Source organism: Lagenorhynchus albirostris, chromosome 6 (assembly GCF_949774975.1).
Source record: "Lagenorhynchus albirostris chromosome 6, mLagAlb1.1, whole genome shotgun sequence".
NCBI lineage: Eukaryota > Metazoa > Chordata > Mammalia > Artiodactyla > Delphinidae > Lagenorhynchus > Lagenorhynchus albirostris.
Window position 1 is genome coordinate 54,020,019 of NC_083100.1, and position 235,928 is coordinate 54,255,946.

General features: G+C 38.3%; 1 protein-coding gene and 1 long non-coding RNA gene across 6 annotated transcripts; one reads left to right on the forward strand and one right to left on the reverse strand.

Moving 5' to 3' along the window:
* The first annotated feature begins 28,117 nt into the window (after nt 1-28,117).
* CCDC141 (coiled-coil domain containing 141) lies at nt 28,118-234,711 on the forward strand. Of its 5 annotated transcripts, XM_060152538.1 has the most exons (25): nt 28,118-28,345; nt 30,864-30,986; nt 77,933-78,124; nt 81,460-81,568; nt 89,343-89,596; nt 105,768-105,884; nt 130,992-131,186; nt 153,705-153,877; nt 167,304-167,445; nt 169,936-170,055; nt 172,630-172,821; nt 178,959-179,138; nt 186,016-186,195; nt 186,763-186,888; nt 188,705-188,893; nt 190,090-190,269; nt 192,356-192,505; nt 200,668-200,808; nt 201,550-201,738; nt 210,337-210,520; nt 213,428-213,537; nt 219,294-219,407; nt 227,977-228,830; nt 230,965-231,049; nt 234,476-234,711. In XM_060152538.1, the coding sequence occupies exons 1-25, from the start codon at nt 28,244-28,246 to the stop codon at nt 234,530-234,532; spliced, it is 4,458 nt and encodes a 1,485-aa protein (XP_060008521.1). In that variant the 5' UTR covers nt 28,118-28,243; the 3' UTR covers nt 234,533-234,711. The 5 variants fall into 5 exon arrangements, with proteins under 5 accessions (XP_060008521.1, XP_060008518.1, XP_060008519.1 ...); XM_060152535.1 differs by lacking the exon at nt 234,476-234,711 and having other exon boundaries at nt 230,965-232,822; XM_060152536.1 differs by lacking the exons at nt 219,294-219,407; nt 234,476-234,711 and having other exon boundaries at nt 230,965-232,822.
* Nucleotides 227,632-228,791, reverse strand: LOC132522262 (uncharacterized). Its single transcript, XR_009541133.1, has 2 exons — nt 228,690-228,791; nt 227,632-227,921 (listed from the first exon to the last, which is right to left on the reverse strand). It is a non-coding gene; the product is annotated as an uncharacterized LOC132522262 (long non-coding RNA).
* Nucleotides 234,712-235,928: the final 1,217 nt, after the last annotated feature.

Below are 235,928 nucleotides of genomic sequence, written 5' to 3' on the forward strand. Positions count from 1 at the left end.
CAGAGTTATGATATGCGAAGATGATAACTTCACTTCAGATGAAATTGACTTTATTCCCAGTCCTCATTGTTGGTGACTTTGTTCTACTCTTGTAACTCATTGGTCATGTTGATGAAACTGCTCAGCCTGCCAACTAAGATATCAGTAGCAGTTCTAGGCTTCCTTGCTGTGTAGAAGGTTGGATATTTCTCTCACTTCACAGGCCTTTAAATTGGCCAGTGCTCCAAAGCGTTACCTAGTATTAAGGTGTTTGTCGTTTGTTTCATTACCCTGTCAGTTCATGTGTGGGGTGTGCTATTTAGTGTATTATTATTATTATAGTTAGTGCATTCTCCTTAATGTAAACGTGACAGTTACTTTTCTGATGGTGCTGAGTAAATCATACATAAACCCACTGTAACAAATGTCATGATTGATTGTGAACCTGTCTCACTGTACCATCTGCATTTGGAGAAAGAATTCAGAATTTTCTACTACACTGTAAGTTCTCTGCCAGAGAGATTGGAAATTACTGTGTACTTTTCCCGTCCTCACAGGACCATAATAAAATACTGAGGTTACTAAAAACCAAGCATTCTATAATTGCTAAAGTCCTCCCCATCTTGAGCCTATTGAAAACGGTAGAGGAAATTAACATCGGTAAATATCATCAATGACAAGAGTTCTATGATTGGGATGTCTTTGCTTAAACCTTGAAAGGAAAAATTCTCTAGGATTACGAAGATGGGCTGGAACATAGCTGACCAGTTAACCTAATGAGCAAACTTAACCAGTGTTAACTTTCAGTTCTAAAAATAAAAAGCTCCAGATGGGAGTGGAAAATACGCTCTTGGTATGTAGGGCAATGAATACCTTGATGAGGCAAAATGAAGCACAGATAAAACACCTGACATTATTTGACTTTAGTGTGTGCTACAGAAAATCTAGTTTTAGCTAAGATACATGAATAATAGCAAGAATAGTAGAGGAAATATCATAAAGGCTAAAATAAGAACTATAGTGAATATAATGCAAAGAGTTTGGAGTTTAAATACCTGACTTCAAAGTCTGGCTTTGTCATTTACTGACCTTGGTAAAAAATCACTAAATTTCTCTGGATCTGTAAAATAGAGAAATCATATCAAATAATTTTAAGAATGAAATACAATCATGTTAAAAAAGTATTGAAAGCCAAAATGTCTTTCAAAGTGGAAGGTATTATCTTTTCAGAATAGAAAATGGAGCAATCTTGCTCTTGTCACAGGTGGAAGCATGGGGTCTTGGGGGAAAGGGAACCTTGTCTGCTCACCTCCCAATGCTCTGTTTCCCTCCATTCTATACACTGAAAATGCCAAGGGTGGGGTCAACGAGCTTGGCAGTAAATAGCAAGCCTTTTAAATCTGACAAATTAACTGTTTTATGACAGGATGATAGGCCAGCCAGATGGAGGACAAATGAGGAGTATCATCTACTTTGAGGTTGACAGAACATGACACAGTTCCATCAATAAGTAAGAAAGTAAGTAAAAATCATACTTAGGATCTTAGTGAGTCAGCACCAACCTATAGAAACAAGAGCATGAATCTGGCCACCGTTAGTGCTGTTATGGTTAGAGAAGAGTAATCCTGGTAAACTTGGGTAGTGATAATAACAGAAAAAGACTGGTCCTGTAATAGAGGCTGATAGAACTAAGGGTGCTCCATGAAATAGCATAAACAAGGGGGAATGTTTTAAGACTGAAAAGCGTCCTAGATATGATGCTGAATAACACGACCGTAATATTTTAAAGCAGACGAGAACATGTCAAAACTAGTCCGTGTGCTTCAAGAAAAAGCAGAGCCTGTACTAGAACATGAAGAACTTAAGAGATCACAGGAAAGCCACAACCATGACTACGTAGTGTGAAAGCAGTAAGTAAAATTTTAAAAGAATCAAGATTATTTTTGTTAGAAAACTCTTAGGAGGCAATACACATAATACCCATGTATCATGATACAGGAATTCTTAGCAAATAACTAAAAATAGTTACCAGCTTTAGGTATTACGAGCAGCGTTGTTATGGATCCAAGGCATGTAGAAAACTGTTTCTGTCAAAAGGCTAAATTCTGAAGCCATTCTTGGTGAATCTCAAGGTGCCACTTTAGAAGTATTTACAAGTCAAGTGCCATCTCTTTAGGGTGTCCGTAAATGTGTTGCTCCCTGAAGAGACAGGTGGACGGTTCAGATGTCCTTCCATTCAGAAAAAGAGACCTGTTCACTATGATCAAGCCTCACATCACGTTTCGGTTCTACACATCTCTTCTATTACTGTTACCCTGGTTGTTTTAGAAGTCAGTAAAAATGTCTATGCTTGGTTTTTCCCTTAATGTTTTTTCATCTTAACTCTTATGTTAGTCTACACAGCCAAGAAACTTGCTCAGAATATACTATCAATATATGTATTATTTTTATTAAGGTATGAGGAGATCGAAGTATCACTTTGACAATTATCAGTCAGCATAGATTTGAAAACTGGTTGCTCACCTCACACTCAGGAATATCCTTTCACAAACTCTTAAGTTTCTAAGTTGACACTGTTTGGATGAATTTGATGGTTATGTTGCTATGAGATCAATGATGAAATTCTCAGCAACATTATTTGGCAAGCATTGCACCCTGGATTTTTTCCCCCAACGTTTTATTATAAAATTTTTCAAACATAAAAAAGTTAAAATTTTACAGTGTACTCACCACCCAGATGCTAGTTAGCATTATGCTTTATCACATACCTATCCATCTATCAATTCATCAATCCAGATTATTTTTGATGCATTTTAAATTTCAGAAATCTACACACTTCCTACTAAATACTTTAGCATACATATCATTAACTAGAATTCAATGTTTGCTTACATTTTTACTTTTATGTAAAATTAGCATACAGTGAAATGCATAAATCTTAAGTGTGTATCTGCTGGATTTCGGCAAATGCATACAGTGCTATCAAGATATAAAATGTTACCAGAAAATTCCCATATGGCCATTCCAGTCAGTCCTTGTTCCCCCCGCCCCCTGTCCCCACAAGCATCCTCTTCTTTATTCTACTGTAAATCAGATTTGTGCATTCTAGATCTTTGTATAAGTAGAGTCACACAGCATGTACTCTTAGAAGCCTACTTCATTTACTATGTTTTGGAGATTTATCCATGTGGTTGAGTGTATCAATAGTTCGTTCCTTTTTTATTGCTGAGAAGTATTCCATTCTATGACTATATTACAGTTTATTTATTCACGTCCCTATTTATAAATACTTGGGCAGTTTCCAGTATTGGCAATTATGAATGAAGCTGCTATGATTATTCTTAACGAAAGTCTTATGTGAACATAATCTTTCATTTCTCTTGAATACCTAGGATTAGAATTTCTGTGTCACAGGGTAGTTTTAAAAGAAACTGCCATACCTTTTTTCATTGTGGTTGTGCTGTGTCCTGGATTTTCACCATATTTTGAATGTGTAGAAAGGTGTAAACTATTTTTATGACCCATATTTGAAGTATTAGAAGTGGGTTTGGGATAGAAATGGCATTCTTCACGGTTGGCAGTTGGTGTTGAGGGAAGCAAATGCCTGAAACAGCTCCCCAAATGGTTCCTATCCCTGAAATTTTAGAATTAATTTAATTCCTTGAAAGATTAAAGTACTTACCCAAGCATGGTGATATATTAACTAGAAGAAACAGCATTAGTTTATGTTACTAACTTTTGCCGCCCGTTTTCAGTAGGTAAAATAAGACTGATAACTGAAAAGATTCTGTTCAATGGCGGTAGTAAAGAACATGTACTACTAGTCATTCCCAGGTACAGCAGTGTGAGAGAGAACAATCTGGACAGGAAAATCCCCCAAATGGTGGTCAAGAAACCAGAAAACGGGGTGGGGAGAATTCTACCTCACAGTTGTGCATAGGGGATAGCTATGTTTTTGCAGGACATTTTAGCCTTTACAAATCATATTTTCAATATTGTCTTTTTATTCTGTACCACCCAGCTATAGTTATTTCACACCCCAGTGACTTTTATCCCCTTTGTCTTACCCTTCCTGCCTGTTCTGTTACATATAGTGGTTACCTGTATAAGGCTATAAAATTATAATCATATGTATGTTTCCAATGCTTGTGTTCAAAGATATTTATGTATGATTCATCCAGTCTTTCCTATTTGATTTTTAAGAGTTGGGATATTTGGCTTCTACTGTAAATCCTTATAATGTTCCACACACATTGTAAATGTAATAAAAATGTTAAAAACTATAATTCATGGCAACAGATTTTGATATGTATTTCTTCGTATGTTATCACTTTGGACAATAAATTTGGTTTCTGTTAATAAAGATTGTTCATCCCATCTAGGGAGAATTAAGTCATACTGGTCTGTATAACATAATCTGATGAATTCTGCATTTCTGAATCTATTCAAATTAGTTTTTTAACTTTAAATTTTTTCTAGCAATATTCTCTGAAATCTTTGATTAAAACAAAAATGTAACTCTTTTATTCTGAAATAATCTGGAGTCTTAGAAGACAGAGGCTAAGCACACTTTCCCTTGTGCTTCTCCTTCCCTTGTCAATAGCCCCCATCCTACCTTCCCACAGGCTTAGCACAGAAACTCAGGGCTTTCTCTAAGTCCTACTTTGTCAGAAGTTGTTAGGTTCTCATCACAGTAGGTAGTAGTTAAATTTGTTCCTACCAAGAAGTCCTTTTTTTTTTTTTTTAATTTTTATCTTTGGCTATGTTGGGTCTTAGTTGCGGCGCACGGGCTCTTCACTGCAGCTCACGGGCTTCTCTCTACTTGTGGCATCCTGGTTTTCTCTAGTTGTGGTGCGCAGGCTCCAGGGCACGTGGGCTCTGTAGTTTGCAGCAAGCAGGCTCTCTAGTTGAGGTGTGCGAGCTCAGTAGTTGTGCCGTGCAGGCTTAGTTACCCTGGGGCATGTGGGATCTTAGTTCCCTGACCAGGGATCGAGCCCACGTTCCCTGCATTGAAAGGCGGATTCTTTGCCACTGGACCACCAGGGAAGTCCCTCAAGAAGTCCATTTTTAAGACTGAAAAGGCGAATGTGTATTTGGGGCTGGGGAATGCATATTAGAACAAAGTTAGCTGTATTTTAAAATAACACAATTAATCATATTATGCTATACATAGTAGCAGCTCCAGAATAGCTACCAGGAGTTTAGAGTTGCCAGAATTTGGAAGTTGGCATGCCTTATACCTTGTCCAATTAAGTTAGGTACATTTGAGTGACAGTTCAACATACAAGCAAAATACGTGTATGAAAAAGAATGTACATTTATTATTAATATTTTCATTTTACTAGCTATAGTATCCACCCACATCTCTAGATTTCCCATTAGACACATGTATCCACAAAGTTGTTCCACCTTCTGCATAAAATCTACCCAAAAGTATTCTCATAAGCATAAACTCTTATGTGAAAGTTAAAATAAGTACAAAAAATACCCAGTTTTTGCCAGGACCAAGAGGAAGAGAATTACAGTGACAGGAAGAAGTCAAAAAAGTATCTAAAAAACAACAGGTGGAAAAACTGGAAAAGAAGTGAACAATAAGGATAAAAGTTAGTTTGTAACCATGATTAAATAAAATGTAATGGTTAGTAAATCATACTCCCTTATTAAATAGCCTTGCACTGCACCAAACTGTAACTTAGCTGTCTTTGGAATTTTAACTTCCACTTAAAGAGTCTAATCTTGAAAAGATTTAATTATAAATATGTTTATAAGAATAAAAAATTGCAAACAGTCCAAAGGTTTGAATAAGCTTATTCTGTAAGGTTAAAGTATTATGTTGTTACAGAAGTATGTTTTTTGAAATTGGTAAAAGTCTATTGAAAAGAAAGATATTTATGGTGTATTATTGGGTGAAAACATACAGGTTCCAAAACTATAGAAATATTATTCCATTTTAAAAATAAAAATAACTTTTTAGAACTTGAATAAGTTATCTTTGAGGTGTGGAATTAATAGGTCATCATAATTTTCTTACGTTTGTTACTTTCTGATTTTTTTTGTTAAAATGGGTATTTTTAAAGAGCTTCTAAATATTAAATGCCTAGCAAGTATTAGTAAGTATATTCTGAAATATCTGTTGAAACAAAGGTGAAGTAGGAAAAAAAATATGAAAATCTGGGGGGATAGAATTTTAAAACTGAATATACCTTTTTTATTTTCACAATGCTACAAAAAGTAAATCTCATTGAAGTCTTAATATCTCAGATATGTAGAAGATAACATCATGGGTTTAAATACCTTGAGAAAACAATGTGCATTTAAATCTGCTTACATCCCTCTCTTCAGGTCTATTTCAAACAAATTATTTTGTATCGGACAAAGATCCATTTTAAGAATGGATAAGCAAAGAAAATACTCTGAAGATTTCAATGATAACTCTGTTGCTGCAGGTTGATGCTAATGAAGCCATGCCTGTATTGGAAGGGTCAAGTACCTCAATCCCAGGATGATGCGTTCCTCCAAATCCCTGAAGATAAGTAATATTACCAGTGTCTATCCTTAGTCAAAATAAAGTCTGGGAGGGAACGTGAAAGAGTCAGCAGCAACCTTTGACTTTCCTTTCTTTCTAATCTGTTTTATTCTTGTATCTAGAACACTCTCAGAATAGGACTATTTGCTCTACCCACTTGTCTACACAGTTGAATCTTTGGGGAAGTCCTGCAGTGATGACAGGACCAGGCTTTCCTAGAGTATTCTTTTAGAACTGGGGACATATTTTCCTACCAAAACGATTAAAATTCAATTGGTCTTCTTCAGCTACATTGTGGATTAAGTAAATTACTCTGTTGGATGACCTAGAGACTTAGTATTAATATTATTGTATGTTGCAATTTATGAACAACTGACCTACCAGTAGATTTTTAGAACATATCTCATTCATTAGTTGGAAACTGAGTGATGATTGTGGTTAACTGTCCCTTTTTGCTTTATTCTTTAAAATTCTGTTTAAATATAAGAATAAAGTATAGTTATTGTTTTTAAAAAGTACCCTAGGAAATAGAGAAAAATATTAAAAATTAAAAATTGCCCATAATTTGTCAATGCAGAAAATATAGTTTATATTTGATGCATTTCCTTTGTATTTTACCTAACAATATTATACAATTATTCAACTTTATTTTCTGCTTTTTACAGTCATTGTAACATAAAAATTTCCCTTTATTAATTTTTTTCCAGTGCAAGTCAATAGCTGTGTAATAGTCAATGATAAGTAGATACCATAATTTAACTATTATTACTGTTAAGCAAAACATTTTAGTTCATTCCTTCTTTTTCTTTCTTTCTTTCTTAATGCTTTGATAAGTAATGCTGCAGTCAACATTCTTGTATTTAACTGTTATTGCGTCTATCCTTGAGATTGATTTCTTAAAGTGGAAGTATTGGATTGGAATGTATCCATATTTTAGGACTTTTGATAGCTATGATTAAATTGCTTTCCAGAAGCAAATTTAGGGTTCCCATCAAAAGCTAGCATGCCCATTTCATGGCACTCCTTCCATCACGAAGTGTTATTTATTAAAAGTCTTTGCAAATTTTTGAAAAAAGCATTTTATTTACATTTCTTTAACTGCCAGTGAGGCTGAAAATAATTTAATAATTTGGTATTATTTATTGTGTTTCCCCTTGATGATTTGCTGGTTATTATTTTTGTGTACTTTTCCTCTGGAGTCTTAGCCTTTTTTCTTATTTGTTTGTAGAAGTTTTTTAATAATCCTTTATCATACTTGGAGCAGTATTGTTCCTAGTTTGTCATTTTTTTTTAATCTTCATGAATTTTGGTGATGTTAGTGTGTTTATTTTTATGGTGAAATCTATTAACCAATCTTCTTTTTGATTTCTTACATTGCCTTAAAGCTTAAGTCCTGCTCCTTCAGCTTAAATTTTGTTCCTCTTGTACAGTTTTAATTTTTCACTTTTAAATACAAAAGAATTGGCACATTATATGAGATAATGATCTAATATGATAGATTTTTCCGAACATCAAATGTTATCAACATTACTTATTGAATAATCTATCTCTCCCATTAATTTCTGATACTCCCTTGAAAATAAGTTCTTAAGTTTCCTGGCCTGCTTCTGGGCTTGCTGTTCTGTCTACTGATTGGTGTAGCTATTCTTTTGCCAGTACCACACTGCTTTTAGGACTGCTTTCAAAACAAAACAGAAATCAAAATTTCTTTTTAATAGCATAACATAGAAGCAGCTCTTTTGTACTGAAAGAATTTTTTTGTGTAGCATAAGTAAATGAAGAAAAAAATCCCTGGATGAGTATAGGTGTCAGCAGATTTAAAGGAATGAAGAGAAAAGGTTATATGCTTAAAGATGATTAAGACAAAAGACGAAGGGAAGTGAAGAAGCAGTAGCTGTAGATTGTATTACTTGAATGGGCACAGTATACAGCATGGAGAGAGAGAACAAGATTGGTATGCAGAATGCAGAGAAGAAAAAGTATAAGAGAGAAGTACAAAACAACCAGAAAATAGTGAAAATGGAAGGGTAGGAGAAAATGGAGAAACAACATGAAGTTTTGCAAGAAGAGGAGAATTAATTGTAGTATTACAGTATAAATATATAAAGTATATTTATAGTAGAATATTTCCATATAAAGTGTAAAGCACACACATAACAAGGCCCAACCCATGGGGTAAATAAAGATGTACAAGAATAGCATGTTGTATCAACATTAATGACAGATGAAATAGACTGAAACAAGAACCCAGGTCCCCAGACTAGCAAACCACAACCAATTCTCTCTTGTGGTCAGATTGATGGTAAAAAGAATTTGCAAGTGTAGCGCTTACCTGGAAATTATTAATATACAGTTGACCCTTGAACAATATGCATGTTAGGGGCACCAACCCTCTGCTGCAGTTGAAAATCCTCATATAATTTTACAGTCAGCCCTCCATATGTACAGTTCCACATTGTGGATTCAACCAAGTGCTGACTTTGTAATACTGTAGTACATATTTATTGAAAAAAAATTCACATGTAAGTGGACTCATGTAGTTCAAACCCATGTTGTTTATGGGTTAGCTGTATAATTTTTCAATTTGTAAGTTTGCTTTGGAGTTAGACAAGCTTTGGCTTTACAGTCTAGAGCCAGTGGTTAATAGTCTTGTTTTTGGTGTTGGGTTGACATGAGTTAAGCCATATTAACCTCATAATCTTGGATAAGTTATTTAATGTATCTAGGTCAGTTTCCCTAATAAAATGAGATTAACAATAGGAAATACCTGAAAGTGTTTCTCTGGTAATTATATGAAATCATAAACTCTTTCATAAGAGGTTAGCTGGCACATGAGCAGTGCCCTATATTGAAATTTTTTTCTGTGAGCTTCCTAGACTGCAAATTCCTTGAGGGCAAAGACCCCATGGGTCTCCTTCCCATTGTTTTGCTGGTGCCTAAATCAATGCCTGGAACATCAGAAGTGCTTTGTTGAAAAAATAAATGAATATTTGCATGGAATCTAATATGCCATCAAGTTTTTGTTGTGTTTTGTTTTTAACCCATTTGACCATTTTACAGGGCTTTTCTCTAAGGGATACAAGTGTGATGATAGGGGAGAGAGAGAGGACAAGACCACAGGTTTGCGTTCTGAGGGTCTACTCTCTGAATGTAAAAATGCCATCTTTTCTTGTCAAGAGACTCCTCTCAATGCAGCTTCATCTAAAAGGAGCCATAGTTTAAGTCAGCATCAACTAACACGTTAGATTACGAACCCCCTGATGGGAAATGGTTAGTAACCAGGTAAGGGCAGGAGTGGATGGCACTGAGGCAAGGGGCCCATGGCAGAGGAGACCAGGAAGGAGCAGAGACTGTGAGGCTACAAAAACAGGTACAAAGACCTCTGCCTTGCAATTCCCCATGAGCTGGTCTGCCTGTTATATTCTGCAAAATTTTCACATCCAAATATACTTAGGAGATGGAATTCTGGGGAGAGATTCTAAATAAAATACACCCTCTTCATTATTATTCTGGAGCATACATTCTGAACCAAAAAGCTTCCTTCCAATTCCTTAATCTCAAAGTTCTGTTTTTAAAGAAATGAGTTTGAATTCATACTTCAGTTTGATTAAAATGTGCCTTTGCTTCAGCCGTGTTACTTTTCCAGGCCTCCTGACAGCCATGAAGGAGAAAATTAAGGAAACTGTCCAAATACATAACTCATATGTCCTCAAACCTAACCAGTCTGTGGATGCTAATGGTGAGAGGGGATATCAAATTTCCTGAATTGAGTAATAACTCAAATTAACCATATTATTTGTTCTACCACCTGTTTGACCTGGACTGCTTGGCCCATTCAGTCAAATCTCCCTGTGACCTATGGGTGGCTGATGATACAGCCAAATCACCCTCCTGTCTTGTCCAGGTATCTATAAACCAAAGTAGACAAAAGTGATTTTAAAAGTAGGAAGAAGACGGGCTTCCCTGGTGGTGCAGTGGTTGAGAATCTGCCTGCTAATGCAGGGGACACGGGTTTGAGCCCTGGTCTGGGAGGATCCCACATGCCGCGGAGCAACTGGGCCCGTGAGCCACAACTACTGAGCCTGCGCGTCTGGAGCCTATGCTCCGCAACAAGAGAGGCCGCGATAGTGAGAGGCCCGCGCCCTGCGATGAAGAGTAGCCCCCGCTTGCCACAACTAGAGAAAGCCCTCACCCAGAAACGAAGACCCAACACAGCCAAAATAAAAAAAAAAGAAAAAGAAAAACATAGGTCTAAATGGAAAAAAAATGTAAATTAAAAAAAAAAGTAGGAATAAGAATCTCCTGAACAACCAATGAGTCAAAGAAGAAATCAAGAAGGAAATTTTTAAATGCCCTAAAAAAAAAAAAAGTGGAATCACAACATGCCAAAATCTATAGGATACTGCAAAAAACACTTTAAGAAAACTATAGGGCAGTATCCCTGATGAATATAAATGCAAGAAGAGAGGGTTCAAGGTGGCAGCATAGGAAGATCCTGAACTCACCTCCTTCCAATGGACACAACAAATCTACAACTACATATGGAATAATTCCCTCAGAAAGTTACCTGAAAACTGAATGGGCAGAGCCTCCACAACACAGGATAAAAGGACAGCATTGAGACAGGTAGGAGGACTGAGATAAGGTCTCACCAAGGGGAAAAAACCACACCTCAGCCACAGCAGTCCACAATCAGGAGGGATCACAACATTATGGATCCTTTCCATGAGGAGTGAGGGATTTGAGTTCCACACTAGGCATCTCAACCCTTAAATCCTGCACCAGAGAAATGAGCCCCCAAAGCACGTTTGGCTTTGAAAACCAACAGGGAGTATGTCCAAGAAAACTATAGACTGCAGAGAATGGAAAACTCACTCTTAAGGGGCCTACCTGCAGACTCACTCAACTTGAAAACCACCACCAAAAAAATTAAAAAAAAACCACCAGATTGAAAAGTGCATGGATCATAGGTGAAGGGGACCCACTTACTATCTTGAAGCATCTGCCAGAGAGACAGGAACCAGTTGGAATTCTCCCTGCAGACATTTTTGCAACCTCAGGTTACCTTGCTAATGCAGCACTGGCAGGCAAATTTTGAAATTCTCCCTCTAACCTGTTAGTGCCAGTAGGCATGCCCCACTGAGAGCATCACCCACCTCTGCACCTCAGCTAGTCCTCTCAGCCAGCCAACCAGTAGCCCCACCTACCATCAAGTGCAGCAGCCATGGCTGGACCCCGTAGCTTGTCTGGGAGCCAGCACCACTCACCAGTGCATCACAGCAGCAGCTGTGGCTCCACCACAACAAGAAGGCAAACAGAGCCTTCAGAGAGGACACCCTTTGAGCACCAGGCTCTGGTGTACAGGCAGGATTGTACCTCTGAGCCCCACAGGACATCTCCTAAATAAAGCCACTCCTTCAAGACTGGAAGAGATTGCAGATTTACTTAATACACAGAAAGAAACACAGAGAATTACACAAAATGAGAAGACAGAGGAATATGTTACAATAGAAAGAACAAGAGAAAACCTCAGAAAAAAAGACCTTAAAAAAGACCTAAACAAAATGAAAATAAGCAATTTACCTGATAAAGTGTTCAAAGTTATGGTCATAAAGATACTCACTAGACTCAGGGAAAAAGTGGATTAACACGGTGAGAACTACAATAAAGATATAGAAAATATAAGAAAATACCAAACGGAAGTTAAAACTGAACTGAATAATACACCAGACTGGTTCAACAGCAGACTGGATGAGGTAGAAGAACAAATGAGCAAGCTGGAAGACAAAGCAGTGGAACTCAACCAGATAGAGCAGCAAAATGAAAAAAAGAATTTTAAAAAGCAAAGATACCTTAAGGGACCTTTGGAACAACATCAAGAGGAATAACATCCACATTATAGGGGTTCTAGAAGAAGAGAGAAATGATCAGAAGACTCAGTTGAGGAGTTAGTGGCCAAAAACTTTCATAATCCAGGAAAGGAAACAGACATCCAGGTTCAGGAATCCAAGAAAGTTCCAAATTAGATGAACTCAAAGCAAAACACACCAAGACACATTATAATTAAAATGGTAAAAGTTAAGGATAAAGAGAGACTCCTAAAAGCAGCCAGAGAAAAACAACTTATATACAAGGGAAATCTCATAAGGCTATCAGCAGATTTTTCAGTAGAAACTTTACGGGCCACAAGGGAGTGACATGACATATTCAAAGTGCTGAGAGAGAAAACAGTCCAACCAAGAATTCTCTACCCAGCAAGGCTATCATTCAGAATTGAAGGAAAGATAGTTTACCAGATAAGCAAAAGCTAAAGAAGTTCATTACCACTAAACTGGCCTTATAAGAAATGTTGAAGCTAAAAATAAATGGCACTAATTAATAATTAGAAAACATACAAAAGTAAAAAATCTCACTGGAAAAGATAAATATATAATAAAGATAGTGGATCAATCACTTTTAAGGCAAGCGTGAGGCTTAAAAGACAAAATAGTAAAATTAACCAGAATTATAATAATAAGTTAAGGGATGCATGAAATAAAAAATGTAAAATGTGTCATCAAAAGTATAAAATGGGGGGGGTAATAAAAAGGTAATGCTTTGGGAAATGTTCAAATTTAAGTTGCTACTAACTTAAAACAGGCTACAATTTACATAGGGTGTTATATATAAACTTCACAGTAACCACAAGGAAAAAAACCTATAGTAAATACACAACAGAAAATGAGAAAGAAATCTAAACATAACACTGAAGAAAACCACCAAAACACAAGAGAAGAGAGAAACAGAAAGGAACTATGAAAATAGTGAGAAAATAATGAACAAAATGGCAATAAGTGTATACCTATCAATAATTACTTTTAAGTGTAAATTCACCAGTCAAAAGATATAGCATGGTTGAATAGATTAAAAAAACAAGATCCATCTATATGCTGCCTACCAGAGATTCACTTCAGAAGAAAGGACACACACAAACTGAAAGTGAAGGAATAGAAAAGATATTCCATGCAAATGGAAATAAGAAGAAAGCTTGGGTACCCATACTCATATCAGACAAAATAGACTTCAAAACAAAGATTGTAATAAAAGACAAAGAAGGGCATTACATAATGATAAAGGAGTCAATGCAGCAGAAGATATAACATTTATAAATGTATATGCACTCAACACCAAGAGGAACACCAAGATATATAAAGCAAATATTAATGGAATTAAAGGGAGAAATTGAAAGCAATACAGTAATGGTAGGGAGCTTTAACACCTCACTTACATCAATAGATAGATCCTTCAGACAGAAAATCAATAAGAAAACATTGGATTTAAATTACACATCAGACCAGATATATACAGATCATTCCATCCAAAGACAGAATACATATTCTTCTCAAGTGTACGTAGAATGTTCTCTAGGCTAGATCATGTATTAGGTCACAGAATAAGTCTCAATAAATTCAAAAAGATTGAAGTCATATCAAGCATATTCTGCAACCCCAATGTTATAAAACTAGGAATCAATCATGAGAAAAATAAAACCAGGAAAAACCACAAAATAGGAGGTTAATCAACATGCTACTGAACAACCAATGGGTCATCAAAGAAATTAAAGGAGAAATAAAAAAATACCTAGAGACAAATGAAAACAAATTCAGTATACCAAAATCTATGGGATGCAGCAAAAGTGTATCTAAGAGGTAAGTTCAAAACAATACAGGTCGACCTCAAGAAACAAGAAAAATCCCAAATAAACAATTTAACTTAACACCTAGAAGAACTAGAAGAAGAACAAACAAAGCCCAAAATTATTGGAAGAAAGGGATAATAAAGATCAGAGCAGAAATAGAGAGTGAAAAAATTTAGAAAATCTCAACAAACTGAGAGCTGCTTTCTTTGAAAAGATAAACAGAATTGACAAACCTTTTGCGAGCCAAACCAAGAAAAAAAAGAGAGGGCCCAAATAAATAAAATCAGAAATGAAAGAGAAGTTACAATTGATACCACAGCAATACAAAGAATCACAGGAGACTACTACGAAAAATTATATGCCAACAAACTGGGCAATCTAGAATAAATGGATAAATTCCTAGAAATACACATTTTTCCAAAACTGAATCATAAGCGAATAGAAAACCTGAGCAGGCCAATGACTAATGTTGAAATTGAATCAGTAATCAAAAATGTCCCAGCAGGGCTTTCCTGGTGGCACAGTGGTTGAGAGTCCGCCTGCTGATGCAGGGGACACGGGTTCATGCCCTGGTCTGGGACGATCCCACGTGCCGCGGAGTGGCTGGGCCCGTGAGCCATGGCCATTGAGCCTGCGTGTCCGGAGCCTGTGCTCCGCAATGGAAGAGGCCACAACAGTGAGAGGCCCACGTACCGCAAAAAATAAATAAATAAAAATAAATAAATAAATAAAAATGTCCCAGCAAACAGAATTCCAGGACCAGACAGCTTCACAGGAGAATTCTACCAAAGATGTAAAGAAGAGTTAATACCTCTCCTTCTCAAACTATACCAGAAAATTGAAAAGGAGGGAAAGCTTCCAAACACATTTTACAAAGGCAGCATTACCCAGATATCAAGACAAGGACACCACAAAGAAAATTGCAGACCAGTATCCCTGATGAACATAAATGCATAAATCCTCAACAAAACATTAGCAAACCAAAGCCAACAATACATTAAAAGGATTATACGCCACCCTCTAGTGGAATTTAAATTCCAAGGAGGCAAGGATGTTTCAAGATCTGCAACTCAATCCATGTGATACATAACATTAACAAAATGAAGGATAAAATTTATATAATCATCTCAATAGATGCATAAAATTCAATATCCATTTGTGATAAAAACTCTCAACAAGGTGGATATAGAGGGACCATACCTCAATATAATAAAAGTCATATATGACAAACTCACAGATAACATCATACTCAACAGTGAAAAGCTCAAAGTGAAAGGAAGAAGTAAAACTGTTACTATTTGTAGATATTTGCACATTTAAAAAATGGGTAGAAAAATAAAAAAATAAAATAAAAAATGGGTTGAGCATATGAATAGACATTTTTTCAAAGAAGACATACAGATGGCCAACATCACTAATTATTAGGGAAATGTAAATCAAAACCACAGTGAGATACACCTCACACCTGTTAAAATGGCTATTATTGGGCTTCTCTGTTGGCGCAGTGGTTGAGAGTCTGCCTGCCAATGCAGGGGACACGGGTTCATGCCCTGGTCCGGGAAGATCCCACATGCCGCAGAGCTGCTGGGCCTGTGAGCCATGGCCTCTGAGCCTGCGCATCCGAAGCCTGTGCTCCGCAACGGGAGAGGCCACAACAGTGAGAGGCCCGTGTACCACAGAAAATAAATAAATAAAATAAAATGGCTATTATCAAAAAGATAAGAAATAACAGATGTTGGAGAGGATGTGAGGAAAAGCGAACCCTCGTACACTGTTTTCTACTATGGAGGATGGTATGGAGAGCCCTCAAAAACTAAGAATAGAACTACCATATAGTCCAACTATTCCACTGCTGGGTATTTATCTGAGGAACATGAGAACACTAATTTGAAAAGATACATGCACCCCTATGTTCATTGCAGTATTATTTATAATAGCCAAGATATAGAAACAACCTAAGTGTTCATCAATGGATGAATGAATAAAGAAGATGTGTGTATATATACATACATACACACAATGGAATACTACTTAGCCATAAAAAAATAATGAAATCCTGCCATTTGTGACAACATTTGAAGGTATTATGCTATGTGAAATAAGTCAGATGGAGAAACACAAATACTGTATCATTTCACTAATATGTGGGATCTATAAAAAAACAAAGCAAATGAACAAACAAAATAAAACAAACTCACAGATACAGAGATCAGATTAGTAGTTATCAGAGGAGAAGGGGGTTGGGGAGTAGGCAAAGTAGGGGTAGGGGGTCACACTTGTATGGTGAAGGATGGTAACTAGACTTGTGGTCATGATCACTTTGCAGTGTATACAGATGCTGGATTATAATACTGTACACCTGAAATTTATATAATAATAAAAATATGCATTTAAATGCAAAAATTCTAAATAAAATATTAGCAAACTGAATTCAAGAGCACATTAAAAGGATCATACATAATGATCAAGCAGGATTTATCTCTGGAATGCAAGAAATTTCAACCTATACAAATCAATAAATGTGATACACCACATTAATAGAATGAAAGATAAAAATCAAATGATTATCTCAATAGATGCAGAAAAAGCATTTGACAAAATGCAACATCCTTTCATGATAAAACCTGTCAACAAATTGAATATAGAAGGACTATACCTCAACATAATAAAGGCCACATACAACAGGCCCACAGCTAACATAATAGTGGTGAAATGTTGAAATCTTTTCCTTTAAGTTCAGGAACAAGGCAAGGGTGCCCACTCTCACCAGTTTTATTCAACATAGTACTGGAAGTCTAACCAGAGCAATCAGGCAAGAAAATGAAAGAAAAAATATTTAAATTGGAAAGGAAGAAGTAAAATTGCCTTTGTTGCAGATGATATTATCTTATATACAGAAAGCCCTAATGACTCCACCAGAAAAACTATGAGAACTAATCAACAAATTTAGTAAATTTGCATGATATTAAATCAACATACAGAAATCAGTTGCATTTCTATACATGAACAACAACTTTGTTGTTCTGAAAAAAAAATTCCATTTACACTAGCATCAAAAATAATAAAACAGGGCTTCCCTGGTGGGGCAGTGGTTGAGAGTCTGCCTGCCGATGCAGGGGACGTGGGTTCGTGCCCCGGTCCGGGAGGATCCCACATGCCGTGGAGCGGCTGGGCCCGTGGGCCATGGCCGCTGGGCCTGCGCGTCCGGAGCCTGTGCTCCACAATGGGAGAGGCCACAACAGTGAGAGGCCCGCGTACCGCAAATAAATAAATAAATAAATAAAAAATAAAACACTTAGGAGTAAACTTAACCAAGGAGGTGAAATATTTGTACACTGAAAACTACAAGATTTGATGAAAGAAATTGAAGGAGACACAAGAAAATGGAAAGATATGTGTTCATGGATCGGAAAAATTAATATTGTTAAAATGTCCACACTGCCCAAAGCCATCTGTAGATTCAATGCAATCCCTATCAAAATTTTAATGGCATATTTCACAGAACTAGAATAAACAACCCTAAAATTTGTATAACTCCAAAAGTCCCTGAATAGCTAAAGCAATCCTGAGAAAGAAGAACAAAGCCAGAGGCATCACATTTCCTGATTTCAAACTATACTACAAAGCTATAGTAATCAAAACAATGGACCAATGGCACAGAATTGAGAGCCCAGAAATAAACTGCCCCATATTTGACAAGGAATCTAAGAAGATTCAATGGGAAAATGATAGTCTCTTTAATAGTTGATGTTGGGATAACTACATGCATAAAAATGAAATTGTACGCCTATCTTACACCTTTCACAAAAAGTGGCTCATAATGGACTAAAGACTTAAACATAAGATCTGAAACCATAAAAATCCTAAGAAAGCATAGGGAAAAAGCTCCTTGACATTGGTATTGGCAACAAATTTTAGGTATGGCACCAAAAAGCAATAATTTATAAGTGGGGTGACATCAAACTGAAAAGCTTCTGCACAGTGAAAGAAACAATAAACAAAATGAAAAGGCAACCTATGGAATGGGAGAAGTTATTTGCAAAGCATATGTCTGATAAGTGGTTAATATACAAAATATATAAAGAACTTATACAACTCAATAGCAAAAAAAAAACCAAAAACCCCAAAAAACTGATCCCATTAAAAAATAGAGGAACTGAATAAACATTTTTCCAAAGATGACATACAGATGGCCAACAGATACATGAAAGGATGTTCAACATCTCTAATCATTAGAGAAATGCAAATCAAAACTACAACGAGATATCACCTCACACCTGTTAGAATGGCCATCATCAAAAAGACGAGATGACAAATGTTGGCATGGATCTGGAGAAGAGGGTACCCTTGTGCACTGTTGGTAGAAGTGGAAGTAATGCGGCCAATGGAAAACAGTATGGAGGGTCCTCAAAAAATTAAAAATAGAACTACCATATGATTCAGCAATCCCACTTCTGGGTGTATATATAAAGGAAATGAAACCAGGATATCAAAGATATCTTCACTCACATGTTTACTAAAGTATTATGCACAATAGCCAATATCAGGAAGAACCTAAGTGTCTGTCAATGGATGAATAGATAAAGGAGATGTGATATATATGGAATATTATTCTGCCATGAGAAAGAAGGAAATCCTGTCATTTACAACAACCTGGTCGGACCTCAAGGGTGTTATGTTAAGTGAAATAAGTGAGACAGAGTAAGACAAATACTGTATGATATCACCTATATGTGGAATCTAAAAAAAAAGCCAAACTCACAGAAACAGAGAATAGAATGGTAGTTACCAGGGGCTCAGAGATTGGGACAATGGATAGATGTTGGTTAAATTGTACAAACTTCCAGTTAGAAGATGAATTCTGGGGGTCTAATAATATATATATGTATATATATTAAATCAACACATTGTATACCTTAAACTTACACAATGGTATATGTCAAGTGTATCTCAATAAGCCTGGAAAAAATAAATAGTTGGAATACTAATATTTCTAAGCCTAAAATTTGTGATACCTCAAAGTATCTTTAAACATCTCCACAGGAATATAAATATTTTCCCCAAACATCTTTTAAAACCTAATTAATATTACAACACAATTTTCTCCATGATATGCCATTGGCAAGAAGAAGGAAGTGATGGGTTAGTAATTTCACAGATTAGACCAGAGTGTGGTAGTTTAAAAGTTGGAAATCATTACATCAAAATATGTTCTGAAAAACTAGTGGAAAGGCCAAAGTTAGTGGATTCAGGTATTCAGGGAGTCAGCCCATGTTTAAACATGGTCATATATGCCTCTACTTTTTATCTGTATTAAATTTATCTATCTGACATAATCCAATGAAATGGCAAGTAAAGACAGACTGAATATTCAACATACTGGTAAATTTCAAAATGAATGCTCAAAACATCTATTTCCCCTCCCCATGAATTTTTTTTCTTAAATATCAGTGAGGTACATGGGAAAAAGAAAATCCAAGGAAACCACGTCTTATTTTAATTATTTATATTTACACTTAGCTGTTTAAAGTATGGAGAAATTAATAAAATAGAATTAGGAACCTGAGAAGTTGAAAGTACATAAGATAGATTTTAAACAGACATTTGAAAAGCAGATACTTTCATGTTTTAAGTCCAAGAAAGATGAATATCAATGCATAATTCATACAAATGGCTAAACAAATCACTAAACAATCCTATAGTGTATGTTACTAAAGAATTGATTTCCATTTGTCTATGTGATAAATCCTTGATGTGATTTCATTTTAACAAGAGCAGAAAAAGAACTATGACACAAACCCAAATCAGTTTTATTATAATGTTAATTTACATCCATGCATAAAGCTGTTCTGTCTAATGATTGTTCACGTTGATTTGGAAAATTCTTTAAAAGGGTTCTTGTCATTTACAGGACATTTTAGTTTTGTATATTTCCTATGTTATAAAGCTTTTCTGGCCAAATTGCTTCATGTGTGTATTTTATCTTTAGTTTTCAAATAGGGAAAGCTGAGAATAGATATGTGGCTTTGTACTTCTGTTGTTGCCTTTTAAGGGTGGTTGGTGTAGTGTTCTGACTCAGAGGGCTCTGTCAGAGAATGCTCAACTTTTGCGGACTAGCTGGTTTGTATGGACATCTGTATAATTTTTCATCCAACATTAGGATAGAACTTACTCCCTGTGGCATTGGAGCAAGGGAGTAAGAGGGAAGTCGCTGGGTTCTAGACTCACTCACTTCATGAACTTGAATAAGCCATTTTAACTTCTCTAGCCTCAATTCTCCAACTCATACGGCAGAATTAACAGTCCTGCCTTGACTATAGTACAGTCATCCTTTGATATCCACAGGGGATTGCTTCCAGGACCTTCTGTGGGTACCAAAATCCACGGATGCTTAAGTCCCTTATATAAAAATCTTCAGATACAGAGGGCCAACTGTACAAGGTTGTTGAGAGGTCCAGCCAGATTAATTGGTTATAAATTTTACAAACCTAAAGGGATTTAATGAGGATGGGGCTGATGAAGGAAATCAGGGCCCGTGTACAGCAGGTGCTCAAGAGACATTAGTGGTGAGGCCTTCAACTCACCCTGATAGCAGGAGCTTAAGGCAGGGACATGCCAGAGCAGAATCTAAACTCTGCATAAAGTAAATTGACTTTGCTTTTGAAGTCCTTCCTTTGTGAGAGTGGAATTTGTGATAGGAAACCGGTTTGCTCAGAGTGGTGTGAGTTGTATGGGGTGGGGCACAAACGACCTGCTACTTTTGTTTCCATTTTTGATTTCCAGATTTCTCTGAGTTTCTCTCATCTTGTTTCCTGCTTTTCCTAAAAGCCTGAGTATATGAATATCCTTTTTCCTGCAGGTGTTAGTAACTTCTTTATCCTTCCGGACATTCTCAACAATCATTGCCTTTCAGGTGGGTTCCACAACTAGGGTGAGTGATGTATTAACAAAAATGAAGATAACGATAGCAAGGGACTTCTTCTGAATGCTGGTGTGAGGCATTCTTACTTGGACTGAGGATGCAGATCTCAAAAACCATACAGTAAATTTTTAGAAACTCAGTTAAGTTTTTAAAAACATAATCTACAGGGGAATTCTATTAAAAAGGGCTTTGTCATTAAACTGTTGCCAATAAACTGTCAGTAAATGATGAAATATCACCTCATACAACTGAGAAAGCCCATTATAACACTATTATCAGAGTCTTATTACGTATAATCATCTGCACACATATGTATATTGTATACAAAATATATGCACATATACATTAAGTTCTTTAGGTCTTAGTATTTCTTAATAAAACGTCATTAAAAAAAAAGAAACTTTCTCTTTTTAATTCTTTGCATACTTCCTGCTTAGAATCCATGGATAACACCATCTTGTTGAGGTTATGTGATCTTTGTGTTCTTGAGTTTTATATTATTTTTCCTTCCTTGGCAAAAATTATAGCTGCATGGAGAAGTGGCAGCTCACCCTTAGTGTCACTGCTGGGTTCCCAAGCAGCTGGAAGGACTGCTGCTCTTTAGGCCTCCCTGGGAGTTACTCTGGGATGGAAATTCTCAGCCTCAACTGGAGTTTAGCAACAGTATGGAAAAACAAAAGAAGTGTAATTTTCCAAAATCAAGTTGACGAAGACTCTTGTCTTCTCATTTACTCACCCTCCCTTCTAAAGGGTAACTCTCAGGACACTTCATTATGTTAACTGGAATTATATCAGAGAAAGAACCCTGCTACACTGAAGCCTGGGTGCACAGCCCAATGCAGGTAGAAAGCCTTGTGAGTTTAAATTTTAAAAATAAACTTTCTACATGAAAGCTTTTCAGTGATTTTTTAAAAAAAATCTTTTCTGGCTTGAAGTATCATATACATCTCTCCCACTCAGAAAAGAAAGTTTTGCCAAATCAATCATAGCCACATTTGCTGATTATTTTAACTAAACTCTACACAAGTATTTGACAGTTTTCCAGATCATACATTGGTCTAAATAGAGAATTTTAGGAAAATATGTACATGATAGTTGAACAGATACTGCTGTCATTTCACACATCATTTTGGTAAACTATGGCTTAAAATTATAGTAAGTACAGCCGTCTTTGATCTTTGACCACGCTAGGTATTCTTTGAACTTTCCCAAGTTTTGTTTTGCTTTGTTTTCCTTACTACTTATAGAAGGGAAATTTGCTGGATATTGAAGTTGCTTATTTATAATTATTCTCCTAGGTCTTATGGAGGAGCTAGGGATTTATGTCATTACATACATTTAATTGTAAGGAATTCTATGGCAGTCAATGTACACAGAATGTAAAACTGTTAAAAAAGAGTCATGATGTTTCTTAAGTAAAACTTAAGTGTCTGTAAAGAAACATCCCAAAGGAGAATTGTACTGGCATTTGTGTTTTGGGTGCTACGGAATTCATCCTACCTCTGCTTTCACTCTTGACTCCTACAGTCTTCACCATGAAGAGCTTCTTTAACAATGTTAAGTCAAATGATGTCATTCCTTGGATGAAAACCTCACATTAATGTCCCATCTCTCTCAGAATGAAATCCAAAGTCCTTACCTTGGCATAATAGCAGGGTTACCACATAATTTATCATCCAAACAGGACTCTTTAAAGAGTGGAAGGTGCCTTAAGAGTAATTTTGCCAGGGAAACAGATGTAAACCATGATTGTCCAGGCAAACCGGACCCCTACCTGGTAGATATAATGTTCTATCAGTGTCCTCTTCTTTCAATCCTCACTTAGCTCCAGCCACATTGACCTACTGGATGTTTTTCAGATATAGCAAGTGTGCCCAGCTACCTGGAATGTTCTTCCCTAAGATATCTGCATATCTTGCTCTTTTCAACTTAATCCTGGTCTCTACTCAAATCTCATGTCTTCAGGAGAACTTTCCTGACTCCTTCCTAAAGTAGTATCCCTCTTCCCCTGTTCACTGTCACCTTCTTACTCTGCCTTATTTTTCTTCATAACACTGATTACATCTTTACATCATTATATATGTATTCTTGTTTGTTTGTTTTCTAGTTGGTTGTGCCTCCCCCACCAGAAGGCAAGCTCCATCAGTGGATGAACTTTGTTTTGCTTATTGCTGTGTGCCTGGCATCTAGAACAGTGCCTCACACCTACTAGATATTTAATCATACTCAGTGAATGAACAAATGAATACCTGCATAGAAGGATAAGTTGATGGCCAGAATGGAGGCTGTTTTAAGAGGAAAGAGCAGCTTCACTTTACTTATGGATGTTAAGTGACAGTGCTTGTAAACCAAGAAATAAATGAGAGGTGCCAGGAAGAGTATTACATAATACAAAGGATGAGTTAGGGAAAATTTTGTCTCAAGTGAATGGTTAAAGACGGTATTCTAGAGAAATGCTGACTCGTTGAGATTTTTTACCGTTTGATTATACTGAAATATTCCTCCCTGGTAATGCATATTTTATGTCTCTCTAATATATTTCATCCATTTGGGTTGCCTACCAAGTGTTGTAATTCAACTTAATTTTAAAAAGTTATTTCAAATTTTGTGACAGTTACTAGATTTAGGAAATCCCTTAACAGATGTTGTCTTAGAAATGATCATGTATAACTATCCGAACACCACCTATGTGCCAGGCATTAAAGTGTTTTACAAATGTTATTTTATTTAATCCTCTCAACAAACCTATATGACATAGAGATTCCCATTATCTCCAATTTGCATTGAGGAAACTGAGGCACAGAGAGGTAAAGGCAGTCTGACTTCAGAGCCCTTAACCCATTGCCTTTGCCATTTTGTATGGTTTACTTTTTCTTGTTGTTTTGGAATCACTATCAGTTTATTATTCCTGTTAATCTCTGTATTCCAATAGAAATACCCTGAAAGTATCCCCTGATTTCTCTGTCAAATTCTAAATGTAACCTTTTGTGATTCAGCCTACTTAACCACTACCAGTTGTTTTCCCTTAGCTTTTATCACTGTGGATTTCTGTCTTGGTTATGTTTTTCATTGTTTATGGTCTTTTTTCACAGGAATGTCACCCTTTCGAGAGTAGAGACCTGTTTCGCTTACTGCTATATTCCTAATGTGTAAGTGCCTGGTATGTAGCAAATGCTCATAACTATTGGTTGCATGAGTAAACACTGAATGAGTGAATTGTATCAAAACTTTTTTCTATATTACTAATGTGATTCAATCAGTCAGCCAGTATTTATAAGCACTAATTCTGTGCCTAGTACTGTGCTCCATATATATACTAATACACACACACACACACACATATTTATATATGTGTGTGTGTGTATATAGTATTTGCTAAATGTCAGGTCCTCTTCTAAGTGCTTTACGTAAAGCAACTCTTTTATTCTCTACGATAACTCCTTGAGGTGGTCTGCAAAGATTTAAAAAAAAAAGACATTAAGACATAACTCCTTTATGTAAGGAGCCTTAAATCTAGTTAAGAAATAATACCAATGGAAGTGAAATAAATAGAAAACAATACAAGTTTATAATTCAAGGCAATTATTAAATTGTGAATTACAATTAAATTTTGAGGAAAGGGGAATATAAGTAGGTATTTCAACTTTTAAAAGGAGTTGATTCTTTATCTTGGTCTTAAGCAATGGGAGGAATTGGATAGATGAAAGGAAGAAGACAATGATATTTCTGGATAGAATAACTGAATTAAGGTAGAGAGCAAAGGTTAGCTATTATTCACAATAGCTAACACATGGAAGCCACTCAAGTGTCCATCAGTGGCTGAAAGTATGAGCAAAATGTGGAATATATACACAAGGGAATATTATTCAGCCCTAAAAAGAAAGGAAATTCTGACATACACTACCACATGGATGAACCTTGAGGACATTATGCTAAATAAGATTAGTCAGTCACAAAAGGACAAATACTATATGATTCCACTTATGTGAGATACTTAGAGTAGTCAAAATCATAGAGACAAAAGTAGAATGGTGGTTGCCAGAGGTTTGGGGGAGTAGGGAATGGAATTATTGTCTAGTGCGTGTAGAGTTTCAGTTTTATAAGATTAAAAGAGTTATGGAGATAGATGGTGGTGATGGTCGTACAACATTATGAATATATTTAATATCACTGAAACTGTACACTTAAAAATAGTTAAGATGGTAAATTTTGTTATGTGTATTTTCCCACAATAAAGAAAAATTGGGGGAAAGAAGTGCTATTTGCAATTCTACAGAATCCAATTATAGCTTTTTGATTCCCCACAGAGGATTTTTCACTAAAATTCAGCTGGTATAAAAACAGACATTTCCCAGAGGGATAAACAGAGAAGACATAATAACCTCTGCAAGATCCTCTATAAACTGCAAAGAATATGAGAATGCCTGTAAGGGTTTTTGTTTTGTATTGTCTTTTTTTTTTTTTTTTTTTTTTGGTGATGATAGGGGAGGTGGAGTATAAACAAGCTCAAAAAGCTTTAAAAAGTATAATTATAGTGTAGCAATTTCTTTAGTACAATATATTTACTATTCTCCAAACTATTTCACCAAATAATGCAACTTACAATTAAATATTATGCTAGATAAAGGGACATATAGACCAAGGTTCTAAATGAGCTAGATGTGGATGGAGAGGTCTGAAAAACAGAGCTTCTGAAGGGAGAAGGACTAAAGAGTTGAAGAGGAAAGAAATAGAAAGCAAGGGAAGGGGAGAGAAAAGTGATTCAAGTCTTTTCAAGATTTTAAAGCCAAGAATTTGAATTAAAAGAAAATTAGTTAGAAACCACTTAAATTCGTATATGCAGTTTACATTATTGCTCATGTCCACCAATGCAGAAAACATTTTCTGTGCAACACTCTGGGACTGCTTGGAAAGAAAGGTCATCTATACACAGATAGATACTACCTTTGCTGCTGAATTGTTGGATTAATCTTTTAACAAAGTCTTAAATATTTCTAATTCCCTTTGCCCTTAAGCCTTGGAATTAATCAGACTTTCAGTGGTGTTCTCTCTCCTCCCCACCTCTCTCCTTCCTTTCCCTTCCTGTGGGCCTGTGATTCCACACAGTCCACACTGCCCTCCACACCCTTTACATAATCATCCACCTGAAGTGGGGCTCTGTGGACATAACCACTCATTTCTAGCCGTGGTCTGTGCAGCCTGCTGCCAAAAGTTCCCTTCGCCTCCTGAGGGCCTTTAGGCAACTTTTGACACACACTGAGTTTCTAACAGTAGGGTTAACTTTGGGCGAAAGTGCACTGTGTATTTTGGGTGCGGGTCACTGTTTGCTGTTCTGGTTTGCCGTGTACACAAAGGCTTAAGCAAGGCTCCTCTGGGCATTTTAGTTTAGGGTGTGGAGATTATGTGACACAGTTGTCAACTCTTGGTTTTCCTTCAGGCCAATTAGCTGAAAACTGGTTTCACTCAATTTGTTTTGGTTTGTTTGGACCAACTATTGCTAAAGCAGAAGGAGCCCACCTTCAACACTGAGGCAGCCCCTACAGAGAGTCTGGGTTGGTTCTCTGCAAGCTCTCCATCCCTGCCATAAAATGAAACCATTTACAATATTTCCTACATCATGGTGTCTCTTGTCATCTGCTCTCCCGAGCTTGTTCCCTTTCTGGCCTCAAGTAAAGTTCCCAGAGCCCAGGAACTGGGATCCAGGGTGGTTTCCTTTCGCTGGAACAGCAGGCAACTAGGTCATGGCTGCATAACTGCAGAGCAGCCAGGATATGCTCTGGGAAAAAAAATAGTTGCTGAAACCAAAGTATATGTAAAAGCACTATTTCCCCTTTGATTCAAGAATATTATCATGAACCTTAGCAGAACAAAACAGTGGTGCTGACTCAGCCTTCTGAATATTGGCCCTGAACCTGATCGTGCTTTTAAATTGAGCTAAGGGTTTAAACAGCGAGTGGACCCATTTAACTCTGTTTATTGCTATATCCTCTGTTCTGGCTTTGTTCCAGAGATTTCTGATGGCTCCAGCAGCTCTGGAGTCAGTATCTCTGATGTGTTTGCATCTGACCTCTGACCTAAGCTTCAGGGTTATTTTCAGCTGTTTCTTGACAGGGAATCCAACAGCTGCTGTTTAATACCACCGACAACTTGTAACACACACTGAGTTTCTAGCAATAGGATTAATCTGCCGATCCTGGGCTCTGATTTAAGCTGTCTATAATTTTCCTGCACAAGGCATGGGGGAAAAGTAAAAACCGAATCTGAAGTACAATGTTATCCTTTTTTAAAAAAGTGTAGCGAAATATACAGTCTTAACCTTTAATCCAAAAAACCCAAAACATTTTCCTGCTGCAATTAAAAGTAACAGCAAAGTATATTACTTCCTAGTAGTTGTGGCAACTGGACTTGAAAATACTGTTCAGTGGAGTAGATGGTCTTAAAGAAATTCTGACTTGGTAGATATCTATTGATAACTGCTCATTGAAATAGTTTTTAAAATGTCCCTAAGAAATCTGAGACTGAGAAAATGTGACCATTTCATATAAATTTCATTTGACAAAAGGCAGTAAGTTTTAGGAAAACAGATTAATCCAAAAAGATATTTCAAACAATTTTGTGGCTTAATCCCAAAACAAATACCAGAACTTATTTTTAAAGTACATTTTTGGGAGTTTTCTTTGCATGGAGGAGACTTCAAAAATTTTGAAAAGATTGATACCCAGGTTAATGACTGGCTGGTTTCAAAGCCCACCAAAACTGTATAGATTCAGTGGCTAAAGTAATTTGGGTTGTGAGGATGTAATTCTTTTTCCATTTGCTATCAAACATCAGCTGATAGTCAGAGAGCTAGAAGCTGCCCTCTGCATTTAAGATAATGGCCAAAATAACAGGCGTTCAGTGTTACCATACTAGGGGTGTGGCTGTTCTCTCCCGTTCTTTCCTCTCTCTCTCATGATAAACTCAATGGGGTTGTCTATTTTTAACCTCCTGTTCTTTCCTTTTGGCAGAGTAATCAGTGCGAGGGGAGCTCTTACCCTGAATGAATCCAAGTAACCCCGGTGGTTGCCTTCTGAAATGACCAGCAGACACACAACTGTACGGAGGCTACCCAAAGCGTAAACTCTGGTTCTAATGTACCATGTCCAGCCAAGGAAGCCCTGGTGAGGAGTTTTCTACGACAACAGTCAGTTCAGTAGCTGTGCAGGCTGGGGACTCCAAAATCGTTATAGCCATCATAAAGGTAAGCTGACAACTTCCTTTTTTCTGTGTCGCTGTGGGCTTCTTGCTGTGTGCTGATAATCCTAAAGAACATTCCACACAATCGGCAGTACACGGCATATAGAAAATAACCCAGCAGCTACATCTTATTGCTTTCTTAAATTGCAACTAAGAGAAAAACCTCTAAGTTTCAGCCAGTTGCTAGAGTTTCTCTTTCGGTTAGCCAGAAAACATCTATAAGCAACTTGATTTTTCTAAAAAGCAACAACAAACTTTGCCATATACTTTCAGTTTGGTTTTTAAAGACAAAGCATTTGTGATTAAAATTTCGTGATTGCCAGGCTGGAGTCCAGTGGACCTGGGAAATGTCTGTGATTTTTGAGAGTGGTTGTGATGAAGGAGGGAAGAGGAGGGTCCCCGCAGATAAGGGGTGGCATTGTTTTGGCATGATGAGTGCAGGGAACACCTAATAAGAGACTGTGACACGTGCCCTCTGCAGCTTTGGTTCTGACATGGTAAAGACACTAGTAAATCCTTGTCACATGGTTGGGGGAATAAAGACCCTACCGGGGAAAGTGCTGAGGACATGTGTCAAACTTGCCCTTAACAGCAGGAAGTTGAAGCCACTTGGGGCTTAAAGGTTTTTTTTTTTTTCCATTTTATTTTATTTTATTTTGTCATGTGCTCACAGCATCTCTCTCTCCTCTCCCTGGCAGGTCACAGAGATAAATTAAAAATAAAATCTACAAGGAAAATAATTTATAAAAGCAATTCCCTTAAAGGTTTTTGCATGTTTTATGTCAAACAGTTTGCTCATTTGCAAAGGTGACCACACATCTTTAGGTTGAAGAAGGCATCCATGATTTTATTTCCTATGAATATGTCCTGTAAAAATCCCTGAAGCCTTATGCTTGGATTTAGACAACTCACCACCTCAGGAATTCAGTGTTTAATGAAGGGAATTTAGCAAACAAGCTGGTGCTCACCACAGCCTGTTACTTTCAGAGCCCCACCAAGCTTAATTGAATGACTTTTCTAGCCTTTTGTAAGAAGCATAGACAACAGGCCTGTTTACTTTCACTTAATTGCTGCGAACTTTATGTTAATGTGAAAATTATTAACAGGAAAGCAGCACTTGACATTGAGCAAAATGATTCACTCTAGAAGCACTGAATGCAAAGTGTGCCTACCCAGGCCGATTCCCCAGGGCTCTTAAGACTTGGTCTACATAAACAGAACCTCTGCTGTGTCCCTTGACCTCTATTCTTTTCAAGGGCAATGAGTGGACATGGAAAGAAGCCTGAAGCAAAAGTAGCAAAATTGATAATTTGTGTTTGATTCTGTGATGCTTTGAGTAACTGCAAATTTCAGCAGAGAGGGAAAAGAGGAAAAATTAGTTTTTAAAAAAAGTTAAATTTTCTTTCCCTTAAATATGAAACATTTCTTAGAGTAGGATGAGGAAGAATGCATACAGAGTAAATGATGAATCAGAGGTAAGTTGACAGTAAGAAAATAAAACCTCTAAAATTGTACTGGAAACTCTTATTTTAACTGAACTGTGTGTCTAAGAATGTTCCCTCCGTCCTCCCTCCCCAGCTCCCTTAGTTCACTGCCATCCCATATGGAATAAACCCCAAGCTTTTCAAAGTAGGAAGTCCATCTGAAGGGAGTAGAAGTGCCTGTGTCTGCTCTATACGGACTTCTCATTTCTAAACAGTCTCAGGGCACTAATGATCTAGAATAGACATGTGGTTTCTCATTTCTCTTCAGCAATTCACTTAGCCACGTGCACATGCCTCATAGCGGTTCCTCTTGCTTCATCGGTTGTTTCTTCTTAGAAAAGCAATTCCTTAGGAAATGCAATGATGAATTATATCTTGGAGCAATGAAAGGGTCCTAAGTGTGGAAAACAAGCTGGCTGCATTCAAATAGCAGTTGTCACACATCTAATTTCACTGACACTTTTATACATACTTTATTGAATATTCAACAACAAAATTTGGAAAATATTGTTTTAACTTTGGAATAAGCGAAAAATCAGTTGCTTCATCTGCTGTTTATTCTTTCTGGTTGGATCAGCAAGGTCAGTGTAAAGACACTAATCAGCCTACATTACATTTATGAAACCTTTTCCCTTTGGTGAAGTTTGCACCCTACTTGCTCAGATCACTATTTTTATAGAGTTCAGTTTTGTGAGTGAGAGAATGTAGAAGTGTGTGAATTATTCTATAATTTTGTACTCTTCAATAATACATAATCTACTGTATATATTCCTCATTTGGGAATTTTGAATTTATATCCAGTATGCTAAGAGAAAGGAATTTATCCTAAGCATAAAAAAAGAGAAGGAAAGACAGGGCATGGATTTATGTTAGACCTGTTCTATTTCAATTTATGTAAGGCCTATCTATCTCTGTGGAAAGAATAAAGTATTCACAGTGTAACTGGAAACTTAAAAAAAAAAAGAAAAAAAAGGAGAAGGGTGAAAGGAAAGGAACAAGAGGAACTAAAAGTACATTTTATTTCATTTTTATTTTTAGTGTGGCAAGTGGGTACAACTTCAATTGGCTGAATCACAGCCCAATCTTCTGGAAATTGGAAGCAATCAAGATGAAACCAAAAAACTTCTTCATGATCATGAACTTCTTTTGGCCAAGCTTAAGGTAAGATATTAAGATATGAAGCGGATACAAAATTAAAAAGAAATAAAAAGCTGTTTCTTACACTTCCTCTTGATTCCCCTGATGCCACTGGCCTATGTCCAGGTTAACATAGTGCCAGATAGGTAATGGAAAAACACTATAGTTATTTATGAGCAAACACCAACATTGGAGAGAATTAACAAGATTGTTTCAACTTTCCCTAATGTGATAGAAAATATGGAGTGATAATATTTTCACTGTGGAGAAATAAGTACCTTCTTTTTCCTGGCTGCCTCAGTGGAAAAAAAAAATTCCTTCATTTTTCCATTTCATGCAACATACTGTCAAGCCACAACAACAGGTCCAAACTTCCTATTGTTAATGAGACCTGCTGGCAAAAATAATATAGAGGCTTTTTCCCTCTCGAACTATTGAAAATATCTGATTTTATATTTAATATTAAGAGTTCTTGAAACCAAAGAATGGTTTTAATAAATAGAGTTATTATTACCTATATGTTGTGATTATTTAGTTAAGAATCTAGAAACAGTGTTGGTTTGAGATTGCCAGATAAGGTATCTAGTCAGAGACAAGAATGTCGTTTGTGGGGCCCTGTGCAAAGTGAGAATGTGGGACTCCCTGTTCAAAAAGCAGGAAAAAGCTTTTTCTTGGCCTGTCATGGTGTTTTTTTAATCTGCTATGTAATGTCTGGCTCCTTCAGCCATGGGGATATATGTGGGGTGAGTGCACCCCTCACAGGCACTGGGCCTCAGTCCCAGCTCAGTGCAGAGGGTGTGGGCCTAACCCCAACCCTTCCTGAGCTGTGCCCTGACCCCTGCCAGGGCAGATGACAGAGGTCACTGAGCAGGGGCGGGAGAGCAGACAGGATAGCAAAGAGATTCTCTCCCCGGAGGGCAGGACCACATGCGAGATGAAGCTCCCATCCCCCAGCACTTCCTCTGTTGTCCCATTGGACTTCACTTATAAAACACACAGTCAAAGATAAAATTGTTAAGAATTTCAAGACAGTGACAGGTAAGACGTTAAACTACAAGTGGTGTCTCCGTCTGAGAACGGAGCCCTGTGCAGCAGCCAGCTCTGTGAGTAATAACCCTCTTAAGCAAATGAATGTCATCACTAAGATCAAAGAGGTTTGATTCAGAAGGCTGCAATGACTAGATGTTCTGTGTCTTCAGTACTTTAATATTACTGGCTTCTTTGAACATCTAGGCTGGAATTTCCACTTGCTTCCTAGATTTAGAGGCAGATCTGTTCTGCTTCTGACATATACCAACAGCAGTAGTAAAAGTAAAAGGGTAAATCAGACTGAGAAGTTGAAGAAAGAATTAGTACTGAAGCAGGGGGCTATTAGAATCCAGAATTTATTCTCCTGTGTAGACAGCTCCTTGCGCTGGGCTCTGGGCTGTCTTTCAAGGAAGAAATCCCTGGCGACCAGAAAGTCCTTGGTATATCTTAAAAAACACACGATGATGTGAACAGTCATTGAACCAGGAATCAAAAGACCTATGTTATAGCACTAATTGTGCTGCTAACTAGTGTTGTTTGGCCAACAATTCAAGGTTTTGCTGCTACACAAAAAGCTTAATATTATGAATTGTGGAAACCCAACACTTCCTTGCAATTCTTGCCCATCCACAGAGGTTTACTTTCTCAAGGTCTCCTGTGTCCCCAGCCCCTTCATGTGTACCTGCCGACTGTTTCTAAAGTTAACCTGTATTTGAAGCTACATCCCTTCCCCAGGTTCCGCTAGCAATTCATGCCCAGCCAGCACTTTCAGGTACACTGATGAACTGTGAGTGGTGGGGAAGCTCACAGCAGTCTGGGTCTCTCAGGCTACCTCTTTCCCCCGCCCCAATCCTATTCCTGTCCAGGCCCACAACTCCAGGGAGAATTCTTTTGTAAGCAGAGCAGTTCATCTCTCCTTAACGACTATGCTCAAATTTGCATACCTACATCCATTCAGGAGCTCAGCTGGAAAATTGTTTTCCATCAACAGGATCCATCTTTAGAAGGTGCTTGTGATTCTCAATTTTAAAGTCTTGTCCTTTAATGCCAGTCTTCTGGCTATGGACTAGCCTTCTGGACTTCACGCTTTTATCTGTAAAAATGATTGGGAGAGGATGAATCAAAGGTTCATATCTATTGCGGATCTTACCATAACAAGCAGTGGAATAGCGGGACCATTCTGCCTCTCTGTACGTGGATCTAAGAACATGAGGTCTCAAGTAAAAAGGCCTTTTGGCTTCACGCAGGCCTCTAACCATGACCTCTTAATGTCTATCTCCCATACTCTCTCCCACCCCACCTTACCCAACAAACCAGCCACTTACCCCCAAGAAATTTTAAGTAGTAGCATCGTTTTGGTTAAAAAAAATCAAGGAGTCTGAAGTCTGTTTCAGATTTGCTGACAAAATACTTTTTTAAATAAGAAAAATGTGATTTCCATATTGCAAATAGATAGAGTACTAATTTAATCAATGTACTAGTTATTATGCTGTTAGGGTAGGTACAGTCTTAACCTGTAGCAGAAAATTGTTGTACCAAGTCATTTTTAATATGAGCTTTTTGAATGATAGGAACATTAGTAGTTCAATAAGCCAATAATATTTCATATTTAATGTTCATTCCAGTCCTTTTCCTATGCACAGGGCCCTGGGATTTGTTCTAATTATAAAGAAGAATGTACTCTTAGGAGTGTCGGGAGGGTGTAGGAGTTCTGTGCTGAGTCCACTCTGCTTTGGGCAAAGCAGATAGACTCTCTTGTCTCAGGTTCTTTATTTGAAAAATTATGATAATAACAGATACCCTTAAACACCTAAAAAGGAAATCTGGGGGAGACATGCAATGATTTATAGAAGTGCTTGCTGTTGATAATTAATATATCAGAGAAATTTGGATGTTTAATTTGATAGAAAAGCTATTTTCCGCCTTCCATTGAAAAATATCTCAGACCATAATAATTTAGACTAAAGGGAAAAATTCTGGAAACACAGAATTTTTATGAGTGTTTCTAATGTTGGTAATATCTTATACCCCAGAGATCTGATTTTCCTTTCAGCAGGGTACTTAACCATTCCTGTGGAGTGTCCAGAGAAAAAATATTTCCCTATTTTCAGTGGGGAAAACATAGTCATGTGGAAAAAGCATTCATTCCCTAAAGGCATCTAGATTCCCAAACCAGACTCATTATTTTTAATGAGAAAGAAGAAGTTCAGGAGAGGGGAGAGGAAGATGTAAGCAGGTAACAAAGATCTGTCTGTGGCCACTGTCAACACTATCCTCAGATGGTCAAAGAGGAAAAGAGGGGTTGGAAATGCCTTACGAATGTTGCTGAGAACGTTCTATCCCTCAGTATTATCCATCTTGCAAGTAACTACATTGCTATTGTGCAAAGGAGTTACAACTGTAAGAACCAAGAAAACCTCTGGACCCTAGCTCCTGTATTTGTATTTAATATATGATATTAGCATTCAGTGAAGAATGACCTTTTAAAGTATAAAAAGCTGAAAAATTTCACCTCTGACTTGACTCATAAATCTATCAACTCCCTGATTCTGACTAAATCTCTGACCCAGTGAATGTTTATTTTTGTCCTGTTTCTCTTTACTTAGTTAAAAATGAATAGTCAAAATGTATTAGTAGTAAAGTTTAAAGTCTTACTAAAACTTATTCCTTAAATAAGGAATAATGTGATTTTCTGCTGTAAGCTGGAATATTTAGTGTGAATACATTATTTTAAAAAATTATTATTGTAAAAAAATATATACTTTTTTTTTTTTTTTTGCGGTACACGGGCCTCTCACTGTTGTGGCCTCTCCCGTTGCGGAGCACAGGCTCCGGACGCGCAGGCTCAGTGGCCATGGCTCACGGGCCCAGCTGCTCCGCGGCATGTGGGATCTTCCCGGACTGGGGCACGAACCCGTGTCCCCTGCATTGGCAGGTGAACTCTCAACCACTGAGCCACCAGGGAAGCCCAAACTTGTTATTTTCTCTGTGTGTGTATGTGTGTGTGTTTAATTATAGCCATCCTATTAGGTGTGAAGTGATATCTTGTGATGGTTTTGATTTGTATTTCTTTAATGACTAATGACGTTAAACATCTTTTCATGTGCTTACTGGACGATTGTATATCTTCTTCGGACAAATGTCTTTTACCCATTTTTTAATTGGGTTGCTTGTTTTTTGTTACTGAGTTGTAGGAGTTCTTTGCATATTCTGAATATTAATTCCTTGTCAGATATAGGATTTGCAAATATTTTCTCCCATTCTGTAGATTATCTTTTCACTTTCTTGATGATGGTCTTAATAATATATTTTAATAAAGTAAGTCTGTGTGACTTGAATTATATATATTTACATATTAGAGAAAATTTTATAGCATGTGTGTTGTGAATGTGATGGAACGCTTTAGAACAGTATTGGAAGAGGACTAACCTATTTTACATTATCTATGTCATAGCAGTGTTTTACTCTAAATGTTTACTTCATATAGGAGATTCGTTTTCTCTCCTTCGTGTTTTCCTATAGACCCACAAGTTAGGGAATTCTACTCTCTCAGAAATGTTGTGGACGATGCTTTCACCCATGTCTTCTCTTCCCTTCTCTTCCTTTAGGAGTGAGGGGGCGGGGGGTGTTACCCAGTTGGTGAGACTAGGGGAAGAAGTGGCCACCATGGGGAAGCCAGCCTCAAAGGCTCTCTCTGCAGACTCTGACTACCTGTGGGCTGCAGGTTCTCTAGTCTCTCTGCTTCTGCATGATTTGGCCAGATGTCCCTATGTGGAAGAGGAAGGCCACAATCCAACCTACACAGAGCAGCCAAATATGTGTCTATACCTCAGACCCAGTTGTCTCCATAGGCAGGTCACAAGGACTAGATTTTTAAAGAAAAAAGTAGGAAGTCAAATCAAACCCCCCCTCCAGTCCAGCTTTACCAGTAATAAGAGCAGATATTTTGATCCATATCTGACCTTGATGTCTGTTTCTCAGTTGATTTGGAATCTTGAGGAGAGAGAGGTGAAATTAATTGGCACCTTCCAAATTCCAACACTTAATTGATCTTTGGTTCAAAGGGATCTGTGTCTTAGTGTTCTATACATGTAAAGTACCTGGCATATTTTCACTGATCATTTTGACAAAGGTCACTGAAACAATGTAGGAACAATGCAGGGTTCCTGGGGGAGTGGGAACTAGTGGGTGGTATAATTTCTCTTTTAGGCTTTTGAGAATAGAGAACTTTTATATTTAAAAAACAAAAATAGTATTCTCACAACTATGAAACAGCAAAACTTCCCAGTGATTTTCCCTGGCTGACTTAACACTTTCCTAGTGTACAGGGTATTTCTTTTCCCAGATGTTCAGTTCCAGTGAACAGTCTGGAGCTGTGGAGTGAAATAAAATTTGAATAGCATTCTCTGTATTTGGAAAGTGTCATGGGCAATCTTATAAAATATTGTTTTTATAAGATAGGTTGGTTTAAGAGGCTAGAGAGTCCATGAAATAGGCTTCTCAGACATGGATTTAAGGCACATTAAGATTGCAGATATCACAAATAATTTGTTACTAGTTTGGGCTAAGCCGCAGTTCAGAGGATGTCCATACTTAATGAAGTGTTGATATGAGTTGATTTACTAGAGGAGAAGGAGTTCTATAAGGAGAAAATTTTGTTGGCACAGAGCCTGAAGAGTACAAAATTTGGAAAGGATGCTCTCTATCTTATCCCTGTCTTGGTTTAGCAGTCAAGGTTGGGCTCCTTGGCTGAAGCTGAAGGGCCTGTGGGAAACATGAAGCACTTATCGTATTGCTTTGTGGCTGGGACACCAAGTGACACAGAGTCCACAAGAAGAGAAGCATCTTCCACACTTCTGCAAGGAACAGAGCAGGGCTTGGTTATAGCAGATACTGACAACTTTTTTGACAACTCTAGAAGGACCCAATATACAAGAAGATTACGGTAGATTAAAAATGGCCATAAAGTCTTTGGCACTCTTCCCAATGAGAAGTGGGGTCTATGTTCATTCCCTTAAAACTGATCAGACTCTGGGACTGCTTTGAGCAAAAGAATACAGCATAGATGATGTGGTGCCAGTTTCCAGTCCAGTCTCAAGAGACTGGCTGCTTTCTCTTCCTGTAATTTCAAATAGTTGCTCCTGGAACCTAACCAACTGAGTACGTCAAGGAGCACTATGGAGAGGCCCATGTGGAGAAGAACTGAGGGTCCCAGCAACAGCTCTGGCTGAGATCCTGGCCAACAGCCAACCAATTTGCCAGCCCTGTGAGCGAGCCATTTGAGCCATCTTGAAAGTTGATTCTCCAGACCTGGTTGGGCTTCCAACCTGACCTATGCTGAACAGAGACAAGTCTTACCCACTGAGCCCTGCCTGAGAATCATAAGCACAATAAATAATTGTTATTTTAGGTCTTTAGAGTGTGCAGTGGTTTGTCACACAGCAGTAGATAACTGGAACAGAGGGCAAGAGCAATGGTGGCATCCTCTAGGGATTTTGAAGGCAACGCTCATGAATGAAAAGAGACAGGCAGAAGAAAGCAAGAGTTTTCATGCAGAGAGAGTTGAGAAGCAGAACTAAGATTCTTTAAAATGAAAGATGGTATGATGAATAAGTAAATAAATAAGAAGAACATTTTGAAGTTTGTGAATGATCTACTTTTGGAAAAATGATTCTGAAAAGCAGATGCAAAGACATCTATTATAATGTTAGTCTCTTTGACTTGAATTTTAATATACTTTCTTGATCAGGAGGAAAAAGTTTGTAGTTATAATTCAGCACACAGGGGTGTGCACAGAATATTATGGGTATATTGTGGAAGGAATGACTAATTCTGCCAGGAAAACTAGGGGAAGCTTGACAGAGAAAGTGATTTATGAGCTGTCCTGGAGGTGAATATGAGTTTTCCAGACACCACTGACCAATTTAAAGGACAAACGATGAACTGGAAGGAAAATATTTGCAATTTATATGACAGTCAAAGGGTTATACTCCTTCATGTTGATAAGAAAGACAAAGAAGCCAAAAATAAATAAATAAAAAATAGACTATTCACAGAAGAGAGGCAGATTGCCAATAAACATGTGAAAAGAAACTCAATGTCAATAATGGCCTGAGAAATGAAACTAAATAATGATAAAAAGATAAATTTTTAATTGCCTATACACCATTAAAAGTTTAAAATATTGATAACATTCAGTGATGGTGAGAATGTGAGGAAAGGGGCGTTCTACTATACTGTTGGTGAGAATTTGGATTAACACAATCATTTTGGAAACTAGCAAGCATTAAAATGTAAAATGCTCATTCACATCCTGAGACTCAGCAACCTCACCTCTGGGAATTCATCCTTGGAAATGAAAGCACTAGTAAGGATATAGATATGAAGATGCTTTGCTATGATATTAAGCATCTTTTCACATGTTTTTGGTAGAATAACCTAACTGGAAACAAAACAATGTCCAACAATAGGGGAATAAATTTATAAGCTGATTATTTATGCTACTTTTATACTGTGGAAGAGTATGCTGAGCCCTAGGACTATTGCTGTGACATAGATGAACCTGTGAGTGTTTAAACCAGTGTTGGTTGGGCTTTATGTTATTTGTCACCAACATATTCCTATTTGAAAACTTGGTCAAAAGTCAGGATCACAACTAACATTTTTGAGATCATAGGCCTGTAGTTTCCAAGCTGTTAATTATTTTAAAATACTCCTTTAAAATATAAATCTACAAGCAAAAATTTTTAATGGAAAGTAGAACCCATAGTCCTTATTAGTTATGAAAAGAGGGTCTTGGTCCAAGATTTGGACTGACAAGGCAGAACTCTGACAGTTCAAGAAATATAAGTGAGGGGTAGTAGAGGTAAGATTGTAGCTGGTAGCATAGGACCCACTCACCCCCACTCCCAATCTTCAATATACTGAGTTATATTAAATGTCAGGGTAAAAATATACCTTTTTCATTCTATACAGAAGGCAACAGATACTTCTGCTCCAGAAAAGCCATAAGTAAGTATTGTACTTAACCAAGAATGAAGGGATTTTGTTTTGTTTATTTGTTTTAAGTCTAGTACAACTCCTACCTGATTAGCCTTAGCCAGAATGCATCTTTTCTAAATTCTAGACTTATCTTAGATATACTATAAGTATAAATGTGTAAAACTCAAGATGTTTTCAAATAACATGGCTATATCATTCTCATGACAAGTTCATCTAGCTATTAGTCCTCAGGAGAATACATCAAACTTCTGATTCTGTGGTTAGCTCTGATCTTCAAATTACCTGTATCCTCTATCTCCCACCTAACACATATTTGAAGTTCAGGGACTTGAGTGAGATTAGAATTTTTGTCTTTTTTTTTTTAATGTCTTAAAGTTGGATACTAGTTCCAGTTCCAGGAAAGATGGAATAAATAGCCTCTACCCTGTCTCCATTAAATGCAGCTATAAACCTTGGCAGTATGTTTGTGTGCTGAGGATGCTGAAAAGGAGGGATTAGCATGTAGATTAGGGAAAGAGACCAGAATTCCAAAGGCCACCAAGCCAGCAGTATTGTTTTTTCTCTCTTCAATATTACCCAGCTTGGATTCAAAAGCAAGTTGACACTCCGAAGTATGCATCAGATATGGACAGAAAAAGTTCCAGAAAAGTCTTCTCTTTCAGATCTGAGCACTAGAAAGACGACTTCTGTGAGTCAGACAGAAAGGGAGGAAATACTGTGCTTTTGCCTTTGCTTTGTGCTTTTCTATTCTCTCTTCCCCAGCCCAGGCAATCCCCCAGCAATGGTGAAGATGGAGGCAACAGGCAGGTGCCTGAATCTCTGAGGTAGGGGGTCCTCTCTGACCAGAGGACCTGTGGTCCCTGAGCTTGTTGTAAATTCACATGGCGTTTTCCTCCCTCTGTTCTCCCCACTGCTTGGTCCGGCAGACACAGTGGTGGGAAGGAAACCAAAGCCCCAGGTTTCAGGCCAGAGGACCAGTAAGGGGGCTTCTATGGTACAAATTTCAGGCACTGGGTCAAGCCAGTGAAATGAGAAGACAGAGAAGGTGAGAGAGCAGTCTCACCGTTCAGCCCAGTAACTCACGTTATACAGATGGCTGATTTTCTTACAGAAATCCTAATTACTCTGTCAGTAGAGAGGGAACTCTAAAAACCATGAGCTGTTAGATTCAGTTTCGTAGGACATGTTTTTTTTTTACTTTAAGTTCAGCTCAAAACATATCCGAAGTATTTACATAATCGGAACTAGAGAAACCCAAACCACTGAAGGCTGTTGCAGCTGCTTTCTGAAAGCCTGAGATTTCTGCTTCACTGTTCCCATAGGCTATTAAACTTTTATTAATGTGTTGGACAGAAAATACTTTGCTAGTGTGTTATACTTCTGAGAGCAGCAATAAATAGAAACATATAATGTGAACCACCAATGCAATCTCATATTTACTTTTATTTATTTATTTTTCCAGTTTTATTGAGATAATTGGCATACATCACCATATAAATTTAAGGCATACAGCGTGATGGTTTGATTTACATATATTGTGAAATGATCACCACATTGGTTCAGCTAAGATCCATCTTTTTATACAGGTACAATTAAAAAAAGAAAGAAGAAAAGGAAAAAAAATTCTCCTTGTGATAAGAACTCCCTTACTCTCTTAACAACTTTCCCCCGTATCATGCAGCAGTGTTAGCTCTAGACATTGTGTTGTATGTTACATCTTATAACTGGAAGTTTGTGCTGTTGACCATCTCCCTCCAATTCCCCCTCTCCACACCCTCTGCCTCTGGTAACTACCAATCTGTTCTCTGTATCCATGAGCTCAGTTTTGTTGTTTGTTTGTTTTGTTTTTAGATTCCACATGTAAGTGAGATCATACAGCTATTTGTCTTTCTCTGACTTATTTCACTTAGCACAATGCTTTCAAGGTTCATTCATGTTGTTGCAAATGGTAGGATTTCGTTGTTTTTTTTATGACTGAATGATATTCCATTGTATGTATATACCACATCTTCTTTATCCACTCATCCATCAATGGACACTTAGGTTGCTTCTGTGTCTTGGCTATTGTAAATAATGCTGTTATGAACATGCGGGTGCAGATATCTTTTGAGTTACTGTTTTCACTTCCTTTGGATATATTCCCAGAAATATATCATTTGGTAGTTCTATTTTCAACATTTTGAGGATCCTCCATACTGTTTGCCGTAGTGGCTGTACCAATTTACAATCCTACCAGCAGTGCACAAGGGTTCCCTTATCTCCACATCCATGCCAGCATTATTATCTCTTGACTTTTTGATGATGGTCATTCTGTCAGGTGAGCGATGATGTCTCATTGTGCTTTTTTCTTTTCTTTTTTTTAAATGAATGAATTAATTTTTATTTTTGGCTGTGTTGGGTCTTTGTTGCTGCGTGTGGGTTTTCTCTAGTTGTGGCGAGCAGGGGCTACTCTTCGTTGCGGCACACGGGCTCTAGAATGCAGGCTCAGTAGTTGTGGCGCACGGGCTTAGTTGCTCAGTGGCATGTGGGATCTTCCCTGACCAGGGCTCAAACCCATGTCCCCTGCATTGGCAGGAGGATTCTTAACCACTGCGCCACCAGGGAAGTCCCCTCTCATTGTCGTTTTAATTCACATTTGCCTAATGGCTAACGATGTTGAGCGTCTTGTCATGTACCTGTTAGCCTTTCATATATTTAATTTGGAGAAATGTATTCAGATCCTTTGCCCATTTTTTAATTGGGTTATTTGGGGTTTTTTGCTATTGAATTGTAGGAGTTTTTATATATTTTGGATATTAATCCCTTTTCAGATATATGATTTGAAAATATTATTTTCCCATTCCATAGGTTGTCTTTTCACTTTGTTGATGGTTTCCTTTGCTGTGCAGAAGCTTTTTAGTTTGATGTAGTCCCACTTGTTTATTTTTAATTTTGTTGCTTGTGCTTTAGATGTCATATCCAAAAAAATAATTACCAAGACACGTCAAGGAGCTTTGTTCCTATGTTTTCTAGGAGTTTCATGGTCTTCAATCCTTTTGAGTTAACTTTTATAAGTGGTGTAAGATACAGATTCAGTTTCATCCTTTTACATGTGAATATCCAATTATCCCAGCACCATTTATTTTATTTTTTTAATTTTTTTAACATCTTTATTGGAATATAATTGCTTTACAATGGTGTGCTAGCTTGTGCTTTACAACAAAATGAATCAGCTATACATATACATATGTTCCCATATCTCTTCCGTCTTGTGTCTCCCTCCCATCCTCCCTATCCCACCCCTCTAGGTGGTCACAAAGCACCGAGCTGATCTCCCTGTGCTATGCGGCTGCTTCCCACTAGCTATCTACCTTAAGTTTGGTAGTGTATATATGTCCATGCCTCTCTCTCACTTTGTCACAGCTTACCCTTCCCCCCCCCATGTCCTCAAGTCTATTTTCTAGTAGGTCTGTGTCTTTATTCCTGTTTTACCCCTAGGTTCTTCATGACATTTTTTTCCTTAAATTCCATATATATGTGTTAGCATACGATATTTGTCTCTCTCTTTCTGACTTACTTCACTCTGTATGACAGACTCTAGGTCTATCCACCTCATTACAAATAGCTCAATTTCATTTCTTTTTATGGCTGAGTAATATTCCATTGTATATATGTGCCACATCTTCTTTATCCATTCATCCGATGATGGACACTTAGGTTGTTTTCATCTCCGGGCTATTGTAAATAGAGCTGCAATGAACATTTTGGTACATGACTCTTTTTGAATTATGGTTTTCTCGGTATATGCCCAGTAGTGGGATTCCAGCACCATTTATTGAACATATATGTAATTTTAAATTTTCTAATAGCCTAATGTAGATTTTAGAGCATTAAACACTTACATTAGAAAAGGATAAATGTCTCAAATCAACAATCTATGTTTTTGCCTTAAGAAACTAGAAAAATAAGAGCAAATTAAAACTGAGGCAAACAGAATGAAGCACAAAATAAAGATAAGAGCAGAAATCAATGAAACAGATAACAGAACAATAACAGAGAAATGCATGGTTCTTTGAAAAAGTCAGTAAAATTTTGATAAGCCTCTAGCCAGACTGAGAAAGGTAAAAAGAGAGAAGGCAAAAATTACGAGTATTAGGTATGAAAGATGGGGCATCACTATAAACCCCACAGACATTAAAAATATAATGTAGTAATACTATGAACAACTCTGTGCACATAAATTCAACAATTTAAATGAAATGAACCAATTCTTTGAAAGCCACAAATTACCAAAACTCACCCAATAATAAAAGTAAAAACAAGTGAAATTAATTTGGTAATATGTTTAATTTATTCTAATATATCTAAATTATCATTCAATATGTAATCATTATAAAAACTATTAATGCGATATTTTAATTTTTTGTATTAAATCTTCAAAATCCTGTGTGTACATTATACTTATAGCACATCACAATATGAACTAGCCATTTCAAATGGCTAGTGGATACTGTATTAGACAGTGAATATTTAGAGACTAAAGGAGGTTAAATCTTCTGGGAATGAAAATAGTTTATTTTTTAGCTCAGGAGAAGTCTGCTTATAGTCAAGCCAATGTATGGAGAATCTGAAAAGGATAATTATGAGATGAGATTTCTTTCAGGGACAAGAAATGAAAGAAAAGTAGGCCAAAATATTTCTAATGGTAATTTTTTGAAGGTGATTAACAAAGCAGTGTTATTAGATACTTTCACAGGAGTAGGTATATTTTTCCCAGTGTAATATTTTTTTAAATGTAGGAGTGTAATTGCATTTACACATGTGTTTTAGCTCTTGCAATTGATTTTACTTGAAAGAGTAATTTCTTTAAAACAAATTACATAAGCATTTTGAAAGAATGAAAAGAAAGCTTTGTATCAATATTAATCTAGTTTGAAAGGCTGACAGTAGAAGGCAGTAATTAAATGGTGAATTATCTGGTTGTGAGTTCTGAAAGCATTAGTGCACATTTCGTTAATGATTTTATATGTAATTAGTTTGTTGTTCATTGTTCATCCATTTCTCAGATATTGCTCAGTGGACTTCTTATGGTTTTGTTGCTTAGTAGTGCTAATAACATGGGCAGCCAAATGCAATTCAGATTCTAAAAACAGCTGAAAGGATTCTGTTAATATGCCTTGGTTAATTTTGCTTAATGTTGGTTAACAGGTCATTAAAGACTATATATTTTGTTACTTGAGTGATGAATATAGAGCAAGGATATATTTTTGTTAGCATATTTATAAAACTTGGACTAACAAAGAATTTTTCTTTGTGTTATTTAATTCATTTATAAGTATTTCACATATGACTAGTTTTCCTTTATGGTTGTAGGTGATAGCCTAAATTCTGAATAATAAACAAAAGAGAGGATGCAAATGTTACTGAAAAAATACGATCTCTAGTAACTTGAGTGGTCCACCAGTTTTTATTGTCATTTAGTGTTTTGTACTTGGAGAAGGACATACACGGTCTGTAAATGTGGTAAAGATTTAAATCTCTGGTAAGTCCTGCTTTTCAGAACTAAGCCACCCCCCTGGAAAAAATGTTGGATAATTCATCAAGATGAGGAGGACAAATAATTATAAATTCTGGATTTTCTTTCTCTTTCAAGAACAATAAGGTTTTCCATATTATCTGAGACTTACAACTGGCCTGCAAAAAAGTTTAAGTAAACACAGGAATACCAAGCAACATTTTCAATCCTGAAATTCCCATTTTGGCCAATTCATTAGTCATTGTGAGAGATTACTTTTAATAACTCAGGTTTATATTTCTACAAGACAACCAGCTAAACTTACACATAGAATTTCACCATACTTACCAGAATTTTCATCATTGACTTAGGGACCCAATGTATAGCTATAGGTCATCCTCTGTGTACACAGATCAGAATTGGGTGCACAAAGGGTTATGGCCATGAAACATTACAAAATGAGGACAAGTTCCTACCCCTTGAAAGGCTTGCAGAAGCAATAATGTTTACTACCTATTGGCCATTTTTATGTGCCAGTCATCATACTAGCATTAAGTTTTTAATCCTTACATCAAGGATATATTCACATTTACCAGATGGTTAAACAAGTTCAGTAGTGGCTTTTGCCCAAGTTCCACAATAGTTTATGTCACTATGTATTACTGCCACTCTAATTTATTTAAAGAGGTAGGATTAATATTCAGAATATATCCATTGCCAGGTAATATCAGTATATGAAAAACTATATACAAGGTGCTGACAGATGGCTCATGCAAGAGTTACCAGCCCAAGAGATGAGAGTATTATTTGGATCTCAAAGCAAGTGACAGGTAAGGATTGCTTGTCAAAATGACATTCCAGATCAGAGAACGGGTTAGCAAAGCTGTTGAGACAAGTGTAAGCAAGATACACATAGGCACATGAAGAACACTGCCAGGAAATATTGAGATAAGGCAAAACTTGTATGGAGGATAAGGGCTTGGGCTGAAAGGCAGGACATGTTGGGCTATGCAGTTAGATTTGATTGTGGCCAAGAGTGGGTTCTTAAAGTAGGGGAAAGTTTGCTAAAAATGGAGTTTGAGAAAGGTTACCTTTAAAACAATATACAGGGTGAACTTAAATGGAAAAACCACTGGAGTTAAGAGATGTCTATGGAGACATTGGAACTTGGACTAGAGTTCTGAGTGTGAGAGTAAAGAGACTCAAATTTAAAAGTCCTTGTTTCTCAAATAAACAACCTAACCTTACACCTAAAGCAATTAGAGAAAGAAGAACAAAAAACCCTCAAAGTTAGCGGAAGGAAAGAAATCATAAAGATCAGATCAGAAATAAATGAAAAAGAAAGGAAGGAAACTATAGCAAAGATCAATAAAACTAAAAGCTGGTTCTTTGAGAAGAGAAACAAAATTAATAAGCCATTAGCCAGACTCATCAAGAAAAAAAGGGAGAAGACTCAAATCAATAGAATTAGAAATGAAAAAGAAGTAACAACTGACACCGCATAAATACAAAGGATCATGAGAGATTACTACAAGCAACTATATGCCAATAAAATGGACAACCTGGAAGAAATGGACAAATTCCTTGAAAAACACAACCTTCTGATACTGAACCAGGAAGAAATAGAAAATATAAACAGACCAGTCACAACCACTGAAATTGAGACTGTGATTAAAAATCTTCCAACAAACAAAAGCCCAGGACAAGATGGCTTCACAAGCGAATTCTATCAAACATTTAGAGAAGAGCTAACACCTATCTTTCTCAAACTCTTCCAAAATATAGCAGAGGGAGGAACACTCCCAAACTCATTCTACAAGGCCACCATCACCCTGATACCAAAACCAGACAAGGATGTCACAAAGAAAGAAAACTACAGGCCAATATCACTGATGAACATACATGCAAAAATCCTCAACAAAATACTAGCAAACACAATCCAACAGCACATTAAAAGGATCATACACCATGATCAAGTGAGGTTTATCCCAGGAATGCAAGGATTCTTCAATATACGCAAATCTATCAATGTGATAAACCATATTAACAAATTGAAGGATAAAAATCATATGATATCTCAATAGACACAGAAAAAGCTTTTGACAAACTTCAGCACCCATTTATGATAAATATCCTCCAGAAAGTAGGCATAGAGGGAACTTACCTCAACATAATAAAGGCCATATATGACAAACCCACAGCCAACATCATTTTCAGTGGTGAAAAACTGAAACCATTTCCTCTAAGATCAGGAACAATACAAGGTTGTCCACTCTCACCACTATTATTCAACGTAGTTTTGGAAGTTTTAGCCACAGCAATCAGAAAAGAAAAAGAAATGAAAGGAATTCAAATCAGAAAGGAAGAAGTAAAGCTGTCACTGTTTGCAGATGACATGATACTATACTTAGAGAATCCTAAAGTTGCTACCAGAAAACTACTAGAGCTAATCAATGAATCTGGTAAAGTAACAGGATACAAAATTAATGCACAGAAATCTCTTACATTCCTATACACTAATGATGAAAAATCTGAAAGAGAAATTAAGGAAACACTCCCATTTACCATTGCAACAAAAAGAATAAAATACCTAGGAATAAACCTACCTAAGGAGACAAAAGACCTGTATATGGAAAACTATAAGACACTGATGGAATAAATTAAAGATGATACAAACAGATGGAGAGGTATATCATGTTCTTGGATTGGAAGAATCAACACTGTGAAAATAACTCTACTCCCCAAAACAATCTACAGATTCAATGCAATCCCTATCAAACTACCAATGGCATTTTTCACAGAACTAGAACAATAAATTTCACAATTTGTATGGAAACACAAAAGACCCTGAATAGCCAAAGCAATCTTGAGAATGAAAAACGGAGCTGGAGGAATCAGGCTCCCTGACTTCAGACAAAGCTACAGTAATCAAGACAGTATGGTACTGGTACAAAAACAGAAATATAGATCAATGGAACAGGATAGAAAGCCCAGAGATAAACCCGCGCACATATGGTCACCTTATCTTTGATAAAGGAGGCAAGAATATACAATGGAGAAAACATAGCTTCTTCAATAAGTGGTGCTGGGAAAACTGGACAGCTACATGTAAAAGAATGAAATTAGAATTCTTCCTAACACCATACACAAAAATAAACTCAAAATGGATTAAAGCCCTAAATGTAAGGCCAGACACTATAAAACTCTTCCAGGAAAACATAGACAGAACACTCTATGACATAAATCACAGCAAGCTCGTTTTTGACACACCTCCTAGAGAAATGGAAATAAAAACAAAAATAAACAAATGGGACCTAATGAAACTGAAAAGCTTTTGCACAGCAAAGGAAACCGTAAACAAGATGAAAAGACAACCCTCAGAATGGGAGAAAATATTTGCAAATGAAGCAACTGACAAAGGATTGATCTCCATAATTTACAAGCAGCTCATGTAGCTCAATATCAAAAAAACAAACAACCCAATTTAGGCAGAAGACCTAAATAGACGTTTCTCCAAAGAAGATACACAGATTGCCAACAAACACATGAAAGGATGCTCAACATCACTAATCATTAGAGAAATGCAAATCAAAACTGCAATGAGGTATCACCTCATGCTGGTCAGAATGGCCATCGTGAAAAAGTCTACAAACAATCAGTGCTGGAGAGGGTGTGGAGAAAAGGGAACCCTCTTGCACTGTTGGTGGGAATGTAAATTGATACAGCCACTATGGAGAGCAGTATGGAGCGTCCTTAAAAAACTAAAAATAGAACTACCCTGTGACCCAGCAATTCCACTACTGGGCATATACCCTGAGAAAACCATAATTCAAAAAGAGTCATGTACCACAGTGTTCACTGCAACTCTATATACAGTAGCCAGGACATGGAAGCAGGGTAAGTGTCCATCAGGAGATGAATGGATAAAGAAGATGTGGCACATATATACAATGTAATATTACTCAGCCATAAAAAGAAACGAAATTGAGTTATTTGTAGTGAGGTGGATGGACCTAGAGTCTGTCATACAGAGTGAAGTAAGTCAGAAAGAGAAAAACAAATACTGTATGCTAGCACATACATATGAAATCTAAAAAAAACAAAAAAATGGTTCTTAAGAACCTAGGGGCAGGACAGGAATAAAGATGTAGAGAATGGACTTGAGGACACGGGGAAGGGGAAGGGTAAGCTGGGACAAAGTGAGAGAGTGGCAGGGACATATATACCCTACCAAATGTAAAATAGATAGCTAGTGGGAAGCAACTGCATAGCACAGGGAGATCAGCTTCGTGCTTTGTGACCACCTAGAGGGGTGGGTTAGGGAGGGTGGGAGGGAGACGCGACGGGGAGTAGATATGGGGATATATGTATATGTATAGCTGATTCACTTTGTTATACAGCAGAAACTAACAGACCATTGTAAAGCAATTATACTCCAATAAAGATGTTAAAATAAATTAATTAATTAAAAGTCCTTGTTTTGGCAGGTAGCACAGTATGTTATGTATAATAGAAATATATTTTTGATGAATTAAACTAATAAGTTGTGAAGAAGATATTATAGAATCAGATCATTTATTTTATGTAGAGAGTGAGGGAAAAGTCATGATAATCCCAAACCTTAACGCCTGTCAGATAAGAAAAGTAGATGTCCTCCTGATATTATTACGTAATTGCCAAAGGAGTGCCATTTTAATTGGAATGTTCTTTCTATTTGACAGGTTGGAGGTTACTGGTATCACTTACTAGAGTAGTTTCAGGGGAGCAATGATGCTGGACACCAAGTTGTGGTTGTTTAATGAAGGAACAAATGTAAAGAGAAGAATCAGAGATAGCACAAGTAGGCCATTCTCCAACAAACTTGACTGAAGTAAGAAGGTGATGCTGATTGAGAGAGATGATTTCGTTACAGTGGGAGAGACCAGTGTTAGGGGAGAAGAGCAGCCTTCACTTAAGTAGTGGAGTGTGAGAATTAGTGAAGACTTTGCCTGCTATGAATCTGAATTTCCATGAGATACAGTGGTGAAGTTTGGAAGGAAAGGAATCAGGGAGAGGATTATAAAGAGGATAGATGATCAGAGGGTCTTTCACAAGTGACCAAGGGCAAGAGGAGTAGGAGGCAGTTCTCAGATTCCAAATGGTCCCAGTAGAAGTAGTCTTAGAAATGGTATCCTGGGTGGAGAAGTCTGGGACGGTGACCTCATGCTCCACAGTTCTCAGTCTGATGACTGTTTCCAGGCCCAGAACTGAGGCAGTTCAGGAAACCGGTGAGAGGGAATGACGTGAAAATGAACAGTCTCCACATGGGACAGTTAGAGGTAGGCAGGCCTATGTAGGTGGTTCTCATCCTGACTGGCATAAGAATCTTTAAAAAAAAAAAAAAAAAGCACATGGCTCATATATCCAGGCCCCAAAACCGAAGTCAAAGGAATGCTGGGACACCTGTACATTTTAAAAAGATTTTGCAATAATTCTCATGCACAGTAAAGAATAAGAAACTCTGGCCCAAACCAGGAGAAACAACTACCATCAAACAACCACATTAAAAGGCTTGAACAGAGGTGCCATCAATGGAATTGGGAAAGGGCCGTGGAAGGTTAGAGGCAAAAATAATCAGGGTCTCATCACAAGAACTGAGCAAAAGGAAATTTCAAGACAGTCTTGGATAGTGTTGGAAGCAGCAGCGTGTTTGAGGAATGTGCCGTGAGATTTGACAGTGAGGAAGTTATTATTGCTCTCTGAAACCTGTCTGCAATCCTCCCCGTTTATGCTATTGACCACATTCTCCTCTGAGGCCCCTCTGCAACTTGTAGACTACCTGCCTCTACTATATCATCTGTTTCATGGAAAACCGTCTATGTTTCATTTTTGTCTTCTTCATTAGACTGTTGAACGTGTTTCCCCTTAGGACCTATAGCACTGTGCGTAGATTAGATATTCAACAAATTGTGTTTGTAGAATGAGTGAATAAATGAATGAGTGAATGAGTGAATACATGTATCCTTTACATAATTTCAGGAACCATTCATCTCTGTGTAGTAAAAAAGGAAATGTGTAAAAAAGGACTGTGGTAAAGACAATAGTGATGATTTAATGGTATTCACATACCGTGTTCATCTTGCTCACAGCAGTTCTGAGGGTTTTAAGAAGACTCACTTATTAATGTACAGAACATTTGGGCTCCTAAGAGAACAGGGTGGAACTGATAAATTATTCATACTTTTAGTTTTTCTGATTTGTGTCATTCTTCTTCTTTTAACTGAGCTGGAGGATGAGTTTCCGAGTGAATCATTGATGTCCTTGCTTTAAAATGCTAAGTCTCCCTCCTCTGGGAAGCATTCCCTGGGCTCCAGCCCCACCTTGGGCCCATGTCTCTCCATTTGTTTCCGCTGGGCTTCTCAATCAGCACCTCTTTATATAAGTATAGTCTCACACTCTATTATGGTACCTGTTCAAGTGTGGCCTATATAAATGTGCTGAAAGTGTGGTTTATGAGTATTTACACCAGAATCATCTTGGGTACCTGCTAAAAGGAGCTACCTAGAGCCCTATGTGATAAGACGCTGGATGGGGCAAGGGGAAGCCACAGTTGCCACCTGCAGGTCTAATGGCTTCTTCCTCATCAGGGAGTGTCACTTTTAACATCGGTTTGCTTAGTTTTTCTACATGCATATATATTTCTCCTAAGAGTGTAAGCTTCCTTCTGGGCAGAGATTGTGTCAGCATATATTAAGTTATTATCTAGATCATTTTTGTTTAAATTAGTTGTAGAGTTTTGAAGCCTAAATTATGACATACCTATAAACATAATACCGTGGACTTTTATTGAGTACTTGCTATGTGTCAACCACTTTAAAATATTTAATATCAAGTATTAATAAATATTTTAAAACTATTAATTTGTTTAATCCTTAAAATAATCATGAGGGGTAAATTTTATGAGAGGCAATACACCTTGCAGGTGAGCAGGTAAGCTCTGCCTGCCTAGATGTGAATCCCAGGGTTGCTGCATAGATGTGTAACTCTGGGAAAGTTACACTCTTGCCCTCTCTCTGTCTCAGTTTCTTCACCTGTAAAATGGGGTTATAATAGTGCCTACCTAATAAGGTGTGTGTGAGGATTCAATGAGCTAAAGCATTTAAAGACTTTAGAACAGTGCTTCACAACATAGTAAGTGTTGAATGATTATCAGCTACTATTACTTTTAATCCCCATTTTACAGATGAGGAAACTAATGAACACACAGGCCATTTGCCATACAGCTGGGAAGCTGGGACTTCCACATACAGTGGAGCTGGGACTCCAACTGCCGTGGTGTGCCTCTGTGCTGTGTCTGTACTCAGCATGCTGCATGTCTCGGCCATTAGCTGGAGTATAAAATCCCACTCATTCGAGAGTTGTAAGGATGTGACTTCTCAATTGACTGAAAAGGACCACTCTGTAATTTCTTATCAATGTTACGGCCGTGGATCTTAGAGGATTTGCAAGAGTCTAGTTGTTTAGCACCATGATGGCTCTGCTCTGCTGGACTGGCCTCCCTGTCTGCTGTGTTCCCGGCTCTGTACTTGGCATTTCAGGGTGGGGAGGCACAAAAGAAACGGAAGAGACATCTTTGGCCTCTAGAAATTTATAATACGTAATAACATATCGGGAAATGACCCTAGGAGACCCATGAAGCAGTGAAATCACAACATCAAGGCACTGGATGATTAATTAGGTCCCCAGATGAAAATTGATGATAGTGAAAGTACAATAGGCAAGTTCGGGTGAAAAGAGAAATTGATTTAGCTGGAGTAGTTTCATGGGGAAGGTAGAATTTAAGGTCAAACTTGAAATATGGGGCTGTGGGAGTATTGGGCGTGAGAAGTTTTGTTTCTGGGACAGGGAAGAGAGCTAACTCTTTAAGACAGAAGTAGCTGTCTCTTTCCTCTACTTTGGCTTCATCCTGTGAACAAATGTTAGTTTAGTACTTGTATTTATTTATCCTTCTGTTTGGTACAAAAACTTCCCAATGTCCTAGCTTTCATCAAGTCTTAGGGAATGTGTCATTCTCTTTGTTGTTATTTTGGTTTTTTATTCAAGCATGGTAGAGTTCAAGTTCTCCAGTAAAACACACAATGACATTCTTGATAAGCCTCCAGGACTCTGTTTTTTCAGTCACATAAAAAGCTACAGATCTGAGGGAAAGGTAGTAAAATCTAAACAAATCCAAGGGTACAGACACACCCCTCAAACAACAGAAACCACTGCTAATAATCTAATCCATGCACCTGTAGATTATTTCTAATTATATTATTTACGTCATTTCATGGAGCAGACATGGAAGAGTCATTTGTATGCAAATACGCAAGAAGGAAAAGTTAAGAAAATTCATTTATGAAAAGTAATGTTGTAGAGCTCTTCGGATACATTTTAAATCTGTTTTAAAATACCATATTTTATTGGGTCTGTACAAAAGAAATCTTTGTACAGAAATTTTTTCGCAGTAAATTGAGGAAAAGAAAATATCTGATTCTGTTTACATTTAATTATAAAGGGAATAAGTTGTAACTTTGAAAGGGAAAGGTGGTTCTGGCATTTCCTTTATGAGTAGATTTTCTGCTAAAATGGATGTTTTATGGGTCTTTAGTAAATGGCTCTGGTTTGAAAAGTGACCAAAAAAAAAAAAAAAAAAGACCTGCTTATTTTTGTTTTTAATCCACATTGACTGATCCAATACAATGTCAGAATTTTCCAAGTTAGTTTTCTTAATTTTGTCCATTTCTGTCATGGCTTATGTTACTGACATTTCCTAGCAACAGCAGAACCATCTGATATTTTACTAATTTGGTTTTAGCACAGGAACCACTGAAAGTTAAAGAGTTGCCCCAAGAATTCTTAACTGAATGAGGGTCACGGCAAGCTTTCAGTTAGAGGCTATTTCCACCCTGGACAGCTATGGCCCTCAGGGTTTTCAGCAGCCCATTAGCTGCAGCTTCTGTTTCAAACTGGAAGCCAACCAGACATCGAGTTCCGTTATGTGTGTGCCAGTTATATGTGTGCCTTACAAACAGGGCAGGGTGATAACACCATCAAATAGGCATGTGCAGTCAGGTTCTCACAGCTGGAATTAGGTATGGCATGTTCCTTTCTCTTGCATCAGAAAATATTTTAAGCCAGAAAGCCATTTTGTTTCCATACTGTATGTATAAACTAAAACTTAAATTCAATAAGTATGGTTTACAGAGGAGGGTATATATCCTATGTTGATAGTGAAATAAAGGCGTAAACTGCCTATAAAAGGAAGTATGTGGTTTCCAGAACATTTATGACCTTACCATTATCTTACATTTTGGCAACTGTTGGTAATGATGATGATGCTAACAGTTACTAACCTTATAGAAGACTGCAGTGGCCAGGCACTGTGCTAAACACTTTCCATGCATCATCTCATTTTGTCCTTATGACGATATTATGAGGAAAGCACATTGCCTCTGGCAGCCACCAGTCTGTTCTCAGAGAGGTTTGATGACTTGCTCAGGGCAGGTAACTGGCTGAGCTGGGACTCGCACTCTGATTAAAATCCAGTTTGTCATGATCTTTCCACTATGCCGGATCCTGAGGTCTCCTGGCACAAGCTGAGCACTCAGGCCTCATCCTCTCTAGAAGTGTACACTTGATTTCACAAGAAGTGCTTTACATCACAGCCTACAATGAAGGTGCCTTGGTCCCCAATGGGGAAAAGTGACTTAAGTCTTGTCCTGTGCCAGCATGGAAGATTCTGGTGTGCAGATCCTTAGGGCCCCTGGCGGAGGCAGTGTGGATTGGCCAGAGGAACACCTGGTGGGGGACGTCACATAATTCACATACAGGCTAAGGACAAAATTAGGTAAAATTAAACTTTTATATTTTAGTTCTAAAGATCCTCATATGGTTAGAGTAGCAGGACAAGATACAGCCTTGTATTGAGACACGCAAATGCTTTCTATGGAATTCTTTGGATTCTAAGTGATCATAATAATAATAAAGTATTATTATTATATTGTTATAATAAAGTTATTTATTATAATGATAAAATAGCGCAAAATTATTTTCTCATGTCTTATCTATTTAAATAATCTTCCCATCACTATGAGACTAAGAGCTATACTGATATATTGAACTATATTGTTACCACATTTTAAAGTCAATGTTAATTATTATTTTTAATTAATTAATTTTTGGCTGTGTTGGGTCTTCGTTGCTGTGCGTGGGCTCTCTCTAGTTGTGGTGAGCGGGGGCTACTCTTCATTGTGGTACATGGGCTTCTCATTGTGGTGGCTTCTCTTGTGGAGCATGGGCTCTAGGCGTGCGGTCTTCAGTAGTTGTGGCACGTGGGCTCAGTAGTTGTGGCTCATGGGCTCTAGAGTGCAGGCTCAGTAGTTGTGGCGCACGGGCTTAGTTGTTCCGTGGCATGTGGGATCTTCCCGGACCAGGGCTTGAACCCGTGTCCCCTGCATTGGCAGGCGGATTCTTAACCACTGTGCCACCAGGGAAGTCCTAACTATTATTATTAGTTTTTAAAAATATAATAGAACTTCATATTTTTAAAATTATTTTTGTGCTTTACAATGTCAAGTTATATACTTCAAGGCTAACAAGGCATTTTTTGTTTACTGAGAACTTACATAAGCAACAGTTAGAGTAACTGTGTGTCTGCACTTACTTGAGTAAATGAAAGACAAGATCAAATGGAAAGTTAAGGAGATAAAAAGATGTTTTGGTATGATTATTACAATTTTCATGATCAGGATCTGAGACTGTGAGTATCTTTTCATCTTTTACCGTAAGTTATTGCATATACATGCTAAAGCAATAGATCTACTGTCTCACTTGTCTCATTCAACAGATTTTGACTGAATACATTATGTATGCAAACACTGATCTAAGCTCTTGGGATTCATCAGTGGACAAAACAGATGAAAATCATTGCCCTCCTGAAACTTACAATCTAGAGGAAGACTGATAACATACAAGTAACATTAAAAAATAAATATGGAGCAACAATATAGACCTAGATGCCCAGAAGAGTCCTAGTATATGCTTACTGTCATTGAATTCCATCCAGTTTTACATATTTACAAGTTTTTATTTTCTTTTTATATATTTTTAATTTTAACCATTTTTAGAAATAATTTTAGACTCACAGGAAGTTGCAAAGTTAGTTCAGAAAGGACCTGGGTATCCTTCACCCAGTTTCCTCCAGTGGTTATAACATACTCAATTATAGTATAATACAAAACCAGGAACTTGATATTGATACAATGTATTTGCATAGTACTCTATCATTTTATCACATGTGTAGATTTAGTGTAACCACTTCTGCAATCAAAGAATTCCTTTATCACAAAGATCTCCCTCTGCTACCTCTTTATACTCATTTGTATCTCTTCCCAGGCACAACCCCTAAACCCTGGCAACCACAAATCTGTCTTCCATCACTATAATTTCATTATTCAAGAATGTTATTTATATAAATGGAAGCGTACAGTTTTGACTTTTTGCATTTGGTCTTTTTCACACATCATAAAGCCCTTGAGATTCATCCAAGTTGTATGTAACATAGCTCATCCTTTCTTTTGCTAGATAGCATTCGATGCTATGAATGTACCAGTTTGTTTAATCATTCACCCATTCAGGCACGTATTAGCTGTGTCCAGGTTTGGGGTATTACAAATAAAGCTGCTATGAACATTCATGTACAGTCTTTTCTGTGGACAGACGTTTTCAATTCTCTGGGATAAATACTGAGTTTTATGGTAATTTTATGTTTATTTTTATATAAAAGTACCAGACTGTTTTGCAGAGTGGCTATACCATTTTATATTCTTACCAGCAATATTGAGGGATTCAGTTTTTCTGCATCCTCACCAGCATTTAGTATTGCATTACTTTCTTATTTTAGTTCTTCTGATGAGTGTGTTGCAATTATTAAAGTGTAGTCTCCTACTGTAGAATAATCATTTTACTTTTGATATAAAGCAAGGTGTGAATAAAGAAAATAGAGAAAGAAAATATGTAATAGTTCTGAGTAGCTTTGCCTACCTGAACACTGCTAAAAGCATTATGTAGTTAAATTAGAATTACTGACACAAGACAAAATGTAGTATTGAGTAATTGAAGTATACAGTAGTGAGGCCTCCGTGTTGATAGGTCTTTATAATGAATGCATCTCTCTCACCATTCATGTTCTACATATATGAAAATAAGGCTGTAAGAGTCATTTATTTTTCTAAATATGAAGGTACCTCACTCATCAGTGGTGTAGATCATGAATATATTTTATCAGTTCCTGAAGTCTCTAGGAAAACACACACCAAGATAATAGAAATATTTGGGATATGTATTACGTTTTTGGATTTGTATTAAGTACTGGGATCCAAGGAGATTTTAATCTTAAAATGGCAAGTACATAGAGCCATGTAAACTGTAGCGTTGGCTTGGTAGACACAGTAGTATTTTTGAATCACCAAATAATAGTTAACACTGACAAACCACAAGGTTTTGAACTTGGAGCAGTGGGAGGCTAAAGAAAGTGGGGCATGGTCTGGCTTTTGGGAACTTATAATCTAATGGAAACTGGATTTTTTTAAAAATTGGCTTTTAAGGAATTATTATCTGAAAGAAAATTTTAATGACCTTTCTTCTCAGGATATGAATTTTATTTTATTATTTATTTATTTATTTTTACTTTACAGAATCACTGGAAGTTTACTTTGTAGTTACACGTTTTTGAAAAAAATTTTTCTCTCAGTCACCATCGTACCTCAGCATGCAACAGTGGTTGGCCATCACCAGCTTTCATCTGATCACGTAATAAAGAAAATGATATCAAATGTCATGCATTAGCTTTTATAAATCTACGATCTTCATTATGTCACTAAGCACACTGTGTAGCGCAGTTGTAGTTTCTTTTCCAGAGTAGGACTTTCTTGATGAAGGAAGCGTGATGTTGATTTTCATTCCAGCAAATCTCCTTAGTATGAGTCCAGGATATTTTCTTGTCATTTCAGTTGTGCCATCAGAACATAGACCCCCACAAAACTTAAATTTCAAAATATATGTGTTGACAATGCAATCCAATTTAATTTTCTACATTTCAGAGCTAGTTGTGTTTATCAACAATAAAGCAGAAAAAAGGAATTCTTCCTTCATATCACCATATTTACATTGCATGTATAGTAAAAAAAATTATCATATTAGCAATATCTGTGCAATAATCAAGTTTCAATAAGCCTATTTTCTAGCTTTATTTGTTCTCTGAATTGGCTTTCTGTATCATTAGCCAGTACCTGACTATGTAGCGGTGGTGTCATTGGAATGTACCTGACCTCCCTTCTTTACTGCAGATTCATCAACATTTGTAAGCAAACATCCTTCACTAATGTCTCAATGACTGTTTTAGTATCTTAGTCCTCTAAACACAAAGGGCTACTTTATAAGAAGCCCATGAATCACTAAAATGGCACATGGAACATCTAATTCTGTTGGCTTTTTAAGTCAAAACTTGTTCAGAATATGAATTTTGAGGCACTGATTTTACTATTTTTTTGCTATTTACCTTTTGCGGTAGCTTCAACTTGAACAAATCGAAAAAAAGAAATATTGTACTGTCCTATAGAAAGTCCGTGCTCTCATCTGGTTTATAATCAACAGAATTTACAACTTGCTCTTTCACAATTGTACTATAGAGTGAAATGTAACATGCAAATTAGAAAGGTGAAAATAAAGTGACAAAGGAATCCAGGCAAAGGAGGAATTGCTTTTGGCTGGGGTGAATAGAAAGGTTTCACAGAAGAGGCAGCATTGGAATTGGGATGTGAAGGCTAAGAGGTTGTGGGTAGGCAGAAATGAAAGTGTAAGTATTCTAAAAAGAACAAGAACAAAGTAAGTTAAAAAGAACAACAAAAGCCAGAACAAATCTGTGATGTTATGTGCAGGAGACTGACAAAAGTAATGAATTTAGCAATCTACTATTCTCAAAAGTTTCCAAAAATTTCACTCTTTGCTTTTAAGTATCCTAAATTAATTGCTTTCACTTTAGCGGTAAAACTGAGTTTTGTTTTTTGGTGTTTTTTTTTTTCTATGAACCAGAAACTGTTACCTGTATCCTGCAGTGTGTGTTACAGATAGACTCTGCAGTATCAGGAAAACATATGCAGGATACGCCACCTATATTTGCTCTTTTAGAAAATTGCTATTCAGGGGACTATTTAATGCTCCACTGAAGAGAAAATCCATAATCCTTTTTGTGTGCTGCATGGCAGTTGAGATGGTATAATGTCCATAAAATATGCTGTACTTAAAACCAGCGATTTCAAAGCTACACTTAAAAAGAGTGCATTTTTCAGGTATCTCAGAATAGCTTTGGTTTCCTATTCTTTTGGAACCCAAAGGGAAAGTAGTGCCTTTTAGCATCTCTTTAAATAACCAGCTTTATGATGTTGGCCAGAGTGTCTTTTTCTCAGATCCAATTCCAAAATACTTTCATGAGTTTAATGACTAAACAAGTGGGAGAGGAAAACTTCAATTAAGCTGGCCTTGACCAAGTCCTGAGGCAAGCTATTGCTCATCTTAGAGGCTCCATATCTCATTGTCAACACAAAGCCTGCTTACACTGTCAACTGGGCATTCCATTTTGTTCTGTTTAACAACTAGCTGTTTTTTAAAAAAAAAAAACTCAGCAAAACCAAAACATGTTATTACTGCTACTGTCAGTTAATCTAAGTGTTGTATTTGGTGACTGCCCTTCGGCTTCTTTAACCTGACAATGGATTTTTTATATCTGAGAATATGGGTTTTTTTTTTTCAAAGTAAAGACAAGAAATGGATTTTTTTTCTTTAGAGTTTGAAAAATTGAAGTAGTTTTGGGTTTTTTTTTTTGCACTTCAGATAGTGTCTAATTTTTCTCTGTGATATTTTGTGTAACCCACCTGCCTCTTTTTTCCAGTTTAAGGAAGGCACCAAGGTGAAGGGAGGGCTTTATTATGCTCTAAAGCAAGTAACAGGGAATGAGGGTGTAAAGAAGGGCTCAGAGAAGACTCATGAGGTGAGGGCCCAGGTGTTTTTAACTCCCCAGGAACACCCTGATAGGGCAACTTTCTCCCAAATTAAGACTTAAGTAGAAACTGGAAGCTCATTTATAGGATGGGTCCTCCAGTTAACAAGGGAATAATGTGTCTCCTTAGCACGTTAGTAAATGTGCTAAAGAGACACATTAGTGTAAAGATAGAAAGATATCTTAGTAAAAAGATAGAACTACAGTCATTATTATTATTATTTTGGAAAGGTCAACTATTATTTCGATACAAATCAAGAAAGTAATATATGGGGAAAGTTGGACTAATAGGTCACTGGTAGGCACTTATTTTTGTTGTAAGTAATAATTAAGAAGTTCAGAATGTCTGATAAAATTAAAAGTTTGATAATTGTAACTTAGAAGTATTTCTGCTGTGTGAAAATTGAAATTCCAAATGAATAGACAGCTACATTTTTATGGGTGTGCAAAATCTTCCTCAGCCCCTACTAAAAAAAAAAAATAGTAATTCTCAAAGCATGGGGCCTGACACAGGGAATACGTTTTGTAATCAAGTTTTGCCTGGGGGACAGTTCATCCCAACTTCACCATTTCTTGCACCTTCTACCCTGTAGAAACAGTCTCAGCAGCTTAGAAAGTCCAGCCTCCTCTGCTCCTGACCCTCCACCACAATCCCAACCCCCAACCCCTCCAACCTCAGCTGGAATTCAAACTATTTTCCACAAGGTAAAATTTAACTCATGCATCAAAAGAGACCAAGATATTAATGTGCTATTCCTCTCGCTCACTGATTCATTCAGTAGTTAATGAAAGCAGGTATTAGATGTGGGCAATAAAAGATGAGTATGGGGGCTTCCCTGGTGGTGCAGTGGTTGAGAGTCTGCCTGCCGATGCAGGGGACACCGGTTCGTGCCCCGGTCCGGGAGGATCCCACATGCTGCGGAGCGACTGGGCCCATGAGCCATGGCCGCTGATCCTGCGCTCCGCAGCGGGAGAGGCCACAACAGTGAGAGGCCCGCGTACCGCAAAGAAAAAAAAAAAAAGATGAGTATGATGCTTCCCATACTCCAGAAACTTACACAAAGGTAGGCCATTTGGGGTAGTTAACTTTTCATTTTGAAAAATTTCAATCCTACAGAGATCCTTCACCTAGATTTACTAATTGTTAACATTCTTCCATTAACATTGCAGTTCTCTTCTCTCTCTCTCTCTCTCCCTCCCTCCCTCCCTCCCTCCCTCCCTCCCTCCCTCCCTCCCTCCCTCCTCTCTCTCTCTCTCTCTCTCTCTCTCTCTCTCTCTCTCACCTTTTCTTTTTTGGGGGGAGGGAGGGGACTATTTAAAGTTAAGTTTCAAACATCAAAAGATGAACAGTTAAACAAGTTAAGTCCAGTAAGTTTAGAGAGGCTTCAGCAGAAACCTGTATAAAATATAGTTACAGGGAAAAAGGAGAGTATAGGAAGGAATCAGGGCATTCTTCATAAGATTATTTTCTAGGTATAAAAGGTGTGGGCAGACAGCTGAGCAATAGGAAGAGCACATACCAAGGCCCCAGAGCTGAGCCTGTGTGGAGCATTAGGAGAGCAGTAAGAAATTTTGCATCACTGGGCTACAGGCGAGGGAGAAGGGTATTGAGAAAAAGATCCTGAGACAAATAGGGATGGACAGGTAGGCAGTCGCCAGATCATGGAGGGCCAGGTATGCCGCAGAGAGGAGGTTTCTCTTTATCTTATGGCTAATGAGTAATCACTGCTATATTTTAGGTAGAGAATGACCTCTGCCTAAAGTTAAAAGAACTACTATAAAGGAGAAATTATCAGGCGCCCTGGTAAGTCCAGTGATAGAAATATTTTGGGAACTGGTGGGTTTTTAAAAGCCCTAATACTGACCCATGAATAGCTGTCCTATTTTCCATCCTCAGAAGAATGGATATGTGGAAAAGTGCTTCCAAAAGATGGTTGTACATCATACTCAAGGGGTAGTTTTTTTTAAGAAACACAGATCCCCATTTTTTCACTACAAATCTATTGAGTCAGATTCCTCTGAAGCAGGGCCTGGGAACCTGCATTCTCCCAAATCTCCCCCAGGTGGCGCTTGTGCAGCCAGTTCACTGCCTGAGGTTTGGGAGCATTGAGCAGTAGAGGAAGATAGGGAGGATTCAGCTGCAGAGGTGGTTGCAAAGGGCTTAGAACTGGTTAATGCCCAGGATAACCCTACCAAATGCTATGGGAATATATACATCACACTAGCCTGTATTGTTAGGACACCATGTCATATGTCTCTCTGTGACCTTGGAAAATATCTCAAAGTCAGGCTCATGGTAGGGGCTCCACAAATATCTGATGAATGAGCATTGCTCAACCCTAATGTTAGCAAAGGAGATGGCTAGCAGTATGTTATGTAACTTCGGCCAAAACACTAAAAATAACAATTTACTAAAATCAATGACATAGATAACCTAAAGCTCAGATGTTTACTCAGACTTTTCAGCAACTCTGTTAATTTTTTAAAAATCAAGACTCAGCCATTTTGATAAAATACCTGCTCCGAAGAAGATAACAGAATACAGAAGATGACATCAGTCACTTTGTGCATACTGCCACACTGAGATGTTCTGGGCTAAGCTAAGAAAATGTATTCCCTGGGACTCCTTCTGAATCAGTTATCATTACTGTGTGATTGTGACAGAGAAGCTAAGTGATGACAGGTGAATGTAATAAATGGTAGTTAATCCAGACATATTTTAAGTAGTGGAGACAGGAGAAATCATTGAACACTGAACTTGACAGTGATCCCATGATGTTTATTTCAAAAGTGTTTTGAAATAAGTGTTATGAAATATTTTATCATTTTACTTACTAAAAGAAGGGATAGTATTACTGCACAATTATTAATGTTTCATTATAGATGTCAAAACCAAGATTCTTGTTAGACCTTAAAAATTTAAGTCTTTTATTTCTGATCCTCAACTATTTAAAGTAAAACAGTTTTATTTAGACATTGTGGACGTGGGGAGGGGCTGAATGGGCAGTCGGAAAGGGGGTGCTGGGGAAAATAACTGATCTTCAGGGACTGACACTTCACTCTGTTCAAAAACCATATTCCAGAGTCACATGTTTTTTAAAGTGGCTAAATAATGATGTTTATCACATACAGTTCTTTTGCTAACCCTCAGTTCAAAGACGAGGTGATTTTAATTTGTCTTATATATTCATTAAGTAGGTTCAGTTTGGAGAAGCCATGAGAAGTGTGAACTAAATCTCTGAATGTGTTTATTTGTGTAAGTAGGGGTGTCAGGCACGGCTGGATCAGGAACACAGTAATGTTGTCCAGGCTTTGTCTCTCCATCTCTTGGATGAGCTTTCACACATGGCCGGTAGGATGGCCAACCAGCTACTTTAGGCTCACATTCTACCAACTTAGTAACTCTGGTGAAAGGTCTTTTTAGATAGCTCCCACAGAAGGACTCTGGAGGAATAGGCTTTTCCAGGCTTGGAACATCTTCCATCCATGAATCAATCACATTTTCGTCCTTGCATCTATCGACCAATTCATAACTGAGGTGGGTAACTCCTGTGAGCTAGCCCTATATCATTGCCTTCCCTTGTCAATGGGTGAGGAAGCAGGGTTGGCCCTTCCTAAAGTCACATATCACGGGTTTCTCACATGAAAGAAAGGTACTATTGACAGGGAAGAAAAAAGCTATTCTATTGGCAAAAAGAAAAAAAAACCAACAAGCCTGCCATAGCAGCTTAATTTTCTCATTAGTGTTTGTGTGTCTAAGAAAGGAAGAAAAAGTAAAGTCTTCAATAGCAAAAACAAATTATGTCCTATCAAGAGAGAAAAAATACATTTTTTCAATAGTATGAACAATGGTTTTATTTTTGTATTTCAATAAGAACTTGGATATCATAAGCCTTTTACCAACACCAGCTTTAATATTAACCCCTTTGTATGAAATGTGGTAGAAAACAAAGTTGAACATTTTGCATACAAAGTCTAGATTTCAGCTGCTCCTTGTGCCTTGCAAGTGGTAGGTACTCAATAAAGTTGAGTGAATTAATGGATTATTGTATCACGAAACCATGGAATTTGATGGGACCTTAAAAGTCATCTAGTTAATCTCTTAGATGGTTGTGGAGATCCCTTACAATATCCTGAAGAGTGGGCATTGAATACTATTTGAACAATTTCATATGAAAATCCCCACTGTTTTCCTCTCAGGGTGGTTTTTTGCTGTATATTAACATCTTATAAAGTATTTAGAAGCTGATAACATTGAACAAAGGTGCATTCACATTGTTTAATTTCTTTTCTTTTTCTCTCTCCACCCATGCCCCATGCATGTAAAACACAAATAACAAGTTACAATTAAGTTACAAGTTATAATTAAGTGATATCTCAAGTAATATTACCTGCCATGAAACTCAAATGAACAAGCTGGACTTTGTTGGAAATTTGGGGAGGATTCTGGCCAAGGAATTGATTGAAGAGAGATAGAGAAGGAGGCCACAGGGCATTATTTCAGGAACAGACCCCTCAAGGGCAGCCTTGGAGCTGTCGGAGAGGAAGGCTGCAGTAATGGTAATACTGGGTAGTTGACATCTGGGCCAGTAGCTGGGGGGCTTCCTTGTGGCTGGTGGTAGTGTATTTTCACTGGGGTTACAGAGAAGAGGGAAATGAGGTGTTGCTCATCTGGAAGATAGGAAAGTACAAAGTATCCCAGAGAAGTATCTTATATTAAGAGACACACACTGTATTGAAGCAGGGGTAGGGATGGGAAGCAAACATCCCATTCCTCTTGTATTATTTGTTACCTCTTGTAATGATAGTTATTTAGAATGCTGTGTGCTGTGCTTGTTCACTGCAGTATTAGTTTTTTCTTGTTATTATTTTTTCCATAGATAAATCCAACATGTAGGCAATTTCTAAATACATCCCAGTTTTGGGTTAACTTGTTTTGTTCTGTTCTTGACTTAAATAGAATACCCTAAAATATTCTCTGAATTTTTGTATGTTTGGTAATTTCAAAACTCTAAAGAAGCCAAAAGAAATTCTGTGGCTTTTTTTTTTTTTTTTTTTTTTTTTGCGGTACGCGGGCCTCTCACAGTTGTGGCCTCTCCCATTGTGGAGCACAGGCTCCGGATGCACAGGCTCAGCGGCCATGGCTCACGGGCCTAGCTGCTCCGCAGCATGTGGGATCTTCCCGGACCAGGGCACGAACCCGTGTCCCCTGCATCGGCAGGCAGACTCTCAACCACTGCACCACCAGGGAAGCCCTCTGTGGCTTTTAAAACCAGATTTTATGCTCTTCTTTACTTGGATGTATTTTAAATTACCTGACAGAGAGGGCGAGGTGTGGTTTCAAGAAAACTTCAGAAAATCAAAATTCAGATCTCATCTGTAGGAAAGAAATTTCAGATGGTATCTTCATCCTGACTCTGAAAGGTAATCTAATAACCAAAATGCTTGGCAGTAGAATTAGAATCAGATTGACAGTAAACTAGTAATATTTATTAATTCAAAGACTGTTATAGATAAACACAACTCACCCATCAGCAAATGGCAATTATTCTTAAAATACTGGTCATTAGTATGCATTGTATGATGAGTTTTGAAACAAATTTGTCAGGACAGTTATTAGCATTAGAAGAAATAGCAAGAGATCACTATAAACTTTGATTTAGAATACATTTTATATCAGCATTGGCAATGTGGTTGTGATAATGACAGAACATGTTTTCTTTCACATATGTTTACTTTGTTTTAGTGAGGCATACTCCAGAGATGCATAAAAAGGAACATGTTGATATCTTCCTAGTCATTCATACAGTCCTCAGCCCATGGGAACTACAAATCCCAGAATGCATTCTTACTTAAACATGGGTTTCAGAAACTAATGGACTCAATTTAATGAGACAATTAGATTTACCATGAAGTCCAAAATGCTGACTTGAACTTTACAAAACATAGACCTTTGTCAAGTTTGCTACATTTCTACATTCAGTTTTAACTAGCAAATGTTTGTACTGTCCATCTCATCTGTATGTGTCATACAATTGTTTTCATACATTAAAAAAAATAATCATTTCACCATAGGGAACTAGTGTAAAATTTACGGACAAAATAAACAATTGAGAATTTTTCTAAAAGAACAATTCTTTCTAAAATGTATTCTAACATACTTGTTCCTTGGAGGTAGGTCACTGTTATTTGGATTAACATTTAAATATCTTATGTTTTGAAATGCTCACTGGCATATCATGTAGCGACTTCAATCAGAAATAGCTTTTTGTTTTCTATTAGGGGTTTGAAGTCATTTTGTTCATTCCTGCAAGGACCTCAATATGTTCTCCATCCAGTGTTTTTATATATTTTTTTCTTTTTTTTCTAATTTTTAAATTTAATTTTATTTATTTTTTTATACAGCAGGTTCTTATTAGTCATCCATTTTATACACATCAGTGTATACATGTCAATCCCAATCGCCCAATTCAACACACCACCATCCCCAACCCCCCGCCACTTTCCCCCCTTGGTGTCCATAGGTTTGTTCTCTACATCTGTGTCTCAATTTCTGCCCTGCAAACCAGTTCATCTGTACCATTTTTCTAGGTTCCACATATATGTGTTAATATACAATATTTGTTTTTCGCTTTCTGACTTACGTCACTCTGTATGACAGTCTCTAGATCCATCCACGTATCAACAAATGACCCAATTTCGTTCCTTTTTATGGCTGAGTAATATTCCATTGTATATATATATATACCACAACTTCTTTATCCATTCGTCTGTTGATGGGCATTTAGGTTGCTTCCATGACATGGCTATTGTAAATAGTGGTGCAATGAACATTGGGGTGCATGTGTCTTTTGAATTATGGTTTTCTCTGGGTATATGCCCAGTAGTGGGATAGCTGGATCATATGGTAACTCTATTTTTAGTTTTTTAAGGAACCTCCATACTGTTCTCCATAGTGGCTGTATCAATTTCCATTCCCACCAACAGTGCAAGAGGGTTCCCTTTTCTCCACACCCTCTCCAGCATTTGTTGTTTGTAGATTTTCTGATGAGGCCCATTCTAACTGGTGTGAGGTGATACCTCATTATAGTTTTGATTTGCATTTCTCTAATAATTAGTGATGTTGAGCAACTTTTCATGTGTTTCTTGGCCATCTGTATGTCTTCTTCGGAGAAATGTCTATTTAGGTCTTCTGCCCATTTTCTGATCAGGTTGTTTGTTTTCTTAATATTGAGCTGCATGAACTGTTTATATATTTTGGAGATTAATCCTTTGTCCATTGATTCGTTTGCAAATATTTTCTCGCATTCTAAGGGTTGTCTTTTCGTCTTGTTTATAGTTTCCTTGCTGTGAAAAAGCTTTGAAGTTTCATTAGGTCCCATTTGTTTATTTTTATTTTTATTTCTATTACTCTAGGAGGTGGATCAAAAAAGATCTTGCTGTGATTTATGTCAAAGAGTGTTCTTCCTATGTTTTCCTTTAAGAGTTTTATAGTGTCCAGTCTTAGATTTAGGTCTCTAATCCATTTTGAGTTTATTTTTGTGTATGGTGTTAGGAAGAGTTCTAATTTCATTCTTTTACATGTAGCTTTCCAGTTTTCCCAGCACCACTTATTGAAGAGGCTGTCTTTTCTCCATTGTATATTCTTGCCTACTTTATCAAAGATAAGGTGACCATATGTGCGTGGGTTTATCTCTGGGCTTTCTATCTTGTTCCATTGATCTATGTCTCTGTTTTTGTGCCAGTACCATATGGTCTCAATTACTGTAGCTTTGTAGTATAGTCTGAAGTCAGGGAGTCTGATTCCTCCAGCTCCGTTTTTTCCCTCAAGACTGCTTTGGCTATTCGGAGTCTTTTGTGTCTCCATACAAATTTTAAGATTTTTTGTTCTAGTTCTGTAAAAATTGCCACTGGTAATTTGATAGGGATTACATTGAATCTGTAGATTGCTTTGGGTAGTATAGTCATTTTCACATTATTGATTCTTCTAATCCAAGAACATGGTATATCTCTCCATCTGTTTGTATCATCTTTAATTTCTTTCATCAGTGTCTTATAGTTTTCTGCATACAGGTCTTTTGTCTCCCTAGGTCTGCATACAGGTCTTTTGTCTCCCTAGGTAGGCTTATTCCTAGGTATTTTATTCTTTTTGTTGCAGTGGTAAATGGGAGTGTTTTCTTAATTTCTCTTTCAGATTTTTCATTGTTAGTGTATAGGAATGCAAGAGATTTCTGTGCATTAATTTTGTATCCTGCAACTTTACCAAATTCATTGATTAGCTCTAATAGTTTTCTGGTGGCATCTTTAGGATTCTCTATGTATAATATCATGTCATCTGCAAACAGTGACAGTTTTACTTCTTCTTTCCCAACTTGTATTCCTTTTATTTCTTTTTCTTCTCTGATTGCCATGGGTAGGACTTCCAAAAGTATGTTGAATAATAGTGGTGAGAGTGGACATCCTTGCCTTGTTCCTGATCTTAGAGGAAATGTTTTCAGATTTTTACCATTGAGAATGACGTTTGCTGTGGGTTTGTCATATGTGGCCTTCATTGTGTTGAGGTAGGTTCCCTCTATGCCCACTTTCTGGAGAGTTTTTTTTATCATAAATGGGTGTTAAATTTTTCAAAAGCTTTTTCTGCATCTCTTGAGATGATCATATGGTTTTTATTCTTCAATTTGTTAACATGGTTTATGACATTGATTGATTTGTGTATATTGAAGAATCCTTCCATCTCTGGGATAAATCCCACTTGATCATGGTGTATGATCCTTTTAATGTGTTGTTGGATTCTGTTTGCTAGTATTTTGTTGAGGATTTTTGCATCTACATTCATCAGTGATATTGGTCTGTAATGTTCTTTTATTGTAGTATCTTTGTCTGGTTTTGGTATCAGGGTGATAGTGGCCTCATAGAATGAGTTTGGGAGTGTTCCTTCCTCTGCAATTTTTGGAAGAGTTTGAGAAGGATGGGTGTTAGCTCTTCCCCAAATGTTTGATAGAATTCACCTGTGAAGCCATCTGGTCCTGGACTTTTGTTTGTTGAAAGATTTTTCATCACAGTTTCAATTTCATTACTTGTAATTGGTCTGATCATATTTTCTGTTTCTTCCTGGTTCAGTCTTGGAAGGTTATACCTTTCTAAGAATTTGTCCATTTCTTCCAGGTTGTCCATTTTATTGGCATAGAATTGCTTGTAGTAGTCTCTTAGGATGCTTTGTATTTCTGTGGTGTCTCTTGTAACTTCTCCTTTTTCATTTCTAATTTTATGGATTTGAGTCCTCTCCCTCTTCTTCTTGATGAGTCTGGCTAATGGTTTATCAATTTTGTTTATCTTCTCAAAGAACCGGCTTTTAGTTTTATTGATCTTTGCTATTGTTTTCTTTGTTTCTATTTCATTTATTTCTGCTCTGATCTGTATGATTTCTTTCCTTCTGCTAACTTTCGGTTTTATTTGTTCTTCTTTCTCTAGTTCCTTTAGGTGTAAGTTTAGATTGTTTATTTGAGATTTTTCTTGTTTCTTGAGGTAGGCTTGTATAGCTATAAACTTCCCTCTTAGAACTGCTTTTGCTGCATCGCATAGGTTTTGGATCGTCGTGTTTCCATTGTCATTTGTCTCTAGGTATTTTTTGATTTCCTCTTTGATTTCTTCAGTGATCTCTTGGTTATTTAGTAAGGTGTTGTTTAGCCTCCATGTGTTTGTGTTTTTTACCTTTTTTTTCCCTTCTAATTCATTTCTAATCTCATAGTCTTGTGGTCAGAAAAGATGCTTGATATGATTTCAATTTTCTCAAATTTACTGAGGCTTGATTTGTGACCTAAGATGTGATCTATCCTGGAGAATGTTCTGTGCACACTTGAGAAGAAAGAGTAATCTGCTGGTTTTGGGTGGAATGTCCTATAAATATCAATTAAATCTATCTGGTCTATTGTGTCATTTAAAGCTTCTGTTTCCTTATTTTCATTTTGGATGATCTGTCCATTGGTGTAAGTGAGGTGTTAAAGTCCCCCACTATTATTGTGTTACTGTCGATTTCCTCTTTTATAGCTGTTAGCAGTTGCCTTATGTATTGAGGTGCTCTTGTGTTGGGTGCATATATATTTATAATTGTTATATCTTCTTCTTGGATTGATCCCTTGATTATTATGTAGTGTTCTGCCTTGTCTCTTGTAACATTCTTTATTTTAAAGTCTATTTTATCTGATATGAGGATTGCTACTCCAGCTTTCTTTTGATTTCCATTTGCATGGAATATGTTTTTCCATCCCCTCACTTTCAGTCCGTATGTGTCCCTAGGTCTGAAGTGGGTCTCTCATAGACAGCATATAGATGGGTCTTGTTTTTGTATCCATCCAGCAAACCTGTGTCTTTTGGGTGGAACATTTAATCCATTCATGTTTAAGGTAATTATTGATATGTGTGTTTCTATGACCATTTTCTTAATTGTTTTGGGTTTGTGTTTTTAGGTCCTTTTCTTCTCTTGTGTTATCCACTTAGAGAAGTTCCTTTAGCATTTGTTGTAGAGCTGGTTTGGTGGTGCTGAATTCTCTTAGCTTTTGCTTGTCTGTAAAGCTTTTGATTTCTCCATCGAATCTGAATGAGATCCTTGCCGGGTAGAGTAACCTTGGTTGTAGGTTCTTCCCTTTCATCACTTTAAGTATTTCATGCCAGTCCCTTCTGGCTTGTAGAGTTTCTGCTGAGAAATCAGCCGTTAACCTTTTGGGAGTTCCCTTGTGTGTTATTTGTCGTTTTCCCCTAGCTGCTTTCAGTAAGTTTTCGTCTTTAATTTTTGCCAATTTGATTACTATGTGTCTTGGCGTGTTTCTCCTTGGGTTTACGTATGGGACTCTCTGAGCTTCCTGGACTTGGGTGGCTATTTCCTTTCCCATGTTAGGGAAGTTTTCGACTATAATCTCTTCAAATATTTTCTCTGGTCCTTACTCACTCTCTTCTCTTCTGGGACCCCTATAATGCGCTTGTTGTTGCATTTAATGTTGTCCCAGAGGTCTCTTAGGCTGTCTTCATTTCTTTTCATTCTTTTTTTTAATTCTGTTCTGTGGCAATGAATTCCACCAATCTGTCTTCCAGGTCACTTATCCGTTCTTCTGCCTCAGTTATTCTGCTATTGCTTCCTTCTAGTGTAGTTTTCATTTCAGTTATTGTATTGTTCATCTCTGTTTGTTTGTTCTTTAATTCTTCTAGGTCTCTGTTAAACATTTCTTGCATCTTCTCGATCTTTGCCTCCATTCTTTTTCCAAGGTTGAATCATCTTTGCTATCATTATTCTGAATTCTTTTTCTGGAAGTTTGCCTATTTCCACTTCATTTAGTTGATTTTCTGGGTTTTTATCTTGTTCCTTCATCTGTTATATAGCCCTCTGCCTTTTCATCTTGTCTATGTTTCTGTGAATGTGGTTTTTGATCCACAGGCTGCAGGATTGTAGTTCTTCTTGCTTCTGCTGTCTGCCCTCTGGTGGATGAGGCTATCTAAGAGGCTTGTGCAAGTTTCCTGATGGGAGAGACTGGTGGTGGGTAGAGAAGACTGTTGCTCTGGTGGGCAGAGCTCAGTAAAACTTTAATCTGCCTGACTGCTGATGGGTGGGGCTGGGTTCCCTCCCTGTTGGTTGTTTGGCCTGAGGCAACCCAACACTGGAGCCTACCTGGGCTCTTTGGTGGGGCTAATGGCTGACTCTGGGAGGGTTCATGCCAAGGAGTACTTCCCAGAACTTCTGCTGCCAGTGTCCTTGTCCCCATGGTGAGCCACAGCCACCCCCCAGCTCTGCAGGAGACCCTCCAACACTAGCAGGTAGGTCTGGTTCAGTCTTCCCTGGGTTCACTGCTCCTTCCCCTGGGTCCCAATGCACACACTACTTTGTTGGTGCCCTCCAAGAGTGGAGTCTCTGTTCCCCCCAGTCCTGTCGAAGTCCTGCATTCAAATCCCAGTAGCCTTCAAAGTCTGATTCTCTAGGAATTCCTCCTCCCGTTGCCAGACCCCCAGGTTGGGAAGCCTGACGTGGGGCTCAGAACCTTCACTCCAGTGGGTGGACTTCTGTGGGATATTCTCCAGTCTGTGAGTCACCCACCCAGCAGTTATGAGATTTGATTTTACTGTGATTTAGCCCCACCTCCCGTCCCATTGGGGCTTCTCCTTTGTCTTTGGATGTGGGATATCTTTTTGGTGAGTTCCAGTGTCTTCCTGTCGATGACTGTCCAGCAGCTAGTTGTGATTCTAGTGTTCTCCCAAGAGGGAGTGAGAGCCCATCCTTCTACTCCACCATCTTGGTTCAGGCTCCTATTTTTTATTTTTCAATCAAAATGATTATTGAAATCCATAAATAAAATAATTGCTGAAATAGAACTCGTCATAGAATATATAATATCATCATTAACCACCATCCTGATTTTACTAATGAAGAAGCTAATTCCCTTGAAAATGCAGCACTTGCCTAAGCTAGTTTGTGGCCAATCCCTAAGGAAAATATGCTCTGAAACATTGTTTGCCTTTTTTCATCATTAGCAATTTAGATTCTTTCATTTTTTGGAGTAGCTTTTTATTCATTCAACAAATAACTTTCGAATGTCTTCAATAAAATTACTACTCTAGGCACTAGGGATGCAGCCAAGGTTGAAATGTAGTGGCGCCAGGAATACAAAATCAAAAGTCACAGTCTGACAAGGAGATAGGCTTGTAGACTGGTAACTTAAATGTAACGTGATGAGCAGAATCTAAACAAGTGGAACCATAAGAAGTGTGCTCCAAAGTCTACCTGAGGGACTCTGGGGGTAGCTTTTCAAGAAAGGTGACCTCCTTCAAGGAGGAACAGTTTACAAGGAATGAAATGAGGAAGAGCAGAAGAGGCAGACAGAATACCACACAAATGGGATAGGAGATTTGAGAAGCTACATAGAGTTGGCCCCACCATTTTTTTTTAACATCTTTATTGGAGTATAATTGCTTTACAATGTTGTGTTAGTTTCTGCTGTATAACAAAGGAAATCAGTTATATGTATACATATATCCCAATATCCCCTCCCTGTTGCATCTCCCTCCCACCCTCCCTATCCCACCCCTCCAGGTGGTCACAAAGCACCCAGCTGATCTCCCTGTGCTATGCAGCTGCTTCCCACTAGCTATCTATTTTACATTTGGTAGTGAATATATGTCAATACTACTGTCTCACTTTGTCCCAGCTTAGCCTTCCCCTTCCCCATGTCCTCAAGTCCATTCTTTATGCCTGCGTCTTTATTTCTGTCCTGCCCCTAGGTTCGTCAGAACCTTTTTTGTTTTTTTTTTAGATTCCATATATATGTATTAGCATACGGTATTTGTTTTTCTCTTTCTGACTTACTTCACTCTGTATGACAGAGTCTAGGTCCATCCACCTCACTACAAATAACTCAGTTTCATTTCCTTTTATGGCTGAGTATTATTCCATTGTATATATGTGCCACATCTTCTTTATCCATTCATGTGTCGATGGACACTTAAGTTGCTTCCATGTCCCAGCTATTGTAAATAGAGCTGCAATTAACATTGTGGTACATGACTCTTTTTGAATTATGGTTTTCTCAGGGTATGTGCCCATTACAATGCTGTTTTGACTACTATAGCTTTGCAGTATAGTTTGAAATCAGGGAATGTGATTCCTTCAGCTTTGTTCTTCTTTCACAAGACTCCTTTTTCTGGGACTTCCCTGGTGGTGTAGTGGTTAACAGTCTGCCTGCCAATGCAGGGGACACGAGTTCAAGCCGTGGTCCAGCAAGATCCCACATGCCGTGGAGCAGCTAAGCCCGTGTGCCACAACTACTGAGCCCGCATGCCACAATTACTGAAACCCGTGCACTTAGGGCCTATGCTCCGCAACAGACAGAAGCCACTGCAATAAGAAGCCTGTGCACCGCAATGAAGGGTAGTTCCTGCTCGTTGCAACTAGAGAAAGCCCGTGCGCAGCAACGAAGACCCCGTGCAGCCAAAAATAAATAAATAAATTTTTTTTTTTTAAAAAGATTGCTTTTTGCATTTAGGGTCTTTTGTGATTCCATACAGATTTTAGGATTATTTCTTGTAGTTCTGTGAAAAATGCCATGGATATCTTGATAAGGATTTCATTGAATCTGTAGATTGCTTTGGGTATTATGGACATTTTAACAATATTCTTCCGATTTATGAGCATGGTATATCTTTCCATTTATTTATGTCATCTCTAAGTTCTTTCATCTGTGTCTTACAATTTTCAGAGTATAGGTTTTTCACTTTTTTGGTTAAATTTATTCATAGTTTATTTTATTCTTTTTGATGCAACTATAAATAGAATTGTTTTCTTAATTTCACTTTCTGATAGTTCATTATTAGTGTATAGAAATGCAACAGATTTCTACATATCAATGTTGTATCCTGCACCTTTGCTAAATTCATTTATTCTAATAGTTTTTTTGGTGGAGTCTTTAGCATTTTCTATATATATTGTATCATGTCATCTGCAAATAGTGAGAATTTTACTACTTTTCTTCAAATTTGGATACATTTTACTTATTTTTCTTGTCTGATTGCTATGGCTAAGACTTCCAATTTTATATTGAATAAAAATGATGAGGATGGGCATCATTGTTTTGTTCCTGATCTTGGAGGAAAGCTCTGTTTCCTTACCTAGTTTGGGGAAAGTTTTCAGCCATTATTTCTTCAGATAAGTTTTCTGCCCCTCTCTCTTTTCTCCTTCTGGGACCCCTATAATGCAAATGTTATTACTCTTTTTTAAATATAAATTTATTTATTTACTTTTGGCTGCATTGGGTCTTCATTGCTGTGCACAGGCTTTCTCTAGTTGTGGTGAGTGGGGGCTACTCTTCCTTGTGGTGTGCGTGCTTCTCATTGCAGTGGCTTCTTTTGTTGTGGAGCACGGGCTCTAGGTGTGTGGGCTTCAGTAGTTGTGGCATGATGGCTCAGTAGTTGTGGCTTGCGAGCTCTAGAGCACAGGCTCAGTAGTTGTGGTGCATGGGCTTAGTTGCTCCGCAGCATGTGGGATCTTCCCAGACCAGGGATCGAACTCATGTCCCCTACATTGGCAGGTGGATTCTTAACCACTGTGCCACCAGAGAAGTCTGAATGTTAATACTCTTGATGTTGTCCCAGAGGTTTCTTAAACTATCCTAATTTTTTTTTAATTCTTTTTTCTTTTTGCTGTTCTGATTGGGTGATTTCCACTATTTTGTCTTCCTGGCTGTGTGTATGTTCTTCTGTATCATCTAATCTGTGGTTTAATCCTGTCTAGTGTATTATTTCAGTTATTGTATTCTTCAGCTCTGATTGGTTCTTTTCTATATTTCCTAAATCTGTTGAAGTTCTTACTGTGTTCCTGCATTCCCCTCCTGAGGTTTTGGGTTTTTTTTTGCGGTACGCGGGCCTCTCACTGTTGTGGCCTCTCCTGTTGCGGAGCATAGGCTCCGGATGCGCAGGCTCAGCAGCCATGGCTCACGGGCCCAGCCACTCCACGGCATGTGGGATCTTCCCGGACTGGGGCACAAACCCATGTCCCCTGCATCGGCAGGCAGACTCCCAACCACTGCACCACCAGGGAAGCCCTCCCCTCCTGAGTTTGATGTGCAACTTTATGACTGTTGCTTTGACTCTTTATCAGGTAAATTACTTATCTCGATTTTATTAGGGCTTTTTTTTCCCTGAGGTTTTATCTTGTTCTTTTGTTTGGAATAAATTCCTCTGTCTCCTCATTTTGTTTGATTTTCTGTGTTTTTTTCTATGGATTAGACAAAATAGTTACTTCTCGCAGTCTTTAAGGTGTGGTCTTGAGTAGGAGCATCTTCTATGTAGACTGCATGTGCCGGGCAGCGTTGGCAGGCCAGCTGGAGCTGGAGCAGGCATGGGCCGGGGCATGCTGGGGCAACCTTGGCAGGCTGGCTAGAACACCAGGCACTGTTCAAACTGCTGCCTCTGCACTGGGACTCAGAATGAGTGAGTCTGTGTGCAAGCCCTCTAAGACTCTGTTTCTTACAGCCCTCTAGCTCTGCATAAGCCCTGCTGGTTTTCAAAGCTAGTTAAGGGGCCTTGTCCTCCCAGTGCTGGTACCAAAGCCTGAGGTGCCCAGTGTGGGGCTCGAACCCCTCACTCCTTAGAGAGGACCTTCAAGTTTGTGATACCCCTTCCCACTTGTGGGTCACTGCACCAGGGTGGGTGTGGTGTCCTGACTACGTCACATCTCTGCCTCTCCTACCCATCTTGATGTGGTTTTTAAAAATTGTCCTTAATTTTGGAAGAGCTATTCTTCAGGTCTTTCTCAGAAAGAGTTGTTCTATATCTAGTTGTAGTTTTGGTTTGTCTGTGGGAGGACATGAGCTCAGGATCTTCCTACTCTGCCATCTTGATCCCACCTGTCAGATGTTTTTATATTTCATTTGGCTTTTCAATGAATCAACATTTTAAAAAACTCCTTATATTTTTCTCTAATTTGTTAATTTCTGATTTTGTATTTAGTCAATTAATCCCCTTTAATTTATGTTTTATTTTATGAATCTTTTTCTATAATTTAGACTTGAATGTTTAATTAATATATTTTTTCTTTCTTTATGAACAAAGTTGTCTAATGCTATGAATTTCATCTAAGCATAAAGTCATCTGTATATCTTAGGTTTTAAACATAGTAGCCTCATTGTTATTTTTTTCTAAATAGTCTGTAATTGTAGTTTTTTTCCTTCATTTGATCTAGGAATTATTCTTTAAATTGTTTTCTTAAAATTTCTAAGAGATTTATTTTATCATCTGGCCTTTTGTTATTTATTTCTACTTTTATTGCATTTTGATCTGACTGGGTATACCTACTTGAAATATTTAAATGTCATAAATGTAAACATCATAAGTACCTTATTTTCCCTACAGATTGTGTAATTTATCAATATAGAGTACCATTTTTTAATCACAGTGATTTTTGTTTTGATTTCTAATTTGTCTGAGATTAACATTGCTAATCCTCCTTTACTTTTTTGTCTTTGCCTGATATATTTCATCCTCTTATTTTCAAATGTTATGACTTTTCAGTTTATTTTCAAATGTTATGTCTTTTCAAATGTTATGTCTTTTCAGTTTATTTCAAATGTTACGTCTTTTCAGTTTAGTTTTATGACTCCAGAAAACAAATTAGTTGAATTTTTTTTTTTTTTTTTTTTTTTTTTTTTGCGGTATGCGGGCCTCTCACTGTTGTGGCCTCTCCCGTTGCGGAGCACAGGCTCCGGACGTGCAGTCTCAGCGGCCATGGCTCACGGGCCCAGCCGCTCCACGGCATGTGGGATCTTCCCGGACCGGGGCACGAACCCGTGTCCCCTGCATTGGCAGGCAGACTCCCAACCACTGCACCACCAGGGAAGCCCATGTTCGTCTTTTAATTGAAAAGTTAACATCCATTTTTTGGGTGTTAACTGATATTTAATCATATTCCTATCGTTATATTTTGGGTTTTTGTGTGCCCAAATAAATGCGTTCTTATGTCTTCTGTTTTCTTTGTTGTATTTTGCATTAGCACATGTTTAGTTTCCTTTTCTGTTGACATTTTAGAATTTATTCATGTTATTGTTAGTCTATTATATTTTTAAATTGTGCCTTGATTTTGGTGCCAATATCAAGAACAAAACAGGATCTGTGGGATCCTTCTTCTATCCCCAAATGAGACAATCATGGAAGCGCATGTTGCCCTTCATCTTCCATATTTTGTTGAAACAATTTGTAGTGTTGGTTACAGATATTCTAATTTTTACATTATGACTATTCACTTTCAAGAACTTACTCATAACATTTACACTAAGCTTCACAAGTATATTAACAATAACAACTATTTAGAATAAATAATAAATTTTACTGGGTTCATTTCTCACAATAGTTTTTTCATGATTACTTCTTTCTAGATGTATTCCAATTAGTTCTCCTTTTTTGAAATGTGAGGTCAACACAGTATTCTGTACCCCTGGGTATGTAGTTGTATTTTTAGGGGGGTGCTGTGCCGTGGCATGCGGAATCTTAGTTCCCCAACCAGGGATTGAACCCATGCCCCCTGTGGTGGAAGCACAGAGTCTTAACCACTGGACCTCCAGGGAAGTCCCTGTAGCTGTATATTTTTGATAAATCTCTACAGTGTTTGAACAGTGTTTAAATGTGGATGTCTTTAGCCTGGCCATGCTCCACAGTTCACCACAGTCTCCATTGCTCCCTCCTGCCTGCTTGATCTACCTGCCTGCACAGCAGTTTGTGTTTATAAATTCTCTTCTAGACCTTCCTAGAGTGCATATAATTTCAAAAATCCAAATGTTTAAAATATGATCCCAAGTTCTTATATTGAGTGACACTCTGTCTTTTCTTGCCTGGACTTAGGCTTTGGAAGACCGAGTATGGGAACTCCTGCAGGAAGCAGACAAGACGGCTCAAGAGAACAAGGATCAGAGCCAGGTCTATGATGCCATGGCCAAAACTCTGGGTGAAGCGTGGGCAGCCCTGGTCTCCATGCTTGAGAGAAGGAGGGAGCTTCTCAGGTTGACCTCTGAATTTTTTGAAAATGCCTTGGAGGTTTGTGTTTAAAAAACTTTCCCTTCTCCACATCAGAGCACTCCTGAAAATGTTTTCTTTCTGCAAATAGACATTGTAGTCAGTTCAAAAAATGGTAGAATAACCAAGATATATACATTTAATCTTTAATTTTCAAAAAATAAAATTGTTAATATTTTAAATGTAGGCCTTCAAACAAAAACTAAGTACAGTTAATAAAAATTGATAAATATTAAGTAAAAATGGGATCTTTTACCCATAAGTCATTTTGATATATTTCCCTCTTTAGATAATAATAATACAATTACTAAATCAAATAATTACCCCTGATGATAGGATTACTAGGAAATGCTGGTCTAGCGTGTTCTTGTTAACTGAAAGTTGCAAGATACAATTTCTTATACTGCTTATGAAAAAGAAATTGCAGAATATTCCATAGAATGTTTGACTTGTAAGCATAGTATATGATAGAGTACTTTCCTAAGGCATATAGTTGAGTTTCCATAGTTTGAGCTTGTTAAAATATAAGGGAAGGAAAAAGTCCTGGGCCTAAGTTTTTTTGAGGAACCCAATTTCAAAATGTAAGATTCAAAGAACATTATCAAAAGAGGTGTTATATTTAGTGTAAGATACTTATTGGAAATTTCACTACATTCATTTTGATGTGAAAGCACTGCTTCATTATGATAAAGCACTAGGTTGAAAAATATGACATTTCCAAACTGAAAATTCAGGACTTAAATCCAAAATAATGAAGGAAAGAAGATTAGTAATAGAACATTAAAATTGAGGTAGATAATTTCATACATCATGAACTCGTTTAAAAGTTAAAAGGAGGAGCAAAAATCTTATTGTAACTCTCAAGGTTTGTTTTTCACAATTTGAACACTGAAGTCCAACTCACAGATCATCTCGGGGAAAGTTCCACACAGAGTTTTCTTTTCTGAAAAGAAATAAACCAAGCAAAATACACCTACAGGGGTCAAATTATAGATACATCTGATTCATTTCATCTTAGTAAGTGGGGTATAAGTATTAGTGCCCTTGAAATTCAGGTCATTTGAGCATAGGAAGTTATCTTTTTTTAAACATTAAGTCCAATATTTGTTTCTCACTGGGTAGGAGCATTAATACTAGCTGATTTTCTATATGATGAGAAATGACTTCCAGATATTACATGAAATAAAAGGAAGTATAAGTCAACCTGTAATTCAACCCAGCACTCTGATTCCTCATGAAAAGATGAAGTTTCATATATTATCATCCTTCCAATTTTGTGGACTACTTCATACTTAGCTGATGGAAAACTCCTACGTGATTTTCCCTGCTCCTTGTGTATGCCAAAGCAATTTTCATTAGTGATTCAAAAAAAAAGAATGAGGGTAAAATTAAGAATAGTGTCTTTGAAAAGTGTCCCCTTGTTGCCACTTCTATCCTGTACTACCTGCAGAAAGAAGAAAAGTAGGGAAAAGAAAATATCCCCGAGATAAAAGTTAATAGAACTTGAAGGAAGCTTTTTCTGAGTAAAGCATTGTTTATTTATTGGTTTGTTTTTTAAAAAGTGTCAAACCAGTTGAAATATAGATATAAGTTACACAGTGACTCCAAAACTTCTTGTAGTGATCTACAGGGAGAACCAAACTACCCACCAGGGTTTTGTTTTATTCTTTTTCTTTGAAGTTTCTCTTCAAAGAATGTCTTTAGAATCAACTATTAGAAATAGAATGAATTAGAGATGTAAACGATATGTAGATAGAATCCACTTACTGAACTATGTGCACGCAGGAGTTCTTTAGAAATACAAAATGACTTCTTATTGCGTGGTTGATAGTACAAGATGGCTTCAGGCTCACAGGCTTCTCAAACACTGTGCTTCAGTTTAGAAACAGTGTCCCCAAGTGACAGTGTCCATCTGCTGGTTCTAACAGGATGGTAGAAGCCTTCTCTGCATTTCAAAAGGGGACGTGCTCATCAGTTGCTCTCTCATCTTTTCATGCCATTTATAACTGAATTTTATATGGCTATTGTAATAATCAAAATGTAGTAAATCTTGTTAATCAAATAGTCACATAAAAATATTAAATATCACTAAATCCAAAGATGAGAGTTTGGATAAAACTTGAAAAAAGGTGACAAGCACTGTGATAGGCTTCTGTGTCTTTCTCACTGATACTTCACCTTTATGAGTTTATTCTACACCTGATCCAAAGGTGAATGTGTTGATTTAAATGCTCTTATAAATGATAATAATTTCCTTTGAACCATAGTGCTAAAACAAACCAGTTATTTGTCCACTACTATGGATATACTGTACTAGCATAACCAAGTATATTTTTCCCTTTTCTAAAATTTGTATCTAAGGTTATTCCCGAGAATTTTGACATCACTTCAAGCATCTCCCTTTCATACTTCCTCTATGGAGAAACACAAAAAGAGAGACTGGTCATGTTCCTTACCACTTAGGGTGTCAAATTGCTCTTCCTTTTTTTGCTTGAAACAGAGGAGAAATTTTCTATTTTTCATTCTTGCTACATCTAATTTCATTTTTATTTCTATAAAAGTACATAAAATCATTGATAAAAATGCAAACAAAATTATAAGTTATAGATTTAAAAGCTAAAAGTTTACCACCCCTCACCTATCCCTAATCCTATTCATTCTCACAAAGGCAACCCTTTGCTATGTATCTTTTTGGACCACTTTCTGTACAAATATATGTATTTTTGCTTTGTATAAGAAATAGGATTACACATTACTTCTCCTCACTCAGGCTAAAATCAAGTGTAGAGATGGGATTAGACTATGTATTATTCTGAAACTTACCTTTTTTAGTTCTAGGTCTAATTATAGAGAAAAAAATGAACTATATTTCAACCTCAAGTGGATTCTTAAGTTAAATTTACTAATAATTATGTAGGTTACTGGCTAACCAAACTTTTGTTGGTTTCTTTTAACAAACTTTCTGGTTGTTCTTTGAGAAACTGCTTTAGAATGTTGACAGTGGCTGTATTTGTATTATGGGACACAATAATTTTAGTTTAAAATTTCAATACACATTAGAATAGTAAACAAATTGGTTTACTTCAGCATAGATAACATATTTCCAGGTATGAAAAGAATGCAAAGGAAAGAGAAGAAAGTTCTTATCCTAGTACTTTGTAAACTGACTACATGCAAACACAAAACCTCATACAAACACGTGAGCCAGCACATGCTCACACAAACACACAGCTCATCACACAAGCACATACACAATCAGCTAGGCCATTAATTCATGAAAAATGTTTACAAATAACTACAAGTGGCACAGTGTTTTTTAGTTTTTCATATGTCTTTCCCCTGCATTTCTGTTGTAGTTTGCCATTAAAATAGACCAAACGGAAGATTTCCTCCAGAACACTCAGGAGTTTGAGAGTGCCGAGTCCTTGAAATCACTCCTTCAGCTTCATGAACATCATACCAAAGGCAAGAACTATTTCTTCCTCACATAAGCTTTTAAAGCTGTTAATATGAGAATGCTCATGCATGACAGTATATTTTTAATTTATCTGATTATGTATGCCTCAACTTGTTCCAAGTAAGGTTAAACAAAGCCTATTTCTGGTCATATTCTGCAAGAAAGAACTGGTTGTAAATGATTCTAAGGGGCGGTAGAGGAAGAGCCTCTGGGAGGTTCAGTTATGCAGTCTGCTAGATCTTAGTTCCTGAGGAGGAGCCATTTCCACCTCGCTCATCCTTACATATCCTCAGCATCTAGCGAGGTCTCGGCACTTGGTGGATCCTCGTGAAATATTTCCTTTTTTTATAAAGTTTTAATTAATTAATTTTATTTGTTTATTTTTTTGGCTGTGTTGGGTCTTTATTGCTGCACGCGGGCTTTCTCTAGTTGCGGCGAGCAGGGGCTACTCTTCGTTGCGTTGTGCGGGCTTCTCATTGCGGTGGCTTCTCTTGTTGCAGAGCACGGGCTCTAGGCGTGTGGGCTTCAGTAGTTGTGGCATGTGGGATCAGTAGTGTGGCTCGTGGGCTCTAGAGCACAGGCTCAGTAGTTGTGGTGCATGGGCTTAGTTGCTGCGCGGCATGTGGGGTCTTCCCAGACCAGGGTTCAAACCCATGTCCCTTGCATTGGCAGGCAGATTTTTAACCACTGCGCCACCACGGAAGCCCCTCATGAAATACTTCTTGATTGAATAAATGGTTGAATTCAGTGACTGTTTCTTCTAAGGGTCAGGAAATGAAAGTCACCCTTTCAATAACAGCTCTGAATAAGGAAATTTTCCTTCACTATTGGACTTTAAAAAAAAGGGATTAGTGAACTTTTTCCAGATAAAAATCTAATAAAACACTATATAAAATTATTTTCAGCTCCCCCCAAAACAACTGTAAAGATTGTCTAGTTGTTAACCAACAATTTGTATGCTAGGCCTTTTCCACCAGAATTTGGGCTGGACCAGGGCTGTAGTAAGAAAGGCATTTGTAGAAGAACACCTGTTTAATGTAATCTTTTTCCGTGAAAGCAGATTAGATAAATAGATAGGAACAGTCACTTCTTTTCTTCCTAATGGGTTCTTCCAATTATTACTGAGTACAAGTGGATGGCTTCCTGAATTCATTTGTCTTAGTTCTAACTCACCTTCTAGCTTCACAAACCTGGTCGTGCTAGACAGGGACAAAAGGTATTTTTAAAGCCACAGACAGATTGTGTTTATATCACCCTCCAAAGGACCCTAGATAGTAGATCATTATTTTTCTAAAACTCAAAGATTAAAGGACTCAATCTTTCCTGTGTAAATTTTTTGAGATCTGACTACATATATACCTATAATTTTAACAGATTACTGTTCTGTAGGACCTGTCACTAACAGGGGTTATAAACAGCATCAAAAGTATCAGCATTATGGGGCTTCCCTGGTGGCGCAGTGGTTGAGAGTCCGCCTGCCGATGCAGGGGACACGGGTTCGTGCCCCGGTCCGGGAAGATCCCACATGCCGCGGAGCAGCTGGGCCCGTGAGCCATGGCCGCTGAGCCTACGCATCTGGAGCCTGTGCTCCGCAACGGGAGAGGCCACAACAGTGAGAGGCCCGCGTACAGCAAAAAAAAAAAAAGTATCAGCATTAGAGCAACGGCCTGCCCATTTTTATACAGCGACAGCAATCTAGCTGTGCCCAAAGTGGGTAAACAGAAGCACGTGAAATTCCTCTTAGGAGACTGGAAAGTGACTTGAGTCCAGGCCACTGAGATGGGTTCTGTGGCCTCAATTCAATCTTCATGCCACCAACAAGATCATCACAAAGCAATTTCACCTCCAGAAACCTGACAGTGACTGATGCTTCTGATGAAGAGGTTCACTACTGAGGCAGTCAAATGAAAGCATTTTCCGGAGGGACTGGAGGGGGAGGTTGTGGAAGTAGGGACTTTTCCATAAATATTTGGGGATGCAGCTAGAAGCCGGGAATGCTTAAATGCTGTTGTTAATGTTGGTTCCTTCAATTACTAGGATCTGTGACTCAGTGAGCCGGTTTTCATGGGGCACATGCTGCTTTGTTTGGAGGGCTTAGGCTACAGGGCCCTGGCATCCAGCTGATGGTGGGACCAATGCCCTGCCTTTCAGGGGTGTCCACGGGGCCTCCTCTTAATCTAGAAAGATGGATAACAGTGCTAGCCAAAGACAGGAAGCATAGTTTATTTTTGTGATGACAAAATATTCTTCCATCCTGGTGGCATGTTTATCATGACGCTTTTGTGTCCCTCTGTGTGATACGTGAAGCACAGGGATTGCAGGAGACTCTAGTCAGGATATTTGGCTCCCAATTCATATGCCCAAGGGTAAAGGGTAGCTTCAAGGGCTTTGTTTTCATAATATGGGAGTTGGTGAAATTTATTAATCAACTAATTCAGTGGAATATGATTAAGATTACCTGATTTGAAATACATATTCAGGAGCAAAACTCTGATTTTCAGTTAAGGATGTCATTTCTGTCTTGGTTCATTTAGGATGCTCTAACAAAATACCACAGATTAGGTGACTTGTCAACAACAGAATTTTATTCCTCCCCGTTCTGGAGGCTGGATGTCTGAGGTCAGGGTGCAGTATGGTCCGGTGAGGGCCCTCTTCTGGGTTGCAGACTTCTCATTGTGTCCTCACATGGCAGAAGGGATTAGGGAGCTCTGTGAGGTCTCTTTTATAAGAACACTAATCCCATTCACAAGGACTTCATCCTCATGACCTAGTCACCTCCCAAAGGCCCCACCTCCTAATGTCATCACATTGAGCATTAGGATTTCAACATATGAATTTTAGGGGGACAGACATTCATATCACAGCAATATCTATTATCTTTAAATGTAAGGAAATAAATTATAGCTATAACTACAGCTAGCAATTATGATAAGTGAGATGTTGATCAGTGAGTAGCACAAAATGTGAATGTTAGGATAATGAAGGTTAATAACATGACTGGAAAAACTATAATCAAACTTATCCCTAATATTCATGGTATTTCAATTTATGTCAAAATCTATACTTTTTTCTTCTTCAGCAATGCTAAGGCTATGTTGCATGTCAGAGACTTATTCTGTAGCATTTCAGAGATCAGAACCAGGGTGAATGGGTTGAAGGTTTTACCTTCTGGAAAGTTACAGAATACGTTCATTCCCTCCACTATGCGACAATCCTTGAAATAGTTGACGTGTCCTCTAACGTGTCCTCTCTAGTCTTCTCTCCTTTGGGTGGAACATGCCTAGTTAGTTAAAGTGTTTCCCAGCAAACATAGTTTCCAGACTACTTATCAGACTGCTTGCTTTCAATTCAACAACACATAATTAAACAGTATTTTCTGAACCCGTGCCAGGTGAGAAAACCAGAGTCATGTGTGTTGAAAGAGTACATGCCCTTGTCCTCAGGAAGCCTACAATTTGATGGGGCATGTATACATTTATTGGTGAATTCTCTCTGTTCTTTCTGTGGGTCCCTCTGTTACACCACCCGGCACAGTGTGTAGTAATAATTTATTTCCCTGTTCTTCATCACCAGATTATGAGACTCTGGAGGACTGGGATTATTACATCTCTTAATCTCCAAGGTTTAGAATAACATCCAACTCAAAGTATGTTTATTGAGTGTTATTTGTATATAATCCCAATTTAAGACTCAGTAGCAGATGCAAAATGAGCAATAAACAAGGTACTACAGGGACATTAAGGAGGAGAAAATTGGTTATAAACCCTGAAGAATCACAATTGCACCTCCAGTTTTCCAATGGCCTTCTTTTTTTTTTTTTTGTGGTACATGGGCCTCTCACTGTTGTGGCCTCTCCCGTTGCGGAGCACAGTCTCCGGATGCGCAGGCTCAGCGGCCATGGCCCATGGGCCCAGCCGCTCCGCGGCATGTGGGATCTTCCTGGACCGGGGCACGAACCCATGTCCCCTGCATCAGCAGGCGGACTCTCAACCACTGCGCCACCAGGGAAGCCCCCAATGGCCTTTTTAAAATGAACATAGCGCCTAAGAAGCTTCCTCACAGGAATAATCATATTATTACTTCCTTTTTCTTAGATGTTCTATGTATATTTTAAATGCAGCTGAGATATAGGTACTTTGGGGTCTGTTATACTATTTTCTCTATGTTTGTGTATATTTTAAAATACCCATTAATGAGTTTAAGAAATACCATCTCATTGAGTAATATTTGGAGTATTTAAAAATGTATTTGGAAGAAATGTCACCCATGTTCCCAGTGTCAGAATGTGACCTTGATGCTTTTTAGAAAATACTCATTTGGAAAGGTTAGCAAGCTATAAATTCACTTTGACTTGTGTATATCTCTCATTTATCCATCTTAAGTTAGTTATTTATACTTAATATTGATGACAAACTGTAAAGTTATTAATATAAAGTATAATTTAATATTTTTTTAGATATAATTACAATTAAAACAGTTAAACAACAAAAATTTATTGACTGTCTACTAGCCTTACATCACAAGGTATTATGTCATAAGCGGGGCTTGTATATAGAGAACAATACAATCATTAAAATAAATGCACTGTAGAGATTTTGTATTTCTTGAAGTTCATGATATATCTAGGTAGTTTACCCTTGAGGAAAAATACATCACTTTGTATGATCAACTGATGGAATAAATAGCTAGGAAAGCATAAACAGTGAAAAAAAATGGTAAGATGTAAGAAGCTGACAGAGGAAACTTAGAGAACAATTGATCCACTTTAAGCACCACTGTAGTAACAGGTAACAGACTGACCATAGGCTGGGTGCATTTGTACACGTTAACTTGGGCTCAGGAGGCTGCATGCCTGGTGGTACCATGGTGGTGGTTATACCATTTTGGCAAAAGTTGAAACAGAAAACCAGAAAAAGATTGCGAATGGAAATTTTCGCTAATTATATGTATTTTGTGGGGACTAGAACAGGTTGGCCTGACCCATTGTCAGTCTGCAATACCCTGAGCATGGAAAGCTGTGCTTCCCTCTTTCATTTGAAAAGTCTGTTGTGAAAGAGCTAGTTAATGAAAGGAAGAAAAGAAGTACTACGTGGAAACCCCGCCACCTGCCCATACTTCCTGTGTGTGTGTGTGTGTGTGCGCGCACACGTGTGTGTGTGTGTGTATGTATGTAACTGTTCACAATATCATAACAAATTCTTGAATGTAAGGAAATATGTATACCTACATATGGAGAATCAATTATACTGATGATTACATTAAGACTCTACAAATCAAAACTCTTCAGTTTGATAGCCAAGGACTTCTATAACTTGTTTTCACCTCATTTTCAAGTTATTTCTTTCCCTTGCACGTAAGAATTTTTTCTGGACAGATAGGTTTTGTCTGCCTTTGTCCCTCTCATCTTGTTCATGTTTGTTTCCACTTCTCCTTTTAAGAGATTTACTTTAATTTGAATGCTCTCCCTGACTTTTCTTCTTCTGCTTGACTTATCCCATTCCCTGTCCTGCTTCCAAGAATATGGTTGTTTTTGTTGTTTGGTTTTTTGTATTATTAATCCTCAATCAAATTGCCCAGTGCACCTAATCACACCTTTCTTACTCTGAGCAGATAGCACCATCTAATACTTTATTGGACAGATCTAGGTCATACGGCATAAACGATTTGAAATTCTTTCCTTTTTATCTCAAAATATCTCTTTACAGCATCTTCCCTTATCTCAGTCTCTCTTCATCTCTCAAAAAAAGGTGTCAGTTTAAAGAGACAATCGACCCAAATACCACAGTCATTGCTGTGTTGTTTAGCTGTCAGATGCTAGAATGCTAAAGAGTGCCACAGCGCAGTGGGAAGAACACTGAGCTACTAACCAGAATGCATGGCTTTTAGCACTGATAAGTCCATTTCTAATAGTGTGACATACTTATATTTTCTGGGTGTTCTTCATAGTTCTCCCATCTAAAAATAAAAAGCAGTGTATTCAACCCTGCTGATAGTCTATCCTTTTTTTTTCTTCTAACAACAAATGTCTCAAAGATTGTCCTTTCCTGTTGATTTCACTTCATCACTGCCTTCCCACTTCTCAACCTGGTGACTTGGCTTCTGTTTCTATCACTTACCTGTCACAAAACCCCAAGTCTTCCCAACATCTCTTTTTTCACATCTCTGGAAGACTGCTGATCTCTAGCACCTATAGCTCTAATTCTTCCCCCTCTTTTAATACATTTGATTTCATTCTAGCATTATACAAAATTATCGAATACCTCCCCTGTGCCAGTCACTATGCTAATGCTGAGGATACTGTCACCGTCCCTGTCCTCATATGTGCATTGGAGCCTAGTGGCAAAGACAGATTTTAGTCAGCTAACCCAATGCATAAATGTAGAACTATAGCTGTGATAACAGCTGTGAATGAGAGGAACATCCGGCTATGAGAACACTTAATAGGAGGATTTGGTCCAGTCTGGTTTGTCCTTTGAGGAATTGACAATTGACTAAGACCTGAAGTATGAGTAGAATAAAGGTGGAGAAGGAATGTGTTGAGGAGAATGGTATCCCTGGCAGAGAATGTAGTAAAAAGTTCTGGGGCAACAAGGAGTATACCATGTGTGAGGTATTTAAAGAAGATATGGATAGAGTTAAAGAGATTGAGACAATCTGAAAGGGAAAATAGGGACCAGACCATGCCAGAACTGAAATCATGTTAAGGGGTCTGTCCTTAATTCTAAGACACTGGGAAGCCATTGGGGTGTGTGTGTGTGTGTGTGTTTGAGAGAGAGAGAGAGAGAGAGGGAGAGAGAGAGAGTGTGTGTTTAGAAATGATCTTTCTAATATATGGAGAATGGATGAAATGGATTGGAGAGGAGATGCAGTTAAGAGGTGACTGCACAAATCCAGGAAACAGATGACGTTTTCTGGCTTGTGGGGAATGGGTAGTTTCCCAAGGGCTCTTCCAATGGATCCCCAAGTGAGGTTGGGGACCCTCAAAGTGCTACTCTCAACTCCCCCATCTATACTCTCTCCCTTGGTAGTCCTTCAGTTTTCAGGCTTAAGCTCCCGTTTCTACCAGATGTTGCCCACACCAATAATGCTGTCTACTCCAGAGAGCGCAAACCAGTGGCCCATTTGCCAGAGAGCCATGTTTTGTTGATCCTTCAGTATTTTTTAATTTAAAAAATACCAATTACACAACAGTTAAAAATCAGAAGCTTTCACATAAAAATCCGTGTTTATAATTCTTTAAAAATTGGAAGCCCCATCAACACTGACCCTGTATTCCCTCATGTCCACAGTTGGTCAGCACTGGGTGACAGCAGATCCTGTGAGACTGGGCATGTATTTTCCACTTTGTCATAGTCCCTGACGTCTGGGTACCTGGCCCGCGTATTCACTGAGCTTTTGTTTGGTTACTGCAGGCATTAGCCTTTAAACCTCAGATCTAGTCCAATCACCTCAGGATGTAGAGCGCTACAAGGAGAGTAGGCACCTTAACCAGCATATCACCACTAAAAACCAACTGAACCAGTGCCCAAATCTCAGTCTTTCCACTCCCCTGTACTGATTTATGCCATCACTGAACTTCGGCATCCTACCGTTTGGCAGTTAGCGCCATAGCAGTTAGGCCAAGGTATTTGACCAGTTGTATTAGAGGCATTTTATGTTTACACATTTGAATTGCTTATTTTTAATAGAAGGTTACATATATTTTAAATTATATGATGAATCCAAATATTACTATATAAAAACTTGCTCATATCACTATTCTTTTTTCTAATTTTCTTCTAGAACTCTTAGAACGATCTCTAGCCCTTTTAAACAAAAGTCAACAACTCACTGACTTCATAGAAAAAATCAAGTGTGATGGACCTATTGTGAATCCCGAGATGATTCAGGGAGCTCAAAACAGCTGCCTGAAGATTGACAGTCTTCTTGAACTTCTCCAAGACAGGAGACGGCAATTAGACAAGTACCTGAAGCAACAGCAGCAGGAATTGAGTCAGGTTCTGCAGATATGTCAGTGGGACCAACAAGAAAGTCAGGTAACACAAAGGGGCACTGATGGTGCCCTGACCTTGTCTAATGAAGTTTGCTTGTTATGTGGATGAGCCATTTCCTGGGGCAGCTTTTCAGTCATCATGGTCAAATCTTTTGGTCTTTGATTCAGACTACCAAGTTGTTTTCCCAAGCAAGTAATATAAAAACAAAGATTTTATTTCTTCTCATTATAATACTGATTTTTTTAAATGGGAGAATACCCCCTAGCAGTTTTGAAAATGACTGGGTTCTACTGTTGGATTCTCTTTCGTGCTTCTGTCCAGGTCACTACCTTTAGTTACATTTCTTTGAAATTCTGAAAAGTTCATTGCAATTTTCTTGAATGTTGGGGAGGCATGATGCTGCTAATGCCAGTGAAAAAGTCTGTCAGCCCGAAATAGAGATAATGTTCTTAGAAGAGTAGCCTGGCACCAATGAAGAAATATGACCTTGGCCTATGTCTGGATGCTCAGTGGTTAGAGGACTTTGGGGTGGGAGGTTGATGAGTTTGCAGGCTTGTTAGAGCTCATTACTCAGACTGCAGGCCCAGCTCTGGTCAGTTGTCAATGTGCTTGCTGTGCGTTCCTTGTGTCCCAATCACTTGAGAGTAAGCGTGGATAGAACTCTCTTTGCAAACCCCCAACTCAAATAGGTAGGATATTTATGGCTATATTTATAACTGCCCCAAGCCCATGCTTTAATCTGTACAGATTAACTGGAGGGAATTTTCAGAGAGAAATGATGTGGAAGGACATCTCCTGGTCTGGATGCATAGGAAAGGGGTCTCTTCATATATTTTATATTATTGCTCTGATCCGATCTGGAGAGATAGACATACAGCTGGTAGCAAATAAGAGTCCAGGAGAAACTGGTTCTTTCAAGCTGGAAAAATGAGGATTTAAATGATTAACCTTTCAACTTATACTTATTGAGTACCTACTATGTACCCAGATCCTATTATAAGTACTAGGGATACATAACACACAAGATAAAGTCCTTTTCCTCCAGGAATTTTCCTTCTAGTGCATTTTCTCATCCTCAGCTCTATTGATAGCCAGTGCTAGGTAACTCCTTTGGGGAGGCTGTCCTGGGCACTCTAGGGTGTTGAGCAACATTCAGGGCCTCTACCCACCACATGCCAGTAGAACTTACTCTAGTTGTGACAACCAAAAAAGGTCTCCAGACATTGCTGACTGTCCCCTGGGGGGCAAATTACCCCCAGATGTGAACCACTGTTTTAGTGTGATGAGAAAGGCCTATGATAAACAAATGAACAATGACAAGTGCCGTAAAGAAGATCAACTAGGGCAGTGAATTTTGATTGTGTTGGTCTACTTTTAATCAGAGAAGGAATCAGAGAAGGCCTGTCTGAGGAGGTGACATAGAGCAGACACCCAAATGCAGACACCTCCAGACATACAGTCGGCTTGCATTTTGTCATCTCCTCCTTTAAGACACTATATACTTTCCAACCCCCCTCCACCTTCAGCCCTTTTGTCTTGACTGCTATCATTCACTATCCTGCTTCTTCTGTGCTTTGCCTGCCAAGCCATAGCGCCTCCCCAATTTAGTTCTTCCCCCACCCCACCTTCATATGCTCATTACCCAGAATGCTCTTATCCAATGCAATAGTCTTTAACTGATGATTCTGGCATAACAAAGGAGAACTAATGCTCAGGACAAGAATAAACTTACAGTTGTTTATCAGACAACTGTTTCCAAAGTTCCTTGTCCTCCATATCATATGGCACTCTCTCCCTCTCTTCCTTTCTCTCTCTTTGTCCTTTTCTCTCTCCCCTAATCCTGACCTGACACCATGTTCCCAGAGCTGCTGTCCCCTTAAAAAGAACCTTCCTCTTATTTCTTTCTATTGAATTCATAACCCCCAACCCCTGCCTCTAGTGCTTCCAAGAATACACTAAAAACTCCTCTCACTTTATCATACAGAGTAGTTTATCCCTTTTAAACCACAACCTCTCTTATTCAGAGACATTCTATCTGCAAAGAGGCTTCCCAAACACAGGACAATTTCCCAAGATTGAAAAAGCAGCTACAGTAAGTTTTATTTATTTATTTTTAAGGTAGTAATTTTGCCATTCTGCTTCAAGACTGTGGCAATACTTATCCACTTATCCTCTGCAGTAAAAAAAAAAAAAAAAATCACATGAAGATTCAAAATGAACTATCTAATCCAGTCATATACTTGAGGGAGATCTAGATACCTTGCCAATCCTAGAATCAGAAAGATGATTTGATAATAACTAAAGTAAGGTATTACAGAAGGTTTTTGACTTGGTGAGTTTTCTAACTTATGGGGTCTCATGTTTTGGTGAAAGTGTGTGCACTTTTTAAAAATAGAATTTATTTTTTAGAGCAGTTTTAGATTCACAGAGAAATTGAGTGGAAAGTACATAGTACCCTCTGTTCCCACACGTGCACAGCCTCTCCCATTATCAGCATTCCCCATCAGAGTGGGACATTTGTTACAATTGATGAACCTGCATTGACATATCATTATCACCCCAAATCCATAGTTTACACTAGGGTTCACTCTTGGTGCAGTGCATTCTATAGGTTTGAAAGAATGTGTAATGACATGTATCCACCATGCAGTATACAGATAATTCTACTGCCCTACATATCCTCTGTTCCCCTTTTCATCCCTCCCTGCCTAATTCTTGGCAACAACTGATCTTTTTACTGTTTCCATAGTTTTGCCTTTTCCAGAATGTCATATAACTGAAATTGTACAGTATGTAACCTTTTCAGATTGTCTTCTTTTGCTTATTAATATGCATTTAAGATTCCTCCATGTTTTTTCATGGCTTGATAACCATTTCTTTTTAGTGCTGAATAATATTCCATTGTCTGGATGGACCACAGTTTATTTATCCAGTCACCTACTGAAAGACGTCTTGGTTGCTTCCAAGTTTTGGCAATTATGAATAAAGCTGTTATGAGCATCCATGTGCAAGTTTTTATGTGGACATAAATTTTTAATTCATTTGGGTAAATACCAAGGAACACAGTTGCTGGATGATATATGCTAAGAGTATATTTATAAGAAACAGCCAAATGGCCTTCCAAAGTGGCTGTACCACTTTTAAAAGAGAGTTTCTGTTGCTCCACATCCTTGTCAGCACTTGGTGTTATCAGTGTCTTGGACTTTGGCCACTCTGATAGGTGCATTGTGGTACCTCATTGTTATTTTAATAAGTCTCATCTTTAAATTGGAAATAATAACAATTCACAGAGTTGTTCTAAGGATTAAATGAAATAACATGTGTAAAACATGTAGTACAATGCCTACCATTTTAAAAGATGCTTAATAAATATTAGTTTCCTTGTCCTCCCTCTGCTTGGTTAAACCTTACAACTTACGAATTCTTTCTCATTCGGTTCCTATTCTTTCCCCTGAGTTTAGCGTTACTGTTGTTATACGTGTCTAAGTTTCTTAATACTGTTTAGTTTTTGGAGGCTGCCATAGGTATAGTAAGGCTTTAAGATGCACAGTTGTGGTTAAAAGAACCAGGCTTTCACTTAGACTCTACTCCTAATAGTCTAGAACCAAAATCAATTTAGTAATAATCTTAAGGATAAATATTATTTTAAATAAAATTGGTCAATTTCAGAAATATACAAACAGCTCGTATTGCTCGATATCAAAAAAACAAACAACTCCATCAAAAAATGGGCAGAAGATCTAAATAGACATTTCTCCAAAGAAGACATACAGATGGCCAACAGGCACATGAAAAGATGCTCAGCATCATTAATTATTAGAGAAATGCAAATCAAGACTACAAATGAGGTATCACCTCATACCGGTCAGAACGGCCATCATCAAAAAGTCTATAAATAATAAATGCTGGAGAGGGTGTGGAAAAAAGGAACCCTCCTACACTGTTGCTAAGAATGTAAATTGGTGCAGCCACTATGGAGAACAGTGTAGAGCTTCCTTAAAAAACTAAAAACAGAGATACCATATGATCCAGCAATCCCATTCCTGGGCATATATCGGGAGAAAACTATGATTCAAAAAGATACATGCACCCCAGTGTTCATTGCAGCACTATTTACAGTAGCCAAGACATGGAAGCAATCTAAATGTCCATCGACAGATGAATGGATAAAGAAGACGTGGTTCGTATGCATAATGGAATATTACTCAGCCTTAAAAAGAATGAAATAATGCCATTTGCAGCAACGTGGATGGACCTAGAGATTATTATGCTAAGTGAAGTAAGTCAGACAGAGAAAGACAAATATCATATGGTATCACTTATATGTGGAATCTAAAAAAATGATGCGAATGAACTTATTTACAAAACAGAAATAGACTCACAGACAGAAAACAAACTTACAGTTACCAAAAGGGAAAGGTGGGGGAGGAGGGGTGAATTAGGAGTTTGGTATTAAAATATACACACTACTGGGCTTCCCTGGTGGCACAGTGGTTGAGAGTCCGTCTACCGATGTGGGGGACATGGGTTCGTGCCCCGGTCCGGGAAGATCCCACATGCCGCGGAGTGGCTGGGCCTGTGAGCCATGGCTGCTGAGACTGCGCGTCCGGAGCCTGTGCTCCGCAACAGGAGAGGCCACAACAGTGAGAGGCCCATGTACCACAAAAAATAAATAAATAAAATAAAATAAAATAAAATATACACACTACTAATAAAATAGATAAACAAGGACCTACTGTATAGAACAGGGAACTATACTCAATATCTCATAATAACCTGTAATGGAAAAGAATCTAAAAAAGAATATATATATATATATGTAACTGAATCACTTTGCTGTACATCTGAAACTAACACAGCATTATAAATCAAATATATTTCAATAAAAATTTTTAAAAGACCATGAGACCAAATAAATAAATAAATGTTAAAAATTGGTCAATAAATAAGTCATTTCCTTAAATATAAAATTTAAGACTCTTAATTTTAAAACGTCCCATGTTACACTTTCTTTTGCTAATACCAGTGACAGCAGCTCGAGTAAATAATCACTGTCACTGTTGTTTCTGTGTGCTTGTAAGAGCACAGATCCTGGGGCCAGATTGTTTGCTGGGTTCAAATCCTGACTGCACCATTTGCCAGCTGAGTAACTGAGCAATTATTTAACCTCCCTGAGGTTGTTTTCTGTAAAATGTGATGTAATAGTACCTACACCATAGTGTTAGAATCATCAAATGAGTTATTATATGTCAAGTGCTTAGAACTGTACCTGGCACATGAAAACTGCTATATTAGTATTAACATTTTTTATCATCATGTCTGAAAAGAACAGTGAAGGCTCAACCCATTACATACCCCCCCAGTCCTACCCTTCTTTGCTCACATAAAGACTCGCATTAAAGGCTAATTTCATTATTTATTTTGCATTCACAAGGTGTGATCAAATAAAAGTCATTTTTATAATCTTAGCCATACTGTTCAATGGGCACTCAATTAATGATTTAAAACAAGAATATAGTTGTATTATTTTCTGCTTGTGACTTAATAATGTTCACTTATTAATGAGTTAAAACTGTAGATGAGATTACTATCCATACAGATAATTGCGATTAGCCTTTGACATGCTGCCACCTTTTAGACCTTTATCCAAGCATGATCGTAGTCATAGGCACACACACATTTATTAAAGAAAAAACAAAACAAGCAAACAAAAACTAATGGAATTAACCTATGCATACTATCTTATTACCTAATATCAAATTGAATACGTCATAGACATAGTCTTATGTCAGAAGTACCATAGATAATTTTCATGTAGTATGTCACTATTTGAATATAGCACAATTTAAATAATATCTTACTGATGAAGAAGTAGAGTCTCTTCAGTTTCTCAATATTAGAAACAATAATTAATGTTTACTGTGTTGGTAATTATGTGAGCAAGGAAATATTTTTAAATCCAGATAGGTACAAGCATAATTAACTTACCTAAGTTTTCAAGTTTTTCCTGAATGTTCTATTTTAAAGTTTTGTTGATGATGCAATGGGGAAGAATAGCAGCAGGGACACCAAATTGAGTGTAACTCTGTTAATAATTTGAGTTCTGTGATTATCATGTTCCTGGAAGATCTACCTGATAAGCCTAGAACATTGTGGAACCACAGAGGCACATGCTTCATTGGAGGGTAAAGATATTTTTGTCAGTTCTGTACTACTTTTTAAGGGAACATAGAAGCTGTCAAACCTTCCATTAATAAAATATCAGCTTGTCAATCATTTTAACCATGTAAAAAGAAGGAAAATTAAACGGAGAATTAGAGCAAAGATTACTAATGAATAATAATGTGGATGTCTGAATATCTAATGCATCTTCTCATAAGAGCCATTTAAAAGATGCATTTAGTGCTTCTCTGTTTCTAAATGCTTATAGCCTAATGCTTTTGAACTAAGTAGTTTAGCTAATTCTCCTTTGGAAAAGAAATTAGGTGACCAGAATGATGGCGACTTAAGATTTACATCAGTTGCAGAAAAAAAGGCAAATGAAGACCACATAGTTTTCTATCTTAATTGGGATGTGATAGCCTGAAAAACATGATCATAGCACGTCCTCTCTTTATCATTGTTTTCACATGTAAAAAAGTGCACTTGTTTTACATTTAAAGATGAGCAGCTGACCTTTTTTCCCAGCTCCAGCCTCGTCTTATTTTGCAGATAATCTGCTTCATTAATGAAAATCAGAAGCAGCTTGGAGTATTTCGTGCATAATTAATTATCTTGGCAAGAAGATTTATGAATGTAATTTTTCTCAATTGCTCCAGTCAGGAATAAGTGAGACAAACAAATAAATTAAAACTAGGTTATTCATGGTCTCTTTTTACAAGACAGTATCAAGGACATCTAGGAGAATTAAATAAGACACAAAGGCAGATAATATTTTTACTACCCAGATCACATATGCTTACAAGATACCCATCTTTGTGGGAGGAAAAATGGGTAATAGAATTCACATTTGGAAGTTTTTATAATTTGAGTACCATGTATGTCATAATCATGTAACCATATGTAATCATATTCTTTGTTAATAGGTAATTTAAATGATATCAGTGATGACACGTATAAGCACAGCCTCAGGGCACCAGTCTTGTACCTGCTGGGCAACTGTAAAACTCTGTGTGTGTGTGTGTGTGTGTGTGTGTGTGTGTGTGTGTGTGTGTGCTCACAGATGTGTGCACATGCATGTATATTCTCCTTTGTATGATGCTACCCTCTAACTAGGATTTAGAGCTTGAATGGTTGACCAACTTAAATTAATATGAGGTAACAAAAGTGCCTAGCTTAGTGGCTACAACATAGCAAAGTTTTATCTTTCTTTGAATTTAGCTTTAATTTTTAAATTGAAGTATAGTTAATTTACAATGTTCTGTTCATTTCAAGTGTACAGCAAAGGTATTCACATATATATGTGTGTATGTCTATCTCTATATATATATATTCTTTTTCAGCTTCTTTTCCATTATAGGTTATTACAAGATATTGAGTATAGTTCCCTGTGCTATACAGTAGGTCCTTGTTTACCTGTTTTATATATAGTAGTGTGTATATGTTAATCCCAAACCCCTAATTTATCTTCCCCCCGCTTCCCGTGAATATAGCTTTTTAACATTGGGTGGCATAAGACTTAAATAAGGGTTGAATTATCTTATTATTGGATACTGGTATCTGATAGTTCAATCCAGTAACAGATATACATGACTTTCCAACCACTCATAGATTAAAATTTATCACAGAATTTCATTTTAGCACATAGGCTGCCTCTAGAATTCACTCTAAGTTATGCCAGGGTAAATACAAAGTATCTTAAAGTGTTTGTAGGAGAAATGTGATTTTGAAAGCAATAGAACCCCCTCCTAATTAGAATGCTTGCTACTACCATTACTTTCAATGACACTGCATGTCAAAGGTAGTAACAGAGGACTCTGGTATAGATGGTGTGGATATCAATCCCAACTTCTATATTTACTTGCGTTATGACTTTGGGCAAGTTATTCAGCCTCTGTGCCTCAGTTTCCTTTTCTGTAAAATGGGAATAATAATAGTGTCTATTTATAAATTTGTTATAAAAATAAACAAGATTATATATGTAAATATTCTTAGAGCATGGCTTGGCATATGGTAAGTGCTCAATAAATGTTCACCATATCACTACATCTTTCGATGGTTAGTTTCTGAGCTTTACTGGATAATCACCAGCACATTAAAATCCTACATATTACCCAGATCCCATACCAATTCTCTAAATCACTAGATAATCTTAGCTTTCTAAAATTATGTGGAGGGGGAATAAATGCCATTTCATGGCTTGGTATCCAGCCTACTTTATTCAAAAGGTCAACTTTATTTGTAAGATTAAGTTAAAAATCAATTTTCCTCTCCCTTTCTCCACCCTTTAGCTATTTCTTTAGCTCATTTATACCTATTGTAATTGATTACATTTTCATTAAGCTTAGTTTTTCACTTCAGTATACCATTCAGTTGGACGGATGGCTTCACAACATTTTAATTGGGCACAGTTACTTAAGTTGGTAAGAGGGTTGGGGGACACACACTGTGACTAAATTACCTTCTCAGCAGTGATAAGACTGATGACAAAGCTGTTTGATGTGTGTGCTACCTGGAAAAGGCTCTTCACTGCTCCCATTGTATGCACCTTCCATTGTGTGACAAAGTTAGCAGCTACTACTTGAGCTGTCTGCTAAGCCCCAGGGCTGCCTGTGTATCTTTCCACCATCCTGAGCTCTTTTTCTTCCCTGCCTCTGGTGCTGGAGATGGTTGGCTTTCCTTTTCTCAACACCACTGCCACCCCATACTGGGCAGGGAGTGGGACTCGTTCTCTCCTCTGCCCTCATTTTCATGGTTCCCAAAGACAAGCAAAGAGGCCCAATTAATTTTAATGCTTTTTATAGGGCAACTCAAAAGCAAACAAACTAAATGGCACACTTTAAAAGGATTAAAACATCCTGTAAAATGTAACAGTTATTTATCCTATCAATATGATAGTTTCTGGCTCTCATTTTTTCTGACAACTAGGTCTTTAGGCCAAAGCTTCAGTATGAACTCCCTTAGGCTGCATGACCTGGGATCTGGGATGATAATATGAAAATGTCAGACTTTGGTCTCACTCCCAAGTAGCCCTGTATGTTCCTCTCTCTCCCTCTCTCTTTCTCTCTATCACACACACACACACACACACAGTGAATGGCTCCAGATCATTTAGGGTGGAACCCTAAGTTATACTGGGAAAACCATGCCTTAGGTATCTTAGGCAGAGATGCACATCAACAGGACAGTCGGCTGGGTCTCTGTTTCCTTCTTGAAAAAAAGACTTCCTTCCACTGCCGGTAAGATTCTTACCAATGACTCAGAGTTAATGCTAGAAATAGAATTTAGGTCCAGAGACTACTACTGTATTGATTTTATTCATTGGACTAAATAGTTTCGACTGTTTAAGTAGTTGGAGGTTAAGAAGCTGCCTAAACACAAACAAGAGTTGAGGGCAATCTTGGGAAGGGAAGAAGTCCTTAGTGCCATTTTTCTTGAAATATAGATGTGAGAAGAGAAATGATATATTAAGACAAGTCAAAATAATCAGAAGACAAATATGTTAGCACAAGTAGAATAATTAAATACATAAAATTATGGTTGCAGACAGGGAGATAGATTATCTGTGAAGCTGTTAAAGTAACAAAAATTTTGCCTCAAGACAAACAACATATTTTAGCTTTCCTACTGCACATCAGTAGAGAATACTGCCATCTGATCATTTGTTGAGGAGATACTAATACCTTCCAGTTGACTTCAATAAGTCATGGAGGGCTTTCAAGTTCCACAAAAGAAGATTGTGAGCTTTGTCCTCCTAGAGTCTCTGAGATGAAGTCCAAATAATAACAAGCCAATAATTAGATCAGTCCCAGAATACATCCCAAGCCACGTTTTTGGCAGGAATTCTTTTTCTTTCTCTGCTCCCAGGCCCTCAAGTACAATCATCAGAGACACATTTCCATGCCCCTTCTCCTAATATGCGTTATCACCTAATGGAGCTAATGGTTATTTGAAGTCTGGTTATTGCCTAGTTAAATACAGAGCACATTTGACCAAGTTTCCTAATACAAAATAATGACAACTGGTTTCCCTACTGTAAAAAAGAAAAAGAACAAAATCTTACAGGAGCTGAAATAGTTGTTATAATACTAACATGCCTTCAAAATCAAAGTAGACATTAGAACTGTCACCTGAGGCTATCAACTATAACTGAAAATACCTTTGTATATGTGTGCATCTTTGATAATTGGAAAAGAGACTATCAAAACATCTTGAGTTAAAGAAGATACATAACTGATGTCTTTTTCCTCCTTTATCAGTTTTTTTTCTCTAATAGTAACTGTTTATTCGTCAAAAACTGTTCTGGGGCTTCCCTGGTGGCCCAGTGGTTGAGACTCCGCCTGCCGATGCAGGGGACACGGGTTCGTGCCCCAGTCCGGGAAGATCCCACATGCCGCGGAGCGGCTGGGCCCGTGAGCCACGGCAGCTGAGCCTGCGCGTCCGGAGCCTGTGCTCCACAACGGGAGAGGCCACAACAGTGAGAGGCCCGCGTACCGCAAAAAAAAACAAAACCAAAAAAAAACTGTTCTGCACATGGAAAAGAAAATGAAAGTGATTTGGAGAGATTTTCATCTTCCCTTAAGCATTTCTGTTAAGATGTTTGAATTACTTATTGCTAGTTCACCTCCCCCAGCATAGTTTTAAACAAAGATCAAAAAATAAGATCTGATCTTGGATTGTAGAACAAATTGCAGAAAAAGAGACCGTGATGGTTTATGGCAGTGTGATGCCTAGCTTTGGGCTGCAGCAAAAGTTCACCTTCTTGCCACCTGAGTTGTTTATCCTTGATTGTCAGAAAGCATTCTTCTATTGCTTGTGTCCCCCGTGTTTTAGTCCTGTCTTTGGCACGTGCTGTTTGGGAACTGGAATTCTCAGTTCGTCCTTGCTGTCACCTCTGCCCGCAGCCGGCCTCTTCCTCTAAGGCACTCCTTCTGGCAGACCTGGCCCACATGTCCGTTCTCCTCTCTAACGCAGTATGTCCACTGAGCCTCCGCGATTATTCACAGGGCTTACTTCCATGTTAGAATTAGATTCTGTAACTATAGTGTTGCATTTTAGTTTTATCTTAAGAACATAGTCTAATAAGAAACATTCCTCTTCCCTGGAATCCTTTTGTTCTACAGATGGATATGATGAGAAGAAAAAACACTAGACAGGGAAGCATGAATTCTGACTGGCATTTCTGCCTTGACCTGTAGGGCTTTCCTCTTGTTGGTTGTGTGACCTTAGCTGAATTGCTTACCGGGACTGGGACTCAGTTTCCTTATCTGTTGAAAAAGCAACTGCCTCCACCATAGGAGGTATAAGGGTTGGGTGAGGTAACCTGAGACCTGCTGATAGTACCTGACACCGCTCTGGGAAGGTCCTATTCACTTCTCTCACTTTCCTCATTCTTATCTCCCAGTAGGGGTCAGGTGAGACTGGATCATTCAACAAGAAAAAACTAGCCTTTTCTTGCCCAAAGCTGATAAGATCAGTAGTGCTTTCTTCCCACCTTCCCACTCTTTCTGGTATCAGTACATTCCTGCCTCAACTTTCCTTAATGCATCTTCAGTACCCCACACCTACAAAAAATGCTTACGTCTCATCTAGTCAAATGAAAAAGTTGGAAAGAACCCCTCTGTTACCTCTGCTTTCCTTGAAGCTGTCAACCAATCCCCCCTTTCCTTATCCAATAAGCTTCTTTGAAAGAGTCATTAGCTCTACTTCCTCACCACCACTCAGTGGTCTATTCATGTTTACCAACCATAATCTCATCCCACCTTTGTCTTGACTCCGCTATTTTAAATTACCCTTAATTAATACTCAGTCCTTAGATCTACATTTAACAAATAAGGATATTCTGAATATCCTTGAATTACAGAATCATCCAATAAAATATATAATACAAGCCATAAATGTGATTTTAAATTTCTAGTAGCCACATTAAAAAAGTGAAAAAAAATTTAAAGAGAAAAAAGTCACGTAAAAAAAGAAAAGCAGTACTGTATTTTGTTTAAGCCAACATATCTAAAATAGTATTTCAACGTTCAATCAATATTAACTATCAACAAGATATTTTCATTATTTTTTATACTAAGTCTATGAAATCAGCTATTTTATACTTAGAACACATCTCAATTTGGATTTGTCACATTCCAAGTACTCAGTAGCCATTTGTGGTTAGTAGCTACAGTATAGGAAAAAGCAGATCTACACCATTTGACTTGAGTCTTCCTGGCATCTCTGTTTAACTTCCAAGGCAGCTCTTGGTTTTCATTGAACATCCCTGATTGCTCCTTCTTTGTGTCTTTGTTGATTTCCCTTCCCTTTCTCTCTGGCTCCCTTCAACCTCTAGTAAGTGTTTCCCCTCCAATCTCCACCTCCTCTCCGCAAAAACAGATCTACCCCACTACTTCTCTACCTTAGTTCTACCTCCTCTAAGTACTGAGTACTTAGAATGTCATGTCAGACAGGTGGGATGGCCACAAACATATCACTTAGATCAATCTGAAAGGTAGGAACTGTGAAGAGAAAGTAAAAATATTCTTGTTTTCCCTTTTAATCCATCATTGCCCAGAACCAATTTCCGGTGCATACTCTGAATGCTTTGTGTTCTTCCTTTCTTTCCACATGCCCCCAACCCTTGGCTCATGTTTTTATCCTTTTGCAGGGACCATGTTCTATAGAATAGAATGTCCTGATGCATCATTTACTGTACTTATCACTGAGGCTTTCGAACAGCAGCTGATATAATTTAAACGCTTATAAAAAGTGCTCTTGGAATATCTGTGCAGCTGTCTGCAATAGCTACTCACGGGATTCAATGACTGATTTACATTATGGTTGCCATGCTGTCGGTTATTTAAGGTGTCTTGCTTTGACATCAGATGGACTCTGAGAGTCTATTCTGCGTGCATCTCCCAGCACACAAAGTAAATCTGATCTAAGAGGCTGCTCATGTATGTGACTGCCTCATGATGAGATGTAACACCCTGACGATGAACCATTTTCTTCTGAGTGTTATGCCAACCTGTTTTTATGTTTCTTCCCAGGGTGCATTTGGTAGTAAAAATGTGTAGATCTAGAGAGTCAGTATGCTTTATCAGGCAGGTATGTGCTCAGGATATATGGAATACCACCAAAGATCTTACATTCTCTTATAGGTAATATTTAGTATTGCCATGCCCAAGGGAATAGTATCCTTTTGGGGGGAGCTGAAACAGTATTTGCCAAATCTAGGGGATGAGGTCAGTAAATACCTTTAAAAAATCAAAACATCTTGCTCCTTCCTAGCTTTCATCACTGCTGGCATATGTTAGATGACAAGTCTTTGACTCACAGAATTTAATAAGATTATCTGAGGGTTCAGACTTCTCACCTGTTTTTAGAGATTAGTGAACACCTGTTTGTATCCATGTTTTCTTCACTCAGATTCTATATTAACTTTCCCTATTAAAGCATTCTTGAGATTTTTGAGTTCCTACCACTTTAGCTAAAAATAAAGCTCACTCCCAGTACTTATAAAATAAAGGATCTCTGAAAGTTAGTTATGTTCAGGATCCATCTTTCTTTGATGAAACCCTTAAATCATTCCTCTAGTTGTGTTTTTATATGGGCCTACTGCCTCTTTTGTGAGAAATTTTAATAAAAATTTAATAAATTAAGGTACAAATTTTATAGCTCTTGATAAAATACTCTCTGGGGGTTCTGATATGCACATAATACATATCATTTAGTTCTAATTGGGATACCAGAAAGACAAACCATCCTCAAATAATTGTAAACAAATAAACACCATACTTGAGATATGGGGACCAGCTAATATGTGTATTGTGCACAGATCACCAAATGTTCTGAAGAGAATGAGGCGTACTTCACATGAAAACTGCTACAGGGTCACCGTTATTCTTTTCTTTGCACTGACAGTAGCCTAAAATGCTGGTCAACAAAGATTTCCAATTAGCAGAAAGCTGGAGAAACCCCATTGCTGCCTATTTTACTGCCTGTTCCATGCTGGAAAATGCTAAGTGTTGGTATAGACATTTGATCTCATAATCAGCTTTGTGATATCAGCCCTGTAATGGTAAAGGAGTGTATTATTCTCCGTAAACCCTAATGACTTCAGTGTAGTGTGTGTAGTGTGTGTGTGTGTGTGTGTGTGTGTGTGTGTGTGTGTTGTGGTGTATGTTTATTTTTTAACATTTATCCATTAAGTTTGCCATCTTTTTTAAAATAAATTTATTTATCTTATTTTATTTATTTTTGGCTGCGTTGGGTCTTAGTTGCTGCGCGCGGGCTTCCTCTAGTTGTGAGCGGGGACTACTCTTCTTTGTGGTGCGCGGGCTTCTCATTACGGTGGCTTCTCTTGTTGTGGAGCACAGGCTCTAGTCGCACAGGGTTCAGTAGTTGTGGCACGTGGGCTCAGTAGTTGCGTCACGTGGGCTCAGTAGTTGTGGCTCGCGGGCTCTAGAGCGCAGGCTGAGTAGTTGTGGTGCACAGGCTTAGTCGCTCCACGACATGTGGGATATTCCCAGACTAGGGCTCGAACCCATGTCCCCTGCATTGGCAGGTGGGTTCTTAACCACTGCACCTCCAGGGAAGCCCTGTGATGTATGTTTGCTGTGTGGAGCTTCAGGACTAACGTAGCTTTCTCTTTGGCCACCTGCTTCACATGTCTCTCCATGTTATAAGAATTCAGAGAAATCCTGAGGCTGTGACAGACAAGACAAGCTAGGCTGGAGAAAGACCTAGTGCATATCCTGGGCAGTGCCACCACTTTGAGTGGGCTGCCGGGATTCATTTTTCAGATGTGAAGTAATTTCCCCTGATGACCACAGACTTTAAGTTACCCAAGGATGGTAGCAGGGCACAGTGGAAAGAGCATGGACTTTGGAGTAATGTGGGTGTGGGGACAGATCCTGGCTCTGCCACTTACTGTATGGCCCTGGATAAGCTGCTTAACCTCTCCTCATCTCTACAGTGTCGATATCATACTTGTTATAAAGTTGTTGAGAGAAAAAGATGATGCCCGAAAATCAACTAGCAAACTGTTTAGCATGTAGTGGTGTTCTTACGAATCAGTAGCTATGATGTGATCATGAGAATAATGCTGTATAAGATTTGAGAGTAAAACTCCAACTCTCCTTTCTTTAATTGGGATAAGGAATCTGCATCCAGGGGCCACATGTTATCAGTCTCACGTCAACTTACATCATCATTTTTAAAAGCACAGCTTCTTTCAAGTCTTTTGTTATTTGTTGTTTTAACACTGTGTAAGACACGTATTGTAAATCAAGTGAGTTATGCCCTTAGACATTTATAATGTCAATGGAATTTTAATAACTTCTCCATGTCATTTTCTGAATACAGATTTTCAGCAATTGCAACAAAATAAGTATTTTTGCATTGTCTTTTTTTTTTTTTTTTGCGGTACGCCGGCCTCTCACTGCTGTGGCCTCTCCCGTTACGGAGCACAGGCTCCGGATGCGCAGGCTCAGCGGCCATGGCTCATGGGCCCAGCCGGTCCGTGGCATGTGGGATCTTCCCGGACCGGGGCACGAACCCGTGTCCCCTGCATCGGCAGGCGGAATCTCAACCACTGCGCCACCAGGGAAGCCCTGCATTGTCTTTTAATAGTAGAAACATAATTCTACATATGCTATTTAATATCTTCATGTGAGTCTATGTAACTACACTCAGATTCATAATCTTATATTCTAAAAGAATGCATGGTTTATAGGGGAATATAAATTTGGGAAATTATATTCCCAAAATTTGGGAATCTATTTTGGTTCTTCTTTGCTAGGAGATTTTGAATTATTTTCTTCATGCTATGTAATCCAATGAAATGATATATTGTTCTCATGATTTTAGGGTATTATTTTGGTTTTTCTCTTAAGCATGTAGAGATTGAAATTAAAAAAACCCTGATTATATTAACTTAACACATGAGTTTATATAAAAAGAAATTGAAGTAGCTTAAGTTTTGAAAGCTTAAGGAAGGATTTCTGGATTTTTACTCATTTATTCTAATCATTTGAAATTTGATCTGTCTGTGTTGCTTCTTACCTAGGTTACTTGTTGGTTTCAGAAAACCATAAGAGATTTACAGGAACAAAGTCTAGGTTCATCACTTTCAGACAATGAGGAACTAATTCGTAAGCATGAGGAACTGATAATAAAAGCAAAGGTAAGAGACACATTAAAAAAATAATTGAAAACTGCATGGACTTCTCTTGAATACACTTCTGTAGGTAATTTAGTGGAGTACTAAAAAACTCTCTTTGTATAGTTTGCTTGCTGTTCCCATTTATATTTCCCTAGTTCCTTAACTTGCTTCACATTCCTTAGTTTTGCAAAAAGTAATAACTACCAGCCAGGCAACAACTTGTAGGTGTGTGGATGTGCAAAATGGAACCATAAAATGCTGAGAGCCGGGGGAGCAAAGCAGACACACAGCAGTGCTCCTCTCGCCATTGTGTCTTGTTATTTGGAAATTGACTCATTTGTACATGTGGGGTCTATAAATATTTTCCAAAGTTCCTTACAGGTGCTCCATTTTTATCTGCAGAAAAATGAAAGTCCAGTTGTAGTAGATTGAGTGGGAACAGTGAATAATCAGTTTCAAGATTTAGAGAACTTTCTGTTGTTAGTATCTTGGGTGGTTGATAGTTGTACGTACAGCTAGGTCATGAAGCTCAGGAAAACAGTGGGCCAACACTAACAGACAACGGTTGAACATAAGGAATACAAAGCAAATAAATATTTACATGTTTGGGAGGATGGGATTTGTAGTGGTGGGGGAAGGGGAGGCAGCAGGTTGCGTTTATCTAGACCGAAATCTCCTCATAGGGATCATGATGTTTTCATTTGCTGGTTTTTGCTTCTCTTTGAACACTACAGGATACATTGGTACTCACAGTGTATGGTTTGAATATTTGCCTGACTGATAAAGATTCGGTTACAAAAGACTATTATGGCTGATGATTTTTTAAATTCTTTAAAATGTTTCAGCATTTGGTTTATCTGTTTGAGAAATTAGTTTTTTTTTCATTGAAGTCATATAGCATTTTATTCTGTGCGTGTGATACTCAAGTTTTATCAGTGAAAAGTCTATAAAAATTCCTAAATGCTAAGCACAAGAGATGACCTGAATTGCATAGGATGGTTGCTTCCTTAAAACATATAAATAAAAATGGTATATTCACATAACTTGGACATACTTTGGGCTTATATTTACTGTAACTGTGGATTTATTATGGTTTCTCACAGCCCTGAGGACAGTTTGGAGTAGAATATTTGTTAATGTATAACCGCAGTCTAGCTCATATCATAGTTTACAGTTTACCTTTGTAGCTCTGATGATGTGTATAAATAGAAAAACATAGATATTCTTTCCATCATTATTCCTATGTTGTACACCTAAGTGGTTTAAGAAATAAATTTTTAATAATACATATTTTATTATTAAAGTACATCATAGAAAATTTCATAACTATAAGAAAAATAATAGTGAATTCTTCAACCCAAAGATAATCATTATTAAGATAACTGGTATTAGTATTTCTGTGCACTCCCTTTTAGTCTTTCCATACACAACCCTAGAAACATAGCATTAGAGTCATGCTTTATTTCATTTACAACTTTATCATAAATATTTTCCTATGTAAACTAATATCCTTTAACTGCAGCATATTTCATTATATGGATAAATGTATATAGCAGAGTTACACATTTTGGTTATATGTATAAGCTAAGCCATATGAATACCCAAGCAAATATTGTTTGAAAAGGGTATGAATTCCTGATAAACACCATTATATTTCAGACAAGATGACTACTTCCTTTCAGGGTGCTGAGCCACTCAGGAGCCAGTTACAGATCTCATACAGAAGCTGTGTATTGCCCCATGTACTCAGTAAGTAGTTTTGGGGCCGAATTGGTTTTGGAAACTGAGGCAGAGAAGCCTATTTTCCTATAGCATCTATAGCATCCTTGCAAATAAATTTATTTTCTAAAAAAAAAAATTGTATGTTTGCTTTGTTGGGAGTTCATGTTTTATTACTTCCCACGAAGCATTCTGTATGATATAAGATTTTCCTTCAACTATGGGCTGGCCTTTGGAACCCCTAATCTCAATAGCATCTTCAGAGATTATCAAATATTGAATATCTATTTAGAGATGAAAGTTCAAACATAACTTATTGATGAAAAGGTTTTTTAAGATAATTGTCATCAGTTTGGGACACTAGATAGTCCAATGTCAAGATAACTGGTTATTCAAGGCAGCAGGGGTCTCTGAGTCACATGGGTTGAAAGAGACCCCATCAGTATAAATGCAGAAGAGGGAGTGACATTCTGTTCTGGGGTGATCCAGGTTGTCTTTCTAGAAGGGTGGGGTTTGAGCAGATGGATGGAGTATGAGTGGTTGGTTAGGCAAGGGTGATCATTCCTAAATAAGGTAGAATAAGAGAAAACAATGATCAGACCAATTTGTCTGTGATGAGAGTTAAAGGTCCTAGCAATGTTCAACCCAGAGACAAGAGACCAACGGGAGTTGTCTCAGAGGTCATACTTATCCACAGCCATTCCCTAGAGAAGAAATGATAACAGTGCATGGTCATTACAGGGAAGTAAACTTTGCAGGTTGGAAAATAGAAGAGAATCCTGAGGCCACAGAAGGTGGGCCTAAGTGACCTTAAAACTCCCTTTAAGTTTCAGTCTCATAAAAGAGACAGGATTTAGATTATAATAACTGTTATGCTTGTTAAATTTAAAGCAATGTGAGTGTGAAAAACACCTTTTCACAGATGGCTGAAATGATAGTACTAGATTGGGAAAATAGCAACATTTCTTAAATGTGGAGATAGTATCTTACTCATCTTGGTATTCCCAGCACCTAGGACAGTGCCTGGTATTAAAAAAAGGCTGTTTGATCCATGTCTGTTTTTTAAATCCTCTTTCCAGAAGAAAGAAACATTCTTTTAGTGTCTTTCTGTGACTCTAATGACTTTAAATAGGGATTTAGCCTCCTTTTGCCTACCTAGCCATCCATTATCTTTATTTATTTATTTTTAAATGTTTGGTCCTCAGTATAGAGTTACACAAACTCTTTAATTCATCCTAGATCTCCGGGTCAGCTATTCTCTTGGCTTATTTTATTACTTCCCCCTTCATTCTCTATCTTCCTCACATCCCCATTCTCACAGGCACCTACTCTAATGGGTTCAATATGTGTCTTTAGACATATTCCCATTCTTAAAATATATATGGAGTTACATGTTTTCAATTTGCATAGATGGTATGAAGGCATAGGTTTCATTGTGTTTCTTCCCACAACACTGGTTGCATCTAGTAGCTGTTTGTGATCTTAAGTAGTCGTTCGTGATCTTCACTATGGTAATGCCTAGATGCCGCATAACTTTGGAAAGTCCTATTACGTAGATATTGATGTCCTACTTCTATCCTTCATAATGTTAACAGCCTCCCATTTCTTTATCCCTTATAATACCTGGGCTTCTAGTCCACTGACTCTTCTATTTAGCCCTTCTGGTGAGTTCCTCACTTCAGCTATTATGTTTTTCATACCCCATTCCTCACACTGATTCTTCCTCATAACTTTTTTCCTGCTTCATCTAACATCCTTCGTTATATCCTAAGGTGTGCTTTATTCATATATTAAATTGTTGGTCTGTCTAGTGCATTAATTCTGATTTAGGTATTTCGGTGTGTTGCTTGTGCTCATCAGATGTTATTTTTCCCTGTGAGTTAATATTCCCTTGGATACCAGCAACTTCACTTGGTAAGGCACGGGAGATGTGAAAGCCAGTTCTCTAACTTGTCCTTTTCTGGGTGAATTGGGGTCAAGGTGCGGGGAGATGCCCCTGAGTGCTTCTGTTGTTAGAATTAGGGCTCCACCATTTCTGGTTTGCCCCTCTACCCCAGATACACACAAAGGAGGGGGACCCCTTGGAGAACCTCCCACTGGTTGGAGTCTGGACCCTGCTTTGTTCCAAGACCCATTTCCCATACTCTTCCCAGCTCACCTGATGGAGAGTTGAAGAGGGTGCACTGAGAAACAGGTCAGGTTGCTTCCCTCTCATATATTAGCTGTCCACCTGGTCAGATTCCAGTGCTATCCTAATGTTGTTTCTCTCCTCTGGCTGGTACTGGGTTGGGGCTCCTATTTTCTTTCCTGAAAAGATACATTGACAAACAGTGACCAGGCAGATGGGGAAAGAAAGCAACACACCCAGAAAGTTATCCCCTAGCATATCTCCTGTCTAAGGCATCGACCTTATTCTGCTCCAGAAAGTCATGTGGCCCTGACACTGAGAGCTAACCACCTGTTGTCTCCTCAAGGAAGGTTCTCTTATCTATAAACTTTACCGTCACTTTGTTGGCCCTTGCAGGAAGGACAAGCTGCATAATTTGTGAGACCCAGTTTAAAATGGAAATATGGAGGCCTTTCTTTAAAAGGTATTGAGATTTCAATACAGCAACAGCAGAATCTTAAACCAAGCATGGGCACTTCTAAACAAATGTCGCTGTGATGATACAGATCACTTGCCCATGATGCTGGTCCTATTTACAATGTTAGGATTTTTGAAAGGACCTAGAAACCTTGCTTCAAACATTTTCCTTCACCATCTTTACTAACCTCTGCCTACCTGGATTAGCAAGTTTTCTAAAAATAAAGATTGCAATATTATCTCAGGTTATATCTACATAAGAAAAAACAGGTTTGAATTCCTGCTGTCGCTCACTTTGCAATCTTGGGTACACTTGACCTCTCTCAGCCTCACCTTCCTGACCTGTAAAGAGGAGTCATGAATAATTCAATTAGAAAATATTTGTGAAGGTGCCCACATTTTAGTAGTGTGTCCAAAAATGTTTCCTTTCCCATCCATGGTGTAAACATTCAAATAGTTTTTGTCTGTGGTTTTTCAACAATATCATTCCTTGTTCCTGGAGGAGGAATCCAATTTTAGATCTCCTTAAACAGGAAGCAGCATATTACACTTTTTTTTTTTTTTTGAGTGTGGGTATGAGGAGAGGAAGGGGGATTGTTTCTTTCAAAGAAGTTTTAAAGTAGAAATAAGGCCTCAAGCTGGGGATTCATTAGTGAGACACATATAAATAATCTGGTAACATAGAGAACGTAAGCTAAGTCCAATGGTAGCAAGCTGTTCTGTATTGCTTGTTAGTCTACCAGTAAATTATTGCTAAATAATCTTTGAAAATTCCTCTCATTTCTTACTGGAACGCATTCAAATAAGAAATATGGCAACTTTTATATCTCTTAATAACTGTGATACCTTATTCAGAATGTGTTGAAAGAACTGAACTAAAAGATTTTTTAATACAGCCTTTAAGTATGAGTAATTTTGTATTAAATTATACTTTCTTTACTGAATATGAAAAAATATTTTCCTCTTACATATGTAACAGTTAAAGAAATAACAGACATGGATGATTATAAGCGACCCTTCGGTTAAGAATCTTACATACTCTTAGATTTTATCCTGTATCAATTTGATGCTCCAAGGCTTGAATTCAAAGTCTGCAGTTCAGGGCTTCCCTGATGGCGCAGTGGTTGAGAGTCCACCTGCCGATGCAGGGGATACGGGTTCCTGCCCCGGTCCAGGAGGATCCCACATGCCGCATAGCGGCTGGGCCCGTGAGCCATGGCCGCTGGGCCTGCGTGTCCGGAGCCTGTGCTCCACAACGGGAGAGGCCACAACAGTGAGAGGCCTGCGTACGGCAAAAAAAAAAAAAAAGAAAAAAAGTTTGGAGTTCAGAGTTGGTTGTAGGGTATATTAAAATATGTTAACAAACACTTCCTTATTATCTCCTTTGAGGAGACATAATCATTCCTTCTTCTGCACATCAGAAATAATGTCTATTGAAGAACTGCCTTCAGGAGTCAACCTTTACTTCTGTTGGGAGGAAAACTTTTCCTCTTCCAATTTGGTTCCAGTGATTGGGGCCCTGCAAATTAACTGACAATAGACAGGTTAACAGGAGTAACGACAAGGTTTATTTTCACACAGTATACGTGGGCAGTCCCAGTAATGGACGACTCATGGAATAGCCCAAAGTAAAGTCTTACAAAGATCAATTCAACAAAAGAAAAGTTTTTAGGGCTTCAGTGGGAGAGTATGGAAGGTTTTATTGGGCTTCTTGATGATAAAGGAATGAGCAGTCTGTCTTCTTCCTGGCTGGAGGTTTCCCAGTGGGAAGGTATATGGCAGTTGAATTTATACTTCCTGATGCCAAGTATCAATCTTCTTTAAATCAGGAAACTCCCCGGGAAGAGGTCAATGGCAACTGTATTTTCAGGAGGCTCCACTTAAGTGTAGGTCATATTTCTTTCTGTGGCTGCTAATTGTTTAGCTGTTTTCAGTTTAAAGTAATTTTCATACCACCGTGGTGGACTGTAAATCCCCACACTTCTGTAGTGTCAACTCTTGCTTCAGTTCAGGCCCTTTACAGTTGGTACACACAAGACTCGCACAGGGGCTTTGAAAAAAATACTGACATCTGGATCTCATGCCCAGAGATTTTATGTAGTTTGTTTGGGGAATCGGGATTAAAAAAAATTCACTGCCAATCTTAAGATATTGATATTTTCATCAAAATGGCATCCAGATTTCCTGTTCCTTCTAAAAAATGAAAGACCTGGCATTGTCAGGCTCATCTTTCCTTATAGACATTGCAGCTCTTGGCTGGAGCCTAGCAATAGCTATTTCCTTGAGAAAAGGCATGTGTACTTCGGTTTGCCACAGTCCCCACCATTCCTCATTACCTCCTCTTCCACCTTTGCTTCGCTCATTTACATTACGTGCCTGTCCCCTGTAAGCATTTGGGTTTGAGACCTGATGATCAGTGAGGTGCAATTTAAGTGGAGTAGTAGCTTAAACTGATTTGCATTTTAGAAGATTACCTTGGAAAAAATGTGAATGATAAGAATGGGTAGAAGTGATATTGAAGACAGAATAATCTTTTAGAAAACTGCTGAAGTTTGAATAAGAGTAACTTTAGATGGGGCATGATATCTTTTGAGATGGAGGTTATTAATGCCCATTTAAAAGGCTTAAAGGCGACGTAAAGACTTATTCAAGTTGTGGCTCCCAGACAGCAGAATCTGGAAGTCATTAGAAGTGCAGAATCTCAGACTCCACCCACCAAACCTATTGGGTCAGAATCTGCATTTTAACAAATTTCTCTCAGAAGATTTGTATGGACACAAAAGTTTAAGAGACACTGACTTAGAGGATTTTCCCATATATTTCATTTATGTCCATATTCTCCTTAATTTTCATAGATGGCTATATATTTTTTGTAAACTCCTTGATTAACAAATAATCTTTGAAGTTCTGCCAGAGAAACAAACTGAAAATAGTGTAAAGAAACATCATCTTCAATGTTTTACTATAGTAGAGTTCACATTCCTCAGCTTCAAGATTAAAATAATCTTCCGTGATTCATCATCTAATCCGATTTTCCAAGTCATTGAAAATATTTTCCAGTTGTTGCTGAGTGATTTCATAAATTGGATTTGTGACCTTAGCCTTAGGTTCCTTTAAATAATATTATTTGGAGATCTTACAAAAATACCAATGCTTAGGTCCCAAGCAAACTTTATTCAGAGGAAAAAGTCAAGTTTAAAGTTACAAAATATTTATAACTATGAGATAAGGAAGTAGAAGAGTCTCTTGCAAGCTTATTTGAATAATTTAAATGCATAATTATCATCAACAGAACCACTACAGGAATGTGGCTCTTTAAAAATGTGTTTATTGTTTGATATTTCTGATTACATAATACATTCTCATTTTGGAAAAATTAGAAAATACGTAAAACTAAAGAAAATTAAAATCACCCATAGTGCATGGGTGTATATGAAAATGAGAAGGAAATATAAAACATACAAAAAATTGAGTATTCCAAACCTGTGTGTGTATGTATACACTGTATGTGTGTGTTTATGTACAAAGTTGTGTATGTGTTGTTTTGCAGTGTAATTTTTCCAATTAGCATTATGTCATAAGCATTTCTCTATTCAAATGCATATTTTAAATATGTTTTCTTAATGATTACATGTTATTAAACTGTGTAGGTATATCATACATTATTTGAGGCAGCAATACATAGTATCTCAGAATATGGCAGTGGAATGAATGGTACACTCCCAGCGCCTAGAGTTAAATCCTAGTATCTCTGCTTACTTCTGATGTACGCTTGGGCAAATTTCTTGTATATCTGAGCCTATGTTCCCCGTTTTGTGAAAGAAGGTAATAATTGTACCTAATTCATGCAGTCATTATGAGGATTAGTTGTATTCTCATGCAATACACAGCACAATGCCTCATACAAGCACAACATAATAGAGACTTTTTTTTAATGATGGTAAAATAAACATAACATAAAATCTAACTTTAGTGACATTTAGTAAATTCACAATGTTGTAGTTCCAGAACATTTCCATGACCCTAAAAAGGGACGCCATACCCATTAAACAGTCAATTTATTCCTCTCTCTCTCTGCCTCTGACAATCATTAATCAACTTTCCATGGATTTACTTATTCTGGATATGTCATAAATGGAATCATATGAGTGGCCTTTTGTGTGTGATTTCTTTCAGTAGGCATGTTTTCAAGGTTCATCCATGTTGTAGCCTATATTGGTACATTATTGCTTTTTACTGCTGCATAATATTCCACTCTATAAATATACATTTTGTTTATCCACCCATCAGTTGATGGCCATTTGGGTTGGTCCCACCTTTTGGCCATTGTGAATAATGCTGCTATGAACATTCACATAGAAGTTTTTGTTTGAATATCTGCATTAAGTTCTTTTGAGTATATCCCTAGGAGTGAAATTGCTGGGTCATATGATACTTCTACATTTAATTTAATGAGGAGTCACTATACTGTTTTTCACAGTAGCTGCACCATTTCGTGCTCCCACCAGCAATGTACAATGATTTCAATTTCTCCACATCCTCGCTAAAACTTACTTTTTGTGTTTGTTCTTATATTAAAAAAAATTTTTTTCTAGCCATCCTAGTGTGTGTGTAAAGTACTATCAGTTGTAGTATTTTATTTGCATTTCCATAATAGCTAATAACTTGTGATGTTAAAGATCTTTTCATGGCCATTTGAATATAGTTTTTGAAGAAATGTCTATTCAGCCCCTTTGCCTGTAGTGTCCTTTGATGAACACAAGTTTTTAATTTTGATGAAGTCCAATTTATTTATTTTAAATTTTCTTGTTTTTGCTTTTGATGTCAAAGCTATGAAACCATTGCTAAATCCAAGGTCATGAAGATTTATTCCTGTGGTTCTTCTAAGAATTTTGTGGCTTTAGCTCTTACATTTAGGTTTTGCTCCATTTTTTTTTTAATTAACTTTTTTTTAAATCAATTTTATTTATTTATTTATGGCTGTGTTAGATCTTCATTGCTGTGCACGGGCTTTCTCTAGTTGCGGCGAGCGGGGGCCACTCTTCATTGCAGTGCGTGGGCTTCTCATTGCGATGGCTTCTCTTGTTGTGGAGCACGGGCTCTAGGCGCACGGGCTTCAGTAGTTGCGGCATGTGGGCTCAGCAGTTGTGGCTCATAGTTCTAGAGCACAGGCTCAGTAGTTGTGGTGCATGGGCCTAGTTGCTCCATGGCATGTGGGATCTTCCTGGACCAGGGCTCGAACCCATGTCCCCTGCATTGGCAGGCGGATTCTTAACCACTGCACCACCAGGGAAGCCCTGCTCCATTTTGAGTCAATTTTTTTGTATGGTATGAAGTAAGGGTCATTCTTCACATATGGGTATCTGGTTACCCTAACACAATTTGTTGAAGAGACTATTCTTTCCCCATTAAATGGTCTTGGCACCCTTATTGAGACTAATTGATCACAGATGTATAGGTTTATTTCTGAACTCTCACTTCTATTCCATTGATCTATATGTCCATCCTTATGCCAGTATCACACTGTTTTGATTACTGTAGTTTTTGTAGTAAGTTTTAAAATCAGAAACTGTGAGCTCTCTAACTTTGTTCTTTTCCAAGACTGTTTTGGCTATTCAGGATTCCCTTGCAGTTCAGAACGTTAGGATCAGCTTTGCCATTTCTTTAAAAAAAGGCCATTGAGTTCTGATAGGAATTGCATTGTATTTGTAGATGACTTTGGGAGTATTGCCTTCTTAACAATATTAGGTTTCCCGATCCATGATCACAGGATGTCTTTCCAGTTATTTAGGTCTTCTTTATTTTTTTCAACAATGTTTTATAATTTTCAGTGTATGGGTCTTGAACACCCTTGGTTAAATTTATTCTAAAGTATTTTATTCTTTTTGGTGCTATTGTAAACGAAATTGTTTTTTCTTAATTTCCTTTTCAGATTATTCATTTCTAGTCTATAGAGGCACAACTGACTTTTGTGCATCGATCTTGTGTCCTGAAACTCTGCTGAATTAATTTATTAGCTCTAATAGTTTTTTAAGGATTCCCTATGTATAAGATCATACCATCTGCAAATTTCCCCTTCCATAATCATTTTTCTCTTATTCATCTATCTGATTGTAAAAAGCCATTCTTTCAGTGTATTGTAGACCGGATCTTCTTAAACTATAGTGTACTCATGAATTACCCGGGGACCTTAAAATGCAGATTTTGATTCACCAGGTCTGGGGTGGGGCTTGAGTATCTGCATTTCTAACAAACTCCAATGTAACATTGATACTGTTGGTCTCTGGATCACCCTTTGGGTAGCAAAGGTTATGGAGGAAAGAACTGCAGAAGAATGAAAGAGAGTTTAAATGATGGAGTTGAAATATTGGGTCATTGTAAGAACTTGGAAGGTTTAAGTCTAAATAAATCTTTGAGTCTCTTAAGGTGTAGACATGATTGTCTGAGCTTAGAACTTGATTTATTTTTGTTGCTTGTATTTATTACTCAGGTAATTGAAAATCAAAAGACAAGTGTTTAAATTGTTCAGTTGTTCCTTTTTTTTTGAAATAGAAATATTTCCACAGGAATAGCACTTACATGAACTATTTAGTACAAAAGGAGCTACTTGTAGGTCTCTTGGGTAGTTCAGGAAGTGTGTAGCAATATCTAGAGTTTGTATAATTATAGTTCCCAGGTTGTCCAAATATTTTCAAAGTATTTCACAATCATTGTTGAGTGATTTTCTTTTCATTTCAGTATGTATTAACCTGTATAAAGAAGCTGACTATTGTGATATTTGAACTTCCATTACATCCCCAAATTCCTTCACTGAAGGTATGCGAAAAAATGGCAAAACCACTTTAAAACATATTGCTTCAGTAAATCAGCTCACAGCATCTCTAAGGAAAATCTACAAAATGAAGCAGAGTTTGTTACTTTTATAATGTTTCATCCAATATAAAAAATAAAATGAGGTCTGAATCTGAAATGTCTCAAGGCAGAAATTAACTGAGTCTCTAAACAGTAGAGACATCTGCATTAGTGCATTTCAAATCCTCTGTCTTCATTTTAACAAATAATTTGTTTTACTTGTCTGATTTTTTAATGAACTTCCCAATTAAAAGCAGATGTCATTTTTCACAGAACATAAATTATAAACAATTTTATTACTAGCAGGCAAAACATGTCTAAATAGTATTGAATTTGCCTGCAAGCATTGGGAAGAATCTATAAAATGATGGGATTTCTCACTTGGTAACCCTACTTCCGCCTTAACTTATGGGTTAATTTAAAGCTTAGTGAACCATATGCTTTCATTTCCAAGAGAAATTTAACTGAGAGAGTCTCTCAGAATGTTTATGCTCATCTAAGAAGGGGATGAGTTCAGAAAATCTACCTGCTGTCACCTGCTTATGAAACCTTCACCAGCTCGTTAAGTTTAAATGCTTAGAAAAATTTTTTCTTTTTAGTTATGACTTTTATAAAAATTCTTCATATATATTCTTTCCTTTTCTTTTTCCTCCTACTCCTCTTCCTTTTCCTGCTTCTCCTCCTTCTTGTCATTTGTCAGCCCTTAAATAAAAATTCCCACAAAGCATGGCTTCTTGTAGTTGCTATCACAACTCAAGGTAATATTACTATGATAATAATAATAGTGAAGTTGAGTCTTTGAGGTGGACACCTAAAAAGACATTTTCTTATGTCTTAATCCAGTCACACCTTAAATCCCTACAACCTTCCTGTGCTACTCTTTAGCGTCCACTTGGTGGCATTCAGTGCAGTGGCCTTAGATTTCTGTGACATTCATTACTCCAAAGGCCTTTACTTCAGTTTCCCACTCCTGTGGCCACACTTGTGTCCATGGTATCACCCAAAAGTGCTCTCATTTCCACCCCCCTTTCCTTTCACCTTTTCCTGGTTTCCCTCCTTGTACGATTCAGCATGGACCAAGGCTATTTGTGAGTAAACTCAATCACCCATTGTCTCTGTTTCTTCCTAATTCTCAAAGAAGATGAAACAATTAGCACACTTTTTCTGATTAGATCTATTTAAAAAGCAAATGATCTATTATCAATTAGCCTTACAAATTCTTTTCTTTATCAGCCATTAATTCCCTATTTTGTCCCCATAACAACCAGTACAAAACTTTCAGGCTCTTTTAAAATTCTCAACCAGGCTTTAACCTAACTTCACAGTCACTTAGTCATTCAAAGCGAAATCACTTGACTCTTTTCTTCTCTGTCCTTTTTTGTCTCTTTTTCACTTTTCTTCTCCCAGTGTGTTTCCCATTCCCCTCTGTTCCAAATTTAAGCTTTCATCCATTCTTCTAAGTCCTACCTTTTCCATCTCTTCATTTTGTATCTCTCTTCATTATTTTTTTCATAAATTTATTTAGTTAGTTATGTATTTATTTATTTCTGGCTGCATTGGGTCTTCGTTGCTGCACGCGGGCTTTCTCTAGTTGTGGTGAGCGGGGGCTACTTTTCGTTGTGGTGCACGGGCTTCTCATTGCGGTGGCTTCTCTTGTGGAACATGGGCTCTAGGTGCGTGGGCTTCAGTAGTTGTGGCACGCGGGCTCCGTAGTTGTGGCTCACGGGCTCTAGAGCACAGGCTCAGTAGTTGTAGCACACGGACTTAGCTGCTCCGCAGCATGTGGGATCTTCCCGGACCAGGGATCAAACCCATGTCCCCTGTATTGGCAGGCGATTCTTAACCACTGCGCCACCAGGGAAGCCCCTCTGTCTTCATTCTTAATACCTCATTTAGTCTCTCATAAAATAGAAAACATAAACATTGCTTCTCAACCCTTAAGACACTATTCTACCTTTTTCATGACTAACAGGCTGATTTGTGTCTACCAACATTTATATGTTAAAGTCCTAACCCCCAGTGTCTCAGAATGTGATCTTATTTGGAAATAGTGTTATTGCAGATGTAATTAGTTAAGATGGGGTCATCAGAGTGTACCCTAATTCAGTATGACTTATAAAAAGGAGAAATTTGAACACAGAGGCAGACACCCATAGAGGGAAGATGATATGAAGAGACAAAGGGAGAAGACAGCCATCTACACGGCCAAGAGAGGTGCTTGGAACAGGTTATATCCTCACAGCCCCAAGAAGGAACCAACACTGTTGATACCTTGATTTTAGACTTCTAAAATCTAAATCAGAGGACTGTGAGAGGATAAATTTCTCTTGTTCAGGCCACTGACTTTGTTGTACAGATGTCCCTCAGTATCCTTGGGGCATTGGTTCTTCCAAGACCCACACAGAGACCAGAATCTGTGGATGCTCAAGTCTCATAGTCAGCCTTCCATATCCATGGTTTCCCCATCCACAGAGTCAACCAACCACAAATCATAAACATAGTAGTATATGTATTAAAAAAAAAAACCTGTGTTTAAGTGGACCCTTGCAGTTCAAACCCATGTTGTTCAAGGGTCAACTGTACTTTGTTACAAGAACCCTAGGAAATGAATACAACTACTTCATTTTCTGCCTCCCTGGCCTCCCCACCCACTAATCCTTTACCTGCATTAGGAGAAGCTGCTCTTTCTCAAGTAACAGATGACTTGAAGCTTGGCCTCTGAGACACCACCTTCTCTGGTTCTCCCATCTGTCTGATGGTTCCTGGCTCCTTCTAAATCTCTTTCAATGTCATCTCTTCCTCCAGTCTCCCTTTACATGAAATGCTTAACCTTTGGCTCTTTTCTCTTCTCATTTCATACTTTGCTCATGTGGAGGTATCCAATCCCACAGTGATAATATAAGTTTTATCTTAATGATTTCTAGACCTAAAGATCTCCCTCTTGTCAACTCGTCTTCTTTTTAGAAGTTCCTGTGGAAGATTGACTTATAGATTTCTTACCAGCACTTTAACTCAACTAAAATTATTTTCTCCTCTAAACCTTCCCCCATTTTTCTTTCTTGGCTAAAGAAATTGCAGCCCTTCAGTCACCCAGATTAGAGACCTCAAAGTCACATTATTCTTCCTCTCCCCTCACTTCAGATCATCTCTCAAATTTAGTCAATTCTTACCTCTGTCTCCTTCTTGCCTTCTCATCCCAGGCCTACTACTTTAGTTTCTCAGAATCTTTCACTAGGTCCACTACAATTACATTGTGTAGTACTATGAATCTGAGCCTACAAATTATAATATTTGTATGAAATATTGCTGGCTTGTTTAAAAAACTGCTTTTTAGTCAACTTAAGCCTGATTCTGAGCTCCCACCATATGACTGGCGACACATTCAATCTGTCATTGTTGGAGCCCCTTTCCAGGGTTCTGTGAATGTGCCTGGGTCCATATAGCACCACAGCACTGGGGAAGCCACTGTGGTCATCAATTCACTTGGCTTCCCTCTGAGGCAATCATTGTCTCAGCCTGTATGGAGGCCACAGTTTCAGTGGCTCTGCTGCTTCTGTGCCTGTTTGAGGTGCCAGGCTGGTCTGACTTCCAGTCTCCCTGGAGGGAATACACAGCCGTCCCCAGGGAAGCCGTGCGTGTCTTCATGGCACTGCCCTGAGAGGACCCTGCATCTCCTCCACACGCCTCACCTCACATCCAGGCTTCTCTCCGGCACCAGCCAGATCTCCCTGTCTTCGTATGGCCCTCACCTTTATCTCCTTGTCATTTACCACATCTCTCATAATGTCTTTATTGGACTTAGTCTTTTTACAAAAGGCAGGAGGGAAAATGACTTGCAGATAAGTTCTGCTTTTGGTCTTAATATAAACTTCACTAAGGCAAGAGGGGCATAGAAAATAATTGACTTTCTTCTTGAAACAGGGCAGATAGGACAATATAGGAAGAACACAATAAATTATCCTGCCACACGCCTAACTGGCATCTGGGCCTCCTGTCTTTCTGTTTTGCAGTTAATCATTTATGATGTCATCAAAGTTACCTTTGGACAAGCTGAGACTAGGCCAGTTTTTTCTCAAGCATCTCCTAAAATGCCCTTTGGATACAAAATAAAATACAGACTCTTGTGACTTTTAAAGCCCCCCGTGACCTGCCCTTTGCCTGCCCCCAAGCCTGTACGTCTCTGTGAATCTAAGCTTCCTTGGTCTGCTTATCAGTCCCATGCATACCACAGACTTTCTCACCTCTGAGACTTGGGTTAGTTGGACCCCTCACAGAGAATCTCTTTTCCCCTATTTTCTTCCTCTTCTTTTTCAAAGTTAGTTGCTAATTATAATCTTAGAGTTGACATGGGAAGAATAAAGCTAAAAAGCAGGCAAGCCTGAGGTCACAATTTGGTTACCAAGGAGGAGGGAGGAGTAGAAGTCAGGGCAAAGTGTTAGCAACTGAGGCAGAAAATCTAAGCAGAAACAGAAGCCGTGGACAGAATTTGGTATGTAGTTCAAGATTGGACCCGACAGAAACTGGCTAAGAAGCAAGACAAAGCACCCACATTCAGGATGTCTGGATAATACTTTGAGGTCAGTACATTGGGCAGAGAGGGTCTGTCTAAAACTCTGTGTATCTACTTCAGCCTAGGGAGTGATTTTAGTTGATGATCTATAGGCTCAGCGTTGGTCCAGATTCCTTCTCTGAAATGGTTGTTGATCTCTCCAATACTTGTCTTTCCCTTCTTAGAGTGTTGCTTATTGCTCAGTTAAAGCAATTAATGCCTTCCTAGCATTTCAGTCGTTCACATGTCTGATTTCCCCACAGCTGTGAAATTCTAAAAAACAAGGGCCATGATGTATTCATTTCTGGATTCCCCGTAACACCCAGTAGATGGGTCTGGGACATGAGTTAAATGCAGCTAGTGTTAGTTGGGTCAGTGGATGACTCCATTGGACAGGAACCTGGCAGCAAAATGTTACCGAGTCAGCCCTGGCTGGACTTCTAAACTGCTGTTCATAAGTGACATTCAGTTTGGCTAGGAAGTCATGCGTCTCTCTGTCTACTGCATGGTCATCATCGAGACTACACACTAAACACAGTTCTATGGGAACTCTCCGGATTCTGAGGCAACAGAGAAATAATGGGCAAAATTTCGTGATGGTGGACGCAATGCTGCAGTTCTCAAGTGTTAAGAGGAAAGCAATCTATTCACACTAATGTGTGAATGTCTGCCCACTTCTTAACCATCCTTGACTTCTGTTTTTCTTTTTTCTTTTCTTTTCCACCACCCCACCGCCGATTTTTGGAAGTGAAAGTTTTATTAACCCAAACACAAGAATGCAATTTCAGGTAATGTTGAAAAGTAAAGTGATCTGCAGAGTGGCCAAAGCCAACACTGCCTCTGAGTTGCACCTGCTGTTAAGGATAAAGCACCAGGGTACTTTCTCTTCTGAAGCTGCACAGTTGCACACTCCCATGATGGTGACAGGGTGTTGACGGGGAGTACGGGCACAGAAAGGGTGATGCAGGCTGTTTGGATTCTTTGTAAACCTGGTAGTTGTATACAGGGATTCCCTGCATCATGAATCCAGAGATTTAAACTTTTTCTTTTTTCAGTTTTATTGAGATATAATTGACACAAAATTGTAAGCTACTTGGAGTGTTTATCATAATGATTTCATATATGTATATGTTGTGAAAGGATTTCCCTCCATCTAGTTAATTAACACATCTATTACCTCACATATTTATCTTTGTGGATATGTAAATTTCAGTTATATAGTACAGTGTATTCCCTTAGTAATTTCAATTATATAGTACAGCATTAACTCTAATCACCACGTTTTACATTAGATCCTCAGAACTTATTCATCTCATAGATGAAAGTTTTTACTCCCCAACCAATGTCTCCTTATTTCCTCCACCCCACAGTCCCTGGAAATCACTTTTCCACTCTGTTTCTATGAGTTTGACTTTTTTAGACTCCACATCTAAGTGATGAAGAGACTTAAAGTTTTTTCTTCACATATTCAGTAAGCCCCTGAGAACCCAGACTGAGAAAGACAAAAAGGAACTGCTCACAAGGGGGCTTTTAGGGGGTAATCAGAAAAGGTTAGACACATCTCACTTTGTATGAGTTATCACAAGAAACAGTAAAGGGAAATTGTTTGATGTCACCAGTATGTTTTACCCGAACCCTCACATTTTGAAAAGTAGTGTCACTTCTCACCTATCACTATGCAGTACTTTTGAAAACTGAGTGTGTTGAATATGTTACTGGCTTGACACCATTTCTTTGAGACATTCCTACTACCCGGGATTGAGGTGCAACATCACCTCATGGTAGCTGGCTTTTGTAGTCATTTTGCTTCTGCATTCCAGAAACAAGAAGAACCACTGGCTGTGTATGTTACACGCATGCCTGTGCATTTAAAAATGTATTTGAAACTCCTGGGTATTTAGTTTCTTCTTGCTACTTTAGCTTTGGGATCTTATTTTCCTTATAGGCAACTTGAAGCCTTTATTCTTCATAGTGCTTTAAATAGACTGTTCCAGTCTAAAAGGCTTAGGGCATATTTGGGAGGAATCTGTGAGAGTGTTTGCTAATGGAATGTCAGTTTGTGAGTGTGTGTGAGTGTGAGTGTGTGTGTGTGTGTGTGTAGAAGTGGGTGGTGGGTACTGACTTCAGGAGCTTATGCACAGCCTTTCGAGAGAGACAGGCTCAAGAGGATGTCAGCAACTGAATTCTTCTTCTTCCCACTCAAAATCTCTTCTGCCTAGTTCTTCATATCTCAGTTAAGGGCAACTCAATCCATCCAGTTACTCAGGTGAAAAGAGTCTTGATTCTTCTTCCTCTTACTCATAGGAAATCACCTGGGCTGTGTCATCTGAGTAGATCCAGAATATCCTATCATTTCTCATGACCTCCACTGCTGTCCTGGGGAATGACCTACCTCCATCTTTCCTGGCTAATTGCAGTAGCCTCCTCAGGAATCACTGTGCATGCATCCCTGCACCCCTCCACCAGCAAAGTATTCTCAAACGACAGCCCTGTACTTTTATTTTTGTTTTTTTTTTTAAGTTATGTCAGACCCTATGCCCCAGACCTTCCAACAGCTTCACACTTCTCTCAGAATAAAAGACTTCAGTGTTTACAAGGCCCTGCCTCTGGATCCTCCCAGTCTGCCCCCACCGTGGCCCTCTTACTGCTTCTCCCCCTGCTTCCTCCGTGGCATACTCAGCTCTACCGCACTGTGTCCTTGCTGTTCCTCCACCCCAGCAGGAAAACTCCCACCTGGGAGCCTTTACTCTAGCTGTGCCCTCAACCTGGAAAGTTCTTTCTCCAGAGATCCTCTTGGCTCGTCCCCTCACTTCCTGCCCATCTTTGCTCAAATCTCACTACTCAAAAAGCCTACCCTGACCACCATATTTAATACTGCACACAACTCCCGCCCTGCGTGGCACCTGAGAGTCCCCTAATCTGCTCTACTTGTCTCTATTCTACAGTGTGGTCATATTCAAACTCACCAGACAATGTACTGATTTACCATGTTTATTGCTTATAAACAAAATAAAATACATGGTGCACCACCACCATCACTAACACTGGAGCTAAATTCACTGGCCTAGATGGTGTATTTAGAAGAATGCTTGGCATAGACTAGACCTGCCAAATACATAGTTGAACAAATGACTGCCTCATAATGTTTATTGCCCTTATAAATGGGATCTTTATTAGAAAAGATAATTGGCTATTGTTGCTATCTAGGAATGTTATTGGTTTTCTTATATCGATCTTGTACATAACAACTAAAAGTCATTGTTCTAATCTATATCTGATGTTCCTTATGGGTAAGATATACAGATACCCCCTTCCCAACTTAATCTGCTTGACTTAGGGAAATCTTCATAAGAAGTGAACATCAAAACCTAGTAATTCTCCCCATGGTTGAATTACATGTTGAGATCCTGAAGATATCTCCAACAGATTCTCTAGAAAATTAAAAAGTAAATCTTTTGATGACACTAATATAAACTGCAATCACCTAGTCAGCCAGTGGCACACTGATTGTAGGCAAATTGTGTTAGATGAAAATAATTTGGCCAGCTAGACTTTATTAATTTTGATTTAAAAATTGGAAACATCAATAGCCCCCAATCTGGCTCTACTCCTTACTTAATCAACTTGAAGAAAATGTGATTAAGAGGAACAAAAATCTAAGAAAAACAAGGGCAAGACACTAAAGAAAAAATAGTGATTCTCAGAAAACACAAATCTTGGGACAATTTCTTCCCGACTTCCTGTGTAATTAAATTTTTAGCCAAAAACTATGTTGAACCAAGGAGGAAGAAATAAATGTATTTCTGCTCCAAACGTTATTTTGAAGACTTGCTTATGAGTGTAGTTTGTTATGACTTTATTTGATTTAAAAAATTTATTCTGCCACACATCCTTTTGCTTCAGTATTAGCAACAAGCACCCTGCTCTGTGTGCCTGAACCACAGGCTCCACTTGGTGGCCAAGCACTGAACAGAATAAAGGAAACAAGAAGCTTCCAAGCCATGTTTTTTTCCTGCATCTTTTGGAATATTTGAATGGACTGAGAAGAAAGAAAGCAGCAACTATTATTCAAAGATTGCTTTGGTGACATCTGTCGTTTCTGCTGTAAACTGTCGGTCCCAAATCCAGTAGGGTAATTATGGAAAATATAGCTAAAAACCCAAATTTTAGTAGGGCCTGAAATCCAGGAATTTGAAGCACAGCCAATTCACCATTGAATTTACATCTGATTCACTAGAGAAGCCAAAGCATATGTGAAATGGTGGTGACTCTGCACTGCAGAGAAGTAAGGCTCAGGAAAGCAAAATGCCCTGCGGGAGGCCACTTACTAAGTTTGGAGTAAAAAGTGTATTTCCATTTCTCTGCTCTTGCCCACAGGCTCTCCTTGATTCAGTAGCTATGATTTCTTCCTTATGGCCGGGAAGCGAAACACCACAATTCTTTCATGTCTAGGTGATACACAAAATCACAGTTCTTCCCTGTTTGCAGTCTGTCTGTGTCTCTGCTGAAATGCACCACAGTGAGGGCAGAGTTCAGATGGCCTGTGGACACTGAACTCGGTACTCATCCAAGAGTGAGATGACCCTTGCTTTTATGTATGTCGGCGAGAAATGCCTGGGAAAGGAGCACAAGAAGTAACTGTGGCCCAGCTGGCCATCCAGCTCGGCATGATCAGAGACTTTCAGCTTTTCAAGGGCTCACTGCCACTCTCCAAAAGCGTAAACATTTCTTCTCAAAAATTTTCTGCTCAAAGCAGACTTTCAAATATTCTCTGATTAAAAGCGCCACGTTTATTTTGTTTGTCCCATCTGTTAATGCAGTCATGTAAAATTCTATGATTTGCTGTCAGTGAGTTAATTCTCGGTGCTGAACCAAATGGGACTGTAGACTTAAAAGACTGAACGAGAAATGAGCTATATCTAATGAGATGTCCTCCAAAGCGGCCATGTCCTGCACATGAGCCAGACACATGCTTCTGCCACATGTGATTTGGGCCAGTCATCTCCACAACTGATAGTTTCTTAGCAGTTTATAAATATGTTCCCTATTGTTTCTTGTCCATCTTCTCCCACTTAAAAATTATATTCTGAAGTCAAATTTATAAGGAAAATAATTTACCACGTGGTACTGGGTCATTTAAACACACCCCATCCACTTCATCAGGGAAGTGAATAAAGGCTTACTAAACATATTGGGAGTATTCTGTTTCTTTTCCATTGGAGTAGCTAATATTTTTTTATTTTTTAAATTGAATGGCTGGATAATTTTTATACCAATCCATAATTTTATTTGAAAAGCTAACCTGGGACTGTTAAAAAAAAGTGGGGGGGGAGAAGAAACGGTTTTCGCCTTCTTGTCTATCAGTGCTAATCCTCTTAAAAGTACCCTTAAAATCAAGGGATGCAAGAGAAGCTCCATTTCCTCGGCAAATGGAATACTGAAAGGTACAGTTTAAAAGGGTTACTACTGTGAGTGAAGAAGGATAGTAATGGAGTGACCTGTGGACACACCCTGAGCCCAGGAACACACAGTGCCACACGTCTTTATTGGCTCAGAGATACACAGGTCCATCTGTCAAACTGAAAAGCCAAGGAAATGGCAGTCTTTGGCTTTCTGCTGGTGGGGACAAATACTGGAAATATTTTTTTGCAAAGTGACGGAAACCCAGTCAGAGGTTGAATACTTAGCAGGCAGGCAGCAATGGCTTAGAGAAAAAGGACCAAGATTTTCTCTGTTGGGCTCCTCCAGCCTGCACAACAGGGACAACTAAGTTTTTTAAACAGCATGCTGGATTCAGATGACTCTGGAAAGTTTTGTCTCAAAAATAAAATAGGCGAAGCATCCCCAAAGAAAAATGGCTGGGGAAATATGTCATCAGAACGGTATGGAAGTGCATCAGAAACTGCCTATAGATTGCCCAAAGAAAACAGAACCAATTTTCTGAGAAGATTGCATAGAAATATTGAGTAGACCTAGCTTCATCTACTGCCCACAGAGTTCATTTGAAAATGTATTTAAAAAGACTGGGGATGGAGAATAAGAAAAGATAGGAGGCACAAAATGGTCCTTTACAGTTTCCTTGGAAGGTCACAGCCCACTTTATATAACACATTATGAAGCACAAGGTTACAGTGGGTTTTCAAAGACTTGGCTCTACTCCAGAAGTCTCTCTTTAATGTTGTTTGCAAAATTTATACTAAAGGCAGATTTATGAACTCTGTTAGAGAACAAGTATTTCTCTTCTTATTCATAGAGAAGACCTTTATTATTTTGGACCAGTTGCAAAATATAGCTTGAGTTTGGCTGTAAATTCTCAGTTATATATGTAAGGCATTGTGTTTATTTAGAAATAATAAGGCTTCTAATTTCAAATCAGAAAATCCCAGGGTCATATAAGGACTTTTATCAGTTTCAGGTCTTATCCAGACCTTATGGAAGTTTCATGTCTGTAATTCTAAGTTAATGTGTTTAATCTTTCTGTGGTGTAAAAAGCACTGTTTATCACCTCTCTGCAGAGCTGAGGCCAGGATACTGGTTGAGAAAGCAGGTTCTAGAGTCAAACTACCTGAATTTGAGTTCTGGCTCTTCCACCTACTAGTGTTGAGACCTTGGGCAAGTTCTTAACCCTTCTGAGCCTCAGTTACCCCATCTGTAAAATGAGGATAATAATAGTTCCTACCTTGTAGGGGTGTGGTGAAGATTAAGTGAGATACTATATGTAAAGCACTTAGCACAGTGCTAGCATACGGGAAGAAGAATCAACCCTTACGCTTTTGCAGACAGTTAAGATACCAACACCGTAGAGTTTAGTTTTGTCCAGACTGAGCACGTAATGGCTGTAACCTATCTCTCCATATCCTAACCTCCTCTCCACTTTCCTTCCCCCAGCTCTCTGGGCCTCCCCTAGTTTCTCCATATTTAAGTGTTCTTCCTCTAACGAGCACAGAAGATTCTGGTCAATGCCAATTTTTTGAAAGAATTACCTGCTTTACTCTATGTCTTCACATATTGAGCATTTCTTAGTTGAGTTCATTGAGGATTAATGCCCCACAGATCTTAACAGACAGAAAATAGAGAATGGATCCAAAAGACAGGAAACGGACTAACTGGGTAGCTGGAGGGATTGGGACAAAACAAAAAAAGAAACAAAGACTTGTGAAAGCAAATGAACCTGTAGCTGGTTCAGCTCCTTTTAGCCACAACTGTAGTGTTTCTCAGCATTGTTCCAGCCGGAGCATTGGTCCCCTGAGATGATTAGCAAACAAATGGTTTCTTGGTCAAAGGAGTTTGTCCAAAACGTTTCACACCACGTTTTCCTCTAGGAGTCTCAGTGCATGTTAACATAGTAAAAATTCTAAGGAGTACTGCAGTAAAGAAACCTGCTTTATTTTGCTTATCTCATATTATTGATCAATACATAACACTGACCAGTACATTTGGAGAAGGTTTCCACTATTGTTATTTTAGAACTGGGAAACAGGAATTCCCATAAATAATGAACAAATTTTGGGGCACTAATGAACTGTGATAAAACTGACGGGAAGACAAGTGGGACTAATATTTAGTGAGTGCCTATTATGTATGCCAGAAATTATGCTAACTGCTTTAGAAATATTTGCTTTTTCCCGATAAGGTTAAAGTAGTGGTTTTTAAGTGGGAGGGATATTTACAGTGCTTTACGAAATAATGTCATGGCACATATTAGCAGTCCTTAAATGGGGACAAATAGCTCTTTAAGAAATGAAGGATCTTGAGAACTCACGTAGCCCATCTTCATGCCTAAGAGTATTGCTTTTGCACTCACTGAGAAATTTGGAGATTCTGGTCTCTCTACCCTCAGTTCCCTGGAATGTAGCATTGTATACAAACCTGTGAATAGTCCTAGTTCTGCCACGTATTGGATATGTAACCTTGGATAACATACTCCTCTGAGCCTGTGTCAATACTAGGAAAATAATAACATCTAACCTAAGTTTGTGAGGGTTTTACTTACAAAACATAAGCTCATAATTGGTGCTCAAAAAAATGCCAATGCCTTAATCTACCATACTTATTCTTGCATCCATTGATGAAAATATTTTTCTCTCACACAATTACTAGAACAGATTTTATGAAGTCCATAAAATAATATGTACAATTTCTATTTTCAGCATCTACCAACTGTGATTTGAAATGCTACCATTTTGTGTGTATGTACGTGTATTTGTGTGTTTGTAGAAACAGCATGTATTTAATACACTTCATAATGCAGTATATATAAAATTATATAAAATAGCAGTTTATGTATTGTTAAAGAAAAGAACTATATTTTATTCTTTCTTTATGTTCCCCAAGACATCTATCCCAGCATGGTCCCAGGTACACAGTATTTAGTTGTCTTGTGAAATAAATGAATGGAAATGATAGCGGTAAATTGCACTAAAATTGTATTATTTTATACAATATAATGTAACAAATGTAACTTAATAATAGGACACTTTGCACTGGGGAGCAAGCCAGGATGGAGTCAGACTGTGATTTTTTAAATTTGGTGATAAATTTCTGATGCTTTAACAAACAGCATATGCTCACTGCTCAGTCTCAGCTAAGATGGGTACCAGAAAATTTGCTAACAAGACTCCTATGTTAGAGATAAGCATTATTTTATGAAACTAGATCTGTCTTCAGTTCTTTTGCAAGAAATTTGAATTTCCCTTCAAATAAATTTAATGTTAATATGTTTGATTTACTTCAACTCTTATTATTTTCTTTCTTCTCTATTTACTGTTTTTCACCCTCATGCAATAGAAAGTAAAAACCTACCTCTTTTCCTTTGTTGAAATGTATATAAATCGTTAATAGTGAAACATTGAGAGGTGAAACTGGGGTCAGGATGGAGAGAATACTGCACAATAACAGCTATTAACTTTGTGCAGAGTAACAGGTCTTAATTCCAGTTCTAAGTGTAGGCAGATGCACAAACAACCATATACTATGAGATTTCCCTTCCTTTCTTGTGCATATTTGCCCACATTGCCAGTGAGAATAAATTGTGGGAGAGCAATGTTTTTATACTTAAATGAATAAAAATAGGTAAAAATGAGTTAGAGATTGAAAAACACTGATGACCATATTTTGGGTATATTTTCAGGTATTATTAAGGGAAATGGCAAGTGACCTGAATTCAGGGCAACCAGACACATCCCAGTTGACCTGCCCCTTTCTACTATCATCCCCTCTCCCTTTTTAACCTCTTTTCTGTGTTCCTTTCTTTTTTTTACCTACGTCTTGTTACTCAAACCTGGAATGTAGCATCGACTCCTTTATGATTTGAAAATAATGACAGGTTGCTGATACATTCAACACATGTAAATGTCCTCTGAGTCTTACCAGAGATTCCAGAGGGGAGGATGTGTAAAATAAACTGAAGAGTGATCTCTTGTAGGAATGGAATTCCGCAGTGGAGAAGCTGAAGAGTGAGGCACTGGGGATTCTGCTCTCCAAGGAGTATGTGGAGAAAGAACACCTACAGCTGTCTAACCAGAAACTGAATTGGCTTCAAGAGGAATTTGGTCGGCTCACGGTGGAAAGGAAAACCTGGTTAAAAAAGGCAAATGATTTTTTTAACAGCGCGAACAAGGTCAGTGTGAGGTGAAGCTGGTAATTTTAGGTCATCAGGGCAAACCAGTAAGAGACCCATGACTTCAACAGGCTGGAACACGTCACAGAAATCTCGACTCCACTTAGAGTTTCAAAATTGATAGCAGCAAAAAGGAGCTTTTAAAATATATTCCTACTCTGGCCATTATTTTGTACTCAAAACTAAGAGATTCTGTGCTTTGACATGTGAAAGGTCACTGAAAAAAAAAAAAACAGGAGACTTTTATCTTAGAGCTCTCATTGTTCTGTTTGAGGTGGACATTTGTGCCAACATGGTAGTGTTTCTCCTGGAGGAATGGAATTATCATAAAATATATCAAGGTTAACCAAAAAAAACCTTGAAACTTTTACCAAAAAAATCTTTCTCTTTTTAAAAATCCTCTTTCATTTATTAGGTGAAGGTACATAAATATTGCAGGCTTTTGGCACGCGAACCACAAGGCTCTGGTTGACTGCCCTGCCTTGGTTTGCCTTTTTTTTTAAATTGGAGTATAGTTGATTTACAATGTTGTGTTAGTAGGCGTACAGCAGAGTGATTCAGTTATACATACATATATATCTTTTTTTTCAGATTATTTTCCCATATAGGTTATTAAAAAATACTGAATATAATTACCTGTGCTATACAGTAGGTCCTTGTTGGTTATCTGTTTTATATATAGTAGTGGGTATATGTTAATCCCAAACTCCTAATTTATCTCTCCCCACACACTTTAAATCAGCCAAAGGGAGATCTTGCTTTGGACTGTTTCCAGGCCTTCTTGAGTGGGAGAAGTGCTCTATTTTCGTTTAAGATTGATTGTAGCAGGTGGCTCTTACTGCGTGGTACTGTTCATGTGTTCACATCACTTGGGTATCTGAGGATGGCGATAATGTTTGAAAAAATTTCTGCCTTTCCCAATTGAACATACACCTTCAAACTGCCTTATCGGAATTAATACCTTAAATTTCACTGATGTAAAACTGGGTAATGTGACAGAAAATGAATGGGAACCCACAGAGGGTAGGTATATTGTGATTTAAAGTAATAACATCAGCAATCTGAATACAGTGTCCTGGTAGGTATCAAAATTGTTACTTAATTTTGAATTTTTTACTAATGGGAAACTTGGAAAACTTGAATAGTAAAGTTCCAAAATAGAGGTGGTAGAATTATGGTAGGAAGAAAACACATGTCAAAGAAATATTTGTCAAATTATTATTGTTTGGGATTTCTTTGTTTTAAGAGAAGAAACACATAGTTTCTGGATCTGTTGAGCTAAGTAAATGGTAAGTGCTGGTTAAATTTCTCTTCAATAGTCCTGATTTTGAATAAGAGATTTTTTTTTTTTGCGGTACGGGGGCCTCTCACTGTTGTGGCCTCTCCCATTGCGGAGCACAGGCTCCGGACGCACAGGCTCAGCGGCCATGGCTCATGGGCCCAGCCGCTCCGCGGCATGTGGGATCCTCCCGGACCAGGGCACGAACCCGTGTCCCCTGCATCGGCAGGCGGACTCTCAACCACTGCACCACCAGGGAAGCCCTGAATAAAAGATTTTTAAACTTACATTACACTCTCATTCTACAAAATGAGTGGGTCATCCCAGTTAGTTAATGCTGTTTCTAAGGAAAACAGTTATAGAACATGTTGCTATGATAAAATGCTTCTAGCATAAGCCTTATACATTATAGTCCTGCAAAATGGAGAATTTTTCTCTCTCTATCTCATTCTCACTCCCTCACTCTTGCTTTCTCTGCTGTCATTATCTGGTAGCTTGCCAGGGAAATTTTTCTTTTTACATTATTCTTGGGCCTTGAAGGAGGAGGAATGATATCTCTTGCAATAGTAATTTTTAAAAAATTGAAGAACGGAGTGGTTACTTTTTCAAGCTTATATGATAATTAAGGTCAAATCCTAACAAATCCTGTTTCTTAACCCCAAACACTTGACTTCTAGTTCCCGTTTCATCATTTGAATGCCCATGGCATTCAAATTATAATTAGTTCAGTTGGGACTTATCCATACTATAGAATTCTTTGTAACCAAGTAGTACTTAGAAAGGTTTAGAATTTATTTTCCCTTTTCAAAGCATCAGGGAAATAATTTCCAACTCCAAATCTAAGAATTCAGTTTGAAAGATGATATATACTTTTACCTCAGCAAAAATGGAAGCTGGAGTTTGGAAAGTAGATGTTTAAATCATGATTCTTGAAATGAGTTATTTACCATATTATTAAGAAGCAATAAATGATGAAATAATATAGTAAATAAATCCGTTTAAATTAAAGAAGGAAATTCTTCTCAAGGCTTGTAAATGGCATTTTTCTTTTTGATTTATATTGTAGAATCTCCAAATTTTATAAAATTACCATTTTACCCCATTCTGGGCATAACACTCATAAATAATCCTAGTTAAAATAAAGCACTGGATTTAAGGTATTAATATAAATTCAAAATCCCTTCAAATATTTTTTTCTAGTCTGAAAGTTTTGTTTTCACTAGTGAAGGAGTATTTTCAGTTTACATCTTCAATTTATCTCCGAAGCACTGAACTTTCCTTTTGAGAATTCACTTTATTGTGCCTTGAGGGCGCTGGGTTTTTCTGATTGTGATCGTCTACATCCTTGATGAAGCCGTGCTGCCAACAGTTGTGAGGTGTCTGAGACTTTTCACCCAACTTTCCAGCCAGCAAAAGAGGTAACCAGAGTGTCAAATGTCACATCAGTTCCCCAAATCCCAGTTCCCCAGGCATTCTTGACACACCAGTAAGATGGGTAGGAGCAGTGGAGACTCGCCCCACACATGCAAATAAGGATGTTAGCACTGTGAAAAAAAAAGAGAGCGTCAGGGCTTTAAAAAAAGAAACGTACCTCGAAAACCAATTTCACTCTTGATAAATGGAATCATTTTTTAGCAAACAACATCTTGTTCCAAATTTGTTAAAGCTAGGTCAATATTCTTCAATTTCTGTGTCAAATGCCAGTGTGAAAAAATGTTAGTGCCGTGGGTAATATATGAATTAGTGAATGTAACAGCTTGAGTGTTTTTGCTCAGTAAAATGCAAAACATATGATTTTTAAGATAACCTTTAACTTTTTAAAATTTGGTTAAAATAAAAAGAAATGAATGTCATAATCTCATCTGCAGAATGGACTACTGTTAGTATGTCTTCCGTATCATATTTATTTCTTTTTCATCCAGATTTTTATCATATGTTTCTGGTATTTTCTGTTGCAATCATCTGGAAACCCTCTTCTTTTTCCCTTCTTTCCTTTTATTGTCACCTGTCCCTCTCTCTCTACCAATCCTATCAATATCTAGGGATATTGTTATTTACTAGAAAAAAGTCACAATAAGTTTTTAAATTGAAGTTGCTAAATAAGTAGTGTGGCAAATTTATGAGAATAATTACCCTTTTTCTTTACGGATTCATTTATTTAATAAATATTTATTGAGCAACTACTATGTGTCAGGGACTGTTCTAAATGCTGGGGATATAGCAGAGAATAAAACATACAAAAAAATCGATAAGCCAATGTAATTCCAATATGTGAAATTCAATAAAATATAATTATCACCTAATTGTCCACATTGGCAAGAGTGCCCACTGCCTTTACTCTGTAGTTTCAGGAGTGAAATTGATTACCTTTTAATCCTGCTAGGGGTTAATGATTACCCAAAGCTCGAGAGTCTGTTTCTTACCTAGAGAATGTCTAGTCTTTGGCTTGAGGTGTGACCGTTTGTACCTGGAATGAGCAATAGGTGGCGATGTTAGCACATAGGACCTCAGGAGTAGTGTTGCTACTGATGCTTTTCTTGTCTTTTTTTTAAATTGAAGTATAGGTGATTTACAACATTATATTATTTTCAGGTGTACAACATAGTGATTCAGCGTTTTTGAAGACTATACTACATTTAAAGTTATTACAAAACAATGGCTGTATTTGCCTGTGCTGTACAATATATCCTTGTTGCTTATCTGTTTTATACATAGTAGTTTGTATCTCTTAATTTCATATTCCTATCTTGCCGGTCCCCCTCCATCTCCCCAGTGGTAACCATTGGTTTTTTTCTCTGTATCTGTGAGTCTGCTTCTGTTTTGTTATATACATTCCTTTGCTTAATATTTTAGATTCCACATATAAGTGACAGCATAGAGTATTTGTCTTTCTATCTCTGACTTATTTCACTAAGTATAGTACTCTCTACATCCATCTACATTGATGTAAATGGCAGACTTTCATTCTTTTTATGGCTGAGTAGTATTCCATTATATATACATACCACATCTTCTTGATCCATTCATCTGTTGATGGACACTTAAGTTGCTTCCATATCTTGGATATTGCAAATAATGCTGCTATGAACATTAGGGTGTGTGAATTTTTTCAAAACACTGTTTTATTTTCTTTGGATATATACCCAGGAGTGGGATAGCTGGATCATGCAGTAGTTCTATTTTTAGTTTTTTATTATTTTTTTTTACATCTTTATTGGAGTATAATTGCTTTAAAATGGTCTGTTAGTTTCTACTTTATAACAAAGTGAATCAGTTATACATATACATATGTTCTCATATCTCTTCCGTCTTGCATCTCCCTCCCTCCCACCCTCCCTATCCCACCCCTCTATGTGGTCACAAAGCACCGAGCTAATCTCCCTGTGCTATGTGGCTGCTTCCCACTAGCTAGCTATTTTACGTTTGATAGTGTATATATGTCCAAGCCACTCTCTCACTTTCTCAGAGCTTACCCTTCCCCTTCCCCATATCCTCAAGTCCATTCTCTAGTAGGTCTGTGTCTTTATTCCTGTCTAACCCCTAGGTTCTTCATGACATTTTTTTTCTTCAATTCCATATATATGTGTTAGCATATGGTATTTGTCTTTCTCTTTCTAACTTACTTCACTCTGTATGACAGACTCTAGGTCTATCCACCTCATTACAAATAGCTCAATTTCGTTTCTTTTTATGGCTGAGTAATATTCCATTGTATATATGTACCACATCTTCTTTATCCATTCATCCGATGATGGACACTTAGGTTGTTTCCATCTCCGGGCTAATGTAAATAGAACTGCAATGAACATTTTGGTACATGACTCGTTTTGAATTATGGTTTTCTCAGGGTATATGCCCAGGAGTGGGATTGCTGGGTCATATGGTAGTTGTATTTGTAGTTTTTTAAGGAACCTCCATACTGTTCTCCATAGTGGCTGTACCAATTCACATTCCCACCAGCAGTGCAAGAGTGTTCCCTTTTCTCCACACCCTCTCCAGCATTTACTGTTTCTAGACTTCTTGATGATGGCCATTCTGACTGGTGTGAGATGATATCTCATTGTAGTTCTGATTTGCAATTCCCTAATGATTAATGATGTTGAGCATTCTTTCATGTGTTTGTTGGCAGTCTGTATATCTTCTTTGGAGAAATGTCTATTTAGGTCTTCTGCCCATTTTTGGATTGGGTTATTTGTTTTTTTGTTATTGAGCTGCATGAGCTGCTTGTAAATTTTGGAAATTAATCCTTTGTCGGTTGCTTCATTTGCAAATATTTTCTCCCATTCTGAGGGTTGTCTTTTGGTCGTGTTTATGGTTTCCTTTGCTGTGCAAAAGCTTTGAAGTTTCATTAGGTCCCATTTGTTTATTTTTGTTTTTATTTCCATTTCTCTAGAAGGTGGGTCAAAAAGGATCTTGCTGTGATTTATGTCATAGAGTGTTCTGCCTATGTTTTCCTCTAAGAGTTTGATAGTTTCTGACCTTACATTTAGGTCTTTAATCCATTTTGAGCTTATTTTTGTGTATGGTGTTAGGGAGTGATCTAATCTCATACTTTTACATGTACCTGTCCAGTTTTCCCAGCACCACTTATTAAAGAGGCTGTACTTTCTCCACTGTACATTCCTGCCTCCTTTATCAAAGATAAGTTGACCATATGTGCGTGGGTTTATCTCTGGGCTTTCTATCCTGTTCCATTGATCTATCTTTCTGTTTTTGTGCCAGTACCATACTGTCTTGATTACTGTAGCTTTGTAGTATAGTCTGAAGTCAGGGAGCCTGATTCCTCCAGCTCTGTTTTTCGTTCTCAAGATTGCTTTGGCTATTTGGGGTCTTTTGTGTTTCCATACAAATTGTGAAATTTTTTGTTCTAGTTCTGTGGAAAATGCCAGTGGTAGTTTGATAGGGATTGCATTGAATCTATAGATTGCTTTGGGTAGTAGAGTCATTTTCACAATGTTGATTCTTCCAATCCAAGAACATGGTATATCTCTCCATCTATTTGTATCATCCTTAATTTCTTTCATTAGTGTCTTATAATTTTCTGCATACAAGTCTTTTATCTCCTTAAGTAGGTTTATTCCTAGATATTTTATTCTTTTTGTTGCAGTGGTAAATGGGAGTGTTTTCTTGATTTCACTTTCAGATTTTTCATCATTAGTGTATAGGAATGCCAGAGATTTCTGTGCATTAATTTTGTATCCTGCTGCTTTACCAAATTCATTGATTAGCTCTAGTAGTTTTCTGGTAGCATTTTTAGGATTCTCTATGTAGAGCATCATGTCATCTGCAAACAGTGACAGCTTTACTTCTTCTTTTCCGATTTGAATTCCTTTTATTTCCATTTCCTCTCTGATTGCTATGGCTAAAACTTCCAAAACTATGTTGAATAAGAGTGGTGAGAGTGGGCAACCTTGTCTTGTTCCTGATCTTAGTGGAAATGGTTTCAGTTTTTCACCATTGAGGACGATGTTGGCTGTGGGTTTGTCATATATGGCCTTTATTATGTTCAGGTAAGTTCCCTCTATGCCTACTTTTTGGAGGTTTTTATCATAAATGGGTGTTGAATTCTGTCGAAAGCTTTCTCTGCATCTATTGAGATGACCATATGGTTTTTCTCCTTCAATTTGTTAATATGGTGTATCCCATTGATTGATTTGCCTATATTGAAGAATCCTTGCATTCCTGGAATAAACCCCACTTGATCATGGTGCATGATCCTTTTAATGTGCTGTTGGATTCTGTTTGCTAGTATTTTGTTGAGGATTTTTGCATGTATGTTCATCAGTGACATTGGACTTTCTTTGTGACATCCTTGTCTGGTTTTGGTATCAGGGTGATGGTGGCCTCATAGAATGAGTTTTGGAGTGTTCCTCCCTCTGCTATATTTTGGAAGAGTTTTAGAAGGATAGGTGTTAGCTCTTCTCTATATGTTTGATAGAATTTGCCTGTGAAGCCATCTGGTCCTGGGCTTTTGTTTGTTGGAAGATTTTTAATCACAGTTTCAATTTCAGTGCTTGTGATTGGTCTGTTCATATTTTCTATTTCTTCCTGATTCAGTCTTGGCACGTTGTGCATTTCTAAGAATTTGTCCATTTCTTCCAGGTTGTCCATTTTATTGGCATAGAGTTGCTTGTAGAAATCTCTCATGATCTTTTGTATTTCTGCAGTGTCAGTTGTTACTTCTCCTTTTTCATTTCTAATTCTATTGATTTGAGTCTTCTCTCTTTTTTTCTTGATGAGTCTGGCTAATGGTTTATTAATTTTTTTATCTTCTCAAAGAACCAGCTTTTAGTTTTATTGATCTTTGCTATTGTTTCCTTCATTTCTTTTTCATTTATTTTTGATCTGATCTTTATGATTTCTTTCCTTCTGCTAACTTCGGGGTTTTTTTGTTCTTCTTTCTCTAATTGCTTTAGGTGCAAGTTTAAGTTCTTTATTTGAGATGTTTCCTGTTTCTTAAGGTAGGATTGTATTGCTATAAACTTCCCTCTTAGAACTGCTTTTGCTGCATCCCATAGGTTTTGGCTCGTTGTGTTTTCATTGTCATTTGTTTCTAGGTATTTTTTGATTTCCTCTTTGATTTCTTCAGTGATCACTTCGTTATTAAGTAGTGTATTGTTTAGCCTCCATGTGTTGGTATTTTTTACAGATATTTTCCTGTAATTTATATCTAGTCTCATAGCATAGTGGTTGGAAAAGATACTTTATACAATTTCAGTTTTCTTAAATTTACCAAGGCTTGATTTGTGACCCAAGATACGATCTATCCTGGAGAATGTTCCATGAGCACTTGAGAAGTAAGTGTATTTTGTTGTTTTTGGATGGAATGTCCTATAAATATCAATTAAGTCCATCTTGTTTTATGTATCATTTAAAGCTTGTGTTTCCTTATTTATTTTCATTTTGGATGATCTGTCCATTGGTGAAAGTGGGGTGTTAAAGTCCCCTACTATGAATGTGTTATTTTAGATTTCCCCTTTTATGGCTGTTAGTATTTGCCTTATGTATTGAGGTGCTCCTATGTTAGGTGCATAAATATTTACAATTGTTATATCTTCTTCTTGGATCAATCCCTTGATCATTATGCAGTGTCCTTCTTTGTCTCTTCTAATAGTCTTTATTTTAAAGTCTATTTTGTCTGATATGAGAATTGATACTCCAGCTTTCTTTTGGTTTCCATTTGCATGGAATATCTTTTTCCATCCCCTCACTTTCAGTCTGTATGTGTCTCTAGGTCTGAAGTGGATCTCTTGTAGACAGCATATATATGGGTCTTGTTTTTGTATCCATTCAGCCAGTCTGTGTCTTTTGGTGGGAGCATTTAATCCATTTACTTTTAAGGTAATTATCGATATGTATGTTCCTATTCCCATTTTCTTGATTGTTTTGGGTTTGTTATTGTAGGTCTTTTCCTTCTCTTGTGTTTCTTGCCTAGAGAAGATCCTTTAGCATTTGTTTTAAAGCTGGTTTGGTGGTGCTGAACTCTCTCAGCTTTTGCTTGTCTGTAAAGGTTTTAATTTCTCCATCAAATCTGAATGAGATCCTTGCTGGGTAGAGTAATCTTGGTTGCAGGTTTTTCTCCTTCAACACTTTCAATATGTCCTGCCAGTCCCTTCTGGCTTGCAGAGTTTCTGCTGAAATATCAGCTGTTAACCTTATGGGGATTCCCTTGTGTGTTATTTGTTGTTTTTCCCTTGCTGCTTTTAATATGTTTTCTTTGTATTTAATTTTTGACAGTTTGATTAATATGTTGCTTGGCGTGTTTCTCCTTGGATTTATCCTGTATGGGACTCTCTGTGCTTCCTGGACTTGATTAACTATTTCCTTTCCCATATTAGGGAAGTTTTCAACTATAATCTCTTCAAATATTTTCTCAGTCCCTTTCTTTTTCTCTTCTTCTTCTGGAACCCCTATAATTCAAATGTTGGTGCGTTTAATGTTGTTCCAGAGGTCTCTGAGACTGTCCTCAGTTCTTTTCATTCTTTTTTCTTTATTCTGCTCTGCAGTAGCCTTTTCCACTATTTTATCTTCCAGGTTACTTATCTGTTCTTTTGCCTCAGTTATTCTTGTACTGATCCCTTCTAGAGTATTTTTTATTTCATTTATTGTGTTGTTCATTGTTGCTTGTTTCATCTTTAGTTCTTCTAGGTCCTTGTTAAATGTTTCTTGTATTTTCTCTATTCTATTTCCAAGATTTTGGATCATCTTTACTATCATTATTCTGAATTCTTTTTCAGGTGGACTGCCTATCTCCTCTTCATTTGTTAGGTCTGGTGGGTTTTTATCTTGCTCCTTCATCTGCTGTGTTTTTCCGTCTTCTCATTTTGTTTATCTTACTGTGTTTGGGGTCTCCTTTTTGCAGGCTGCATGTTCGTAGTTCCCGTTGTTTTTGGTGCGTGTCCCCGGTGTCTAAAGTTGGTTCAGTGGGTTGTGTAGGCTTCCTGGTGGAGGGGACTAGTGCCTGTGTTCTGGTGGATGAGGCTGGATCTTGTCTTTCTGGTGGGTAGATCCACGTCTGGTGGTGTGTTTTGGGCTGTCTGTGGACTTATTATGGTTTTAGGCAGCCTCTCTGCTAATGGGTGGGGTTGTGTTCCTGTCTTGCTATTTGTTTGGCATAGGGTGTCTAACATTGTAGCTTGCTGGTTGTTGAGTGAAGCTGGGTGTTGGTGTTGAGATGGAGATCTCTGGGAGATTTTCGCCGTTTGATATTACGTGGAGCTGGGAGGTCTCTTGTGGACCAGTGTCCTGAAGTTGGCTCTCCCACCTCAGAGGCACAGCACTGACTCCTGGCTGCAGCACCAAAAGCCTTTCATCCACACGGCTCAGAATAAAAGGGACAAAAAGTAGAAAGAGGATGAAATAAAATAAAGAGAAAATAAAGTTATTAAAATAAAATAATTATTAAGAAAAAAAATTTTTTTACGTAAAAAAACAAACAAAAAAACGGATGGATAGAACCCTAGGACAAATGGTGAAAGCAAAGCTATACAGACAAAATCTCACACAGAAGCATACACACTCACAAAAAGAGGAAAAGGGGAAGAAATCATAAATCTTGCTCTCAAAGTCCACCTCCTCAATTTGGGATGATTCCTTGTCTATTCATGTATTCCACAGATGCAGGGTATATCAAATGATTGTGGAGATTTAATCCGCTGCTCCTGAGGCTGCTGGGAGAGATTTCTCTTTCTCTTCTTTGTTTGCACAGCTCCCGGGGTTCAGCTTTGGATTTGTCCCCACCTCTGCATGTAGGTCGCCGGAGGGCGTCTGTTCTTCGCTCAGACAGGACGGGGTTAAAGGAGCCGCTGATTCGGGGGCTCTGGCTCACTCAGGCGGGGGGGGAGGGAGAGGCATGGAGTGCGGGGTGGGCCTGCGGCAACAGAATCCGGTTATGACATTGTACCAGCCTGAAGCGCGCCGTGCGTTCTCCCGGGGAAGTTGTCCCTGGATCCCGGGACCCTGGCAGTGGCTGGCTGCACAAGCTCCCCGGAAGGGGGGTGTGGATAGTGACCTGTGCTCGCACACAGGCTTCTTGGTGGCGGCAGCAGCAGCCTTAGCGTCTCATGCCCGTCTCTGGGGTCCACGCTGTTACCCGCAGCTCTCGCATCCGTCTCTGGAGCTCCTTTAAGCAGCGCTCTTAATCCCCTTTCCTCGTGCACCAGGAAACAAGGAGGGAAGAAAAAGTCTCTTGCCTCTTCGGCAGGTCCAGACTTTTCCCCGGACTCCGTCCCGGCTAGCCGTGGTGCACTAACCCCCTGCAGGCTGTGTTCACGCCGCCAACCCCAGTCCTCTCTCTGCGCTCCGACCAAAGCCCGAGCCTCAGCTCCCAGCCCCGCACACCCCGGTGGGGGAGCAGACAAGCCTCTCAGGCTGGTGAGTGCCGGTCGGCCCTGATCCTCTGTGTGGGAGTCTCTCTGCTTTGCCATCCGCACCCCTGTTGCTGTGCTCTCCTCCGCGGCTCTGAAGCTTTCCCCCTACGCTACCCGCAGTCTCCGCCCGCGAAGGGGCTTCCTAGTGTGTGGAAACCTTTCCTCCTTCACAGCTCCCTCCCACTGGTGCAGGTCCCATCCCTATTCTTTTGTCTCTGCTTATTCTTTTTTCTTTTGCCCTACCCAGGTACCCAGGTACGTGGAGGAGTTTCTTGCCTTTTGGGAGGTCTGAGGTCTTCTGCCAGCGTTCAGTAGGTGTTCTGTAGGAGCTGTTCCATGTATAGATGTATTTCTGATGTATCTGTGGGGAGGCAGGTGATCTCCGCGTCTCACTCTTCCGCCATCTTCTATTTTTAGTTTTTTGAGGACCCTCCATACTGTTTTCCATAGTGGCTGCACCAGTTTACATTCCCACCAACAGTGCACAGGAGTTCCCTTTTCTCCACATCCTCACCAACTTTTGTTGTTTGTGACCTTTTTGATGATGGCTATTCGAACAGGTGTGAGGTGATATCTCATTGTAGTTTTGATTTGCATTTCTCTGATGATTAGTGATGTTGAGTATCTTTTCATGTGCCTGTTGGCCATCTGTATGTCTTCTTTGGAAAAATGTATATTCAGGTCTTCTGCCCATTTATTATCAGATTATTTTGATATTGAATTATATCAGCTGTTTATATATTTTGGATATTAATCTCATATCGATCATATCATTTCCAAATATTTTCTCTCATTCAGTAAGTTGCCTTTTTCTATTGTTGATGGTTTCCTTTTCTGTGTAAAAGTTTTTAAGTTTAATTAGGTCCCAATTTGGTTGTTTTTTTTTTTTTTGCTTTTGTTTCCTTTGCCTTTGGAGATAGATCCAAAACAATATTGCTATGATTTATGTCAAAGAGTGTTCTGCCTATGTTCTCTTCCAGGAGTTTTATGATTTCAGGTCATACATTTAGGTCTTTAATCCATTTTGATTTTATTTTTGTATATGGTGTGAGGAAATGTTCTAATCTCATTCTTTTGCATGCAGCTGTTTAGTTTTCCTAGCACCACTTATTAAAGAGACTGTCTTTTATCCACTGTATATTCTTGTCTCCATTGTTGTAGATTAATTGACCATCGGTGTGTGAGTTTATTTCTGGGCTCTCTATTCTGTTCCATTGATCTATGTATCTGTTTTTGTGCCAGCATCATGCTGTTTTGATTACGCAGCTTTGTAACATGTAGTCCGAATCAGGGAGCATGGTATTTCCAGCTTTGTTCTTTTTTCTCAAGATTTCTTTGGCAATTCAGGGTCTTTTGTGGTTTCATATAAATTTTAGGATTATTTGTTCTAGTTCTGTGAAGAATGTCGTATTGATTACATTAAATCTGTAGATTGCTTTGGGTAGTATAGACATTTTAATAATATTAATTCCTCCAATCCAAGAAAATGGAATGTCTTTCCATTTCTTTGTAGCATCTTCAATTTCCTTTATCAGTGTTTCGTAGTTTTCAGAGTATAGGTCTTTCACCTCCTTGGTTAAGTTTACTCCTAGGTATTTTATTCTTTTTGATGTGATTTTAAATGAGATTGTTTTCTTGCTTTTTCTTTCTGATAGTTCATTATTAGTGTATAGAAAAGCAACAGATTTATCTGTATTTATTTTGTATCCTGAAACTTTACTGAATGCTGCTGATGCTTTTCATAAACCAGATTCAAGTGGAGATTGAGCCATGTAACTCAAAGAACCCGATATATTCCCTTTTCATTTTAGAGTTATCTGCTGCGTTCCGTGAACCTATTTGCTAAATCACTTAGCCACAAATACAAGTACAGGTTGATTGTCAACACTGGATGATAGCTGATTGGAGAAGAGTTTCTCTGGTTACCAGATGTTGCTAAGAGTTATGAGGACATGCATGAAATGTGAACATAGCACCTGTTATCGTAACTCATTTTGATCCCCTCAAATTTTCATCTTTCATGATTATAGATGATCTCATTTATTATATTTCTAGCATGTTCACAAAAATGAAGCTGTGGTTAATATGTATTGATCACCCAAAATCTATTTATCATTGTTTATGGAATGTGGTTTGAATCAGAGATAAATATATATATATATTTCAAGAGAAGAACAGTATGAGCCTGTATTTATATGACAACAATGATTGAACCTTAAGCTGTAAAACATGACTGATGGGTCACAAAGTTTCATTCCCATGCTTTCCATTCCCAGCCATATGATTCCATTGGGGAAAGCAAGCAGGGGAGACCGAGGTCAAAACTACATGGTCTGGTTCTTGGGTGATCGGCCTTAAAGCACAGGTGAAGCAAAAGTTGGGTCAGCCAGAGGAACATAACAGAAGCACTTTGAAATATAATAATTGTTATGGCTTCTACTGCTTCTGCCATCACTGCTGAAAAGTTGATGTCTTTTAAAAAGATGATGTTGCTTTTTTAAGATATTTACAGTGATACAAAACAGTAATGCCTACAGCAACATTATTGTTTCAGACAAAAACAAAATAATTAAGCACTGAGTTTGATACATTTTAAAAAATTTATATACACACTATTCTACCTTTTTCAAAATAGATACATTTTAGCCAAGATGTGAGAAACAATTAACTAAAATGGACCAGTTGTACTACAGATTGAAAGAAGAAACCTGTCCAAGTAGAAGATCCAAAAAATATTATCCAGAAGGAATTTGTTGAAGTGACAGAAATGAATTCAAGAAATTAAGCTAATTGTCACTAGACATCAAGGAAAGTATAATTACTTTCAGTTTCATAACTCTTAAGCAGCCTGTCTCCAATTTCTCACTTCCAGAACAACTTCCGTTTCTCTTAGAAAAGCAACTTGCTTTTATTCCCTCCTTTCTTCCACCTTTGCCTTCAGCTAGTATGTTGTCATGCGTCATATGGGTACTTGAGCTAAAGCAGTGAAAGATACAATCCTTGCCTTTAAGACCCCATCAACCTTGTTTAGAGGAGAGACAAGGAAACAGAAGTGTTGTGTGCTGTGGGAAAAGCCATGATGGAGTAAGCCTAGAGCATTAGGGAACACAGAAGAGATCCTTAACCTGACCCAGGGAAAGTGTCAAGCAAGGCTTCGCTTAGAGGAGGGACCAGTGAGCTAAATTTGGAAGGCTGGGCAAGAAGGAATTAGGGGAAGGCTACATGGTACAGTGTTGTTTGGGGAACCTCAGGTAATTTATTTTGCCAGGAGTGTAGGGTATAAACTGGGAGTGATGAGAGGCAAAAAGTGGTAGAAGAGGCAAGGGGTCAGGAACGGTCTTGAATAGCATGCTAGGAAGTTTCTATCTTATGCTAAACCTGTCCTTAAATATGCAGAGATATTAAGGTCTTGCAAAAATCATCAAGAGGCAAACCTCCTGTAGATGCAGATGATATCTTAATTTAATCTGCTCCTGTAATCCCTCTGAGGATGGTTTTAAAACTCATGGTTTTCGAGCTCAAGGACAGGCTATTTATTTATTTAACATCTTTTTTGGAGTATAATTGCTTTACAATGTTGTGTTAGTTTCTGCTGTATAACAAAGTGAATCAGCTATATGTGTACATATATCCCCATATCTCCTCCCTCTTGCATCTCCCTCCCACCCTCCCTATCCTGCCCCTCTAGGTGGTCACAAAGCACCGAGCTGATCTCCCTGTGCTATGCAGCTGCTTCCCACTAGCTATCTGTTTTACATTTGGTAATGTATATGTGTCGATGCCACACTCTCACTTCGAGGGACAGGCTATTTAAACCACAGTAAACATTTGATAAAGATGGCTAAACTATTAACATACAATTATTAAATATCTATCTAAAATAGAAAAAATATCAAAATCAAGGAATACCTTTAACATCTTACATTTCTCATGAAAGCCCACAACTCAGTCTACATTTAATAGTCTTATCATCAAGACAATCAGTTTTGTTGTCACTCACTCATGAATGTCTTTCACAATAAAGCTATCAACTGAATTCTAAGGTATGAATGTATTAGTTTGTTTCCCTTCTATGCATAATTTCAGTCTGTTGCTCCCCTCCATTGGCGGTAAGTATATTCTTCCTTGTATTACAGGTATTTCTGGGTAGATTTACTTCCCTTTGCTAAATTAAAATTCCTTCAGGGTAAGTAACATGTCACTTTTACTTTGTGTTCCCCAGAACACCTAGAACAGTGTCTTCCAAGTAGTAGATGCTCAATTATTATTTGAATGAGTTAAAGCAGTGGAATATTAGAAACTGTGGAGTTTCAAGGCCAACTAACTACATTATATTGTTCATAAGAGATTATATTGATCCAAGGTAGTTGGGATTAGATCATTTTGAAAGAGAAGAGGTTAATTACTTTAATACACAAGAACACAAATTTCAAGTTCATTCTCCGTGTCATATCTGAGAAGGAGGGTAGTGATGTAGAAAGAGACTTGTCATCACCCGTATCACCTCCTCTGAGAGGTCTTCAGGCAGCATTCATTGCTTATTTCTTATCATTCCCATAGTATTTCTCTGTGGTCCTTAGAGAGAGATTGTCTTAATCATCTTTATGACACCAAGTGTTCAAAACATTTTGTTGAATGAATGAATAAATGATTGGCTATGTGACGAATCAATTTACATTTTGAGCTTGAGTTTACTCTTTTCTAAAATGGTCTAACACCTTGACGGGGTGACCTTGAGAGTCCTGCGCTCGGAGTGGCAGGTGACGTTGATGAGGACGTCATCTGCCACTGGCCTTGAGCTGGCTCAAGGTCCTCGCCAGCTCTGACGTGCTGTCCTTCTTTGATTTTACTATATACACATACGTATTTTTTTCTGTTTGTTGCTTTAAGAACTAACCCTGCTCGAGAGTATTTTCTTTAGCTAGTTTAAAAAGAAAAAAAATATTTAATAAACAAGTATGTGGCCAAATGCAGTGCTGAAGAGACAGTCATCATATAGCTTTATAATTTTTTTTCCTGCTTCTGAGTGTCATCTGACAATGCCGATAGCCTTATTCTGTTGGGTTTCTGCTTTGGGGTATGGTTTGATTGCCTTGGTTTGTCATGGGGAAGAGATATTCTTAAGGAGCTACCTCCGTGTAAGTGAACTCCTGGAGAAAGTGAGTTTGCCTTTCAATCAACTGTATCACCCAACAAGAAAAAAAATAAAAATAAATAAAATGGTCTAACAATTCTACTTCAGGGAACATTCAGTAATGAAAGTTCTTAAAATCCGTGATAAATGTACACAATCTTTGCAGGGGAGAATTGGAGAGTAAATAAATAAATGGAATTGTGGAGTATTAAGTGAATATATAGAAACATTTGCTAGGATGACACTTTTGTAACATAATATAATGGATTTTGGAGCCAGGCTGCCTAGGTATGAATCTGGTCTCAGACATTTATTAGCTCTGTGACCTTGGGCAGTTACTTAACTTTCCTGTGCATCTGGCTTTCTAATCTGTAAGATAGAAATAACAATTATATGTACCTCACAGAGTCCTTGCTTTATCTAAATGAGTTAATACATGACTAGTGCATAGAACAGCCAAGCACTCCTACATGCTAGCCATCATTTGTCATTATATATGCATTTAATACTGCACTCACCACTCTAACATGACCTCAGTGCTTTTGTTCATTTTCATACCTGCTCCATAGATTTCAATAAACGTTTGTTGAATAAATGAAAAAAAGTGCTTTGCACATTGCAAATGGACATATTCCATGTTAATATTCCCAAGATCATCCTAAAACCATTTGGGTCAATTTATGTAAAAGAAAACCAGAAATTATAAAGTGACTAGCTGGCTAAAGTTCTACTTATGGGTCTAGTTTATATATCTCTAAGACGGACTCATCTCAGAAAAAGTAAGAAATGGTCAATATATAAAGTTCCTCTGATTCCTTGTTAATCAAAGGCTTCAGATACATTCCACTTTCAATCCCAAACGCCTTCTTGTCCAGTGTTTTTTTTAGCTTTTCAAATTGTGAGGTAAAACCCTGCTTTAGGTACTTGTGATTTTAAACACCTCTCAGTAACATCACCGATCGACCTTGTAACACTTGTAACACGGAGGGAGTTCTGGGGACCAGATGCAACAACTTTGAAGAGGCAAGGAATAAGCCAGAGCAGTAGTAGGAGGCAGCAAGTATGAGGAGCTGAAAATTACATCACCCTGTTGCCCCCGTCTTCATGGCATTTGAAATCTTGGACAGGACCTGAATTAGGAATCAGCTTGCCAAACTGGGAGCCACCAGAAGTTATCTCAGGTAATGTTTAGGAAAAGACACTGAAGCTCTGGGTCTTTTAAAAAACTAAACCCAGAGGAAAATTGAATCTCTGCAGATAGTGGAGTTCAGTGCTCTAATTAGAAGCTGAGTTAAGTTTTGCATCCTTGGTAATTATAAAGGTTCTGAGCAAACTCATTCTCCAGCCTTGGGATTCGTGAAAGGAAATGTTCAGGGTTCTACAGTGGGTTTTGTTTTCTTTCTTTTAATGTTGATTCTCTTCAAATTAGTCAGGAAGTAAACAATATTACTTATTAAACATCTTTGTGAAACAGCATGATATAAGAATTATGCTGCATGATTCATGGTTCCTGCTAAACATATTAATCTCATAGATGTTTTTAAAGGAATCAAATGTGCCAAGTCTTGGTATCATCTCTGTGTCATGTGGTGCAACCTGCTTGGGATCCTGTGCTTCACAAGGGAAAAAGGAAAGATACTTATTAGCATCTTAGAACACAAAACCTAAGCAACTCCTTACTCTTTCCCAAGCCAGGGCCAAAAGAGCTGATTCATCTCCTCCTCGTCTGCTTGAGAACTGAGTGGTGCCATGTAAAATGGTCAAGAAGAGCTAGAACCCAGAGGGAGAGACTATTATCCTTGTGCCTGTATCCTTGTTTATTCCAGTCCACTCGTAAAACCTCTATTTGACCTTCACACAAGGTTTGAAGAAAGAGGGGGATGTGAAGGACAAAAACCTAAATGTAAACTATGAATTCCAAAGGCGTTGATGCGGAGGCCACAGCGTTCTTGCTGGAAATAACCTGTTCTGTACCATGTGTGCAACAAAGAGACTCTTTCCAGGCCGGATCCAGTATATCAGGTTCCTTACGGATCTGGTAAATACACAAGCAGTCATTTCTATTCTGGGGGTAGATTAAGTGAGAACAATGATACTTAGATAATTTTCTATGTGGGAATAAGAGAAACAAGCTTTGCATATGATTCAGACAATCACAGACAGTAGAATCTTGAAAGAGGTCTCCTCTTAAAATTAAGAAATTTAACTATATCTGTGTCTGTAGATTATTCCCATTAGGGTTAAGTTAGGATTAAGGGTAAGGAATCAGCTCTCTTACAGCATCCAGCCCATCTTACCTATAGTAGATCTTTGTAAATATATTCGTTGAGCTAATGAAGGAAAGAAATCGCTCACCTCCTTTCTACTGCTATAGTTCTCTTAAGTGTGATATATAGAGCAATTCATAAATACTTTCCTGACACTTTGATACTTCTGAGAAAAAGCTCTGGAAGAAAATCTGGCTATTTTAATTCTAAGTTATGGGTTATACTGGTCCTTGATCTACCACCTCCTCCTTCTAGTGAACGTTTAGCTCTTCAATTTATTTCCGTGCCATTAGGAAATGACACTTTTATGATAACCTTCAGGAATAGGGTGGAGTCACATCACACATGCGTTTAATGTACACGTGGCTTTAGAATCTAACTCCTATGAAGATGAGACCAGTGACCAAGGATCTGAGAGTAGCAGCTGTTCAGTGGGGACACAAGGAGAAAAAGCCACGTAGGATGAGTGACAGGCAGCAGGTGGCCATGCTCTTCTCAGTGATTTTTCAAAGATGTGTCTGATCAATCAAGATTTAGAGTAAGAACCAGCAAATATTTTCTGAGTACTTACTACATTTCCACCATCGTGCCCTTGTTACTTTCATATGTTTTCCTTCTTTAATTCTCAACAATAAACATGATATTTATTAAGGTTATCATGGCTTAATATTAAGATAGAATGGACTTAAACTTACAGGCAAGAAAAAGCACTTTTGAAGTCTGTATCCCTTCCCCATTCACAGTAAGAACTTGAGAATTATCTTAAAGAAAGAATGAAGTGAATGTCCTGACATCTAAGTATAGATTTATCCTTATTTCTTCCTTTATCCTAGCTCGGTGGCTCTCAGTCCTAGGTGTGAGTATGTATTACTATAAGCATATATTAAACTTTAAGCATGACTTAAGGGAGTTCATGATTATTTTGACTACATCAAATTTTTGCTTTAGGTACTGGCTTTAAAACTAACCCTTGATTAACAAGGGACTCCAATTTATTCAAAATAAGCAATAAAATTAAAGATATAAAACAAAATTCCAGAAACAGTGGTTATTGCCTAGTGGTGTTTCAGTGTGTTATGGAAAGATCCAGGAAGCAATTCAAATCATCTTTTCTAACATCAGCATCTTGAGACATTTGGCTCTGTTGCCAACCGCAGGAAAGAAAAAGGATCAGATAAGGAAGAGTTCTTCAGGTTCAAAGTTTCTTTAATAAAGCTATCTTTCTTTTACAGTCCTATAAACATAAGAGAAATAGCTCAATCTTTCTCTGTATCCTTTCTCACCTGTAAGAAGGAAAAGTAGACACTGTTTACAAAAAGTAAGTTTTTAAATCCTACCTTTTCCACCTAAGATTAACAGTCTTCTTGGAAATACCCCTGTCTCATAAGCCTGCCATAGAAATCCTTTGCTACATAGCACCATATCCCAGGATTTAAGAGCAGAGCCCTCGGGGCCAGACAGATTGAGTACAAATACCAAATCTGTCCCTCAGCACAAGTATGACTTGGTGAAATTTATTTAACTTCTCTGAGGCACAGTTTCCTCAGTCATATAAGGGGATAATTTCTTGCTGCCTCCCATGGCTCTTAAGAACAATATGCCTGGAACTCAGCAGACGATCAGAAATATTTGTTGACGAAATGAAAAGTAATTGTGAAACACGAAGTAGAGAAGAAGCACATAGTTCTCATTAAACTGTAGTGATTATTTGTATTATTTCCTATCTACTAAATAAATGGGAATGAATTTGCTTTATACACTCTCAGTAAATGCAGATTCAGAAGACATGAGGACATGGGTGGGAAAACAGAATCTCAACATATAAGTCATATGACAGTATCTGAAAGATTTCATTTGTAAATTCAAATCTTCTCCATTTCCAATTCTGCCATTAAAACTCACTCCCTTTGGTGTGGAGAAAAGGGAACCCTCCTAATGTTGGTGGGAATGTAAATTGGTACAGCCACTATGGAGAACAGTATGGAGGTTCCTTAAAAAACTAAAAATAGAGTTGCCATCTGATGCAGCAATCTCACTTCTGGGCATATATCCAGACAAAACTATAATTTGAAAAGATACATGCACCCCAATGTTCATAGCAGCACTATTTACAATAGCCAGGTCATGGAAACAACCTAAATATCCATTGACAAATGAATGGATAAAGAAGATGTGGCACAGATATACAATGGAATATTACTCAGCCATAAAAAAGAATGAAATAATGCCATTTACAACAATGTGGATAGACCTAGAGATTATCATACTAAGTGAAGTAAGAAAAAGACAAATATCATATGATATCACTGATATGTGGAATGTAAAATACAACACAAACGAACTTATCTATGAGACAGAAACAGACTCAAAGACATAGAGAATAGACTTGTGGTTACCAAGGGGCAAGGGGGGTGGAGGAGGGAAGGATTGGCAGTTTGGGATTAGCAGATGCAAACTATTGTATATAGCATGGATAAGCAAGTTCTTACTATATACACAGGGAACTATATTCAATATCCTGTGATAAACCATATATATATATATAATTGAATCACTTTGCTGAACAGCAGAAATTGACACAACATTGTAAATCAACTATACTTCAATAAAGTTAAAAAAAAAAAAAAAAACAACTCACTCCCTTCAAAGGTGGCCAGGTGCAGAGGTATGGGTGCTGTTACACAGGTCCACGGCTGTAACCTCTACATTTGGCTTAAACTGTGTTCCCTCAGCATCAACCCAGCCTTGCTCCCCTCTCTGGTCTCTCTCAGTTCTCAGTGGTAGTCGACTCACGAGACCATTGCTCTCGTTGTGGGGTCTTCCTAGTTCACCTGGTGGCCCCCTGATGAGCTCACTGGCTTCCACTGTAGCAACCCAGGAAGGCTAGGCTTCACGCCCCTGCTGACGGTGGCCCAGTCAAGCTTCCTGGGATAGGACTGTTCTTCAGAGTGGTGTGAAACACCCTGTAAGGTGGCTTCTTCCAGTACAGCCAGAGGGCAATGTGGCAAGAGCTCCCTTGCTGTTCATCTTCTCTTCAACTTACCTAACTCATCTCCTGCTCTCCAGGCCGAAGTTCACAGATGGGCTATCAGGGATCTATGAAGACCATGGCACTCTGATCTCTCTTTTCCTCATATTGCCACAGTCTTCTTTTACTGCTTTTATATCATATATTCCCCCTTCTTAATGCCAACTAGGCCTCTACTGTGTTCATTCTATAAGCTTAATCCCCCATACCTGGTTGTTGATCTGCTAATAAAGGAAGAAAATAAAGAAATTCAAAAATCTTCTCTCAAGACAGTATCTTGGTTTGCAAGGTTATGTTTCTTCCTGCATAATCCTGCTTTACATGTCAGAAGCTAAATATTACCTTGGTCTTAGTCTCTGCACTGTTTCAGAACCAAATTCCAATCTTCTCTATAGACAGACGGATGCCTTGGATGGAGCAGGCAGAAGATCTTTTACTCAGAAAGGCAAGGGACAAAAGTCCCAAAATTTTTTGTATACTTCCCCATGGTGTTTCATGTTCAAAGTGCAATTTATTGGGAATTTTTTTAAAAGAAGATTACAGAGATGTTCAGGTTATGAAAGTCTGCATAATATTTTTAAAACATCTCATCCATTAGTTGTATCCAGTACAGAATGTGCAAAAAATAAACCTGGCTCTCCAAATTTTATATAGTTATAACTGTGTTATAACTGTATTATAACTGTGTTATATTCTCAATGTAAACCATTTTGGTAATTTTATGGGGTTGACATTTATCTGTGCTGAACTAAACTACGATCAGTTTCCCTAAACGGAGCCTTAAAGCTACACAGCTATTTTCTAAGACTCAGATTGTTGTTTTTGGTTATGAGCAAACCAATAAATTGAACAGGCTGGTTTAATCTCTAGTATTTTGTGTGCACATTGATGTAGACTTTAAACTAGATGAGCAGAAAATGAAAGTATGTTTTCTTTGGCAGGCATTTGATGTACTTGGAAGAGTTGAAGCTTACCTTAAGCTCCTTAAATCAGAGGGTTTAAGTCTGCCTGTCTTGGCAGCGAGGCATGAGGAATTACACAGAGAAATTAAAGACTGCACAGCTGATGCTTTGCAGGAGGGACAAGCCTTAATCAACCAACTAGCCTCCTGCAGGTAAGTGAAGTCTATTTCTTCCTCAGTGTGACAAGCTTTTTCACAGTTTCCACAGTCTGTTAAAAAATAAGTTGCATGATTTTTTGTCCCTACTTCTGATGTTTTACTGCATTATGACATGGCTTAAAAGTATCTATTGAATTTTGGTCAACAGTAATTCTGAACACAGCATTGCTCATCCAGAAGTGAGGCTATATTCTGACCTGAGGACCTGAAGATGCTAAAGCTTTCTTTCTATGAGTTTCTGAGGAGGGAGGAGGGAAAGAACAAAAGAAGAGACAGAACTTTCCTTCTGTATACTTTTTATATCCTAGCATCTCCGTGGGATTTCTTCCTCCCTTTTAATTCGTAAGCCTTGAGTCTACTCTGTCCCTTTGTTGCTTTCTGGAAAAAATAAAGTTCTAGAATTCCCTTTCATTTATGAGCTTGATGGCTCACCAAGCAAAACCCTAAGTAAAAGATGACATTATTATTAATTAATAATAATTACATTTTTAAAAATTGAGAGCCCACCACATACCTGGCACTGTCTCAACAGCTTTAGAAGCATTATCCCATTAATCCTCACAGCAACTCTACAAGGCGTAGAATATACTATTAATGTTCTCTTTTTACAAGCAACTGAGACACAGAGAGGTTAAGTAACTTGCAAAAGGTCACGCAGCTGGTTAGTTAGTGGCAGAGCCAGAATTTGAATTCAAGTGCATGGATCCAGAGTAATGGTCTAGTGCATCCTAGACCACCCGCTCTTAACCAGTGTGCTAGGGTGGGTTGTTTTTATGAGCACATTCAGTGAGTATAGCAGTGTGATATACTCTGGTATATCTTAGAGATGGGTGGGAATGAGGAGAGAGAAGGACCTTGAGAAGCAGAAAGAGAATGCAGTGAGAACGTATGATCAAGAATAGGGATTGGAAGACAAAATGGAGATGACAGAAAGAGCAGATGATGGAACAGATACTGACTAGGAAGAAATGATGGCAGGGCTTATGTTTTGACAGAGAGAGACAAAAAAAATTCTGCAAATGGGGTAAGCCCTGTTTTTATCTTCCATATCCACAATCCCCTTGAAACTCAAAGACATTCAATTTGAGGAACAATGAAATAGGTCAAATGTGGTAAAAATTATTTTATTTCTGTTTAAACCCTCATTCTGCTCTATTTTAGACATGCTTACAAGTGTTGATTTGGTAAATTTGGGTTTAGGGAATTTTCTTTTCAGAAGATAATCTGAGTCCAGACAGATACATTTAACCAGGGCTTTGGGACCATGCAAAGTCAAGATCAGAAATAATCCAAGATATTCCAGCAGGAGCTAAAAAGCTGAGGCTATGAAAAGGGCAAATAATTCTCACCTTTGGAAAACTAACAATAGCTGTAGTTACTAAGTTTCCCTACTTTGGCTCCATGTCATGCATCAGGTAATGGTGTGTCCACTCGGCTCTAGGAGAACCAGTGTGCTCATGTCTGGCCCCTATGGGTATGAGAGCTCCTTTCTTCCCTCCCCTGTTACAGGTCCAGTCTTCTAGAATGTATAAGAATCTTGGGCCAGGCAGAAGATATCCTATGGGGTGCCTGGACTTGTTGTGCCTGGACTCAGTGTACCTGTTTGACATTGATCTGAGTCATGTGATGATGGATTAAGTGGTGAGGTCTCCAGTTGTAATTGGTCTCATGTCAGTTTAGTAAGTAGGTCTCAAAGCACAGATACATACTATTTCTCTGTTCAGGCCACTCTTTACTTGTGGTACTTTCCCTGACCTTAGACAGTTTCCTTTCATGCGTGGGTGGATCAGGAAGCAGCCAGAGACCCCTCCCCAGATCTGAAGATCTGTCACTGATACGCTGCCCCAGAAATTCTAGATGCCTTGGCCTCCCCTAAGTCTGATCTCTGTATCTTCAAAACAGTACATCCTTTGGACTCTGTTTTGTTCCACTTCCCTGAGCTTTGGTCTGGAAATTACCTCCCAGACAGCAGGCTGATGCAATCATAAGGCTCACCTCATTCATTTCCCTTCTCTCAGGGATGACTGTCCTGTGCTACCTGTCCTTCAATGTCTGAGTTGTTTAAGGCATGGGGGTAAATCCAGTCCCTGCTTCTTGACCAGAAACTGAAGTTCCGTATTTAGTTTTGATGCTTAAGTCTTAAGAGTAGGAAAGCTGGTCACAAGTTATTACTGCTAAACTTTATCCTGTTTGTTCTAATCAGTAATGCTTTATTTTCAATACTTAAATATAAGAGAAGTGCTTTTATTTTACATTACAGTCTATTTTCAGGATTCTAGTGATTCTTTTTGGCCATCCATTTTGTAATGGTCGACATGTTTGTTTACTTAGCTAGTCTCATTCTTTTTGCCTTCCTTGTTCCTTCTAGTCTTAAATTTTACATATATATTGTTTTTCAAAGGGACATCTATAGTTCTGTTCGTCAGGTTGCAGACTGAGTCTTAATAGAAGAAGCAATAGTTAGGGACCATTTCAAGAAACTTGAATTAATGGTAGGTAACTGGATTAAAGAAAGAAAAATTAGCAGTGTGATTTCTGTCAACATCCTAGATATATGAGCGTTCATAGTAGTTCCAAGGTGTTTGGTTGCCCTGAGATTTCACAATATTTTACAAATCAATACTATTTCCGTTTTGCAGGAGGAACTGAAGGTAAAGTGCAGTTGTTACTTGGCAAAGGACATTTTTGATTCAGAGGGTAGATGTAGAATAGAAATCCATTAGAAGCTGAATTGAAACGCATTAGAATCTCAGTCGCAAACCAGAGCCACACATAGTCACTGACCTCAATCCCATGCATACCATTTGGGACTTGCTTCCCTTCCTCATCTAATGATTTATCTGTCCAACGACCTGGGTCACCGCCATGGGAGAGAAGCAGAAGAAGATTTCAAGTTGCAGCCACAGCTGGAGTGAAGGTGGAGTTTAGAATAATGACAATGGAAATAAACATAAATTCCACAGAGAAAAGTATGTGTTACTGAACATCACAATGGCTTCCTAGACTTCTGAATGCCAGCCACGCTACTAGGACACAAAACACTAAAATTCCTACTGTCAGACATTTGAAAACTGGTGTGGATAAGAAGCTTAGGACTTAGTATCAAAGGAGTTTTTTTTTTGTTGTTTTTTTTGTTTTTTTATTTGCGGTACGCGGGCCTCTCACTGCTGTGGCCTCTCCCGCCGCGGAGTACAGGCTCCGGACGCGCAGGCCCAGCGGCCATGGCTCACGGGCCCAGCCGCTCCGCGGCACGTGGGATCCTCCCGGACCGGGGCACGAACCCGCGTCCCCCGCATCGGCAGGCGGACTCCCAACCACTGCGCCACCAGGGAAGCCCTCAAAGGAGTTTTATTTCATGCATTCTGAGAGCCAAAATAATGCCATGCTTTTAACTTCTCTGAACCTCAGTTTCCTCATCGGTAAAATAGAAATATGCATTTTATAGAGGATGTTTTAATCAAATGCGATAACACCACTCTGGCATATAGAAAGCGCCCGATAAATAATTGGTTCACTTATTTATTTACCTTCTATACAAAGAGTTTTAAAAGCAAAATATTAAGAGTTACATGGTTGCTTCATATGACTACGGCAGTCAGCTGTACCAAATCATATTCATTTTCACTAACTGGGGAAGGTACCAAATCATATTCATTTTCACTAACTGGGGAAGGTTATATTAGAAATAGAGCAGATAAACATTTATCTTGAGGTAATAAAGGTAAAATTTAGTACTGGGGCAGATAGGAATTTCAGAGACCCTTAGATCTAATTTTTTTCCAGTTAGTTAATAAAATAGGACTTCAGAAGTTCACATTTATCTAAGATGAAGCTTCCCAGTAAATCTGAGAACTTTGTAATTATTTTAGGAACAGATCCACACTGTTTTTCTAACCTGGAATCAAATACCTTTGAAATTGGAGCAGCCTCACAGGATAAATGATGGTTATTTACATGTTTCCTTGCCCTTCTATTTCCTCCCTAATGCTCAGGTGATAATTCTGAGTCATTGTTAAATTGTTTATTATCTTTTCAGAGTGTGATATCCGTGACATAACCTAAGTACACTTTAACATCAAAGGCATTTTAGCGCATTCGTTTGCATTTAGTTATGATGCGAGTTACCTATCATGGGATCTGATAATGGTCAAACCAGGCTTACAGTGAGGTTGAAAGCTCTGGATTCCGGCCCCCTCACCTCCTCTTAGGCCTTGCTTGGCATCATCTCTGAGCACTGAGTGTAAAGGTAGCCCAAAGGTACCCTGCTGCCAAGCAGAATAATGCATTTATTAAGCCACAGGAAGCTGTGGTGATTGGAAGTGCTGGGTCAGAGACCTTGTGTGAGGGTGAAGTTTTCCATAATTGGGCAAAAACGAGGAACCTCCTTTTTTGTGTTCTCAGTGAGCTACCAATTCAGAACTCAAAAACAAGGAAACCATAAACAAAAGACAACCTATGAAAAAACAACCTGGGAAAAAACGTTTGCAAATAATGAGATCAACAAGGGCTTAATTTCTAAAATATACAAACAGCTCATACAACTCAATAACAAAAAAACAAACAACCCAATCGAAAAATGGGCAGAAGACCTAGATAGACATTTCTTCAAAGAAGACATACAGATGGCCAACAGGCACATGAAAAGATGTTCAACATCGCTAATTATTAGAGAAATGCAAATCAAAACTCCAATTAGGTACCACCTCACACCATTCAGAATGGCCGTCATTTAAAAAGTCTACAAATAACAAGTGCTGGAGAGGATGTGGAGAAAAGGGAACCCTCCTACACTGTTGGTGGGAATGTAAATTGGTGCAGCCACTATGGAGAACAGTATGGAGGTTCCTTAAAAAACTAAAAAAAAAAGCTACCATATGATCCAGCAATCTCACTCCTGGGCATATATCCAGACAAAACTATAATTCAAAAAGATACAAAACTCAAAAACATAGAAATACCCACTAAAACCAGGCTACTTTATAAAGTATTCATTTGGCTTTTCCTGTCCCTAAAATTAATTTAAATTTACAGGTAAACTTGCTTCAGCATTGACTCAATTTCTGCTCCTGCATAAAAGACTGTTCCAGTTTTTTTTTTTTTTTTTTGTGGTACGCGGCCCTCTCACTGTTGTGGCCTCTCCCATTGCAGAGCACAGGCTCCGGACATGCAGGCTCAGCAGCCATGGCTCATGGGCCCAGCCGCTCCATGGCATGTGGGATCTTCCCGGACCGGGGCACGAACCCGCGTTCCCTGCATCAGCAGGTGGACTCTCAGCCACTGCGCCACCAGGGAAGCCCCTGTTCCAGTTTTTATTCTACCTTGCTGTGGTGAACTTAAGCTTATAAACCTCATCCTGGCTGAATACTTTGCTTTCATATAACCTTAAGTATTGCCCTTTTGCTCTAACATTTATTGTTATTCATTTAATGTTGATTTTTCATATTTTACAGAGAAATAGAAACAGGGGTAAGTTGGGACTTTGCATTCTCTTTTCACGATTTTCTTTTATGTTGACTACCACTACTTACCCTGTTTGATATTGCGAATGATAATGAACTTTAGACAGAGCATGGTTTATTCAGTCATTCATTCGCTCATTCCCAAAATATTATTGAGTGTCTTTGTAGATCAGGTGCTCCCAAGCATCTAATGTGATAGGTGAAGTGCCTGCCCTCATGCTGTTTATATTCTGCTGGGAAGAAAGAGTCAACCAACAAATAAATCAACAGATGAGATGCTCTTACACAGCAATGAGAACTGTGGAAAAAAAAAAGTGAAATGGGCTAGAGAGTGACTGTGGGGAGGGGACCATTTTAGACATTGTAGTTGGGGAGAGATTAAGGAGAGGAGCTACCATGCAAGTGGCTGGGAGATGAGTGGACCTGGAAGAACAAAAGCAAAGGTGTAGCAGAAAGAAGGACAGTGTGGCTGGAGGAGAGCGTGACAAGGGGAAAAGGCATAAGACAAGATAAAATAGTTAGGAGGGAGTTAGACTATGTCCAAGTGCTCGTTGGCAATAAAGGCAACGCTTGTGTGCTTTATCTACATTAACAAATTTTATCCTCAAGCCACCCTGTTATACAGATACTTCTATTACCATTGTCCCTGTTTTGCAGGTGTAGAAGCTGGGGCTCAGAGAGGTTCAAATAACTTACCTACTACCTGTCACACAGTGGTAAGGGGTGGAGTTCAGGTCTGAACTGCTCTGTTAGGTTGCTAGCTCTGTCTCCTTTCTTTCAACTTCAGTCATTAGCAAGGAGGCTGACCACTTAGTGAATGTGGATTTTTTTTTCATTCTAACACACTTAAAATGTGCTGTATCTATCTTCTAATTTCAACTCAAGTCTCACCTTCCCTGCAAAGTTTTTCTTTCTTTCTGTTTAAAACATTATTGAGCATCCATATGACATACCAGCACTGGGCTTCAAGGATAGTCAAAGATACATAAACCTGGCCCTGAGTCTTCAGAACCTCATTAACGGCCAGTAAGGGAATGACATGTCAAGGGAGTGTGATCTAGGTCTGAGGAAGCCCTTGGGACAGTGGGTGTTAGGACCACATCTTCAGAGAAGAGAGACACAATCCCAAGCTCCTGTGACCAGGATGGGTCAAGTGAAGGAGTGAGACTTGAGAAGACCATTGTTGAATTTGATAATCTAAGATGGGTGAAGGGTCTACATCTTCCAGCCAGGATGAACCTAATCAAAACCTACCACACAATAGTTTTTTAATTCCTTTGTATTTGTCAGCTCTATCTCACTTTTTACTCTGTGGTGTTCTGACTCACTTCTTAGTTGTTTGACTTGTGACAGCATCATCTCCCCATCCAGACCATGACATCAACTTGAGGTCAGCCTTCAAGGTCAACCATGTAGGAAGCCTCTTTTATGCTCCTTATCTCAGTATTTACGTACTAGGTGACTTGATTTGAAATGTTAAGGGGCTGGTGTGGCATAAAGGAAAGTTTATGTCATAGCAAAAATATTTTAAAAGATCTTACGTGGAAAACAAACAAAAATAATCCCCACCCTCCAACAACATAAAACAAAACAAAGAAACAAAATCAGAAATCCCTTTGTATCAGAGTCATCTATTGTCACATTTTGTAGGAATTCTACCAAACATTTAAGAACTTAAAATAACTTTTCTTAAAAAAGTTTGATGATCTATTTAGATGGTAAATATCAGATACTGAAATTTAGGAAATTGCAAAGTTGAGTTATGACAGTGTTAACTCAGCCACTTTCCAAATATTTTCATGTCTGTATTAAGTTGTTCTCTTTAGGGGTTGAATAAATGTCATAATTGCAGTCTGAATCTGTTACCATTGTTAAGGCTTGTATAATTCTGAAACTCTTAGTATGGAATGCACCCAAAGTTTACCCTTTCTGTTAAATGTAGGACTAATTAGATTAGGTTCTTGTAAAATATCTAGGAGTCACTCATTGCAATATGAATTTATTCATTTATAATACTGATGATGTGATGTGAAATAGCAAGGATCCCAGAGTTAGAAGGTCTGAAACTGCAGGGTCTACAGAGGAAGCCTGACTAAAGGGGCAGAAATCTGTGCCTTGGACAGCTGAGGGGGAGTACTCTTCAATGAGAGGGCTTAGAGAGGAAAGAACACCAGAAAGAAGAGAGGAAGAGATGTGAGTGGACAAATATATGAATAAACTGCTCATTACAGTGTTGTTTATAATAGTGCAACCACCTAAATATTTTCAGAAAATAGGAAACTGTTCCAATAGTTTAAGGGCAAGCACAGTATGGAATAATCTAAGCCAATATCAGAAGAGTGTTTTTGAGGAATATTTGAAGACAGAGAGTATCCTCACAATAAAATGTTAAGAGGATAAGGTAGGATCCAAATCACATATATGGCATCTTACTAACTTTGGAGGGGAAAGGGTGGAAAGGACTGCCAAGAGAAAAACTTTTTGGAAGGAAATACATTAAAATGTATTTTTATATCTTCTAAATTACCTCAAAAGAGAATATTTGTCTGGTTAGCTCTTACTGTGCCCCTTTTATGTGAGGATTTATGTCATCAATCAGGGAAAATGTTCAGCAATTTAAATATTGATTTTCTGTTTTTCTCTCTTTTCTCTCCTCCTGTAACTCCCAGTAGAAGAATGTTGGAGGCTCCCAGTCTGTCTTAGATGTCTGAACTATCTTTCATATTTTTCATTCCTCTATCTCTTCGCACTGCGTTCCCAATGAATCCCTCATATTGAGTTTTCTCTTTTGTTAATTTTCCCTTTGTTTTCAGCCGTTGAATTCTTTTGTTTGTTTTCATAACTATACTGTTCTCATTTCTAGGATTCCTGACTCATTCTTTTTCCTATCCAATTTTGTTTTACTTCTGACTGCTTTTGCTTCAGAGTTTCTTGTTTCTTTATTATGGGTGCTCATTTTTCCTTTATCTTTCTGGTGATGTGAAACATATTTATAAAGTCACTTTCAGATTGCTCTACTTATTTTCATTTCCGGTAGAGCACATTTAGCTCTTGATTGTTGAGTGTCTTTTCTTAGGATTCATTTTCCTCATGTGTTTTGAAATTTTAGATTGTCCTTCTGGATGGGAAGTGTTTTTTCTTCAGCTTTATTTTCCTTGCTTTGTTCTCTACTCTTTTTTTTTTCTCCTTAGCAGCTTTGCAATGATTTCCGCCTGAACTCACAGGGTCTCCTGTCCAGAATCAGTCTTCTGCTATTTGATCAGGGTCACCCGAGCTCCCATAGAGCTACTGGGGCTCTCAGAGGTGCAGCCAGAAATCCAGGTTGGGGCACAGTCGGGGTTCCTGACTGCTCTGCTATGTCTGATTCCTTGGCTTCAGCAGCAGTGGGCTATAGCATTTTTCAAACTCCTTTTACAAGAGGGAGAATCCCATCCCTGTTACTGATTTCAGGGAGAATCCCAGCTATGGGACCCTTCATGGAGGACATGTTTTGGTCTCTCTGGCCTCATAGGAGTGGAACATGTGGGCATCTCTGCATGGATCTGGACCAGAACCCAGGAACCCTGTAGTTTCAGCCCCACTTACTACTTGCTGTTTCTTTATTGTCATGTGTATACCAGAGGTACATGTGGGTGTGAGATGTTTGGTGGGCAGTGATTCTCAATGTGTACAACTTAAGTCAGAAAAAAATTATTGTAAAAAAATACATATCCCTTCCACAGTTCAAATGGCACTTTTTCAAAGTAGGGATGAAAACTAGATGGTGGCGATTGTTTCCTCCAAAATAGAGATGATAAACATGAAGCGTTCCTGTCCAGAGATCAGGAAGATATTTTTTCCCATTTTCAAAGTATAATTTGTCCATAGACAGAAAGAAAAATATGATCAGCTGATCCCTTCTGATGAGATAGAGTGAGCTGGTGCGTGCTTAACATCTGGTTCAGCTGCTAATCCAGATGGGCTCCCAATAGTAATTTGTGAAAGGTTTGAAAGCAACTTGCTGCTCTCAGGAAAGAATCATTAGAACACATCAACATTGGGATTTACTCTCTTCTCGCAGCCCTGGTTTGTAACAGATGCAAAGACAGGGCAACCGCTTCCATAGAGCAAATGTAACAGTCTATTTTTGAGCCAGAAGTCAATATGTCTCTGCTCTCTGGGAGGGAAAAAAAAAAATCTATCATTTTTCTTTCCCCCTTCCCTCCCCTCTCCTGGCTTAATGAATAGGGGAGAAAATACTCCCATGATGGAGTTTCTAACAAATGTCTAAAGAAACCTTCACAGTTTGTCACTCCAGGGTATCTGTGATGCTTGAAGAAGTCAAAGTCAATGTCAGGAATAATCTGATGTACCCCATGCTCATACTACAGGCAGGAACCATCTAATCCATTCATAGACAGGCAGCCCAAAGATCAAGCAGTATTTCCAATGCAAGTTACAGAGCCACAGATTGTTAGGCCTAGAAAGCTGGTCCACTGGTAGCTCCTCTCCCACCCCATCAGGCAGCACATGAGCAATGCGGCTTCATCAGAGTCAGAACAAAATGCCCGGGCACTCCCGTCAACCAAGTTTCTGTTATCAGTCCCCAGTTCTTGTCCCATGATTTATTTAATATTACTGTGAAGTAATAGGACTCATTTCTGGGTGGCTGATGGAATTCTATTAATTTATTTTCAGTTAATGTAAGAATTGCTGGCAGAGTGTGAGGTCATATTTTTCCTTTGATCAAACCATCTGCATTTCACTCTCTGAGGAAATTGGCAATATGCATGCTATACATGTTTTAAAATGTTTTGGAATGTTCAGAAGAAATGTCTGGAATCAGTGTTTCAAGTTTCCAACTGAAAATGATAGAATAGGACTGGTTGTAAGCTGCAGACTAGGTTTTCACCAAGGAGGAATGGAGAGGGAGAGGCCCTGGGGTTAGGAGTGTGACAGATATACTCCAACTGGAAATCAGGTAGAAGGAAGGGATTAATGCCTGATCAGACAGAGATGATCTAGCTGAGGACAGAGGAAGATAGGAGCTGGCTAGGGTAAGCAAGATAATTGAGAACTTCTTGTACTAAGGATGCGGTCTAAGTGACAAATAAGAAGGGAATGCACATGGGACAGGCAATTCAGTCTGTCCCTATAAGGCTTGAAACAGTGGAGGGAAGTATCAGTCAACCTAACTATGAATCCTAAACCATCGAAGAAGAAATTGGGCAGTCTTTGGATAGCCTAAAACTTCTATAACTGGGCAAAGGGCAAAGTCATCTTTTTTTTTTTTTTTTTGCGGTATGTGAGCCTATCACTGTTGTGGCCTCTCCCGTTGCGGAACACAGGCTCCGGATGCGCAGGCTCAACGGCCATGTCTCATGGGCCCAGCCGCTCTGCGGCATGTGGGATCTTCCTGGACCGGGGCACGAACCCGTGTCCCCTGCATTGGCAGGCGGACTCTCAACCACTGCGCCACCAGGGAAGCCCGCAAAGTCATCTTTGTTTAAAAACAATTAGAAACTGTTACTAGTGACATTTTTAATACAGTAACTATCTGTGCATATGTTCTTTTTCCTTAAATCTGTGTCTTGTCTTCCCTTAAATATTGATCAAAGTGTACTTTATTTAATTTGAAAATATGCATTGATCTGCTTCTTACAAGGCTATGTAGCTCAGGGCTACAGAGGATAAATGAATGAAAAGAATGTTGTATTTTCCCTTAATTTATAATGCAATAGATATACAGGATAAGACATAAATCACCACAAAATAAGACTAATCTCGTAGGTCATTGGAAAATTAAAAATGAATGATCCATCCAAAGACAGCAAGAGATCCTATTTGGCTCGTTGTGATTCATCTAAATTAAAATTGTGAGTTGCTAGAGAGCAATATTTTTACGGAAGGAATGCTTGATTTGTTTTTGTTTCCCCATTTCCATTTTCTGTGCTGGAGGGGCCTTCAACATGTGAATTTGAATAAGATATCGTGCCCCTCTAGTGGTCACTTTGCAAACTACAGACAGACATTTCATTACCTAGAGAAGCCAGCCAATTTCAAAAGAGCATGCCAGCCAGGCTAATCCTGTTTCCATCAACACTGAGTGCAAGGGAAAGTGAAATTTTAGAATACTCCCCCCACCCCCGTCATGTGTCATGGACCCAGAAAAGGTACTATGAGGTGGTAAAGAGTGTGGACTCTGGGATCAGATGAATAGGTTCAAATCCCAGCCCTGCCATTTAATAAATGTGACCTGGGCAAGTTACTGAGCATTTCTGTACCTCACTTTGCTCATCTGCAAAACAGAGATAACAGTTATAGCCAGATCATCGGGTAGTTATGAGAATTAGAAGAGATTACTTAAAACATTAAAAATGGTTCCTTGTCACAGTAAGTGGATTATTTTTAGAAAATGTTTACCCATTTACTATGACAAGCTTTATTCTCTGTACCTATTTTCCACAGTGCTTATTCACCTTTTCTTTTTTATTTATCTTTCTCATTCCAAATTTGCATGTTCTACAGAAAAACCATAACATGTAGGACAACTGGGCTTTTAAGTGCCTTTTTAGCATGCAAAGTCTAAAATGTAGTTAAAATATGATTACTGTTACCAATATAATATTTTTACAGAATTTGTGGATATAAGTACAAGGATTATTTGCTAAACTCTCCTGATTTCTTGATTATACTCTTCACTGTCTCTGAGTTATTAAAATGTGAAACAAGTTGTTTCAGGTGTAATGTCTGTGGGACCTTAGGCGTCAGGAATAAGATTTCCCCTCCAGTTAAACTTCTCTGGGACTCCGGTGGTCCCACAGGACACACTTGAATCCCATGTGCATTCAACAAGATTCTCAAGCCGCCTGATGACCTCTAAACTCTTGGCAGCCTCATTGTCATTCCTGTGAAGTCCCGTTCCCTCTCAGGCAGTTGGGATCCTGCCCTCATTTCGTTACTAATTCAATTCATTTTTACTGAGTCATAAATTAATTTTTTGAGGTAAAACTACTGAAATCTGTATCTTGTTCCAAGATCTTTTAAAGCTCTGGGTAATTAAATGTGAGAGTTATCAGCTCATCTTTATGAGTATTGGAAGGAAATGACTGATAGGAAATTAAAGACTTCAACTTCTTATATGCAGGGAGAGGCTCTATCTCAGGGATAGGTTGAAAAATTTTAAAGTGCTCACTGGATCAGCAATGTCCTTTCATTGTCTTGCATTGCTAGTAAGCCTATGTTGGAAATGGTTAGGAAACTTGCTAATGTGTCTTTAGACCACAGCAAATGGGGTCCAACTCAAAGTTCATTTGTTGTTTTAAAGACATTTTCATTTTATGAGCTGTCATGTCACTTTGCATTTTCTCATGAGGCCAGCACAGGTACAAAATGACAGTGTGAGGCTTGGTTTCTTTTTATGAACAAGTACATCAGATTCCTCATTGTTGGTGATACCTTGGTTTTCACCTAATGATTACAGCCTTGAGCATTCGTAAGTATCCAGAACAAGGACCTTAGTGTTACATAAATATTTTACCCTATTGGATCATTCAGTGTTTTGTTAATTGGCTGATCTACACTTCTATTCAAAGAGCATCTTTAGATAAATGAAGCTTTTAAATAACACCCCCAGGAAAACTCTTGGCAAACATACTGTGTTTTTTGCCGTAAGCTTCTCAAAATATCTTAAAGAAATATTAAAAAGTGAACCTTTAGAAGAGAAGATTAGACCTGGTTACAAAAACCCATAACTCATCTTTTCCCTCGGGACTGACCGACTTAAACAAAACAACATAATTTGGTTTTGGTCTCTGCTGTACCAGGACTACAGCTTCTTAACTTCTATTATCCTAAAGCCTGAAGCTCAGTAACTTTTATCAAGTCACACTTACCATGAAAGGTTCATTTTCAAATGTTCCCTGTTCCTGGGGCCTCTCTATGAGGGTGGAGTGAACTAACAGCTGGCTTGTTCCATTCAGCTCTCTGGTGACCGGTGTCCGTGAGATGATGGAATGCATCAAGAGGCGAGTTGATCATCTGACTGAACAGTGTTCAGCGCACAGGGAATTTGCTCTTAATAGACAGCAATTAACAACCTCAGTGGAGGGCTATTTAAGAAAGGTAATTTCATAAAATGTGTCCTCCTTAAGCTACTATTTATTTCTTGGTTTGCATAAGTTTCTTTATTTTTAATTTTTCATCGAAGTATAGTTGACTTACGATATGTAAATTTCAGGTGTACAGCACAGCGATTCAGTTTTTTTTTTTGTGGTACGCGGGCCTCTCACTGCCGTGGCCTCTCCCGTTGCAGAGCACAGGCTCCGGACGCGCAGGCCCAGTGGCCATGGCTCACGGGCCCAGCCGCTCCGCGGCATGTGGGATCTTCCCGGCCCGGGGCATGAACCCGTGTCCCCTGCATCGGCAGGCGGACTCTCAACCACTGCGCCACCAGGGAAGCCCTCAGTTATATATATATGTATATATACTCTTTTTCAGATTCTTTTCCATTAAAGGTTTTTACATAATGTGGAGTATAGTTCCCTGTGCTATACAGTAGATCCTTGTTGGTTATCTATTTTATGCATAAGCTACTATTTAGATGCAGCTCCTTACCTGGTGATAATAGATGATGGTATGGAAGCTGCAGCATGCGGGCACGGTGGGAGGATAGGGGTGTGTCTCCTTAGGTTTCCCTTCATCCTACATTAGGCTTTATATTCAAACAGAATGAAATTGTAATTCACTACTGCTCATCAACCATCCCTGCCCCAGGTTGCCAAAACTAGAAGTGTCATCCTCCCTGCCTCCCAGCCCAGAACATGTTTACACAAAGGCAGTTCTCATTTTGCACAGAACTGTGTTAATTGAACCATGTGTATATTGGGATTGTGTCCTCTTTGATTTACGTGGTTCTGTGCGTGGCTCCAATATGCACATTTTGGTTAACATGGCACCACACAACACAAGAACAGCAGGTAGATACCAAAAATGATGAGTTTTAGGGGTTCCAGGAATAAATTGCCATTATCATAATTTATTGAACCAAGACAGTGCAAAGGACATGGCCACTCTGAATAAAACCATATGTGTGAAAATCCTTTCTACAAAGTGAATATAGTGGTTTGAAGAATTTTATTTCCCATTTTCAAAGAGGAATAAAACCAGGCAGCTACTATTTGACTAAATAAAAAATTACTTGTCTGGGGGCTTCCCTGGTGGCGCAGTGGTTAAGAATCCACATGCCAATGCAGAGGACACAGGTTCAAGCCCTGGTCTGGGAAGATCCCGCATGCCTCGGAGCAACTAAGCCTGTGAGCCACAACTACTGAGCCCTCGTGCCACAACTACTGAAGCCCGTGAGCCTAGAGCCTATCCTGCACAAGAGAAGCCACAACAATGAGAAGCCTGGGCACCGCAATGAAGAGTAGCCCCCGCTCGCTGCAACTAGAGAAAGCCCGTGTGCAGCAACAAAGACCCCAGGCAGCCAAAAATAAATAATAAATAAAATAAATAAATTTAAAAGAAAATTACTTGTCCGTAGATGGGGTTATAGCAAAAACTAGTAATATCTCAATTACATTAATGCTAATGAACCATGTTGTAAAGTCTGGGTCTCAAATTTTCAATGATGTTTTTTCATTAGCTACAATGGACTTATATACCTGACTTACACAAGTAGAATTAATAGACTTCACAGGAGAGGTCATTAAATAACCAAGTCTCTATCTAAATTGCCTCCTTGCCTGTTATTGATCCAGAGATGGGAATTTGAACCTTGTTCTGATGCCTGGGTCCAGGGAGATTACAAACATGGCAGCAGCTGTAGTGCTGCATTCCCTGGAGCTTGAGATTCAAGCGAATTTGGTGGTGGTGGAAAACACAGTAGAAACTCAAACAGCTGCTGTTGCTTGTGTGGCTACTGCCAAGTCAGAGCCAATTTGACTTTGGGAAGTATGAACTCTAGTCAGAGCAAGGCAGTAACTTGAATTGAATAGAACCCCTTAAACCTCACTGTATTCACTAATTCATGTGTATTGAAGATCAAATCATAATCCCCCACGTTCATCAATTAAATGCCTAAGCATGTTTCTGTTTTGTTATTATATGTACAGCATGTGGTGCTGTCCCGGGGCCCCTCAGCCCTAAATATAGTAATCCATAAAGTGATCTAATACCTATGCTGGACCTCTGCTTCAAAATATACCTGTAAATTGGGCCCTTTTCAGTGTACAGTGTATGATCATGACTTAATGCACCAGAAAAATTCATTTCTATTGATGTGTTGACAAGTGAATTATCCTTTCTACGTAATATAGATAATAAATTCTTAGAGAATGTGGATTATTGCCTACATCTCATCGCTGTTAATAAAAGAAATATCTGTAAACATATATCCTCTATTGGTGAGTCAGTAGTATTACCTCATATGAAGAGCAGCATTATGAATTTAAGTAGGAAATACTGAAATATTAAACTATTTTCAGATTAAAATTGATATACATTTAAAGTATAATGGGAATGTAGAGAGTAATATTTATCTCCTCTACACATATGCATACATATATGCCAATATATATTACTAAGGGTGCAATATATTCTTTATTCCTAAAGGTGGAAATGTCCATTCAGAAAATCAGCCCAGTAGTTTCTAATGCAATGGATGTCGGTTCCAGCCTTTCTGAATCAGAGAAGATTTTGAGTACATATCTGGAACTAGATAAACAAGCTAAGGTAAATAAAATGAGTTATTATTATGGTTATGGTTTTGTAAATATGATCTTTCTTTATTTTCAGTAGCTATAAAACTTAATCCTAACTCCCTTGAGGGCTGCAATTCTAAATTAGTCTTCTGGCAGATAATGACTTAAAAACGGCTACCATTATGTGTATCTAAAGTATATTTACAGGTGCATTTATTAGGGCGTTTGAGCTCACGGAAGCTCAGCATTATAGCCTGGTGCTAAACACTCATTTGGCCCTCTTTCCTAGCCTAGGAGATGTTAGCAGCTCCTTGAGGCCAGGAGAGCGCCTCTTCAAGGCTATTTGTGATTTTCTGCTAGAATAAGTTGCAAGAGAAAATTACCAAGAGCAACATGCATCAGTGCTAGATTCCAGGAGGCAAAAAAATCACAATGTTGTTTGCACACCCAATGTTTAGAGACAGAAACTGCCCCCTCCTCTGCCTGGCACCTTCTCTAGCACCCTCTCACCCCTTTCACGTGGGACTTAGGTTCAGACATTCCTGCTAGCAGCTCCAAACCTTCATGAAGTCCCTGCCTGCCCCAGCAGGTGGTTAGGAAGGTGAGGCAAGTGCCCAGGTCTCTAGGAAACAGCCTCGCTATTCAATCATTTCTTTTTTTTTAATTTAATTTTTATTTTATATTGGGCTACAGTTGATTTACAGTGTTGTGTTAGTTTCAGGTATACAGCAAAGTGATTCAGTTATACATATACATATATCCATTCTTTCTCAGATTCTTTTTCCATATAGGTATTACAGAATATTGAGTAGAATTCCCTGTGCTCTACAGTAGGTCCTTCTTGATTATCTATTTTATATATAGTAGTGCATATATGTTAATCCAAAAGTCTCCTTCACAGACAGCACTGCCACCTGAAACTCACGGATGAACCAATTATTAATGGGCTGTTTTTAATTCATTTTTTAAAATGTCTAAAATGAAATGCATGCCTGAACTCAAGTTCATTTTTTTAAAAAAGAAAGCCTCATATATTTTATTTAGAGAAGTACTTTTTTCTTTTATTATAAATTTATTTATTTATTTATTTTTGGCTGCATTGGGTCTCCATTGTTGTGCACGGGCTTTCTCTAGTTGCAGTGGGAGGAGGCTATTCTTCGTTGCGGTGCGCGGGCCTCTCATTGCGGTGGCTTCTTTGTTGCAGGGCACGGGCTCTAGGAGCAAGGGCTTCAGTAGTTGTGGCATGCAGACTCAGTAGTTGTGGCTCGAGGGCTCTAGAGCACAGGCTCAGTAGTTGTGGCGCATGGGCTTAGTTGCTCTGTGGCATGTGGGATCTTCCCGGACCAGGGATCAAACCCGTGTCCCCTGCATTGGCAGGCAGATTCTTAACCACTGCGCCACCAGGGAAGTCCCTTCATTTTTTTATTTAAAACATTTTAGAGAGGGACTTCCCTGGTGGCACAGTGGTTGAGAGTCCGCCTGCCAATGCAGGGGACACGGGTTCGTGCCCCGGTCCGGGAGGATCCCACATGCCGCGGAGCGGCTGGGCCCGTGGGCCGTGGCCGCTGAGCCTGCGTGCCCGGAGCCTGTGCTCCACAGCGGGAGAGGCCACAACAGTGAGAGGCCCACGTACCGCAAAACAAAAAAAAACAAAACAAAACAAAACAAAACAAACAAACAAAAAAACATTTTAGAGGGAAGGAGGAAATTTCAAGGGGAGAAACTCCTCCACTTCCTCCTTCCAGAGGGCTCTCTGGGAGCAGCTCCTGTAAATTAAAATTACCTCCATTCAGTAGAGTACCTGGGAAGCATATTAAATACAAGTAGGAGAGCAATCCCTCCTTGCTCTAAATGAGAGTGGAGCGTCTGTCTTTCATGTTTGCTTGAATCCTAGCTTGGTCTCACGTGAAATTTTACACAGCTCTGCGGCAGTTGTGTAAATAGTGCCTACAATACCTACTCGTCCATTGAGTCAGTGGTTAGATTTCACGTGCCAAAAATTGCACTCAAAAGAAGACATAGGAGAGCAACCCTAGCAAGTCAAATTCACTGACTCTTTAGGTTATTCACACCTCATCTGTACCATTTTCCCTACACTTATTTAAAAACTGTTGTAGATGGAGACTTTAAGAAGACTGCATACTTGATATGGCATTTTTTTGTAAATTAAAAAATGAGTGAACAATTTCTATAAACTTGTCATCTCTTATATAACAAAATTAGTTTAAGAATTTTCTAGAGCTACTGGTAAATTTCATAAAGCAATCATCATGTATAATTATTTTATTTAACTTATTTTAAACATTTCTGCCAATGTGTTTTACAACCTTTCTTACTAAACAAACTTTCTTCTATTTGTGACACAGAAAATAGAATGTTCTAAATAAGACGTATAGGTGATAGACTGAAAGAATAATTTGAGGTAGTTTTCATTTTAAGGTGCCTTTTTTTTTTCAAATTTTAAAATATGTGCCTGTTTCATTGAGGAGAGTTTTGGTACAAGTTCAATTAATAATTGTAATAGATGGCTGTACAGAAGGTATTGGAATGTGAGTGTTCTTGATTCCCCTGTCAGCTTCTGACCTCCTGTGCCTTGTTTTTATAGGAGACATCACATGAATCAGAAGCAGCTGCAAAACTCTTGACAGAGAAAAATGATTTTGAACCTGATGAAGTGGCATCGCTTTCTTCTAAAGCTAAGTGGCTAGAGGAAGAATTAAACATACTTGGCCAAAGCCTCAGCTCCAGGTCACAAGTCCTGCAAACTTATGTGGCATTTCTAAAGTCATCAGAGGAGGTACGGTACCTATGGGCTGACCTCTTTGACAGAATGGCCTCTGCCCATCTTCCTGCTTTCTAAGGGGATAGAACCCTCGTGGATCGTTCCAGATCCTCCACCCCAGTGCACATACTCACTTAGAGCTCCTTTATTCTCCAAGGCACCATACACAGGCTCAAAGAGTAAGTTATTTTACTAAAAACGTAATACAAGTATGTATGTGTAGATACAGACAAATAAGCAAAGTGGCTGTGTTGAAACCCTTTTTACTATGGCCTACAAATAAATAAATAAATATATATATATATATATATATATTTTTTTTTTTTTTTTTTTTTTTGCGGTATGCGGGCCTCTCACTGTTGTGGCCTCTCCCACTGCAGAGCACAGGCTCCGGAGGCACAGGCTCAGCGGCCATGGCTCACGGGCCCAGCCGCTCCGCGGCATGTGGGACCTTCCTGGACCAGGGCACGAACCCGTGTCCCCTGCATCAGCAGGCAGACTCTCAACCACTGCGCTACCAGGGAAGCCCCTGGCCTACAAATATTTACAATATCCTAAACATAAAACAAAATTATTTAAAAATAAGTCATTTTCTATTTAAAAATAAGTCATGAATCTCTTTGAATACTTAAGCAATTTGTGTGATTTGTTTAAAATCCACACAATTGGAAGTTATAGGCTGTTGGGTCCCGTCTCAGATCTGTCTTGTTTGATGCTTTTTAATAATTTTCCTCTGAGAGCTTTTTCTGAGGCATTGTTTTGACTGGTTTGTACTAAATAATCTGTAAAATTTCCTCTGGTAGACTAGAATTCCATCTCTCAAAGGTCCCAGGTTCTTGAAGGTGACATCAGTCATAGCAAAGCACTGGAGTCCCACCTCATTTAACTCTGGTCCCAATGCTCCCAGGCGCGCGTGGTTCACTCTCCTTTCAGGGAGGGGCTGCTGGTTGAGTGGGAGGTAGAGCCATCAAGGCTCACTCAGGGGTAAAGCCAACCCAAGTTAGGTAGCATCCTCCCGCCACCCTCCCAATACTCTCACCCTTACCTCGCACGACCACATCCTGCCTGCCCACATTCCTCTGCCAGCTCTCGTTCTCTAAGAGTCTTGAGTTCTCACCACTCTGGAGGAAGGCCACGCACAGGCCCTGGAAGTCTCAGGGAACCACTGCCTCCTTTTCCACATCTTTCTTTATTCTGGATTTTTAAAATTTTTTCTTATCCTGGAACTCTCAGGGTTAGGCAGAGGTATTATAGCCGACAGGTTGTTCTGTCAATGAACACTTTTTTTAAAAAAGAAAGAATCTTTTTTTTTTAATCTGGTTTATTTATTTGTGGCTGTGTTGGGTCTGCGTTGCTGCACATGGGCTTTCTCTAGTTGCAGTGAGTGGGGGCTACTCTTCATTGCGGTGTGCGGGCTTCTCATTGCGGTGGCTTCTCTTGTTGCAGAGCACGGGCTCTAGGTACGCGGGCTTCAGTAGTTGTGGCATGCAGGCTCAGTAGTTGTGGCTCGCAGGCTCTAGAGTGCAGGCTCAGTAGTTGTGGCACACGGGCTTAGTTGCTCTGTGGCATGTGGGATCTTCCTGGACCAGGGCTCGAACCCGTGTCCCCTGCCTTGGCAGGTGGCTGCTTAACCACTGCGCCACCAGGGAAGTCCCTCGATGAACATTTTGGTCTCAACTTGAAATGGTGGAGAGGGTACAAAGTAGTGCTTGGTTTTCTGCATCTTCATTGCCAAAAATGTACCTTCTTAGCTTCTAGCTCAGCGCCTACTTCCATGGCCCCCTCTGGCCTCTGGGACCAGGAGTTTTGGGACTAGGGCTGGAACCTTAGCTTTGCAAACAGAACTTTCCCAAGAAGGACCTCATGTCCTTTCATCTTCCCAGCTTTCACTTAATCTATTTTCTTACCTGGCAGAGCCTTGTGTCCTCACCTTGGCAGTGCTCTCAGTCTGTCAATATCCTACACCTTCAGGCTTTCTCTCTTTTCTCACCAGCTTGTGCTTATTCAATTCCATTCCATTCCATTCCCCATGTCCTCAACTCCCTGCCTTCTACCCTGACTTGCCAACTCCCAATACTAGATCACTCCAACACTCTGTTTACTCAGCTTCTCTTTCCAAGCTTCCAGACGCTCCTGTGGAAAATCATACAATTGTGCTTATTGGTGCTCTTACAAATTTATGGGTCTTTGGCTCAGCTGAGCCCCCCATATGCTCTCTAGTTGGTGCCCATTCAGTAGTGAGTCGCAAACTTCTTACTGCAGTTTCCATTCCTAAATGTCGGCTTATGCCCTTACCTTGTATGTGACTGAAAAACATGAGTCCATTGAGCTTAACTGCCTTGACTTCCTTCAGCTTCCAAACCCACTGACATATTCACCCTTCCTCCACTGTCACCAATAAAGTGGAGCTTCTGCATGTGTGCTGCACTAATCAGCCATCAGTCCCTCCCTGTCTGCTCCTACATCCTTCAGAATCTGGCTTCAGCATCCATCCTCTAATTTTAAAAGTTTGCTTTTTCTGTTGCTTCCTTCTCTTTGGTCTACAGTTCTGCCCAAATAGCCTTGCCCTCACCGAGGCTACCACTCTGTAATTTTCCTTCCATTCACAACTGGACTCTTGGGATGGGAAGATGACATTTCTTTCCTCTTCTTCCTGATCCTCCCTAATCCTCATCCCACTGCCATTTGGTTTATCCCCTTTTCCATCCTGCCGTTTGCACCTCTTTTCCATCCTGCCGTTTGCACCTCCATTCTTATGAGCTCATACTTACCACTTACCAGTTGACAGGTGAAATGGTCAATCTTTATCCCACTTAATCCCTCTGCTGTATTTATTTAACCCAGTTACTCACATTCACCTCCTTTGACTTTAAACAGATTTATTGAGGTATAATTTACATAGCATAAAATTCGCCTATTTTAGGATGTAATGATTTTTGGCATATTTATAGAGTTGGGTAACCATCACTGCACTCCAGTTTTGGTATATTTCCATCACCCCAAAAAGAGGCCTGGGGTATACTTTTCACCAATCCTGGTTTCCACCACCCCTCCCCCCTGCCCCCAGCCTCAGGCAAGCACTACTCTGCTTTCTGTCCCTATAGATTTGCCTTATTTGGATATTTCACATAAGTGAAATTAGCCTGTCTACTTCTTTATCTGTTCTTTTTCCTGATTCAGTTCTCTGTTCCTAAAGTGTGGTGGGTTACAGAGTTCTTGCCTGTGCTCCCTCTTTTGTACATTCTATACATGTTCCCTACAAAAATCACCCACCCTCCCACAAACACACCTATAGTTTCAATTTCCCAGTAACTCAAAACTGGTTCCTCAACCCCAGCTCTTCTGAGCTCCAGGCCAATGCTTTTAACTTCCAATCATACTAATTACCTATGTATTCTGTAGCTTCCTGAAGCTCAACAAAACACAACTGGTTATCTTTTCCTCAAACGTGTTTCCTTCTGTATTTTGGCATTGGATTAATGACCCCACTGTCTTTCAGAAGTCCTATGTAGAAGCTCAAAGTCTGTTCCGATCCCTTTCTTAATGAGCAGTTGTTTTTGTACTAGGCCCTGAACTTTTCATTCTTGATCTCATTTCATCCTTATAATATCCCTATGTTTATTTACTATTATCCCTACTTTGCAAATGAGGGAAACTGAGGCTCTGAGAAGTTAGGTATGTAAGACCAAACAGGTAGTAAACATCAGAGCTGAAGTTTAATTCCCAATCTCCTCCCTATTTTTTCAAACATCAAAGGCCATGCTAGGGGCTTCCCTGGTGGCGCAGTGTTTGAGAATCTGCCTGCTAATGCAGGGGACACGGGTTCGAGCCCTGGTCTGGGAGGATCCCACATGCTGTGGAGCAACTGGGCCCGTGAGACACAACTACTGAGCCTGCACGTCTGGAGTCTGTGCTCCGCAAAAAGAGAGGCCGCGACTGTGAGAGGCCCGCGCACCGTGATGAAGAGTGGCCCCCGCTTGCCACAACTAGAGAAAGCCCTCGCACAGAAACGAAGACCCAACACAACAAAAATAAATAAATTAATTAATAAACTCCTACCCCCAACATCTAAAAAAAAAACACGCCATGCTATCCCATGTCTGTCTTTAGAGACAACCTAAGAGATTTCTGAATTCCCCTTCTTCATTTGTACCATCACCTTCTCAGTTTAGGTCCTCATCATCCTTTGCCCAGCTTAAAGAAATTGTATCTGCCTGTTCTCTCTGCCTCCTATAATTCTCCCCTTTATGCCTTTCAGAAAATGGTCATTCTAAAACAAATCTGATCATGTCACTTCCTGAAATTCAGGTTATATGACAAATGTAATTTATGAAGCAAGTTATAACTTTTACCCCAAAATGGGTAATGTATTAAAGTTGATCATTAATTCACTTAAAAAAAGAAACTAGTCCAGATTCAAGGAAATCCCTATAATGACATCATGCTCACTTACATTCAAGGAGGCTTTTTTGAGCAGTTGGAAAAGGAGGATGAATTAAAGTTTATGTTTTAAGAATTTCACTTAACCGGCAGCCCATGATATTGACACCCCCGCCTGTAGCATACTATCCCATTGAAGTACTGATGGCTGTCATGCCGATTCCGAGTCATTGTGATAGCTGTCAGTTGTTTCAAACTAACGAGAGTGTGTCACAGTTTGTTGAGTATAGTAGCAAACGAGTTGAAACCTACTGACAGCTTTATGCCAACACAATGATCACTCTCACTTCTTTCTTACCACTCAGGTTGTGCTATCTGGATGTCACCCACACCAAGATCATTTATCGTGCTCTGAACCAGCCAGTGTTTCACACTTGTGCCTTCACACGTGTTATTCCTTCCATCTGGGGCCCCCTTCTCCTGTTCCCTCTCACCCTGGACAATTCTGAAAGACACAGATCAAATGTCGCTTCCTTTGGGAAATTCTTGCCTGTTTACTTTATGTAGAGCTGGTGGTCCCTCCTCAGTGTGCCCAGAACACTGTGGGCATACTTGCCTTTGTGTTGTAATAATCTGTTTATGGTTCTCTTTCTCCCAGAATTATCTTTGGGAACCCAATGAAATAACTGCTAAATTCTTACTACGGAATCTTAGGAGACTCCGTGGAGGAGGTAGTATTTTAACTGTCTCATGATGGATTATGTAGGAGCAGAAAACTGAGGAAAGATTATCCAGGGCTGAGGAAACAAGTATCAGGAAAACAGTCATGAATAAATGGACTATGGAAAAAGAGGAGACAACTTCTGTTTCTAAGTGCCCTTTGCAGCGCTCATTAAATTAAGAATGATATTGAAATCTTGAAAATATAGTGACTAACCACTGCCTGAAATTTCTTATCCCATTTATATTGCTTTCAGTAGTTATGAGCTCTTTGAGTCTTATCCTATTGGCCATTAAGTATTATTCAAAATGCATAAAAACTTGTGTCAAAAATTTTCTACCGTTTCTACAATACCCAGTCAAATGATCTGGTTCTGCAGGCATATCTGATTTTATATAAGCTCTGTCCAAAGAGAGTGATTTAAAATAATCTAGTATTGCTTACCTTGGTTAGCCAATGAGAAAATATAATTCTAGGGAGGTGAAGTAATGAACCTCAGTAAGATTTGCTGATGGAGACAGTTTAATATTAATACACGTACAGAAAATTCATAATTATTTGTACTCTTTTGTTCTGGTTTATCACTGATGAGAAGCAAATTGTGATTTGCTAATTATGAATAACTTTCCACTGACTTACATTTCTTTCTGATTTGTATTCCTTGATTGTATATGTTTATCTTTCTCCTGAATTATAAAACTCAGCTTTAAATGGAACCACATTGGTCTTTGACATAAGCTGTCTCCAATTGCAAAACATACACATATATAATACATAAATATGATTTTGGCTACAGTAAATAGGGCTTCTGGATAATAAACTTGTCAGGTCAAGTTACTACCCAGTAGCAGTCAGTCTGATCTGTCAACAACCTGAATAGATTTTCATGTCTTTTCAGTAAGTTGACAATATTTAATAATTATTTAAAGAATTCTGAAATGTAGGTTCCAATTAAGTTTTATATAGGCTTTTATTGGAATCTAGTATTTTTCTCTTTAAAAATGTTTTTAAGTGTTCTTAACTTTCATTTATATTCTTTTTTTTTTTTAAGGTAGAGGAGCAATGTCAGGGCCTAAGGGAGTTTTACCAAACTGATATCCTGCGAAAGGAAGAGGGTGTTGCTGAAGCTGAGCGTCTCTCAGACTCAGTGGAGAAGCAGTGGCAGCTGTTTTTAAAGAGGAGCTTTTTAACTCAAGACCTCGGGCTCAAGTTCCTTAATTTAATAAGTATGGTGAGAATAACATTAAATGAGTCATACCTTCTTCAAGGATCACTTTTCAAAGTCAGAATCATAAATTTAAAAGTTCAGTTGTCTGTTATTCAGCTGTGCTGGTTTAGGAAGTTCTTTTTAGCTCCATTCAACCTAGAATAGTCCTGAAGCCCAGCATTTATGTGCTTCTTTGCTCCTAGACCTCTTGTGAGTTTATCACATGAAGGCTAGTTTATCTATTAACAAGAAAGAGTGACTGTAATCCAAATGTAACATTATTATTATTACATAGAGTCCTCAGAAGATCACCCAGAAGTTCTGAGTTATGTTGAAAGCATGCAACAAGATCCTTACAAGATTTCCAGAGGCGAAAGATAACATCTAGGATGAATCTTCATTTCAAAGAATTTCTTACAATACCAGATCTTTTCACAGCAAAGCTCCATTATATTTAGAAATGTACCCTAAACTTTAGTTGTTAAGTTATATCTGTAAAGTATCCTAGAATCGACCTCAGGCCCATATAAAGTTCTCCACAGAATTCTTGAAAGATCGTTAATCCACCTCTCCTTCAATATTTCAAGTATCTTCCTTACGAAACTGTTCATTTTATTGTTAGAAAATGCCAGCTGCTAGGAAAGTTTTTTATTTTTTAATGTTAAGTCGAAGCTGTCTTCATATCTGATTCTAACCCTCTGTAGCTCCACAGGGGGAAAAATGTATGCATATTTCATTTCTCTTACACACGAAAGTTTTTCAAACCTTGAAAACAGTTGCAAAATCTAATTTGAGTCTTTTCTGCAGTGAACTAGATATAAATCCTTTCTATCATTTAGGAGGTAGCTTTCTCTCTTTCTTCATCCTAATCCTTCCTCCCAGAATTTTCCATGATTTGTCAATATCATTCATAACATGTAAACAAGAAGTAAAGTACAACTTCAACACAGAGTACAAAGTGTACATCATTCTTTACTAATGAGACCTAAGGTTGTACTAGCACTTGTAGCAATAATTTCACTTTGTTGGTTCATATTAAGCCTGTGATGGAAAAACTGCAATTGCATTACATTTTTATTGCAGTTCCTGCCAGGCTAGGTCTCTCCCATTTTATATCCGTGTCGCCTATTTATCTTTTACATACAAATGTGAACCTTTATATTTATTCCTATTTTATATCACTTTGTTAGTTTTGACTCATGATTGCATCTTGTTAAACTAATTTTGAGCCTGCTATCTATTGCATTAGCCATCTCTCCTGGGTTTAATTCTGTATATTAATAAGTAAGCCTCTTGTGGCTGCAATTAGATCTTTAATAAAAGTGTCTGAGGGGCAGATTTCTACCCCAATCCATTAAGCAATCAATTGATTAAGCAGTCTTTTAAACAATTGTGGACATTCCCAATAGTACTTTATTTTAACCACTTTTTCTTAAGTCTATAATGGAAGACACTGCTCAAAGGAAGGTCTATCTACCTAGTATCCTATCAATTGTATAATATAATTTGGCAAAAATTAGTTTGACTCCTAGTGATCATAGGGTTCTTTCCAAAGTGCTCACAATCTGCTTGATCAATGATGACTTTATTGCCCTGGTTTTCAATGTCAAGCTTACTGACAGGTAAATCACATAGGCCATCTTTTCCCCCATTTGAAAATCAGGGCATTTTCCTTTCTCTAATTTTCTGGCCCTTCTCCTATTTTCTGTAGATTTGCAAAGATGACTGACATCTGCAATTTTCTCAGTACTCTGACATGTGATGAATCTCAGTCTGGAGCCTGAATTCATTTGGAAGAGTTGGGCTCTAACTACCCTCATCTACTTTGAGCTACAATTTCCTCTTTATCTTCATTGTTTCAAACTTTGTTGTTTAAAGACCGGTCTTCTTAAATCTATATGGAAACAAAATATGCATTAAATAATTCTAATTTATCTAATACTATCCGTATGCATCAGAGAAAATTTGCTGAGTATTTTACCTATATTCTTATGTTATATTGGTGCTTTACTGTTAAAAAAAAATTGTTATTTTTTACTTGGAACATTTAGAACATATCTATCTATCTTTAATATTTTTACTCTTTTTAAGTATATCTTTATATCCATCTCTTCATTGTGTATTTCTCCAATTTGCACTCATAAGGGAGTTTACATATTTGCAAACTGCACTTTTTTTGTCTATCCTTTTTCTTACTAACTTTTGAGAAATTATATTTTTCAGTTTTGGAATTTCCAGTTGGTTCTTTTTTATTAGATTTATATTGCCAGTGAAATTCTCCTTTTTTATCTTCTCTTTCTCCATCTTTCCTATACTTTCGTGACCGTATTAATCATGGGTATTTTAAAGTGTTTGTCAGCTAAGTCCAACATCTGGATCTGGAATTGTTTCTATTGTCTACTTTTTCTCTCGGTTTCCAGCTCTGTCGTCCTAGCTTGGGATGATGAGAGAATATCTATCACATGCCAAGCATTATATATAAAAAAATTGTAGGAGTTCCAGATGGTGTTATCTTCTTTCCTTAGGTGGGTGTTGGTTGAAGATCACTTAAGCCAATCAGGAGCTGGTGGAGTTGAGTCCGGAGTACAGTCCTGTCAATGCTCCATCTATTCTGTTGACCTTGGGCTCTCAGCGTTTTCAAGTTAGAGCTTGGGGCCTTCTCTGAGGTCTCTCCCCCTGGCAGGTCTCCAATTTGGGGAGTCTTGGGAGACAGCTGAAAAACTTCCACTCTGCTTTTCAGAGGCTTTTGCTTGGGTTTTTTAATCCACTGCCCTGTTCAGCCCCAGTATTTTGTCAATGTTCTGAGATGAAGATGAGCTGTGTGCTTGAACCCCCATCCCCACTAGTGTCTGTCAAAAGTTCTATTGTTTTCTCTGTTCCCCAGTAAAGCCTCATGATCAGCCTCCTGTCGGCATACAGAATTGGGAAATGCCCCTGACTGGGGTAGGAGAGGTGACAGGTGAGCTTACCGCTCTCAGGTTCGTCCTTCTCTGGAGTCTTGGCCTCTTTAGTTCTTTTTGCCTTCAAATAGATGCTTTCTGCATTTATTCCAGCTTTTCTAGTTGTTCTAGGCAGAAGCACTGCTCTGCCACTAGCTACTCCATCCTACCCAGAAACAGAAGTCCTTTATTACTTATTTAGAATGTTTAAGATTGTACAGTCAGATTTTCATTTAAGATCTGTAGCAGGAATCCATTCAAAATTATATTTTGTATCTTTGTCTAAATAAACTTAGGTTTCATGATATTCAAATGTCCATTTAGAGTTTTCAGCAACAGTGTGTATTTTACTACATACCTTGGTGGTCTTGTATCTTGACATTATAAACATGGCTACTTTACCCCAAGGTCCTTACCACTGTCATATGATAAATAAATTCCTCCTCATTGATGAGAATTAAGGTCCACATAAGGCTTAACTTTATTGGTTCAGTGACATTCTGCGATATGAATGGTAAAGCCATTTGGTAAAGCCAGTATAACACAATTTTTATTCTCTTCATATCTTTGGGACCATTAGGCTTTTAAACAAGCATTATTGCTGAAGTGTGGTAACCAGTTTGGTTACTAAGAAGGAAGAAGTCCCGCTGGCATCTCCCACTGAGTGTTCTGCTCTTGACTGGGTTGCCGAGGCTCAGATTTTCAAGCTTGAAATTAAAAAAAATGTTTCAGGGCATCTAAAAATCATCACAATCAGAAAAACTGATTTAGGGCAGAAATCTGGCAGACATCTTGATGAAAGCGCCAGTTTACTAATTTATAGTGGCAAATACCAAGAATGCTACATGGAATACTGCCTTCCAGTTATCAAGATATCTGAAAAGCAAGATGTCAGAAGACCACTCATTGTGTGTGAATCTACATGGAAAATGGATAATTTAGTGCCCTGTTTAGATTATGGCAAATTTTCCAATGACCTTATACAGAAGTAGAATGAGTAGTGTGTTTACTAACTAGACCTCAGGCAAATTATTTAATCTTTCTGAGTGGCCAAAATATTTGTTTGCCAAATGCATAATCACTCTTCTTGAATCCTGCTAGCTAGGCATCAACAGATCCTACCATAGCTCTCTTTTCTAGGCTTCATTCAGAGCATATACTCTTCCAATTGTAGTTGACATTGACATGCTGCAAATTCCAAGTTTACATTAAATTGTGTATTATATAACATTTTGATTAATATTTTCTTAATAATATGTGAAAGATACCCTATCTTTATTTATAGCATAGATAAAAATATGATTTGCTTTAGGGCCTGCTGTGGCTGTCTAATGCCTTTCCTAATATGTGTGTCTTGTTCATCATAATTACAGAATACATCATTTTACTACTAGATCCCCAAATTCATAGGAGAAGTCACATTTAGCACCTGCAGGTATTTTTTCAATTAAATGACACTTTATAATGTCTACATTAATATAAAAATATAAATGTGCAATATTAATGTCATTTAAAATAATTTTAAAATAAAATGGCCTGTGATTTAAAATATCCTGTTACATATTCATGGCACTATCTTCTGACTATAATCTAAAAGGTCCCGTGACTTTTAGATACCCAGCTGTCATTGCCATTGTAGAAATCCATGTTCAATTGCTCCTTAGAAATTCAAGGATTTACTGAGAAAAGCTGGCCATCAAAGTAAAAATTGCTGTTTTGCCAAACAAATATTCTTCTGCATTTTTTTGATGTTTGACATAAAAAAAGCCTGTTGTCTTACTCTCTACCTCTCTTTCCTTCTGCCTCTGATTGAATTTCCAGTAGTTTAAAATCATTGTTTAAAGGATTTCAAATCAGAGATCTAGAACATATGAAAGTTGACAAGAGAAGTCTTGGAATTTAGATATTGTTCTTCTGGTGCACAATAGAGATACAAATATAGAGATACAGTTGGCCCTCCATATCCACTGCTTCCAAATCCCTGGATTCAGCCAACCTCAGAGCTAAACATAGTACACCATCCACAGCTGGTTGAAACCTGCGGATATGGAGGGCCAACCATGGGACTTGAGCATCCACTGGTTTTGGTATCCGTGGTGAGTCCTGGAACCAGTCCCTGCCTCCCACCCTGCTGCCGTGAATACCGAGGGACAACTGTATATAGAGGTACATTTCAGTTCTCACAAAACAGAGTAACTTGAGGAACTGCTCACAAGGAAAATTTTAAATAATTGTATTGAGTTGGCCAAAAGGTTTGTTCGGTTTTTTCTGTAAGATGGCTCTAGTAGCACTTAGTTGTCTTTAACTTCATTTGAAACAATTTTGTTAGATTGTATATGACAGCTGTCATATGAGCGTCATTTAAAAAACTACTTATCAAAATTGGTGAATTTTTGTGTAGCCATTTTAATACTGAAGATGGAAAAAAAGCAACATTTTTGGCATATTTTGCTTTATTATTTCAAGAAAGGTAAAAACGCAACTGAAACGCAAAAAAAGATTTGTGCAGTATATGGAGAAGGTGCTGTGACCGATGGAACATGGCAAAAGTGTTCTGCTAAGTTTTGTGCTGGAGATTTCTCGCTGGACGCTACACCATGGTCGGGTAGACCAGTTGAAGTTGATAGCGATCAAATCTAGACATTAGTTGAGAACAATCAACATTATACCACATGTGAGATAGCCGACATACTCAAAATATCCAAATCAAGGGTTGAAAATCATTTGCACCAACTTGGTTATGTTAATCGTTTTGATGTTTGGGTTCCACATAAGTTAAGTGAAAAAAACCTTCTTGACTGTATTTCCTCATGTGATTCTCTACTTAAACATAACAAAAACGTTCCATTTTTAAAACAAATTTTTACGGGTGATGAAAAGTGGATACTGTACCATAATGTGGAACAGAAGAGATCATGGGGCAAGTGAGATGAACCACACCAAAGGCTAGTCTTCATCCAGAAAAGGTGATGTTGTGTCTATGGTGGGATTGGAAGGGAGTCCTCTATTATGAGCTCCTTCTGGAAAACCAAATGATTAATTCCAACAAGTACTGCTCCCAATTAGACCAACTGAAAGCAGCACTTGACGAAAAACATCCAGAATTAGTCAACAGAAAACACATAATCTTCCACCAGGATAACACAAGACCACATGCCTCTTTGATGACCAGGCAAAAACTGTTACAGCTTGGCTGGGAAGTTCTGATTCATCCGCCATATTCACCAGAAATTGCACCTTCGGATTTCTGTTTATTTTGGTCTTTACAAAATTCTCTTAATGGAAAAAATTTCAGTTCCCTTGAAGACTGGAAAAGGCACCTGGAACAGTTCTTTGCTCAAAAAGATAAAAAATTTTGGGAAGACGGAATTATGAAGCTGCCTGAAAAATGGCAGAAGGTAGTGGACCAAAAGGGTGAATACGTTGTTCAATAACGTTCTTGGTGAAAATGAAAAATGTGTCTTTTAGTTTTATTTAAAAACCAAAGGGACTTTTTGGCCCACCCAATATATACAATGGGATAGTTTAGAAAGAAACACAGACCCACAACAATCTGCCCCCTCATGGTCCCTGATACTCAGATATTGACATATTCTAATGTGTGTTAAAATAAAAGGTGGAATCCACTTCAAAACTTATGCATTAAAATAATCTTAACTTCAAAATTTCTGGATCCCTATGCTCATTCAGTCACCCTTTAAGCCCGAGGAAATGAACAGATCCTAAAAGAGAGGACTCAAACACCAGTGGGGTCATGAAGAGCTCGGGAGCTGACGTCCAAGCATAGATTATGGGTTCTGAGAGCCCAGCTGTGCCTGTGCACAGACTTTTCAGCCTTGTCTTGATATCAGAACTGTGTTCTGCTTTGGCTATGATGAAGCATTTGCCTCCTCAAATAGTTGTATGCAAAATGTTCTATTTCTTGGGAAAGAAAAGCCATTATATAATTATTAATTTCACAGGCAAAAGCAAATGAAATATTAAATGTGAAAAATGAAGTACACATTATGGAGAACACTATGGAAAGCCAGAAAGCAGAAAGGGAAGAACTCAGCCGCCTTCGGATCGCCTGGCAACTTAAAGCCGCTGCAAGCAAGCCCGTGAAACAGCAGTGGGGAGCGTTCAAAGAGCAACTTAGAAAGGTGAGGGAACAGGCAAATGGGTAGTATTCGCCTTAAAAGGGAAGGAAATTCTGACACATGCTGCAACATGGAGGGACCTTGGAAACATAAGTGAAATCAGACGAACACAAAAGCATAAATATTGTGATTCCACTTATGTGAGGAACCTCGAGTAGTCAAATTCACAGAGACAGAAAGCAGAATAGAGGATACCAGGGGCTGAGGGGAGGGTGAAATGGGAGTTAGAGTTTAACCAATACAGAGTTTCTGTTTGGGAAGATGAGAAAGTTCTGGCGATGGATAGTGGTAATGGCGGCACACCAGTATGAATGTACTAATGCCACTAAGTTGCACACTTAAAAATGGTTCAAATGGTAAATTTTGTTATGTATATCTTACCACAATAAAAAGAGGGCCTGTGCTTTTGTTCATTGGTGGTTTAGAACCACAGGCTCACTCTAGGTAGTGAGTGCTTTCATGGTAATTGAAAAGTTTGATGACATACCATGTCATCACTGGAATGATTATGACGTATTTGCTGGTGGTATCAAAGAAAACATATGCATAACTATCTAATATCTATTTCAGACTACTCACAACTTAAAACTTCTTCAGGAAGCACTTATGCCTGTGTCTGCACTTGACCTTGGAGGGAGTCTCCAGAGCATTTTAGGTCTACAGAAAAAATGGAACGAAATGAAACCTCAGTTCCAGGTGAAGAAACAAACTGATGGCCTTGGGTGAATGAAAAAGTATTAAAAACTGTTCAGTCAATGCTCACCTAATTAATTTTTACAGTCTGATGAATTACAATTTTTAAAAAACAACAGCATTGCTTGTCTAAAAATCCACTTTAAAAACACATTTTTCTTCCTGTTTAACTGCAGTGTGCTATATTTGATGATACACAAACATTTGGGCTACAAAAGGTCCTTAATATATTCTTATCTTAGATTATTTTAATTTAAATTAGTTCCTTATTAATGTATTTATCATATATATTTACTCTAATTCTTTTCCTAAGGGGTATAGACATGTTTTCGATTCAGACATCTCAAAACAAGGATGGGCAATCTCTGACACAGAGGTTCTGCTGTCCTCTGTCCCTGAAATTATCACTGTGATGTCATCACCCACTGGCACCCCAGGCTCCTACCACAATTCCAAGAATCTTGCTGTGCTCTCCCTTTCTCCCTCTCAGAGAGCCCTCAGAATGTGAGAGAAAAAACCATGAGTCATGTTCCCAGGCCCTGATTGCTAGTGCATTCCATACCCCACACACACACCTCTTGCCATTCCTGAGCTTGACACAGCTGCTGAAAAAGTTTGCCAGTCATGTTATCCTCCTATCTGGATTCGTGTTCTTTGCTGCAGAGTTAAGATACCTGTGTTTCTGTTTGTCACTACTTTGCAAGTATTGGCTTTAAAGAAACCCTGAAACAGAAGTTTGAAGATTCCTTTAGGGAATATCTAATTTATGTTCCTTTAAGACAAAACTAATGTAATACATAACCACCCCCCACTCACAAAAAGCACACACACCACTGTGGCCCACAGTGAACTCTTTCCTCCAAACTCTTAGAAAATTCTCCTAGCCTATCTGTTGGTTTCTTTGCTATACTCTGTATCATATGTATCTGCATTTCGTGTGTGCACATGTCCCTGCACATGAGTAAGTGTATGTGTGTAAATTCCTCTAAATCAGGAACTGTTGTCAAGTTTCTTTAGCTCTGTCACTGTGATGTGCGTATATTTGACACCCACGTACTTGATTTCAACATGAAGACCCTTACTAGGTCACTCTTCTGCAAATTATCTCCTTAGCCTAAATCATTTCCATTACTGTTATCCTTGACGTAAAATCCAGCTCTGAAATTATAGCAGCTTCCTCTTTAAGCTGTGCACCAGGATCTAGATTCCTATAAGGGCTATCTGAGCAGTTCTGGGTAAAAAGAAGGTGCCTTATCCCTCCCTACAAGTGGTGGCTATTTGTGGATTCTGGGATGACTGCTTTTAATGCAGCATAGCTACTCTGTTGCTCAGCTGGTGGTTCATTTTGATCATTCTTTTATCACAGAGGACAAATAATTCCCCCAATATATTTTTATGCTTGTCTTCTTTTGGTGTTCTTATCATACCACCTGATTCTGGTTGTATTAAATATCACAGATGGTCACAGCCTCATAGAGTATCTAGAATATGTTTACTTAACAGATGACCAGAATATTTGGTATGTCATAGAAATATATGACTTTCCATTTCACCACCTAACTTTGAAACACTTTTTTGTGTTTTTAAATTTTAATTAATTTAAATTAATTTTTAAAAAAAGTTCTGAGAAGATGAGGATGGAATAATATATCCCTAGCATCATGCACAATGCCTGGATTTGCAGGGATGGGGGTGAAGCTCACAATAGTATTTGTTAACAAATAAGAGAGTGATTTGTTATTGAGATCTTCATATAGTCAGTTGTAAAGTAAAAAGCTCTCTAAAAGCTGTATTTCTTTTATTGCTTACAACTTTTTAGCAACTGAATGATGAGGCTCAATACATTATAAAAGAGTCAGAAGAGTTAAGTGGCAAAGGAGCCCCTGTGAAAGAGAAGTCTCAACAGCTGAAGGGCCTAATTCACCTCCATCAAAACCAGAAAGAGAGAATCCAAGATTACGAGGAGATCCTGTATAAGATTGTCCAGTTCCACCAAGTCAGAGAAGAGGTAAGACTTATCATGGATGTTTGGAAGACTCTCAGTTTTAAACTATGAAATTAAAAATAAACGATTGTGTAATAAATAAAGGCCAGATTGCTTATTCTGATATTAGAAGCTTTCCTCAGTCTGGCCCCTGACTTTTCTCTCACTGGGCCCCATTCTGCCCGATGTTCCAGCCAAAGTGAGCTCTCCTTGGGTCCCTCAAAGATGGCGTCCACATCCCTAATTCCAAGCCTTGACTCTTGGGCTGCCATTATCTGACAGGTCCTTCTGTCTCCTCTCTACCATCCAGGCCCTGTGTCCCTCCATCCAAAAATCCACCTCCCTTGGAGTGATTTTTCTCTCTTCAAAATTCCTCGAACTCTTATTGTTTATTCCACACATCTGTCATTTTTAACATCTTGATTCTTAATTACTTTTGTTCCCCTAACTCAAGTGTAAGCTCTTTGAGGGAAGAAAACAATTTCTTTTATATCTCAAATATCAGTAGAGTGCTCAGTAGAACTTCATAGTCCTTAGCCTCTATTAACAGAAAATGGAGACTTACTGAAATCCCTTGAAAATAGCCTCTGAATTTACTGAGATCACAGGCCTCACCTTGCTAAAGTTTTAGGCTGTGAGTAAACAGTGTTTTCTTCTTTAATAGAACTGACAGAGTTAGTCCCTCAATTTTACCCTATTGACTTGCAGCATTGTAACACTTATTTGTCTATAATACTAATAATTTTAGATGGGCTTGTCAGTGTTGACCTGCTAGTTAAATATGTTATAGGAAAGAAGTTTTTTTTTTTAAAAAAAAAGCTATCTTTGAGAAAGACAAATACTGTATGATGTCACTTATATGTGGAATCTGAAAAATACAACAATGTAGTGAATATAACAAAAAAGAAGCAGACTCACAAATATAGAGAACTAGTGGTGACCAGTGGGGAGAGGGAAGGGGGGAGGGGCAGTACGGAGGTAGGGGATTAAGAGGTACAAACTATTAGGTATAAAATAAGCTACAAGGTTATATTGTACGATTTAGGGAATATAGCCAATATTTTATAGTAACTATAAATGGAGTATAACCTTTAAAAGTTGTGAATCACTATATTGTACACCTGCCAGTTATATAATATTGTACATCAACTATACCTCAATGTAAAAAAATCTGTCTTCATAAAAATACGAAGGTTAATTGTTAATGGCCTAAATTCCAGCTGGGACGACTCTTCAGATCAAGAGAACTGGAGTTGCTACAACAGCCAAAGGAAATGGTTGATGCTTACGATGCCCAGGTTCTCCTCAGTCGCTCTCGGGAAAAGCAGGCACACATAGACCATCTCCATAAACTGGCTCTTTCCTTGGGGGTGGACATCATCTCGTCAGTTCAGCGGCCTGTAAGCAACTTAGAACACCACCATTTATACCTAATATAGCTCTCAGTTGGCCTGTAATATGAAAGAAACCAGGCACATTGCCTGGTATACGTTAAATTAAAAAATACATTAAACCATTGGGCTACTTATTTGTGGTAAGTTTCTACCACATCCAGAGAAAAACATTTTAAGGAGAAAAATCTGATTTTAAAAGCCTTGTTTGATACATCTATTCTCATGCTAATTTTTTAAAAATCATAGAGGTGTGCTATGTATAATGGCAGTTAGTTTTTCACATTTGAAATATGCCTAATGCAATTAAGGGACTCAACTTTTAATTTTATTTAACTTTAATTAATTTACATTTAAAACTGATACCCCAAATTGTAAAACTTTTAAGTATATTGGGAACAATTTGGGTATGTGAGTCTACTAAACTCTATGAGATTTAAGTGCCGATCAAGTATTTCTGATAGAAATTTAGCAACAATTGAGATATGCTCTAAGTGTGAGATACAGACTTGATTTCAAAGACTTAATATGAAAAAAACCTTATTAATATTTTTTAATATTTGGTTACATGTTGGGTATGTGTTTGGTTAAACAAACTATATTATGAAAATTAATTTCAACTGTTTCTTTTTTACTTTTTAATATGGCTACGAAGAAATTTAAAATTATTTACGTGGCTCAGTTGTATTTCTGTTGGACGATGCTGCTTTAGCACGTCAGATCCAAAAGGTAGCCGAGAGACCGTTAGGCCCAGGGCCCTCATTTTATAGGTGAAGAGTCTTATCCCAGAGAAGCTGCTTTATCCATAAAACCCCAGGGTAGAAAAGCTCGAGAACCCTGGCTCCACCCAGGGATCTGGGCACTCATCACTGGATCTGCTTTATTCCACTGGACTGACCTTACCAAAGGAGCCTAAAAGAGATGGAAATAATTCCAGATTAAATTCTCCTAAATAACACACTGGGCTCTGATTTTAAAAAAACTCCTTCTCCAGGGACTTCCCTAGTGGTGCATTGGCTAAGGATCTGCCTGCCCATACAGGGGACATGGGTTCGAGCCCTGGTCCAGGAAGATCCCACATGCCGCGGAGCAACTAAGCCCATGCTCCACAACAAGAGAAGCCACCACAATGAGAAGCCCGCGCACCGCAACGAAGAGTAGCCTCTGCTCACTGCAGCTAGAGAAGGCCCGCACACAGCAACGAAGACCCAACGCAGCCAAAAATAAATTAATTAATAAATTAATAAATAAATAAAGACTTGACCTTTAAAAAAAAAAAAAAACTCTAACATCAAATTTAAAAAAAAAAAAAAAAAAAAAAAACTCCTTCTCCAAATTCTTAATTTGAGGGAAGAAAAGATTATGTTAATTCTATCCAGTATGTATAACATTAATAAAAATCGTAACGGCTGATTTTATTTCAAAGTTCATTTAAGATATCCACTAAACTATATGGAATTCAATGGATCTAAAGTATTTTCTTAACTGAAAGACACAAATACAAAATATCTGTCTCTGTTGTAACAGAATGTTTTTCCCAGGAAGGACCTTTCTTTTTAAAGAGTTTTGTTTTATTAGTAAATTTATTTTAAAAAGAAAAAAAACAAGTAAGACGTCTCACTTTGCACAAATAATGTAAATTGTTCTCCAGTCCGCATCTGGCCTTGGCCTCGGCAGCCCTCTGCGTTGAGTAGAGGTTGGAGCACTTGCATAATAAACCTGAGGTTACGCTCAAGTTGACAGGAAAATTATAGTGCAGAAGCCAAATGTTTCTAATGCATATTTTATGCCTTTTGAAGTAAAAATTATACCTTATAATGAATAGCGTCTCTGAGGCGTTGGGTGTGGTGAGCAAATCTTCAAAACTGAAGTTTCAAGACTGGAAATGTAAGGGTTTGTCTTTCCCAACATCGGGTGTTGGGTGTCTGGCTTCTTTCTGAAATCATTATATTCAAAGACGCTTAAGGTGAAGTAAATCAGGATGTCATATTTTTTGATGTCATTTATGAGTTTCACAATGCAGGTAAATAGCATGTTGTTCTCATTGCTGTTTTGCCAGTTCCCTTCATCACTTCCCCTTCTCTTTCATTTTTAGAACTGCTCTAATGTTTCTGCAAAGCACCTGCAGCAGCAGCTGGACATCCTTGAGGGGGACAGTCTGAACTGGCGTGCCCAGGCTGAAGACCACGAGCGGGCCCTGACCCGCAGCCTGGAGTTCTGTACCGCGAGGGATGAGATGAGCGAGGTGAGAATGCACACACACACACACGCACACACACACACACACACACGCACAGTGAATCAAGAGACTTTCTTTTTACCCTTGACCTTTAATCTGCCAAGCAATGGCCTCAGGGCTCAGAAAGATTGAGTAAACTTTAAGCTCCCAAACTTTTTGAGGTCAGTATATTGTCAACACATGGAAGAACCTAGAATGTAGCATTAGGGTTTATTGTTTGCTCCTCCCCAACCCACCCCAAACCCTCACAGCAGTTGTTTTGCTTGAGTGGATACACATCATCAGTGCAGAGTGATAGCATCCCAGTTCAGCCAGCTCCCGTCTGCAGAGATGCTATTTAAATACCATTGACTCATGATGAAGGGGGTGCTAAGGGGAGCAAGCTTGTTGCTTCAGAGGCTACAAAGTATTATCACCAAAGTCAAGTGGCTGGTTTCATATTTACTCAAACTGAGTGACTTCTCTGGCAAAACAACACCTAGACTCCATGCCCCCTCCTCCATACACAGTTAATTCCACCTCCTCTTCCTCAATTCTACCCTAACCCCAACCCCCAGACACATGCTGAACTTGAGCCACACCCTCCCAGAGTTAAACTTTCCATCTAAAGGTATACTTGTTCTAGGAGAAAAATATAGCTTAGCGAGGGTCCTGGTTCCTTACTGGAACTGACAGCAGAACAAAAGGTACCACAATTCCAGATTTATCTCTGTTTAGAGCAAGATGTTTCTAAGTTCATTCATCACAAACCCATTAGGAAAGTGAGCAGAGGGAAAAAGATGTGGTGAACCTTCTTGATTTTTCTGTTTATGCCCTCTTTACACAATTTAGGACCAGTGAGTATCAAATATTATCAAACAACATTAGAGCATGGACTTAAGTATGAGTAACTAAACTTAGCAAGTGGTCTAGCCCTTCCATAGCCCACAGAGAAGTGCAGGAAAGGAGCATGGCTGGAAGGAAAGCAAGAGGGCGAGAGCAGGAGGGGCCGCTTGGATCCCATTCAGTGGGAGGGAAACAGGAAGCAGCATCATGGAGGGTTTTCAGTTGAGTGTGCCACAGGACTGTAGAGTTTCTGCTCTGAGTCTGTGTTTCAGGAGTCACTGTGGGCGAGACACTCATTAATTCGCTCAGTGTTAAACCCCTAGTGTAGTCTGCCCTCTGTGTAGTAGAACGGCCTCTTCTGGGTCCTGTACTGCAGTTAGCACCACTTCAGCCAGATCACTCTAAGGAAAACAATCTTAATTCTCCTCAGGCTATAAAATTTAGATTCACAGCCATGGAAATAATTTTTTTTACTATCTTTCCCCAAAGTTGTTTTCTTCTTTTTCTTCCTTTTCTTCCTTTTCTTTTGCTGAAGATCTCTCTCTCTGCTGTGATGTTCAACCATATTTTACTGAAAGCACAAGAGAGCAGGCTAAGGGCTATTCCCAGCTGCCTATGGCTCACTTTCCCTCTTCCTGAAGCATGGTGGCCTTTATGGAGGTGGGTCTCCCTGTTTAGGCCCTTTCCACAGTGGTTCTGTTTACAGGGCTGCCTCGTGATGAGCCTTTGCTGGGAGCCAGCCTGGCCCTCCCAGTCAAAGTAGGGACACACCAGGATTGTCTGTACTGTAACAGGAACCAGAAACCAGATACGTGCAGCTTTGATATAGGAGTCAAACATCACTTTAACATGATCTTAAGTATTAAGAGAGTGATTCTTCCCATTTGCTTCTACTTCAAACCCAACTAATGTTTGATATAAGTCACAGTTTCATATTCAAAGGATCTTTGAAAACTTTTGGCCCTTTTCCCTTTTCCTTCCTCGTAGAGATATACAAGGCATGTCACAGTATATCATGCACAGCCTGGATTTTCCAACTACAAGCTTAATGGGAAGATAATCCAAAGGAATATTTTCAGTGCCCGTTAATAAAATAAAGAGATGTGTGGTCTAGTTTGTATTGTGACTGTCAGAGCCAGATTCTAAGTTGTGATAATATTTGATATTTTAATTGTTATTATCATTATTAGTATTTGGTATGAGTGCTTAAAAATTATGTAAAATTAAAAGCTGCATGTTACACTAATTTTTTTTGTATAAAAAAATAAAGTCAGATAGCCCACCAGGGAACTAGACGAAGCATAGCATTCGATTTGTTCAGTTGATTTTGAAATGCATTATTTTGCATCCAGTGCATTTAAAGTGCTTCTTGGAAGTTCACTGATCTGAGCTGAAATTGGCTTTGGAGGACTTTCATTTTCCAGATGAGGAAACTGAGGAGTATACAGTTTTCACTTGAGCAGTGTGCTTCAGGACTGTGGGGTTTCAGGGAGTCAGCTCTGGGCCAGAGGCTCATTTATTGGGGACCAACTTTTACTGGGCACCAGCTTGTCACCTGCTAAACTCAGAGTTCACCATTCAGGTAATGTTTGAACCCATTCAACCACTGTATGGTCTGATGTTAATGTATCCTTTTACTATGCTTTCTTCTTCTATCTTTGTTTTCTCGAATACTCGTTACAAGCTCTTTGTATGATCTGATATAATAGCACAGTTCATTTGGTTATTTCAACTAAAATTACTTTATTGCATGGTTTTAAGTGCACTAAAGGCCCTTAGAAAAGGACTCAGGAGTTCCCTGGTGGTCCAGTGGTTAGGACTCAGGGCTTTCACTGCTGTTGCCTGGGTTTAATCCCTGGCTGGGGAACTAAGATCCCACAAGCCGCGCGGCAAAAAATAACAGAAAAAAAAAAAAAGAAGAAAAGGACTCAGTATCTCAAGATAAAATAAAGTGAGGTATTCTAAATGTGATTTTTTTTTTTAATGTGATGTGATATTCCTTAATGACAAAGAACCATGGTTTTGTGCCTTGATTCTCTTTGGGTAAAATATTATTATTTTCTAATTTTATATACTATATAAGCCATAGTTAGTTAATTGTAAAAACTCATTTTCTCCATGTGTACTAGAAAACACACCCTTCAGACTGCCAGATTTTGTGGAGATTTTTCCCACTCATTTCACACAAAGATATATTTGTATGCATGAATGTTGAATCTCACTGTACATTTTCTTGCCTGGCAATATAAATAAGCTTTTAATACACAAAGCATTATAGATATTCTCTGCCATATTACATGACAGAACAACATCAGTTCCTTATGCTTTACATGTCTTCTTTAGAAATGTAATAAGTTAATATCGAGCATGTTTTCTTCCTGCAACCTGAGCAAAAAAATTACCTTTACATTTACATGATGTTAATGGAAATTTGTCACTGGAGCCTCATTATGGATCATGAACAATTAGTTTGATGAAAAGTATAGTAATGGGGCTTCCCTGGTGGCGCAGTGGTTGGGAGTCCACCTGCCGATGCAGTGGACACGGGTTCGTGCCCCGGTCCAGGGGGATCCCACATACCGCGGAGCGGCTGGGCCTGTGAGCCATGGCCGCTGAGCCTGCGCATCTGGAGCCTGTGCTCTGCAGCGGGAGAGGCCACAACAGTGAGAGGCCTGCGTACCACAAAAAAAAAAAAATTGTAGTAATGAGAGAATTGGGTTGCTATTCATTTTTCCAAAATAAATTTTGCAAATGGAGCTTTCATATAATTATATTACTTCAGCCTGAAATTTCTACACTGTAGCAACATCTTACCCATCAGGAAGGAAACAGAAATATGTATGTATGTGTATGTGTGTGTATATACATATATATATATATATATATATTCCATATGTCAGAGTCTCTTGTTCTAGTCACACAGATTCTTTTGTTCTTTTGTCAATTTGGATAAAACGGTTATCTAAGTTCCAGGGAGATAAGGCAGATTAGCAGCAATAAATTATTGTAGAATAGGGGAATGCTGCTGCCTTAGACAAATACACAACCAATAACATTAAACCTCCTGATATTGTATACTGCTTTGCTATTGACAAAATGACTGTGGACAACCACCATCTGGTAAGAAAGGAAGCAGAAAAAGAGGGTATAGATGAGGCAGCACTATGGTATAGTACAGATAATTACTATTTTCCAAATTGATGACCTTAATTCATCATTTTAAGAAAAAAACTAAATTATCATCATTCAACAAATATGACTACTGTGTGCCAGGCCATAAGAACAGGAAAGTCCTCAGGAAACTAAGAGTCTAGGCAACTTAAAGCCCAAGGGACTTCACAGTCACAACTGCTCATTACCAGGCCCCACTGTGAGTCTGTTTCGTTGGTATATGTAAGAGGATGGGAAAGATTATAATTTGTTCTGAAAATGTCCATCCCATAGGGTTAGAATCTGTTAGAAGTTTTGTGTTTAACATCTGCAAAATGACTCTTCTTACTGAAGAAGATAGAAAGCTAAAGTTTAAAATCGTGGTTATCATGTCCAGAAAATAAAATGTAAATATATTATGAACAAACAAAACTTGCAGAGTGGATAAAATAGCCGTTACTGAGATATGCTGCCACCTGCAATTTAAAATGGAGCAATTGTCTTCTCCTTCCAAGCGGCCCTATTTCCTGCTTCTACAAGACTGATGGTAAGCACAGGAAGACAGCCGTGTGGTTGCTGGACAGATGGAGGCCCAAAAAGTCTTGTCCCAAAGTCTCTCCAGCACTAAGCCTAAATATTCTACTGTTAATAATTGTAGCAAATCATTCAGGTTAAGTTATGAGTCTTTGGGTCCCTTCATTTCAAATACAGGCATCCCTGGGAAGTGATGGCATTGCAGCCTTCTTTCTGTTACTGAAAATGAGAATCAGAAAGGTTTTTTTTTCTGGAGTAGGCAAAATGGTGGGCAAGAAATTAAGCTCGTGAAATGGACATTAAGAGAAATGGACTATTTGTTTTGTATTTTTGCTTCTGGACAATTGTGTGCCATAGTTCTAAGAAAAGCTCTTGTTTTAAATACATTTTCTTAGTTTTAAAATGTCTCATGTCCCTCACGTAAATTGGCCTTGCCAGCAACAGACTCACAGATAATACATTCTTGTGCCAAAGTTGCCTCAACCAGCTTCCTCAAGACTAAAAATAGCAAGCCAGCCTCCTTGTTGTCCATCTTGTTCCCTTCTGCTTCTTCTCTAAGAGGTTTTTGTTTATGCCTAACCCTGAGAGAGGCTTACTGCTCCCTGGGAAATTTGGTGAAGATGCTCATTATGCTAGTTTCAAAAGAACTGCAGTTTTAAAGTCTTAATGATTTTTTTTCTAATTATAGTTGTATTAAATTAGTCCGCTTCTTCCACAGCAAACATGTAGGAGCTGAACATATGGAAAGATAGGAAAATTGCACTGTTCATTTGAAAAAATATCTTTCTCCTGATTATCTTAAGACTTTCAGAAATTTTATCAGTATGAATTAAAACAACATTTAAAGATTTCGAATAGGGTAAACTTTTTCTTGCCCCAAGCTTTGGGTGTTTTTTCCTGCTTCTGTGCTCCAGTTGAGCAGTTGTCTTGGCCATCTACACCATTCCCCATTGTTGACAAGCTAACTAAAGTTAGAAACAGCTGCGTGAACAATGATACCACAGCCGAGCAACCATGGCACTCAGTTCCCTTAAAAATATGATCACAAGTTATGTGGAGATTAGATGGGAAGTTAAGTTTTCGTATTGGAATGTGCAGGTAAGAAACTTAGGCATGGCTGGATGTTTTCTGAAAATCTGATTGCTGAAGGTAGTTCACGCTTGCTGCCTTCCTCTTGTATCTGCATAGTCCTCAATTTGAGCTGGGAAAGGTACAGGATTTAAAATAGATTTCCAGTGGGACCAAAAGAGAAAAGTGCCAGCAACTTGTCAAAGGAGCTCATGTGTCAGAAAGAAACTGATCCCATTTCACATACCCATATCGCCTGAACATCTTTGGCTTTATAAATCATTGTCAGTGGAAGTGCATACATTCTGAGGCAAACAGAAATAAATTTGTACTCATCATTTATCAGTCTTAAATTTCTTAATCCAAAGTAGATTTTAAATGTCATGTCTTAGAATTAAAGTGTTAAGGCTCAGCCTTTCTTCATTTATCATATAGTTTTCAAATAGATGTTGATTTTTTCCCACTTAAACAAGCGGGTGTAACCCAGTGGTTATCTGGTTGATGACAGAGCCCCTCTTCCTTTCTTTAGACTGAAGTTTATAATATATGTCATGTTACAGTAAGGGGGAAAAAAGAATATAAAATTTTATTTTCCAGTGGATACATGTTAGTGACTGGACGTATTTTTTCCTTTCATTTTATTTTACTTTATTTTTATTAAAAATAAAAATTGTATTTTTAGCTGTAGTAAAAGACACATAACATAAAATTTACTATCTTAACCATTTTAAGAGTACAGTTAAGTGATATAATGTACGTTCACAGTGTTGCACTACTGTCACCACTATTCATTTCCAGAACTTTTTCACCATCCCAAACAGAAACTCTGTACTCATTACAATAACTCCCTATTGAGGACATGTTTTTTAATACAAAAATCTCTGGTTTCCTCAGATGTGGTAGTTATTGCACCTATTGTTGCAGATTATGACTTCAAGGGAAAAAAGTTCCTGCCAAAGTTTTATGTGATTAACTAAGGAGGAAGTCTGTATCTTAATCCCATAAAATCAACTTCATTTGTCCTTTCCCACTAATAACAAATACATACATATTAAAACAACAAATGTCAAAAAATTTAAATATTGTTTATTTCATAAATATACCAACTGAATATTATCTTTTAAATATTTTTCTGAGTTCTAACAGAGAAATCATTTTCAAATTTTGAAGTTACAGTTCTTTCCACTCCTTTATAATATTACTGATTTATCAATTTAAATATTTTACATGGTCTCTGTGCTTATAATTTAAAGCTAATGCTCAGCTATTTCATTTACCATATAAAATAAACAACACTGATGATGAAGTATAGTTGTGGCAAATGCAAAAATTGCATCAGTATAATAATTTCCATGTATGCAAATAGGCTAGGGCTTTATAGATTGTTGTCTTCAGAAAATGTTAAAGATAAGGTCACGGTTCTGTTTTTACAATATGCAGAATTTGAAATAAGCATTTTGAGAAAGCAAGCATTTTCTGGGGCAAATATGTTTTTCTGCATTATAAGTTTAAAATCCAGCATGGGCCCAGCCTTTATTCCCTCCCAAATAATTTACTTGCTGTCATTGAAAACAATTTTAATGTCTTCCTGACTTTTCTTGTCATAGCTCAAATTTATCAACCATGACGTTGTTTATTCTTGGCTGTTAAATGCTTCCATATAATCTGAGATGGTTTATATTTTCTCTGTATTTCTGTTTGCTGATAATATAGAGTGAATTGCCTGTTAATATGTTTATCCTTCTTGAATCTGGAGAAGGGCACAGAAAGTGTTGTTGTTAATGGAACTAGACTGCTTAGAATTTTGGCTCACTGGTAAAGTTGGACTGTTTATTCTTAAGAAAGTCATCATCTATGCCCCGTTTTCAGGGTATAGCCATACACTCTGTTTATATACAAGTTAGCATTGCCACCACAGGCAACAACTGTCACCTTACATTCCATTTTTTAAGGACCTCTGAAGTTAATGGCTTATATCTAAGAAGTGAATCTCTTCTGGAAACTGCCCATGAAAAATAATTTTTAACTGGATTTGGACAAATACAGTCCTTTTCCTACTGACTGTCATACTGGGTCTCCTCTTCCACCCCACTAAAGTCCTCGTTGGTCTAAATGTCAACACTCCATTGACCTCTGCAACATGGACAGCTCCTTGGAGGCTTAATAAATTTATTCATGATGGCTATAAGAGCATTGGAATATGGAACAAATATTAGCACACAGAGAACAGAATGAGTTGTAAAGTGATGTCAAATAAATAAATACAAATAAGAAAATTAGAGTTGCTTAAAATCTATCGTATGTTAAAAACTTTCTTGTTTGAAGGTCAAAGGATGTTCCGTAACTGTAATCCTAATTATAAATTACAAATCAAAAAATACTAAGAACAATTTATAATTACCTATATTGGGGGGATATGTTTAAATTCACATTATATATTCACTTAGCAGACCTGTCTTCTACTGAAAATCACTCTGGATACATTTCGAAGGTTATGAATATTTTGAAGTATAGCTTTCTAGATTTATTTCAAGTGAATATTAGTGTTCTCATTTTAAGGAAATCACCTGTTTCTTTTTATTGAACTGCAGCTCAAAGAGTCATTCAAAGACATCAAAAAGAAATTCAATAATTTGAAGTTTAATTACACTAAGAAAAATGAAAAAGCTCGAAATCTAAAAGCTCTGAAATATCAAATTCAACAAGTAGATATGTATGCTGAAAAATTACAGGTAATGAGAAAGTACGTGTGTGTGTGCGTGCTACTGCAATTATTGCAAAATTATTTTGCATTTCAATTCTAGATGCCTAACCCCTGGGCTTTTTTATAGCATTAGGACTGAAAAGATCATCCTTAATTTTTATAACAATTGGGTACTTCATGTAAAATACATAATTAATTGATTTATCTCTTGAAGCAGCTCCAAAATGATTTCTGCCAAATCTACCCAGCCTCTCCCCTTCCTCTCTCTCTCTCTCTCTCTCTCTCTCTCTCTCTCTCTCTCTCTCACACACACACACACACACACACACACACACACACACACATATCCCCCTCTTGTATACCCCTTTCTTTCCTTGTACCCACCTATGTCAGGACCTTCCTCCCCTGTTCCTGCAGCCCCTTGTCACTTATACTGGCTAGATTATTTGAGTGCCTTTCTCGGGAGACAGTGAGCTAACTGAGGACAATAAAATATTTGATTTTATGATCACTGTCTTTTTTTAAATCATTAGTAGCATTCTCAAACTATGGTATAGATCCTGATATGCAGTAAATTTTCTCTCTGTTTGCTGCTGAATCAATAAACTATCTGAAACAAAACCTATTCTTTCCAAAATGCGTTTTAATAATTATGATTTTCACATATTAAATGGAGGAAGCTACAAAAGTTTTTCCCGCAATATTTAATCACTAACTAGCCTCATAAATAAAAATTGAATGTCCTTAAATTTTTTTTTTTTTTGCACAGGCTTTGAAAAGGAAAATGGGAAAAGTTGAGAATAAGACTTTTTTCTTAAATTATCCAAATAATAAAGTGAATGTCCTTTTGGAAGCCATGAGGGATTTGCAGAAATATGTGGATGAGTTTGACAAAGTTGTGACAGATTACAGGAAGAATTTGGACCTGACTGAGCATCTCCAGGAGTTGATAGAAGAGGTATCCTCTTCTTGTTGTAATGTTATCTGTGTTGTAATGTTGTTTTTAAAAATTAGCTGCTGTAAAACAATGCTGCATTGGCTATTATTGTCATTAAATTCATGCATCATGACTATTTTCATGATTATATCCTTAGGCTAATTTCCTAAAGCAGAATTGCTGGACCAAAGGGGATGCATGTTATAAGGTTCTGATGGTATTGTCCAATTGCTCTTCGGAAAGATTTTACTAATTTACTCTTTTTACCAGCAACATATGAGACTTTCTCATTTCTCCATAACCACATCAACTCAAGATATGTTTAACCATTATGGAATTATGTTCACTGCTGGATATCTGCTAAAACACTCAAAAATGACATTTATTTCACAGAATTCGAAAATGTTTAGAGAGAAAGGTGATACTTGGATTTTTCAGGTACAAAAATTGTTATTGATATTATTTCGTTTTTGTCAAGAGGATAAATGGCAAAGTATACACAGATTACATGAAATATAGCAAGTTGGTTATTATTGGCATACTTCATAGTGAAGAAGCTCTACACTTGAAGTTATTGAGCGTTCTTTGTAATCCATTATTCTGAGATACAAAATGTCTCTCCCACTAACGCAATAGAGCTTTTAGATGTAACACCACATTAAGGAGGATTGAAATGATCATTCTTCTATACTGATGTATAGGTTCGCTGTACTTCTGTGGCACTTATTTAAAGCCAGCTCCTAACAGAGTCATGTGTTTCTATTTCTCACTCAGCATAAGTGTTTCTAGCCTTGGTCAGACACTTCTTCCATCACAGTTATTTATTTTCAGTGAGAAACTCAATTCTCCACTGTCTTTTGAAAATATGACTATCTTCTATCAAGAAAAGGTCAAATGCTATTCTTCAAATGATATTTCCTCAATCTATACACTAAATCTTATTCTTAAAAGAGAATTTATTTATTAGAGTGTTATTTGGGCAATAATTTATCCATGTATTGTAAATGATTTCAATTACATAGGCTGGATTTTGTGTGTTTGAGCTTTTTTCTTCCCTTTAGCTGATATTTGGATTCTTTTCAGTGCCATATGCTTTTTATTTTTTTATTTATTTATTTTTAACATCTTTATTGGAGTATAATTGCTTTACAATGGTGTGTTAGTTTCTGCTGTATAACAAAGTGAATCAGTTATACATATACATATATCCCCGTATCTCTTCCCTCTTGCATCTCCCTCCCTCCCATCCTCCGTATCCTACCCCTCTACGTGGTCACAAAGCACCAAGCTGATCTCACCGTGCCACGTGGCTGCTTCCCACCAGCCATCCACCACACACTTGGTAGTGTATATATGTCCATGCCACTCTCTCACTTTGTCCCAGCTTACCCCTTCCCCTCCCCATATCATCAAGTCCATTCTCTAGTAGGTCTGCGTCTTTATTCCCATCTTGCCCCTAGGTTCTTCACAATCAGTTTTTTTTTTTTTTTTAGATTCCATATATATGTGTTAGCATATGGTATTTGTTTTTCTCTTTCTGACTTACTTCACTCTGTATGACAGACTCTAGTTCCATCCACCTCACTACAAATAACTCAATTTCATTTCTTTTTATGGCTGAGTAATATTCCATTGTATATATGTGCCACAGCTTCTTTATCCTATCATCTGTTGATGGACACTTAGGTTGCTTCCATGACCTGGCTATTGTAAATAGAGCTGCAATGAACATTGTGGTACATGACTCTTGTTGAAATACAGTTTTCTCAGGGTATATGCCCAGTAGTGGGATTGCTGGGTCATATGGTAGCTCTAATTTTAGTTTTTTAAAGAACCTCCATACTGTTCTCCATAGTGGCTGTATCAATTTACATTCCCACCAACAGTGCTCAACTTCCCACCAACTTTCTCCACACCCTCTCCAGCATTTACTGTTTGCAGATTTTTTGATGATGGCCATTCTGACCGGTGTGAGATGATATCTCATTGTAGTTTTGATTTGCATTTCTCTAATGATTAATGATGTTGAGCATTCTTTCATGTGTTTGTTGGCAATCTGGGTATCTTCTTTGGAGAAATGTCTATTTAGGTCTTCTGCCCATTTTTGGATTGGGTTGTTTGTTTTCTTGATATTGAGCTGCATGAGCTGCTTGTAAATTTTAGAGATTAATCCTTTGTCAGTTGGTTCATTTGCAAATATTTTCTCCCATTCTGAGGGTTGTCTTTTCATCTTGTTTATGATTTCCTTTGCTGTGCAAAAGCTTTTAAGTTTCATTAGGTGTCATTTGTTTATTTTTGTTTTTCTTTCCATTTCTCTATGAGGTGGGTCAAAAAGGATCTTGCTGTGATTTATGTCATAGAGTGTTCTGCCTATGTTTTCCTCTAAGAGTTTTATAGTGTCTGGCACTACATTTAGGGCTTTAATCCATTTTGAGTTTATTTTTGTGTATGGTGTTAGGGAGTGTTCTAATTTCATTATTTTACATGTACCTGTCCAGTTTTCCCAGCACCACTTATTGAACAGGCTATCTTTTACCCACTGTATATTCTTGCCTCCTTTATAAGGTGACCATATGTGCGTGGGTTTATCTCTGGGCTTTCTATCCTGTCCCATTGATTTATATCTCTGTTTCTGTGCCAGTACCATATGTAGCTTTGTAGTATAGTCTGAAATCAGGGAGCCTGATTCCTCCAGCTCCGTTTTTCTTTCTCAAGATTGCTTTGGCTATTCGGGGTCTTTTGTGTTTCCATACAAATTGTGAAAATTTTTGTTCTAGTTCTGTGAAAAATGCCAGTGGTAGTTTGATAGGGATTGCATTGAATCTGTAGATTGCTTTGGGTAGTAGAGTCATTTTCACAATGTTTATTCTTCCAATCCAAGCACATGGTATATCTCTCCATCTACTTGTATCACCTTTAATTTCTTTCATCAGTGTCTTATAATTTTCTGCATACAGGTCTTTTGTCTCCTTAGGTAGGTTTATTCCTAGATATTTCATTCTTTTTGTTGCAATGGTAAATGGGAGTGTTTTATTAATTTCTCTTTCAGATTTTTCATCATTAGTGTATAGGAATGCCAGAGATTTCTGTGCATTAATTTTGTATACTGTTACTTTACTAAATTCATTGATTAGCTCTAGTAGTTTTCTGGTAGCACCTTTAGGATTCTCTATGTATAGTATCATGTCATCTGCAAACAGTGACAGCTTTACTTCTTCTTTTCCAATTTGGATTCCTTTTATTTCTTTTTCTTCTCTGATTGCTGTGGCTAAAACTTCCAAAACTATGTTGAATAATAGTAGTGAGAGTGGGCAACCTTGTCTTGCTCCTGATCTTAGTGGAAATGGTTTCACTTTTTCACCATTGAGGACGATGTTGGCTGTGGGTTTGTCATATATGGCCTTTATTATGTTGAGGTAAGTTCCCTCTGTGCCTACTTTCTGGAGGGTTTTTATCATAAATGGGTGTTGAATTTTGTTGATAGCTTTCTCTGCATCTAATGAGATGATTATATGGCTTTTATCCTTCAATTTGTTAATATGGTGTATCGTGTTGATTGATTTGCATATATTGAAGAATCCTTGCATTTCTGTGATAAACCCCACTTCATCATGGTGTATGATCCTTTTAAAATGCTGTTGGATTCTGTTTGCTAGTATTTTGTTGAGAATTTTTCCATCTATGTTCATCAGTGATATTGGCCTGTAGTTTTCTTTCTTTGTGACATCTTTGGTTTTGGTATCAGGGTGATGGTGGCCTCGTAGAATGAGTTTGGGTATGTTCCTCCCTCTGCCATATTTTGGAAGAGTTTGAGAGGATAGGTGTTAGCTCTTCTCTGTATGTTTGATATAATTTGCCTGTGAAGCCATCTTGTCCTGGGCTTTTGTTTGTTGGAAGATTTTTAATCACAGTTTCAATTTCAGTGCTTGTCAATGGTCTGTTCATATTTTCTATTTCTTCCTGGTTCAGTCTCGGAAGGTTGTGCATTTCTAAGAATTTGTCCATTTCTTCCAGGTTGTCCATTTTATTGCCATATAGTTGCTTGTAGTAATCTCTCATGATCCTTTGTATTTCTGCCGTGTCAATTGTTACTTCTCCTTTGTATTTCTGTAGTGTCAGTTGTTACTTCTCCTTTTTCATTTCTATTTATTTGAGTCTTCTCCCTTTTTTTATTGATGAGTCTGGCTAATGGTTTATCAATTTTGTTTATCTTCTCAAAGAACCAGCTTTTAGTATAATTGATCTTTGCTATAGTTTCCTTCATTTTTTTCATTTATTTCTGATCTGATCTTTATGATTCCTTTCCTTCTGCTAACTTTGGGGTTTTTTAATTCTTCTTTCTCTAATTGCTTTAGGTGTAAAGTTAGGTTGTTTAATTGAGATGTTTCTTCTTTCTTAAGGTAGGATTGTATTGCTATAAAATTCCTTCTTAGAACTGCTTTTGCTGCATCCCATAGGTTTTGGGTCGTCGTGTTTTCATTGTCATTTGTTTCTAGGTATTTTTTGATTTCCTCTTTGATTTCTTCAGTGATCTCTTGGTTATTAAGTAGTGTATTGTTTAGCCTCCATGTGTTGGTATTTTTTACAGATCTTTTTCTGTAATCGATATCTAGTTTCATAGCATTGTGGTTGGAAAAGATACTTGATACGATTTCAATTTTCTTAAATTTACCAAGGGTTGCTTTGTGACCCAAGATATGATCCTGGAGAATGTTCCATGAGCACTTGAGAAGAATGTGTATTCTGTTGTTTTTGGATGGAATGTCCTATAAATATCAATTAAGTCCATCTTGTTTAATGTATCATTTAAAGCTTGTGTTTCCTTATTTATTTTCATTTTGGATGATTGTCCGTTGGTGAAACTGGGGTGTTAAAGTCCCCTACTATGATTGTGTTCCTGTCAATTTCCCCTTTTATGGCTTTTAGTATTTGCCTTATGTGTTGAGGGGCTCCTATGTTGGGTGCATAAATATTTACAATTGTTATATCTTCTTCTTGGATTGATCCCTTGATCACTATGTAGTGTCCTTCTTTGTCTCTTGTAATAGCCTTTATTATCAAGTTTATTTTGTCTGATGTGATACTTGCTACTCCAGCTTCTTTTGATTTCCATATGCATTGAATATCATTTTCCATCCCCTCACTTTCAGTCTGTATGTGTCCCTAGGTCTGAAGTGGGTCTCTTGTAGACAGCATATATATGGGTCTTGTTTTTGTATCCATTCAGCCACTCTATGTCTTTTGGTTGGAGCATTTACTCCATTTACATTTAAGGTAATTATAGATATGTATGTTCCTATTACTATTTTCTTAATTGTGTTGATTTGTTATTGTAGGTGTTTTCCTTCTCTTGTGTTTCCTGCCTAGAGAGTTTCCTTTAGCATTTGTTGTAAAGCTGGTTTGGTGGTGCTGAATTCTCTTAGCTTTTGCTTGTTTGTAAAGGTTTCAATTTCTCTGTCAAATCTGAATGAGATCCTTGCTGGGTAGAGTAATCTTGGTTGTAGGTTTTTCCCCTTCATCACTTTAAATATGTTCTGCCACTCCCTTCTGGCTTGCAGAGTTTCTGCTGAAAGGTCAGCTGCTAACCTTATGGGGATTCCCTTGTATGTTATTTGTTTTTCCCTTGCTGCTTTCAATATTTTTTCTTTGTATTTAATTTTTGATAGTTTGGGTAATATGTGTCTTGGTGTGTTTCTCCTTGGATTTATCCTGTATGGGACTCTCTGCACTTCCTGGACTTGATTAACTATTTCCTTTCCCATATTAGGGAAGTTTTCAACTATAATCTCTTCAAATATTTTCTCAGTCCCTTTCTTTTTCTCTTCTTCTTCTGGGACCCCTATAATTTGAATGTTGGTGTGTTTAATGTTGTCCCAGAGGTCTCTGAGACTGTCTTCAATTCTTTTCATTCTATTTTCTTTATTCTGCTCTGAGGTAGTTATTTCCACTATTTTATCTCCGAGGTCACTTATCTGTTCTTCTGCCTCAGTTATTCTGCTATTGATCCCTTCTAGAGAATTTTTAATTTCATTTATTGTGTTGTTCATCACTGTTTGTTTGCTCTTTAGTTCTTCTAGGTCCTTGTTAAATGTTTCCTGTATTTTCTCCATTCTATTTCCAAGATTCTGGATCATCTTTACTATCATTATTCTGAATTCTTTTTCAGGTAGACTGCCTGTTTCCTCTTCATTTGTTAGGTCTGGTGGGTTTTTACCTTGCTCCTTCATCTGCTGTGTTCCTCTGTCTTCTCATTTTGCTTAACTTACTGTGTTTGGGGTCTCCTTTTCACAGGCTGCAAGTTCCTAGTTCCCATTGTTTTTGGTGTCTGCCCCCAGTGGCTAAGGTTGGTTCAGTGGGTTGTGTAGGCTTCCTGGTGGAGGGGACTAGTGCCTGTGTTCTAGTGGATGAGGCTGGATCTTGTCTTTCTGGTGGGCAGGTCCACATCTGGTGGTGTGTTTTGGGGTGTCTGTGGACTTATTATGATTTTAGGCAGCCTCTCTGCTAATGCGTGGGGTTGTGTTCCTGTCTTGCTAGTTGTTTGGCACAGGGTATCCTGTTCTGGAGCTTGCTGGTCATTGAGTGGAGCTGGGTATTGGTGTTCAGATGGAGATCTCTGGGAGATTTTCGCCGTTTGATATTACGTGGAGCTGGGAGGTCTCTTGTGGACCAGTGTCCTGAACTTGGCTCTCCCACCTCAGAGGCACAGCCCTGACACGTGGCTGGAGCACCAAGAGCCTGTCATCCACATGGCTCAGAATAAAAGGGAGAAAGAAAAGAAAGAACAAAAGAAGAAGATAAAATAAAATTTAAAAATTATTAAAGTAAAAAATAATTGTTAAAAAAAATTTTTAATAAAAAAAGAAAAGAAAGAAAGAAGAGAGCAACCAAACCAAGAAACAAATCCACCATTGATAACAAGTGCTAAAAAGTATACTAAAAAGAAGAACAAAAAACGGACAGACAGAACCCTAGGACAAATGGTAAAAGCAAAGCTATACAGACAAAATCACACACAGAAGCATACACATACACACTCACAAAAAGAGAAAAAGGAAAAAAAAATATATATATATATATATATCGTTGCTCCCAATGTCTACCTCCTCAATTTGGGATGATTCGTTGTCTATTCAGGTATTCCACAGATGCAGGGTACATCTAGTTGAATGTGGCGATTTAATCCGCTGCTCCTGAGGCTGCTGGAAGAAATTTCCCTTTCTCTTCTTTGTTTGCACAGCTCCCGGGGTTCAGCTTTGGATTTGGCCCCGCCTCTGTGTGTAGGTTGCCTGAGGGCGTCTGTTCTTCACTCAGACAGGACGGGGTTAAAGGAGCCGCTGATTCGGGAGCTCTGGCTCACTCAGGCCGGGGGCAGGAAGGGGTACGGACTGCGGGGCGAGCCTGCGGCAACAGAGGCCGGTTATGATGTTGCACCAGCCTGAGGCACGCTGTGCGTTCTCCCGGGCAAGTTGTCTCTGTATCACGGGACCCTGGCAGTGGCGGGCTGCACAGGCTCACAGAGGGGCGGTGTGGATAGTGACCTGTGCTCGCACACAGGCTTCTTGGTGGCGGCAGCAACAGCCCTAGCGTCCCATGCCCGTCTCTGGGGTCCACGCTGATAGCCGCGGCTCGCGCCCGTCTCTGGAGCTCCTTTAAGCAGCATTCTTAATCCCCTCTCCTCGCGCACCAGGAAACAAAGAGGGAAGAAAAAGTCTCTTGCCTCTTCGGCACGTCCAGACTTTTCCCCGGACTCCCTCCCGGCCCTCCATGGCGCACTAACCCCTTCAGGCTGTGTTCATGCTGCCAACCCCAGTCCTCTCCCTGGATCCGACCTCCGAATCCCGAGCCTCAGCTCCCAGCCCCCAACTGCCCTGGCAGGTGAGCAAACAAGTCTCTCGGGCTGGTGAGTGCCAGTCTGCCCTGATCCTCTGTGCGAGAATCTCTCCGCTTTGCCCTCTGCACCCCTGTTGCTGCGCTCTCCTCCGCGGCCCCGAAGCTTCCCGCCCCCACTGCCACCCCCGTCCCCGCCAGTGAAGGGGCTTCCTAGTGTGTGGAAACTTTTCCTTCTTCACAGCTCCCTCCCACTGGTGCAGGTCCCGTCCCTATTCTTTTGTCTCTGTTTATTCTTTTTTCTTTTGCCGTACCCAGGTACGTGGGGTGTTTCTTGCCTTTTGGGAGGTCTGAGGTCTTCTGCCAGCGTTCAGTAGGTGTTCTGTAGGAGTTGTTCCACATGTAGATGTATTTCTGATGTATTTGTGGGGAGGAAGGTGAATCTCCACGTCTTACTCTTCCGCCATCTTGAAGCTCCTCCCACATACTTTTTTAGACTGCCTGTTCTTGTAAGTCTGCAACATTCCTCTTAGGAATTATGCTTCAGGCAAACCTAAGAAGGCAGGAAAATCAGAGTGATTTCCATACTTCTACTTTCTTACCTGACTCTAATTTCCAAGTGCAAAAGTATATGATCACGTTGTGATGTTTTCCTTATTAGGACTTAAAGAGTTCACACTAATGTGAATATAAAGTTTGAGGAAATTGAAATTTGATATTTCAGTGATCAAAATGAAGAACTTTGGAAGGATGGTGTCTCTTTAATCTATGCTTTGTCCCATTTTAATTTAGTGTCACTTTTGGTATGAAGATGCAAGTGCCACAGTTGTAAGAGTTAGAAAATATTCCACAGAGTGCAAGACCAAGGAAGCTGTGGAGATTCTCCTTCAGCAGTTCAAAAAGTTTATCACACCCTCAGTGCCTCAGCAAGAAGAAAGGATTCAGGAAATCAGTGACCTGGCTCAGCGCTTATATGGTGAGGTCTCTTTTAAGATACCCACTGATTCACTATTGAACACATCTCTAGTGAACCTAATCCAACGGAAAGCAGAGCATGGCAAGCCCTCAGGGTCCTCACTACCCCAACCTATTCAAGGAAAAGTTTAAAGATAAGAGCAAAAGTGAACTGTAGTGAATAGAGGAAGGAACTCCTGGCTGTAGGAGATGAAGCCTGTGGATTTTTAATGACCATTTGTAAACCCTCCTTCTAAATTCTGCTTTCTTCCCCATTCTTGTTGTTCATCTTCAGGGTAATAAAACCAGAACAATACTCAGCTTATGTAGACAAAAAAATCTAATTTCCACTAGGGTGATTCCTCAAAAAAAATACAAAACTCCCATAATATTATACTTAAAGTAGGTAGAAAGCTAAGACTGAGGTCTACAGCCCTCTCACTTCTGTGAGCGTTATGGTTTGTGGATATGAGAAAGAGCTGGAAGATTTTCCCTTGTCTTCCTCTCACTGTGGAATAAATGGGAGAACTCAAACGACCATCTCACTGGTTGTGCTTTCCTCTTATCCATGACTTTGTCAGTCTGAGAAGTCTTTCTATCTGAGGGAAGGCCCCATTTAAAAGGTCCCTGGGGGTTGACAGTCCTTGAGGGTGCAAAGGAATAACTTTCATGCATTCCCTGACATTGTTAACTACAGGCCAAGAGTAATTCCTAGTGACAGGGCAAATCTAGCCCCAAAGGAAGGTAGCACCAGGTGCTTCATTTGGCTGTCCACAGCTACTGTCAGGTGGACATTTTCTCTTATTACATGAAGCACTATGCATGGATAGACATAAAAATTTTGTGGAACAATATATACTGTACTCCCTAACATCAAATTACTGAGAATGAATGATTAATGATTTTCCAGAGAAAAGGGTAGAAACATAAGAACAATAAAATATAGATTGAAAAATTAAAGAAGACTAATGTGATGTTTCACTCCTACTATAGTTACCGTATAAGTGTACTAAAAAATTCTGGAGGCACTCTGCTCCTATAAGATGGTTTATGTTTTCCTCTGTTATTGTATTCTTCACACTGTAGCATAATTACCTTTCCATTTGTCTGTCTTCTCAACTGACCATAAGCTCCTTGAGGGTAAGGGAAGTATATTTAATCCCTATGTTTCGGTGCCACTCAACTTCAGCACATGGGAAGTACTCACATGACACCATAAAAGTTACATTACCCTCCCATCATGCAAGATCCCACATCCTGCTTTGTTTGTATTCCAAGGCCTTATCACCAACTGACATATTGTATGGTTATTTGTCTGTTGTCTGGCTCTCCTTACTAGAGTGTAAGCTCCTTGAGAAAAGGGAGTTCACAGCATTATGGTATATACTAAGTGCTTAACAAATATTTGCTGAATAAATGAACCACTGAATGAATAAATGAATGGCATGAGTCTTCATCTGTTCAGTATGGAAGTTATGCATTTTTTAGAATTTGCATCAGGTAAGATAATTTAGAAATAGTATATCAATTCTTATAGCATTATTGAACCCAGAATTTTAATGCAAATAAATTTATCGCAAAAAAAATTTGAGTACCTATTATGTACTCAGAGCTGTGCTTGATATAAAGACATATAAGTCTTAGTTCCATCATTCAAGAATCTGTACCTAGAAATCACAATATGGTAAATGCAGTGAGAAAGGTATAAAATGTGTGTATTAGTTTTCTAGGGCTGCCATAACAAAATACCACAGACTGGGTGGCTTCAACAACAAAAATTTATTTCCTCACAGTTCTGGAAGCTAGAGGTCCAAGATTAAGGTGCTCACAGAGTTGGTTTCTACTGAGGCTTCTCTTCTCTTGCTGCCTCTTCATATGGGCATCCCTCTGTGCACAAGCACCCTGGTTTGCTGGTGTCTCTCCTTCTTATAAGGACACCAGTCATGTTGGATTGGGACCCTACCCTAATGGCCTCTTTTTAACTTTATCACTCTTTAAAGACCTCATCTCCAAATATGGTTATATTCTGAGATACTGGGTGTTGAGTCTTCAACATATTAATTTTGAGAGGGACACAATTCAGCCCATAACAATGTATAATTCTAGTTTGGTCTGAACTGTGGAGTCCAGTAGTCCAAGTTTAAATCCCTTCTCCTCCAATTATTGTCCGGGTCACCTGAAAAGGCTCTGTTGAGCCTTGCATTCCTCATTTGCAAAATGCAGTAGAACCTACCAGAGAAGGATTATGTTAGCTAATGCATATAAAATGCCTAGCCACAGGCAAATAATAAGCACTCACTACGTGATAGATATTTGTATCATTATCCCAATAGGAAGAGGTAAAATCCAGTTGGGAAAGATTAAGAACATTTTTACAAAGACGTTGGCATTTCAGGTAGACCTTGGAGAGTGGGTAGGATTTGTCAAGCAGAGATGGGGTTATGGTGAGGGCATTCCCAGTACAGAAAAGAATACTCAGTGGCTATGGGGGTTTTGAGAGAAAAGTTGCTGGTTCAGTTTGTCCAGAGGTTAAATATGTGAGAGATTTAGGGTGACATACCTTTGAGAGAGGCAGGTTAAAACCATATTATGGAGGGCCTTGAATGTATACTTTTCTAGGTAGTGAAGAACCACTGAATGTTCTGAAAAGGAGAAAACTGGTTAGAATGGAGCTTTAAGAATATTAATATAGAAACATTATTTAGGTTATATAAGAGGGACATGGCACAGCAAATGTAACCATTTTTCTAGAATACTTGGTTTTTCTAGTAATGCCTTTATTTATTTATCTGTTCAGCAAGTATTTAGTAAGCACTTACTATTTACCAGCCCTTATGCTGGACACTGGGGAGATCAATTAATGCCTGGGATTTTTTTTTCTGCTAAGGATTTGAGCTTTAAAAATAGATTTAACCCTTCTCCTCCCCAGGTTTTGAAGAAGGGCAGAAATATGCTGAGAAAATAGTGGCCAAACACAAAGAGGTTCTTGAATCTGTTACTGAATTATGTAGCTCTCTCACAGAGCTTGAAGAAAAAAAGGTAATTTCTTCTTACCAGAATATGTATTTTTAAGTGATATAAATAAAAATGTGTTTATCAAGTGTCTTCTGGTACAAAGATGTTCTAACGGAAATTCTCAAGGGACATAATGTGCACATTTGTTTCACAGCTTTCTAACATAATTATATGGTTGTTTCTGATAATTAATTCTGTTTCTTTTCCATCACTGCAGAGAAAAATATTGCGGAGAATAAGGACTAAACTATTAAGGTGTCTTGTTTATATTTTCATGGATCATATCCTAAAGGATAAATGTGTGCCATTAAAATCAAAGTCTATATTAAGTAGTTTTACGTTTTCGCTCATAAATAATGAACATGTTATTTTTTCTCCTCCAAATTGTGGCCCTGGAGAAAATAAAACTAATCTTCAGGTATTATAGTCATTGAACATTTAGCTTCATGGAAATATTAAACTAATCATTGGCATCTTTCATGGAATAAATAAATTGATGGTAAAAAAAATAGAGAGAAAATATGTTTATGACTATGTCTAGGTAAAATCTGGTTAAAAGAGAGAAATGTATGTATATATATATATATATGTGTGTGTGTGTATATATATATACATATATATGTATATATATATTGTTTTTGTCTATGTTGTGTCAAAACTGGTTTCATTAGTGCTGTTTTCAGAACTGGCTGAAAGAACCAGTTGTTTAGGATAGAGAGAATGGCAAGGTAATCAAGAGCACAGGCTCTAGAATAAAACACAGCCCCCTAGGAATACCAACTCTCCAAATTATTGGATTTGTGAATGAATTGGGGTAAATTCCTTAATGGCCGTGAGTCTCAGTTTCCTGATCTATAAAATGGAGGAAATAGAGGAAGCTAATAACAGGATAGCCTTGAGGATTGAATGTGAAGACACCTGTGATTATTGTTGTGATTGCTGTTGGTATTGAGATATAATGGTGCTCTTGCAGCTTGGAGCAGAATTATATTTATTTTCAGCAACTATTTTTTCTGTATGAATTTCCATGTCATAAATTTGAGTGACATTCCATTCAAAATGGTTTGCTAAGCTTGCTTATTTATTTATTTATTTATAGCTGTGCTGGGTCTTCGTTGCTGCGCGCAGGCTTTCTCTAGTTGCGGCGAGCAGGGGCTACTCTTCATTTTGGTGCGCGGGCTTCTCATTGCACTGGCTTCTCTTGCTGTGGAGCATGGGCTCCAGGTGCATAGGCTCAGTAGTTGTAGCTCGTGGGCTCTAGAGCACAGGCTCAGTAGTTGTGGCACACGGGCCCAGTTACTCCGCAGCACGTGGGATCCTCCCGGACCAGGGCTTGAACCTGTGTTCCCTGCATTGGCAGGCAGACTCCCAACCACTGCACCACGAGGGAAGTCCGTAAATGGTTTGCTAAGCTTTTAATTCAGTGGGCACCCAATCAAATTATCTTTTTCCTTTGGTTGAGAATCTAGATTTTTCAAATTCTTTACCATTTTCAGTAACACTGTAGTGAGCATCTTGGTACGTGAAGCTTTTTTCTCTCTTTTGTATTATTACCTACGCAAAAATTCTTTGCTTTTCATAGATGTTTTACAATTATAATGCCACCAGTAATGTATGAATGCACCATATATTTTGTATTATCTTTTTCAGCATTAATCGTTTCCTCCCCACCTTCACCCCACCCCCTGAGGATGTGTTTCTTCTGATTTCTGGTACGCAGCCTGAAAATGGCTGCTTCCTCTGACTCTTTGCTGTCATCTACAGCATCCCTCCCATTTATGCTGTACATCTCCAAGTGAGCTCCACTAAACAAAATCGACTCTCTTAAAGTGATAGCCCTTTCCAGTTTTTCACCTTCATGGCTCTTCTTACTGAAAACTGTTTCTATTCCCTCTGCCCCCTTCCACTTTCCCCCTTCCTTCTACACCCCTGGAGTCAGCATTGCACCCTCTCTTTCTCATTCCTAACCTATCACTTGGATTCTCTTTTGCGCTAGTCAGCAGCCTCCTAATTATTCACTCCTGCTAGATGAGCCTGCTAGTGTCATTTTTACATTCAGAACACTTCACTACAAACTCTTCCTTGTTTACCAGATAAAGTTCGGACTCAAGGCCTTCCAATGTTCTGGGGCCGATTGTCTTTCCAGACCACTGTGCTTCTACATTCATTGTAGGTTCCTATCTCACTGGTCTCCTACCCCACATTCCCAGGTCTCCTGCTTCTAAACTTTTACAGTCGTTCCCGCTTATCTACAGTTTTGCTTTCCTCAGTTTCAATTACCTGAAGACAACCTCAGTCTGAAAATATTAGATGAAAAATTCCAAAAATAAACAATTCATAAGTTTTAAATTGTGAGAGACCATATTCATGTAACTTTTATTACAGTATATTGCTATACTTATCCTATTTTATTATTAGTTATTTTAATTAATCTTACTCAACCTAATTTATAGATGAAACTTTATCATAAGTATGTATGTATAGGAAAAAAACATAGTACATATATATAACATTTGGTACTATCTATGGTTTCGGGCATCCACTGGGGGTCTTGGAACATATTCTCCATGGGTAAGGGTGGGCCACTGTACCTCATGTGCATGGCCTTCTATCTCTCTGACCTAAATCGTTCATCTCTCAAAGCCAGACCCAAATAGTGCCTCCTCCACAGTTCCTTCCTTAGCTGTGTCACTTCGCAGGGGAACCGGGCCGCACAGCAGGAGCGAGTGCGGGCGAGCGAGCGAAGCTTCACCTGTAGTTACAGCCATTTCCTGTCGCTTGCATTACCGCCTGAGCTCCGCCTCCTGTCAGATCAGTGGCATGAGATTCTCATAGGAGCGCAAATCCTACTGTGAACTGCTCATGCGAGGGATCTAGGTTGTGCGCTTCTTATGAGAATCTAATGCCTGATGATCTGAGGTGGAGCTGAGGCAGTGATGCTAGCGCTGGGGAGTAGCTGCAAATACAGATTATCATTAGCAGAGAGGTTTGACTGCCCAGAGACCATAATAAATCAATTGTTTGCAGACTCATATCAAAACCCTATCAGTGAGTGGCAAGTGCAAACAAGCTCAGGGCTCCCACTGATTCTGCATTATGGTGAGTTGTATAATTATTTCATTAAATATTACAATGTAATAATAAATAGAAATAAAGTGCACAATAAATGTAATGCACTTGAATCATCCCAAAACCGTCCCCCACCCCCCAGTCCGTGGAAAAATTGTCTTCCAAGAAACCGTTCCCTGGGACCAAAAAGCTTGGGGATCGCTGTGCTATAGCTCCTGTGTTTCTTCCTACCATAATCATCACATATAACTACCATGATCATCCCAGCCTCTCTCCTTGATTATACCTGAGGAAACCCCGTTCAGTTTAGCATCCCACACAACATTTAACACTATGCTTTGCTGAAAACTGTTTCTCCCGAAAGGGTTTTGGCATTTGTAGTAAATGCTCAAAGGATTGGTACAGAAAAGAAAAAAAATCATTCAATAGCCCAAAAAAGTTTGGTTTGGGTGGACATTAAAATGAGGAATGGCCTCTTTGGCAAGAGAAATGGGCATCAGAGATATGGGGATATATGTATATGTATAACTGATTCACTTTGTTATAAAGCAGAAACTAACACACCATTGTAAAACAATTATACTCCAATAAAGATGTTTAAAAAAATTTTTTTTAATTAAAAAACAAAACAAAACAACATTGCCCTTACAAGTTACGGCCTAAACAAAAAGCCTGTCAAATGATGCTTGCTAACACTTTACAGATGTTTCTATGAGATCATACATGTATGGTTTTTATGTTTTTAAGGTTGATTCTGTGGCTCTCTTTTGCAGGGGTTTATTAAAAAGCAGACCCAGAAATCCCTGTCAAGGCTGAGACAGTGATAATAATCCTTTCTATTTGTTTAGCATTTTGAGATTTACAAAGGATTTTCATAAATATTGCCTCAGTGATTTCCAAATAACCTTGTGATAGTAATAAGGTAGATGTTGTTTTCTTTGTTTTAAAGTGAAGTTCAGGGAGGGTAAAAGTGCTTTGCTTGGGGACCCACACTCAGTAGTGGTGGGTCTGCAGTATGAACTTAGTTATAATTCAAAATCTAGTACTCCTTCCACAACTGCCAATTTGGTTTATTTTATTTTATTTTATTTATTGAAGTTTAGTTGATTTACAATATCATGTTAGTTTCAGGTGTACAACACAGTGATTCATTTGTATATATATAACTGAATGTGTGTGTGTGTGTATTCCTTTTCAGATTCTTTTCCCTTATATGTTGTTACAAAATATTGAGTATAGTTCCCTGTGCTATACAGCAGGTCCTTGTTGGTTATCTACTTTATATATAGTAGTGTGTATATGTTAATCCCAACTTCCGAATTTATCCTTCCCCCCACCCCCCCTTTCCCCTTTGGTAACCATACATTTGTTTTCCATGCCTGTGAGCCTCTTTCTATTTTATAAATAAGTTCATTTTAAGATTCCACATATAAGTAATATCATATGATATTTGTCTTTCTCTGTCTGGCTTACTTCTCTTAGTGTGATAATCTCTAGGTCCATCCATGTTGTTGTAAATGGCGTTATTTCATTCTTTTTTGTGGCTGAGTAATATTCCATTGTATATATGTACCACATCTTCTTTATCCGGTCATTCATCGATGGACATTTAGGTTGCTTCCATGTCTTGGCTATTGTAAATAGTGCTGCAGTGAACATTTGGGGTGCATGTATCTTTCTGAATTATAGTTTTCTCTGGATATATTCCCAGGAGTGGGATTGTTAGATCATATGGTAGTTCTAATTTTAGTTTTTTAAGGAACCTCTATACTGTTCTCCATAGTGGTTGTACCAATCTACGTTCCACTTTGGAATTAGGTATCAAGTGTGTACTAAAGCAGAGTAATTTATCCAGTAATACAAACCAGTTTAATTTTTAGAGTTGGGAGTAAAAGCTAAATCTCCCCAGTAAATGTCTCCCCAAATCTTCCAAGTTGGTGTAACATGTACACTTTGAGAAGCATGCCTGTTTCTTTAAGGCCCATCTAATGCCTGTATTCCAGGTGGTACAGAGTATCTTCTGTTGCCCTATAACCTCATCCTAAACTGGTGTCCTGTCACTTGGTGTACCTGTGGCTCCTTTCATCTTCACAGAGTCTTCAAAGCTCTTACACTGGCTCCTCAGCAGTTAGCAAACACCCTCTACTTCCATGACTAAAACGGAGCCCCATGAACTGTAGGAGCAAAATATCACCACCCACAAAGCATCATTTGTTCTCAGTTGTTTTTTTTCTTTACCATACTCAATTATATTACCTTCCTCTTTTCATGAGTCTCCCAAACATTTTGCTTGTCTAAATACTCTGAATTTCCTACTTTGTTCTCCATCAGAATCTTCAGTCATTTCCTCTTCATGGCTGCTCCCCTAGATTTTTGCGATGGTTTAAACTGCCACGCACAATGATTTTTCTCTCTAGAGAATGCTCCTGTAGGTGCATCCTATTATAACAATGACTTTTTTCCAGCTGGGCCTTTGAACAACCTATTTTTACTGGCAATCAACTTTATCAAAGGAGTGAGGTAGGAAGGGAACTGTGAGCTTGAAGAGATAATTTTATAAATCACATCGTGGGAGTACGCCAGTCTCTTGAGGAATACATTTACTGAAAGATTGCAAGTGGTCTATGTTTTCTTCCAAGTGGTTATTGTGTGGCACTGTTCCCCCAACTTTCCTGGCCCAGGCTCTCACTAACCTTCACTTTGTACATCAGGGAAACGTTTTAAAGATGAATCTGAATTTGGAAGGCTTCCACGATGATTGCATTGACCTACTAAAAGAACCAGGGAGAAATAAGCAGACAATATTCAATAAAGGAAGGAATAACGTAAAGAAAACTATGTACCCTCAGATATTCATTACTTTTGTTTTGAGGTTAGAGTCATTGTGCATTGAAAAAAAATGAATTGAAGCCTTATTATCGATCTGAATCTTCCAGTGTAAATGAAATGTGAGTGTCCTCTTCCCTTCTTTTCTACCCTTACTTAGCCCTTCGTCTCTCATCTGTGCTCTTTCCCTCTGAGTCCCTCCCACTGAATACTGGAGCCATAGCATTTCACAGTGGCATTGGGACAGCCATTCAAACACCACACCATCTCCCCAAACTATTTTTGTTTCTCCCATCTTTAGCTGCCTTTCAATCCCAACTTCAAATTTTACTTCTCCCTCTTTATCATACCACCAAGTTATGACTTTGTTGTTTTACACTACCCCCTGGAAAACCTTAATACATGAAATTATTGATAGATTGTATCTTGTTGCCATAGAATCTACCTCTAAGATGATATATGTACTAAAACATAGAATGCAACTGAAATATAAATACTAAAGTATTTAGAGAAATGTTAAATTATTTTAAAGCCTATGCATTACAGATAAATTAAGCATGCAGCAAGAACTGCAAATATTCACAAAATGCATATGCATTTCAAAAGCATTATTTAAATCACATCATGATGGATTTTCAGTATAAGTTGCTCACTATCTATTCATAGCTGCTGGACTATAATTAGCTCTTGACTTTATGCTTTGCCAAGTTTGCTCCCAATGTTTGTGTCTCTCCCAAGGAACTGAAAGAGCAAGCAGAGTTGACATTTTTCTCAACTGCTCCCAAATAAAATAAAATATACTCTTTGTGACATGAGAGTTTAAAAAATTTCTCCCCACTTGTTGCAGTCATCTCATGGAGAAAGACTTACCTTTTCTTAAACTAAATACAGTACTTAAGAGCTTCTTTATATGTCCTTTTCTGCAGGTTAAATCTATGTCAAGGTCTAGTGCAATTACACAACCACCAGGCAGCAAGTACCATTAATTAAGCAAGCTGGCTTTTTTCGTGGGATGGGCTTGTAGCATTTAAACCCTGATTCCTCTCTGAGGCAAAGGAAAGCTGCCACACCTTGATCATCTTGTTGGACTTTAGCCTTATATCAAATGATCTTTGGTTACTCTGATTGTCTAAACCAGGATTACTCAACCTCTCGGTACTACTGACATTTTGGCCCAAAGAATCCTTTGTTGTGGGTGCTGTCCTGTGCATTGTAGGATGTTTAGCAGCACTCCTGGCCGGCAGTACCCGCTCTCCACCCAGTTGTGACAACCAAAAATGTCTATAGAAACTATCAAATGGCCCCTGGGGAGCAAAATCAACCTTGACTGAGACAAACTAGTCGAAATAATAAAGAATAACATTAAATGCATCACATTTTCTTAACTAAGTTATAAGAGATACTAAATCCAACAACATATTATTTATTTTTTTAATTCTGCACACTTTTCTACATTGTCAACCACACACATTTAGTAAGATTAGAAACAAAAGTGATTGCTGCCAAAGCAAACACACTCATTTATACTTAGTAAAAATGGCTTTCTTGTTTTTATTTTTCTTAGAAAAAAATTAAAGAAACAGATTCCTTTAAATTAAAAAAGCAAGATTTTCTTTCATTGAGAAATCACTTTTACTTTAACGTAAATTAAAAGACATGATAGATCATCAGATATTTAGGATAAAAGTGAAAATCCATAATTACACTATGATCTCTCATTGACCTCATTTCATGTATATGTTCTCGTGCAATTGGCAAAATGAAAGGGCAGCAGTAATCTTCACTTTTAAACAGCTCAACCACATTTACCCTCTTACTGTCTCTATCATTTATATTATAGGTCAGCTGTAACAAGTTCATGAAACACCATGTGGGCAGGTAACAAGAAGCACCAAGTGAAAAGCTTATGTGGGAATCACTGCATTCAATTGTGATACCTTTAAATGGTATTGTTCTTCCTCAGAAAATTATTTGAGTCAGAAAGAACAATTCCACCAAACTATTACAAGAAAATGTTCATCACAGGATTTTTTCCTGGAGATAGTAAAGTGCTTCTCATTTTTCTGACCCAAAAAATACAGTTGGTAGAATTAAGCAATTCAGTAGATGCAGTGCCCATTGCACTGCTAACAGATTAGTGATGGTGTTTTATTCCCTAAGGTGAGCACTGAAGCTGAATCCACAGAAATATCTAAAAACCCCTAAGGTTAAACAGAGGCACAGAGTATTAAAAGCCTTGCCTAAAATCACAGAACTATGTAAGGCTTATGATACCAGCATTTAGAGTTACAGAATTCTAGTGCTAGAAGGGATTTAACAATCATCTGATCAAATCTCATTTTACAGTTGAGGAAACTGAGGCCCAAAGAGATTAAATATTTTGCCCTCCAAAATTCACAGGAAGTAGTGTCAGAACTGGGCAGGCAGCCCAATTCTGAATTTCAGCCATGTAACTTTTTCCACAAGACCAAAAGGGAGCTCCAAGAAACTGCTGCATATAAATAAGCTGTTTTGTAATGATACTGTAGATTCCCATGCCAAATTTTTTCCCTCTTTCCATTCATCTATTACACAGTGATTAATAAAGTAGCAGCATGGAAGTGCTTTCATAGCAAACAATTCAGTGGAGTGCTCTTATCGAAGTGGGTGAGGACAGTCCCTGGGCCCTCTTCCAGTAATCCTGATCACCTGGTAGGCGGAGTAAGATGTTCTTGAGACATTTGCTTTGGAAAATAATGGGAAGGGCAAAAGGTTCTTCACCACCTTTCTGTTCTCTCTTACCTTGTCCTCCCCAAGTGCTTAAGGGTACCAAGTCACTCCTTGACTGCCCAAATCCCCTTCCAAGAGCCTTCCCCAGAAAAGCCTTTCATAGACCAAGCCCTATGTTCAATATCTTTCTTTATCCACTTCCCACTTACCTTCATTAAATCATAAACCAAGATAAGATTACCTATTGTGGAGATATTTTAGAAGATAAAGCCTTGTGGAATTCCCTTAAATTTACCACAAACATGGCTCCCCACCCTACGGACTTGGAGAACTGGTGCTACACACTTAGTTCAATGGATGTAGAGTATCATTATATTTTCTCTTCCAGATGCTCATTTTGTTTGCCTACAGGGCAATGACTGTAGAGTCAAGTGATTATGTCCATCAGTGGAAATGAAAGTTCAGAAATCCTGACAGAGATACGATCTAAGGCTATAGATTTAGGATTAATTAAAAGTTAATGATCATTAGATATAATAATAATTAAAAGTTAATGATCATTAGATCTCATAGGATGAGATCTTTGAGTGGAAAAGTATATAGAGAAGATTAGAAAACTTAAAGACAAGATTACACATCATTTATGTTTTTAGAAGGTGGGAAAAGAAAAAGGAATCAACAAAGACCAAGAGCAGCCAAGGCTATACAAGAAAGAAATTGAGAATGAGCTATGTTTTGGTGAGTTAAATCAGTTTCCCAGACACTTTGCCAGAACTCATCAGATTGATGCAAATATTCCCTGTCTGTGCTGAGATACACAGATTTATCTACCCCTTTCTGGAAACACACACACACACACAAACACACTTTTTTTCTCCTAATAGCAAAAATGGCTTTATGGTGGAGAAATATAAAAGATAGTTGGTATATGTGAATGTCTGGAAACCATTTTCATAAAGGAAAATTAGTATATCCAGGAAACTATAGTTCAGTGAGTTGTAAAAGTGATTTTTGTAAAATTCCATGGTGACTTAAAAACTGAACGCCTATTTGCATTTGAGAATAAAGACAGAAGTGTCAAAAGCCAACAGGGATTTACTCAGAAAAACTTGTGTTAAATTCACCTTATTTTGCTTTCTGAGATGATTATTTAATAGAAAACTCTAGGTTGGTGCCATAGACAAAATTTATTGTGGTTTCAGGAAGTCATTTGATAAACACACTCACGATATGTCTCTTAAGGTAAGTGGAGGAATGTGAATTGAATGGGCGTTTGGTCAGGTTAAAATTGTGCCCAAGCATGTTAAATAGTTCATCGGTGTCAACCTGGAAGACAGTTTGCCTTGCCCTGGGGAGACAGTTGGCTTTGTCCTAAACTCTGCAGTGTTCAACACTTTTATCAGTGGTATTAATAGACAGAGGAAATAGGACATTTTAGTTGATTAAAAACATTGTGAATCAATAGTCCCGTGTGATTCTTATAAAAACGGACAAAGAACTAATAAAGTCACTTTCATAAAAACATATCATGTAGATCAAGGAGATGATTCCACTGATTACTTTCCACCTGAAAAGTAAGTAAATCCTGGAAATAAACGTAAGTTGAAATGTTTCTAGAAAAAGATTTGAGAAAACTCTCTCTTATTGTCAGTGGAAGTTATCCAGTAGTGTATTTTTGGTGGAAAGTATTTTTCTACTTCAGGAATTATAGGGAGTGAAAAAAAAGTAATATCCTTGGATTACCTTCTTGAGTTTAGCACCATTTGAAAGTGAGACACAGGAGTCAGGAATCAGTAACCAGTAAAAGCTGGACTGGAGGACAGGGCTTGGACTTTTCTAGTGGGTTTCCCCAAACTTCATCTCTGGTTGAGACAGACTTGTCTACTCAGCCACTTGGGTGCACAGCTAGACAACACAGGCTTCCCTTACAGAGGTTTTTCCTGCATTAGAGCCAGTGTGGATGCACCCACTTGACGGAAGGCACATCCAAAAGAGAGGCACTCAAAGAGACAGACCTGAGCAGGCTCAGTCTCTTCTTCCAAACCCACAATTAGGTAAGTCACTTCCTCCCCAGGAGCGAGTGAGGAGTAGGGAAACTAGCTCAGACTTTTATCCAAATTCCTCCTAAGCCTGTTGCAAAACTTCAATTTTTACACATTATTCTTTTCCAGAGGGGCCTATGTTACCCATAGAAGTCATTGAGGAGTTGCCTGCCCCTGCATGACCCTCAGATCAACAAATGTCCCTGCCCTCCCATGAAGGAGTTTGTAGCTCATTAAAGTGGGACCTCCGAAGGTGACCAGAATGAAGAAAGTTCCAGGAATTAAGGCAGAATAAGACCTGGAGGTTGCAGGACCAATTCTCTAAATAGTCAAAGGGCTGTTAAAAGAGGAGGGCAGTCGGACATCTTCTATGTCATTCCAAGAGGCCAGTTCTGATGTATTGGTGGATACTGAGTGAAGGCAGATCTGTGATAAATACAGGAAGTTATTCTTAACACAAATAAAGCATAAACTTCTTTTCAAAGAAAGCACCCATTCAGAAAAAGTGTTCAAACAGAGGCTGTCAGAATGGCATAGAGGAGATCCTTAGTCTGAACAGGAGGTTGTAGGATCAAAGTCTCTGAGAAGAGGAAAATAAACATTCTACATTCAGGGAGAGATGGAAGGAGAGGCACTAAGCTGTGGTAGGAAAACCAAAAGAAGGAGGGGCATTCCCTACGGAATATGTGTTTATTTAGTAATTTTTTTATTGAAGTATATTTGATTTACAATGTTGTGTTAATTTCTGCTATACAGCAAAGTGATTCAGTTATACATATATATGCATTCTTTTTTTTTTAGATTCTTCTCCATTCTGATTTATCATAGGATATTGAATATAGTTTCCTGTGCTATACAGTAGGACCTTGTTGTTTATCCATTCTGTGTATAATAGCTTACGTCTGGTAAACCCAACCTCCCATTCCATCCCTCCCCCCAGCTCCCTCCCCCTTGGCAACCATAAGTCTGTTCTCTATATCTGTGATTCTGTTTCCATTTCATAGATAAGTTCATTTGTGCCATATTTTAGATTCCACATATAAGTGATATCATGTGGTATTTGTCCTTCTCCTTCTGACCTACTTCACTTAGTATGATAATCTCTAGGTCCATCCACGTTGTTGCAAATGGCAGTATTTCGTTCTTTTTTTAAAATTTTTATTTAATTAATTTATTTTTGGCTGTGTTGGGTCTTCGTTGCTCTGTGCAGGCTTTCTCTAGTTGCGGCGAGTGGGGGCCATTCTTCTTTGAGGTGTGCAGGCTTCCCTTGTTGTGGCACGTGGGCTCTAGGCATGTGGGCTTCAGTAGTTGTGGCACACAGGTTTATTTGCTCCGCGGCATGTGGGATCTTCCCGGACCAGGGCTCGAACCCGTGTCCCCTGCATTGGCAGGCGGATTCTTAACCACTGAGCCACCAGGGAAGCCCCTATTTCGTTCTTGTTTATGGCTGAGTAGTATTCCATTGTATATATATGTACCACATCTTATTTACCCATTCATCTGTCGCTGGACATTTAGGTTGTTTCCGTGTCTTGGCTATTGTAAATAGTGCTGCAATGAACATAGGGGTGCATGCACCTTTTTGAATTAGAGTTTTGTCTGGATATATGCCCAGGAGTGGGATTGCTGGATGATATGGTAATTCTATTTTTAGTTTTCTGATGAACCTCCATACTGTTCTCCATAGTGGCTACACCAACTTACATTCCTACCAACAGTGTAGGAGGGTTCCCTTTTTCTCCACACCCACTCCAGCATTTATTACTTGTATACTTTTTTGTGTGTGTGTGTGTTACGTGGGCCTCTCACTGTTGTGGCCTCTCCCGTTGCGGAGCACAGGCTCCAGACGCGTAGGCTCAGCGGCCATGGCTCACGGGCCCAGCCGCTCCACGGCATGTGGGATCTTCGCGGACAGGGGCACGAACCCGCGTCCCCTGCATTGGCAGGCGGACTCTCAACCACTGCGCCACCAGGGAAGCCCACTTGTATACTTTTTAATGATGGCCATGCTGGCTGGTGTGAGGTGATACCTCATTGTAGTTTTGATTTGCATTTCTCTAATAATTAGCAATGTTGAGCATCTTTTCATGTGCCTATTGGCCATCTGTATGTCTTCTTTGGAGAAATGTCTGTTAAGATCTTCTGCCCATTTTTCGATTGGGAGATTTTTGTTGTGTTGTTGTTGAGTTGTATGAGCCCTTGTTGATCACATCATTTGCAAATATTTTATCCCGTTAGTAATTTTTTTAATGAGAAAAACTTTCAAGAACTTCTGGCTTTAGACCCAGGGTTTAAACTTTTTCTAAATGGCTGAAGGAAACCACTTTCTCTCAGCTGGGATTATGCTTTCTCTGAGGGTAAGTCATATCTGTGGGATAGTAGAAGGAACATTGTTTTGGTTTGCTTCTAATCTTCAATCTGAAAACACATTTATTTCTCAAAAATCACCTGTAAAGTATATGTCCAGAACAGGACTATGGGCTAAAATGAAGAACTCAAAGTCAAGGCAAGACATAACTTTCTCATGTGCAAGTAGTAGCCACAGGACAAAAACCAGTAATTGTTAATTAAGGAAAAATGTGCCCAAAATGCTGAGGAAAGGCAAAGAATGAAGTGGTTATAAAACAAGTAGGTTGGGATCAATGAGATCCCTTTCAGCTTCAATATTCTTTTGAGTCTATGCCAGAAGGGTTATTTGAACCTCTTCTCAAACCAGAGATGGACGTCAGTGAGTGGAGAGAAATACTAGAACAGTGTGAGATGGATCACTGTTTTTCTCAGTCTCGTAGAATGACCTATGCTCCACATGGGACAGAAAGACAAGTGGCAAGTGTTCCTCTACTGTATGTTGGTGTGTTCTCCTGCGAAAGTCCACAACATGGGATTGTTCCCTTAATATCTACCTCCCTGCTAGGCCGTCATCTCCAAGAGGGAAGGATTATATTTACTTTTACTCACCATTTATCTCTGCAATGCCTAGCACAGTACCTAGTATATAATAGGTGCTCAATAGATATTTTTCATTGTAAGAATAAAACTAAGGGGCTTTTAGAAAATAAAACCAGTCATTAAAATTGGCTTTCTCTATATGAGGTACCTATAGTTGTCAAATTCATAGAGACAGAAAGTAGAAGCGACTGGGGGATGGGAGAAGGGGAAGTTAGTCTTTAATTGCCACAGAGTTTCAGTTTGGAAAGATGAAAATATTCTGGAGGTGGACAATGGTGTTGGTTGCACGACACCGTGAATGTCCTTAATGCCACTGAACTGTACACTTAAAATGTTAAAATGGTAAGTTTTAGGTTGTGTATATTTTACCACAATAATTTAAAAAAAAAAAAAAAGAATGGCTTTCCTGAGAAAAAAGGAGGGTTATTCTAGGAGGGTCTGAGGATCACCTAAAAGGGAACATCTGATATTTGGGAACCACGAATGCTGTGAAGTGTAGACAGATAAATAAACCAAACCAGAATTTGCTGGCAGGGGAAGACTCCTCAGATCATGATTGGAAAGACGTGGATCCAGTCGAGACTGCATCATGAGAGATGAGAACCAGGGCTTTCTCTCTTCTGTGTCGCAAGGTCTGTCACCTCTCACTCAGAGGCTGGAGGTCGGTTTACAGCGATTCCTTAGTCATGGGACAGGGCTGTGCTGAGCTTCAGCAGACAAACAGTTTCAAGTTCTGTAAGGCCAGAGCCAGGGCCCCAGCTGTCACTCACTGCAGGTCTTCTCAAGTTGTCTCTCTGAGGTTGACTTTGAGATCTGGAAAAAGAAAACTCGACCACTAACTGGAAGCTTTGACTTTTCCATTTTGAAGGAGCAGGCCAAGCCAGCGGACGACTTGGCGGTCAATAGAGCAGGAGAGGGTCAGCTTCCACGGGAAGTGAAGCAGCTGGTCCCCGGCCCAGAGGGTGCTGTCCAAGGCCTGCTCCTGCCCGTGGATGTGCTTTCAGGAGAAGAATATGACTGTGTCTCGCCCGATGACGTCTCCCTGCCTCCGCTCCCGGGAAGCCCCAATTCCCTCCTCGCTCCGTCTGACATGGAGCTGGAGGCGCGTGCCCTCCCGTCCCTCCACCGGCACCTAAGCAGCCACGGGATGCAGACAGGGACCAGCGGTCCAGGGGAGGCCCCGGAATCTGGCCTTCCGCCACCTGCTGCTTTTGCTGTTGCTTGCGATGATAAGAGAGAAACATTTTCGAGTCATTTTGAGAAGCCTTCCCCCCAGTTCCAAGCTGAGCCCCCATTAACATCCCGAAGATTTCCGGAAGAGAGTACTGACTTCCACAGAAGCAGTGTTAAACCTCCAGAGAGCATGTGCGGTGAAGTGCATGCGCGAGCTTTGCAACAGCACCCCCAGGCTCAGGGAAGTTTGCTAGAAACACCGGAGAAAACGCATGCTGATAATAACGTCACTAAAACCCGACATAGGCTGCATGCTTCCCAGGATGCATGCTCGGGCCTCGGGTTTCAGCCAGGCCCCAGCCAGGCCTGTCAGAGGCAAATGGTTCCCAGAGAAGAGATTAAAGTTACCTCAGCAAAGAACAGCATGGTCAGCCTAGCTGGCCAGGCCCCTAATTTCTCCAGGCTCTTATCTAATGTAACTGTCATGGAAGGTTCTCCAGTGACTTTGGAAGTTGAAGTAACAGGATTTCCAGAGCCTACACTGACATGGTGGGTAGCCTATAACGACAAGCCATAAACAGAAACAAATTGAATCACTGAGCAAATCATTCTGTGTGCACTAACTTAAAGGTTTAGGGGTAGCTGATTAATATTCTAGGTCACTGCAACGCTGCATGATTCAATCTCACATCGAACCCCCAGCTCTCATTTCTGTAGCCGCATGGCTGATACCCTTAAAGAAAAGGTAACCATATAAAATAATGATTTAACCAACTCCAAAAGCACTGCAACTTAGTTGTGCTATTTTTTGGTTTCAGTTTAACATTCCGCATTTCTAAAGGTTGTGCTTGAACTTCTTTCCTATTGTTTATTCCTACATAAGCATGACATTTACTTGGTTTAACATCCAATTAAAAAACTTAAGCATTTGGGTTTTTCTCTTTTCTCTCATTTACCAATGGAATTTACCAATTCCATCTTTTCCCTCTTCCAACAGAGTCACACATGCCACTTTTGTAATATTTGTTTATCTCACTAAGATTTCTTCTTTTACATTTCTTCAGTGTGAAAGATGGAATAAAAATATTTCTTTCGCAGTTGCTTCTAGTGACAGGTAATAAAGCCGTTTTTGAAAGGTGATGTAATAACTGAGCTGTGAACAATGTGGTTTTACTCTAGACACATCACCATTTTTAGCCAATTTGTTTTAATAAAAGTAAACGGCAGAACACAGGTTTTATATCACTGCTATCATAAAAGCAGTTCTAACTTTCTTAATATGTGGGTTACTTTTAAACGTTTAGAAACTTTTCAAGTTTTCAACCTTAAGTATATTTATTTGAGGACAAAGTTACAAATACGTGAGCATGAGTTTATACTTATAAACTAAGTAAAATAGCATTTATTTATCATACTATTTCAGTAAACATTAAATTAACTCTTTCAATTATTGTGTGTGCCTGCTGATGGTACTTGAAGTGTGGATCAGCTCTCTAAAGAGTTTATGAGAAAATGTTCGTTTCTCAGATTATTAAAAGAAATTGCACTTGGGTTACAGTGCAACCATTTATGCTTTTTATCTTATTTTGTTGTTTTTACAATTGCATGTTTTTTACAGATCAGAAATTTTGTATTTAGGAATTTAAATATCAGTAAATTTATTATTTAATATTATCATTTAATTCATTATTAAATATTAGTTCACTCCAAAGAAAAATGTTGTCTGAAGTGTTTCTTGTTTTGGTCCACACAAAAAATGACTTGATTAGTATTTACTGTTGAAGAACTGCTGCAGTATTGTGAAAAAATACCTTGCCCTCGAATTTACAACAATTTTGCTCAGTTAACAACTGGCAAACTATCAGGGAATCATTCTTAGGACACTCAGAAAAATGCAAAATTATCACCTAGGCAACGGGAATAGAAAATGCTTCAGGTTTGTCACCACTTCTTGTGTGGAAGAACATGGGGATAAATAAATAAACAAGAACCTAGAGTATACAAAATAAACAAATCATTTGCTTTGTATAATGATGCAGCTAAGTGCTCATATTCGTAGGAAACTCTTAGAAACGTGTCATTAACGGTAGTAATCCAATTGAATAAATGCCTTTTATAATTAGAAATTATTTTCTTCTAATGAAATTAATTCACAAAAATTAAATGAACTCATCTCGCCAGGAAGTGCTATGTAAGTACCTTCCTCTAAAGCGGCGCATTGGCATTCTCCTGCGGATCTTGCGGGATGAGTCTGATGGGGAGTCACAAGCTGCTGTTTCATAGTGGCTGAAAGAATGACACAGGTCAAATAGAAGGTGCCATTTCCCATTTGGGGTAATTGTTGCCATGAGCAGATGGTGGCCCAGTGTGACCAGATGGCCCAGTTTTTTTAAGAGGAGTTGGATATCTGAATTTTCGTATGCAATATTCTAATTGATAAACGTCCAAAAATTCAGTTTTTAAAAAACACAGTCTGAGCCCATCGAGCACATCTATGGCTACCAGTTGACAGCCTCTGCTTGAAGGATACACAGCCCCACTGGGATTTGTGGTTGCTGCAGAGTTCCTGCTAATGCTAGAGAATATTGCAGTAGTCATGGGCCGAATTGCAGTGCTTATTAGAACTTGGAAATGATGTGAATAAACAGTGATCCTGACTCTAAAAACTGACTCTCTGCTTCAGGTACAAGAAGGGCCAGAAATTGTCTGCAGATGGGCACTTGCAGGTTTTACACAAGGAGACAAGACATTCGGTGTTCATTCCGAAGGTATGCGAGGCAGATGCGGGCCTCTATGTGGCTCGGGCCCAAAACTCTAGTGGCGTTCTCTCTTCCAATATCATCCTCCACGTGACAGGTGACCGCAGGCCGCCCATCACAAGAATAAACTGGATCCTGCTGAGTGTCATCTATGTTAGCGTGTCCCTAATGTACTGGCTACTCACACAGTAACTGCGCGGTTGGCACCAATGGGCGTCATTCTTATGAGCCTAAAGGACAACAATACTGCTGTTTATTTTCCTGCATCTCCCACCCAGCATCCCCAACCAAGTATCCCCCACCCAGTGTACCTCCATTCTGGCCGTATTGCTTTTTTGGAATACCACTGCTCGGTGAAATCATCCAATTTTCTTTAGTGCTTTAATGTATTTGAAGAGCTCAGTAAATCATTAGCAGCGAATAAGGATACATTTTGTATTCTCAAAAGAGAAGTGTTCAGTATAAAACACAGTCAAATTATACTATGTTTATTCCCTCCTAATTTAAGAGCATTCAGATCAAGTCTCACATCAGCATGCAGATGTGTTTTATTTCAAATCCAACTGTTTGATAATCTATTTTTAATTGTACGCATAAACATCTCTTTGTAGAATAAGAGTAGAAATGTTGAACTAAAATTGTAATTTTCATTATTGCATAAGATGTCCTTTAATTTTGCTTTTCATGTCTTGATCTCATTTATTGAAATACATTCTATGTAGTTTCAACATAGCCTACATTCCTGAGTCTGAGGATGCCACTGCAAATAATCATTCCTCCTGTTCATCTCATGGGTTTGACATTGGAGAATAGATGTGCTGTTAGCCTTAAATGGAGTTTGAAACCTCCATCAGCTGTGTGTGTCACAGAGCAAGATAGAGCATAGCCGCAGAGGTGGACCAACAGTATTCCTGTCCTTCCGTTGACATGTTTTGGGCAGCCATGTGTATACAGCTGCAACCGGCTTCTCCTGCTTCTAATCTTGATTCTGTTGCTGACCATTTTTACAGCCTGTGGGAAGGCATAGTAGTGCCTCAATTTCCCATTTGGCAAATGGATTCATCATCTACCTCTTGGGCAACTGAAGGTTTTCATTTCATGTCTTGTAAAGATCTGGAAAATGGAAAGTACTCTATGAAGACTAAGGGTGATTGTATTGCTTACTGTAATTTGTCATCACACTGCCTTCTGCCCACTGTTTTCTTTCAGATATTGTTTCTTTTGAATATTAACTTAAAGGATGGTGTTAGTATGTGATTTCCAACTATTTCCATATAGGAAAATTATGTTTTCTGAATTGGAGCTTAAATTCCTTTCTAATTTCTTAAGACTATATCTTTTTCAAAGACTTGAAATTAAACTCAGGGGGATACATTTAGTAAGATCTTGGGAGAGAAAAAGTATATAATAGGATGACAAGATAAATTCTATCCTTTTCTTATAATTACCACTGTAATATTGAAGAATGTTCTATGCCTTTCTGAAATATATTATTCAGAAAAGAGGATCATCATTTTAGTGCCTTTAAAAAATAAACATGTATAAGAGAGGCATTTGTTTTTAGATTTTAAATGTAGTCTTGTCATGTTAGGGTAAAATCTTTAGTTGAAAGAATATTCATTATAGATTTTTGATGAAGGGGAGGCATTAATTATGTTGCTGTAAAGCCTGTCTACAAATAATAAAAATATTTAAATTTAATATATTCAAGTTGGTATTAAAAAGTTACTGGATATTAACCAAAGATGTGAAATGTGTGGCTAAGTAAAAAGTTGGCATATATTTTCTTGTGCTGTGTATTCAATTTAATGAAAAAATTTAATCTCTTAATTTTCTTAAAAATTTTGACAGAAACCTATTAAAAGCTTATATATACAGCATCCTAGGGAATTCATAGTCTCTTAATTCTCCTGTCCTTTTCGTCCAGTTTCAAGTATTGTGCATATCTTGCCAAATTGCTATTCCCATTTGAAGCTAAAGAGTAAAACCTACTTATGTCCAAAGAGGGCCAGCAGGACCAGGTAACAAATTCTTGTCTCACTCTATCTCTTTCTTGTTAATTTAGTGGGATCTCCCATCCCTTTTTGTCAGCTTGGTTGAGTTTCTTTTAACAGGAGAAAATCAAACAGAAGTTTAATAGCATGTGTACATCAGAGAGACCCAGGAAAACTGAGTAACTCCAGCTTGGCTGAATTTTTGGTTTGGGGTTGTTAGGGCCTGGGAATTACTGGTTTGCTTTACCTGTTGCATGCCAGTACATATTAATCCTTTGGGGAGCAGGATGGGATATACATATATCCATGGTGATGACCAAAGAAGGCATATAAAGTCCCTGATATATTTGATTTCTATATCAAGCTTAAGGTTTATACATATATCTGAGATATATAACTTATGTATATACCTTATATATATCATATATTTGTATACATATACACCTAGAGCTCAAATGTTGGGATAAAACATTATGCTGATATTCATGTTATAGTTCGGATAGCTGTGTATCTGTCTGTCTGTTTATCTATCCATCATCTATCCATCCATCCACCCATACATTTACCTACCCACCCACTTACCTATCTACATATTCTTCTGGGCTATTGACTATCTAGTAATCCCCACAGCAGTGAAGAATAATTAGCTATTCAGTTATTCTTTTGGTTATGCTTTAATTTCAGTGTGATTATCCTTTCTGTTAACATTTTTGTCTTGATCAAAAATTCCCCCTATGAAAGGATGAACCAAAAGTATTGGTTAAAAATGAAAAACTTAGGAAATGGACATGATGTTTCTATTTTGAGATATATACATGATTTATACCTGTTTACTTCTAGAGTAAATTCTGGACAGTTAGCAATATCAAAACACTTTTCAACAAGAAAATGAAAAGAAATTTTAAAGAATATATACTCGATACCTTGAAGGAATGCAACACAAAATGTGTTTTGAGCTTCCTATAAGGCAAAATTATTTTTTCCAGTTTTTATTTTCTGATAAAAGGATGTATAAACATTTGATGGTAAAGTTTTTTTACATTCAATTCCAGGAGAAACTTACCATAGGAATCCTTACATTTGAATCTTTGCATATTCTATAATATCTAAAGTATTTGGAAAAAGAAGCAGGAAAATTTAGCTGTTTCATTCAATAATGCTAACCATCACTTATAGTTAAGACACAGGCTTAAAGTAAATTATTGCAAGAACCTCCTAACCACTTCACCCTTAAATTTCTTCAAGTAGCACACAAGGTCCTTTAGTACCTATGCTTCCATTCCCAGCCTCTGTTCCATCCCTTCCAATCCCCCCATAAAGCGATACTTAACTTCAGGTTTTACCCTGTCATGATCTTACTTCTCTCCAGCCCTCCTTCCCAGAACTCCCTTACTCTATTCTACCCAACTTCATGTGGCTTAACTCCTGCTTATCCTTCCAGGTCCTTTGGAGACACAACCTTCCCAGGAAGCCTTCTGACCCATCAAGTCCAGTGTAGATGTTCCTGCTATGTGCCCTGTCAGCACCTGAGCTGACCATGTCACGTCCCTTAATAGTTGCACTGGAATCGCACATGTGAGCATCTGTCTCCTGGCTAGAGCGAGAGATCCTTATCAGCAGAATCTGTGACAGCCCCGTTCGTCATCATACTCCCAGCACTTAAGACATAGTCACACACTCAATATTTCTTGAATTGTTGTCAGAGGTAAGCAAAGATAAGCATAGCTTGATTTGTCTCTTCTTTTTTTTTTTTTTTTTTGGAGAGATGGGTGGGGGAATGTCAAAAGAGAAAGATATTATTTGTCGCCTGATTATTCTTTCTTGTTATGGACATAGACCAGTCAGAATCAGGTTCTAACCTCACCTAACCTACCACACTTAAGTGAGAATCCTCCAGAGCCTCTGGGCTGCACCCCAGTTGAAACTTTAAACTTAAAGATATAGGCTGGCTCTGGCAGTGGAGTGGAGAAGCGGGTGTCTCCCCTCTCAGTGACTAAGTCCCAACTGCCAAAACCAGTATTTATGTACTTCTTTAGAACATTGCACAAATTATCAATATTTTATTGTAGCTGGAGCTCAGTCATCTGGTTGCGAACAGCTCTTATTTAAAACCGGCTTTTCATTCATAAGTGTAAATCTAAAAACAGCCAAATCCAAAAAATTAGATTATTTGAATTCCAAATGAAGGAAGGAAAAAATATTGCATCTTGTTCCACTCTGTTTATTTTTATTCATGACCGTGCCTTACTAGAAATTGCCATCTGAAGCTTTTGACATTCCTGTTGTAGGTACGGTATTTTAAGCGTGTCCATGAAGTAAGTTAGCTGAAACAAAATAAAATATCTCCTCCTAGTACACTCTGATATTGTGCATGTCAATGCAAATGCCAAAGCATGACAGACTGTTTTCCATTTATAATAAGCAGAATCTTGAGCTGCATCAAACAGCCAAAAAATTTGTATTCACGAAATGAAACAGTGTCCTGCTCAAAGCAACAACAATTCATTTTCTCCTCTGTCTTCACATGAGATGAGATTTGAATGTTATCAGCTGTGCATGAATTCAGCCTCAAAATGGAAACACAAAGCTGCTAATTTGGCTTTTCCTCAAGAATCCCCACACCATTATTCCTTATGTGGGTGAGAGTTTATATAACATCATGAACCACCCAAAACTGGGGGTGAAAGTTGGATGCATGACACTCCTCCAGATGAACAAGTCTTTGATTCTGGAGGCTGCTTGGCCAGATAGCTCTTCCTTCTGTTCAACGGAAATTTCATTTGTTTAAGCCAGGACTTGGCAAATCCACTTCTTTGGATCCTCTTTTTTATACCATAAAATTAACACCCTATCCTCCTTAGAGGACAAGGGGACAGAAAGAATTGTATAGACAA

Coding starts and splice junctions, on each gene's coding strand:
- CCDC141 (XM_060152535.1), top strand. CDS start 28,244: ATGTCCAGCCAAGGAAGCCCTGGTGAGGAGTTTTCTACGACAACAGTC. Junction 81,569..89,342: donor TCATGAACATCATACCAAAG/GCAAGAACTATT, acceptor ATTTTCTTCTAG/AACTCTTAGAACGATCTCTA. Junction 170,056..172,629: donor AACTAGATAAACAAGCTAAG/GTAAATAAAATG, acceptor TTGTTTTTATAG/GAGACATCACATGAATCAGA.